This window comes from Vanacampus margaritifer, chromosome 14, assembly GCF_051991255.1.
Source record: "Vanacampus margaritifer isolate UIUO_Vmar chromosome 14, RoL_Vmar_1.0, whole genome shotgun sequence".
NCBI lineage: Eukaryota > Metazoa > Chordata > Actinopteri > Syngnathiformes > Syngnathidae > Vanacampus > Vanacampus margaritifer.
In genome coordinates this window covers 12,592,362-12,836,072 of record NC_135445.1, presented here as the reverse complement: position 1 = coordinate 12,836,072, position 243,711 = coordinate 12,592,362, and the positions used below count along the sequence as shown (strand labels likewise).

The following is a 243,711-nucleotide window of genomic DNA, read 5'->3' as shown; positions in this document are numbered from 1 at the left end:
GTGATATCGCGATATTAAAACTGACACAATATCGTCGATACGATATAAAAAAAAAGTCAGGTTGATTTCCATTTGTGTAGTTCTAGCACCCTCTGGTGGCTAGTTTTTTTTAGTGCAATTTAATTTTCATAAGGCATGTTTTGGCCCTTCTAATTTTAAAATCAATGCTAATGGTCAGATGAAGGGGAATACAATATGCTTGTGAACTGAGTCAATATGTGGAGGAGTGCGTGCGTGCATTAGCAAGTAAGTGTTATTAGAGATTGTAGGTTGTTTACGTGCATTATTGTTATGTACAAAAGCACAAAATGTTGCTTTTTTTTAAAGAGTGAGCTCATTTTTTGACAATAGTGTGACTGTGACCTTTTTTTAAATACCCCCACAATATCGTGATAATATCGTATCGTGACGTTTGGATATCATTCTAGCCCTAATTTATATACTCATTATAATAAGTAAGTAAGGAGAAATTCGATGCACACTCTGCTGAATATTTGTGTTTCGCACCACACATAAACAAATCCCACACATGCAGGCATTCGAGGATAGAATACATCTTCGATAGGAACAAAATGATTTGCTGAGGTTTAATTGTGATCATTTCCATCCTGAAACACAAAAGGTGCATTGTGTGCTGCATTATAGCATGTGCTTAGTCACCAGTCCACTTCCCGCAGCCCCTTTCTTCACAGACGCTTATATATAGAATCTTGAGCCAATTACTGAAGTGACGTAAGAGTGCAGCTACAGCTCTGTTTGTCTGTTGACCACAATAGCACTGAAGATTGGCATGCTTGCAGGTTCTCCTGAATATTGTGGAAATATCAGAAAAGTTTTATCTTTATTTTATGATTATCCATTGTTATTACTTCACCGTCCCCCATTAATTCATTTCTTCTTATGTTCAATGTTGTGGTGTCCTGAAGCCTGTCCCAGCTGATTTTGGACGAGAGGCTGGGTACACCCTGGATTGGCCGCCAACTAATCACAGGGCAGACGGAACAAGTACTCTCACTCACATTCACAACTATGGACATTTTAGAGTCTTAGTTAAACCTAAGAAGTATGACCGATTTTGGAGTGAAAACAGTTGCAAGGTATTATGATTCATATTTCCAGTATCAAATCAGCACACAAACAAGAGTTTATTCTTAGAAAGTGACTGAAGCAAAATAGATGATTTTGTAGTTCAGCCTTGTGGCCACTAGATGTCCACCTCTGATTTCTGATATGTGTCTTGACTGTCTTTTTGGTTCATTCCCATTTAATTGTATGGACTTTATGTCGTTGCAGGTTTAATATGGCATCTATTTGGGTAAAACAATATGTGTATAATGGTTATTTAATGAATTGTATTGCCATTTCCAGTTCACACTTTTACTCTTTGCTCATCATCAGAGGACAATATTGGTTTGAAGGATTTGTTTGAGCATTACGTTTCCTCTCTATTGGAGAAGTGAACCTCATTATTGTTTACAGTCTGAGTTGCATCCTCATTATCCTCAGGTGTGGGGTGTGTTAAAAAATATTTTTCCATCCTGATTTGCTCGAAAAACTGTCAGGTGCGACAATCGCAAACATTAAATCTCTTCAGTATTTATAATCAAAAATACTGTACTGTTTGAGTTTATTTGAACATGAAAAAGAATAAAAACAAAGCAAAAACAATAACAGTAATAAACATACAACAACAAAATAAAACAGCTACAAAACAAGCAAAATTCAACAAAGCGCACCTAACAACAATTTTTCATGTTCAAAGGGGAGAGGGAAGAAGTCACAAGACTTATTAAATCCCCTCCCTTCTCCATTTTTTCTTAGCTTACATTAATGGTAAATAAATAAATAAAAGTACAAAAATATATTGCTGAGGATAACAAAAGTAACTAATAATCAACCACTCTATAATTACAATATAAAATAAATACTCACGAGAACTCATCATTAAAGATCCACAGAAAATAGAATAAAGTACAATCATAGATCTAAAAAACCAACAATAACAAAAAACAAGACACGAACCAAAGTAAACATAAATATGTAGTCAACAAATCACTAACACTCCTAATCACTTTTGTTTGTAGTAAATACCAAGTTCAACTATGATAGTACCAAGTTTGACCTGTTAGAGGCAGTATATTACCAGAGGGCATACAGACTACCAGAAAAAAAAAGAAGAAGGGTAGCAACAAGAGGTCCACTTCCATACATTCATTTTTTTTTAATGATACAATTTTATAAACACAGAAAAAAAAATATAGAGCTATCAGTACAATTTTGGACCTAAAGAAGAAGGCTCTTTTCTGCACTGAGGCTTAACTTGTTATTTCAATATCATGTCTTCAAAATACAGATGCTCCCTTCCTTCCCTGGAGGGCCAACATCACAGATGACAGTCCCGTGAGCAAGGAATAATGTTCCCTCCCAAGAGCCATCACAAAGCCCCTTCAGGCTTTGGGTGGGGGTTGGGTATTGGGATCGGGGCTCAGTAGGAACATGGCCAATGTGTCCAACAGGCCCCCTGGGCTGAGGGCTCCCGCTGGACGGACGTGGACAGATCTGGCAGAGGCAGTCTCTCTGGATTTGAGGAGGCATCAAACGGTGACTGTTTCAAAAGTGATCTAAATTTAACATGACAGCGCACTGATTTGTTAGCTCATATTAGTTTTTCGCTGAAAGGTGACATGAAAAATTTAAAATGTTACTACTTCAGGTAACGAATTGTGTGACATATTATGATGTTAGACATATCAGTAGGGTAAGATGTTTTTGATTAGCTTTTATTTCTCCATTTTTCCAACAGACAAAAAATAATAAATACTTTTAACATTACATTTATGATAAATTGTCAGGACCACACTGGGAAAAAACAAAAATGACTTTACTATAATAAAGTTGTAAAATTATAACAAGAAAGTCGTGAGATAAAAATAACTTGTAATAGAAATATTACAAGAATTAAGTAGTAATCTTGAAAAAAGTAGTAATGCTACAAGGAAAACATTAAAAGTAAGAATTTTGCAAGAATAAAAGCTGTAATGTTATGAAAACATCAATTGAAATATAGTAAAAAAATAATTAAAGTCTAATTTCACATCATGTGCATTCAAGTAAATAAAGTATAAATAAAGTTGTGAGAATTAGAAGAATTAAGTTGTAACGTTGCATGGAAAAAAAGGTTGTAAAAATTACAGTCAGTAAAAAAATGTTCAGTCCAAATGTTATTTATGAAATGAAAGTCCTGATATGAGGAAAAAGTCATTTTGATAGAGAGAGAGAGAGAGAAAAAAAAACCAATACTGTTATAATGAAAAGCTGCAATGTCACATGGGATTTAGATTGTACCATTAGTAAATTAAAGAGAAAGTCAACCCCCAAATTTTCTTGGCAATAATATGTTGTATCCGCCCTCACTAGTCTAAACACGGCATTCTGATTAATATTGTGTTTGTAGAATAGTTAAGCAGCAAAATCGTTATTTTTGTATTATTTTTATTTTATTTTATTATCCATTTCACGGGGTGGCCATTTTGCAACTTCCTGTTGACTGAAAATGACATCACAGTTACTCAGGGCTCAAGTCACTAGTCTCGGCTCAGCTTCAGAAAATATGTAAACCAGTCATGTAGATCGGTCATGTGACATTTGTAAGCTGAGCCGTGATTGGTCGTTACCTGGGCCCTGATTAACTGTGATGTCATTTTCAGTCTACAGCAAGTGACAAAATGGCTGCCCTCTGAGATGACTCAAAATGGGTAGATTTTGGTACTTAATTCATATTCCACAAATGCAATTTAATTAGCATATCGCAACATATTATTGTGGATACATTTTTGACTTGACTTCCTCTTTAACTCATTTGCTCCCAAAAACGTATAAATACGTTCTATTTTATTTATTTTTTAAAATGTTTTAAGTGTCCCAAAGATGTATTTATACATTTTTATGTTTTTATTTTTATGCTAGAGCATACAGAAGGCTTTGGTGCAGCCTCTCAACTGCAAAAAAATGGGGGGGGAAACGGTTGAAGAAATGGTAGTTATTACACAAAAGGCCAGCAGGTGTTAGCAGAGCATAGGAAATGAACCAGGGCTATGTTGAAAAAAAAAACTAAATTACTCACAATTCTAAATAGATTTGTGAATAATGATGAAACTTACTATATATATATATTCTAATGCTAATTGCTACAAAATGGAAACAGAAATGTACTTTTTTTTCCTGATGAAAGAAGAGACTTTAATCTTTCTTTTGGTAGATTTCATGTTTTTATAGCAATAGAACACAATATTCTGTGGGCTTTGCAAAATCCAGTAACACATCCGGGAGCAAAGGCGATTGCTTCCCGTGAAAATGGCTCGTAGTGAATGAGTCAAAGTCCTGATGATTTGAGATTTTTTTTTTTGTAATGTTATGAGAAAATTGTACTGTTATAAAGGAAAAAAGTGATACAGTTAGTAGCAAAAAATGAAAATGTTAAAAGAAAGCCGCATTTATACGATAATACAAAAAAAAGAAAAACGAGTCATTTTAGGTTCATATTGGAATATTGTGTGAAAAAGTAATAATGTTATAAGAATTAAGTTGTAACGTTAGGAGAAAAAGTAATAAGAAAAATAAAGTTGTATTGATTCAACATGAAAGGTAACGAGAGGAAAAAATTGGAATGACGCAAAGTTGTCGTAAGAAGGGGGAAAAAAGTCATCACTTCATGTGAAAAGCATCGTAACGGTTCGAGGAAACGGAATGTAACGAGAACACGCGTATGATGAATGTCTAAATGTTTACATGAATGTAACGTATGAGACAACAGCAGCTGCTACCTTTCTCGAGAGATCTGTAATTGATGCCATACATAAATGAAATAAAGTAAATGTTCTAATGTTAATGTACGGCGTGTGAGCCCACTTCCTATACCAGACATCAACAAGTCACACTGGTCAAGTTCTACATGTCATAAAAACTTTTATTCTACCAGAAAATCTGCTACAAATTGCTTTTGGCATGCATAGATTTCACACAGTTATGATGACAAGTATGAGAATTGCCTTTAGATCTCGGCATGCACATTTATGAACAGTCTAAAACATCCTGCAGACCTCGTACTTAATGTCAAATTGTAGTTTTGTCAACGTTCTTTGGCTTTTGTGCATAAAGAAACAATACTGCTCCTTTATTGATATGTAGAAAACACTTCATTTAAATAACAGGTTATCGCGAATGGGGCCAGTTGACACATGAGGTTGATTGTCCAAAATTACACACATGGACAAAATTGCCCGTTCAAGAAGTATTTTCCATTTTTCTGGCGGAGCCACTGACCAACACAGATTCAACACAACCAGTGCCTGGTAGAGCAAAGCAACCCCAAGTTAACATTTTAGCCAAGATTGTTGCCTTGAAATGTTGAGTTCACTTTTTCTTTTTCTTTTTTAAACAGTGAAACCTTCTCATGCTTCACAGAAAGTGCAGTGTTGTTTTCTTAAGGATTGCTGGAACCCTCAGCAACATTGTGGCTTGTCAGTACCCATTTTTGAAGTTATTTTTGTGAGTTTTGCCAACAATTGTGTCCATGTGTGTATTTTGAGGTGTTAATATAAATGCATTCAGAAAACACAATTAACATTATACAGTATAGTTAGAAAATCTAATTAGAATTACAAAAAAAATAATCTCACATTGTGTGCTTTTGAGAATTGATATTAAAAAAAAAATCAGGATAATCATGCACAATGATATTCAGAATCAGTATGGAATGTTTAAAATGCCCCTCAGATCATACAGTGGATAGAAATAGTCTACACACCCGTTCAAGTGCCAAGATAAACCATTTCAATGTTTTACACCATTAGTGAGATCTTTTAGAAAGGGGATGTAAAAAGAAGTGAAATAATGTGGTTGCACAAGTGTGCACACCCTTTATAAATGCGAATGCGGCTGTGGTGAGAAAATTAACTCATGTTAACTCTTTTACTGGCAAATGTCATCCAAAAAAAACACCCCTACAGTGCCATCTGATTTTGAGCATTTTCGCTAATCTTTCAAGGCAAGCAAAATATTGTGTGCTATGACTACATAAACATGGTGGATACCATATGAAAGATTGGATTCCATTCTTCCATTAGAAAAAAAGTATGATTCTGCTTTAATCCGTTCTTTAGTAATCACCATTTGAAAATAGGTAATTTGAATCACATCAAGCGAAAATGGAAAAAAATAAGGAGAAAACAAGCTTTTTGTGAAAAGAGACATTTTCCACCATGTTTTTTTGTAATTTGATACCCGGGAGCCCATTGAAAAGAGATACAATGCTGCCATCTGCTGGCCATAGTTAGTGGGTGTTTTTGTATTTTCCCACTCCATTCACAAACCAGCGCAAGACGTTGCACTGCCCATTGAGAAAAAAAAACTTAGTTGACATTTATTGACGTTTTTGGCGGGAAAACACCAGCCACCATTTTAATTGCCTTTGATAAACCCCAAATAGAATTCAGCTGCTCCAGTAGGCTTTTCATTAAAAAATTTTTTTTTGCTGTACTATTTTTTTTTTTTACTATCACCGACTCTTTATTACTGTTCATAATTCCCTCCCCCCCAATTATTATTATTTTTTTTTTGCAGAAAGCTGAAATTCGAACAGGGGTGTGTAGATATTTTCTATGCGCTGTTCTACTTTCTTTACGCATATCTGCATGAGGAGATCTTAATGCACACACAAAAAGACACAGATTTCACAATAAGAGGACAATTATTAAATCCAGAGAACTGTCCTTGCTACATTGCAACTCATCACAGAAAAAAAAAAAACTTGCCGTGAGGCGTGTTCAACGTAATGGGAAAATATTTACAGTCTGGAGGGGAAATGAGAAAATGCACAAAAAACACAACGGCATTTCTTTTGACAAGACCACACAGAGATGTCCATATTGCAAAATTGAGTCGGTGCTTTTGCCTTCAACCTTGATCTTCGCTTTATTATTCTCCACTGAGATCACCTCCTCTTCTCTACTTAATATCCCATAGTGCATTTCACCACTCCACTGATAGCGTGGACATATAACCTGTTTAAAAAAAAAAAAAAAAAAACCTGAGATAACCTCCATGGTTTTTACCAGCAACTGAGCGAGTTCATAAGCACTCGTCGGGTCTCAGTGGATGACATCATCTAAATCGCTACACGTTATAAACGGTATTGTCGGATAGATTGACTCAACTTGACTCACACATGAGCAGCAACCATACCAGAAGAAAATGTGCTTTATCCCGTATATAAAAAAAAAAGTTTACAGTCCAAACAAATACACCCAACAGTGTTGACTTGCTGTGCTCGTCAGCTCGTCGGGCTCCAGCGTTGCAGTTTCAGGGGCGACTTGATATGATTTCGAACTCTCCGAAAAGGCCAGCGGTTCACTCTCAAGTCATCGAGACATCATCCGCACAAATTCTGACAATTTAAGACACACAAGCACAAGCAGGTTAGATGGACATGAACGTCATAATATTTAGTATACAGTCGGCCCATGCATACTTGTGGTTCAAATATTCGAGAATGCTCCCAATTTTTCATTGAAAATGCACATTGAATGTTAATCCGTTTTTTTTGTTTTTTAAAAATAATTCTTTGGATTTGTAGAAAAAAAGAAAACACATTCTCAATGCATTCCAGTGTCCCTAACCACCCGCAACTAGCGGGGTTTGACTGTAGATCAATTTTATCCATTCATTTACAGAAAATAAGTGCAAAGTCTTAAAACTACAATTGAAAAGTCAGAATATTGCTAGAATAAAAAGATATTTCTATGAGGACAATTTTAATTTAAATTCCACCCTTTCCTATGATGACTTCATTGCTGCTATAAGTTATTTATTTATGATGACAGAATTAACATTACACTTAATATTTTTTTCCTATTGAAATTACTATTTCATTGTCATCACAAAATATTTGTCAAAATATTTTATTCTTTATTATTAGAGCCTTGCAAATATTAATGTAATCACATTAAACCATTTCTAAATGTCAACAATTCCTTATTTCAAATCTTGGCATCAGGATTTGACATAAAATGAACCTAAACTTACACCCTAAATAACTTAACTTGCAACCCAAAATGACAATGGATATCACATAGATATAATAAATAAATAAATAAATATCGTCATATGTTGGCTGTTCACTCAAGGCCATTCATGTCCAAAAGTTCTCCGTAACTGTAAACAACTACTGCATGTCAATACGTTTGCTATAGAAGCAACTTCTAACGAGACGTTGGCGTGTTCCTCTTGATCAGAGAATATCGACGCAAGCGGATCGCAGATGACCCATTTGTCCAGGCTATTCCTGTACTCCATGCTTTCTGTAACTGTAAACAAATTGTTTCCTCAAGGGAGGTGAAAACTGCCAACTCTGCAGTGCTGCTAATCAGAGTATCTTCTGCAAACTGCTCGAGCCAATCTTTCCTCTTCCAGGCATTGAATCAAATGACAAAAACAAACACCCGGTGTTTCCCAGTGTAAGTAATATACAAAATATTTGCCACAACAACAGGATTTCTTTTGCACATAAATTGTTTGCTTTCATTTTTGTATTAGTATGTGAGATATTTGTGATTAAAAGAGATAAGAACAACATACCAACTGCTAACTGACTGAAAAGATTTTGTGTCATCATCAATAGTGATTCAATATTTTACACATTTTCAAAATAGTATATTACGTTATATATTATGAAATTTCTGTGGAGAAATTGATACTTAAATGGGAAAATCAAAAGACTGGAGAAATTTATATGGAATGAGCAAAACATATCAAAGTTGGAATGGTTTGAATCGGTCAAAAATGTAAAAAGTAGAGGGGGGAAGAATACATTTTTCAAAAATTAATTTCTGTTTTTTATTTTGAAAATTTGAAATAGGAATCAAATGAAGAGTTGGTTTCAATCAGTAGGAAAAATGCAGAAATTTAGAGGAGGAAAAGCTAAAAATAGATATTTTTGTCTAATATTTTGATAAAAATGCATTAGACATTAGCTGAACAAAAAAGGTAGGAAAAAGAACAAAAATGTTCATCTTGAATGGGGGGGTTATTGCAGTAGGAAAAGATGAACAGTTTAAAGATGGAACCATTTGTATCAGTCAAAAAAATGTAGGAATTAGAGAGAAAAAAATTGTAATTTTTTAACTTTTATTTTGATTTTGAATTACGGCAGGTATTAGCTGAACAGGAAAAAGAACAAATATGTTAATCTTTGGCTTTTATTTAGAAATTGGGGGTGGGGGTCGGGGGGGTGGGGGGTTGCAGTAGGAAAAGATGAACAGTTTAAAGCTGGAACGGTTTGAATTGGTCAAAAAAATGTACAAAGTAGAAGAAAAATAATAATAATAATCTAAAAATGTTGGCTTTTATTTAGAATTTAAAAAAAAAATTGAAGTAGGGATAAGATGAACAGTTTAAATTTGGAACAGATTGAATTGATGAAAAAAAAATTCAAATTAGAGAGAATTTTTAAAAAATAATTTTCTTTCTTATTTTTATTTGATTTTTTTTTTGCCTTGGGCATAAACTGAAAACTGAAAGTTGAAAAAATGTTGAATCCCCCCCCCCCCCTTCAAACATCTTAATTTTTGGCTAAAATTGGAACGGCTTGAATCGGTCAAAAAAAAAGAGGAGAAATTAGAGGAGAATGAAAAATGGGGAAGTAGAAGCATGTCAAAAAATGTGTGAGGAATAAAATATAATATATAATAGTAAACGTGAAGGTGTAGAGTACTGCAACATTTAAATAAGTAAACAAGTACTGACTGTTGCCTCTGCTCAAGTCTTGCTTTTGGCAGTAAATGTCAAGATTTACACACAATGTACGCACCACATAAATCCTTATGTGCCTCAGATGAACTTCATCTTTACTGTAGCATTTACTCATCAAAAAACACAACACAGTGCTCCCTGAGGTTCTCATCCCTCAATGCAAATATGCTTCTTTCTCGCTCTCTCTGTATGTGTGTGTGTGGTGGGGGTGGGGGTAATCTTTGAGGTGACATAATCCCCATGGAGATAATCTGACAGACACATTGGCGCCGTTCATCCCCACAGACGGTGTGTGCTTTAAATGTGAGCTGAATAGGGAGGAGGCGAGCGTATGTGTTGCTATATATATGTATAGGTGCTTCTTAGCAAAATTCAAATATAGTGAAAAACGTCATTTATTTCAGTAATTCAATTCAAAAAAGGAAAACTGCATATGCCTTACACAAATCCCAAATTCACCATTAAAAAATTAAAATGGGACTGTTCCATTAACAAATAACATTTGATACCTTCAAAATCCACATGTCCATCTCCATTGAGGTCTATGTCTCGCAAAATGTCCTCCAGATCTCTGTGACCGACCTGGAAATGCAAAATGGCTGCCTTTACAATGATACCCATGTCAGGGTGTTATTCGTGTAACAACAGCTTTATTTCTTGTGGTTGGCTGCATTGTGGGAGCTGTTTCTAATATTCTGGCCACCTTTCTTGGCAATTGTGCAAACGTGCTTGAGCAGACTCGTACCTGTTGTCCTAAAAGCTTTTTCATTGCTTCTCTGAGTTCTGCCGTGCTGATCTGACCGTCACCGTTGGCGTCAAACTGAAAACGACAAGGTTAGGTCACTTCAGTTAAAAATGATTATTTTTTAAACAAATTACAACAAACAGAATGGAATGAATGGAATTTTTACATCCCACAATTCCATCCATAATTTCCTTTTGTAAATCGCTTATGCTAATTAGCTCCGTAGGGCTAGAGGTGGGGTACACCGTGGACCGGCCGCCAGCATATCAGGGCACATATAACGACTATTCACTTATTGAAGACTCTAAAAAGTTGGCAGCTAGGAAAGGCTCAGGACAAACGCTAAAGAAAACTGAGAGATGGATGATACAAGAACTGAAATGTCTTCACCTCTTTGAACGCATCACGCAGCTCCTTCACGCCGATCATGTCTGCAGTCTCAGCCAAAAGTTTGGGCCCCATCAGCTCAACAAAGTCCTCAAAGTCGACATGTCCACCCACTATTGGAAACAGAGAGAAAAAAAAGTTACCTTACGTGTCCAGTAGATCAGTTAATATTTTCACCCTGTTGTAAAAGTGGTAATTGGGCAGTTGCTATGTGATGATGTTTGTAGTTGATGTCCGGTTGCTATTTCAGTTATAATGATGAATGTTATCAATTGTTATGCAGTTGCTATGTCTCTTGTGATTATATTTGTACGGGCAATGCAGTTATGTTCATTATGATGATGATGTCATCAGTTGCTATGCAGCTTGTATGTCCCTTGTGATTATATTTTTGGTTGCCATGCAGTTGCTATGTCCTTTATGATGATGATGTTATCAGTTGCCATGCAATTGCTATATCCTTTATGATGACGATGTTATCAGTTGCTATGCAGTTGCTATTTCCCTGGTGGCGATGTTTTTGGTCACCATGCAGTTGCTATGTCCTTTATGGTGACAATGTTATCAGTTACTATGTAGTTGACAGCGTCCTGGTGGCAATATTTGCAGTTGCTATGCCTCTGATGATGATGATGATGTCAGATTCTATGCAGTTGCTATGTCCCCTGTGGTGATATTTGCAGTTGCTATTGTGGTTGCTATCTCCCTGATGATGATGTTGTCAGTTTCCATTAGTGTTGTTCCGATACCGATACTGGTATCGGCAGAGGCCCCGATACTGCATTAAAACTGTGGTATCGGTATCGGTGAGTACTAACAAGTAACATGCCGATACCATTAATTCTGACGCTAATATCGGACTTTGGATGCAGCATCTTGTGTCTTGCCCATACACGACATTCACTGATGTGTGACATGTTCACTGCATGCCGAGCTAAGATATCCTATTGGCCCTTGAATGCTCTGGCCGGACAGCTTTTTCGTGTTGAGAAAAAAAAAACGTTGGTATCGGTATGGTATCGGCATCGGCCGATACTGCAAAGCTGGGTACAACACTAGTTTCTATGCAGTTGCTATGTCTCTTGTAATGATATTTGTAGTTCAAATGCAGTTGCTATGTCCCTGATGATGTTAGTTTCTATGCAGTCACGATGTCCCCCTTGTAATAATATTTGTAAACCTATGCAGTTTCTATATCCCTTATGATGATGATGTCAGTTTCTATGCAGTTGCTATGTACTTAAGTTTGAAAACCACTGTATTAGAAAAATGGCTCTGAAATTGGGTCCTGAAAACCCCTGGGGGTAATTTTTTTCTAAAAGTGCCAGTGGATAGGCACACCCCAAAAAAATATTATAAAACCAATTACTCCTCTCCACAGTACCTTAATCTTAGACCAATTAAACCCTCCAATATACTTGAATCTAATATTGCTGCTTTCTTGTCACATGGAAAACAAAATAAAAATGATTCGATTCTTGAATACGTCGATTGAAATGTCAAAAACATATCATTTAGGGGTGCACATGGCAGTTATGTTTAACTTTACTTTGAGGGAATCCTCAAACTTTTCGAAGCCCTATCAGACATCTCACTTACGATTCATGTTGATCTGCTGGCTGAGTTCAATCAGTTCCATCTCCGTGGGCATGTATCCCATCGTCCTCATGCAGTTGCCCAAGTCCTTGCAGCCGATGAAGCCGTCCTTGTCCTTGTCGAACTCCTTGAACGCCTCACGCAGCTCTGGGAGCACATTGGAGTCGCGGAATTATTGCATGATTACACTTAAACTAGGGGCTATTTTATTTCGGTCGCTGTCGCATACCATCCATTTCTTCTGGTCGCAGCTCTCTGTCCTGGAAGGAATCACATGCAGATTAGAAGCCCACCATTGCTGTTAGTATACAATCTGTGTCAGATCACAGCACTTCTCACGAAACATGGAGATAAAGATAAATACTTTGCAAATGTGAACGTGTGATTCCTTTGAACCGAGAGGAAGGGATTATGTGAAATCACCTGCGACTCCTGGAAGAATTCAGAAAATAACTACTTACCGGTAGCTGAACTGTAAAATGAATTATTTAAACAATACTATTAGAAAAATTTACAATTTATGTCAATTGAAAAATACACATTATTGAAATCTTTATGAAAGAGGACTCATCGCAATTCAGCTAATTTACATAAAGAGCTGCAATGAATTCCGTTGGAAGTGGCACTTAATTGCTCAGTGAAGTTGGCAACGGGTATTTGCGTTTGGTGGTGTCCGTGCGTCACAACAAAGCAGTCTGGTGTATGAAGTGTTGTCTCCATGAGTGATTTTTTTTTTTGCATTACCATGCATTTGTAGTTACATTAGGATTCAAGCTTTCGGTTGAGCATTTATGTTAACTCTTATTATAGAACTTGACACTATGGAAGTGTATTCCATTCATTAGGGGGAAAAAATAATCCTGTTTTTCCTGACAAATCTTTTGGAGGACTTTTGTTTTTTTTGTGTGTGTTTTTTCTTTCTTTCTGTTTTTCTCATTTTTCTGTCATTTCTGTCAAATATTCAGAAAAAAACAGGGGGGGAAATAATTTTTTAAAAAACTGGAAAAAAACATTCTGAAAAACCGAGCATCAGCTTCTGTTGCCGTTTTTGGAGAAATTTCTTGTTATTTTTTTAACCTCTGAATTCCAAGTAACTCTTGTCAGAGTCGCTAATGACAGACACTTTCCCGCATACCTGTACCACACATACATACCTTCAACTATTATGACTTACTGGCTCAGTTAAGGTAAGGCATGTACCGCAATTAGTAACACACAGTATTGGCAATGTTTTATGCTTTGTTACCGTATACTATCATTCTAACGTAAAATAGGTTTATCATTTTATGGAGCGTGTAAGTTTACCAACATGTCAATCGATTGACATGATTTTAGTAAGCTAACAGTTAAGTTTCTACGGAAGTGTATTGCATGTGGGAAAGTGTTCGCTATTAGCGAATCTGCAGAAAGTCACTTGGAGTTCGAAGGTAAAAAAAAAAAAAAAAAAACTTTTAAGAATTTTTGGAATATATATATTTTTTTTATTTCAATTTTTTTAATTCCCCCCAGTTTTTCAGAAAAAGTATTTTCTTGTTTTTCAGAATATATATTTTTTATGACAGAAAAACATATTCAGTAAAACAAAAACAAAAAATATTCAGAAAAACTGAAAAAAAATTACACAAAAAAACAAAGCCCCCCCCCCCCCCCCAAAAAAAAAAAAACGATGACCCTCTGTGTGGCAGTACACGTGTACTCGTGACAAGTGTGGCGAGACAACCGCCGCATCCAAAAAGGAACATCCATCTCACTGCTCGTCAGCGCAGTCACGCTCGCCTCCCCTGACTGATATGATTTGTTTAAGAAGAAGAAAAAAAGTCTGATGTGTGATGCCACTGTCGCAAAGTGAAATAATCCCCATGCAAGCTGCATTTCTTCCCTTTGACACACATACGCAGCAACATCATAACATTGGACGACATTTGGCATAAAAAAAAAGAGACTATTTTCCAGTGTCATTGCTCTGTCAATATGGCCCTCAAGCTGTGGTAAATGCCACATTTTGTCTCGATTTAGAATCAGTTTGAGAATTTTTTTTTCACAAACATGCATTAAAAGGTCAATTTTTTTATTATTTTTTTACTAAATAGAGGAAATAACTAGTCATTTAGGTTTCCTGAACTGACTGTTATTTTCCCTGAGAGGCCCCAATGGGTGGAAATGAATATATTGAAAACTGTATACAATGTAAAATTAAAATGTAATTTTTAAAAACAATAAACAGATCTAAATGTAGTTGAGGGATTAAAATGATATGTAATGAAAACACATACTGGAAATGACAAGTAGTAGTAAGTAATAGTAAGACAAGTGTATGAATTTATTTTGTGTGATATTGGTAAAAAAAATCTGCAGCATAAAGAATGCAAGGCGTTACTAACAAAAAAAAAGGACAGAAAAAAGGATCTTTATAAGTCTACATTGTCTGTGAAACACACATTACAATGCATATTAACCTTTGCCATAACCACATGTCTTTTCTCAGTATTTTTGGAGCCGATAAAAGAGCAGGGCCAGGATTAAAAAAGAAAAAATATAATTAAAAAAAACATCAATCAGCATTAATTCATCCACTTGGAGCAGCTTGGATTCATTTTTTACATTTTATTTTGTGGCAAAAAAATAAATAAATGAAAATGTATGCACCCCCCACGAGTATAAACACAGCATTATGATCAGTATTGCTTTTGTGGAATGTGAATTAAGCAGCAACAAAATCCACCTATTGTCATCCATCTCAAGGGGCGGCCATTTTGTCACAGGCTGTCAACTAAAAAAAATGACATCACAGTTGCTCAGTGCTCAGGTAATGACCAATCACGACTCACTTGTTTTCTGAGTTTGGTCATGTGACGCTTGTAAACAGCCGTGATCGCTTGTTACCTGAGCCCTGAGCAACTGTGATGTCATTTTCAGTCGACAGCACATGGCAAAATGGCCGCCCCCTGAGATGACTGTTTGACTAATCAGAATGTCGTGTTTAGACTAGTGAGGGCACATACAACATATTCCCCAATAATGTAACTGCAATAATTCAAATGACAATTTGAAATATTGAAAGTAACTTCCTGAGACTGTTTATAATTATGACTTAGAAATGGTTCAAATCCCCAAAATTTTAGGTCATATTTGTGTATGTGCAGTAAGTGCTGACGTGACAGTAAGCTCATCTCTCAGCATGCACGCACGTGCTACTTTCCGGACTTACGTACAGCCTGCCGGTTCTCGGCGAAGCCCTTGCGTAGAAAGATGCACGCGGGCCCCAGCACGTTGTGCATGTTGGCGCCGTTCTGGGCCAGGGCCACTAGCGGCTCCAGATAGCCCCCCCCTGAGCCCCCCTCCTCACAGGACTGCACCGCTTTGTAGTTCTTCTTCTGGTCCTGGAGCGGAATTGGTCCAGGGTTAGGGTATATCAAGATGGGAGACTCAGTTTGAGGCGGCACAGTCGGCGTGGGGGAGAGGTGAGGGGTTCGAGAGCAAGTCTGTTAGTCATTTGCTGATCTGGAGTCAGTCATTATGGAACATGAACCTCAGTCTATTAAATCTTCATGATTCTACGATCGGTGTAAGAACCTTGCCCCAAAAGACGCACCGGAACCTCGTGCCCATTTTACAGGCCAGTCCACAGCCAGCCATTTTCATTCCTAATCACCAATTAAGCTCGTCAACCCGAGGGCGAACGAGGCTCTCGTGCAAAGTCGACCCAATTACAGAGAGCGCTACAGGTTAATTAAAACCAACCAGTTCCTTGTTAGCGGTGGATCCAAACAAGCCGTGGCCATAAAAAGACTGAAAATAGAACGTGACATCACCGATCACATCTTCAGATAGTGCGGCTGTCGCAGCGAATTAGCGAGAGTCGCTACGGCCGCGTGCATCTTTACACCACTGGCCAACATTTAAAGCGCGTTCGCGAGCCAAACGAGCGTTACTGTCCCACGCTCGAAATGACCTTCGCACCCCCCGTCTGCTAGCATGTCAGCCCAAATGCAGCCACTTTGTGCATTTCTACAGAAGCCAAGCAGGAGCGGGGGAGTGGGGTAGGGGTTCGATGCCCACTGGCTAATCTGAGCAAGTGATGCATGGCGCAGGGGCTGTTTGCGGAGAATACATCGTGCCAGAAAATTACTACCGAGCCACGCGCGGACAGTTACATAACATGCATAAAGGAAAGAAGAAAAAAAAGTGCGGAGAAAAATGCCCAAGTGGAGCAAGAAGTCGTCCAGCACGTGTGCTCGGATGGCTTCAACTGTATTTTTTTTTTTTTTATGTCAACAATGTGCAGCTGCTGCTGGTAGGGATTCACTGAGCAGCCAATTTAAGGCTTTGCGATGAAGACAACAGATGCCGCGCTTTTTGTTAAGCTTGTCAACATGCACTTTTACATGTTCTCACTTTACTACTTTATGTTACAGTAGGAAAAGCAGTACATCGGAACTTCAAAATGTAAAGTCCTTTCTACTGTATGGAAAAGACGCCTTTCATGTCTTCATCTCTGAACTGTTTCTTTTTGTCACTGCTCCCGGAAGTGTATGAGTGACAAAGATGATAAGAGGATAACAAGTGGAAAGGAAATGGAAGTTATCCTGAAAAGTTGAGAATTAAGATTACTTCAAGCCCAATTTCAAGTCTTGTAAAGAAAATACCAGTGACCACCATGCTAACGTGATGATAAAATGTGCTAGCAACATTTTTTAGCATTTAGCACAAGCGGAAACTTTTCCTTCTTGATTTCTTCTGTCAGTAGGCGACAGTTACTTTGGTCGTTGCTTTTAAAAAAACAGCAACTTTTAAAGTTAATTTAACTCGCAACATAACAGCAAAGTTACTTTTACTTTTTTTTTTTATACTTTAAAATGGGTCCATTTGAACCACAATAAGAAATTTGACCTCCACCGTAACAGCATAACAGAAGAGTTTACCCGCCTGTCACGTTTGTGGGTCAACTCGACCCATGTTAAAAAGTTAACACCTCCCGTTATGTTGTGAGTCAAAACGACCCATTTTAATGAAAATAAATAAATTAATATAATAATATAATAAATTAATATAATATTAATAATAAGTGTAATAAGATTTCACCTGTTAACTATCTTGTTACTTTGCATGTCAAACTGATCCATTTTAAAGAAAAAAATGGACAAAATAAAATAACTCTTCTGATGTTTTGGGTCAAATTAACCAAAAAAAAGTAAAATAAAATAACATTTTAACTGTCATGAAAATGTAACAAGAATTTAAGTTTACCCACCTGTTATGTTACAGGTCAAACTGACACAGAAATAACTAAAATACTTTTTTTTTTTTTTTTACTTTGGGTGTCAAATTGACTCATAGAAGTTAAAGAAGTTGTCTAGCTGAGCTAACGTTCCTGTTACATCATCGGTAAAATTGACCCATTTCAAAGTATAAAAATGTAAACAAAACAAAAAAACTTTTTTTCCACCATGCTGTTATGTTACAGGTCAAATTGATCCATTTTAAAGTCACAAAATTAACCCCCCTTTTATGTTGAGGGTCAAATTGACCCAATTCAAAGTTAAAGTCTTGAAAAAAAAAGTTTATTGGGCTAACTTCTTTTTACACTTGCATGACTGATAACAATGTTTACATTTTATTTGAACGTATTTGGTTTCACTTTAAAATGGGTCATTTTGACCCGCTACAAAATATGAGGGGTAACAGGTTAACTTTTTAAAGGGTCAATCTGACCCATTACATAAAAAGAGGGGTGACAGGTTAACTTATTTATACATATGTGGGGACTATTTGTTCATGTTACTTTTTCATCTTTTGAAATGGTCCTAATATAGATTACAATCAATCTGAAATGGATTCTGTTGGACTTTACAGTAGAGGTGTCACTGTCCTGAGCAACTAAAGTTCCACTGTTGACACGACCAACTGGTAGCAGTGACCAACTCTCCACAATGCATTTGTTAGTCCTGAAAACATGGCACACATGCAACACTGAAACTACGATGCCAAGGCAGCATCACACACAAAATGCATCCTACTACTGTTTCCTTCCAAGCAAACACTACATGGATGTGAAGTCAAAGTCCGCCAGAACTACACAAAGTCCTCGGGTCCAGTCAGGTCGCCGCCGGAAGGGAGCAAACATGCAAGGACCACAGCCAAGAGAGCAGAGCTTACCTTCTTGGTGAAAATTTTGAGCGACTTTACAGAGTTGCCCATTGCAAAAAAGCGGGTGGTCTCGCCTTATGTTTCCCCCCTAAGTGCGTGTGCCGACGGCGTGCGCATGAGTGTCGGCGTGCGTCTCCTGGCATGCATTGGAATGGGGAGTGATTGGAAAAGGGGAAGAAGGTTTCACTGGCTCATTGACTGACAGGAGAGGACATTTGGGGAGAAGTGGAGAGGGATGATAGAGGAGGAAAGGGATGAGAGGAGGGTGGGGTTGAGGGGGGGGGGTCTGCAACTGAGACAAAGGAGAACAAATGATGGATCGGAAGAACACGGGGACGAGCGAGGAGGTGCGAGTGGCTGGAGTGGAAAAGATGGCTTAATCATTCCATCCTCTCTCCGACGGTCTTTGCATCCCTCCCCTCAACCCTGTCTTCTTCCCTCGCTCACTCACTTTCTCGCTCCCCTCCTCTCTTGCCCCCCCACCACCTCTCTCTTTTTGCCACGCGTTCCCAAATCTATGCAAATTCCACACAAGAGGTTCTTTCGGACAAGCATATTACCTTCCCCGGAGCAAGATGCCGCAGAGGCTAATCCAAAACGCACAGATACCTACAAGCACACACACACACACACACACACACAGATCTAAAAATAAACCACTCTCTTGCTCCTTCTCCTCACTTTATAGCACTAACATCCATCTATCCATCCATCCACACACATCACAAAGTCATTTTAAGCTTGAAGGGCTTGGATTGAGACCAAAACATGTGCACAAGGGACGCACAGCTGCTCCAAACGCGTACACGCAAACACACACGCACACACACACACACACACACACACACACGAAATATGAAACTGTTGGTGTGGATTTTATTCATTTTTTTTTTCAAGCAGCAGAAATTAGCATGAATCATTCAGCCTCACTCTTGTGCACACACAAATTTATTGGACATCATTTTTGACCAAAACGACAAGCAAAATTGTCAAGCAGCACCTAAAACAGCTCCAGGTGGATAAACGAATGGATACCTGGATGGATGGATGGATGGATGGATGATGGACGGACGGGCGTACAAATGGTGGTTGTGTGGATGGATGGATGGATGGATGGGGGATGGACGGATGGGTTAGTGGGTGGTTGGATGGATGGACATCTGGGTGTATAGATTAAGGGATGTATAGATGGATGGGTGGATGGATGCATAGATTAATGGACGATGGAAGGTTGGATGGATGATAAATTGATGGATGGATGGATGGGTTGGTGGGTGGATGGATGTATAGATTAATGGATGATGGATGGTTAGATGGATGATAAATTGATGGATGGATGTGTTGGTGGGTGGATGGATGTATAGATTAATGGGTAATGGATGGATGGTTGGGTGGATGATAAATTGATGGATGGATGTATAGATTAATGGATGATGGATGGTTAGATGGATGATAAATTGATGGACGGATGGATGTGTTAGTGGGTGGACGGATGTATAGAGTAATGGATCATGGATGGATGGTTGGGTGGATGATAAATTGATGGATGGATGGGTTGGTGGGTGGATGGATGTATAGATTAATGGATGATGGATGGTTGGATGGATGATAAATTGATGGATGGGTGTGTTGGTGGGTGGATGGATGTATAGATTAATGGATCATGGATGGATGGTTGGGTGGATGATAAATTGATGGATGGATGGATGAATAGATTAATGGATGATGGATGGTTGGATGGATGATAAATTGATGGATGGATGTGTTGGTGGGTGGATGGATGTATAGATTAATGGATCATGGATGGATGGTTGGGTGGATGATAAATTGATGGATGGATGGATGTATAGATTAATGGATGATGGATGGATGGTTAGATGGATGATAAATTGATGGATGGATGGATGTGTTAGTGGGTGGACGGATGTATAGATTAATGGATCATGGGTGGATGGTTGGGTGGATGATAAATTGATGGATGGATGGATGGATGGATGGGTTGGTGGGTGGATGATGTATAGATTAATGGATCATGGATGGATGGTTGGGTGGAAGATAAATTGATGGATGGATGGGTTGGTGGGTGGATGGATGTATAGATTAATGGATGATGGATGGTTAGATGGATGATAAATTGATGGATGGATGGATGTGTTAGTGGGTGGACGGATGTATAGATTAATGGATCATGGATGGATGGTTGGGTGGATGATAAATTGATGGATGGATGGATGTATAGATTAATGGATGATGGATGGTTGGATGGATGATAAATTGATGGATGGATGTGTTGGTGGGTGGATGGATGTATAGATTAATGGATCATGGATGGATGGTTGGGTGGATGATAAATTGATGGATGGATGGATGTATAGATTAATGGATGATGGATGGATGGTTAGATGGATGATAAATTGATGGATGGATGTGTTAGTGGGTGGATGGATGTATAGATTAATGGATCATGGGTGGATGGTTGGGTGGATGATAAATTGATGGATGGATGGATGGATGGGTTGGTGGGTGGATGATGTATAGATTAATGGATCATGGATGGATGGTTGGGTGGATGATAAATTGATGGATGGATGGATGGATGTGTTAATGGGTGGACGGATGTATAGATTAATGGATGATGGATGGATGGTTGGGTGGAAGATAAATTGATGGATGGATGGATGGGTTGGTGGGTGGATGGATGTATAGATTAATGGATCATGGATGGATGGTTGGGTGGATGGATAAATTGATGGATGGAGAATGGGCAGACAGATTGATAGATGAATGGATGGGTTAGTGGGTGGATGGATGATTGGATGAATGTCTAGATTGGTGGATAAAGGATGGATGGTAGATGGGTGGTTAATGGATGGATGGACTGATGAGCGGACAAATGGATGGTTGGATGGATGACAGATGGATAGATGAATGGATGGGTTGGTGGGTGGATGGATGTACAGATTAATGGATGGATGGATGATCGATGGGTGGTTGATGGATGGATGGACTGATGAGTGGACAAATGGATGGATGATAGATGAATGGATGGATGGGTGGATGGATGGATTGATGGATTATGGATAGATGGATGTTTTGATGGATTACGGGTGGATGACTGATGGATGGATGGAGCGATAGATGATAGGTGACTATATTTATAGATCGTTTTGTGCAATTTCTCAATAAATCGTCCTACTTTTGCGTCTGTATATTGTGTATATACTGTATACTGTATATTGAATGAAGTCAAGCAGCCGGGTTGGTCACCGACGCAGTCAATCTCAGCGCACAAATAGACAAGCAAACCTTCACACTCGCATTCGCATCAGATGACATCTGAAGTCTTCAATCGACCTAATTATCATGTTTTGAGAATGTGGAAGAAAGTTGACGTATGTAGAGAAAAACGGGGAGAACATGTCAACTCCACCAAGGAAAGATTTTGAACACAGAGCCTCTTGACAGTGAGGCAGACTAAGCGAAGCGCTACCCCCCACCATGCTCTAATGATGAATATGTTTATTGAAGCGGAATGATGGCAAACGGCATGACGGGCCCTTTTGAAGCTTGCCTCATTTTTTTTTTTTTTTGCTGAGCTTGCACTTTTCTTTAACCAGCAGGTTAAATGCATGATTAAATATCTTAACGGCTAAGATACTTTCGATTTGCAAATCCGGAATCCTGACCACTGCTCTCTTCAACTCAAGTCCAAAGTCAACATCTTTACATTTAAACTTTAATGGAAACGTTGACATAAAACAAAGATAAAGTCACTACAAACTACATAATTTACAAAAGTTTGCTAGCTAAAGGCTAACACGCAATACAAATTGACAGGCTAACGGAATTAGCAATGATGCTGCAAATCCAACAAATTTTTGAACACAAACAACTCATAGTAATGCATCATACTGCCTTAGTGGTGAAACTCTTCTTATTGTTTATGTTTGGATTATACTGCTTTCTGGCAGCCAAAGCGCACACACAGAAAGGAACTGCACAATGTCGAGGGGGCACTGAAGCATAAAATCAAAACGCATAAATGGTTTAATCCTTTGATTTCATTATGTTATTAGTTTGTTTCATAATAGTGATTTTTTTTTTGTGCTATTCCATCAAACACTTTCACACTCAAATCATTTGGATTGTGTCTTCCCGTCAATACAATAACTGTCTTTGGGCTTGTGTATGTGTGTGTGTGTGTGTTTTGTGTGTACTGTGTATGTGTGTGCATGTGTGTGCGTTGCTCACTGGATGATTCACGCAGCCTCGCACCGCAGGCTCATTGTGAACTTCAGAACTCATTGGACGTCACACACACGAGCCGTCAACTCCCATCAAGTCAAACACGAGTGTGTGTGTGTGTGTGTGTGTGTATTATGTATGCGCTTCTCCGAATCCATGACTTTTCCCATTCTTTCAGATCCTTGTCTCACTCTCATTTAAATAATTCTATATCAATGCTTTAACAAGGCTGTTTGTTTTTTCACATAATCCACAGTCTATCATAACTTTTTTTTTTTCAGATTCACGGTCTGATTAATGAGGTATGGTAAACGGATGCCAGGGTTCAAACTGCATTAACTCATTCACTGCCATTGACGACTATAGACGTCAAAAATTCATTTCAACTATTTCTATTAGCTTAACATTTTTTTCCACCTTTGCTAACAAGAGTATGAAAATCTATCAAAATTTTTTGGGGTAAATTTAGAACAGATATAAAATTTGTGATTAATCGTTAGTTAACTAGTGAAGTCGTGATTAATTACAATTAAAAAAATGAATTGCCTTATGGGCCTAGTTTAAGAAATATATATAAAAATAAGGTGTTTAATCATAATGAATTGTATGATAATTTTATATCTTATAAATGTACAATAAAAAATCTAGGTTTTCCTAAAAAATTAAATGAAAAAAAATGTTAAACCAATCACATGAATTTTTGACGTCTATAGTCGTCAATGGCAGTGAATGAGTTAATTAGAGATAGGGTGAGAAGCTCGGGCATCCAGGGGGGACTCAAGAGTCGAACCGCTGCTCCTCCGCATTGAGAGGAGCCAGTTGAGGTGGCTCGGGCATCTGGTTCGGATGCCGCCTGGAAGTGTCCCTGGTGAGGTGTTGTGGGCATGCAAGGAGGCCCCGGGGATGACCCGAGACATGCTGGGGAGACTATGTGTCTCACAGCTGGCCAGGAAAGAGCTTGAAGAAGTGGCTAGGGAGAAGGGAAGTATGGGCTTCCCTGCTAAAGCTGCTGCCCCCGTAACTCGACCCCGAAAGAGTGGGAAAAAAATGAATGGGAAAAATTAAGAAAATATTCCTGAAATTAAAAAAAAATTCATATATTCATTAAAATATAATTTTAGGCTTTCCTTAATAAGTTGCATTTAATTTTAATGCAATTTTTTAAACACAAAATTAAAGGTGAAAAATTGGTTAAAAATACGTTTTTATGCTCAACTAAAAGATTAGACTAGAACATTTTCTGACAAAATAATAATTAAAATACAGTTTCATGCTCTGTTAATTAATTTAATTTAATTAAACATTATTTTTTCATTACAAAAAATACATTTTGAAATAAAATACACAATAGTTTTTTTTGTTACATGAAATGTTTTACATTTTAATTCAAACTGACTTTAAATTTCTAAATAAATTAAATCCAAACAAAATAATGCTCTGGTTTAATGCCATTTTTTTAATTTTTTTTATTAATTCAGTTAAAAAAATATAAAAATGCCCACAAAAAAAAAGCCATTTCATGCTGTGCTAAATGAAATGCCACTAAATTTAGTTCAATTAGTTCAATTTAGAAATATTAAATATAAAATCATAATAGTTTTATGCTCAGGTAAATTATATGGCATTTAATATTTTTTTTATTAAAGGTAAAACGAAAAATAAATATGTGCTCCATAATAAAAAGTTTTATGTGGTGCAAAACAAGGTATACGGTTCACATTATTACATAAATACATCTGAATTTAAATAAAATATTGTATAGTTTCATGCTCTGCTCAACTGAAATGCTACTTAATTAAGTTTTGAAATAATAATTCGAATTTTAAATAATGTAAAAAATATTAAATTAAAACAGTTATGCTATGCTAAAAGATGTGAAATTTGATTTAATGCAATAAACTTTTAAATCACATAATTAAAATATTAAAATGCAGTTGCACTATAGGATGAGATGCTGTCTACTTGAAATAAACGTAAAAAAAAATAAAAATGTTAAATTAAAATACAGTTGAATGCGAGGACCATGAGATGTTTTTTGTGTGTGAGTGTGTGTGTGTGTGTGTGTGTGTGTGTGTGTGTGTGTGCCTCCAGGCATCCCCGTTCTCTTCCTGCAGACCTTTAACCAAACGAACAATCCCATTTCTGTGATTTCACGTGACCTGCACACTTCAAAATCCTCCCTGATTGTCCTCATGTGTCTCATTCTCTGCCTTTCACACGCCGCATCAATATTTAGCATCATTTGTAATCATGTGCACTCGGGCGCATCCGTTTCACAGTTTAATCCTCATGAAAAAAAAAGGGGGGAGGATTTACGCCAAGTGAGTTTTTTTCGTGCCCAGCGTGGATACAAAAATATCCACCAGGCTCTAAAAATAGCGCCTGACACTCGAGACGTACCGGAGGCATATGCTGCGCTCGCTGTGCTGATGCTCGCCTCTTTCCCTGCATCATCCCCTCACACGAAAAAAAAAAGGGGGGGGGGGGTGGGGGATACCATTCAGCACTTCAAAATACTGGCTCAAAAACATATTGACTCTCCAAGCACCGCCATAAAATCAGCAATACAATACATCAAAACAGGGCAGATGCCTTATTTAGAAAAAGTACCTGTACACCATTAAAACTACTGGGTAAAAAATAACCCAGAATGGGTTATTTAGGTAACCCAACGCATTCCTAAAATTAGACCGACCCAGCTAGTGGTTATTGTGGACTGGCTGAGTTGGGTTATAGATGTGACCCTTTGTGTTGGGTTGGGATCGTATAGCCCAAAATGGGTTAATATGACCTTGTTTGCTGTTGGGTCAAAGGTGACTTTGCTATTGAGCTAATACAATATGGACATGCAATTAATTATAATTAATAATTAAATATGTACTCTAAAAAGTAACCCAAATTGGGTCAAAATGGGACTCGTGCAATTTTTGGGGTTATTCATATAACCCATAAAGTTGGGCCAAATGAACAACCGACAAGACAACCCCCAAAAAGTTGTTTTGCGGGTTACTAACTTGACCCAAATTTCAGGTTAAATAAATAACCTCAAAAGTGGGATTGATCCTAATTTGACCCAATTTGGGTTATTTTTTAATCAACTGTTTTTTGAGTGTCTAAACATCATCATTTATGATTGTAAACCATTACAACATGCACAGTTTGGACATCAAACCTCTGTTTAAATAGAGAAAATAACTGTACTTAATGATTCAATTAAATGTATTCAAAATAAAAGTTAAAAAAAAGAGAGAGACAAAATGTTTAAAAACAGACACTTTTTAAAGATTAAATGCTAATGTATTGTACTTCAAAGTTATTTATATTCAACCTGTACTTGAAAAGTAAAAAAATATATATATTTAAAAAAAAAAAAGTTGAATCAGGCTGTATGTCTACAAATTGTATTATATTTGTTTCTTTTTCATGTTCTAAATGTAAATATTAGTAGTATTCAATTCCGTGATTCTCTCGTACACCACTAGGGGGAGCCAACTTACCACTAGTGGTACTCAAAGCACATTTTGAGAATCACTTATGGGGAGCCACTGTAAGGAATCGTCAAGGTCAGAGTGACCGAGGATAAGTAAATATGGAAGATAGGAGACACATTTGTGCCAAAAGAAAGAAAGAAGGAAACATAAAAAAGGGCAGCAGGTGACAGGGTGAATCAGCCTGAGTGACAGCAACACTGCAAGCAAGTGAGGAGCTAATGTCCCCCCCTCTCATCCAGTCAGCGTTGTCACGACAGAGCAAGCGAGTGAGTGTTGATGTTGTTCACATCCAAACTCCACAAAGTCAAACATTTGTGTCTTTTTTTTGTTTTTGTTCTTGCATCATTTGTCTTCTCGCGTACAGTGGATTCATGCCTGGAGGTAACGTGGCACACAAACACTACGAGTTCAAATGCATCTTACGCCCTCTGCTGGTTAACACGAAGAACACCTTTCAGTCGCTACTCATTCACGGTCTTTTCTGTGGTTACATTTCCTACCATGTAAACAAATATTATTTATTATTATTATTATTACTAACTGAACTTGTTCTTTTGCATTTATAGATTTCATGTCAGGTTTCATCCAAATGTATATTATTATTGTCATCATTGAATGTATTTATTTTATTTTTAGAATTGAATTTGATTTTATATTTGTATTTTATCATACGGTGTATTTGTATATTACGTAAATTATTTAAATTTATGCCTTTGTAAATTTACTGTCGTTTTCCACAAAATACATATTGTTGTCATTACTGATTATATTTAAATTTTACTTTATTACTTCTTTTTTTTTTATACATATTTATATTTGGTTTACCCCCAGCATTCATTAATTTACTGTCATGGTTACACAGACATTTGGATTATTAGTGTCATTGGTAATTTTATGTTTTACATTGCATTGTGGTTGTTACTAAATAATATACGATTCATTTTCATTATTAATTGAATTGTAATTAATTTTATTATTGAATTCAGAATTGCTAATTCATTCATTTGATTTTTGTCATGGTTTCACTTCAATATGTGTCCTTACTAGTGGTACTGTTATTTTTTAAATCTTATTTTGTGTCTTTTACAAATGATGCCATTAGGAGCGTACAATTTATGTTATTGTTATTCCCATTACTATTATCGTTAACAGTAAAATCATCATTGCCATTACCATTAGTAGTAGTAGTGTTGTTATCCTAACCTAGCCATCGAATTGAGAGGGGAACAGTATTCAAGCCCATTTTTTTCCCATTCAAAACAATAAAGAATTTTTTTTTGGGGGGGGGGATCTTTATGATGTATGATAATAATAAAATAATTATGGAAACATGTATTCATGTGTGAGTTTCAAATTGTGACTTTGTAAGTATTTGAATGAAGGCTTCCTTTTTTCCCTTTTCAGTGCAGAGAACACAAACAAAAAACTGTGCGCCGCCTCCAGTCTTTCAAATTCAGGTCTTGATGCTCTATTTTTAGCCTCCTCCACTGGCTGCTCTGTTGGCCTCGTATATGTATGCAGATCTTCCTCTTACGTAAGAAATTATTTGATGAAAAGAAACTTTGTTGTGCTGAATCGCCCTGTCATGTCCACTCTTAGCTCTGGACGTCTATGTGTGTGTAAGTTATCGTTTTCGCTCTCGTTGCTTGGCAATTAACATTTGAGGTCAGCCCATATAAAGACCAGTATATACAGTAAATGACAATGAGATGGACATTGGTGATGTAAGCTCATAAGTGTGAAAGTTCTGCTTATCGGATATTCTGTTAGGTACACCTGCACTACCAAGTAGAAAGCGGTATCTAAAATTCTGCCTTAATTTAAATAGTGACAACGCTCAGTGCTGATTGAAATTGTCAGAGAGGTATTTGTTTAATAGATTATATGTCACAAAAGGTAACAGTAAAAAAGAAACTAAATTTGAATCCTGAATTTGGGTTTAAAAATCAATTAACTTAATTGATAAAGACTACTGGTATTTGAATTATTGATAGTTGTTGTCGTCACACAAACAGTAATAATTGCTTGAAGGAGGAAAAAAAAAAAGTAATATTTTTCAGACTTTTAATGCCAACCCGTTGAAATGTTATGATTTGCAAAATGTTTTCTAAACAGGCCAATTCCATTTTTGGCTATGTTGGATTTTGTCATATTTAATGTCTTAATACAAATGCCTCTTAGTGTCTTAAGAGTTCTCTTACAAATGGTCTGGCTTTCCAACTCAAACTGTCTTCAGTGCGACTGTCACTGAAAGAGAGCCTTACGTTATATGCCGCAATACACCAGAGGGATCTGTGAGCTGAAGTGCCAGGATGAGGCAGCCATTTTGTATCCACACAACTGCATATAGCTAACTGCTAACTCAATTCCTGGGTTATTGAGTTAACATTAAATTGACCCAAGTGGTAGCCTGTACCCATTATATATATATATATATTAGGGGTGTTGGAAAAAATTTATTCGATAACATATCGGGATATTATAACGCGCAATTCTCGAATCGATTCGATATGCGGCCGAATGGATTTTTAAACATACATTTTTTATGGGAATATTCAACAAAATGTCTTAGTTAGGGTTAGAATTCACACATTAAGCATGGAAGAATGTTATATTAATGGAACATAAAGCCTTAATATTTTATTTCAGTGCTGTTCAAACAGGAAACAGACTGCAACCTGTTTGTTAAATGCAGTGGCTCAGTTATAAGCCTGAATTTTCAGATAAATACATTTTCATACAAATCTTACAGTGTACATGCACCAGTTTACTGATTAGTATTTTCTAAATTTGAGTTTAAAAAAATAATCACAATAATCACTTTATAGATTCACATCGGGATTAATTGGTATCGAATCGAATCCTGACCTATGAATCGTGATACGAATTGAATCGCCAGGTACCAGGCAATTCACACCCCTAATATATATATATATATATATATATATATATATATATATATATATATATATATATATATATATATATATATATATATATATATATATATATATATATATATATATATATATATATCGAAGCATCCGGCGAGTATAGACAGCCTTGCGTTTTTTATCACTGCAATCTTTTTCTTTCGGGAGCGGATCAAAAACGTCATAAAAGTGAGATTTGGAGCAGCGAGTGTGACGAGAACGTCTCTGCACTAACCTCTGAGACTGATTGAAGCTCTGGCCTGGATTGAGCACAAGATGAGTTATTTCTGGAACACATTAGTGTGCAGAGAGATAATTGTCTCCTCGGCAGCTTTTCTTTTTTATTATTATTATCATCCATGTGTAGGCCGACATATTGGAAGAAAATAGGTAGATTTTGGAGAGCACTCAGACAGCAAGGGCATGGTAGGGAGGGAGGGAGGGGGTGGGGCTTAATTTCAAGGGTGTGTTTGAGGGTCAGAGAGGATAAGATGCACCTACATTCAGCCTTTATGATGATGACAGAAAATAATCCTTGCAATAAGTAAAATTCAGTCATTCAAATTCAAGTATATGCTTCTGCGCAAACTATTTTAAATTTGTAATCTTATAGTTGCCTCTAAAATAACTCAAAAATACTGCCATGAAGAGCTAAAGCCAAAAATAAGTAACTTGGTCTCATCAGACCACAGAACATTGTTATTTTGTTCGTATCTTCAGAGAGTTCTTTTCCATGAATTTCCATGATCAACCAGTATGAGAACGTGTGAGACTTGAAATACCAAATTTAACAAACCTGCTCTCTATCCACACCTGAGACCTTGTCACACTGAGTCACGTGACACCGGGGAGGGAAAATGACTAATTGGGCTCAATTTGGACATTTTTCACTTAGGGGTGTGCTCACTTTTGTCGTCGGTTTAGCTATTTTTTTTGAGGGAACAATACATTCACATGTGCTGCAGGGTGACTACAAGATCTCATTCAATATCTGTAGAAATGTTTGGGGTGTGCTGACTTTTGTGAGATAGTGTTAAGAAAACGTCCATCTGATGGTGCGCCCTCTCGCCAGCTGTTTTGGGAAATGTCTCTTTAAATGTTGCTCCCTTGCTAATTCCTCACTTTTCCCAATGCACGTTTGTACAGTTTTTTTGTCCACCCCCCCTCTCTCTATTATTCGCTGACCTGACTGTCCAGACCATTTGGGAGGACTTCAAAGTGGATGAGGAGAACAGACAGCACTTTTTTTTTTCTAATTGATTACCAAAGGTTTTTGGCATTTTTACTGGAATACCTAACGGAAACACAATCCATCCATTTTCCATAATTGTTGTAATTTGGCAGCCTATTACAAAAAAATGAGATGTCCCAAAAACTTTTTATAGCCATGGAGCCTGGGACCAAAGATCTGAAAGAAGATTTTTTAATTTTTTTTATTTTTTTTTAAAGGGAATAACGCATGGCGGTGGGTAGGCTACCCATGAAGGTCTACAGTTTGGTGCGAAAACTCACTGCACGCCGATCAACGCGGAACTATCGCGTGGTGTTCAGGGTTTGCAAATAGTTTTCATAAGCGGCTAACTGCCATACCAATGCAGTATATTAAGTATTCATGTATTGTGAATTGCAATGTTAATCAACTAAAATGACAATTTCATGTTTAGCTGTGGCTAGAAAGCAAAGCATGGAGAGTCTCCGTCACTGAACCGCACAGATGCAGTGAGCAAATGAGAGGATGTGTCTTGAAATATCCGAACTTTTCTTGCCTTTGTCACTCCTTTTCTCTCTTAGCAATCGGATTCTTCCTTGACAATCCTGCCATGTTTTTGTGGTACAATAATAATAAAAAAAAATAATAATACAACACAGTTTACAGGGTCGCAGTATTTCTATTTAAGGGCGTCGGTAGATGTGCGATGTTCAATAACTTGGTAGTGGGAAAGGAATTGTAAACCGATTACCCCCCCCCCCTACCCCCCCGATTGTCCTCTCATGTTCAGCCATGTTGCTCGATGGCGGGCCTACGTTAAATTATCAATTGTGAGGCAAATGCATTCATCGCTAATCAATATGCTCATGCCTCCCCCCAAAATCATCCATTCATCCGACTATGCGACATCCTGGACCGTTTGCCAGACAGTCACAGGCACAACCATTTTAAAGTATTTAGTTCAACTCATTCAGCTACCTGATATTCAAACTGAGAATATCTCGAATGTGAGGCAGACATACTAACCACTAGTGCACTGTACTATTCAAATCTAGTCCTTAATCAAGTTAACGTGCATGCTTTTGGAATGTGGAAAAAGCTGGAGTACAGTATACGGAATTGAGCCCAGATCTTTTTGAGGTGACGCCAGAGCACCGGGTTGCCCAATTTTTTTTCGTATTTATGTTTTAATTAAGATCTTAAAAAAATGGTGTTTTAAAATGTAGTGTTGCATGTTTGTTATGAGTCCAAGCTTACATGTCCAAAGACAGACTTGACGATGGGGTGCAGGCTTGCGTCATAGTCCGAAACGGTGCTGAGCCTCTTGGACTTCCGGCCGGCGGCTGGCCGACTCGGAGCCGCCGGGGCGCTAACGGCGGCCGCGGCGTCCGAGCTCAGGCTGGAGGCTGAGCCGCTCACCGCCCTCCTGCCGGTCTCGAAGAAGAAGTCGGCGTCGTCCCGCTCCTCCTTGGCGTCCCGTCCGGACTGCTTGGACCTGCCGGATTTGGCGCGTGTCTTGCGCTTGACGTCCTCCGCGCCTTTCTCCGCGTGTCCGGGCCGGCACAGGGGTCTCCTCGCGCTCGCCTCCTCCATCCGGCCGGCGTCGGTTCCTCCTTTCCGGTGCCCGCCGCGGCCGCCGTGTGGGCCGTGGTCGGACTGCGTGGATCTGCGCTGGAGCCCCGTGGACCTCAGCAAGGACGTTGCGGATTCGCTTTTCGGCAAAGAGGAGCTCATGGTCCGTCCCTTCGCACTTCTCGCGGATGAAGCTGCAGGTGCGAGGGGTACATCAGCCGGCTGCTGGATCCGCGTCCACGAGGGTGGCGGTGATGATTTGGATGGAGGTCGGAGGCAGCTGCCACCTGCCGGGACATTTGCAAGGGAACTGTTCCCCCACACTTGCTCCAAGTTTGAATGCGCGCACACGCAGTCCACGATGCGAGTTGGCCAAAGAGACGCACGTCACCGCGGATTATCACGCGCGTAATTTGCCACAAGAATGAAAAGAAGAAGCCCACTGCGGCTCTTATGCAGTGGGAGGATGCTATCAGTCTTCTAATCCTGCTCTGTGGATAATAAAGTGTATGATTGCAACACTTTCCACTCATGTAATATGACACACCGAACGGCCACAACATTAGGGACACCGGCTGCATAAAAGAATGCCTGCAATCGCACTATTTTTTAGACATCAATTTCCATAGTATCAAAAATTAAGTCTTGTATTTACATGCTCCTTTTTTTAATTTTATTTTTGTTTTCACTATGCAAGTAGCCTACATTGCTGCAAAAAATGCAGCTTTTAATGATGTGCTTTTACATAATATATCCCATAATCATAGCCTAAAAGAAAAGAAAAAAAATTGACTCATCAGTCATCACTGCTGATCGCATTTTTTTTTAACATACCTAATAATAATCATAATCCATGTTTTAAGTACATTTCCCCCCTAATGTTATTAGCAAAGCTAAGTGTAAAAGTGTAGTGTCGATAATGGAATCACACATGAACAAATCAGAGGTGGGAGTATAGGTCAATAGGTCATTGTTTTGCTAATCACGAATCCCGAGTCGTGTCCCGAGTTAAGACCGACAAGTCTAAAGCGATTCTCAAGTCCAACACTTTGAGTTGCAAGTCCTTTCGAGTCATTTTGACAACATTGTAGATTATATTATTTCGGGTGACCATCAAAGTAGGAGGGAGGGACTCAGTGGTGCAACAGATTGCCGTGTTTGCGATGTGTTAGCAGTGAGTTTACGGTCTCATTTACTACGCAGCTAGCAACGATAATTAGCCGATAAACAACGGACATTAGCTTACTTACCGTTCTTTGTGCAACTTCAGATGTTGAACGAAGTTTGAAGTTGTTGCCTCTCCGTCGGTGATTTCATCTTGGACATTCCATTGTTTGTTGACCACCTCGTAATTTTTGTACCTAAACAACTACAAGTGCAACGGATCACAAAAGTCACAGATCGGATCGGATAAATAAAATGAAATCAGATCAATAGAATTTGTCTTTATTTATTTTATAAAATGCTTTTGCCCCATTACATAAAAATAAATATATATATATATATAAATTCAAAATGTCTAATATGGCTGTTAGGATTTAGGAACACAACTTTAAGTGCAATATAAGGCAAGATACATCATTATCTTATACATGATCCATGTATAAAATAACAAGGTAACCTGCCTTACGTTACATTGCACTTGAAGTTGTATTCCTAAAATCCAAATGGCCATATTGGACATTTTGAATGTTTTTGTTTTTTAAAGCTAGTGTTTTATAAAATAATTTTAAATGAAGGCAAAGTTCTATTTAGTTTTTTTTTAATAATGAAAAATACATCTAAGTGCAATTTAAGGCACATTCCCTTTGTTTAAACATGGCGAGTGGATTACAAAGTAGCATCGGTCCACAATACAGTGGAACCCTAACCCTAACCACGACAATTTTCTTCAACGTGGGCCCAAAGAAAGACAGCAGTGCCAGTGGCAGCAAAGAAAAACATACAGTGCTACGAACCATAGTGGAATTAGGAAGTAGATTATCGCGCCATTGTAACTACCGTGACAGACTACTTCTGTAAATAGTGGCACGAGGACCACCCCCTAAGCCAGAGGTGGGCATCGAGGGCCGCAGTCCTGCAGGTTTTGCGTGTTGCCCTTCTCCAACACAGCTGATATATGATCAGCTCATCAGCAAGCTCTGCATAAGCCTGATAACGATCCTGTTGATTGGAATCAGCTTGTGTTGGAAGTGAGAAACCTACAAAACCTGCAGGACTCCGGCCCTCGAGGACCGAGATTGCCCACCTCTGCCCTAAACTGTTCAACAACGTGCCTGACGTTAAGAGTGCACGCAAGGACCCCATAGTAGTCTAACAATATGCCCAATGTAAAATACACCATTAACGTAATGTAGCATTTTTTATCCACTGATGCCAACACACCACAACAACAAAAAGTGAGGTATTTTTTTTATTGAGTAAATACTGTACTTGGTGTACATGCAAAAAACATAAATATAAATTAAAATAGTAATTTTCTGTTTTTGGAGCTTGGGAACGGATTTGTTTTATTTACATTATTTTCTATGAGAAAAAAATGTTTCGGAGGTTGAACAATTCGGACTTTGAACACTTCACAGGAACGAATTATGTTCAAACTCCGAGGTACCACTGTATTGAAAACAATAAGAAGAGCAAACGAGCCAAGCAACAGCTGTCAAACTACTATTGCCAGCCAGGCACCTGATGCTAACGCTAACAGCTAGCTAGCTACTAGCCTCGAACGCCGGAGACTTGTATCGTATAATACAACGACGGCGTGATTAACTTGCGGTTTCTTCGCGTCCTAAGTTAGCTATTTAATATACTTTTGGGGTGGCATTGTGATAATGGTGGTAGGAAATAAGTAATTTCAATAAAAAAAACGTTAGTGAAAGAAGCAAGTCTTTTCAAGTCAAAGGGCTCAAGTCCAAGTCGAGTTGCAAGTCTTTTAACATTTTGTCAAGTCGAGTCTGAAGTCGTCAAATGTGTGACTCGAGTCCACACCTTCAGGATCACAAAATATTCCATAATCATACACACAATGCTGATCTTCTTTAATTTATTAAGCAGACTAAATGAATCAAGTAAGCAATCATATCTTGTATTTTCTAGTTCATTTAATAAATGCACAACAGCCTTCTGATAGTTCAGGAATTTTTAAGACCTTAGGGTGGCCGACAGCCCTTTAGCCCACTAGACTAGACCCGTCCCTGCACTGAACAGCAGCCGAATCCAATCTCCACAATCAGAATCAAAACAAAAGCAAACTGTAGTAAGATGACCATTCTGAAAAAAAAAGTTACTTGAGGGTCATTAATGTGATATCTTCATAAAACAGATCTAGACACAGAGCAGAAAGTGGAAGAAACTATTTCTTCTTCTAAAATATAATATTTATACATCAGTGGTTTGAAGAGAAATTAAGTTATTTTAGTCGTTAATAAGTTTATTTGTATCTTTGATTATTTAGAAACATAAAAAAATATATATAAATATTTTTTTAGTAGTAGTGGCACCTTTTTTTTTTTGGACACTCTCAGGTCACATTCTGCCTCAGCCCCAATTTTATTATAATTTTTTTGGTCATGTCGCGGACAGCTGAAAAATGAATGGAGGACCACAAAGGGCCCCCAGGCCATAATCTGGGCAACTGCCAATGTGGAATAAATTATAACAAATATTTGACTGGTAATAGCCTACAACATATTCAAATACATTCAAAAGAAGGCCTACTTGTAAATATGTTCAAACATATTTTCAAAATATGTTTAAATGTATTTGCAAGTAGGTTTGAATGTACTTGAAGGCGAATTGCTAAAAACTAGCAAAAAAAATTTTTTTTCCCATAATGCCACAGGGCGTGAGCATGCGCAAGTGGGAAATCATGCACTGCAGACATATGAATAAATCATGAAAAATACTAATAAACAATGTTTTCTTATTTAATTACATAAAAAAAATAGTGCTGTCAAAGTTGAAGCGTTTATTGAATAATTAATCACAAAAAATATCACATTAATCATGAATTAATGCAGATTAATCCCACTATTAATTTTGACCATAGATTAGCCTTTAGCGTGACCGCGGATGGCTACGTTTAAAGTAGCACAGGTTGTTTGAGCAATAAACATAATTTCATGCATTTAAGTAAAACATTTAATGAATGTTTGCGTATCACATTTAGAATATTTGTTCATGTCAAAATATCGGGGTAATTTTTTTCCCATTTTAAATTATGGAAGTAATTAACTGATTAGAAAGAGGAGGGAGCGTGTGCAGTGGATCAAAAAATGTTGAAGACGTCCTCATAACATTAAATGTCAAAAGAATTAACATATAACCTGGTGCTCTTCAAATTTGGCGGGGAAAAAAATCGTGATTAATCAAAATTCTAAAAAAATTTAATCGTTTGACAGCTCGAGTAAAAACGTATTTGTACAAAGTAGGCGAAAAATAGCATTTTTTGCAAACTCGCGCATCATGTGCATTAAGAGAAAAATGCTCATTTTTAGCATTTAGCCTACAAATAGATTCAGACGTACTTGCAAATACATTAAAACGTATTCACAAACATGTTTAATCATATGTTTGAATGTATTTAAATGAGCACGAACGCATTTGCCAGTCAAAAATGTCTACTGATGCAGAAAGTGTATTCTTTGCCCCTGAGATAAAAAAAAAAAAAAAAAAGTTGTCGTATGGCACGTTTGCATAACGTTAACATTAATAATGTTCACTCCCGGTGATGTGAAGTGCAAGCGTGACTTTGCATTACTTACAAAGAGCGCATTCGGCGAGGAGAATCGCATGAGAATGCCAACAGAGACATGTTTACACCGAGGGGTCACTGAAGTCCCGCAGCAGATGTCCATGCGGGGCAAAAAAAAAAGACATAAAGCAGAGTGGGTGTATGTTCATGTATGTGCGTTGCCAATTAAGACTTGAGCTTGATAGCGAAAAAGTGTGAAATGAGCACATTTTGCCCTCCGCTCCCCGGGGAACGTGTGTGTTCTGACATCTGTGTCTCCTGTGCTGCGGGCAAAGCACGACGAGCTCCACTGCGTCGCTCAAGCCTTCGCCTACTTTAACTCATCTGCTACTTTACCATCCGTATCAGCACACTTAGACGGGCCACATTCGGAAAATATTCTTGCATAGTTGATACTTTATTGATTTCATTTGTATCGTTCTACATACAGAATTTGGATCTCTTGGTGTGCAAAACGCCACTTATCCAATTTTCATGACAATTTGTGGAGGGCAGAGACAAGGGCAAAAACAAAACAGATTCAAATTTAGTGCAGATTTGGTTGCAGATACGGCGTATCTTTCGTTTTCAAATAATTTAATACTTTTTTTAGTACCTGCCACAAAGTCTAACGGTTAGGGGTGGGAATCTTTGAATGTCTCCCGATTCAATTCTTTTCGATTCCGATTTTTGGGCCTGGGATTTGATTCAGAATCGATTTTCGATTGACAATGATTTTTGCTTCAATCTATAGATGTACAGGGAATTGTAATGACCTACTCCAGTCGGACACGCTAATGCTAATTAGCACGCTACTCGTGGCACTTTTATCGCTCAAAATAACGTCTCCACGCTGATTTATTTTTATTTTTATTGGAATAACTTGATTGTGACTTTTTCCTTCTACTCTCTAAAGTGGCTACAACTTAACAGTGTATTAGACTGCGTGGAACTACACTGCCCCTCAGTGGCCAAACTGGGTAAAACATGAACAGCGCTCCACATAAAAGCACACACAGACAAAGACAGTATAAAATAATTTGAATAAAATCAATTTTGGGACATTTAAAATCTATTCTGAATCGTACTAAATGAGAATCGAGATTCTTATAAGAATCAATTTTTTGGCACACCCCTACTAACGGTTAGCAGAGACACTATGTGGTACCTAGCATGTTTAAAAAAAAAAATAAAAGCCACTGAGAACTAGAGTGGGCTAACTCCATTTTGGACAGTGTGTAGATTGATTTAAAGTTTTGTCAGGCGCCAAATGCCTGCCACTAAACGTTTAGTGCAATAGTGGTCCAAGTCCAAACAGCCGTTAAATGAATCAATGATTCGCAAGAGATGACCAATAACTAATACGCAGATAGCTTAAAAACAAGTTTGAGTGTGATAATGAGCTGCCTCCTAGATGTCAGAATTGGAACCAAACCTCACATTAGTGCGGTCGTCATCTGAAAGCTTTGCCTTTTCTCTACTCATTTCTGACAAAAAATGGTTTTGCGCTCACTTCTCCCCCCCCCCCCCCCAAAAAAAAAGTGGCACATTTTCTCTCTGCAGATTTGTTATTTTATTGTCGACCTGCTGCAGATGAGGTACTCACAAGCCTCAGGGAGCTGTGTGGCCCATTTAAAGGTGCGCACACACATGGGCACACGCAGAGGATTAACAATAAATAAGTACATTTATGGCGTGGTAATCAACTAGAGTAAACATTTTTTTATTTTTTTTTAGTAACATAAACCACCAACCCAATTTGCAAGGCGGATTAGAAGCCTCATGCTAGGATGGCTCTTAATGCAGTTATCGACTTCCTGCAAGGCTCCTTTTATTTGGCACACATTCACCTCCTGTATATCACATGTTGCTGATGGACTTGCCTTTTTTTTTTTTTTTTAAACCCCGTAAAATATAACAAAACCCTCATATTTGGCATCATCAGCAGAATATTTAAATGTCATGGATGACCCGGAGATATTGTTATTGTGGTGCCTGGTCGAACCGCATGTCCTGGCACAGTTTGCTATGCTGAAAGATTAATAAGCAAATATCAAATATTTATGCCGGCTACAGCTGGAAGACAAGGCGCCCATTCCCAACACGTTGGACAAGTTGCAAGTTCATTGAAAAGTCCCCACCGTCATCGGCGGACTGATAAGCTCAGATGAAGCGCATCCAATTGTCGATCCCCGTGTACATAATGCATGACATGCTATATTGTTTACACAGAGGTATTCATTTAATAATTATTGGGATAATGCGAGGAGTTTGCACTGTCGCTCACCTGCAGGGACGCTTCATTAGGAACCCCCTGAACTGGTTACAATGTGCTTAAAAGGCATACACGATCTTTAAAAAAAAAAAAAAAAAACTCAAACATATGCAAAATAATCCCCATCTATAATTAATTTCATTAAAATTTAAGACAAGTCACAACTTCAATCAGCTGTGTCCGCAAACATTGCATTCTAGTAGCGGTTATTGAGGACAAAAGGCCATCTAAGGTGTGAGCAATGCTGAAAAGAGTGAGTGACAGACGCCATGAGCAGGAAAAGGTGCAGGCGGCACACAGAAATGGAGTGAATAGAGTGGCACGGGTGGGTGGGCATGACGCAGGCTAGAAAATATTAACGGTGCACTATTAATAGGTACAGAGCAGGCAGGAGTGATGTTTAAGCTCCTGTGCTGCCCTCTCAAATGTTCAACATTGGAAGGAAGTAACAGAAATTAATTTTATGATACATAAAGTATTATATGGAGAATTAATCCCATTGTATAAAAAAAATACAACTATAAATTAATATATATATTGTGAAATAAATGTTCATGAAATGACTAGATTTTGACAAATACATAAAACGAATGAATTTTTATATTTTGAAAAAGTGACGTTTTTGATAAGAGTAATCCCAGCAATCCTAAACATTAACATACATGTTTTCTCCGGGTGCTGCTATACATGTTTTAATAAAGGTCATGATTTAAAACGCCATTTCCTGGTTCCAAGTGGTGGAGAAATATGAAAATGCATTAGAACGTGATATTACAGTAATATATTGTTCGGGGAATACAATAGGAAATATATTCTACGTCTCCCTCTAGTGGCCAGCTGTGGAAAAAACAACATTAAAAGTTCCAGGCTTGTCTGGACTGTAAAGTACTTTAGTTTTTTTTTTTTTTTTTGGGGGGGGGATACAATAAAAATGTTGATACTGTGAATTCTAATTTTTTTTACAGCAAATTAAAATATAATCTGTTTTTTAAAATGCTTAATAAAATAATGATGGTACTATAAATATATTTATTGATAATTAATTTATTGATATTCATTGTATCGTGGTACTTGGAAAAATGTGTATGTATAAAAATAATAAATAAAATGATTTATGAAAAATGATACATTAAATTAATAATATCTAGTATACTAAAAATACACATATATAAAAATAATTATTTAAATATAATTTTAATAGAGAAGATTCTAATCAAATTTCTAATGATCATACTCAAAGAAATACAATAAAAATGAGAAATGAAGACCCAATAAAAAAAATTAAAAAACAGGAAAATAATTACTTAAAAATATACTGCAAATTTTGCTCTACTTCTTGAAAGAATACACCATAAATGAGAAAATAGCTAATAATGAAATTAAATGAAAGTTTCCTTTTCATCACTAACATTAATTTTCCTCACTAGCACTGTGTTTTTTAACAGCAAGAACATGTACATGTGCGCACACACACACACACACACACACACACACACACGCACGCACGCACACACACACACACACACACACACAGACACACACACACACACACACACACACACACACACACACAAGCGAGCAAAAAAAGTTGAAGTTGGCTCACTTTCTTGTGGTGGATGAGTACAGAAAGGAATGTTGTCGTGAAAAAAAAAAAAAGCACCCCACTGACTCGTCCTAAAACACTAAAACAAAAGTGAGGTGGCTGAAAAAAAAACACCTTTAAAATGTTGTACCATTCTGAGACATTGCAACAGTGAAAGCGGGTTTGTTGATGACGTCCATGTTACCATTTATGGACATGGCCCTGCCGATGAACGTGGATTGACATTAGAGGGACTGAGTGAACTTGTTAAGGTTTACACAAGCCCATCTGGACCGGAGGGAACAGGACAGCAGCGGGGTGTGGGGGGTTCACTTAGGGAGTGTCATTAAATTACAGCTGACCAGGCGGGCATGCAAAGCCATAACATGACCGCCATCATGCTTCACAGATGAGCTTGTGAGTCTCGGCTCAAAAGCGGATACTTTATTTCTCCATACTTTGGCCTTTCCACCTTTCCTTCCGCGCCAATCGTGATAATTGTGCTTGACTGCACTAATATATATATATATATATATATATATAAATATATAAATAATATATATATATATATATATAAATATAAATAATATATATATATATTTATATATATTTATATATATATATATATATATATATATTTTATATATATATAAATAAATAAGTACAAATAGTATAAATAAGTACATTTATGGCGTGGTAATCAACACGGCGTGTTATATATATATATATATATATATATATATATATACTATATATATATATATATATATATATATACTGTATATATATACACATACACATACTGTATACAGAGATTTTGTATGAGCATCGCAGCAATTGAAGAGAATCATTTCTTGACGGTCCCTAAGCAGTGCAAGCTGTGCGCGTTCCCGTGACAACACCATGTAGAATTTCAGTCAGCATGCAGCGGCAGAATCCAGATAGAGAGTGATGGTGGCTCAGTGACCCCACGCTTGACCTTGAGTTGCCCTTGACTGAGATGGACAAGTACAAGTGGTGCTGCTGCCTGGCGTGCGCTTTGCTGTGCACCGGGGCGCTCCTGTGCGTGTGCCTGGTCACTCTGCTGTCCACGCCGTGCTCGGGCGGCTTCCGGCACGCCGCCGTCGCCGCAGACTCGCTGCTTTGCTCGCAAGTTGGCAAGTAAGTGACTCTCATCCTATAGAGTAATGCTCGATTGTTTTTCCGGGGTTTTGTGTAGAGTTTGCTGCACGTTCTTTGACGAGTCGGCAGTTTGTGTGAAATTGAGCAAGGTGATAAGCAGTTTAAGAGATTGGATAAGATGGATAATAGCCACATGGGCATTAGGAGTTCATAACGTGCTAATACAGTGGAAGTAAAAAGTCTACACACCCCTCAAGGTTTTGTGATACAAACATGTGAGAGTAACAGAAATAATTTGATAATTGGCCTTTGAAGAAGGGTGTGTAGACTTTTTATAGTGACTCTAAACCACCACAATTGATTTGGACTAAAGCAAGTCTAGATCTTCAGCCTTGATTTAACACAATAGAAATTGTCATCATGGTAGTACAGTCTGTCCTTCCATAATTCCAAGTATTGAAAATGAAACAGCATGAAATAATACAAAAACAAAAAACAGTAAATCTGGCCATTGAAGAATATTTGACTTCTTTGCCTTCAAAAAGTGTTGTGTCATTTAAAAAAAAAAGTCATTATATTTTTGTTTAGTTGAATGTGGGTGGCTAATAGAGTCCTACACAGCTCATATAATACATATTTTTATTTTGATCACATCTTCACTGACAACATGTATTGACAGAGGATGTGATTTGCTTTCAATCGTGAGATGTTCTTTTTTCTTTTCCTTCAATCTTAAAATTGCTGAATTAATTGGTTTTGTTATATTGTCTCTCCATCCATTTTCAAACCACTTATTCCCCCATAAATTTAAATAAAATGAAAAAAATGGTTAATCAAGTATGATTACATTTGCTGTGAAATTGTGTCAATTAATAAAAAATAAATAAAAAAATTAAATAAAAAATTGGAATGAAATATTAACAATAAATTGAATATATACAAAGTACTTTTTAATGTTGTCCTTGTTTTTACCTGATTTAAAAATGATAGTGTCCATCTCTCTTTAAAAAAAAATATTTTGTCTGATTTATTTATTTTTTTTAATGGCAAAACCACATATTTAACCTTTTCATGCACAAATTATGATAACCTAAGTTTTTAATAGTTGTTCACTGTTGTGACCACTGTCCCGCAAGTGGTTTAACCCAGGCTGAATTGTGATCAATTGAACAAACACCCCCTTTCCTATTTAATTTCTATTCTTAACTTTTACTGGGCATGAATAAACCATGAGATTGAATAAAAACATTCAACTGAATTGTGGTTAAATATTTGTCGGGTTTTTAACATCTTGGTGAATTGTTGCTGTTTGTTTTATTTTAATAAGAAGTCTTCACTATAGTCATGGTGGGTGAGCTGGAGTTTATCTCAGATGACTCTGAGCTGACAGCCAATCACACGGCATGAAGGCACATATAGAGGAATAAACAATTTACAGTCTTCACTGTATGTTTTTGGAATGTGGGAGGACGCCAGACAGGCAGTTGTACTTTTTTTCCTTTTACTTAAGGGGTAAATAACTGCGTGTAAGGCAGTGCTCTCATACTAACAAGCTAAACTAGTGCATGATTCATGTTCTTTTAGTGGAATGTACGCGTGACCCCCCCCCCCCGCATTACTTACTGTACCTGAATGGCGTGCGTCTTCCAGGAGCGTGCTGCAGCAAGGCGGCTCAGCAGTAGATGGCGCCATCGCGACCCTCCTGTGCACGGCTGTGGTCTACCCTCAGAGCATGGGGCTCGGCGGAGGCTCTGTCGTAACCATTAGAAATAAAACAGGTCGGTGCTCTGAAGTTTAAAAAACTTTCGCAAAGCGGGTTGTCAATGCGGGGCAATTTTCTTCACAGGTAAGGTGACGGTTTACAACTTCAGAGAGACTGTCCCTCGTAAATTTAAACGCAACCTGTTGGATGATTGTCCTGACTCATTCAAATATACGCCAGGTAATTATAACATATTCAGTTCATGTACATTATCATGAGGGATTACCATTTCCAATGTTGCACTCTTCTAGGTAGTCAGTGGATCGGCGTTCCTGGTGAGTTGCGGGGCTACGAGGCTCTTCACAACCACTACGGAAGGCTGCCGTGGTCCAAACTCTTCGAGGAGCCCATAAGACTGGCCAGGGAGGGCATTCCAGTGCCTCCCTACCTGGGGAAGATTCTTGGCTTGCCCACTGTGAAAAGCAGAATAGAACGTTCGCCCCTCTGGTACAGAAATACTTCCTATTTTCACTCTTCTTCTTGCAAATTTTACAGTGTCAAACATATTAGTGTGACAGCATCTAGTGGCTGGATGTGGCATTACACCCTATCTTTCCATTTATTCTTTTAAGACTTATTTTTAAATTTAGAAGAACATCTGTGTTTCTCCTCCACCAGTGAAGTTTTTTGCAACAACAACAAGAGTGTTCTCGAGACAGGAGACATCATCAAGTTTCCTCAACTTGCTGAGAGCATGCAGATGATTGCCGAGAGAGGAGCGAACGTTTTCTACACTGGCGAGATGGCTTTGGATTTAATTCATGACGTCAAAGCCGCAGGTGTGAGCTAAATGTAAATGCTAGAAAATATTATATAAGTATAATAACTCAAAGGTCTGAGGTGCTGAAGTTCGAATATAGGCTCTGGCAAATTTGGACATCCTTAGACTGAGTTGCCCATAAAATTGTGAAAGTGAATGATTGTCGACATGTGGCATAAATACGGGATGTGCCCTAGCGACCAGTCCAAGGTGTACCATGAATGGTTCTATATGTCACTCTTATAGGTGGGACGTTAGAAATGGAAGATCTCCGGTCGTACCAGGTGAGAGTGGTGGAACCATGGACAGTTTCTCTGGGGGAAACGCTGATGCACATCCCTCCGCCACCTGCTGGGGGCGCCCTGCTTGCCTTCATCCTCAAGATCATGCAAGGTTGTTTGTTTTTGTCTCGTTTCCTGAAGATGTTCGTTATGCAAGACTAAATATCAAAATAATATCTGAGTTTGTCTTCTTTTCACAGGGTTCTCCTTGACACCACATTCCCTGGATGGGGAAGGAAAAATTCAGTTTTACCATCATTATATTGAGGCAGTTAAATTTGCCAATGGCCAGCGAAGGAGTATTCGCGATCCTATGTTCAACTACAAGATGGTTAGGATTTGATATTCAAAAACAATATAGCATCATTATAATATGCATGCGAAACAGTTGTCACTGACTGAAATATACTGTAAGGTGTCAGAAAAGGTCCAGGACTGCTGTCAGTTTTCCCCACTCGGCTCTTCTTGCACCTCTGTAAACCAAAAATAACCCATTTTTGGGTTGTTTTCTGCAAAACAAAAAGTTAGGTCAAATTGACCCAAGGAGTGTTCGGTCCCTTTTTGACCCAGAATCTGTTTGTACTAAAACGCTTCATTCAGTGAGTGAGAAGAGGCAAGAAAATTCGTAGGACAAATCATCCGGAGGCTCCTTATTTCTGGAAGTTTGTCGTAATGGTGAAAATTAGATGCTTTTTGGCCTCCAGTTCAAACAATGAGAGAGCAAGACATAAGTTGGGTTTCCATCCACCTACTTTTAGTTGAATTTTCAAGAAATGCAAAATTAAAACTGAATTAAAATGCTAGAAATTCAAAAAAAGGGCCCAAAATTCGCAAAAAACAAAAAACGCTTAGAGGGTACATTTTGAAGCGTTTCGAAAAAAAGAAAAGGCAAAGTTTGGCATGGAAATAGGTTTTGCGAATAAGCGCTGGCACGACCGGATACAGGTCGCACATTTCAACCGGATATTACGTCACACGTACGTTTGTAGCACTGATCTGACTGAATATATGACTGGATAGCCGATAGTCCATACACGCCCGTGCACACCTTTAAAGCGACAGGGCAGCCATCTTGCTCCTCCCATCTCACGAGCAGACTACTTTATAAACTATAAGGTATACGTACAGATGAGACATATACAGTTCGTAGGCGGTTAGTATATGATCGCTCAGTTCCTTAGACCCCAATATTAGATTTGACAGAGGCATATGTTGTTGAATTACAGTTATAATTATTTAATTAAAAATAAATTACATATATATATATATATATATATACATACACACACGTTTCCTCCTGTAAACATCATTAAGCATATAATTTATACACGAATTTAAGGCAAGTTGTAAAATGTCTGAAGTTCTCTTGTTTTTGTTTAACAATTTTAAACATAATAAATTATGCTGTTATACTAAGTACTGTCTCCAATGTTCTCCAATTTCGATACTGTAAATGTAAATGATCGTATGCTGAGAAATCTATCTTGGGAGGAGCAATATGGCGGCCGCGTGGCTTCAAAAGTCTTGGCCTATCGGCTATCCAGTCATATATTCAGATTAGTGGTTTATAGTCAAAGCAATGTCGGACGATAAAGTAAGGTATGTTTGGGAGGGACGACAAAACAGAAATCTTTTTTGAATTAATAAAAGAAGCGATTATTAATGCCATTTGGGATGGGAAAGCAGCAAAGAAACACTACGGTTTATCAAGAATTACAAAAGGAAACTCATAGACGTCATCGCATGGCGCAGTCGCTTCCTGCTCTTCTTCTTTTTTTTTTTTTTTTTTAATTACTGGTGGATCACATCTCTAAGGTGTATATCGCCACCTACAGCGGCGGACTCCCCTCTCAATATTCGCAAAAGAAGGGAAAAAAGGAAACGGGCGCAAGCCTCATGTCCGTTTTGCGCATTTTCAGTAAAATCACTTAAAAAAAATCGAAACAATTAGATGGAAACCTGATTATAGAGACTGACAGAGGGAGTAAAAAATGTGTCATCTTACAGAATGCAAAGCATCTGATGGATCCAGCCTTCATCAATAATATCAGGAGAATGATTTCTCCCAATGGCACCCACCCGCCCTCATACTACTCCAACGTCAAGCCGCCGCCAGACCACACGGGAACGTCGCAAGTCTCCGTGCTGGATGAAGACGGACTGGCTGTCTCTGCCACCAGCACCATAAACCATTTGTGAGGAGATGTTAGTTTAAAATGTCCCAAAAATATAAAAGGTTGTCATCACCGTCTCTTGGTGCAGATTCGGAGGAGGCATTTACTCCCCAAGGACGGGCATCATCCTTAATAATGAGCTGGCCGACTTTTGTGGGAGGGCAGATACACTGATGGCTGGTAAGATCTACTTTACCTTCAGCTCTGCGTGGTCAACAATGGACCGACAGGTTTATTCGTTGTGCTGCTGTTTGGATGTTGTTTCAGGTGAGCAGCCTCCTTCCTCAATGACGCCAGCGATGCTAGAGTCCAAGTCTGGAGGACTCCTTGTGATTGGTGGAGCAGGTGGAAGCATGATCACCAGTGCTGTGGCCTTGGTAGTCCTCAAATATAAATGTTTCCTTTACCAATGTCTTTTGTTTACATGGTTTATTTGTGTACCCCCCCCCCCCCCCCCAGTCTGTAATCAATTACATGTGGCTGGGAATGAGTCTGAAAGAAGCCATCGACGCTCCCATCGTGTTTGTCGACTCCAAGAACAATGTGAATTTTCCACCCGCTTTTGACCAGGTGATCCATCGAAACGCACTTTGTGACCAGATATGATCACTTCTGATCGCCATGCCCTATTTCCTCTCCGCCTTTAGTCTGTAATCGACGGCCTCAGAGCTCTCGGACACCAGGTTGGACAAATGAAGTATTTTTTCAACGTGGTGAATGCAGTGAAGGAGGAGAAGGGATGCATTGTGGCCGAATCGGATGCGAGGAAGCAGGCGATGGCGGATGGATACTGACTTGAACACTATTCACATTTTGCCTTTAAGACTCTTATATTTTTTAACAATGAGGTGAGCTTTGTAGTGGCATCATCATAAAACCAAAGTACAATTCATTACGGATGGGTTTGCATACATAAACGTCTACTATATGACTTTGATAATGAATTATAAGTCGAGTCATTTCTTAACGAGTCATTTTCCATTATCTTTTTTTTTTTTTTTTAATTGAATTTAATTATGAACAACTAGTTGTGTTACAAGTGATTTATTATAAAAGAAAAAACATTAACAAATTGTTTAGCTATTTTATTAATCTGGTATTTTTTGTCAGCATTTTTTTACCCAAAAATTATTAAAAGTAAATATATAAAAAGCTTTTCCACATTAAAAAACAATAAAAAACATTACATTTATATTTATGATGAATGTATTTTATAGCAGTTGTGATCAAAAGCTTACACACACTTGTAAAGACCATGTCTTGATTCTCCTGAGCTTCCAAGCATTTCTATAACTCTGTTCTCTGATAGAATAATTGGAATGGATACTTTTGTTCTTTTATGACTTTATTCTGGGTTAACAGAAAAGGTGACCAAATCTGCTGTAGTATTGTATTGAATTATAACCCTTTATTGTCATTAACCCCTTATGTGGCAGAGAAATGTTCTATTGCCTTATAGTTAGGTTAGGTAGAGCCATTTTAACTCACGCTTACCAAACATCCCTTGCCTATTCAGAATTGCATGTTATGGAAAAACCATTAAAATAAGGGGAAATTTATTTTCTCTAAATTGGAATGTATCTCATGTGTGTTATCACTGGCATCGAAACATCATGATGCTCAAACGGTCTGTGGTGCTAGCACATTTACTGTCATCAAATAAACCAGCGCGCCGCAACAAAATGAAGGAAAACTGACCCACCAGGAAAAATAAGAAGCCTTTTTGTCCTAGTTGGAGGTTACACCACCACTCCAGGACCTAAAAGTAAGGAAAAATGTCGCAGAAAATAGATGGTAGGATGGAAAATTAACCTCCTTGTATAATTTACACTATGTGCTTTAAAAAAAAAAAAAATCCCAAAATGGAGTCAAACCACCCCCAAAAAAAGCTCTGAACATTTAAAACGTATCCATTTTAATTTTCAGCAGATGAATATGTACACATTTAAGTTCATCATTTACCTTCAGGCAGCGAGCGAAGCAAATACTGACATAGTATTCTGTCGAGACGAGTTCCAGCATCAACAAACAAACAAATGGCATTTAAAATAGTCACAATTTTGTCGCACATACAATATGATGTCATTGGTCCATGTGTATAATCATTTTATCTGGAAAATAAAACACTAGTGTTCTCTTATAGCTCGATATAAGAAATACAATCAGCAGTTCTCATCGTCGCATGGGGGTGAGGGGTAGCAGCCAAAAAGGAAGAGAACTTAAAAAAAAAGAAGCAAACATCCAATAAAAATATAAATTTCTTCTTCTTCAAAAAAAGAATGGACACTCACGGTGGTGTGGAATTAATATTTACGGTACTTTAAAAACAGGTTTTATGATTTGGCCTTTTCTGCTGACTATCCTGATATGTTCTTCTCATCTTGAAGGCATTCCAAGACATAGTGGATCACCTTGTAGCAGAAGATATACTGGTCCTGGAAGCACATAAAGACATAAATGTATTAAGTCGTGCTTCAAAGTAACTCATTACTCTCTATAGAGTACCTCTGTCTGGACCATTCCCTTTCGCTGAAGTCTCATGTTCCGTACCACATCAGAAATGTCAAACTGACGAGAAAAAAGATCAACATCATTATTATGTTAAAGCCAGAACCCCAAAATTGAAATCATCCAATTTCAAAAATATTTCTCATTTCAAATCCTACTCACATCGGCGTCTTTGCTGATGAGACCGAGGACCACGTCGATGCAAATAAGCGTTCCGGAGCGTCCGATTCCAGCGCTGCAGTGCGTGATGATGGGGCCCGAGCGGTGCATGTGCCTCAAGTAGGAGATGAAGGTGAGCAGCTGCTCGGGCTGCGACGGCGTCCCGTGGTCGGGCCAGCCCGTGTAATTCAGGTGCGTCACCAGTTGCGTTTCATCCGTCTAGATGACAACATTTATCAGATGGCGCTTCTTGTCATCTTACATTTCTCATCCTTACCGTCACATCTTTGACCTCCATGAGTCGGATGACGAAGTGGTCCAGGTATTGGTCTTTCACCAACTTGACCTGCAGGCGCTCGTCCACCATCTCCGTGGTACCCGGCGAGTCGGGCCAGTACCGTTGGCACTTCACCTTGCCGCCCTCGATCTCCTGCGTCATCATGGCGATCACGTTGGACTTCTGCTCCCACACCATCTGCCAGAAGTCACCCATAGTGGTGGGCAAGGGTCCCTGGCAGGCGATGTATGAAAAGTCCTCGTCCTTCACGGGCATCTTGAGGTGGTTAGCGTTGATGTAGCCGCCATTTGTGCCGAGCACCACTCGCGTGGTGTCGTCTGCAGGAAAACGGGATATGAAAAGAAACATTATACTGTACATATTAGGTGTATTCTATTTCAGCCATACGTCAACATATACGTTCCACTGCTTTAACACTTAAAATGGATGCCCTCGGTGTCCCTGCCCTTTACTCACAAGGGACAATATTCTTGTAACGGTTCTTCCTCTTGTTCTCCTTCGTCTGGCCAACCAAACAGTCGTCCAGAGGTTGAAGATTTTGAAGATTCTAAAAGAAAATGTCGCCAGGATGATGAGGAGCCACATATACTTCTTAACTGAGATTAATGAGAGGGTCTCACGTCAAATTCTTGCTGAGGGACTTTCTGGTCCAAAAGCCCCTTCATCATGCGCACAACGCCGTTGAGCGCGAGGCCCGTGTATTGGCCATTGGGGACCACCTTAACCAGAGGCAAGGAGGTCAGCTCGTCCTTGGTGATAATTGGACCAGCTGCATCAAAGCACAACAAAATACACTATACTATAAAATGGAGAGTAAAAACATTTAAATCCTGATAAATAAATACAAAAGTTAAGAGCTTACAATAACATTAGTAGGAAGGATTATAATGCACACCAAAACTAAATAGTGAAATATTACAAGAATTTAGAATGAAGAACTGTTGTTTTGCAATAGACATTAGGTGTAATTTAAAAAAATAAATAAAACAATGTTTTAATTAGAACATTAAATAAACTACAACAAAAAAATCTGAAAATGTTAAGCACTGGTGGGATTTTATTAATTATATTCCACATATAATTGCCACACAAATGAAATGCAATTTGAGGATTTACTGTACCGTTTATATAATAGCATAAACCATACAATAATACACTGGTAATTATAAAAAGCCAGTTTTCGCACAACCCTGGCATTTTATTAATAGTATAATTGAGTTAATTAAATGATCACTAAAATGACAATTCTCACAATCTGTGAAAAAAATGATACAAAATTATAAAAATGCTGAGTATCACAAGATTCTCGTAGTAACTTGTGCTTATTACTTAAACAATATCCATCCATCCATTTTCTTAACCGCTTTTTCCTCACAAGGGTCACAATTTTATCATAAAAAAATGAAAAGAAAATGTTTTAGAATGAAATAAGAAATCACCGTTTGTGAATTTGGAATTGAGGTTTTCAATAGGCAGCTCATCACTTCCCCACGTGATGACATCGTCGTCTTCTGGCTGGCCAACACTCATTTGCAGATAACTGCTCATTCAATAGCAACAGACAGGATGTTAAAAACAACAACAACAAAAATCCACAGCTGTTGTGCCCACTTTCCAAAAGCTAAATCTTACTTTTCATTGCTGGGGGCGTCCACGCTCTCTTCCAACCATTCAACTTTATGGGAACTCTACGGAATGCAAGGACAACCAATTAAAATTTGACATGTAAATGCTTTATATTAATTAGCTTGTGTGCTTTGATGTAGACCTCGGGCGAATCATCAGGTAAGGAGGAACCGTCGTAGTCTGTGTCTTCAGAGTGTTCGGCGCTGTGGTCCCTTTTGGGATTGGGCGGACCTTCGTCATAGTCGGTTGGCGGTAATGGTGGACAGGAAGATTTGAGTAACTTATGGGGACTACACAACTTGGTCTTCACCCCGCTGTCCTCACTGAGATCTGAAAACAACATTGACTGATTATTACAGACCATGACAGTTTTCAGCACGTTTCAAGCCGGTAAACACAAAAAAGACAGGCGAAGAGAGATGCATTTATTATTCTTGGATGAGCCAGTGACCTGTCCAAGCAAATAGAGCGTGCTTTTCAGTTCCAATGACACTTAAGACATACGTGAAGGAATATGGACTCACAAACAAGCAGCAACTGAAGGTGCATTTATCCTGCTCGATCATAGCTTAAACTCTTTGTGAAGGAAAAAAAAAATATTATTCAAAGGCAAAGCCTGTAGCCTGATCTCAACTGTAAATGAAGATGCACCTGAAGGCAGCAAGACTCTTATTATTATAAGACACTTATTATTCGCTTAGGACAAAAGTGAAGATTGACACAGAGAGAGAGAGAGTAAAAACAAAAATGTTCAAAACCTCTTAAAGGCCAAAGTCTGAACTTCAATCCCAACTCAAGTGCTAATGAAGGCAAAGAAGCCAGATATTTCTCAATGATGTCATCCATCGCCTAATCTCAAGTGCTTTTCTGTTACTTAAGACAAATTTGAAGGCAGCACGAGCACTAAAAAGTTGTAACTGAATGTCTACGGCCAGCTCATCTCAATACGATTACTGAAGGCATCGAGAAAAAAAAGCTGCAACTGAAAGAACATTTATGGAAACCTCAGCTTCAGTTGAAAGTCTAACCCAAGACTTGATCTCAAATGCCGTTTTGTTACCAAAGACAAACTCGAAGGTAGGAAGACCTACTATACAAACAAGCAGCAAGTCAAGGTTCCCCTTGCGAGATACACTGGTTGGTACCTGCGTTTCCGTTGCACTTATCCGTGTTGATGGGCAGATAGGCCAGGTAGGTGTTGGGGCTCTGGTCGGGCGGCCTGGACACCATCAGGTGCACCAGGCCTTTCGCTTTGCGGATGGTGGTGACAGCTTTGGTGTGCGAGACGCCCGTCATTGGCTCCTCATTTACCTTCCAACACAGACAAGATGGCCTCAGACAAAGTCTCATATCTTTAGTGGTCCAAAGGAATGTTTAAAAAGGCTCACTTTGAGCAGCCTGTCGCCCACTTGCAACTTGCCCGAGGCCTCTGCGACTCCGCCTGCTGTGATGGACTTGACGAAGATGCCTCGCTCGCCCCCGATCACGGAGAAACCGAGACCTCCTGACTGCGGCTTGTCCAGCTCCAGCTTGATCACCTCCTCCTGTACGTTCAAACATGTTGACCAAGTCCCATTGTACATCACCAACATAAGAACATTAGGATTGAGCCTACCTCTAAAGAAGACAGCGCTGTGAAAAACTCAGTCTCCATTGGATCTTCGGCTGTGAGGAATCCTTGAATGATAAACAACAGTTGCTAATATTATAATAACATAAAAAAAAATGGCACAACCTCAACGAGGGTTAATAGTCACAGAAAACATCTTTGTTAGGGCAATCTGCTAATGTTAGCTAGTAATGTGGACGTTAGCTGTGTAGTACTTTCGCTGAAAATGCCAACCGATAGCTCGCAGAGTTGATAACCTTACCCATCTAAAAACTGACAAAAAGTCAACTGAAAAAAACTTGCTGACAATGTTGGCTACTAATGCTATCAGCTTGGTAGTTACCTTCAGACAACAATAGATGCCAAAACTAGATCGCTAGCTGATGACTGTTTATTGCATGTTGTCCTGTGATGAAAACAGTGTGGGAATATGCATCGTTTATTGACTTTGCATTTTACAGCGCTGCTAGCTGCTATTACGCAAAATGCTAGCTGGCCAGCTGCAACAATGTACACTACAAATGTTATTTGAACCTGCTAGTTGCAGGCAATCTTAACTGCTAACACTATCCATTAGCTAGCTAACTGTCGACTGGCACACGTTTTCAAGCGTGTGCCAGTCGACAGTTACTTTTTTTGGTGTCAACATTGGCTTTATCTGAAAAGCAAGAAATAACCTCAGTTTCTAACATTATTGGCTAGCTATCTACTCATTGCTACACACACCTTTGCTGTTATGATATTGTTTAAATTAAATCATTTATCCATGTACAAGATCTTAGGCAAACTTGGCACAAACCATTGATGTCAGATGATACATTGGAGCTGATTTTACTATTGCGAGACGACACAATTTCCCCAGGATACACAGGCTTGCCATCCCTTTGAATGAAAGAGACAAAATTAGAGATAAAACTGAGAAACAGCTTTTAGTTTTTCTCCTTGTTTTGTATTTGCATGATACCAATTGTATGTGAAGGCCCAATCTTGACAATTATTGTTGTGATGTTGTCAGTTTGTTTAAAAATTTAAAACAAACAAAGAAACAGATAGTTCTTCGTTCAATGGATACACCACATTTACCTTGTGGCTTTAAGAGTCAGGTCGTCACAGGAAAGCTCCAACAGTCTGGTGTTCTCGCTGAGTGTGAGTTCCTGAGTGGGCGCACCATTAATGTAATGGATGAGGTCCAGTGGTCTCAAGCTGCCTTCTTCAAAGGCCGCCGATCCTGCGAGGATGTCTTTCACAAACACAAGCCCGTACGGACTGTTCCGACCGCCGTCCAACACCAGACCTGCAGGGTGGAAGCAAGAGTCATCTCTTACTGACAAACGTTTTACTTCATCGGCTGGATTTACATTGCAGAGCTCCTTACCAAGTGGTTTGTGGATGTCTCTAAAACAGATGTCGGGCAGCAGGTGGGCATCGATGTAGGGTTTTGAGCCATCAAACACCCTGCCCACCACCAAGTCCACCTGGCGTGGCTCTGCACGCACGAGTTCCACCACCTCGGTGTGGCCCATGTTACTTACGTCTGTTTGGTTCACCTGGGTATAAAAGCACGCAAGATTAGAATAGTGGTAGCTTGTCTTAGATTTGAATTCCATCACATTTCCCCACTGAAATGAATGGAAATGCTTTTAATCTATGTACTCCAGGCCACTGAAGAATCCTAACACATTTAAAATTTCTTGTTCTTCTTTTTATTTAATTTTTTTTAAACAAGCACTGTATAATATTGTACTGAATCTAAACAGTTAAATAGTTTTTGCAACATGTTTTGCTTTTAAATCAATAGACACTGTGCTGCTCCTTCTGATGTGTGCACCTTGGCCACCAGGAAGCAGTTTAGTATACAAGCATACAGAGTACATACATGCATACATAAAGTATATAATTAGAGAAGACTGTCGCAATAAACCTACAATAAAATTAGTTATTTTTCACACATAAAGACACATTTGTCTGTGACTGTTGTGTTCCTATATCAGTTGTTTACAGATTGATGGATGTTAGTTTTGTCAGTCCATTTATGGAATTTTGCAGTGTGGCTAGCGGTTTGGTTAAGGATGCAATCGGGTGTGACAAACTGCTCTTTTTTTTTTTTTTTAAAGAACTGAATGTTATCTGTCAAATGGCACACGACATGCTCGCTCAGGGAGGGCAAAATGGGTATCATCCTTTTTTTTTTTTTTTTTTTACAAAACAAAATAGCTCCGTAGTATGTCAACATTTTGCTGGCAACATCAAGCAAAAAATAAAATAAATAAAAATCGACTGATGACTGATTGTGTACCTTGATCATTCTGTCACCGGGCCTGAGCTGTCCGTCACTTTTGGCAGGATCCTGAACAATGTCATGGATGTAACAACCGTGATCGCTGCCTTTGGTCAGTGTAAAGCCCAGGCTGCCCTTTTCAGACTTCTTTAGTGAGACCTTCAACTCTACTTCCTGTCAACACAGACAAATAATCAACAGATAAAACCTTAAAACAGAGTAACAAAATCTCTAAAATTTCTATTAGGTGACAGTATCACACTGCCAAGACCTTCCTGCTTCCTCTTATTTGAATGAATGAATAAATTAATTATTATTTACCCAGGTAAAGAAAAACTCATTTACAATTTAAGGATTGACAGATTGTAAAATACATACAATACAAATATGTTTTTATGCTTGTATAAAAATAGTCTATGGAGTCTTGCCTGTTTATTTCTGAAAATGTGTGTAAGCAAGCCATTCTGCAATTTTGCCATAAGAGAGGAGCTAATTTTCATAACACCACCCCCCACACCAAGCCTCTGTCATTCCAAAACATGTTCAGCTAGGCTGGGAGTTTCAGAACCATTTTTAAGTGATGGCCTGAGTCCGGCAAATTAGCCATTCATTTCTAGTCTGGGAGTGGAGGGGTGAATCACTAAATGAAAGCCCAAAAGTAGATACGATACGATATACTTTTATTTTCCCCCTGGGGAACTTTTTCCTGGACTCCGTCCAGCTGCAGTTTACAGTAAAGAGAAAACAACAGAATAGAAGAGATAAAATTAAAATTAAATAAATAAGAAGTGCAGCAATAAAGCTGAAAAAATGGATCTCACATCTGTCTCCTTTCAGGCATCTTGAAAGGCTAAGTAGTTTTACTTTGTTTCAGTTTTATGTCACAGTAGTTAACAAAGGCCTCTAGTGTGTAAGCGTCTTACAACAGCATACGGGGCCTTACCGGGAAAAGTTCGTCCATCGTTGTACCATTTGTGGGCATAGAGAGGTTTAAAGGCATGGGTAGAGGGGGAGGAAGGGGATCTGGACTCGGAGCTGAATGGGACGACCCCAGGTGGAGGGAGGACTCTTGATTCCTGTCCAAACACAACATGTTTGCAAGAATCAAGTCTTTGAAATGTTGGATGTGGGGGGCTGTCATCAACAGAGGACTCCCAGTATTAGTGATTTCAAGCGGTTACCTCTTGCTTTGTTTCAGTCTGGTTATGGCCATTTGTGGCGAGAAGAAAGCAGATTGGACGCTGTCGTCCAGCTGATGGCTGCTGCCATAGGATCCGTGTCCCAAGCTGCTGCTCGGGGTCTGGTAGACGCTGCGCTCCCACGTCTGCCCGCTGTGCTCCAGGGCGCTCGGGCTGAACGCTTCCTCAACTTCCTCGTCGCCATCCGTGCTGTCGCTGTAGCTGTTGCGTCGACCAGGGCTCTTGACTTGCAGCCTGTCCAGGATGTCCTCCATGTTGCCAGAGTTCTTAGGATGCGACATCACCCGGATATCTTCGGTGCTGCCACTGGATTTTAATCGCAATCTCTCAAGGGCTTCTTCCACGCTGCTTTGACTCCTCCTGTCATCTTGTAGAAGGCAAGGTTCGGTCCTCGCGATATCGAGGTTGGCTGGTGTGAGCGGCTCTTTACGGGGTGATGGATTGGGTGTCTGAGAAGAAACACAAATGGTGCTTTAATTGCAGTTTGTTAGTTATTGAGCAGGGATATACAAAGAACACTTTGGGTGGTGCACAGGCCCAAAGAAGAAGAAAAAGCTAGGACATAATATCAATATTGTGATATATTGCATCATTAAAAGGTAAAGTATCTATTGCGACCAGATGTCTTTTGTGTTTTTTTTTTTTTTTTAATACTCACATCAGTTATACAAAATAACACATGTTGGTTATACTCACCAAAACTAAGGTGTCCAACTCTGGAAGAACGCCCCGTTCCGGTCTACACAGGCGTAATGTCACTTCCTGCCCCGTTCCTCGCAAGGCTGATATTACTTCCTAAACACACAATCAAAATGTTGCTGTTGCATAAACCATCGAGGAGGAAACTGGAAAGTCATCATACATGTTGTGAGAGTCCCTTGAGGGGCGTTTGATTGACCCGTAGGATGACATCGCCCACATTGATGCGGCCGCTCTCAGCAGCCGGCTGCCCAGGAAACAGCTTTTTCACTCGCACCATACTGGAGCTCGGTGCCTTGTCTGGGATGTACTCCTCCCGACTAAAGCTGAAGCCCAGTCCTGAGGCGTTCTTCACCAGGAGCACCTCAAATACATTGTCTGGTATAACAATTTATCCCCCCCCCCCAAAAAAAAAAAAGTTAGTTACTCTTTCAGTACCTTTAGAATCTTTTAATACTCTGGTTGGTGAATATTAGAATCATATTTCAGTGTTTATTTAATTAAGTATAACATTCATCAGATGGCAAAAGTTCCAGAAAATAATTGAAAGAAACCTTTAAATTGTAAAATATACTTGTTTTGCAAGACAAACATGGCTGGAATTTAAATAAGTACATGAAAAAACATTTTAAAATGAGCTGACTAAAAAAGAAAAAAAATTACTTTACAATTCTATGAGAGTAAAGAATGTAAGTTGAAACATTAGCAGTGCAGTAAATAATAGCAAGTCAGTTTCACCCTAGAACTCATGATTTCTATGAACATTATTATTATTCCTATGACAGATGTTTTCCACATCCAAACTAACTGCTAGTCAATCGGCATTCTGCGCTTAACCTTGGGGCTCCATTCCATTATATTCTTTGTATTCTATTCTACTTATGTGCGATATTGCTTCTTTACCTGGCGTTAAAAAGCTGTACTCTGGTTTGTCTTTGAGCTCCTGTGGCCTTGCTTTACTCTTGCTTGGCTCTCGGAGGCTGCTGTTGCTGGAGTGCAGCGGTGTGCATTGAGGACTGAGGGGTGCGTGGATTTTTTCTGTGGGTGGGTGACCCCTCTCCAGCAACAAATTAACCGTCTGATAAGATTGAAAGAAAGACAGACACTTTATTCATCCCAAGAGGTACACTAAAATAGAGGACAGTGCTTGTGGTTACCAGCCAGTTGAATGCCAACCGGTAAGGTCACTTACCTGCCCCGTGTCTCTGAGAGCGTCGACCGCCTGTTGGTGAGAGGCGCCCTCCAGTGATTTTCCGTTGACAGCCACCACGCGGTCCCCTGAGAATGCCAGCAAAAATCAGGGTGCTTATAAGTATGACAGGGCCCCTTCCATCCTACAATGCTTGTTCCTTGTTAGGGTTTTGTCAATTGGGGAGGAGAAAACCCACGCAAGGATGGTAAGTAGGGCTGAACGATTAAGTGCATTTGCAATTAATTAGCGGTTTGACAAAAACGCGATTACATAATCATGAAAAGCTTGCAATTTAAATGCTCTCATTGAAACAGAGCGGAAGCAGGGAAAGACGGGAGCAGGAGCGTCACCGCTGCAACTAAAGCTTGGTGCCATAAGTGCACGTAATTTTGGTGAGTTTTTTTGTCTCCTGAGACCTTCAGACGACTTCTCGGTTGCCGTAGTGTCGCACGAACTGAGTATACACGCAAGTGAGCAGCAGGGGTTGATAAATTTGAGTTGCCCTGTATTTTGAGGCTTAATAGGTTGTATGTGGCCACATGTAGTGTCGTCCGATTTTATGAATGAAAATTAGGACGGACAAAATGATTATTGCTCGTCATTACTCACCGTTATTTAGGTGCCTCCGCCTCCGCCTCTTTTAATGTACATGTATTGTAGCGTTGGTGAACTAATCAGGCCAAGCGGCGAACAACTCTTTAATGACAATTTGCAAGTAACTGTCGGCCGTAACCACACCACAACACAACAGCTCCGAACGCACTTTGCTTACCAAAACAAAAGTGTGCTGCCTTCAAAAAAAAAAATCTAAATTAGATTTTCCATAATCGTTCAGCCCTAATGGTAAATTAAGTTAGTGCAACTTAACAGGAAAGGGCTGTGATTCACACCCAGAAAAATCTTAAAAACATTCTAACCACTGAACATCATGCTGCTGACCAGACTCAATTTTAATTATTCATCCATAACAATTTTCAAAACATCTGCATATACCTCTTTGTATCCTTCCGTCAAGCTCTGCAGCTCCTTTTGGAATAATGGCCTTCACGTAGATGCCGCCATGCTGAATGGTGGTGTTCACTCCCCCCTATTGAATGAAAGGACAGCATAATTAAAACAAAGTCTAATAGATGCTGGGGATATTTTGCTGGGAGTTTGGTGGGTGTGTGGAATTTTACTTATCTACAAGTACTAAAATATCACCATATGATACGACGGATTTAATACAAAAACATTTTTGGCATGCAAGATTAATTAATCACAAGTGGACTAGTTTGTCAAACAATGGGAAAAAAAAATACCGTATCCCCTCAAAAAATGCATAACAGGTAGCGCAAGATAGACTTCCATCTTTGATTGGTCGACGTAAGATTGTTACTTCAGTGCTGCAATGGAAGAGCACGTGTACTTGCCTCACATTTATTATTTTATTTATTGCAGAGGGTCCTCAATTCCGTTCCTACAGCGGCAAGTTTGGCAACGTAACCCAAATGTACGTAAAACGGAATACAAAATAAAATACAAAAACATTAAGTACGGCATTAATTGCACGTGCTTTTTTGGGCCACGATCTTATGCGGCTGTGCAAACTATTTCATTGTGCGGCACTTGTAACCTTTGAAACATGACGGGACCATTGTAAATCGAGGACTCCCATTATTATATCATTTCATATTATATTATATTGATATTAGATATTTATTCATATTAAACGTTCTGAATTTCCCCAGTTAGCAGTGAACAAACGATCTCGTCCAGATCACGTGAAGCGGGAGAAAATATCGTCAAAGTTTCCAAAACATTATGTTTATTATCACATGAAAAGGAGACAAGCGCGCTATGGCGAAGTCTATTCAAGTGTGTACTGCTGCACAGTAATGAGACCATGCTATTCTCCATATTGTTTTCATACTGCAAGTGATCTGTTCATTTTAACACAGTTGTTCTGGGCTATTTTTTTTTCCCCAACTTTTTTTTTTTTTTAAACAAAGACCTCTAGCTCCTGTGCATCTTAAATAAATAAATTATATATATATATATATATATATATATATATATATATATATATATATATATATATATATATATATATATATATATATATATATATATATATATTTTATTCTTTATTTTTTATTCAAACCAAATCGGCGTACTGAACTAACCACAGATAATTACAGCTGGCTCGAGGTCCCTACCGCAAGTTATATTTAACTGAGCGACAAATGCAGACACCCATTTGAGATGAGCGGACAATTGTTTACTCAACTTGGTGATCTAGATATGGCAATTAATCGAGCAGAGGACACTATTTGAGGATATACGGTAGGAAAGTTTATAAAAACAATAACATTTTGTGATTCATTATTTGTTTAGCAATTGTTAAAAAAGTAGTTTTAGTGTACGGGAAAATCTGGTCTATTGTGCTATTCACTACAAAATGAATCAAAATATTTTGTGATGTGTGGTTTAGTAGTTTAAAGTGTATTACCTTGGTATACTTCACAGTATAGTGGATACAAATACAGTGCTGTAAGTCATTAAATGTGTTCCATACATAAATGAGTCAGTCCAGGCTGATCATTAAAATGATAATATACATGTACAAAACAAATGTTAAAGGTACCATATTTACTATAATGTTACGATAAAAATACGTGTTACTATAGTTCAAAATAAATGAATGTAGCATGCAGGGTAAGCGACAGTCAAAATTCCCAAAAAGTGCTTCCAGATTAGACCAGATACACCTAGAAGGAAGCAAGGCAAAACCCGGCAAAGAACACCATCAATTATCAGTGGTGAGGGATGGGGAGGGGAGACGGAAAACAGGGGGCTTAAGAAAGAGATTGTGAAAACCTTGCCGAACAGTACCGTGACACTTATGCCCAGGCTGCTGTCTTTTTTCGACAGCTCAATGTCAAATAACTCTCCAGGCCGGAGGCTACTGACACCTGAGGCATTACCATTTAAATGTTCTCTGCGGTAGTCCTGCGAAAACAAGAAGAAGAAGAGGGCATGACGGTGAATTAGCACAAGCTGGGACATGCAGGAGGAGAGGTTGAGGAAGTGTTGGGGTTGGTGGGGGAGGATTGCATGCAGTTTGTAACAAAATGGCCTCACATTGACATTTTAAATGCAATGAGAGGCACTGGTTATAAACAACAGCTAATCAGTGAGGGCAGGCAGAGAAAGAATTGAGTATGTGGTATCACATCATTCAGTGCTGATGCCACATACAGTTTGTTTTGATGTATCAAAACACAAGAGATGGAGTTTTAAAGCAACATTAGTCTAAAAATGGGTATTCGTTGTTTGGTCATGTTGTGTTTCTTTAAACAGCAAACTAGCAGAACCAATCACCAGCCCTTCTGATAAAACGTGATAAATCAGCAGTGAATTCCAAATAGCTCTTCAATCAATGGATTATTCTGCACATCCCTACAAGACGCTAATAAACAAAAAGGCAAAATACCTTATTGACTATTAGTTTCTCCTGACTTTTAGAGTGACTCTCCTCATCCACGTCAGAATCCCCACCGTCAGAATAGTCTGAAAGCTTAGGAGCTTCTAAGAGTTTTGTCTTCCGGGTTTTGGGAGGCAATGCTGGCGGCAGGGGATCCAAGAATGAATTTTGGGAATCGAGTGAGGTAGTTGCCCTTTCCAGGCATTGCTGGACTTGGGTCGAAGTGGGCAGGACGATGGTTGGAATGCTGCTTATGTCTTGAGAGGGTTGAGAAATGAGCCGGGCCGGGAAGGTGGAGCTCACTGTTCCCGTGTGATCAGTTGAAGGAACTTCCAGTTCATGCTGTGCAGACTTGAGTGCTGCCAGAGTAGATGTGGTCTTGGTTGGAGAAGAGCCAGATGAAGACTCTGAATAAATAACAAACAAGAAGAGTTACATTACAGAAAATGAGAGGAAACGTTTTGAAAAAAGAGGAAATGTCTATAACAGGCCATAAAGTTGCCCACCCCTGATTTAAACCAAAATGGAATGGAACCCCATTTAATTCATTCACTGCCAGCCCAGTTAAAATGGATTTTGACGTGTTTAGCCATTAATGGCACTGAACAACCTTTAGTTCTCGGATTATTTATTATTAATGATGAGTTCATGCCCTGCGATTGGCTGGCCATCAGTTCAGGGTGTACCCCGCCTACTGCCCGAAGCCAGCTGGGATAGGCTCCAGCGACCCCTGCAACCCTTGTGGGGACAAGCCGTTAAGAAAATGGATGGATGGATGAATTCATGCCACATCACAACTGAAATGTTACCTTTGTAAAGTCTCTCTTTGGGCTGCGAAACCACCAGCATGACATCATCTGGAGCATTTTGTAGCAATTCAATGGTGGCAGCGTGAGAGAGCCCTCCCAGGTTCAGGTCGTTAACAGCGATCAGGCGATCGCCTGTGATGACATGCATGCATTAAGTGTGATAAAACTAACCACAATTACAAAGATTTTAGAACAGAGATAAAGTAAGGTGGGCCTACCAGGTTTGAGGTAACCATTAACATCAGCGGGGCCCCCAGGCGTGACAGAGCTGATGATGGTGCCTATTTCGTTGTAACCAGAGTTCTCCGCACCCATCACCTGGAACCCTGCACATGATGTCAAGAACACACAAATTATCCCCCCATCCATTTTCTATACTGCTTATCCTGTTTAGGGTCACACAATTGGAGCCTATCCCAGCTGGTTTCGGGGGAAAAGGTGGACAACAACCTGGAGTGGTCACCAGTCATTTTCATAGAGACAGAAAACCCAAACGCACTCATATTAACACTGTCAGTGAGTGGGAACTGAACCCATGCTGCCTCGACCAAAGGTGAATGTAAGCCTACACATACACACCACATCAAGCATGTGAGGGGGAAATAACCACCAAAAAGAAGTCTTTACCAAGGCCATATTTTGCATCTTTCTTCAATCTTACAGATGTGATTTGTCTCTCTGGAGATGGCAAAGCGTTGACTTTTTTCTTCAGGGAATCTGTCAAATAAAAACAATATATGTGGTTGTGTTTATACCAATATAAAGTTTGCTATATAATGAAGCACACAATACTATGGCGCGGCACGTCAGTGTCTACCATAAGTCTCCACACTTAAAAATCATTGGAAATACTTTTTAGTTGCTGCTGTTTTGATTAGCGACACAGTTTAAATAGGCTCAGCAATTAACTTTTTAACGTTGAGATAATAACAGTTACTACACATTTTTTTTTCGGGAATAGCAGATATCTACAGTAATTTCTGGACTATAAGCCGCGCTAGCTAAAATTGGGAACTCGAGTTTGTTACACATATAAGCCGCAGGTGTTTTATTGTTACCGCACCGGGTTCTCTCTACTTTCTTTTCCACAGTGAGGGCGCAAGTTGTCTCTCTCTTGTTCTGTCTCTCCTACTGTATTTGGGCTCATTTGGTTTGTTTTGCTCTGCCTGATGCTCTTCCTTTGTAGTGCACCCCATTGTGATCTGATGGATAAGCCGCACCTTTGTATTAGCTGCAGGGTCGAATGCAAGTGAAAAAAGTAGTGGCTTATAGTCCAGAATTACTGTATTTGAGAAAGTTGCTTTGAATTCTAATTAACAGTAATAAGACAAAGGAATGTTTGTAGCCTTTGTATCTAGACAGAACTAAAACATACCATTAGCAGAGGTTGGGGTGGAGGGTAGTCCTGAGGAGCTGTGCACACTAACCCCTAAAAAAAGATATAAAAATGAATCCTCGAGACTGCCCTTTAAATACAACTTTGTATAGCCTGCATGGTCACTTACCCATCACATAAGCCTGGCCCGCATCTTCTATGGAAGAGGAGTCTGATTCTCCTTTGGACTCAAAGTGACTCCATGATGGTCTGTTCAGAGAAATGTAAAATCTGAATATTTTCTTCTACTATAGATCACTAGACTCAATATAGAAGCCACGATTGTGGGAGTGAGCCATCAATCATTGTTGTAAACAAATACAGCATATAACATTTACAATATATGTAAAAGGTTATGTCATACATTCCAGTGGAACAGATGCAGCTTTGACGAGGTTAAAGCCCAGAGGCAGGCTAAAGCTAATGAGATGTTATGGAGCCTGCTGCTATTATACACAGGACAAAATAATCAGACTGAGCACAGCTACAACCATTTTGAATATGATGCAGTTTTGTAACATTAGAAGATATTATACAATGGCACCTTGAAAATTAATAATACAGAATTTCAAGGTTTTTTCCCCACATGAAGTGACACGAGGGAACGGGCATGGACATGGGTGTCGATCTGAGGGGAAAGTCAGATTTTGGTGTGACACCCTTGGGCATGGAATCAGTTGTTGGGAACATTCAATTGGGATATTCTTGAATTTACTTAAGAATAATATTTAACATTGACCGTGGGGTGCCAAGGTCTGTTACTTTTTTTAACCGCAGGGGGAAGTGACAACAAAAAAATCATTAAAAAAAAGAAAGAAAGGTTTTTTTTAACCGCAGGGGGAAATGACAACAAAAAAATCATTAAAAAAAGAAAGAAAGGTAAATCACAATTTAAGCACAAGTCAAGCACAATTAGAAATAATCTTGATTGTTTAAGCTCTTCAGGGTCTCATGGGGCAAAAAACAAAACAAACAGGAGCAGCAGCAGCATGGAGGAACATGAGTCAGGGAACTTTGATGACGATGACAGACTCCGAAAAGCAAGATGTTCCTAATCCATGGCCTAATTCATGGCGAATGCATTATGTTTTGTACAAACCTAAAACCAGTAGCTTCCGGTGTTATTTTGCCTTTGTTTTTTTTGTCAGTTTATAACATTAGTAAAGCTAAATAAAGATAACATTAGTAAAGCTAAATAAAGAAACTGTTTCGGTGAAGTTTTTTTTTTTTTTTGTGCCAAGTTATCAAAACGGGTTTTGTATTTTATATAATGTTTTACTTTTGTCCATTTCAGAGTCTTTACTTTTGTACAGAAGTTCAATTAGTTCTAATTCAACAAGTCTTTTTTACACAAGCATCTGTATCTCCACTCAAGTACAGAGTGTGAGTATTTTTGCTACTTCTAGGGTTAACCTTCTTAGGTGCTTGTTTCTGCTGCCACCAAGTGGCCACAAATAAATCAGCTTTACTCAAACTCACGTGTTAGTCTGGTGCGAGAGAGAGTCCGTTTCTGAATTGGCGCGCTGGCTGGGTAGTATCCGAACCAGGCCCCCGCTATATGGTTCGACCATGCTTTGCTCAGATGCCTCCGGTGCCTGCCCGAGGTTGTGAAGGGAGCGGCTCATGGCCCGGGGATTAGGATGCACTTTCACTGGGTGGAATCCGGGAAGGTTAAGCTGGTCCTGGATCAAGAGTGAGCCAGACGGTGCCTTGTTGAGTGCCGCCTCCGAGTAGGAGATCCTCTTCAGGTGCTCTGGGTTGGACTGCGTGGACAGGGCGGGGGCCAGGCTGCCTGAGCTCAACGCTCTGCTTACTGCACCCTGACGATCCGTGGAATACTGCAAGCCAGTCAGGGGGCTGTTCACTAGAATTAAAGGATACATTACTGAATGACGCAATAATAATGTTTTAATAAAAAAAATAGAAAGAAAAAGTTTGCATTCTTTCTACCTAAATCCTGGAGCTCTTGGTTGCTTTGTAGCGCCCTCATCTGCTGGTGAAACTTGTGGTGGTCAGAGCAGAGCGCTAGCAGATATTGACATGTGTTGCTATTGTCTGTCTGGAACACGTGCTTGATGCCATCAGATGTGTTTTGAAGGCAAATCCTCTTTTTCTGTAGAATGAGCAACAGTTTATGTTAAGTTACATTTAGGACCAAAAGGTTAGACTAAAAAGGGGTACAACGAGAAGCATTAGGGTTACACCAATAAACAAAACGCCCTCACTGTAAACGAAATCTTCTTTGTCTCCCTCCAAGGGAACCTTAGCACTGGGGTTCGATTTCCATTCAGGACCTCAAAGATGAGAACCCCCTTGGAGTAGACGCCCAGCATGATGCCGGTCTGGGACCTCTTCTCAGGGAGCACACGATGAAAATGGACCCCGTACTCCGTCAGCCTTTGACTCACCTTTGGAAAAACAAAAATCAACCCACAAAATACAGCAATAAAAAAGTGGGCTAGTATAATTTACTGTGGATCACTGTGTTTTAAAAGTATTTTAATGCATTACTATTACAATGGTTATCTTGTTTTTACACTTGTAAAATGTGAATATAAAAATGTTACAAGTTATAAAGGTACATTCTTTCATATGGGAAACAATTTAGAGGTCGACCAGCATTTGACTTTTGAAGTTCCACTAAATTGACATGTTTGGCTCTTAACTGACCTTGAGGAACTCAAACTCTGCCTCCGACTCAGATGCGCCGTAGTAGTTCCTGTGAAGTTTTGGCAGCTCCTCCTTGATGGTCGTCTGGTCTAGCTTGTCCAAAACTGACACAGGCAGGTAGTGTTCAGCTCGGAAGTACGACTTCCCGTGGAGCTGCTGCCCGGACAGTTACAATTTTGAGTTTAACAGGTTAAAAGGGAATCATCTCTTAGTAAGCAAAACTTCAAAAAAAATAATTATTTTGTTTGTAAATGCGTTTAAATGTTATAATTATGTGAAGCTTATTGAGTTATCTTGTGTATGAAATGCGCTATATGAATAAAGCTGCCTTGCCCTGGCTTGCCTTGCCTTAACCTTTGTGGTCCTAACCCAAACCTAAAAACTTGTGATGCATGTTATTGAGTACCTCAGGTTGGTAGTCGCCAAACTCTGCCTGCAACCCTATGGAGGCCAACAAGATGGCATTTTCCATGTCGCAGCGCATCCTCTCGTCCAGGATGTCCTTCCTCAGCTGTAGATAGTACTGATGTTTGGTCATAGCATGTCTGATATCCAGGGAAAGAAAACAAATCCCACAATTTTACAGTTCTGCCAAAAAGAAGAAGCCTTGGTTCATAAAAACTCACTGAATTAGGTTGACGTCGTCAAGGAAGAACTTGATGCGTAGGAAAAGGTTAAAAGGCACGTCTGACTTCTTCTTCCAAGTCTCAGGTGCCACTTTGGACAGTTTGACATCAGGATTAACGAAGAAAAACTCATTTTCTGCACAGAGTGAGGGAGATTTCAGCAAAGGTATTATAATGGATTAATTTTTCCCCAACGGTGATAAGTGTACTACTACCTGTGAGGTAAGCTAGGCCAAAGAGATGGCGTTCTACCAGGCCCACGTGGGCGATCACCATATCCAGAGCGTCTTTACACGAGGCCTTGACGTCACAGCTCACCTCCAGCTTCTGGCCGCTCAGCAGAACCACGCTAACCTTCCTCTGCACTTCCTCACCCTTACGTTTCTATGACGAAAAGTGATGAATTCTTTACTGGATAAAATCCAAAAATGTCTGTTTCAACCCCATTAAGATCCATTCTCACCATTATGGAAGAGGGAACGTTGAGGGCGACGCTGGGCTCACTTGCCATCTTCACAAACTCTGGTCCATGGAACAGCTGTAGAGGCGTAAAAAAGTAATAAATAAAACAAAACAGAATAAATTCAAATTACGATGACAGACATATTAGATTAGACAATTAGATTAGACACTATTAGACATGGAAGGTCACGGGTCCAAGATGACAATTAAGCAAGCGTACCTTTCAAATACGTATATTGGGAACTCACATTATTTGCAGCAGGGGCGGAGCCTTGCCACAAAAAACCCATATCCACTATTGATGCCCACTCACAAAGGCTTGGTATTGCTGATAGATGCCACAAGATGGTATAAAATATTAGACAAGGCCCGACTAAATGAAGCTCCTGCCCTCAACTTCAACATGCTTCCAAAGCAAACATTTTACATTAGACATGGCTTTAGAATGAGTAGTAAGAAAAAAAGAAAAAGAAAAAAAAGTGAGTTCCCAGACTAAAGGAAGAAAGAAACTTGCCAGGTCAAATATGCCCTTTGCATTCAAGTGTCAGTGCTGTTTGTAAAGCAAAGTGGGAAAACAAAAGAGACAAACGTTTGTCTTTTTGAACCCAGGTAGTGTGTACTTTTGAATTGAAGCATCCATTTTATGGCCATTAAAGACAAACTTGTCCTATAAATTTTGAGCAATTCCTATCAAATTTCAATCATGCACACTACAGACATGGGTGACATCAAATAACGAAAAATGTGAGTTTCGCTATTGCACGTGGGCGGCGCCATAAAACACTGCTGTCTGCTACTTATCCTGAAGAAAAGAATGAAGTCATGGCCAGAGTCTGCAGCCAACAATGTGCACATTTTGTCCTTGAATGACCGTTTATCGAATTAGTGGTCGAAGTAAGACTTCACCCAAAACATGACACATAACTGCAATTATCACCAGAGGCTACTGTGAATTATGTCACTGTCAGCAGTATTTATCCAAAATGGCGCTTCAGGATTAGAACAAGGACCTTGGCTTTACGGAGCGGCATCGGTGACGTGTACAGCGGATCCTGGAGGTCGAGCAAGGATGTGCGCGAAGGAGCCAAGGGGTCATCCAATGAATAGATGTTGGCCCGGGATAACCTGTTGGCCAGGTGTGCCTGCAGACGCTGCACCTCCTCCTCCTGCTTTTGGAGGAGCAGCTCAGCTCCAGCCAAACCTTCATCAGCTACTCCTTCATACTGCCTGCAAGGAGGAGAATATTTAATATTCATGCTGAAGTTAAACATTTAAGTGAAAATAACAACACAAATTCTAGGCAAAAAAAGAAGAAGAATATTGCAGATGTTGAATTCTTATCATCATCTACCACAAAATAAGTACCAATTAACATTGGTTCAAATATAATATGTAAAAATTAGTATTTTAAAACGATTTGCATAAAGAGCACAGGAGTCAATCTCAAGACCTGGTGGCCACATCTGGTCACTTTATGTGGCCCACAAAAGTAAATCATGTCAGCCAACTTCCATGATAGTTGCTAAAATCATTACAAAGATTTAAATTTGTCATATGTACTAAATAATAGCGTTGAGATAATGCAAGCATTTTTTGATACTAATTGTAACAAAAACTATCTATCTATCAATTAATTGCACATATTTAATATGATGAGGCACTGAAACATTCACAGTACATGGTTTCACAGTGTAACGGGCCTCTGAGGGAAACCATAGCTACATTGCTACAATGTGTCCGGCGACAAATATGAGTTTAATACCCCAGATATACTGGATTGTTCATTGGCTAAGAATTGAAAGCTGAACTATAAAACACATTGAAAACTGAGAAGTAAAAAAAAAAAAAAGATTAAAAAAAAAAGCATCTATAATGTAAAAATGAAAAAAGATAAATAAATAAGGGCAAAAAATAAATACAGTATGTGTACTTGTAAGTGTCTGGGAATGCCGTGCTATGTAACAAATAGAAAACATTGTTTTCCTGCAAGCAGCAGGCAGCCCTACTCTGTAATGCCCGAAGATTAGAGAGATAGAGGCTGTTCAATGTGGACGCTACATCCGATGACCTCACTGGCCAAGCATGGGGGCTGACCCTGCTGTGCAAAACCCGCTGAGTGTGTGTGCGTGTACTCTTATCTGCCACCACTTACCAGCCCCCACAGAGGGATTGCAGTAGTACAGGTGGGAAAAATCCTTACACAAGACAGTGGACGTGTTGATTTAACATATGGTGACAACATAATTTAGAATTCAAGTGCCATTCTCAGGGAAAATATGCTTCTGAAATGAAACTGCATCCAACATTACATTGTTACAAGTTAAGACTGTTTCATTATTATTATAACATTTTATTTTGAGTAGCAGTAAACTTATGTTTACAGTTGTATGACAGTTGTTGCCTAATTCACTATTACTGATTCTCAACTGCTCATGCTGTTGGCAAAAGGTGTAAAACTGATGGACACCATTGCATTAAAAAAAAAAAATAATAAAAAAAAGTTTTTTTATTATTATTTTTTTTCTGTCTGGTGCTCCAAGTACAGCAAGCCGTTGACTGCCCATCAAGCTTTTATTTGAAACGGTCTGTGTCTCAAGTATATCTGTTATAAATATGTAGCGCTACAAAAACTGCTCCAGGAGAGGCTGTCACCAATTGTCACAATGTGTTGAAATGACCCATATACAAAAGTAGAGTTGTAGGGAGTTTTGTCGCAGGTGACATGGCATGACTCCATCTTTTGACTGTCATCGATCGAGTCAGCCCTGAGATCATCCGGAAGCTCCAAAACGGCATTGCTCAATATACAATATGTGGCAACGGCTTTTGTTGGCAATTCAAAAATGTTAACACAAGCGGAAAAGTTCTCCTCGCTGCTTTCTATTTTGATAGCAATACGCCAACATCACTTGGCATGCTAATTTGCACTTGCCTTTCAGACAAGCTACTTAATTTGAAGATGCAAATCAAGCTGTGCAATTTGTCCCAGGTTTGAATATTCACATTAAGCATTCTAAATTCATTTATTTGTAGTCATTATTATAAAACAACTCAACGTTTGATGACATCTGACAGACAGAAATATTAATAATATAGTAAATTAATCAAATTAGCAAGTAATAATGAATGAAAGAAAAATGTATTCGGTTCATTGGCATAATAATAACTGTACACACAAATATATGTATGTAAACATATTACGTATATAATAATTGATCTACAAATTAAAATGGATCAAATAGTAGTAGTAAAAATAGCTATCTATGAAAGCATAAAACTTTTACTCCCTTGGCATCACTGGTTACCAATCTTTGGAGGTATTCCAAAAAAAGAAAAAGAAAAAGAAAAACAAACAAGGAATTACACCTTGGATACTCATGTAGCTAAAATTGCTGAATGTTTGATATTTTGGTGTATAATTTTCTTCTTCATTATTTCTGGGACGTTCCAAATTAGGGTTGCCCACTGTTTCATCTTACCTGTGCCTCTGCATGTTGTGACTGGTCACAGAAAGGGAGTCGTGTTCCGAGAAGAGCGCCAGCTGAGAGCCAAATCGTCTCGGTTCGGCCATTTTTTTCCCTGCAAATGACAAGACGAAGTAAGAGGTAAATGACAACAGTCCATGTGCCCAGATTGCACCAAGCTACATTAACATGTGATCAAACAATACTTGTAGTCATAGTACTGCCTGTTGAAAACAACAATGGCCTCCTCTGTTAACCATCAGGTTTGTTTACCTTGCCTGTAGTCGGGATCAGAGGAGGAAACTGACGGGCTTTCGCTGGAGGAACTGTAATCACTGTGGTGCCGATGGTGGGTGAGACTTGGTCCTGAAAGAGGAAAAATTATTGAGTTTAATCGGCATCATGGATGGAACTCTAGTATTGCTTATTATTTGGCTTTTTTCCACACTATTTTTCTAGAACTGGTTGGTGTGTTAAAACAAAAACATTATAGCCTGCTCATAGCAGTTGAGGTTGCTCATCATTGTGTTGGTAAACACGAAAAATAGAGACTCTTAAGCATGCATGCCGATCGTGCGATGTCTTGCCCCACCGGCTGAACATGTAGTGCAAACACTGTACATGAGCAGGTGAAACAAACTCAACTCTGATGAGTTTGTCCAAACTTGAAAGTCCTGCTCCTCAGTATCACTCTGACCTCACATAACTTAAATGCATGGCGTTCCCAAGTCATTGCTCAGTTGTTGGTTTTTTTCTTACTTCAATTCTTCTCTGAGTGACACTTTTAACACACTGACGAGGACAAAAAAAACTCAACAACAACTCAACCAATCTTTACTGTCATATCATTCAAAACCAGTATCACAATCACAATTAAATTCCTACCGTAACAACAACTTAGAGGTATTCAGATTTAGAAAGCACTGGGGGAAATCCTGCAGTGTATCAGATATAAACCATGTCCTTAATTATTTTTGATAATATTATTTTAACACACGCTCACTATTTTTTGTGTCTAAGTACCGTATCTGAACATAAAACTGTAACCAAACACACACACTGACTTATGAGCAATTCTATTCTCATGCTGCAAAAACATTGAGGTACATAAAAAAAAAAAAAACACATGCGAAACCTGCATGAAACAACATGAAACCCGTCCGTCTCGATGAAATGCTTAAGACAGCAAAACTTGATGATTGGCTATTTGGGGGCTGAAGAAGGGTCATGGAATCGCGGACTGGGCAGACCATCTGTCAATCAGGTAATAGAGGTGGCATGTTTTCCAAGATGTTTGCTCTTACACAAACTATTTGACCTGGCACAAAACACAAACTAGACTGATGAAATTAGTTTTTGGAAACAACTCATTTTCTATTTCAGAAAAGCTGTAATATTACTGTTGGGAAACAAATATTTTTCCATATCTCTACCACCATTAATACTATTCTGGCACCACTGTGACCACTACCACTGACAAAGATACTACCATCACTATCACTACTTGAACAACTACTGTATAAGTACTACCACCCTTACCAATATCGACTACCAGTCGACCACACCACTTGTATTACCTACTAGAACTACTAGTATTATGACTACCAACTACTACTAGTAGGTACTACTAAAACCTCTACTTGTAACACCACAGATGGTTGTCAAAAGCTGTTGAAAGAAAATTATAAAAGTGTAGCAAATCCATTTACTGTAGTTCACTCTTGCAGAGCATCAGCCTCTCCAAATTGTAAAATGAAATTAGTCATGTCCATTAAATGATGACTGATTTCTTACAGTTTGTTAGATACATGTGCTTTGGGCTCAATGTGAAACTGTCAACAATGGTAGGGCGGCAATTTGCTGTCCTTGTTTTTGTCCTTACTTTAGACCTCAGGGTTTTTGGAGAACAGAATTAAGATTTTGCATTAAAATCAATCATTTGGTCCTTCAAAAAGTTTTTCAGCAAGCGTGCACTCCCATGGGAGCACAGAAAGGGCAAGGAATGTGGATGCTACAGTGGGTTAGCTTGCAATTAAGTAAAGTGTGTGAGGAAACTTCTGCATAAGCAGTCACACGTGAGCATGTAAACGCACAGGTCATACTCTAACTCAGGGTTAGGGAACTTTGTTCAATCTCAGAGGACCTTACTAAATGAATAAATTAATGACTTTATACAGTGGAGCCTCGATTTAATGGACTAATAGGGGGAGGTGTGGTCCGTTAAAGCCAATTGCCTGTTAAATTGAATAACTTTTTTTTTCTTGGCCTAAAAACAGTACAGTACAAAATTACTGTAAAGAAATATAAGGGTAGTGAGGCTAACCATTATTCTCAACCGCAATCGTCAAGCTTTAAAAGTTGATGCCAAGTGGTAAAATCGACTCGACTAATCAGTTCAACCCTCTACTGTAAAGTTAAATATAGCAAATGGTTCCTTTGCAAAACGTTTACGAGCTCTGTTTAAGACACGACTGCAAAAATTCTCTAATCCTGCCTGGGAGTCAGCATGTCAAAGTGCCAGACAATTAGGACAATTTAAGGGGTTGTACCTTCACTCATGGCTCCCTGTTCTGTATCTTAAATGGACCAGTCGCTGCTCTGAGCCACATGACCTGCTGCCAAGTGCCGGAAAAGTCCAATAACGTTTGGAATTCCCTCATCCGCTACACATGACTCCAATTATAGGCTCCAGATTTGCTTGGAACGGGATCTACTGATTGAAGCACCTTGTGTTGACGAACGAGCGTGTATGCGGTAGTAAGATCAAACCAACCAGGTATATGCATGCCCATGCACACACACATGCACACAAACAATGTTTAGTCCAAAGCGAGCCACACACATGTTCACAGAGAGACTCCATGCACTGTGCATGTGGGTGAAACCTGAGAGCACTGACCACTGCTGCGCCATCACTTTCCTGCAGGAAACAAGAGAGAGGAGTGAGAGGAAGAAAATGAAGAAGCAGCCAAGGAACACATCCCCTGCAAAAGGCCCATTCACACCACACAAGATGGAGTAAGGCTTATTTGAGCTGGCTCAATCCACTCCTTTATCATATTTGTTTGATTTGGTGGGGCAATAAAAAAGCCACATTTTCCCAAAGCGGCACAGTTTACTTCTCTTTGTCACTAAACAGTTTTGTATGTTAAATGCTGATCTGGTGCAGAATGGCGAGAGCTCTGCAAAGCGACAGAGTACAGTGGGGGTCCTCAGTTTATGGCGTCCCCCCCAACATAGGATATTTCAAGGTTACGAGCAGGATGCAATGAACAAGTGTGTGCAGCAAGGTAAAAATATGTCGTTCCAAGGCACAAGGCAGCATGCTCAGTTACCATTGTACTTACTACTTAGGTCTGCAGCTAACGATTATTTTGATAATCAATTATTCTGTCGATTAATCAATGAATCAAAAGAAAAAAAGTCTTTATTCAAAAACATGATATTATTTCAAGTCTGTAACATACCAGAAAATGGGCAAAAATGTTTTAAAAGCAAAAGCAAATCAAGGTTTCCTCCCCAGTGTTTTTGGCGGGCCACCAGGCTTTTCTTGTACAAATTATAATACTTGTGTACAAATTCAAGCTACATCGACATTACAGTAACGAAACACCGTCATAAACAGAGGACCCCCACCGCCTTAACACAGAGATCCTCCAAAGGCAGAATATTGCAACAACTGTTTGTCATTTCACACAGAGAACCCTGACTGCGGAATCAGACGATTCCAAAATACTTGTTGGACAGCGACATCTCCTTCAACACAAAAAGGGAGGAGAAGTGATTGGCGGATGTAAAACTTTACACCCCTATCACGCCTTCCCAGAATTCACCACTTAACAAGTCCCATTCCAGCTTTTATACTATCTCTGCCAAGGTAGAATATTGGGAAGGTGAATTGGTTTGCCCTTTCCGTTTCATTGCAGTTTATACCGAGCAGTGAATGGGCGGAAAAAGGCGGGTCAATCCTGTCTTGAAGCTGTGTAAAATTGGCTGCATTAGCATACCAATGAATTCTACAGAAGTGAACGTCTCTGGAGGGCACCTCTGACAGCCACGTCAATTCTTGTCAAATGGAACGGTCCAGCGTTTTATGTGCTATCCAAGTTTTGTCAGTCTCCCCTTTCTGTTGCAATGTGAGGTTAGCATTACCAAGGTTTTAAGATATCTGGTACGAGGATGTTCAAACGTGAAATATATTTCAGGGTGAGCAGTGGTGTTCAAAGAATCTTGGGATGAAGGACAGTGATGCCTCCTTGAAGCGAAGGCCATATTTGAAGGCACCTTCACATTGGGCCGCCTTAAAGTGTTAAGATCTTGGTAGAAGCAGCATCTAGTAAATGATGTTGTTGTGTTCATCCCAATTCATTTGGCTCGTAATGGTGTTGGCGCGTCACACTTTGCTGACAAGAAGCATATTGCCTGGTGGCTAATAGGAAAGTGCCAACATCCACAAAGAGCTGAGCACCATGCAGCAGAAAAGGGTCAATCTCTGTGGACCCAAGATTGGGAGGCCACTTGTCAAATTATGTTAAGAGCCACAGACTCTGTGATTGTGACGTGGAATGGAGAGATAACGAAACAGGAAACTACCTGAAGCTTGCACTGTTGGTGGACAACTTGGTTGTGTTGAGTGTTTGTATAAACTAAAAATTAGCCTAGCTTCTTCTATTTCTTCTTCTATTATTACATTTCCTCATTTTTATATTTTCTGGCAGTTTGGGTGTTGTATGGCCATGAGTCAGTTCTCTCACATTTAAAAATTGGGTTTGAGTTTATACTGCCTTAGTTGGGTGTGGATTAATCGATGAATCAACATCTAATTTGACTATCAAATAATTGATGAATCATTTAGATACTTTTTTAAAATGCAAAAATATCCAAATGCTCAGAATTTCAGCTTCCCAGTAGTAAATATTATCCGATTTCTGTAGTCCTCCATGCAAGCGGACTGATTATTTTTGTGCTTAATCAAAATAAAACATTTGTTTTTACTTTGGAAAACAATGGTCAACATTTGTGCCTATTTCCTGACATATTACGAACCAAACCAGTAACTATATCATATTTATTTGTTTGTGCATTTTCTAAACTGTCAATTTGAAATCCTGTTAAGGTTTTTAATAACAGGATGATTTTTCATTTTATTTTCTAAATCTGATTCATGGCTTAAAATAATTGTCAATTTCTGCCCAGTTTTGGCATTTTGACAACTTCTGACAATAGAATAAAAATAACTGTATCAAGTGAGCATAGGTTCGACTCCTCACATGCTATTGAACATAATAAAACACTGTGCAAAGAAGGAAAAGGAGAGAGGAGAAAGGAATGGAAATGCGACCCGTGGTAGAGAAGGAGGAGAAGCCACAGCCGAGGAAGAAAAGTACAGCGCTGCTCTGCGGCTCAGGCGCACCGAAAATAGCTGCCCAAGCACAGGGAGGAGGAGAAGGAAGCAGAGCAAAGAAGGCCGTTCATGTTATTATGAAAAGATAGAAGAATACAATTTCCAAATGGGCAACAGGCCACTTTGTCCACATGTGACTCAGCCCAGCTGGCCGGCAGAGACTTCACAAAGAGCTTCTTAGTAAATGCTAGCAGAAAAAAAAAAACCTTAACGCTCCTGGTTCAACAATTGAGCTGTTTGTGCTTGTGAAGATGGTGTCCAGTATGTGTAATTCACAAGTTACAATATGCACCGTTGCTAAAAGAAACATAAGGAGAGAGCAGTGAGGACGCACTACATGTATGACGGAGCGCGGCAGTCTAGAATTAAGCAGGCCTGTAATTAGAAGGAGCAACTTGGACAGCTCCGTGGCGAGTGACTCAAACAAACTCAACGTCCAAACAGTTCAACTTTATAAAAAAAAAAATAAAAATAAAAAAAAAAGATGGACGTCTCTGGTGTAATTTTCACCTCCCCATTGGTGCTGCCACGCAGTCTCCTTTTTTATGGCCTGGTGAAAGTGATATATGGCCCAGTCTGGATGGCTTTAGTTTATTGAGGGCTCTTCATCAGTTCTACAACAAGAAGTGCCGATGTATGAATGCAACCGAAAGAGCATCTGTGAGACATCTGGATACTGGACATTCTACGTACCTCTAGACTACCACTAGGTTTATTATTTTATAACTATTGTTTTGATATTGGAAACACTAAACAGCGGAACATTATATTTTGATAACCGATACAAGTAAGAGTATTGACAATATGAGTACTTGCCGATAACAAGTACGATATCTGTAGTAGTTTTGATATATAAAGTTTGGAGTGTGACTGTGAATGTTTATTCATTTTTGTGCCCTATTTGCTTTTTTTTTTTTTTTTTTTGCATATTCATGCTTTGTTCCACATTATCTATATGAGCCCTGTGATTATCTGACGACCAGTCCAGGGTGTCTCCGCCTCTTGCCCATAATCAGGTGAAATATCAATGCAAATTGCAGGGATGTGATTTGACCAAAGTGAAATTATCTGAAAATTTAGCCGGGGGTCTGGGGGCCGCTGGCACCCAGCTAGGTCCAGGGCAGTGCCAGGGACAAGGGGGGCCCGGAGCTCATGGGTTTTCCGTGTTTTTAAGTACTTTCAATGCACTCACATGACAAAGAAATAGACAAAACAACAGCATAAATTTTCAACGTATATTGAACTATCCCATATAAAATGGCAGTTTTAGTCAACTCAAAATCAGTCACATTCAAAAACATTGGACTGCCTTTGGTTTTAAAAACTATCACTGAGAATATCATCATATCTAACTAATGTGATTACTAAGTTAACATATAAATAATGTTGAAGAGTTCAAATTTCATGAACAAATAATTGTATCATGACCAAATGAAAAGTAACTCATATTAGAGCATACCACAAATGTCTTTGTTATAGCAGAAGATGTTATCTGTCGGAGTCATGTGCATACAAAAAAAAAAAAAAACAGATTTTTTTTTTTTTGGGGGGGGGAGATAAAAAAAAAGCGGAATTCCGCGAATTAGCGGAAAAATCACATCCCTGAAATTGCAATGCAATGCAATTCCACACAGGAAGGCCAAAGCCGAGCCCCGAAGGTACAGGTCGCTTGCACATCGCAAGGCATTCTAGGAATTTTTTCTAAGGGCCGCCACATTGGTTGGCCTCACACGGTACACTTGCGAGTCATGAGTCATGCACTGTACGTGATTCCTGCCTTGCTTCGATATTAGCTTTCGGCTAATGTCCGCTAGCTGGCTTGTACTATAGCTCGCTTGCTCATAAATCCAAAACATAAGCAGCTTGTAGTTTAATTGCATTGTAGTCCATATAAAACAATCTCTCATAGCACTAATTATTACAAACGAAATATGGCAAGACAGTGGCTATTTTACCGCAGTAGGGTGGCCCTGAATAAGTTATTTAGCATGATGTGTAGGCTGCTGGGAATCTGTTGTTTTGCCGTGAGTCATACACTGTACGCGGTTCCTGCCTTGCTTCACCCCCTTCTCTCTCATTTCACCAAGTTAAAATTTTTCCACTAAAAACAGGCTGGTAACGGCAATAAGAGCCTAAGATTAATCCATCCCGTTTCAGCAGTAAATATTTTGCATTTCTAGTCATGACTCATTACCCTTTATGACCAAGGAAGCAGCCTGATTCGAAAACAACAAATCTAGTCACTGGCCAAGGCTTTTGCACAATACACAAGTAAATACAGTGAACATCCTGTATGTCAGGTGGCGCAATGTTTTAAAGTAAAACGCAATATAATATAATCAGGCCTGCACGCATCACATTATTAACCCGCAAGATTTCTCTCAATGAAACTCTATTTCTTTCAAATTAAGCAACATTTGTGGTGTGACACGCACAATGGGGCTTTATTAAGTGGGTGTATTTGTTATGATGACAACAATCGTGTATTGTGACAGGCTGCCAATGTCATTCGCGTCACAATACAACATTAAACACAGGAAAGACCTGATCTTATAGCTTAAAGCAGAGGTGGGCATCGAGGGCCGGAGTCCTGCAAGTTTTGCATGTTGCCCTTCTCCAACACAGCTGGTAAATTATCATCTCATCAAGCAAGCTCTGCATAAGCCTGATAACGATCCTGTTGATTGGAATCAGCTTGTGTTGGAAGTGAGAAACCTTCAAAACCTGCAAGACTCTGGCTTTCGAGGACCAAGATTGCCCACCTTGGCTTACAGGGTAAACATATGCCAAGTGCACATGAGGAGCGGGTGAAAGTTCCCATCAACATTTAAATTTAATTTGTTCAACATTGCATCTTCCTTATTGTGAAAACTAAGTGCTCAGATAATGTCCCTTGACTAATTTTTAACTTTCAAAAAATGAAAGAGTTTTTAGATAATGTATTTCATGTGAGCACAGAAATTCTGTGTACAGTTGGACCTCCACTGACATTTCTTAGTTGTTAGTGATCAGTGTTATCACTAATAACAGACTGACTATAAACTCCATAGACTTACCATCCACAGCTTGTCGCAGCATCTGCAGCTTCCTCTGCCGCTCCTTGATGCGGTCATATGCTCCGGGCAGACCTGAGCCAACCGACAGAGTAGAGAGGTGATGGGTGTTACGGCTTTTTAGCCCACCAAATTCAAAGTAGCGAGAGTCCCTCTCTCTGGATGTGCTGAATGGCGCTTTGATCCTGCCGATAGTTTGTGTGCTTAATGCGTTGCTGCCTCTGCGCGCGTCCTCCAAAGCTCCAAAACGAAGAGCCTCAGGGTCGATGCAGGCCAAGTCCACGGAAGAGGCCCAGGACTTCCTGGTCTGGGATGCCCTCAGGTCTGTGCTGTGGAACGCTAAAGACCGGCGGTCAAGTTCCACGGGTCGGCCTTTTTGCTGGGGGTGAAGGGGGTGCAGGTAGGGGTAAGAGTGCTGGTTCTGGTGCTGGAGTGAGATGAGCATGGGGCACATTTCGCCCGGACATTCCGAGTTGGGGTGATAGTCACAGTGAGGATACTGGAGGGCAGCCCTTTCGTCCCCCCTCATAATTTCTTGCACCGACAGGGATCCCATGGAGCGACTGAGACCCCGGTTGAGAGAGCTTTGCTCCTGAGTCCTGGCCCGGTAGCGCTCCAGCACCCTGGGGGCTGCACTCCTTCCTAGAAAGACATCAAAAGAAAAGTTATAAGAAAACTTAAAATACTCACAATCACGTATTCATTACAGATATTACGGTGGATGAAAAGGGTTAGGGAGGAACCGCCACAGTTAAATGCACTGAAAGCTTGCTTTATTTGCGGTAAAAATCGAGTTGCAAAAAAGATTAAACGGTCATCAATGAGAGATTTGAGCTAAGTGAGCATTCCAAGGATTAACTCCTCAAACATTTTTCTTTGGACAGTTTTGTATTTTTCGTGTGACTAGAGGTGGGCATTCCATCTGTACTGATGGACTGTCCGTCAGTTCGTCACTGCCATACACACATTTTCCTAACGAATAACGAGAAACTAACATCAGTCAGTGTAATTGTTAAAAACTAGGTCAAGTACCGGCGGACCTCTAAGTCCGTCACTGATGGACATCCATTTTGTTGATGAATGACGGACAGTCCGTCAGTACTGATGGAATGTCACCTTTGTCTGGTGGTCGTAAAATGGTGACGAAGTGATGACGGAAGTGTGGTTAAAATAAAATGACCGAATGACAATTACAGTATGGTTCGACTTAAAATAATAATAATAATAATAGATTTTATTTGTAACACACTTTACATTTATAAAATAAATCTAAAAGTGCACAGTACAGGCAACAATAAAAGCAAAAGAAGCACACAGTAAATTAAAAACAGTCAAATAAAAATTAGAGTAAAACAAAATCAAGACTAAAAATCTAAACTCAAAATAGACGAATAGCAGACGAATGACAGACTAACAACATTTTGTAAATTGCCCACTTCTGCCAATGATGGCCAAAAGCAAGAATGTAAGCGAACTTCTTCAATATTGCGCTTCTCCCTCTACATTACATGTCCAAGAATTATTTTCAAAAGGAAATCAGTTTTATTAAATTTTAGTTTTACTGTAAGAGTTGTCTTCATGTCCATGCACATCTATGTTGTTGAGATGGATAACAGATGGCGATTTGTAGAAGTTGTGTTATAAAGTGTGGTCTTTCCAAGAACAAGAAAGCTCAAAAAGGCTCCAAGGTAGAATCAAATTAATTGTTAAGGTGAATCAACAACATCGTAAACAGCAATTTATATAAAGAAAAGTTGTTGCCAGAGAAGAAAGACAGTAAAGAACTAAAAGAGACTTTTTTTTCCCCCTGAGGCAGCCTGCTGTTCATTCACAGAAACAAACCTCGGACACAAACAGCAGAGCGGCAGTCAGTGGCTTTGGGGCTCTTCGAAATATGCATCTCTAATCAATGCCATGCCACACTTACATAATCGGGATGGCGGCCATGTTTGCACGCTCCCTCTCCCTTTTCCGTGGGTCTGGAAACATGTTCTCAGAAAACCACCGGGAGGATTTGGTCATACTTTCCGAAATCGAAGCCTGATTCTGGACGTTCCTCGACAACTTGCACTCGGTTCACGTGGAAAATGAGCAGGCAACTGGCAAAAGCCCAATGTAACATTTTTATTCATTCCAATGAAGCATCTGTTTAAAATTACATAATGACACCCAATACAACTAACCTTTTTAGATTGTACCAACATCAGTTAAAGTGATTTGTCAATATATTTGGGCTATTAATGAAAGGCTAATAGAGCTTCTGAGCAAACACAGCTCTTTCATTTTTTCCTAATCTGTGTTCACGTTACCTGAAGGCAAGCCTTTCCCCCTCAGCCTTTCCCGAATTTCTTTACTCCGCTCGGGAAGAGACTCTCTGTCAGTCAGCAAACCATCCAGCTGAGGCAGAGAAAGAGAATACAAATATGATGTTCATCTTTGAATGCTTACTTACAAAAAGGATACAGTGATGATTTTCCACAATGTACCCATTAGACAACATATGGAATTTTGAAGAAGAGAACTAGAAATGTGTGGTTTTACAACCATTTAGCTAAATGCTATTATTTGTAAACTACTGAACAAATTTTTCTCCCACCTAGTTTTATAAAAAGTAACCCTAAACTAACCAGTGGAAAGCAACATGTTTAGCACCACTATACAAAAGTGAATATTTTTTTTTGTTTTGTTTTTTTATGTGGTGCATTAAAAAAACTAATGGGGGGGGGGGGGGGTGAGACATAGACAGGGGATCGCAGCACTACTCTATACTGCGGTCTGCCCCAAAGGATGGCACCCCCCACCCCCAAGGTGTGTGGTGCATTAAAATTGGAGGGGAGTTGTAGAGCAAAGACGGTGTCTCCAGCCTACCTCCACGCCCCCAAAGTGTGTTATGTGCCCTATATGTCTATAAACAAAGTGTATTGTGCAAAACTAGTGCAGTGAGTTAAGAGGAGACGACAAGAAGGGCAAGGGGCAGCGACAAAAGTGAATCATACTGCTGCGACTGATATGCCAACATTGAAAAGTGGGACAATGTGGGACCCTTTAAAATGAAAACGAACATAAAACGCATACCTCATAGTAATATTTTGCTGATATAAGCTTCTGAACATACGGGCAAGTTCAAATTGGATATTATTTAATATACAGTAGATTATTTTTTACCAATCTTTCTGAAATATACTTGCAACGACCATTTTTATATTAACTATGTGTGGCTTTAACAAAAAAAAATATTGAGATGATTACCTAAAATTCAGTATACAGGAAGTTACACAGCCTCTTTGTAGGTGATAACATGAACCATATGATTGTGGCTGCCTTGGCAAATAACACACCTGAGAAAGGCTACCAAGCACCAAGCGGACCAGCTTTCTGACATACGAAAACGGAGGGTCACAAGTGGAGTTTCGAATGTGTTCGCTGCAGATGTCCAGCACCGTACGCAGCGACATTCGGCTCATTGTGACATCATCACACATGTTGAGGAGCAGGCTGTTTAGGTGTTCCCCCAACTTCATGGGCTACACGGAGACACAAAGTCAAGACGAAATAGTTACAAAATAAGCAGAGGAGGAAGCGATGCGTATCAAGCAGCCGTGATTCACCTGGTTTTGGGGTATCTCGTAGTCTGCTCCCCAGTAGAGGGTCATCCCCAAAGAGTACATGTGCATCTGGATAGATAGAATTAGAACAAGAACAATGGACAACAAAGACAAACATGAGGAATGTACAGGTCCAATACAAAACTCAGTTAGCTCAAGTCATAAAATATAAATAAAGCTGTAAGATGTTAAATTCTTGCTATTTTGGAAGGAGAGGATCCATAAAACAGAAATGGAGGACATTTTTTTCCCCACTTTCTTTCTCCTGTTACTCAGCGCTGGGAAGAAAATTGACTTCCCCTCAATGTTAGTCTTGGTGGAAGAAAGAATAACTTTGCGATGGCCAAGAAATGCAACATAACTTTCCAAGGCCGGGGCACACATTTAAAGCACACGTTCTAAAAATGTTGACATTTCATAAAAACAGCAAAGTGAAAGGTGAATTGAGAGGAAAACTAGGATCTTCAGCCCACAGTGAGTGATAATGAGGTTGGGGCGATTAGATTTTTACGCCTCCAGGGTCGAGCAGAGACGGGACCAGTGGTGGAAAACTGACGCAGCAAAAAAGTGTGTTGAGGTCTGCGGGACTGTGCCAGACGGGAATGCAGTTATACAAGCTTTCACCTCCTCTACAGGAGGCAAATGCTCTAATAGAGGGGGTGTGGTTTAGGGAAAAACAAAACAAAACATTGCAGTCAACTCTTGCGAATGCACAAAGATCTGTCAAGAGCTTAAATTCAATGCTTTATCGGACAAGGAAAAACATATTTGTAAACTGTGTGTTCAAAATAACACACCTTGAAGTAAGACTGTGCTGTTGGCAGTCTCTTCTAAAAGACACATTATTGTTGAACTTCCCAGGCTGATAGTGTGGCCTTTTAAGAGTGGAAATGTATCCCTTGTGTTATGCGTCATTAAACGTGAAAGTGCTTTTTGGCAATTTCACCAAAGAAGCAACATTTAAAAAAAAAAGTAAAAAACGTATGGGGTTTAGAGACTTTTGAAATACAATATGTCTACGGTGGCACATGCCAAATAGTCATTCAAAGTGTTTGTTGGGGCTTCTGACATGGCCGCTGAAATACTAAACACCAATTGACAATGTTTTTGTACCTTCTCGATGTCAGAGACAGACGCCAGGATGCTCCCCTCCAGGACTTCGGGGGCTGTGAAGGCTCTCAGGTCCTGCTGAGTGACATACTCGTCTGTGAAGGAGATGTTGCCTGAGGGCATGAGCAGCAGAGACCACGGGGAGATGATGAAGCCCATCGCTGAGGGGTCTGAGGAGGGGGGGAAACAGACAATTGACCCATGGGAGATAAGATCAGGAAGCCAAACACATCCAATTAGGTAAATTCCAAGCTATTTTAACACACCCGGTGTGATGAGCTAAATCACTGCAACAAAGCTCAGAGATCTAGTCACATTTTATCTAAACATTTGTGCCTGGATGAGACTGCTGAGGAAATTCAAGACGGTGGAAGTAAACAAACAAGCTGCGAGAAAATAACTGTTGCAGCGCAGAGGAAAGGCCTTTGGGAGAAATGTACTTTTTCCGACCAAGCCGCAGCCAGCCCCACGGTTAGAGTGTGCTTTAAAAATATACAAAGGAATGTTTGAGCAGCGCTGCAAAATTCTTTTCTTCCAAGTGATACGAAAACCCAGGAGAGCCACAGAAAGAAAGAAAAAAAAAAGCACACGGATAAACTTGAAACATTTTCTTTCCAAAAGCTGGAATTTGCTATGTAAATAGAAGTTTCCTGTTTAAAACTACGGCGAACATTTGGGGGGGATACTCCTGCTCGTCCTAAAACAATGCAATCTGTCATTGTGATAAGAGGTTCTGTCTCATACTAAATGTTTCATGCAGACAATGCCACAGAAAGCAAGCAAAGAAACAACAAAAACAAAAATGCAAAAAAAAAAAAAAATTGAAGTACACAAAAGTAAAGTATCAGAAATGGTAAAATAAAGTCAAACGGTGTCACACATACACAGATTGCTAATCGAGTCAAATTTGAGCATGCCACACATTCACACTAATGGACAACTTAGAGTCTTAAATGGACCTAACAAGCATGTTTCAGGGATGTGCGAGGAAGTGAGAGTACTAAGAGAAAACCCACACAAGAACAGGAGCATACAAAATCCACATGGAAAAAACGGAATCCTGCTAACCACTATATCACCGTTCTGCCAACACTGGAATAATATTATATAATTGATCTCAGTGGGGTATTTTTGTGTGGAAAGTGGACCAAGCCAGAGGTCAACTACCGTCATGCAACCGATTATGGTCGACTAGAACAAGAAAAATCCTTCTTGTATCAACATTGCAACTAACTACAGTGCTGAGGTTTACTTACAAGGAGACAGAAATAGCACCCATTGTTCGACTAGTCTATTCACAATATCTGAAACGTGAATGAAGCAAACGTCACATCAAAGAACACACAGCTGAGTCATGCTGATGCAGTAACGGAAACCAACCTGGAATTACGGTAACTAATTCCACCCTACTAGGTAATTAAGAGAGATTAGAATATAGTATGTAATTTTATTCCATAATAGGTACGATGCAGATTGAGTTATTATGACCCTATATAACATGTACTTGTTCATAACTGACTGGTGAAGAGCTATTACAAGACCATCCAAGCAAACATACATGTACTTGTACGCTTGAGCGCGCATCAGTTTCTGTTGACGAAGTAGCAGTAAAACTGAACAATCAACACATTGTGAAAAACACACTCAGCAGCCACAATATTTGGTAGACAATCTAGTGGCGTCAATATACAGTACTATGTGGTGCATCTGCCTTTACAAAGGGAAATACCGACCCTTTAATGAGCCCTGCAACAAAATTAGATTTCAAAGTGTCAGCTTTTACAGGCAGTGTAAACCATCTTACTACTATTGACTGTTGCCGTCAGAATGCCAGTAAACTTGGCCTTGATCACTTGTTGTTAATGTTAAGTGGTTCATCGCTTTTGAACTAAAAACAGTGGGTGAACTATTTTTACATGGGTCTGACAGTTGAGAATGTTAAACGTAAAAAAACAATAACAAAAAAACATTCTTCAGTCTTATGCATCACACTTTCCATTATTTCCAATAAGGAGAGTTCAACCGTGATTTATTAATGTTAATTCCTATAATTTAAAAACAAAGTTTACAAACCTTTTATACTATTGGAATGTTTCAAACACGCACAACTGCCTCATAGTTCTATGTGAGGGTTCAAAAGTGGGGGTCCAGTCTTCATCATGGAGTTTTCATATTCTCCACACGTGAATGTCTGGACTCTCTCCCACTACTCTGGTTTCCTCCCACATTCCAAAAACATGTTTCTAAGGTTAACTGAAAACTGTAAATTGTGAATGACAGTGGGAATGTCTTTATTTTTATTTTTGTCTATATCAGTCCAGGTTGTATCCCGCCTCTCACGCAAAGACAACTGGGTTGGGCTCAAGCTCACCTGCGACCATATCTCAATAATGAGGCTAAGTGTAATAGAAAATGGATGGATGGATACAAGTGAGTTAAAAAAAAAAAGTTTGCACTTAAGGCCATTAAGAATGTTCCAAAGGTAATAAAATGAACATTGTGTGTACAATCAATAAATGTTTTATGATGGTCACAGTTTCACCCAAGGACCAATTTGTTTATTATTTCCAAAATAAACAAAAAAGATCCCCACTTTTATTAATGTTAATGCATTCATCCATCCATTTTTTAAACCACTTATTCCTCACAAGGGTCACGGGGGCGCTGGAGCCTATCCCAGCTGTCTTCAGGCAGTAGGCGGCGTACACCCTGAACCGGTTGCCAGCCAATCGCAAGGCACACATAGACGAACAACCACACACACTCACAATCACACCTACAGTAGGGACAATTTGGAGTGTTCAATTGGCCTACCATGCATGTCTTTGGAACGTGGGAGGACCGGAGTACGCGGAAGAAACCCACACAGGCACAGGGAGAACATGCAAACTCCACACAGGAAGGCCGAAGCCTGGACTCGATCCCACATCCTCTGCATTGGGAGGCGGACGTGCTAACCAGTTAGCCACTGTGCCGCCTCATTACGTTAAATTGATATCAATTCCCAGAGAATGTTTGAAACATCAACTTTTCTTTTTAAACAATTCAACATTTCAGTTATTAATATAAAAATACAAAAGGATTTCAAATTGTATCATCAAAGGTCAGTGTGATCCTTTGAACAACCACAACTTTATCACGGAAAAAATGTAAAATGTAAGAGCGGTGCTCTTGACATAAAAACACCATCATGGCATAAAACAGGCCTCGCTGATAAATTGAGCAAAAACTCCATACTCAGATACTCAGCGAAAAGCAGCCAGCTGAGACTGTTCATCTGGAGTGAATGTCAAGCTGGTTAAGGCAGACATAGATGAAACTAAATCTTTTGCAAACTCATCAAAACGAGGGCTACTGTGCCAACATAAGCAGGTGCAGTAGCCTGTACGAGACGACTGGGCAGCACCACCTCACGTTTTTCTCCAACTTTTTTTTAACAACAATATAAAGAAGAGAAATGAGAAAAAACCCTGTGGTGCCCGTTGACATCCTGCACCGTCTGACTGAAAACTTCTCTTCAGTCAATGTTTTTCTTCCAGTCCTGTCAAGCACAAACATTTTTCTGACAGTTCATTTTAGTTTATTTGCCCTATTAAATTTATGACTACATTTTATGACAACAATGTGTTAAATGATTGTTCTTATACAGGTGAATCTTAAATAAATAAGAATATAGTGAAGAACTGCATTATATGGAATGCTGCACATTAGAATTGTATTATGCAGCAACTTGAATTAATTCCCTTGTTCAAAAATGTTTTGACATGACAATAAGTTGGAGATAAGTTTTCATTGTAATGTAATTACAAACTTTAAGAAGTAAATAAGTAGGACTAACAGGCTCTCCATTGAGAGGTTTTCACTTTTAGCTTATTCTTGGCTATCTGTAATTATCTCGACGAGCATGCGGTGGTATAGTGACAAGTGCAAACAAAGCAAGTAGAGAACTGCGAAAACTGGAAAATATGACTCAAGCGAGATAAGAAAATGAAGCCAAAAACTGTGTGGTCGGCAGTTTTATAGACACAGAGAACTTAAACAGTGAGGTTAAAGTGGTGGCACTGACTCAATGCAAATGTGAGTGCAACGATTAAGATATGCAATAAATACGTCTTGAATTTCCATTTTCATACCTTTGTGAAAGAGCTCCTGAAGACTTTCAGCGCTCTGGCTCAGCACCGCCCAGACTTCCTCCTCCTGGAGCGGACCTCCTCTGACCTCCAAGGCTTCTGCCAGCGAGACGTGCATCTTCCCTGTACAAGTAGAGAAGGAGAGAATGGTGATCGTAGGATCAAAGAGCTACATTCTTTTACTTCAGTTTTGTAGTATAATATGGCAGGAAGGAAGGAATCGTTATTGTGCCAGTGGCAGTCATAATAAAAGCCCTGGAAATAGAATGACCACAAAGCAGATGTTTGATCATTAAATGATGATTAGATTTATTTATTTATTTTTACAGACACCTCGTAAGTCACAGTGAACCACAATCGCTCATAGCGTCATACCAGAAACCGTAAATACTGCAAAACTTAAAAATCATAAGGCACTCCAGACAATCTCATAAGACATCAGCAAGCCTTGTGAGGCCTTATTAAATCTGAGATTGCAGAAAATCTTCCAAGGCCTCTGCAAATCTAACTAGACTTCAGAAAATCTTTTCAGACCTCAGGAAGTATCACGATAGAGATAGACAGATATGTTTTTTTCTAGGGCCGATACCAATACTGATTATTAGAAGTCAAGAAGGCTGATAACCAATATTTGGAGCCGATACTCATTTGCACTGAAAGGGAAAATAGTGAGATTGAGAAAAAAACAAACTCCAATTCTTCATTTTGTTACAATGTCTTGAAGAGTATTTTTTTGAATAACTTTTCAGACTTAAAAAAAACCCATCTTAGACAACAGACATCTTTGTTTTAATTTTTTTTTTTTTTTTTACAAAATGTTAAGGGAGCTTCCAGTGAGCATATTTAAAAAGGTTAAATACAATTTTAAACAATAGCTATAGCACCCTATTATTTTCTACAATAAAACGTTTTCCAAAATGTCATAGCTGATGTTAAATTTTCCCTTATCTTAGTTTTTTATTTCAAACAAAAACAGAAGGTGCAGGGAGTTTCCAGGGTCAGCATCATCTTTTAGTTTCCTTAAGTGAACAGTTTAAAATTGATCATCAGCCGTCAAATTTTGCCATCAAGAAAAAAAAATCTCAGAAGAGTACGGCAATCTTCACAAGACTTCTGCAAATCTTACAAGATTTAAGAAAATCTCAGGTAACTACATCAAGCTCACAAGACGTCAGTAGAACTTGTAAAATTTCAACAAATCATGTAAGACTTCAGAAAATCATGCAAAACTTAAATCTTGGGATGGTTCATCAAAATCCAAAATAGCTCAGCAATTCTAACAAAATTTTAACAAACTTAACAAGACTTAACTCTCACAAAACAAAAAATCTCTAGTGACTTCAGCAAGTCTTACAAGACTCCAGGAAATGTACAGAAATCTCACAAAACTTAAAAACAATTCTGCAAAACTTCATAAAATCTCAGGAAACTTCAGCAACTCTAACAAGACTCAGAAGCACATCTTGCAAACCTTCAACAAATCTCAGCGGACGTACGCAAAACTTGAAACACTTGCTGATGCTAAAGAAGCAAAATGCACTGACAACAGTAGAACAACAAATGCAGCTCGTTGACGTTGACATGTGGAGAAAGAACATTTCCTGCCAGGCAGCTTGGAACAAAATAACTGATAAGGATAATCATCGGGAAGTAGATGTCTTGTGAAGTGACTCACTTCTCAAAAACTGGCTATGATCTCTATGACCGTTAGTCACTAAAGCTACCACTCTAAATTGGTATTGTTTTAGTGGTGCGGTTAACTTGCTTTACGCTCATATTGTACTTCAGGCTCGTGGAATGTGAGAAAGTTACGTACTTAAACATTCCCTGTACACTTAATAAAAGTTGCAAATTAAATCTTCTGCAGAAGAAATCAGTGAAACTTTCATTTCAGCACTTGGTGGTGGAGTCATGGAAAGCGGAGGGCCGTTACCAATCCGTCTAAGTGCAAGTCACAACAAGCGTTGAGTCCTATCATAAGATCTTAGAGCATATCAAAGAAATGTCCTCAGGGATGTGGGGAGGTTTGGGCTTTTCGTTAAATTTTACGACATTTGAGACGTTAAAATTCGTTATGGGTTTTAGTGTATGCCAGCGACTGAGATTGATTTCTAGAAACTTAATATTATAGACTCCACTGCCTAAGTTTGCTTTTAAATGAGGCAAAACGGGTCTTTTGCAATACTGCTGTATGTAGTAGGCAACGACTAAGATGAATTGAGCATTTTATACTGTATTTCCAAATCAATCCACTGAAATGATCTTGTATGCCCCTTTTGGTAGTGTTTTCTAAGAGCATCCAAATGCATCTTAATGTCTCACTCTCACTAAAGCACTGCACATTTTTTTTTATTTAGACCTCTCCTTTAAATGAACCAGCTAACCACTTTTTTTTCCTTCTTCTTGAAAATAGAAACGTACCTGACCACGAGCAAGTTTTAAGAGTAACGCGCCCACACTTGCACAGATGGGCACAACGTGGGCAGGCAAATAACAACCGGGTCTGTGAAAAAAACAGCACTGACACTCCCAATTTTAAGCTTCCTCGACACTTCATTTTAAAACATTAGTGGTTTTCTGAACATTTTCCTGTAACTGAACAGAGGTCACGAGTTTATTTGAAACATTTTGTATTTTATAGCAGCACATTAGGTATCACAAAGAGCCAAGTGGGTGTCTCCTTTATCAATTTTAATGAGCATTTTTTTTCAGTGTCAAGATTGAAAAGATGTTTTATCACTAGAAGGTTGTCTGTTCTTTTATCCACTTGTATATGGGAGCGGATGAGAAACTTCAGCAGATGCACTTTGGAATACATTGTGGATGTGTACAAGTTTTTCTTCTTTAAAAAAAAAATCTTTAATGTTTTTTTCCCTAGAAGTTCTCAGAATCATTTGGCTTATCCATTTCTTCACAAAACTGGAAGAGTAAGCAGTAAAGAAAATAAGGAATTGTAGGATATATTGGTGCTAAATTTGACGGTGCCGTTCATGAACAACATGACTAACCATGTTTTGAATAACGCATATTTAATGGCCAGTTAACCAGTGGTTAAAATAACGGAGAACTGAACAACCGGGCCCCCTGTGTGTGAAACCTTTTTTACTAGGCTTACTATCTTACCTACCATAAGACTAGTTCAGCGCCAACTTTTGTGAGGGTAAAGAAAACGTAGCATTAACATGGCGGTAATGCCGACCCAACGCTATTTAGGGCGGCTGTTTCCAAAGCCCCCTTCAATCATGAGCGGGGCCGTGGTCCAATGAGAGTGGATTGCGGCCCGAGTGAGGATAAAAACATTCCACTGTGTTGAAACAACAAGGGCCGCGAAACAATCAGTCTTCACAGCAGCGCTTGCCATTCTCACGGCTAATGAGTGAGATGGCGAGGAACCCGCTTGCCTCTCGCTCTTCTCGCTTGCGCAAGAGAATGGATAACCTGCATTCCTGCATAAACATGGCAGGCCTATTACAGGCGCACTCATTAACTCTTTTCTCCCAAAAAAGATTCTGAGAAAGGAGGCTGTTTCACAGATATCCCGACCTCTAATCAGTCCGTTGACCCACTTTAGGGAATCCTGCTATGCTCAAAATCTTCCCATGATGCACTCAACTTTTTTTGCAGCCAACTTTCTCTGTCTATATTATATTCTTATCAACAAAATACTGCTTGTATACAGGGATGACCACTTAAACGCAATAGAGAACATTTATTTTTGCTTTTCAAATTCTGAAGCAGGTGGGCGAAGCGCTTCTTGTTTCCATGCTATTTGTCATAATAAGCAGAATACAACAACCCAGAGTGGTGGCCTAGCATGAATGGAGCTCAATTTCCCATAGCTGATGTCAAGTTGTACCCTGCTAGACAAAAAAGCACCAGGGGTGTCCTCAGTTACAATGGTCCCGACATATGACTTTTTAGGTAACTAACCACAATGAACTAGTTTGCATAGTGGCGTAAGATGGTCATTTATGGCCAAGAAGTGTTTTTCATAAAAAATATTTACACAGCGGTAGCCAAGGTAAATGATAGACCAGAGGTCACCAACCTTTTTGAAACTGAGAGCTACTTCTTGTGTACTGATCATTGCGAAGGGCTACCAGTTAGATACGTTCTTCTGAAACAGTATATTTGCTCGAATATTTAGCTTAGTGAGCGCCTGGAAATTAACACAGTGTAGTGCACTCCCTTTTACCTCAACTGAACTGAACTGACAATTAATCCACAATCGGGTTCTAAGTTTCTTCAGACATTTTTTTTTTCAAGTAAAGAGGAAAATCTCTTACCTTGCTGACATTTTCAAATTTGACAAAGGCTGGAGTGACAGCCTAAATTGTCAGCAAGGGAAGATATTTTTCATTTCACTTAAAAAACTAATTGATCGATGCGCAATCCCAGCTATAAACCCAAACGTTGAGTTCCGATGCTATTGTTTAAACAAAAATTAATTTGCTTTAATCACACTTTAACACGGAACTAAGAACATTTGGAGGACCATTAAGTTTTCAAACAGCAGGAACTGGAGTCATTAAACAGGGCCAAAAAGGGACTTTACATGTGGGGTAGTACTTTTGAGAGGTTTGGAACCTTTGGGGTGCGGTCTCTGCAGCATTGATATCGGATTAGAATCGAGTAGATCCAGGAACAACTACAGGTATTTCCAAGAACTGATACAACAAGACAGCCATAACAGTTAAAAGGCAGGAATGCACTTTTCAAAAACTGGTGATTTTTCAGCCTCCCAAATTCACATTATTATCACATTGTTTATTTAATACAGTCTCAAGGTAAATAGTATACCCTTTAGTCTGCTGTTTTCAGATGCTTGGCCATAGTCACAAGGACTTAAAAGAAACTAATCCTGGAAACGTGATAGCGCCTTTTACCCCATACTTAGCATGAAGCTTTTCCTTTCCTCCCGCCTTCCTGCCTGCAACAGTTTCAACACACAGATGGATCTGAAAACAATCTGTTTTGCTCTTTGTAACTTATACCAAAAAAACTGTTATTTTTTCTGTTGTTCATTCTTCTAACTTTGCCAGAAAGCAACACCACCAGAACACAATTCTTAATACATCAGACTGGAAAGGAAATGTGTTCATATCCTCCAAATGTCAGAAGTGTGGTCTTGGCTGGCAAAGACATTTGCTGAGGTGAAACTCTTCCTGAAGGTGACCCGCGCCAGGAAAACAAGAGCAAACTCAGAGTGAACCGCTTTTCCGAGAGCGATGTTGGAACGATGCGTGGCGGGACCTCGGATGCAGAACACGCACTGACGACTGAGGCTTCCAAAAGATGACGCAAGGACTGTTTTCATAACACAAACATATGAGGGGAATTCAAGAATGGCCACACTAGTGAATAAACAACCCTTTATACACTCCACTTTCTGTTGCTAAGAGTATTCACAGCTGTGACTTGTGAGGTCAGGGCTCTTGTGAAGAAAACAGTAGCGGGAATTTAAGAAAAAAAAGAAAGAAGTGGTGACTCAGATTAAAAAAAAAAAAAAAGAAAGCCCACAAGCTGGTTCACATTCATTACAGCCTACCTGCTTGTACATGCTGTTTCATTAGGCTGGATTGACACAGCATGGTTCAAGTGACAGTTATAAGTTTTTTTGCTCTCAAGTAGCGAAACTGAGATAATGGCAATGTAAAGAATGTTAGGGGAAAAAAATGTGGACAAGGATATCTTCAGATCTGCATCAGGTCTCTTTCAAATGTGAATGAAAATCTAGTATCGGTTATCTGCCAATGCAAATGCAGCATAATGACACAGATCGGACATACTCTGTCAAGATGAGCTTGATAAACTTACCTGGCTAGCAGAAATATTGCTAATTCTGCATCGGTATTCAACCCTTTCAGGCTGTGGCCCCTCCACCTCTGAAAGGCAGCTTCTATGTATACACTTGTTTTGTCTCGAAATCTGCACAATTCCCTCTTTTCAAATTTTGTTGCTAACTGGAGGTCAATATATGCTACGATAATTTCAGCAAAGTTCTTGAAACCCAAGGTAACAAGCTAGGGTAAGGCTGGGAGTGTGTCCCTGCCAGTGCACGGCACTCTTGTTTATCCTTTGGTTTCCTTAAAATCTAATTAGAAGTACAAGATGGGGCCACAGAGTGCAGATTTTTGTTTTTGTTTTTCTAATATACAACTATCAAGTTAATGCCGACAGTTTTAACAAATGTGATATCCTGCGTAGAGTTTGAATTTTCTCCCTGTGGTTGCTTGGGTTTTCTCAGGGTGGTTCAACTTCCTCCCACACGCCAATAAACATTCATGTTCGGTTCATCAAGGACTCAAAATTGAATGGTTGTCCAATTTAAACGTGCCTTTACTGTCCTACGATTGGCTGACAACTCAAGGTCAGCTGGGATAGGCTCCAGCTCACCTGTAACCCTAATGAGGAAGAGTGATGGATGGTTACTTTTTTATACAATTAACACAAAATGCCGGTGATATTGTATCGCTATTACTTCACTAATGTTGTGGTCTTATTTGAGATGAGAACATCTAAGCTAGGGAAGTCAGGATTTCTTTTTTCCAAGTCCTACATATCCGGAACTTTCGATTTTTGGAGTTGACCCCAAGCACTTCCTTTTTGCTAATCACAAGGTTGGCATAATGTGCACCCCTTCCCCCCACCAACCCCCTAATCCAACTTTCACCATCTGAGCACTCAAGACAGGAACGTCCATCAATTGCATCCCTCAGCCTGGATGACAACTATTCCAAACACTCGTGAACTCTGACCTGGGCAATTGTGCCAATTGAATGGCAATGAATTGTTGAATGCTAATGAAGGGGGAAGGGAATATGGAAACGACGTTCTTCTTAAAAAAACAAAAAAACAGTCTGTCACTCTGTCATTGTTGGAATTTCTCTTTAAATTCTTACTTTTTTCCCCACCAATGAACAAAGTTGCAAATCGACAAGCGACGTGCCCCACTCCTTGTAAAAAAACCAAACATAACTTACTGATTAATTGACCAAAAACACCTTGCTGTCATGCTTCAACTGTACTAAAAAATATTTACAATTAAGTTCAAAAGAGACCCTCGCAGTAGAGGCACTTATCCTCCCATTAGCACGAGAGCAGCTAGCAAGACGCTTCAGCCGAGAGAGAGAGAGAGAGAGAGAAAAAAAAGTTCCGAGGACGCGTTCCGTGAAAAGTAGTTGAAAATTAAACTTACCAAAGAACAGAAGCGCTACAAAGGAGACACACGGGGGGCTAAAATTGTTTCTCCGGTGGGGCTACAAGTGCGCAGACGAACGAGACGAGACGCCATCCCATCCACGAAGCAACATCTTGGGGAGGGAGAAGAGCAGGCAGGCAGGCGACAGGTTGCTTTCCTCGGTTAGCTAGATAGGTATATCCCGCTCAAAGTTGAGCTCCCGGTCCCTCAATTTCAACTCCTCGGAAACGAAGTTTCAACAAGTCGTGTGTTTTGTTGTGGAACCACCGCGCGTCACTTACCAGTTACCATATCTGCTGGGGGAAGCGAGCGGACTAAACTAACCCCTCCCTTTGCCCAGCTCGCGTGGGCTGACCAGGAGTAACCAGACACCTCTGCCACGAGCTTCCATTGGCCCTCCCGGTTCGTTTAAGCGTTTCCATGGCGACACACATACACCGTGGAGGTAAGGAACTTTAAACGCCACAATGTCACAAATTTCACATTTTTACAATTATGTTGTAATTTTTATTGTATTTTTTTACATTAAGCAAATGCCGTTTTTTTTTATTCCTCTTTCAAAGGAGCTCAGCGAGGCAATCAGGAAACAATTGAACGCCGAATACTTCCTTCCTCGCTTATGACACACTGCCACCGCACGCGGAATGTTGTGCCTTGTCGCCATCTAGAGATCGGTAGACCTAATTACACCCGGTCATTATTACAGTTTTTTTTTTGTTTTTTTGTTTGGCACATTTCTTGAAACTGAGATGACATTTTCAAAATACCATGGACAAATCCCTCAACTACCTTACAATTGGTCTCAACTGAATGGCATTTCTCATTGCGTTCATCAAATTGCCAATGTCTTAGAACATGTCTCAATTGTCTCAGTGGATCTGTGCTAATGGTTGTGTACATTTAGACTACAGTTAGCACAATCTGCCCACATTTAGCACATTTTCCAAATGAATAGATCTTGCTGATGTAGCTGGATTAGTTGTTTTTCAGTCTAATGGCTATCCTCTCCAAAACGTGTCAGCAGGATTTCAGTGTGTAAGTCATAATATGCAAAATCAGTTGTTCAATTGTCAAAATTAGTCCAGCATATCACAGGGGATCCGTGTAGAGGATAGTTGAGACATTCACGCCGTTTTTTCCTCACTGTATTGCAAGGGAAAAATATCCACTGCGATGTAGATGAAAATCTTTGGCCAAACAGAGAGCACCATATGGATGGCCAAGAGAATGAGGATGATGGCCGAGAGGGGGAAGGCTAGTAAACTTTGAATACAGTACTGCTCTTGTAAAATACTAAGCCCCATAATTCAATGAACTAGTAGTCCTGTGGTCTGAGTTATGTATTGTGCTTGTGTGTTTGAAATGGGTCGGGGGCCAACAATTTTACATGTTCAATACAATTTTCAACCAAAATTCTTCATTTGTGGGGACATCATCTCCCGGGTTATGACTCCTTGGCTTGAATTGTGACATGAAATGGAATGTAGCCAATCAAGAAGCAACTTAACTGAGCAACAAGGAAGTGGGCAAAAGTAAAAACTTGTCCAACCCGAAACACAAAGCCTAATAGACAAAAGAAATGGTGGACCGGCTCGTGGAGCTGTGCAAAGTCCCAAGTGCGCTCATTTAATTAACATCTTAATTGTGGTGCAAACTTGAAGCAGATTTTATACACTTCTTTGAAAAATATAAATCAACGTGACACACGAGTTAGTTAATGTAATTGAAAACTGGATTATCTCTTTGCGCACCTGAGGCCCAGATGTCCACCTGCTCTTTGGATTTCCCCCCACTGTACGGTACTAGGATAAATCTGTGTTTATTTCTTACCTTTACTTGGCAACATACTAACTATGTATTTGTTGTAACTTGTAAGTGATGTTAATCTGTGGCAATGATGCCTAACAGTAATGTCTCATATTAGGATTTTGGAAAATGTGGTCAATTTTCACATGAAAGCGTATCCGTGCCTGACGGAAATGAAGGGCACCTGACAGGTTAAAGACAGCTCAGTCGTTTGCGGTTCAGCTGTAGAGCATTTAAAACTTCCCTGGGGATCATTTTTGCTGCCTTTGAAATATGTCACCTTGTAATAAAGTGTCAGGACAATTTTAAATGACTTTTTTTTGGCCTTTTTTCTCCTTGTGGACACATTGTGAAACTCTTAACTGTTTTAAAGCATTGCTATAATCTGGACGACGGAACCAGGCAGCATTTTTCGTAACGACCAGTCGCCCACCCAAACACGAGGCGAGCTTTGCTTTTACTACTTTTTATAAGCAGCTTATCTCACTGCAGAGAAGTTTGGATCCAGACAGTGCAGTTGTTAATACAGCACATTCTTACGAAGCTGAAATCGGACCAAATTCATGCAGCAGATCATCTTATTCAGGGGTTCTCAATAATTGGACTCCGGTCCGGATCGGGAACTCAATTTCTCCCATGTCACACTCATCAGCCTATCAAACAGTTTGTCCAGGGAACTTTTAAGTGGGTGTGTGAAAGACGGCAAGTGGTGTAGATAAGTTTTGGGAGAAATAGAGCCTTTTGTTAGTGAGCTGTATTATTGCGAAGACCTGTAAGACTGGATGACATTCGTGTTTCAAGAAATGAGCCAAACCAATGGAGAAAAACTGTAACACTGATTCGGACTCAGAACATACAAACTGAAAACAAACTATGGATAGATAGATAGATGGACGGATGGATGGATGGATAGATAGATAGATAGATACAGTAGATAGATAGATAGACATCATTGTAAGTGAATGGTACAGTCTAGTTGTGCAGCTCCCTCCCTTCCTCCCTCATTATCTGCTCGGCTTTGACGTCACGTGCGCTCCTCTCCGGTTGCCATGGCAACCCCTCCCCTCCGGCCCTCCTCCCCCCATCTCCCTCCTTCCCTACCCTCCCGCTGCACAATGGTACAGCCAACATCTTGCAGCACAATGGTTGCAAGGTGTCACTGAGCTGGGGAAGAGTGAATCAGCATCAGCTAATCTTCGCTTCTTGATTTTTGTTTCGTTTTTTTTATCATTGTATTAATTTTTCATATTTTTTATTTTTAAGTTGTTTCCATCTTCCATTCTCAGGATCCCGCAGCCATGATAACCGCAACGCTTCCCATCGGGATGTTTTGAACTGGACTGGGTTCGTCATCAGCTGGCACGGAATGGTAGGTAGGACCGTTGCATGCGTACACCAACCCAATATCAACTGCAAGAGAAGGTCATGTGGTGGGAAAAAAAACAAGTTAATACATTCTATCAGTCTCTATTCACATCAAAGATATGTTTTTTTTTGTTTTTATTACAAGGGTATTCAATTGCTTAAATGTTGCCAGCCCATCCTGTATCGGCAAAACAAGACCATCAGAATGTGTTACTGCATGGCATCAAGCTATTAAATCCCACCACGTCACCAAAGAAATCAATATGGAACTCCATATTTTCTCCTCAAGGGCTAATTGTCTTGCATATTTGATGCAGCCATGCAAATGGCCGCTAGATAGATGGATGGATGGATGGATGTTGCTCTTCAAAACAGGAGCTCCATTCTGTGTAGGCCCGCATGCAGTTTGTCCCCCACTCCACCCACCCCCTCACTGTCTCTCTCTCTCTCACACACACACAAATCAGCTGCATACCTTGTGCATTATGCAGAATATCAGTGGACTTCAGCGGGGCAGAAGTGCGTGCACATAAAGTGGGCAAAATTGTATTTATAGTGTGTATTTGGATTCAGATTCGGGTGTCCTTTTATAGTTCAGGGGGTTGTGGGAAAGCCATATGCAACCCGTGTTGAAATTCTAATGGTACAGTATCAATATGCAAGCAATAAATATCGCTGATTGGCCCATTTGACCTTCCAAAATGATGTGAAACTCCGTAATTTCCCACCCATGTTCTCTCAACATGGACTAAATAGTAATATCACAACATACGTTATCGTTGTCGGTTATCACAACATGGATACGCAGACCTAAAAAAATAGACATTAACAGTATCCACACTTCACGACAGTTTTAACTTTCCAATATACCATCAAATTCTCCTGAACTGTCAACATAGAACAAAAGAAAATAAATAAAGATACCATATCATACCGCATCGATATTAATGACCCAATGCCTGATTGAAAAATGGCCACAAGAGGGCGGACGATTGCGAGTACTGATATCCCGAGATACGGCAGGATATTGGCCCAAAACTGATATCTGGTATCAGTACTCGCCCATTTCTAATAATTTATACATTCAAATATAACATGAACGTCTGTTAAAAATAAGTAAAACTAAAACAGAACAAAAACCCACAAAAAAAAAACTACAATATCCAATTGGTTGCTTGATTGGTTTTAGTGTGTTAAATAAAGTCAGATAATATCAAAGTGGCCTTTGCATCCTTCTTTTTCTCTGTTTGCAGCTCTCCAAGAAAAGTTTGGACACAACCTGATTTAAAACAACATAGCTTAACCTTTCAGTTCACTAGCTTAATGCTAATGCTAAATAGCATTAATTTTGTAGTGATTTAACCCTTTGGGCAATGAACTTAACACAAAGTGCAACTCATGTAAAGCGACAATATAGCAGTACTGTACTCACCATCATATATTCATTATCATTTGCATAGAACTACTAATAGTGAATTCAAATATTAACAAACTAAATTAAAGCAATTCAATTAAACTTGCATTTTAAGGCACCACTGTACTGTATATATTTTCGTATATCATGCTTGCTGTTTACGATGAATTTCTATACAAACTTTATTATTAAGATGACATGAATGATCAATATATCAATTAGCGCTACTTTTGCTGTATCGTGATACCACTGATATTGAAAAAAAAATACCACTTAACATTGTTGATACGTGGTACAAATATTTTCTCATACAAATATCATCATCATCACTATCTGTCTGATGTCCAAAAATTTAATGTATTATCATATCGTGATTACCACCATTACTGTTCGCCCACCTTTGATTATTCTTACACAAGTGCAGTACTATACATTAGGAGTCCCTCCACTTGCATTATCATTGCGGGGATGCCATTCGGGGCGATTATCATTGTGTTGCAGGATGCCACAACAAATCCTCCATGTTGAAAAACACAGATAAAGAGCCAAAGAAAACGCTAGAAGAGGATTCAGTGGCTTTGACCTTGCGTTGTTGAATAATTCAGGAGCGTGCTTTCATGCTTCATGTGGAAGTGCTGCAGGGAACACGCTTCACCATTAAACCAAGCTTATGACCATTCTATGGAAGCGTTTATACGACAATGATTCACGAGGGGTATATATGTCGATATGCCTGTAAAATGAATGCAGATAAGCCAATTTTATTTCTTAAATGTTTACTCATAATCATATTGATTGATGCCAGCATGCTTGCCAAAGGAGACTTGGCAATGGAAAAAGTAATACAGTTACAGTTGATATGTCAATATAGTCATTAGTGCAACTTCAACTTGGAAGTTGAATACAATTTTGTAGAAAAAATGGGCTTCAAAAACATGACAGGATTAAGTGATGTTGGTTTTTTTCTTTTGTAAACCACATAAGAACACACTCTGATGATGACCATAAAACTGTCTGCTCAATAATTAGTGATAAAAGAACTCACAACTTCATGAAGCAATTAAGTAAATGCCACATTTCAGACGTTATTACTTGTGAAGACAGCATTCCATCACCAAGCCACCAAAATCAATTTGTCAATTAACGTGGCAGTGTGACTCACTACATGGCTAAACAACTCTAACATTGTTATCAGAAGCCAATGCTGGTTACACCGTTAGCTAACACTAATCAGTGCCAACACTGCAGCTCTGCTTAACGTTTGGCTTGGGCAGTTGCTTCAAAGAGGTTATTTTGCTCTGGCATAGCTGCCAAGTCATTGGCTGAGAAATGGTGTGTGTGTTAATGTCAATTAGGCTGACATTTTCAGAATTAGGCAGATCCCTAAATATGTAGTTGGTTGTTTAATTTCACACTAGATGTGTGTAAGACAAAGTCAATTTTCATTAAAAGCATTGGCTGTACAAATAAAGGTTTTATGTTAGCTATAGTTTGACCCAAATCACATGTCACATTGTCTTCGATATATTAGTTTTAAAATTCCATATTTCATATTCCGTATACTATCCACAAAACCGTCACTATTATGGATGTTTTTATCCCTTAAATCAGACATTAAGATGAACTAAAGATTCACTTTGACTCAATAGATTATTTCAAAATACTCCATCTCAATTTAACGCATTACACAATTAACTCCATTTTTAATGCTTTAGCCACGCAACCACAGCGCACTGGCATTGTTAAAGACCTCATTTGTACCATTCTCTAATATACTTTCAAGATGGAGGAGACTTTATTCCTATTTGGAGATAAAACCCAACACCTTTGACTTTTACATATAAATCCTAAATGTGTTTTTCATTAAATTGATTTGGTGGTATTTCTATACGGGGCGGCTTCACTATAATCTTCATTAAAGTTTACCATTCTTGAGGAGGGCCCCCCTCTATCGACAGTGCAACAACATTTAATTCTCACTGTGGTATTACTCCAAACAATCAGATAAACACGGGAGCACAAGAGCGTGGTTACACAAGTGGATTGATTCTTGTGAACATGCGGCTTTATTTTGCTTGCGCACAGCAGCTTTAAGTGCAAGATTTAAAGCTGCGACACATCTCTATGGTTCAGAGTCCAGAGTCTAAAGGCAGCACATTAATTCTAGAATAGACTTGTGTGCAGTTTCTAGAGAAATGAGAGGTGTGAATGCTAAAAGCAGAATACTAATATTTGAATGCATTTGCAATGTTGTGGAATGCAGTGAATATTGTCGTTGAAAATATGGAATTGCATTGAAAAATAATAATAATGTGAAATGTCATTGAATGAATATAATGGCTGTTAAATAATTAGACAATGATTAGCATATGTAATTGAACTAAAATCTGTTGTGACGGGGATTCGAATTTTGGGCTCCCACGCACTCATCTGCCCTAACTACTGGACTGTAGTTGACATGTAAAAAGCCTCAGACAATGTACAGTATGTAATTTCATCGAATAATGTGGTATAATACCAAAAGCTGTCATTGAAGGTGGATTTAATGGGTTTATTACTGTCTTGCCCATGGATACATTTGCAATATACAGTGAAAGTTGGGATTGGAACCCCCAACCCCTTTTCACTGGACAATGCACTTTACCAACGCTGCCACCGCAGCAGTATCAAACACCTCTGAATGATGATGAGTGGTATTTAAGTGAGTTGAATTCTGCCTTAGAAAGTTGAATGTCTTTCCCAGTGAAAATGAATGGGGATTTGAAAAAAAAAGAAGTAAAATATTCAATTGTGGAAAAACTGTAAGTATGTGGGTTGACAAAAATTATAGCCCGGGAGGCATGAATTTTTGGACCATGTTGAAATTAGAATGGTGTAAATTGGATGTATTATGTGGGGGTTGAAAGAGGACAAATAATAATGATAAAATATCAAAATAACTGCTTTCACCTTTCAGCATTCACACAATAAAATTCTAGCATTTTCCTTTCCTAATCGTGCTTGTGCTAATGTCATTAATTTTTACACCATGATTAGTTTAATTAGACAAGTATGAGATGGCTTAATGCCCTTTTTTGGGGGGGAGGGTCATTCCTAGGGTTTCAAATTACTTCCTGGTTCACAGAGGATGACAAGTTGATGGGATCTTCCTTTTTTTTAAATTCTAAGCAAGGAGAATGCAGGAGAATCAAGATACAGTGTAGGCGTGCAAACTATTTGTTTTGGCTATCTGATCAGGCTATTTTCCTGGTTTGTAGAGGTTGATATTAAGACATCAGGAACCGTTTTGATTCTGGGGGAATGCTCCAAATGAAATTCAAACGGCGTATTAAAAAAGAAAGACGTTTTCCTGAAATGCAACCCACGGGCAACATATACAATGAAAACAGCAGGGCCCCCAAAATTGAACCCTGTAGAACACCATACGACAGTGGGGCAGAGTGAGACTAGAAGCAACTCAGTCTAAAACAAAGTTATGTTATCAGTATTGGTAGTTACTAGTTATCGTATCTGTACGGTATTTATCAGTCCGTAATTATCGCTGTTATTCATAATCAGTATTGGTAGCTATCAACTACTAACCTGAGATCACTTTTAAGGAATGCTATGTACTGTCACCATAGCTTCAGTACCCGAGTAAGATGTTTTCAGTTTCTAAGCAAAAAGGTGATTTGACAAGATTCAGCAAATCCCGCTTTCGAACATACTACTATAAAAAGCACACAATAAATCACACACCTCCTCACAACAGACTGCACAAACCTCGTTTACATGCTAGTGCTGTAGGGTTCAATCACCAAACTGCAGTGTCAGCGCGCTTTCGACAAACACACCAAAAAAAAAAAACACACACACACACACACATTGGCCAGACGAGATAAGAAAATTTATTTCCTCACTGATGAAATGAATAAGCTGCCAGGGAGCGTTCGAGATTCCCGTGCATGGGTCAGTGCTGTTTTGTTACCCAGACTTACATTCTGTGGGTGCCTCCCCCCTCCCCTCACTGCGCTTTCTGCGTTACTGCGGGAGAGGCTGCTGAAGCCAGCACTCACAATGGAGCTTTGAAGGGTGGGTTGAGGGAGTTGGGGGGAGGGGGGAAGGGTAATGTAGGCGTTTGCATTCGGGCCGGGAGCCTGGGAGCGAGGGGGAGGGACAAAAGGGATGGTTGAGGATGAGGGGAGACATTTGTGACGACTCAACGTACAAAGGATGTGACAGGGAGAACAATAACACCATTGCGGGCTCTTCATCCCCAAATTAACTCCAACTGTAAACGAGCAGTCATCGTATATGCTGCTTCATTGCACTGTGCTGAGTCAGAAACAACGTGCGTGTCCAAAGCAGAGCACGTCTCCATTAGTCCACTCTTCTATTGACGTTCTTTTTAGGAGACGCAAGGCGCAGTCCTTATTGACGCCAGCCTGTTTGGATGACGGTGTCGGAGAAGATTGAATTATTGGGTTGGTTGGCCTGAAAATGGTATTCTAAGATAAATAGTGTCGGTAAATTAAATTGTGACAAATTAAATTTCTCACAGAGTAACACGGACAGAAAAATCGTACTAAAGCAAAGAACAGTTCACACATACTGTTTTTTTTTTTTTAACATTTGAACCTAGAACAAGTTTGTCTGTCTGTGGTGTACTCCAGATGAACAACACAGCACACTAACAACACTGTAATTATCGACCAGGCTTAACATTAACAATTGTCGTCGGCCCAGAGAAGCTCGGAGAGGAAGAATCACTCCTAACACGCAGCACAGCACTGGATAATCTGACATCCGATAATTGGGCCTTTGCGGGCTTTTATAAGAATGGAAAAATGCTCAAATTCGGCCGGTTTCAAAAGCTTCTATTTTTCTGTACATTTTGGGTAAAATGGTGGATCATTTTGAAGTAAGATCAGAAATAATTAAAGTGTGTCCTTTTTCTGACTTTGGGCAAAAGAATACCTGGACTGATAACTACAGTCAATTTCATCACTTAACAACCATTCATGAGCACATTATAGACAATTTAGAGTTTTCAATAAACCTTACATACATATTTTTGGAATGTGGTAGGAATATGGGAGAATGAGAGCAGATATAGATCAGAAAGATGTCCCACCATATAACATGACCAGGAGAAATAATCAAAGCAGTCCAGTTCAAGATGGTTTGCTGGGATTAAATAGAACAGTTCTAAAATGGTTCAGGTCCTACTTACAGGGAAAGGAGTTATTTTGGCATGCAGGGTCCCTCAAGGGTCAGTCCTTGGACCCCTTGTGTATGCAATGTGCTATATAAATAAAGCTGTCTTGCTAGATAGATCACAACAAATATATTTACTGTAGTTGTGTCTTTTTCAAATGATTTGTGTCATCTGACGTTTACTGGAAAAGCACATCACACAGTAAAAGTACTGCACAATTCTCGATTTAATACGTTTACGTTCCTCTACCAACAACAAATTTGGACCTAAGTATGAACGTGTTGTAGTCTATCACTAACCTAGCAGTAGCCATTATTACAGTAAATATTTGTATGAAAAATACTTACACCATAAATCTAAAACAATCCAATGAAAAAGTAAGTGAGCATGACATATTCAAACTAGTCCATTGTGTGCCATTTATAACCTCGAAACATCATTGTCTGCACCGTATTAAACCGAGGACCCCCCGTATTTTTATTATTATTTTTTATTTTTTTTTACAAAGCCTACCTAAGTAACACTATACTACTGCAAAGACTCTCAAACTGCCAGGATTCCCTACAGAATGATGCAAAACCAAGCAACAAGCTGCACTACAGACACACAGCATTAAATGTCACTTAAAGATCAATGGACGCTCCCTTCAACTGACTCTCTCGGCATACAGAGTCACAGTAGCAGCTTATTTTGGATGATTTCGTCGGATTTAAAAACCACAGGCCCTGTTTTGATTTTCAAGTCAATATCTGCTCCTTGTCTGCACCCCGCCTCGACTGAAGTAGAAAAACGGAAAACCAAGCTACTTTTTTCCTGCTTATTAAAGCTCTCAAGCCGCTGGCAGCGAGTCATACTGCACTCAGGGTGATGTATTGCCGCTTGATGGTACAGCGCAGAGTGTCGTCTTTGATAAAACCGGAGCAGCACTTGAGACCCAATTTGGCCAAAGAGTTCAACCAGCAAGCTCACACTCTTCATCACTTTGCTAGAAGGCAAACACACTGAGCCTTGGGAGAGGTTTAATAACTGAAATATACACACAGATGGCTAAAGATTAACATAGCGCAGATATGGATTAATAGATGATGTAAAAGCCGGTCCAGTTTTTTTGCCATTCGCTGGTGGGACGCTGCCTATTTTTAAGGGTATTCTGTAATGTTGAGACCAGCTTGTCAATTTATACACCCAACTCATTGCTCTCTCCCTGCAAGTTAACACAGCAATTCTCCAGGCTAGCTTAGCTAGCTAGCTAGCTAGCTGGCACATCACAATACAGATAGATTTGCTGGATCAAGGCAAAAAAAAAAAAAACTAAACAAAAAACAGGTCACTGTGTGTAAGGGTGTTCCACAATGCGTCAACCGGGTTGCAAAGTACCACATAACATTTACATCACACTGTTATGTTGAAAGTAGCTTGCAAAAGCTTATAAATGATAGATCCTACTATTTCTCTGCTCTAAGTCAGAATTTTGCAGGGTCTCTGTTGCCGCCATCACACTGACTGTTAAAACTGCTCTTTTTCTGTGTCGCTGTTCTCTGTGGTAGTCGCCAACAAAATAAAAATGGGTGTAGAAAGTTGACCCGAGAATCGTGTTTGCTAGGGGAGTTTCACACCCAGCACTCACTTCTCCTGCCTTGTTGTTGTATTTGGTTTCATACAGTAGAAGTATTTTATACAGCAGAATGATGTCATCTAATTACCTTAATGTGGGAAGCTGCAGTATCCGGGATATGGCGGTGTTGTGTGTAAAAGTCCAAGGCAGATGCAGCACAGATGCAGCAATTTTGTAGGGTCTGCCTGAAAGAATGTAGTGCCTTTGTGCACTAGCAAACAAAGGGAATAAGGTCAGTCTAAACAGGCCACTGTACAAATATAAAATCTAAATGTGTCATATTTCGTTTTTAAGACTTCAATGCTCCCTTTGGACTTGGCAAAGCATTAATCGTGCCATAATTAGAGGGTCAGTGAAGCTAAATGTCACATCTTCCTGAAATACCGGAATTTCCTTGGCCCAAATTGAACACTGTAAAGTTACAGAACTCGAGCAACCAACTTGAAACTGAAACTCAATTTTATCGATTATGTTTGCTGTTGTTTTGGACACTAAATCACCGTTTTTTTTTTAAATTTCTCCCTCCCTCTGTTTTGTCTTGCAGGTATTTATGAGTAGACATTTCTTATATAACCGCAGCCAACCGATCCTGGATGTAAAGCTAGCCTTTTGTCAGGTGTGTGTCCCTTACAGGTAAAAAAATAAAAAGGTACAGTACTCATTCTGTTCAATTAACCCCTTTGCTGCTGATCTACACGATGAATGATGTTTTCACACCAAATGCAGTGCTGATCATGATTTTTTTTGGGGGGGGCATGAAATTAGAAAAACGGCTTTGCAAGTTTTCTGTTGTACTGTATGTGCATGGATTGTGGTCAAAGGCATCTATTCGGAGGAGGACTTTATTTCATATAATTTAATAATTTAATATTTAAATACAGTATGTTTTTAATTTATTAAAATACAAATAAATAATTGTCCTTAATTAAAATGTACTGTAACAGCGTAAATGTCAGCTTTACAGACGCCACATCTAGCATGATCTGATGTCTACCGCGATACATGATGGTATCAGTCATAGTAATTATATTTAAAATGTGGCGGTTATTTGTTTGATTGTTTGAGGAGGCCACCATTTGAGAAAATATGTTATATTTAGAACAAACGGTTGACTACTTGTGAATAATATGTGACTATTAGCATGCGATGTCGTGACGACACGTGCTCAAACGATGTGATGACTGCTTCAAGCTTCCTGTTTAATTGCCATCATTGGTACAATAAAGGGCACAAGTCAGTCGATTGAAATAATTACATCATGGGTTTGGTTGGCTTGTCACTCATCCATTACGTAATCTTTTAGTCCATGACGATGGTAAGGAGTGTACACAACTTGTACTTTGTAATACACAACACATGTTTATTTTATGAGTGAAATTGCAATTGCAAAGTTAAGTGCAATTCTGCATTTGTCACTGTTTAATGCATTGTTTAGTTTGAAACCCAAATGAAATTACTTTGTTGTTTAAAAAAAAAAATATATATATATATATATATATATATAAAATAAATATTAAAAAATATTATTATTATTATTATTGTAAAAATAAAAAATTGGACTGGCCCAAAAAAACTGCCCTGGCATTTAGACATGACTCCTTCCTTGGCTACCACGGAGCTCTGCCACTGATGCTGATTGGTTCAGCTTGCTTTATAAGATCACTAACGCAAAATGCAATTTTGTTGTCTATGTTGCTTACCTCGTGCAGGGTTTTGGAAAACAAGTGGATGTGTCATATATCGCCAAGCATTACAACATGAGCAAAAGCAAAGTGGACAACCAGTTCTACAGCGTGGAAGTGGGAGACTCCACCTTCACCGTTTTAAAACGCTACCAGAATTTAAAGCCCATCGGCTCCGGAGCTCAGGGAATTGTCTGGTAGGTCGTTTTCGTTGTTCTTTTTACGAGCTTCATTAACACTTTTATTACGATGGGATTTTGTTTTGGGAGGTCTCGTTTAGCCGTTAATTGTTCTTCTTGGGATAGTGGTGTAGTTTGTTGTACAAATGAATAACATAGTCATCTAAGGTAATAACACGGGTTCACAACGAGTTCAAAATAGTTAGCTGGAGCTAAAAAGCTTTAAAAAAAAATGTTGGACATGACTATTGAACACATGTGGGCCAAATTTCCACTTAATTGAATGTTAAGTGCAAAATTACACTTTTAGGGTGTAAATAGTGAATGCCGTCTGGGTATACTTGGTTCATTAGTCCCATAAAATATATATATTTTTTAAATTCATTTTGGAGTTGCGCCAAGTATGGACAGCTCCTAGTATCATCTCTCGGCAATTTTTATTGCATTGCTGAAAAAGTCCGTCTTAATTCTGAATATTAATAATCCGAAGGCTAACAATTCCACCGCCATCAAGGTTACCAAAATTTGACAATTATCTTCTCATCATATGACTTTATACTCGTAATATTGCTATTTTTCTCTAATGTTACTCCAATAATTTATTCGGGGGAAAAAAGTAAAAATAAATATCATGACATTCCAGTTACAGTTTCTCTGAAAACGAAATTATTATCTGTCATTTTATTTACTTTTTTCCCCCATTGTTTTTTTTTCTAAGAGTGGCCCAATATTCCTGCATTTACATAGTGTTTGTCCATAAAATTATAACTTCTGTATATTTTATAAAAAAAAATTGACTTTTTGCAATCAATATTTTCTTCTTACTCTTAAAAACTAAATATTAGTTTGTTCTTGTAGCTGTTGTGACTTTATTCTTCGAACATTACATTCTTAAAGTATAAATCCACATATAATTGAAATCCATTATAAAAGCACTAAACTCTATAACAATAAATATAAAAAAATAATTAAAAAAATATTGCAAAAGAATATGTGATTAGGTGAATTCACAGGTGCCGAACCACAAATATGCAAGTGTCCAACTGTGTTGCGATTTTGTATTTATATTTATTTTGAATTGTATTTACAACTTTATTTTGGTAACATTACCAAATTTTTTCCACAATGCGTTATGATTTAAATACCCGAAAATAAATAAATTGTAGTTTACATATTGAAATGTAATACTATTCTCTCACTTTCCCCCCTCATTTTTATAACTAACGTAAAATTTACGTAAAATGTAAAACTTGTGTTTTACTTTTTTTTTATTTAATTCTTGTATTATCACAACTTTTGTGTAATATTATGAATTGTTACCCTATGACATTATTCTGGTTGCATTACATCGTTTTTATGAACATATATTGGTTGTTTTATCAATCCTACTATGCACTGTTGTACTCCATCAAATTAACTGCTGTGCTAAGTGTCGTTAAAACAAAAACTCTGGTGGCTTTTAGCACAGTTCTTAAGTTTGAATAAACTGTTGAGGCATGGGGGCATTTAAATTCATGGCACTAAAACCTTGCTGTGCTTGGAATAATACGCGAGCCAAGAGGGATCGAACGGCAAGGCGGCGGAGCGAGCTTGTTTGTTGTAATTCAACGCACAACTGCTGAGCCTCCGCTTTAAGCAAAGCACGAAACCTGCATCGCCAAACGGCCACACACGGGCCGCTCGCTAAATAATAATCAAGGGGCTGGGCTTGTGCCCGTTTGAGGGAGGTTGCGAGCGACGCATGTCAGGGGAGTCAGGTCAGCAGCTGTCATCAAGTCATGTGGTGTCATATGGTGACGGTATTATCTTATCTGAGCCAACTCAATCAGCCCCCCACCCTCCCTGAAAACTGCCTTCATATCTGGCTTTCTATTGCGAGCAAATGGGATACATTATGGAAGTAATCTCATTTAGTTTCATTAACACGATTGAGCTTCATCATGCTTGTGGTGTAATCCTCCGCATATTAGCGGTAAACTATTTACAAATTCATCATCACCGCCAAAGCCTTGTCTAAATAGGAAAGTAGTATTACACTGTACGTTGAAGTGAGAAACAAGCTTCATATGAGCCAGGTTTAGCCTGAGTTCTTTGTGGAAATTATGAAGTCATCACCAACATACGCATTGTTTTTTATTTACTATTTTTTTCTATTTTTCTATTTTTATTACTCGAAAATGTTCCTTTTTTTTTGTTACATGGGAATTTCTATTAACTGACATTTTCCTCAACGATGTCTTGTTACAAAACAAGACATAATATTTTTTCACAGAAATTCACTTTTAGCCATAATACTCCTACGTGGTAGTTTGGCACTAAAATATGGCATTATTTCTTATATTATGATTTTGATCTTCTGATATTCTGACATTAACACTTCACTATTATAACATCAGTTTTTCTGATAATGTTTTATCATATTACTGCAAAATTAATTATTTATTATCATAATGACACCATTTTTTTTGGGTTACTTGTGACTTCATTTTTGTTAATTTTTGACACTTTTATCTGAAATTCACATTTTTTGCATGGCCGTAATACTCCTCCATTGATCCGCCATAAAATTATAACTTTACTGTCACAATATTATGCCTTTTTTCTTTAATAAATAATACTTATTATTGTAATTTATGACGTTTTTCCCTTATTATGTTGTGACTTTGTTATTATAACAGTACTAATTTATTTTTGTAATATTTTGACTTTAGTCTCGTAACATTACGGCATTTTATAATAATATTAGGACTGCTTGTTATATTGAGACTTCATGCTAATTTCCTTTGAAATATATATTTTTTGAAGTGTGGCCCTAATACTCCTACATACAGTGAGGAAAATAAGTATTTCACCCCCTGGTGATTTTGTGAGTTTGACCCTTTACAAAGAAAGGAACGGTCTATAATTTTCATGGTAGGTTCATCTTAACAGTGAGAGACAGAATATTAAAAAAAATCCCAGGAAATCACATTATATTAATTTTAAACATTTATTTGTCTTTTATTGAGGAAAATAAGTATTTCACCCCCTACCAACCAGCAAGAATTCTGGCTCCCACAGACCCAGGGACAAGATTGTAGACCTGCACAAGGCTGGAATGGGCTACAAGACCATTAGCAAGCAGCTGGGTGAAAAGGAGTCAACTGTTGGTGCGATAGTTAGAAAATGGAAGACACACCAATTGACCATCAATCTCCCTCGGTCTGGTGCTCCACGCAAGATCTCACCTCGTGGAGTGAACCGGATCATGAAAAAGGTGAGGAAACAACCCAGAACTACACGGCAGGAGCTTGTTGATGATATCAAGGCAGCTGGGACCACAGTCACCAAGATGACCATTGGTAACACACTACGCCGTAATGGATTGAAATCCTGTAGTGCCCGCAAGGTCCCCCTGCTCAAGAAGGCACATGTACAGGCCCGTCTGAAGTTTGCCAATGAGCACCTGGATGATTCAGAGGAGGCTTGGGAGAAAGTGCTGTGGTCAGATGAGACTAAAATCGAGCTCTTTGGCATCAACTCGACTCGCCGTGTTTGGAGGGCGAAAAAAGCTGACTTTGACCCCAAGAACACCATCCCCACCGTCAAGCATGGTGGTGGAAACATTATGTTTTGGGGCTGTTTCTCTGCTAAGGGTACAGGACGACTTCACCGGATCGAGGGGAGGATGAATGGGGCCATGTACCGGGAAATCTTGGGTGAGAACCTCCTTCCCTCAGCCAGGATATTGAAAATGGGTCGTGGATGGGTGTTTCAGCATGACAATGACCCAAAACAGACAGCAAAGGCAACAAAGGAGTGGCTCAAGAAGAAGCACATTAAGGTTATGGAGTGGCCTAGTCAGTCTCCAGACCTTAATCCTATAGAGAACTTGTGGAGGGAGCTGAAGCTTCGAGTTGCCAAGCAACAGCCTCGAAATCTTCAGGATTTGGAGAGGATCTGCAAAGAGGAGTGGGCCACAATCCCTCCTGGGATCTGCGCAAACTTGGTGACCAACTACAAGAAACGTCTGACCGCTGTGCTTGCCAACAAGGGTTTCTCCACCAAGTACTGAGTCATGTTTTGCTAGGGGGTGAAATACTTATTTTCCTCAATAAAAGACAAATAAATGTTTAAAATTAATATAATGTGATTTCCTGGGATTTTTTTTAATATTCTGTCTCTCACTGTTAAGATGAACCTACCATGAAAATTATAGACCGTTCCTTTCTTTGTAAAGGGTCAAACTCACAAAATCACCAGGGGGTGAAATACTTATTTTCCTCACTGTATATTTGTTTCTCCATATTTTTTTTCTTGTAATATTATTTTTATTATTTAATCTCCAAAACTTTTCATCATAACGTAAAAACGTGTTTCCCGCAATATTGTGGTCACCTTCTCTTAACCTCCCATTACATTACAATTTTCCTTTCCAAACATTGTCCTTTTTTTGTTACATTGTTCTGTACGGCATTTTCTTTTCAGTGTGACTAATACTTCTTAACAGTGCTTGTTTCATAAATCACAGCTCTGTTTTCCTAATATTATGACTTTTGAATGTATTAAATAATGTGGAGAGACATACACATAACACGAACCAATGTGTGCACATCTCTTGACCCTTATGACTCCGTGAGGATGAGGAAGGATGAAGGCTTAAAGCACTCGAGCTGCTCATGACATCATCTTCCTCTCAGCCTTGCAAGTGATGGCTGCCTCACTTAAATCCCTTCTGAATCAATGTGTGTGTGTTTTTTACATGTAGGCTCCACTGTTACCATGGTCACAAATCATCCCCGGGTCTGCAGTCTCCACAGAGATTGAAATAAATAAAAAGATACACGCAACCAATCCCTCAACTGTCATCCTCAAACCCACACGTGAATTTATCACAGCAAACATGACTCATGATCAATAATATAGCACTCAACTCATTTGACAACGGACAACCATACAACATGTTTATAAACATACAGCCTGATTAGAGTTACTGGTAATAATATTTAAGTAAGTATATATTAAAAAAAATATATATATATGAACAATACCTTGTTAGCCTCTAAAACAAAAATCCTTCTAGGGCCATGTATTGTCTAAATCAGTGGTTCTCAAACTTTTGATACCAAGTATCAACCTCAAAACATAATAATCTTTCCAAGTACCACCATCATGATCAACAGTAATATACAGTAAGTATAAGTTTAAGAGACTATATAATCCGTTATCATAATTCATCAAATTTACACATTCAGTTTAGACTTTTTTTTTTTTATAATGGCAACATAATTTCATTGTTATTGCCATTGCTAGCTAACACTTAGCTGAGTTTTTGCTACCTTTATTATCATAGCACCATAAAGATAGTGAGCAGAAGATAAGCAAATATTGTTTTAAAGGAAGTGCTATGCAAACATAACATTTGTACATATTTGTAGATTTTTAACTGCTTTTTAAATGAGTTTTTGTTTTAACGACACTTTCCACAGCAGTTAATGACTGCCGCCGTTTCAGCAGAGAAGCAGATCAAGGTTTTTGTTAGTTATGGTGTTTCTTTGTTTTTGTTTTTTTAAAACATTCCTTTGATATTGATTGGCACATTAAACGCTAACATGTATTGTTTTTGCCAACAGTGCGGGTTATGATGCTGTCCTCGACAGAAACGTGGCCATCAAGAAGCTTAGCAGACCTTTCCAGAACCAGACGCACGCCAAGAGGGCATACCGCGAGTTGGTGCTTATGAAATGCGTCAATCACAAAAATGTAAGCGACAACCTGACATTTTATTCCTTTTCTTTTGGTTTTCCTTTAAGAACTTCCTAACAAGCAAAGGGAGTACTACTTTACTAAATGCTACCTTGAGAAAAAAAGTTTTGTAATTGTGGAACTGCCTATTCGGAGTAAATGTTTTCGACTCGTGATTGCAAACTCGTTAGAACGATTACATTCGAACGTACTTGTAGGCTAAATGCTAAAAACATAGCATTTTTTCCCCATAATGCCACGGGGTATTGACTTGTGCATCCACAAATGTATAGATGCCATTTCTCCCCCAAACATTTGGCCTACATTAATACGTTTGGAAATTAAGCAAATTACTAGTTTATTAGTAATTTTTGTAGTTTTGTTATCATGTCTGTAGTGCATAATTTCATTGTGGGGAAAAATGCTATATTTTTAGCATTTAGCTTACAAGTACTTTGGAATGTACTTGCAAATGCATTGAACATATTTGCAAACTCGTTCGAATGAGTTTGCAAATTCGTTCAAATGTGTAAATATGTTTGAACGTAATTGTTTAATCCACATTTCCACACTTTCCCCCTACATAAAATATCCAGTTCTGGGGAAAAAACAAAAACAAAAAACAAGGGACCAAAAAACCCTGGTCTTTTCCCACAATTTGTATTACTATTTGATTCCTGAAGAAGAAAAAAACTCATTCTTTAAATCACATTTGTATTTTATATTTGGCAGTTATGTGGTTGGGTATAGAATAAAACAAATATGGTAAATTTTTTACCAAACGTATACCTATAAATAGCAAAATTCAAGACATTTGTAATTTAGTCTTAATTTTTTTTGCATTGCTATCAATACTGTAATAGAAGTTATTAAAGGACACATATTGAGATTCTACAGGTGTCTTGTATCTAGTAAGCTGAGAGAACCCACTAAACTGTTACTGTCTATGATTAAAATACATTTGTATGTGTTGAAAATGGTCATCTTTTTTCATATCTACTCTCTCCTCTTCCAGATTATCAGTTTATTAAATGTCTTCACGCCGCAAAAATCATTAGAGGAGTTCCAAGATGTGTAAGTACAACGTGCATCTTTGTCAACACATATAATGAAAAGTCATCGCCAAATTTCACAGAAGGATCGCAACAGCTTTTCCCTTTACTCGGCTTGTCATGACCGACGGCGTTATGCACCATGTTCTCATTCTCGCACTTGCTATGGTGAGAAGACAACCCCCACATGTCATCAGTGAAAGTGGGTGTAAAGTATTGTAATGTAATCGGAGTCGGTACGGATGCATGTATCATTTTAGCATGCAGAGAGATGGATGTTTCCTGCCTAGCTATAATTATATCTATATTTAATTGTACATACAGTATAACTACAGCCTACTGTAAAATGTATTACTGTATATTGCAGGCATAAGGCAGAATCATCGCATCTCTAAAATCAACACTTTTCAGGGCATTAAAAATGACCCTGTCGAGGTAGACCTAGTCAGATGAATAAAAAAAAAATAAAAATCTAATACAATAATTCAAAGAGTTTGATGTCCGCCATTGATCCGCGGGCATTTGTGCCACAATGCTGTTACACGGTCCATGACATTAGATCACGATTGGTTTCGCTGCTGAATCCGAATGTTGCCCAGGTACCTAGTGATGGAGCTGATGGACGCCAACCTGTGCCAAGTGATCCAGATGGAACTGGACCACGAGAGAATGTCTTACCTGCTCTACCAGATGCTATGCGGCATAAAGCACCTTCATTCAGCCGGCATTATTCACAGGGTAGGATCATTTATTTGTGTCCTAACTAATTTCAACATTGTTTTGCTTTGTTTGGGATTCATCGGACCCTCTAACTTAAAAAAGTTATTTTTATTTTATTTTTATCCTGTCATGTAGGACCTGAAACCAAGCAATATAGTGGTTAAGTCAGACTGCACTCTCAAGATCCTGGATTTCGGACTGGCTCGGACTGCCGGCACTAGCTTCATGATGACCCCTTATGTAGTGACGAGATACTACAGGGCACCCGAGGTTATCTTGGGCATGGGTTACAAGGAGAACGGTAAGGACTTGCCACATTATTTTTTAACTAAAATTAAAGAATGTTCATGGTAGATTACAGTTTGTCACGACGGTCTAATAGGGAGAAATGTAGAATTTGATTTTGGAGTGTCTTCTGGTGTACTCATAGTAGGTAAGCATGAAGGCTCCAGTAGTCATAGTGTGCAAGCAGCTTGTTCATAACATGTGACAAGACTCATGCTTTATCTGAGAAACGCTTTCCAAGCTTTGGTGGGTGCTGCTGTTTTGGTTGGCAACAAAGTCAAATGTCACATGTAGTGAAAAATCAATAACCAAGGCAGGCTAGGTGGAAAAAAAATATTGACGTAGCTCCCACAAGCATTTATTTGGACACACACAACAATGTGGAGCATCTAGGGGTGCGGCAATTACTGTATGCAGTTTAAAACATTGCCCTTACGTAATAGAAGATCGTCTTTTAGTACTGTGCCAGAAACTTGTTTAAAACATGAGGTCAGATTCGCAGTTTCTCTGAGATACTGTTTATGTTGTTCAGTACGTGCTACTTTTTTGTTTTTTGGGAAGTCACCCCCCCCCCCCCCAAAAAAGTCTTGACAATTATGTTCTATGCAACCTCACTAGTCTAAAATACAGTATTCTGATTAATATTTGCATTAGTAGAATACAAGTTAAGCAGCAAAATACAGCAGTTTTTATCAATATAAGAAGGCGGCCTTTATGCCACTTGCTGTCGAGTGAAAATGACATCACAGTTGCTCATGTCTCAGGTAATAACCAATCACAGCTCAGCTTCAGAATACAAGTGAGCTGTGATTGGTCGTTGCCTGAGCCCTGAGCAACTGTGGTGTCATCTTCAATAGACAGTGAGTGGTGAAATGGATGCTGGATTTTGCTATATAACTCATATTCCACATATGTCATTTTAATCAAAATGTCATGTTTAGACTAATGAGGTCACATAGAACAGATTATTGTCAATAAATGTTTGAGGTTGACTTCCCCTTTAAATGGCGTAGCCCCCCAGAAAATAATCTTGTACGCACACAGTATTGTGCGACCCATGTGTCGAAGTCTCCTTAAATGCTAACCATTGACTCTACATAATGTTCCATCACCTTTAACACTGCACAGGGAACTCATTTACAACATGTACTAAAACAGCACCTGTTAATTCCTCTACTACTGCTTTCAAAAAGGCTCAGCTGTTAACACATAAGTGCCTTTGTGTTAACAATTGTGTATCTGTGAACTAAATACTGTACTTCGGTCAAAACAGTTAGCAATTACATTCACATAGCGATGTCGCTTATTAGCAAATACTGCTAAAGAAATGTACCAAACACTGCACCAAACTCGTGTCTGTAGAGTGTAGGCACGTAATAAATCTTGTAACAAATCATATTACAGAGGTGATTTAATCAGTGAATGACTTAATTTAACTCTGCGGTATGTTTGCAACACACCTTTAATATATTCATTAAAACAGCAGGAGACAAAACAAAGCCCTTGTGACTGGAGCACAACGTTTATAATTGTCCTTGTAGTCGACGTGAAGTCTTACTGAACATTAACTTGTTGGGTAAACAACACTATGACTCATCGTCATATTGATGGAGTCTTGCAGCCAGGTTGCCTGGGTTCACATTTCCTGACATTTTAGCCCCACTAAAGCCTCACTTTAATATTTCAGTTTTTTCTCTCTCTCTCATATGCAGTAGCACTACAGTATGAGAGCTAGTACTCTGCTTTCTTATGACTGCTTTCTCTCCTAGATGTCTTCAAGGTTTAACACTAACCTTTTGCTTTTCCCTTTCTCTTTCCACCTCGCCTCGTTGCGTGCAGTGGACATATGGTCGGTGGGGTGCATTATGGGAGAAATGGTGCGCCACAAAATCCTTTTCCCCGGGCGGGACTGTATCCTTGTTCAAAGTGTGCTTGTTCTTTAATGGTAGCGATACATGTGTAAAAACAGGAACAAATTTGAATTGAAAAATTATATATACTTATATTTATATACATGTATTTATTTATTTTTATTAGCATGTACTTACATTTTCAAACACTCACCTTATGTTCTCTAAATGTTTCTGAGACAGAAAACTAACCCAGTGACACTCAAATAATGCTTTGTTTCCTCTCTGATGAACCCTGCAGCATACAGTAGACAAAAAATAATCAGTTAGTCGCAGAGTATTTTGTCATCTATATTAACAAGTGCGTGTTGTCGTGAGCGCTTACCTGGAGTGATGCATCTCCTGTGGGGAAGCTTTAATTGCATCCCCAAGATGGCAAAAGGCTGCTTGTGATTGTACTGCACGTGTGTGAGTGTGCATGTGAAGCATGTGAGTCACAACACTTAAAAAATAAATAAATAATGACACATGGTAGCTTATGAAGCATTTCAGAAAACTGGGGTTTCGTAAATTGACGAACGCAAATCAGTCCACTCCGTTTTGCCTTGATTGCTTCATTAATAACAATTAATTGACAAAATGGGACTTTTCACGACTTGCGACACCATTTCTGCAGTCATTTCTGGACTATAAACCGCTACTTTTTACACTTGCATTCGACCTTGCGGCTAATACAAAAGTGCGGTTTATCCATCAGATCACAAGGGGGCGCACTATAAAGGAAGTGCAAGAGCATCAGGCAGAGCAAAACAAACCAAGTGAGCCCGAATACATTAGGAGAGATAGAACGAGAGCGAGACAATTTACGCCCTCATTATGGAAAAGCAAGTAGCGGGAACCCGGTGTGGTAACATTAAAACACCTGCGGCTTACAGTCAGGTGCGGCTTATATGTGTAACAAACTCAAGTATTCCCCAAATTTAGCTAGCGTGGCTTATAGTCAGGTGTGCCTTATAGTCCAGAAATTACTGTAAACAAATATTTGACCAAGGTAGAGCAATTTAGAAAATGGCTTTAATGGTAATTTTAGCCTTGCTCTCTACCACCGACACAGTAGTTTGAATATGTGATGTGTCAGTCAAAAATAAGTTGTCATGTGCGGTAAATTGCTCAGAAGGAAGATGAAACACCAACCATAATTTCTATATCAACAGATAAGTAAATTTAATATAGACATGGTGGAAATTCAGATATAGTTAGCTGGTCCTTAACGATCATGCTATGTGTCTTGGCATGTGTCTGTTGCGAAGAACAATGGTGTTGATTTGCTTTTTTGATGGTTAAATTGTGCTCTAGAGCGCACGTTAGCTAGCAAGCAGGCTAGCTGTGTTTTGCTAAATGACTCGAAGACAACGCAACCAGACATTTTATACATACATGTGAGAAATGTCTTCCACAAACCTGATGAAGGAGGTTCGGTTTCTTGTTTGTCCCTGGCCTTGAGAAGTGACTACTGCTAAAAAATTTAGTCTTGCGAGTGCAGCTATTGACGACATCCATTCAATGTACTGTATCCTCCTTACCCACTGGTTCCACAGCCAGTTGATTAATTTTACTTTTTTTTCCCTCTAAGAAACTGTAAAAATACCCAGAATCTTTTGACTATTTATGGCCTAGAATTGTTTTTCATACAAATATTTACTACAATTATGACTTTACGTCATTAGCTAATATGCTATGTTTTGACCAACATACAAATTTAAATTCAACTCAAGCTATGAAAAAAAAATTGGGGGTCAGTGTACCCTTTAGTTTTTAGCAGTTCAAAAATGTACCAGCCAATCACAGGGCGCAAACAAGCAACCGTTCACATTCATGATACAAAGTTTAGATTCTTCACTGACGCTAAACTTGGAATGTCGGAGGAAGCCCAGTGAAAACCCACACAAGCACAAGGAGAGCACGCAAACTTCAAACTGGAAGGCCTCAGATTATATTCGAAACTCAAACCTCAGGACCGTGTGGCAGCGGCGCTAGCGCTTCAAGAGGTTATTTAGCAGTAATTTGAGTTTGTGTATGTGTGTTTGCGTGAACCCAGTGGACATGTGGTCAGTGGGCTGCATCTTTGGAGAGGTGATTAGAGGCACAGTGCTCTTCCCTGGGACGGACCGTATCCTTCTGACATCCAACACTGCCTGCCCAAACTTTTACCAACTCAACATGTTGACCCAACCACTTGCGGACGACGTTGACGTTCTCGCTCAGCAAGATGGCGGACAGTAATTACTGGATTGCTGATGGATTCAAATTGTTGTGTTGCTTTGTAGCACAAAATTAGATGCTTTTTTTTTATCCCGAGTTTTACACAAAAAGTGTCTAGACAAATCTCCATAAGTACATTCTTTAAAACTATGATTTCCCAATATAATCATTTGAATGTTCTAGTGATGTTCTTGAATACTCTCGCTGTGTGCATGCTTGTATTTGCCTTAATGTCGCACCAGACATCGACCAGTGGAACAAGGTGATCGAGCAGCTCGGTACACCGTTACCGGAGTTCATGAAGAAACTGCAGCCCACCGTGAGGAACTATGTAGAGAACCGGCCCAAGTATGCTGGCCTCACCTTTCCCAAACTTTTCCCAGACTGCCTCTTCCCCGCTGATTCTGAGCACAACAAACTGAAAGGTGAGAAGACAGCAAAGGTCTATTTTTTTTTTTTTACCTGCTGACGTCACACTTGAAGCCTTGAACTCACAATTGTTCAACCTTTAGTTCCTCTGATTTTTTTTGGGGTGGGCTCGTTTTGTGCTGTGACATTGAAGCTGCTGCCTTCTAAAATATTCATCAATCAAGAAGGGGGAGATCAGAGTGTCATAGACAGGAAGCGAGTGCGACCAAAGAGAGCGAGAGAGAGAGAGAGAGAGAGAGACGGGGAGAGATTCCCCTCGACTGAAGCAGGATGCATGGATGGATGGAGAAATGAAATAGAGAGTAACAAGAGGGCATCATTTTACAGATTTACCGGCAGTTCTATGCAGAGGCAGCAGTGGGAGGAAGCTCCTACGCTTGCAGTTTGTCCTCTGTGCTAGTGTAGCTATTTATAGTGAAGATCAGAGGGTGTGCTATCTAGACGAAGGGTGGTCTGTCTACTGTAACTGAAAGCTTAAACCATTTTCACATGAAGTGGACATTTTAAAGTCATTTAGGACATGGCCAAGCGTGAGTCAGAGATGAACTTGTCCTAGATTTGGGGTAACCGCTACCAAATTTGAACCATGTATACAAGACAGCTGGGTAAGTTTGATGACTCATAAAACACGAAAAACACAGGAAGTCAGACATTTTGATCTGAAGCAGACATTTTGGCCCTCAAGTTTCTTCTTCTTTTTTTTTTTTTATTGCTACATAATTTCAATCTTGTATACCAGAAGGAGTCTTGCGTTTTTGTCGTAGGAGTAGCATGATTGCAAAGTCTGATGACGCCATAAAACATAAAAAGGGACTGGAAGTCAGCCATTTTGATCTGAAGCAGCCATTTCAGTCATTTTGACCATTTTCTAGAGAGTTTGTCGGATTGATGCCAAATTCCAATCACGTATGGTGGACAGACACGTGATGATAAATAGCAAATCTTTCCTGTTTGTCCTTGCGTGTGGGCGGCTCAAAGTTTGATGACTTGCAAAACACAAAAAGACACAGCAAGTCTGCCACTTTACTCAACTTGGTCTGTTTATTGTGTGCTTCTTTTCAAGGCTTTCCTTTTTGTTTATTTCTTGTTATTAAGGCAACCATTTTGTGTAATTGCCTCATGAACTCCAAATACAAAAAGCTGTATGTTTATAAAGACTTAATTTGAAAAGACACATAGGAAGTCAACCATTTTGACTCAAAGTGGTCATTACAGGGCAATTTCCAGAGATTCTTCGAAGACAAACGTGTCAAGCTGTTTCTTCTTTGGTTGTTGCTTCCAGGTCTTTCCGGTGCACTGCTATTGATATAGCGCCTCCATAATGGCACAACACTGCAACTGCAGTTAAAATGCGTTCCTGCTGAGCTCAATCAACACACCTGGAGCACTGTGTTGAGTGATATTCAGTGGCTCAGGCTAGAGGAATTTGAACAACGTATACTAGACTTCGCTTTTCGTAATTGCGTGTAAGTGGAGCCTGGCAGCCAAGTTTGATAACTAGATGATTGTGGCCATGTCCACAGTTCACGGTACAGTCGCAGTATTCTTGTCAAAAGGTCTGTCCGTCAATGCTTCCATCTTAAATTTTCGTTGTTTTTTTTCCCCCCTCCAAACTACAGCAAGCCAAGCCAGAGACCTGCTGTCCAAGATGCTAATCATCGACCCTTCCAAGCGGATATCAGTGGACGAAGCCTTGCAACACCCTTACATCAACGTGTGGTACGATCCAGCTGAGGTGGAGGCGGTGAGTAGGCCTCGAGTTGACCCTATCATCGCCCACCCAAAAAAGCTTGACAGTATTATTTTTTTTAGGTATATTTTGGGGGGTTAGGTGAAATATATTATAAGTATACAAACTATACTATATGATAGGAGTTTGATTTTTAATGTGTTCTGCAATTTTTTTCAATGTAATTTTTAAATATATATATATAAAAAAAGGATGTGATATCAGTCATTTTTAAAGGGATTTAACCAGAGCCATTTTGAGCATCATGGAGCCAATAACTGTCAAAGTCAAAAGGACCCTTGCCTTGACCTAGACCAGCAATGTTTAACAATTTGAATACAACTGAATGATATGCCTTAACTACTTTATATCAGACATTGGTTGACTTTTCTTCCTCTGGCACAGAACAAGACACTTGTACAGCATAACATTTACCTTAAACCAGCACAGCATTAATAATCTGTGATTGGATAAGAGTCCAAGATTAAAAGATGTTTTACAAAAATTGGTTAAAATTTGTGACCTGTCAAGCACTAGAATGGAAATGACTTTGACCTCAACCATTTTCAACATTTTGACGTATGTTGTAGATAGGGTCACTGGATTTGCTCTTGAACACTTGAACAGAATTTCTGATTAGAATTTTTGATTTTTTTTTGCTGTTTGTGATGTTCTTCATCAGTGCCTCGTTAGTGTGAGGTGACAGCGAGATTGGGAAAAAGCCTTAAACAAAAAAAGGGAATTTTTTTTTTCCTTTTTAAATATATGACTGAAATATATGCACTTACCTCTGATGTAACCTGACTGTATATATATCTATTTATCTATATGAGTGGCCTTGTTCAACACATGTTCTGCTGTTTTCCCCCTTCTCTAATGTCACCTCATGCTGATGAAGGCCAGGGATCTCATCCAAATATCCATGGTAAATCACCACCAACGCTTCTGCAAAACTCTCCCTCCCTTCTCTTGACAAAATATGCTGAACGGATGTCAAAAGTGCACCTCAGACGTGACCATTTTGTGAGGGGGGATTTTCTTAGCTCAATGGAAACTAAAACTTGTGTTCTTCAAAAATCAAGTGTTGATATATTTGTCTCCTTAGTTGTGTAAATCAATAAGGGTGTATGTGTGTTTACTTCCTAAGCCAGCATGTTTTCGTGTGCATCTTTTACACATAAAAAAAAAGGTTTTATTGATTGTTTTGTCTCCATTTGTTTATAATGTATGCAAGTATTGCAGCGTCATTTAAAGAGCTCGTTTGCAAAAACACATTCAAAGAAAATCAAGAAAAAAAATCTTATTTTGACCCCAAAAAATAATACATGTTATTTTATTTTTTTTCCAGAACATTTCTTGTGTTTTTGCAAACAATCTCAAATCTTACATATAGAAACTGAGCTCTAGCCTTTAACTGCAAAAGACACGGCATTATACAAGAATTGCTAAAGAGCTGCTACAACACGTAATAACTAAAGATGCTGCAATTTCTTTCCAATTTTGCAGCCTCCACCTCAAATCTACGACAAGCAGCTTGATGAGAGAGAACACTCCATTGATGAGTGGAAAGGTGAGACACATTCAACCGCATACCATATCTTTTATTCATTGATAAATTATTATTGTTATTATTGCTAGTATTTATATTGTTATTATATATTATTGATATATATTTTATCAACATTTTAAGTTATACTTTATATTATTTATTACTTAACGCCAAAGAAACTACTTTTATATTTTATTTATGTATTTAAAATTTATTTTATAACATTAATACTGGTACAGTATGTGTTATTTTTTCTGTTAAACACAATATCACCAATTTTAAATAATTAATGCCACAGGATTGTAGGATTTCTAGGTCTTCTGATTTTTATTTATTTATTATTATCTTATCAATTACATATAATTTAATCAAATTTTATGTATTCATTCTCAGAAAATTATGAAAATATATCTATATTATGTACACATTAAAAAAAAAATTGTATTTATAAACTTCGAAAAATACAATTAATCCGTTCAAGTCGACTTCACGTACAGTCTGCGCTGTGCTCTACAAAATGTATTATTATTATTATTATTATTATTATTATTATTATTAGCATCATTATCATTATTATTATTGGTAGTAGTAGCAGTGGAAGTAATAGTAACCATATTATTTGTTCTGTTATCAATATTGAAAACATTTGTTTTTGTTTTTTGAAATTCTTACTTGTGTTCCACAGAGTTGATCTACAAAGAAGTAATGAATTTTGAGGAGAGAACGAAGAATGGCGTAGTGAAGGGACAGCCTTCACCTTCAGGTACTCTCAGTGCATAAGCCTAATCGCTCTGTAAGTCAATTTTATTTACAACCTTACTGGACCCTCTGATATTCACACACACCATTGTCTTGTTCGTCTGTCTCCTTTTTATTCTATTTTATTGCTAAATCAAATGCTCAGCGCTAATGTATGATGAATATATGTTTATCTATAATATAGCATCTATACAATACTGTAGTATGGTATGGTGATTTGGGTTCTTGGGAAACAGAATCAGGTAATTTTTCATTCATTTATGGGAGGTTATTATGATTGAGCCCTATGAACTGCCTAGCAACAAGAGTCTACAAATGGGACCTTTAAACATTTTTTAAACGGTTATCATTAGCATTTCCACATAAAAGACAGAAATATATATATTCTGACTTCCAACGTGTTCGCATTTTACTCCTTCATAATTGGCGTGGCAAGCCAAAATTCAAAGCAAAACAATGCTGCCATCTACAGGGATCTGTTAGCCATTACAGTTGTTTACCAACATAAATTTCACATACAAACTGGATGAAACAGTTTTCCGCGCCATTATTTTGCTACGTCAAGGTACCTTTTTGCTATTTGGTTTCTTCGTGTAACCCAGTGGACCCAAGTCCCAATAACCATGCTGTGATGTGTTCTCGTCCAATCACCTTGTATTGGGTCCCGTGCTTTTTCCCCTTACCTGTGTGGCACGATTGGTTCCAGCGCCGGCAAGGGCGCCTCTGGTACGTTATAACCGCGGCGCCGCCGTTGCTTCCCTCAGCGCAGGTGCAGCCGTGAACAGCAGCGAGAGCCTCCCTCCGTCCTCGTCCATCAACGACATCTCGTCCATGTCCACCGACCAGACCCTGGCCTCAGACACCGACAGCAGCCTGGAGACCTCGGCGGGACCGCTGGGGTGCTGCAGGTGACTAGCCGCCTGCCTGCGCAACCCCGCCTTCTTCCGCCGCTGAGGGAGAAGAAGAAAGGCGAGAGGTCGGGGGGCGCTATCGGAAAAAACAAACTAAAATAGGAAAAATGTGAAACAATCAATAGGAGACAACCAAGCCTGCGCGTTGTCATTTTAAATAAAAAACTGCAGCGGTATTTAAAGTTATACTCTTATGTGGATGATCCTCTAGTTGCTTTGCTTATATTAGCCCACGTACAATATATTGCATACAAAAAGCAGCTTTGACTTGCATCTCCTTTAAACGTAAAAGCATCACACTCTGGCTGGCTGCTGCTCCCTCTGCCCCCCCCTTCAAATGACCCCAAAAGGCATTTATATGCTCCTGTCTTTGGACTCATCATGTGACCTCTCTGCTGTAATTCATCCAAAACAACTCTTAAAATGTGTGTGCGTGTTTATAAACACACCACGTCATGTAAATAATGTAAGTGTGTACAGCCGAAGGGTACATGGAGTGGGACGAACGGCCAGTATGCTGGAAGCTTCTTATTTTATTTTATTGATAAAATATCATTAATTTTTCCTTTTTTTTTTTTAACTTTATTTTACTACCCTATAAAACTTTTTTTTTATGCCAACCTGTGCCACACAATTGCCTTTTGTTTGATTAACAATCTGTCTTTTAATTTCATGATTTATATTTTCTAAATCAAATACATAAAAAATAATATTTTGGGGGGAATTGTAACAGGTTGACACAAAAAAAATCTGAATATTAAAATAAAGTCAAATAAAAATCTAGTTAAATTTAATTTAATTAAAATAAAATGACACTTTTTTTAATGCAATTTTTTTAATTCATTATTTTAGACTATTGATGCACCTTGCAAAGCTGAAATACTCCTGCCAGTTGCTGCACTTGTGCATGATTTCAGTTCACGTTTGCAAAAAAAAACATTGTGTATGCTTAAGCCAACTGCATATGTCTCACATCCACTAACATAACAACAGATGTTATTGTAGGTCTGGTCCAAACAAATAGAGCTTATATTGCTGTTGAAAAGTGTTTTTGCTTTATTGTTCCTTTCAATTGGGCCTGCTCCATGAGGCAATTCCATTCCCACCAAAACAGCCAATCACCACACTGCATGTAATTTATTGGGCGCAAAAGCAATGCTTTGATTCTCACGTTTCATGTCGTTTACTGTGCATACATTCTTGGAATGCAAGTAGCTTTACTGTATTTAATGCCTTTTCAAAGCGCTAATGATATGTAAAAGTAAAAATACATTCTGATGAGGATGTAGATAAATAATATTACTATTATTATTATAATGATGTTGCTGTTCAAACGTCGTTCAAAATATTGGTAAAACATAGTGTGTTTTCCCATAATGCCATTACCTCACGACAGTATGGAAGATTTTTAAGCTATATTTTACCAATACGTTCAAACGGACATTGATGGACGGAAGCACTAAAAGATACTGTAACCACTAACCCGGAAGTCTGCTAGCTTGCTAACAAACATACTAATATAATTAGAGCGCTTTTTCTGGCTTTGGCGGTGGTCTGCTCTGCATTCTAGTAATAATAATGGTCAGTAAAACAACAAATGTAATTGGACTGGACTATTACACAACATTGGATCTCTGACAACAGCCACTTTTTTCTTTTTTTCGGTAGCTGGCATTGGCGAGTGCCTTTCGGTGGTGACAAATAATACACTAGTGTTTCAAATTGCACGGCAACACATAACATGACTTATTGTTTGCCTTAAAACTAGTAAATAATTTCTAGAAACGTGAGGAAGAAAGTTTGGGTTAACAGCTATTTAAAAAAAAGAAAGAAAAGAAGCTCTTCATTGCTCACCTCGTGGCGTGGCTCAGCAACTAAACATTTTTCTTTTTATTATTTTTTTTTTCTTTTTCTTTAAAACGTTCGATGACAGCTGTTTAAATTAAGAAACAGGATCATTTACTTACCAGTTACCCCAGTTCCCCCTTAAAAAAAAAAAAAAGATGTCCGTTTTGACGTACACCTGCAGTACCTTGAAAGGCCTGCCAGAGAGTGCTGTCTCCAGAATAAGCTACAATACGGCTCGGTGTTGTGTTCAGGGTCCGGTCGGTCGGGGCATTTTTTCTCTCCAAACAGGGTGCAACTATCCACTATTACAAGGATTTTTTTCTCCCCCTCTTTGAGGCTGTTTGTTATGTACTTTGTTGTTGCACATTACGGGATATTTTTAAACCATTACACACTGTACCGTGACATTTTCTGGATCACTTTTATGTTTGTTTCTTTTAATTTCTTGAATGTAAATTTCTCACCATGTTGTTGTAACCACGCATTATTGGAGGTTTTTTTTGTTTTGCCAAAAGGAAATAAATGTAAAGTAAATGAAATAATTACACATAATGGAGCATTAGCGCATATTTAAGTAAGTAATTTAAAAAAGGGGGGTGGGGGGGGGGGTGCAGTAAGATATTATGATGGCACCTGATTGGTTGAGCTGCAACCAGCCTGTGTTACCAATCAGATTAATTAATCCCGCCCCCTCTTTCTCCCATCTGATTTGACGATTAACATGTCAATTTGAGATTTAAACGTCACGGCGCTTTTCAATGTGGTTAAATAAATCCGTTTTAAAATAAAAATAAAACAAAGATAATCAGATATAATAAAATACATGAAACATAAGAACATCATTAAAAATTAGAATATAATTAATTCAAACAATACAAAATAAAACAAATTCATTCAGTAAGTATTCACATACAAAATGTGAACCAAAGTTTTAATAAAGTCACATTTATTTATTACAAAAAATGTGATGTTTGAATTATTTATTTTACTTACTTTATATTAAAATATTTTGGGGCAACAACAACAAAAACACATCTCCATACAAGACAAGACATTTTGGGTCCTTGCTGGCTTGTCGGCACTGAATGTAAAAGTAGAAGCAAATCATTTGTCATCACTGTATGATTAGGGTGTATGTGTGTGTGAGTGCATGTGTGTGATTGAAATAAACCAGCAATTCAACACAATCTGAACTGAAAACGCAACTTTTTTTAAATCCTGTGTTGATTTTCTTTCCGACAACGAGATGTCACATGTGTTGACGTGTTGTCACACTGAAATGTAGAATGAAAGCAAATGGATCAGGGGTGGGGAACCTACGTCCTTGGGGCCATGTTCGGCCCTTTGAAAGCACTTGATCCGGGCAGCCATGCAAATGTAAAAACAAATCAAAACAACACGGTTCCCCAGCCCTGGTTTAAAGCAACGAGGGATCTTTCCATTTATTTATTTGTCACTTGAAAACATTTTCTGGACACGTGCTTTTGTTGTCATATTGTAAATAACAACAATCCAAGAATGCAATAAACCCAGATGCAGGGACGGCGACGAAAAGTTTTAACAAAGTTGATGACGTGATGTATAGGTCATCTGAATCAGGTGATGTTCTCCCATTTCCTTCTTTTACTTTATAACGTTTTCATCAAGCATTCAGTTGGATTGACAGTAAATGAGAAAAAAAAAAGTTTACTGCTGACGATCTCAAAAGCTTCGGGCAAATAAAAGTGTGAAACTATTGCAAAAGATAAAAAAAAAAAGAAAAGGAAAGATAAAAAAATGAGAGCTGTTACTCCAAACACATTTTAAAGGAACTGTGTATGTAAAAACAAAACAATAGTATGTAATGTATGTGATTGAAAATAAACAAAAGCTTTGATCTTGGACAAACGTGTGGTCTTCTGTGTTGAGTTTTGCCTATATATATATATATATATATATATATATATATATATATATATATATATATATATATATATATATATATATATATATATATATATATATATATATATATATATATATATATATGTTTTACGTAATAGTCTTCATTATTATTTTTATTTAAAATATTTGTATTGAAATTGTTTTTGTTTGAAAAAAAAAATACTCAGACAATGGCAATTCCCATTTGTTGAATGCATTTTTATTCATGTATAATCACTTCTTTAAGTATCAAGTATCACATGTGTGGATTATTCCACAAAAGTCCCAGACCGTTGCCTCTCACCATTACAAAAAAAAAAAAATCCTCTGGTGAGCAGGACACGCACAAGATGAAGTTTTACATGCCTCGGTAGGTGCTGCTGTTTTGGTTATCAACCCGATTCAAACAGGGCTACTTGAGTGAGGCAAATATACGTCTTAAGTAAGAGAAAAATACGGTATGGACTGTATATAGCGATGCTAACCTAGCATCGGGACACATCTTTCGCACCTGCAATGACCAGCAGCAGGTTTCAAACGTACCTTACAGTTGATTCGGTTTAACACATTTTTAGAGCAAAACAGTCCCTCGCGCACACCTTGCTACACACTTGCTGCTATTTTGTTTTTTGGTCATGAACCCGATGCGCACGGACAAGAACGAGGAAGTAAGTGCAAGCACATATACAGTGTGAACATTTACGTACATTTAAATAGCACATAGGCAATCATTTCTCTTCAAACACAAGATGTGCATTTCCTCTTACTTTTTGCTTTATGTACACGAGCGTAACGGACAACAAGGAGCAAGGATCAATGTTTCGTACGTAGCGCGTCACATAGCCTTTAAGAGTATTTAAATAGCGTTTTATTTACACTTAGTCTCACTCAGACGTCACCCCAGGCGACGTCATCATTTATATTATGCCCTAGTTATTAAATGACAACATTTCACCGTCACGTCCTGACTTCCGCTAGCGATACGTGGAGAAGAGTTGCTAACAGAGGCAGATAGGATGCTAACAGAGGGACAGGCTGCTAATGAAGGCAGAAGACGCTAAAGGGGAAGAGTTGCTAATAGGGACAGAATAGATCGAATCGGTAGGAATGGCTGTCAAAGGCAAGTGTGCCGATTCATTTTTGTCCATTAAATTGCCTTTGAAAAGTAGTTTGCTGTCTCACTCCACACTAGCGGCTAGCTGCTAACTCCTGTGAGTTGGCGTGATTAATTAGCCTACTAAATTAGCGATTGAAAATGATTTGGGGATGTGTTGTGTTGCGTTGGTAGCAACAGTTTGTGATGATATTATCAATATGTTTTTTGTTTTGACAATAAATATATAGAATATATACACATTTAAAATATAAAATAATTTGGGGTATAGTTGGTAGTTCCACTTTAAGTTCCGTAGAGGTCAGTAGTTGACAAACTAACTCACAATGCTAATGCTAAAAACAAAGAACAAGAATATATATATTTTTTTAAAGCTACGTATTGCTAGTTTTATGATTGTGATCTTAGCTAGCACATGTCCTGCCCCATTAGCATCTTCCAACCTCTCAGCCATTGTCCTTTCCAACTCCTTTTAGATCCAATTCAATTTTTTAGCAACATGCTAGCGGAAATGAAGACCCCTCAAATTTTTGCGCCGCAACCGGCAGCCAAATTTCACTCTGAGCCATCACAATAAATTCGAGTCTTTACGGGTGTTGGCCCCAGCCCACTTTCATTGTATCCAAATAGGGTTGCTGCGATCGGGCCGGCGGGGGTCCATGGCGGAGGCGGAGTTGCCGCCGGTGGCGGTGAGGTCGCTGAAGGTGGAGAAGAATTGCTCCATCTCCTTCTGCAGCATGTGATTGCGGCGCTCGGCGTCATCCTTGGCGCGCTCCGCGTTGCGTAGCTTGATCTCAGCCATGGTGTACTTCTTACGCTCCTGGTCCAGTTCTTCGTGCAGGCTCACCATCTCCGACTCCAGGTCCAGGTTGCGCTGCTCCAGGCTGCAAAAAGGAAAGAGGTTGCTTACACCGTTTGGTAGATGTTCGTGCTTTTTTTTTGTGTGTGTGGCTAAGACGAAACCGAAGATGACATTTTCATCTGTTGCCATGATTGGTCAAAACAAACATGCACAAGATCACCGCATCGTCCAATCAGCTTGAAGTATTGTGGAAATCACTGTGGAGCAGTCCCGGATTGATAATGTGAAGAGCTCCCTTGAGTGAATCACAATATCAATCTGGCTATTGCCAGTTTAGGGCCCAGGTATTTTTGAACAGGTATTTCCTTATCAGCATCTAAAAACTTCATTACAGTGGTCCCTTGCTACTTCGCAGTCCACTAGTGGATTCACTATATCGCGGATTTGTATTTGGGTCCAAAATTCCTATATTACGGGGTTTATCTTGGGTTGTACCTCGCTATATCGCAGATTTTTCAGAGATTATTATTGACGTGTATAGCCGTCAATGGCAGTGAATGAGTTAACCCTGGAGAAACCACGGGGTCAAATTTGGCCCCTATAAATTCTGCTACTCAAATAACCAATTTTTTTTTTACAAATTTAACTTCAAAAGTCCAGAGTGCCACTTCTGACCCCTGCATGGGGCCATCTAGTGGATGAATATTGCACTTACATGAGCCAGAGTGGTGGTGACAAGATGGCTGGCAACAAGCTGTTTTTGTTGAGCTGGAAATCAATCCAAACAAAACCATCTTCTCAGCAAACCATAAGATGGTGTTTTTTGTTAATCTATTTCATATCATGTTGCAGAATGCCTAGGAGTATGTTTTATATATATATTTTGATAAATTAGCAACTCTGAGCTAGTTCAAAAAACAAGGGTTAAAATTGAAAAAACATGTATTTTGGTGTTCATTGAACTTATAGCAGTCATTTAAGGGTTCTTGGGTTCTCCGGGGTTAATGATAAACCTTGTGGGGGGAAAGCAAAAAAATAAGAATTTGAAAGAAAAAGAAAGGGAACGATCTTTTCACGGCACTGTACAATCTCTCTCTCTTTTTTTTTTTTTCTTTGAGCTCATACGTTCACCTCTTTATCCTGGCCTCATAGTCGGACTTCTGCTTGAGCATCTCCTGCTTGAGACTGGCCACCAGGCTGTGCAGCGCGCTATGTCCTCCCGCTCCTCCTCCTCCGCTGTACTTGCTCCCGTGCTCGCCGCCGTTCCTCGCCGCCCCGTCCCCTCCCGTCGCCTCCCTGCTGCTGTCCCTGGCCTCATCCCCGCCCGACTCCCCGCCGCCACCGCCGCCGCCGCCGCCGCCGTCCTGGTTGGGGCCGTCCATGTCCTGGTAATGGCAGCCGTAGAAGTCCTGCTCGGGGCAGGTGGTGGTAGAGGAGCGGCAGGAGGTGGAGTTGTCCGGCAGGGAGATCTCGCAGGAGGACGTGGACCAGGTGGCGCTGTCCACGCTCTGCTTGTCCTCGCAGCTGCTGCTCAGACACGCCACGTGCTGCTGCAGGTTGTGATGGTTCAGGTGCACATTGTCATATGTGGACAGGCGGTTCTGGTTGCACGTTTGATCCCCGTTGGGGCAGTCACGCGGGCCTTTGTTTGCATCCCGTAACGTGACGCATCCGTTCGGTAACCAAAGTCCACCGCGGCCATTCAGGACCGCCGCCACCGCATCAGGGCCAGAGACTCCCATGCGGAGAACCCCGTTAGCGTTCCCGCCTCCCGTCACGCCGCTGGTTCCCATTTTTGTGCCTGAGCCCTTCAGCGTCCCGTTCCTGCGCCCTGGTAAGCTCCCGCCGCTCATCAAAATCTGACACTTGTCTAGGTTTGGATCCGAGGAGGGCGGCGAGGAGCTGAAAGATCCATTTGTGACGATCCCGCTTCCTTTACTGAACGCAGGGTTCTTTTTAACCGTGAGCGGCGGGCTCCGAGTATTGTCGAAGCATACCGGAATGTTCCGAGGGCTGGCGGAGCGCGGGGAGCCTCGGTCGTCCTCGTGCCGGCAAGGAGAGTCGGCCGCCTCCCAGACGCACTGGCGCACCGCCTGCACGTTGTTGTTCTCGACGTTCTGAGCCACCGCCGTCTGGGGCGCGGGTCGCCTCGGCAAGTCCACGCTGTTGTTGTTGGCGAGCTCCGGCGGGCCGGCGGGACTGTCCTCGTCCCGAGGGAAGAGCGTGTCTTGCCGGCCGATCAAAACCGCCATCAGCTGCTGGACCAGGACGGTTCCTGCCGACACGAGAACAATCAACTGTTTGGAACAGAAACTTCTGGAGCGCTTTCAATACGGACCTTCCATGATGGCAACCGGATCCTTGACCTTTGGCCAGAGGATGTTTGGCCCAAACACCGTGGCCAAGTTCTGCACGCTCATTTTATTCACTCCGGAATATGACTGGACTTCATCAAGAAATCTGCCAAATAAATGCAAACTTATAGACAGATTGATTTGTATAACATTATTAATATTCATTCTTAGATGGAAAAACGTTTGTAATACAATATATAATTTTCTCCTCATATGATTTTGTTTCCAAAATAAGACAAAGAGCAAGCAATTTTCAACACATTTCGATTTTTTAGTAATTTGTAAAATTAACACCCATGTGTGTGGACTGACCGATAATAAATATATTTTTTTGGGGGGGGGGGGATATGAAATTTGCCAAATTGTGACTTATGAGGTTTCGGCCCAATGGCAGTGAAATGTTGTTAAATGTTTTACTTTTAAATCCGTAATTAATTGTGAATAAAAGATGCTTGATGCTTTTTTTTCATTTATCATTTAAACATTTTTTTTTAAATAAATATTTCTTGACAATACTATGACTTTTTTTCCCTAAAAAAACAAAACCTTTATTCTTATCATTCTAATTTCAACTTTATTCTTGAAAAATACATTTTGCTTATTTATTATAGGCAAATTTTTCTAAACCAATTGAATTACTACTTTTTCTTTTACTTTGTTCTAGCATTGTGGGGGGTTTTCCATTTAAAAAACAACTTAGGCTATACCTAATTTTAATGTAATTTATTTATTTTAAATTTCCTGTCCTAATATTCTCTAGACCGAAAACTTTATTTTTTAAAGTTTAAGACCCCCCCTCCGTGTAATTGGAGATGACTTTTTATATCCATTTTTTTTTTAAATCTAATTTTGTAATTTGTTTCTCATATTATTATTTGTTTTCCCTAAAAAAAAAAACTTTAGCTATTTTCCTCATTACATTTATTATTATTACATAATACATAATTACATTACATTTTTGTCTGTTTTTGCATTACTTCTTTTTAAGAACGAATTAAAACTTTATTCTTGTATATTATGACATTTCCCCACATATTTTATGTAAAAAAATAATAATCCCCTCATAGTATGATTTTTTTCCCTTAAAACTACAAAAGTAGTTTTATATTATAAATATTCTAGTATTTTCATTTCTGTATTATTGTGATTTCTTCCTTTATATTTTTAGTATTTCAACACCCACGTAAGATTCCTAAATTATAATATAAGTAATAATATAAGTCATATTCCTAAATATTCTCATCATAGTGGGTACCTGCAGATATACTTGAGAAGGTTGTAGTTGACTGGAGGCAAACCTTCTACAAGCTTTCTCAGCTCCTTCATACCCTGCCGATCATAAAAAGCACAACTCCCTCACGTCGCTATAATATCTGGCTGCAAAGCATCACCTCAAGAGCATCCATCTCACCGTGTCGTCCTGCACGCCGAGTAGCTTGGCGCAGGCCAGGAAGTCGTCGTACTTGTGGAAAGGCACGACGGGCTCGGGGAGTTCTCGCAGGTAGAGCTTGAGCAGCGACGCTACCGTGTGCACGTCTGTGTTACTGCAAAGACAAAATGGATGAAGTTGAAACACTGATGCAAGTGAAGCTGTGCAATTATGTGATATCAATGAATATATTTGACATTAAGCATGTTATATATGTCAAGTGACTTTTTCTATTTATGGTGTGAGAGAGCTTGTTGGGATAAGGGAGGTGTTGTTTACTGTTGGTCACATGCCAAAAGAAGCCCACCAGTCAAATAGAGGCTTCTCTCCGCAGTCAAAGGCCTCCTGCAGCTCTTTGACCAGGTTGGCCTGCCCGGGGAGTCTGAATAGACCCTCCTCACAAAGCCCCCGCTGCCGGATGAAGTCGGCGCACTGCTCCACCAGCATGGGCGCCATCTTGTTCCCATAGCGACGCTCGTACCGCACTGTCTCCTCCAACTTCTGGCCAAAGATCCCTGCAGCAGCCCAAAAACCCAATAGCCAGATACATCAAATAAATCGATAACATTTTTAAAAGTACAATTAGAAAACAATAAAAATGTACTGCATTGCAGTGGATTAATTTTCGTATGCCATTGGAATCCAGTGGAAAAAGATGATTTACTTGTATCAGGGAACTCTTTCTCTTTCTTTCTAATATTTAATTAATATTCAATAAGATGTAAAAGCCTAATCTTTACCCAGTGATTCAATTATCATATCACAATGAGTCATATCATTGTCCTTATTACTGAAAAAGTGCCAACTCCACAAATATGGCGGGCAGAATTGGCTGGAATTTTGCCCCCCCCCCAAAAAAAAACATTAAGGCCTGGCATTGTCATAAATGTAATCAATAAAATCATTCGAAAGCAAGGAAGAATTAATAAAAATTGAAAATAAACTTTAAAAAAAATGTATTTAAAAAAATACTCCAATAAATGTGTAGAGATAAACGTGCCCAATAATAACCATTATGGTGCCATGAATTCTGCCTAGCAACATGTCAAAGATTTGATTTTTATTTACAAAAATGTTGCTGGGAAATTAATAAGACCAAAAAATAAAAAAGCAGATAGTACAGGGTACTGTAGTTTTTCTATTCCCCCTACTGACCCCCCCCCCCCCCCAACCCCACACACACCTAACTTCCAACAAAACCTAATTGGATCAATCTGTCGAACTTTGACACAAAGGCAACACTAAATGTTTTCTTATGGTAACACAGCTGACACCTCACACGATGTCTTCTTGTTGTACTCACCCCTCTTGAAGCTGACACACTTTATCAATTTGAGTAGGAAGCGCTTGTTTAGAAATTTACCGTAAGACAACACACTAAATGTGCTTGAATTAAAGTGGCAGCATTCCACCATTTTACCTACAAAAATGTTTTGAAAACAAAGTCCATGAAAGTCAAAATGTGGCACAAAAAAATAAATAAATCCCAAGGAATACTTAGTGCAAGTCCATCTGACGGAATGGTGAGGACTGTTTTTGAGCAGAAAAGAAAAAGGAGGTCATCCTTGCAGACGGTCTAGTCATGAGTCTGGAAAGGTTTCGCCAAGTCATGTGACGCCCGTGTGAGTGTGTGAACACAGCACAAATATATGATTCATACAATCTAAATGTGTGAAATTACATTTTGATACACAAGTTCAAGATCATCAACTGCTGAGCCTGTATAAAGTCAGTCGCTAAGCAAAACAGCAGCACCTACCAAGGCATGTAAACAGTCTCTTGATGAATTAATGATGTGGGGAGACTTGCCACATTTTGTAAACATGAGTAACATTGTTCAATATTATACCCCAAAAAATGTTCCTCAACATTGCAATTGGTATTTTTTTGGCAAAACCTATTTTCTACTTTTACCATACATTAATATAATTATCTACAAAAAACTGAGCCTTATTGAGCTCAGTCGCTAACCAAGTCAGCAGCACATTTTGAGGACAGTCTCCACAAAGTGTGGAGTTTTGCAGCATGTTTTCATAAAACAAGTTCCTGCATCGCAATAAAGCTGATTTTGTGATGCGGAAAGTAACAAAAATTAGGGTTCCACTCTCAAACATGTGGTCGTTCCACAAAGTTGTGCGCATCTGGAATTATGTACAGCGGAACTATTGGAAAGTATTACTTCTCTCCATTCTGATGGTTTCGCTGTAAAAAATACATTCTGATACAAAAGACGTGGACCTCTTTAGAAAGTTCACCAACTGCCAAGCCCATTTGAACTCAGTTGTTAACCAAAACAGTAGGCCCTATCAAGGCAAATAAACAGCCTCTCCGATGAAGGGCAGAGTCTTACCACATGTTGTAAACAAGTTTCCTGTGCAGCCTTAAAGATGATCTGACGTTATGTGAACCTAGTAAACTTTCAAATGTGGCCTCTCCACAACGTCGCGTTTGCTCCACCCAGTCTGCATCCGTTCTTGCCCTCTTTTTTTTTTCTCTTTTACGAAATTGTCCTATGTGTATAAATAAAGGCTTTCCATCATCTGCAGTCGAGTAAATAAATGCCTCCCTGGGCCGCTATTGCAGTACAGTATAGCGCTTAAAAGTTACATTACGAGGCATTGCTGTGTTTTAATTTGACGGCCGCTTCCAAAAACACCGCTAAGCAAAGCCCAATGTTCAAAGTTAACATGCAAACGTTCCCAAAGGACAACCCGACCGCTAATTACCGTGCAGTAAATCTGGAAGGATCCACAAGGAGAGGCCACGGCAGCACATCCCAGAAAGTCTAAATTCAGACCGCAAGCTGGCCCACGATCCGACACGACATGACGGCCAAGCCCCGTTATCAGTCGCTCCCAATCGCCCCTGAGCGGCCAATCGGGCCTCCATCCGCTGCTGCAGCATAATGTCAAAGGCCCTGAATGTGTGTGTATAATGTGCGTGGGGGGGGGTGGCGGAGGAAGGCCACGTTTCGAGTGGCATCTCGGACAAATGGCTCGTCCCTTTCAAGAGCAGTCAACTGTGATAGACGTCAAAGTCCAAACTGAGGGGCCAACGCGGACCCCTGTGTTCACGAGGTCCGCCTACGCAAGCGGCACGTGTGCCCCGCAACAAGCCCTTCATCAACACGCCAGAGTAAAACTTTACTGTAAAAGTTACGCTTGCACGAATCCATCCAATGCAAGGCAGGAAAACTTATATATAAAAAGTCTACACACCCCTGCCCAAATGTCAGGCTTATGTGATATAAACAATGAGAACGTGGCAATTTTTTTTTAAAAAACCTTTTCCATGATTAATATAACCTACAACCTGTAGATCTCAATTGTGAAAAAAACACACAAAAAAAATGAACGATGGTGCGGCTATGCTCATAATTACCCAATCACATTCAGCACAGTCTACACACACCAGTCACCATTTAAAGTGCCACTCATTAATTCAAAATAAAGATGTTCTAGTTGGCTCTCTCTCTTTTTTTGGACAGGTTATACATGTTTTCATAGATGGTGGAAAAAGTCTTGAAACAACTTATCTTGGCCTCACTTTTATATACAGTCGACCCCCACATACTTGCGATTCGGCACTTGCAGATTCACATTTTCACAGATTTTTTTTCATTTTTTTCCTATCATATACATACTTTTTTAGATTTTCTTTTTTTTTTTATTGAAAAAAATATTGGAAGAAATATAAACAAATCAAAATAGATAAATAATACAAAAAATATATAACAATACATTGAATAATAAAATATAAAATTAAAATAATTTATATTATATTCTGTACAATAAACAATTAGATCATTTAAAAATTCTGTCTGTATACACCTACTCAAACATCATATTTTTTTGTGAATATTGAATAATGTAAAATCTAAATGTAAAAAAATATGGGTAAATATATAACACATAGAAAACAAAAAAATAGTAAATAATTTCACATTTAATTAATATTAATCTATTTACAGTTTATACATTTTCAAGGGAATATTCCACATTATACAAATTTAAATTATTAATTAAAATTAATGAATTAAAATTTCTATTCATTATTATTGTCTGAATGTATTATTTGTAATGACAATGATAATGCTGCTACTTCTCAACCAATTGGAAATTGGTGCACTGTTTGTTTTGTTTTTTTCGGTCAGTCATTGGTTGTATAGAGCAAATGACAGCATATCTGTATACTGACCTCCACCAAAAGGTGCCCAGATGACCCTGCGGATGGTCTTCACCCAATCTTCCATGTCATTCTGGGTACTGGCCATAAGGAGGTAGGTCTCATGGTTGGTTGTCATCCGCTCTCTGTCTCCCCCTGTTGTCGAAAACAGTGGGGAAAATGAAAGTGCCGCAGCAGATCCAACTATCTTTGAAACCTTTATTTTGTTTTTATTACAGAGACTTTTTTTTCTCATTAATGTGTCTCAAATCTTATTGTGGTGGTGGAGTAATTTCTTTTGTGTGTGTCGAATTTGTTCACAATGTAAAACAGTACTCTTGTTACGTGTGATCATAGCTTGCGCAAACAGCAACTGCCTATTCCAGATGTGCATGCTAATACGAAGCCAACCCAGCTGCACTGAGTGGTCTTTAACTTCCACGCCCTCGCCCCAGAACAGGTGGGACGCAACAAAAAGCTCACAAGTACCTTTGTGGCTGTTACACTTATACCGATCCCGTCCAGCAGGGACATGCACCTTCAGGATGATGATAGCTAGCTTTCATGCTAACAATAGTGCGAATGTGGCTGCTCCAGTTAGATACCATGTGTTGTTGGACTGCTACTTGGAAATGTCTATTTTAGCACAAAATCTGGAATGTTCACCTGCTTGAAAAATGCACCTAACACATAACTGCACGTTTGTTTGTTTTTTGGCAAAAATAAAACTAGCACAACAACCACAATGTGTCCCATAGATTTTCATATGTTCCATGTCACAGCTTTCTATATATATATAAAAAATAATAATAATGAAAAGAAAATTTTGAATGAGGTAAAAAAAAAAAAAAAAAGATGCTTTAAAAATGTATATTTTATTTTAGGTTTTTATCAAAAGTGACAAAGTCCGAAGTCTGTCAATGTAACATGAATTTATTTTAGGTGGACGTTCTTACTCTTTGACATGAAAACATAAATTTGTCAAAATTTAATAAAACATAATATACAATTTTTTGGGGGGCTAAGGTTGAATTTTAAGTACTGTTACAACTACATCTGAATAAAAGTGTTACAGATTATTATTATTATTATAGAATCTAACACTAAGTCAAGAATGTTCCCACAGCACTACAACATTAAAAAGATTAATACAAAAAAGGAGGATAATTCATGGCAGTCGGCTGTCATCCAAAAAAAAACGAGGTGATAAATGCTGCTTAGCCAAAAATAAAACATTTGGATGAACTCAGCATGTGAGTTTGCCAAGCAGACACAACTATAACTATGTAAATAAAACAATCTGAGGGAACGTGTAAGACTTGCAATTGTCTGAACCTAGAGAACTTAATAGAAAAAATAGGTAGGAATTGGCCTTATGGAAAGTGTTTAATAAATCTGTATAATATATGAGATTAACTTTTTCAATTAATCAACGGAAATGAACTTTTCTACCACATTCACTGAGATGCACCTCCACAAACGTCTCTACAAAACGTCCCTCACAAGGTCAAGTCAAATGACAGTCCTCACTCAGGACAACCGGTTTGGGGATGAAAAGAAACAACAATAAATAAATACCATTCATTACAGAGCAATAGAGAAAATGCACATCAATCACCAGTGACATGATATGAAGGACCCAACATCACCTGATGGTGAAGACAGTAACTGAGACAATCCATACAAAGGCAAACTAGGAACGGTCGGATGTACCACTTCCATGCCTTCACCGGGTAATCCGGTGAGGGTTTAGTCAAGAGACTAAAGTCTTTAAAGAGAATCCTTAACTTGAGCACGGTGGCTCTGCACTGAGGAATGAGCACAGCTGAGAGGGTGTGAAAGAGAAAGGCAAGGAGGCGAGGTTTGTAGAGGGGGTTGGTGAGCACACACACACGCACGCCTCCCTTTAGCACAGTAACGGGAACAATGGGAAGATCTCGGCCGCGACCCCATCGGCAAACAGGGAAGGCCCATTCACATCCAAACACACGCTTAAACATTATGTCATTATGCCAGTTTCGTTCAATGATTCATCAATCTTTTGTCCTGTAGCACATTTCTAACTTTTTCCCTTTAAAAAATGTGTTTGTATATTTAAGACCTTTTAAATCTTAAAAACATATATTTTTGTAATTTATTTTATATTTGACATTTTCAAATCCAAAGTTGTGACAATGAAAGCATTTTAACTTGGGAAGGCAGAAAGTTTACACACTACACTCACACTGACTATTTTTACATGCGGTCAATAACAGTTTCAAAACCCAATTGTTGGCAATATTCAGGTTTTGAAAGGGCATGTAAACATGCGCAAAAACCCGAATATGCACTAAACTCATTCAAATCCAAAAAACATATAAATAATGTTTTTAAATACTTTGTCCTGCACTCCCAAAAACGTATTTATACGTTGTTGTTTTCAATGCTAGAGAATACAGAAGGCTTTGATACAGATTCTGACATGAAGAGGTCGCTTAAACTAATGGTAGTTATTACAAAAAACGGCCAACAGGTGGCAGCAAGCTCTTTTTCTCATTGTTTTCAACAGGTTTGTGAATAATGATGAAACTAAATGATGAAGCTATATTCTAATGCTAATATTCTGCAAAACGGAAACAGATAGAAATATACTTTTTTCCTGATGAAAGAAGAGACTCAAATCCTTTTTTTTTGGTAGTTTATGTGGTTTTTTTATAGCAATAGAATGGAATATTCTGTGGACCTTGCAAAATAAGTCAGTCAAAATCCAGTAAAACAGCCTGGAGCAAAGGGGGTTGCTTCAGTGAAAATGGCTGGGAGTGAATGAGTTAAAAACCTGAATAAGACCCCTGGGTTACCCCTTTTTTTAAGGCTTGGTAATATAAATACATATTGGGGTACCTCTGAATGTAAATTTGTTTTGTGTTCTGCACATGGGTCTGAAACACTTGTATGCATGGTGGCCATTTTACGTTGCCACTCGCTAACAAGCCTAAGTTCAATAAATTGATTTCTCCGCTACGTTTTCACGCCATTTTTTGGCCTCTACGGGAAAAATGCCACAGCATGTATACATGCACGCATACAGTATATGTGTGTATATAAGTCTAGGCGTCTTGAGTACAACCCACCGGAAATACACAAGCAGAGGTAAACAAAAATGGCGAAACATGACGACGTAGGACAGAATCCTACTTTTGTAACGAGACGGAAACCGACTAAAGTCGTTTATTGACCATAGGAAGTTAAAGGCGGAAATGACATTGTGTAACGGCGTTGTTTGTGCGCTGCTGTTTAGATCGGAATATGTACGCGGGAGTTACTCTGTCCGCTCATGCAGGTTATCCCAAATGTTTCAGAAACCGGAATTTCAACGTGAACACGAATATTGACTGAATGTAAACGTAGTCATTGTGTGATGTCTGTACCTCATCCTCGTTCGTGCTTCTGGGTGTCCCGCTTCTATCATCGTGGGACATTTCTTCCCATCTACTACTAGACTCCCCTTTCACCCGACCCCCCCCCCCCCCCCCCCCAGGTGGATGGTATCAGTGGTTGACAATGTCGCTATCAAGGCAACATTACCTGAGTCCCGAAAGACGCTGTCTGCCGGAGAACACAGACGCCCATACAGCCACAATGGCTATCCATTACCATCTGATGCTCAATGAGTAACAACAAGGGGAGAAGAGAGGGGTCTGCTTGACTGACTCCGTCTAAAGGGTAAAGATGCGATCATGGCACCAAGAAATGTGGAATAATGATCTTTTCTGGCAAACATGAAATCCAAGCTTGAAATCTACCACTGTGGTTTTCCTACTTTTGCAGCTGCAGGACACGCAGAGGGGGGTGGGAGGGATGAGGGGGTCATCACGTTCAAGGGTGGTCACCAGGCTGTCCGGGTTCTGTTTTCATGCCGGGAAAATAACAGACTGTGTGTGTGTGTTCTGCCAAGGCTGCTGTAAATACACTATTATGTAAGCGCAATTCAGCGCAACTTCAGCAATAGGAACTGTCTGGTCGGAAGCTTGTGAGGGAATCAGATGACTAGATACAGACACTCAAAAGTGGGGGTGTTATTATTTTGTCTTTTTTAAAAGCATCATCCTTTCCTTTGCCAGTTAGCTTGTTTGTTAGCAGTATTACACTAAAATTGATGTGGATTTGGGGTGAACTCATAATTATTTTGATTCAGTCACTATGAAAAATTGTGGATTTTGCATCACTAACAGCATAGTCCCTCTCTTGTGGCTCCTTGTGGATCTCTTAAATTTTAATTTTTACATTTTCTTTATTTGTTATGTAAATAGTTATATAAATTAATTAATGATTTCGATTTTAAAAAAAGAACAATTAAAGATTCAGAAAATGTGAACGAGTCCAAATTTGTAAATTAAATAGGTAGATGAAAAGTTTGTTAAAAATTACCCAAAAAGTGACTGTAATATGTCCAAAATGAAGAGAAAAAGCAGACATTTAAATTGACCATAAAATGTCTTAAGAATTGCCAAAAATGGCAGAGAATTGAATAAAAAGACAGAAAAGTAAACGTTCAAAAAGTAGCCATAAAATGTTCTAAAACAAAAGAAGACATCCCGAAAAGTACCATAAAATGTCAGAAAATTTATATGAGAAAAGGCAGGAAAGAAAATGCTCAAAAAGTAACCATAAAATGTCCAAATAAAAAAGAGGAAATCCCAAAAATGACCAGAAAATGTCCACAAAATTGCCAAAAAATGTCAGAAAATTGATAGCAAAAAAAGGCCTAAATATTGTCAAAAAAATAGCCATAAAATGTCAGAAAAAAATTTGAGAGTCAGAAAATGACCATAATATGTCCATAAAATTGCAAACAATGTCAGAAATTTGACAGAAAGGCCGAAAAGTCTAAAAATGTATGTTTTTCCTTCATCACAATCTTCAAATGTTTCGTGGCTCCAGACACATTTTTGGGTGATTTATTTGGCCTAAAATTGCTCTTTTTCTAGGAAAGATTGCTGACCCCGAGGTTAAATCCTGTTAGGAGAACCTAAATGACCATATAAGGGTTTTGGCAGATGGTTGTCAGCTGCTATCACTTGAACAGAAGCGATCCAAACATTTAATTGGAAGCTTCTTGGAAGGAGTGGCACATGCTAGTGCAACAGCGAAAACCGCAATTGTCCTCACCAGAGATCTCTTAAAAGGACGAACGAGTAAGTATTTTCATCCCACAGAGGCGTGTAATGTTGTGGCAGACACTCCTTTGTACTCACAGTACACATCATTCAAGGACAAAAGTTTGTCTTGTGTGTATGTATTCAGTAGTATACTGTATGTACAGAAATCATGCTAAAATATATATACATGGTTGGAAATAAGATTGCTTCAATCATGAATGGAAATACTGAAAAACTAGAATAAAACCTAAAAATGTGTTGCTGGGTAAACTGTCATCAGTGTTAATTCGACAAATATGTCAGCAGCCCAGCGTGTGAGGTGAACCCGCATCCCGAAGACGAGGAGCAGACACGTCGCTTACTAATACGTGCTAATATCACCTTTCAGCACTGATGACAGCCCTGGGCCAGATGCACACCTGCACTCCCCAAAGCCAAAATTGGTAGTCTGAGCCTCTTTTTGAAAGCCCTTTGAAGCCTTTTTTTTTTTTTTTTTTAAAGAAAAGGTCCCACAACCTCCTGATTTATTGTGACAAATTGTTGCACATCAGCACACCAGCTGAATCCCCCCTCGTGAGAAACTAAAAGATTAGCAGTAAAGGGAGGAGGCCGAGTGCATGATCAATTTCACACAGTTTTGTTGAGTAATGACTTAAGTCCGGCAACTTGACGGGGGCTGTAAATCAACATTTTCATCTGCTGGATTGACATCAGCTACTAAAGAGCCTGTCAAGAAGGCACATTATTGTGATAGAAAGAGAGATAAATCTAACATTCATTACTCAGTAGGCCCCATCGCTTCATATTGCCACATAGTGAGTGACACGTGGACAGAGCAGCGCAGATAGATTCGACAGTGAGACCTGCGTCTGCATCTTTCAGCATCATTTTTGAGAGTTAAATTTTGGCTTAAGCGCAAAATACAACCCCTGTCTGTGCTGCCGCGTCACATCCTTGTTGTTTTCTTTGACAAAGCCGACCAAAGCGGTGCTGGCTAGATCAGAGCAGGGGAAAAAAATGGGTCACCGGCGGGTGATAATCAGAATGCAGACAGTAATGCCAGCAGCTCTTCGCTAGGCTAGACGCTAGGCTACACGCTAGCTCGAATTTCACTTTGGGAACTATCATGCTACCTGCGTTTAGGTCTTCTCGCGGTGCCCAAAATAATAATAAAAAAGTACTTCAACCAATTTCTTAACTCAAGATCAGGATCTCTAGCCTGTCAGGTGGTCAAATGGATGGAAGTTGCATCGATCAATTTTGCACACTTGATAAAACAAAGTAACTCAATTAATGTAATTGGCATAATTCTTTAATTTATGAACATGAGCACCTTTGTTTTAAAATAAGCTCCTCGTCTCTTCAGCATGAACTGTAATCTGCCTCTAGCAAAGTGACACGAGAGCCAGTTGGATGTTTTTGTTTAGTTTTTTCCAACTCATGTTTGATTTTTAGTCCTTGGGCAAGACTTCTTAAAGCTGCATACTTGGACTACAAACACACTCGAGTGGCATTCAAACCACATGTGTGGTTTAGGAGCTTCAAGTTGCAAACTGCTGTGATGAGCAACTCCTTCATGTTATTTTAAGACACAGAAAATGAATGAAAGACTTCGCAAACAAGAGCGCAGACAACTCACAATGTCTCCTCCACTCAACACAGGAGAGCCTCAGGGCAGTTTGCTAAGCCCCTTGATGTTCATGGTGTGCATACAAAAGTGTAGCACCTTGACCTGGAGAGAACCCGTCACATGGAAAGAGAGAGTCTTTGGAATTTTGGAGAGATAGTGAGGCTCCAAAACATTGACACAGACAATACTGGGAGCATTAGCTCACTAGTTTAGCGACCAGATTGTAGAAATTTAAGGTCTAGATACACCAATCCGACATCGGCCAAAAGTGACCGACGCCTACCCCCGCACGTCTCGTAGAAAAATGACATAAATACACACTGCACCGACCCCGACTATTACATACCTTGAGGGCATGCGCGAGAATTAATTCCCCTCCATACCATCGGCGGCGGTAGTCATTATTCCTGAAGACAACCGGAAACCGCTTTATAGTTTGGCTTTCATACCTTTGTCGGCATACCCTTTAACGCTAATATCATACAAAGCCGAAACCAAAGAGACAAAGTCATCTTCCCGATCTTCTGTCCAGACAGACATTGTATGTTCAAATGCGGAGGGTACAGCAGGGTGACGATGCACAAAATGAGCGGGGGAAAAAAATGGTCCAGTCTTTACAACGGTACTGTTTATCCCCGTTACTCTTCTTGCCCCGTGAGCTGATTCGCCAGCTAACAGCCAATCACAGTGATCAAATGCCCCGACGCCGATTCAACATGTGGAATTTGCTGAAAATTAGAGTGACAAGTCATGTACTGAAGACTCATTTGGGACTTTAAGTCTACAATTTCTTAATTGGGAACCGGAAAAGTGACAGTATCAAAATGGTCTTATGACCCTCTAAGAACTAAGACATAGGATAAAACAGCAAGAACAGCAAACACTAATGCCATGCCGTTGAGCCATGTACTGAAGCCTCAGTTGGGACTGTAGAGTCTACAGTGTCTTGCAATGATGGGAAAATTAAGCTTCATGAAGCACTTGTGATATTTTTTGACTCCTCTAGATGGTGCTCTTGGTTTAAAGATAAAGGATCGTACAATGGAAGTTGATTACATTTCCACTGCATCTTCAAACTAAGATTGTCATCTAGAGGAGACAAAAATATCACAAGTGCTTCATGAAGCTTCATTTGTCCATCACTAGTGTCTTGGTTGTGAAATGAAAGGTCACAGTATTTTTTTAAATTAATTAATTTCTTTGTTTTTTTTTTCCTTTTCTTTTTCTTTTTTCTGGAGAGCTCATTATTGTTCATTCGGTAATTTTACCAATTTGACATGTCATCATCATTGCTCTCTCTTTTTTTATTTTTATTTTTTAAATTTTGTATGTGGGTGAGAATGTGTATGTGCGTGTGAGTGTGTATTCATTAGTTCACCTAAAACCTATTAAAAAATCCCATACCGTTCACCTAAACCGAACACTTCCAGCCAGAGTCGTGAGGCCGTCAAGAGACCCGAGGAAGGAGCAAAGAAAAGAAAGGAAAGTGAAATCCAGCACCGACCAGACACCACCCACCACCCACCGGGCCAAGGTCACAGTATTGATAACCGCTAAAACCAAAGAGATTGAAGACCCTCTATATGGAAATTAGCCCCTAAGCAAGGCCTTGTAGATTGGCCTGTGCGGTCTGGCAACTAGAAAAGAACTCACTACTTACTAAGATCCAAGGAAGTTGAATACTCTCTGTGAACCCAGATAAGAAAATTGGGCTCTGAAAGAAACACTGATAGGATAACCTTGAGCAAGGCACTATAGACTCAGCTGGGTCTATAAAGTCTACAACGACTTGGCTGGGAACCAGAACGTCAAAGCAAGGATCAAAGAAGCAGAAGACATGCTACGAACCGAGATATGGAAATTGGGAGTCTTCAGCAAAGCGTAGAACCGCCAGATGAAGACACTTGCTATTAATTCAAATGGCATCAGAAAAGGATTGCACAGAAAAGGAAATTCCACCGACAATTGAAATATTTCCACAGCACACATCTTGCAGATGTGTGCTGCAGGGATATCGTCACTATATTGGTGGGAGACATTCAAAACAGATGCATCACAAGCTGTAGCGCTGCAATGAATACAGGCTTTGGAATTCAACAATTTCCAGACATGACAAGAGTATACCATAATTTGTTTACGCTGAAAATACCACATTAACGGCAAAGTCACTTCTTAGATGAGTGGACCGGACGACTTCCACTCTCAGTCTACTTCTAACTTGAAATAGTCCAAAGTCTAATTATATGAGCAATAAAACAGTCCCAACCGAATGCAAACCTGTTTGCAGGCATCACTCAAAGAGACAAACCTGGGTTGGAGTTCAGGTCCATGGGCTGCAGACGTAGACGAGCCCCGCCGCTGCTGTCGTTGACCCCCGGCCCGCCAGTTCCACTTCTTCATCGGTTCTCGTCCCACGCCGCAAATAGACCCGCCGCCTTCTGCCTCTACTACAACACTCGCGCTTCTTGTCCCCCTTCCTTTCTTTGCAACTTGGCGTCTTCATACAGCTCCTGCTTTGCAGACAACTCTCACGGGTGGGAGAAACTTCATTGCAGCGTTCGGCAAATGCAAAGTCAGGCTGAGGGTAAGATTGCTTTCCCCTCAGGAAGTCCTTCCTTCCCAGAACTTTTTTTTTTTTTTTTGTCCGGAGAGCAGAGAGAAGGAGTGAAGGGTGGCGTACGTTGCTGGTCTCTGAGGGAAGTTAGAGGGGTGGGGAGGCTGGAAGCCGGTGCAGGGAAGGGGAGGGCGGGATTGAGGGCTGCGGGGAGGGAGTCGCGTCGTAAATCAAGCAGCCCTCCCCAAAGTGGAGACCTGTAAAACTGGCAGACCAGGAGCAGGCACTTGGCCAAATGACTCATCCACAGTGCTCTATAAATACAGACATGCAGGGTTTCCGAGGCCGCTGCCACTGGTAGGCCAAGACCGGGTAAGAAACTGACTGGGCTTTCTTACTCTCGTAGAAATGGTTCCTGATGACCCCCTTTTTCAATCTTCTCAGTGGTCCCTTTCGTCACTTTTAATCTGGGCGATTTCATTTAAAAACAATCCAGTGGCGCGCAGACCTCCGCCAAGAATGAGAAACCATAATTTGGATCAGCACCAAATTCTAGACATTATAGAGACCAATCACCTTCTTATACTTGACTTTTGTGATTAGGATTTATGCAGTTTTCACTAAGAAATGACATTTCCCTAAAGATTCAGGATCCATATTATAAACCGAATACTCAGCGAAAAATGGTTAAGAGTATTTTGCCTCATTAACAATAAAAGCAATAAAAATCTCACATTTTTATTGAGAAACCAGGACAAATGTCAAAAACATAATCAAAGCAAAAAAAATCCAGGTTGAACTGGAACTGGATTTGCACCTTAAACAAAAATGAGCACTTTTGGCATAATTTTCCTCACAAATGGCAATAAAACTGACAAACGTACATGGGAAAAATTGAAGAGTATCAGCTCTTGGCAAAAATCCACAACTAAAGTCTTAAAAAAGAGCTGCATGAAAACATTTTTTTTAAATTTGCATAATCCTTCTCACAACCAAGCAGCAACAAGATATTGAGATGTTGCAGAAAGTGAGACGTAAAAAAATTACATGAGTCGCACTTTGAAATAAACCCACAGACAAAAAATGGTAAAAACATTTTTTTGCATAATCCAACATCTGAATCATAAACAGGATCCATACCGGGAAAAAAAAAAGGTTAAAAAGTGTCTTTTGCATAAAGACGGCAATAAAAACATCACATTTCCAATGAGAAATTATAGGAAAAAAATACATTTCATGCAAACCTGCTCACAAACAAATGCCAATAAAAACTAAACAGTATCATGTCGTGAAGCAAACTGTTGACAATTGTCAGATTTTGCCCACCCAGAACACACGATTTGCACCTCAAATTTGATCCACACACAAAACAAATCGCCAAAGATTTGATCATAATCCTGCTCTGAAATTAAGAAACTGATAAAACTGTCACACCATGCATAAAATCCAGGATTCACATTTTAGACCAGATGTAACCCTGCTCATTAAAAAAGGAGCACAGCAAATTTAAGAGAAATTTCAAAAATGATCTCACAAAAATCCACAATCTACACTTAACCAGATCCACAGACAAAAAGGCCCCATAATAAAACTCACAAACAAATGCCAATCAAATCATAACATTTTCATGGAGAAATGAAATAAAAAAACAACAACAAAATCGGATTCTGCAAAAATCCTGGAACCACACCAAAAAAATCCTTAGCGTAACCTCGCACCCAAACAAACAAACATCGATAAAAACAGAACCTCCACAGCGGCAGTCATAACTTGCTGGCGAGCGGATGTAAAAAGGAAACGGGGAGACGTCCAAATATTTATGCAGCCGGACCAGTTTACATACCGTCGGTGTAAACATTCAAGTGTTGGACAAACAGACCCAAAAAAAATGTGACCTGGCTAACCTGATATGTGTGTAGAGTGTAATGTGCTCAGGGATACGCGGGGGGGTTACAGTGTGAGCCCCTCAATTTGTCTCTTATGTAAGCCATCTGGACTTCCCGTCGCACATTTCTTCCAGAGGAAGCTGCGTTCCCACACGATGCACACAAGACAGGAAGAAGACGGCCTGGAATGCGCTTTATCGGATCACGGATGAGAAGATATACATCGTTCTTCCCCAACATCGACCACATTGTGTGGACTATTTCCTCTGTTTTGACACATTTTTGTCACATTAAAATTAGGAATAACAATATGGCCTAAGTTATTGGTGAGTAAATATAGTTTTGCAGTATTATTTTAACAAGTTAAAAAGTTAAATAAATTGGAAAAAAATTACATTACCCAAATTATTTTCTTTGATTTCAAATCAATGTAGCTACTGTACACTCTAACTTTTTATTTATTTATTTTTTACGTTGCTGCCTTACCTATAGCGAGGAAGCCAATTTGTCAAATTTGAAGAGCGAGATATAATTTGTGGCCAAGATCTTAAATTTTTCGTATACATAAAAATAAAAAATTGAAAAATGAATAAGCAATTTTAGGCATGTTTTTCCACATACTTTTAAACATTTATGTGTTTCATACAAAACAAGTAATTCTATAAATAAATAAAGAAATCATATAAATAAATATAGGTCAAAATTGCTTAAACACAAAAATATAATCTAAAAAAGTATATAACAAAAGCAAACTTCATAGTTTTTCGATTAAATTTTAAGTTCATGTCGATATTTCTCGTATTTTTTTGAAAAGCACAAAATGTGTCCATGTTCAGAGTACATTTGCATTTTTTTAATGAAATAAAAAAATACTACAAATAAATGAATACAGTACAACATACAAATTTGAGGCCCATAATTACTCATATCCCCCAAAATGCAAACAATTACGGTCCAAAACAATACAATTTAAAAAAATTAATTTAAATTAGGATTGAGTGTTATGACTGTGTTTTGGGGTTGGGTTGATGCTATCAGTTACTATGCAGTTGTTATATCCTTTGTGATATTTGTATGATGATGATTACTATTTGCCTTATAATGTTTGATGATGATAATGATGGTTATCCGTTTTTAGTTTGTCTAGTCTTATCCAGTTACTATGTCCCTTATGATGATAATGTCGTCAGTTGCTATAGTCTTGTAGTCATTCTTAGTTTCTCTAGTCACTCTTATTTTGTCATGTTAGCCTTGATTCTGTCATATAGAATTGTGCATTGTCCTAGCGAGAGTTACTGAATGACAATTTTGTCAGTATGTCGAGTTTCCTCAGTTTCATCTGAATCCAGCACTGCTCTCCTGTTGTTACTTTGCTTTTATTAGTCAAGGTTTCTCTATCTATCTATCTATCTATCTATCTATCTATCTATCTATCTATCTATCTATCTATCTATCTATCTATCTATCTATCTATCTATCTATCTATCTATCTATCTATCTATCTATCTATCTATCTATCTATCTATCTATCTATCTATCTATCTATCTATCTCTCTACTGTTACTTTGTAGTTTTTTGTATAATAAAGACTCTGTTTCCCAACTCCCATATCTTATCTGCTTTGGGGTCCAAATTCTGCTCCTTACGTGATACTGAGGCTGAATTAGCCTACTTTTGTAAATGCACAAAATTTGAATATATCTTGAAGAGAAAATGTCATAATAAAATCTCAGGTCCATGTCGACACCTTAAGAACTTTCCTGAACACAGAAAGCTGTTCTGACCTGTGACCTGAGTTCTGCACACAAATAAATGAGTAGAAATCCAAATCGCTAATATGAGGGCAGAGTTGAGTATCACTTTTGAGTAGTGTAATCAACAGCAGGTTGTGACTGTGGAGTACGTAGAGTATAATTACACGTGATGCTAGGTGAGGTTAGCTTGAAGCAACATCTGTCTTGTAAATTAGTAGTGGCTGGCGCTACGAGACCATTGCCGCCAGATATGTCTGAGTCCTTCCCGAGCACGCTTGGCTTATAAAATTCACGCGTGCACCGCACACCTCACATGCAGGAAGACATCATATCCACAAAATCAATTTCACAACTTGCCACCACAGCTCAAATTCAGCCTCGCAGATTTACGACACACTGCGGCAACACCAATTAAATCACTTCATCACGCCGTGTTACTGCAAACCCACGTAGCTGCTAACTTGCATTCTGCTTGTGTAATGCATGCATGTAAACACATTTGCATTGACAGACATTTAATTTAAGACATTTGTAATGCTGCAAGACCAAGACATGTTTCATTGTTACTGTGAATGAAGTAAATATTGTAAAATACATTTTACCAATAATAATAGTAGTAGTAATAATAACAATAATAATAATAATAATAATAATAATAATAATAATAATATTATTATTATTATTATTATTATTATTATAACAGAACAAAATTATTACAACTAATAATAAATTAGCTACAAGGATACAATAATTATCTATAGCATATTATCTAACAAATCTTTATTTAAAAAGTTGGCAATTCAAGTAGATAAATTGAGCTAAGTCTTTAGATGAATATATTTTTGATGATGTCAAAATCGGTAAAATTAACGAATGAACAATACAGAGCTCTTTAAAAAAAAAGATTAATATATTTTTCATCTTCGATATTAGATATTTTTGTAATTGTTTTTCATACCATTTCTTTTTACTTGACACAAACTGAAGTGGTCATTTTTGCTTACTTCAGCATCCGATCACATTGACAAAATTCAGTGGTGGTGTGTTAGCCATTTAAAGTGATTTATTCATTCATCCACAGGCGTTGTGACACTGAAACGTCAGTGGCACAGTGATTGATATGCTTTATTGATTACTCCACCGGCGCTGCAATCTCATAATCGGAACTGGACATATTTTATTACCACGGGAAAATTGCTTGCGCGATTAAAAAGTAAACATCAAACCTTGTATACAAGTTGATGTTGCTGAAAATGTAAAATGTCACTATACTAACCTCTCATACCTTGTACAGTTGTGATTGTTTGATATTGTCAACCAAAAATAATTCACAGTCACACAAAATATATATTTTTTAATCACGAGATGCTCTGTGATTTATGCTTTTAATAAATATTTGCTTTCCTTTCGTTCCCTAAAGGCTGGAGTACCTGAGATGTCCACAAGAGGTCACCCTCGGCTTTATTTATGCCTCTTCTGTATCCTCATATCTCTCCAGCAATAGCCAGAGCTCTTAGAAAATGAGGCTTACTTACTTTAACTGAATTATAAGTTGGAAGGAAAACCCAGGAGAGACTTGTAACTTTCCAAACTCTCGCCGTAAACAGGTTTTATTGCTCGCCTACGCACGGCAACGTGACCCGCAAAAGGCTCTCATGGATTCGAGGAATGGGAAAGGAATGAGGGGGGGACGTTGTGACACAGTGAACTCAGACCAAACACTGCCAAAACGTTTGGACTTTTATCGTCATGATGTCGGGACATCACAGCAGGGAATGCTTCCTGTGTTGATGAATTACATCTTTTAATACATGAGAATTGGCATTCTTGTTCAAAGGGAACATATTATGGAAAATTCACTTTTTTTAATAGCTTGAATACAAAAAGTTGAGTCTTTGGAGTGCCTGCGCATCCATCAAGTAGGAAATTAAACAACCAAGCACATTGGCGGTAATCCGTAGTGGGGCTAATTTGCATAATAACTAGAGCTGTCAAACGATTACATTTTTAATCAGATTAATCACATTTTAGAATTTTAATTAATGACGATTAATCGCTTAACAAAAAAGGCTTTTCTATCCAAAAAAATGTCCTGCTAAATTTGAAGAGCACCAGGTTATGTGTTAATTCTTTTGACATTCAATGTTATGAGGACGTCTTCAAAAAATTTGGATCCACTGCACACGCTCATGCTCCTCTTTTTCTAATCAGTTAATTACTTGCATAATTTAAAATGGAAAAAAATGACCCCTATATTTTGACATGAACGAATATTCTAAATGTGATACGCAAACATTTATTAAATGCTTTACTTTAATGCATGTAATTATGTTTATTGCTCAAACACAACCTGTGCTACCTTAAACGTAGCCATCCACTGTCACGTTAAAAGATAATCTATGGTCAAAATTAATAGTGCGATTAATCTGTGTTAATTCATGATTAATGCGATCATTTTTTTGTGATTAATTAATCAGTTAACGCTTCAACTTTGACAGCACTAATAATAACCACCTTCAAGTTTTTCTACCCATGACAATACTGTATGTCTCCTTTAAGCGCAGGAAGAAGGTTGCCTCTGCTCCTTGTTTTTCCCGACCTCACAGATACCTGACATTCTTGGATGGATTAACCAGATAAAACTACAAGACCCGATCCCCATCAGTGGGATGCTCTGATGCAGGACTCAGATGTGTAGTAAGTCCGATCAAAATCACTTTGCCTTTTATGCAGAACCTAGCATTTCGATACAGCATCACGCAATCAGATGGTGAGAGGTGAGGTCATTCCTCTGCTGTGCTTCTGATACGACTTCAGAAGGAAGACATTTGCCAAGGTTTGCCATGCTACATTCAAAGACGGAAAATTGCTAAGGCGGGAAAAACGCCGGATTGTACAAGTGTAAAAGTGGATTACAAGTTTTTTTTATTGGGAAGATGTTGCAAGTGCAACACATTTGCAACCTGGAAAAGTGCACTATGCATACTGTACACGTTTAACGTCTTCCCTCTTTAGCTCAACATCTGGCCAGCTTGTCCCAACATGACTAGAATGTCACGGTTGCATCGGTGCCCCGCAGACAAGATAGACAGGATAAAGACTTAACTTGGATTGTAGTCTAAATATTAGCTTCTCGAGAACCACGTTCTCCTGCCTTGAACTGCGCGCACATTAAACAAATATCCAGATGTGAGAAGAAGATGAGGAAAGTTGAGCGGAACATGCACAAGGGAGAGAAAACAAGCGAGCGCAGGTGAATTTCGGGAACTTTTCCAAAACTTGACTGAAAGAGTCAAAAATAAAAAAGCAGAGTGATTCCAGCCTCGGGCGACATCAAGCTGCGAGACAACAGACATCTCTGTACGACTTTCTCCCTTTCCCCTCGGAAAGTCATCAACATATACCCCCACCTCAGCCCGCACCCTCCTACCGCCCCCATCACTTCCCGTTCTGTGTTCTGCACGGCAGCAGAGCAGTGGAATAAATGTGTTGTGCTTTTTCCTTTCATTCCTGCTTCTCTGAGACCTCTTTATTCACCTCCTCATAACAAGACACGTTTTCTGGATTCGGGATGGCGTAAACAGTCCTGGTAGTTTTCTGAGGACATGAATGTAGGAAAACAAGTTGTCAATCATAATTTTTTTTTTTTTAAACACCAAAAACAACCCAGATGATGTTAAGGATGGCTTTCCATGATCAAAATCAGTTACTACCAGATACTAATCCGAAAGTACTGCTTCTGGCTCGGCGGTCGAGCAGATTTGTTGTCATAACATTTAAAACTATGCAGCTAGAAATGCCCAAAATAACCTTTACATGCTAACGTAAGCAGACCTTGTTTTCCTCTACTGTATTGTTTTTTTGTCTCGTCAATCCATCCAATGCGACGTGGTTTTAACAATTATCCAAAATACATTTTCAAAGTCAAAACAAAGTGCTCCAACTAAGCAAGTTAAGCTGAGCTGAGGTGGTACTGTGCAGTGGAAAAATGTCATGCTTAAGACATATAAAGGCAACACAGGTGTGAAGTTGTGAAGGTGTTAATTCTGGAATCTCCAAAACCATCACTTTTAAGCAAACAAAAAACAGCATGTTTGCTAAAGCAATTTCCATTGATTTTTCAAGGAAATCAAGCTATTTTTAACACGTTAAGTTGATTAATAATTTGTAAATAAATAAATGAATGAATGAATAAATAGAAAGAACCAAATGGGAACTGACCAATAGTATAGATTTGTGGAACAAAATGAAAACGGACCAAATTTGATCATAGCAGGCTTCGGCCCGACGGCAGCGATATTCAATCCAAAACAGGACAGAAAGAACATGACACCTGGAAAAAAAGGAAGTGAGACTGAAGACGTGATTTTATTTTTATTTTTTTAACTATATACTCAGTTGCCTCATACGTATTGCATTCACTTGGAAAAAAAAGTCCTGTTTTTCCGACAAATTTTTTGGGGGAGCTTTTTGTGTTTGTTTGGGGGTTTTTTTCTTCTGTTTTTCTGAATATATTTTTTTCTGTTTTTCTGAGTAATTTTCCCCTGTTCTATAAAATAATTATTTTCTGTTTTTCTAAATATTTTTTTTCTGTTTTTCTCAGTAATTTAAAAAAAAGGGGGTTTTCCCTCAGAGATTAGAGAATAAACCACAATACAGTATAAACATTCATTCCTTTATTGAGAGCCAGTAAGTAAACATGGTCATGTATGCGGGAAAGTGTCCCCTTCCGCTATTAGCGAGTCTGCAACAAGTCACTTGGAATTCAGAGGTAAAAAAAAATTTACTTTGAAAAACAGAACACCAGCTCTGTTTTTTGGAATATTTTTTTTTAATGTTTTTTTTTTTTAATATTTTTTTTTTCCTGTTTTTGGGAATAATTTTTTTATTCTAATTATAATTATTAATTTCCCCCCTGTTTTTCTGAATTAAAAAAACTAAAAAAAAACAAAGCTCCCCCCAAAAAATAGTCAGAAAAACAGGAGTAGTTTTTTTTTCAAGTGAATGCAATACGCTTCCATAGCCTCGCACTATACCCCCCCCCCCCCCAAAAAAAAAAAAACCCAACATCTTTCTGAATGCAGTATTGGGCCAATTTCCTAAATGACGAAGTTGGGTGTGGCCTCATGCAGTTTCACTTCTCAGACCAATGAAGCAGAAACTCTAAAAACAAACCCCAATTATCTTTTTATAAAGTTTCAAAGCACAAGGAAACATACACTTGACTTTACATGCATTTCCCCCCCGTGTACCTAACTAAGGTGACAAATAGTTCTTAATATGACGTTAGTGCGCTTCTACACTGTAAACGCTGGGGGGTTCTATTTCTGTTCCTTATTAACAGACAGGAACAAATTAGGAGACAAAGTCGATCTGAAAATTTTCCACCTTCGGAGGTAGTATCAGAGCCCCAATAGAGGCTAGAATTTGTCTGTGTGTAAAAGAATATAGCGGGGTGTGAGGGTTTGCAGTTCTAACGGAAGTTAGACAGCATTAGTTTGTAAGGGAATTTCGCAATGCTGAGACATGGATGTGAAGTTTAACACTCGACACTCACTCCTGTCTGTTGTGTTGAAAGCAATAGGGCAATTCACCATCACACCACAGTCACAAGCTGTTCTCCAATGGCGCCACTTGTAAACGAACCGTTGCAGTTCATTTGACCGAGGCATTTGAGGAAACTGGGAAAAATGGCTTGGATAAAAAAATAATAATTCTCCTTGTGGGGTGCAACAGGAAGTCTTTTTCTCGACCACTGTAGTTTAGTAGTAGTAGTCGAAAAATACATAAACCTTGGGTATATGGCGGCACAACTAGTCAGAGTCAAGTATTCCATTATACTTATTGTTTACTAACATTCTGAATTGGTCCATTGTCAAGTTTTTTATGCGTCATACCAGATGCTGGTGCTGACGTTTATTTGCATTCTGATTGCGGGATTCTGTGTCGTGGCAATATCCTGCCTTGGCTCATTTAATCAACAACAAATGGGAGACCTCCTCCATTTGTCAGTAAACTTCATTAACTCTTTGACTGCCAGACGTTTTCAGAAAAGGGATGCCGTGGGTGCCAGCCGATTTAAGCATTTTTGACTGGTCTTTCAAGGTCCACAGAAAATTATGTGTTTGGACTATGGAAACACACATACTACCAAATGAAAGATTGGACTCTCATCTTTCATCAGAAAAAAAAGTTTGTTTCTACCTTATTCCGTTTTTCAGTAATCAACAATAGAAAATGGTTAGTTTCACCTCTGTTTTGAAAAAAAAAAAAAAAAAACGTCTTTTAACGTCTTTGGCACTCCTCCATTGGATTTTACTAAACGTTATTTAACGTTTTTGGCAGTCAAAGAGTTAACATTACTCTTTGGTAAATTAAATTAAATGACTTGGACGATTTTGTCCTACCTGGAATGACCTCAAAGAGATATTTTCCCGCTTCATCGCCGCTGCTTGGATGCTCGGTTACTTTGTTGCCAGGTAGGAAAATGACTCCCTGAGGAAGAAGAACAAAATGGAACATTTCAATGTCACGCTGTGAGTGTTTTGAGCCCAAACAGTCAGGATTAAGTTCTGACCTACTTTATGGTCATTTGGACTGAAGTGTGAGTTTTAAAAGACCCCGTGGTGCCAAATCGATAGAGGTCATTAGCAAGGTTCATGCTAATGAAGACAAGCTGTGGGTCAGTGACAGCGTTAACAAGATCAGAGGGGAGTCCTAGTTCCGGGGCACTTTAATGGGCCGTAACTGTGACAACCGGGAAGTAGTGGAAACCCCACCTGAGGCCCCAGATGAGGTGATTTCAGAGCTGTAAAAAAGCGGGACAGAACTAGGATGTTTCATGTGGCCGTCATCTGCAAAAACGCGCTGATGAACAGCACCAATGTTTTTTGCATTTAACTTTCATTGTGGTGGACTTTTACCAGGCAGGAAACAAGAGATGGCTTCAATGCATTTGTGGGTGTGGCTTTTGGTACTGGGCTGGCACTACAGTAGTGGCTCCATACTTTTAAACCACAACGCCCACTGACATCGCCCATGGTGGCCTTTTGTTTGCTGCGCACAAACCCGACCACAAAGACCAACCTTTTTTGTTTTTAACATTTGTATATTGTTGCTATGTTGGAACAGTCATTTAAAGGGGGGATGCTATAATGACAATGTCCCAAAAATACTAACAAGGGAGAAAAAAACTGCGCGAGACGAGTTTGAGGGATGTTCTGTATTTATAACGTGGGAATTTGAGCAAGAACACTGCACAAATTAAAGGTGAGGAATGTAATGTTAGTAATTGTTATTGTGCTTCGGAAAAAGTGACCTCCTACATTCAACCTAAACTCACTCAAAAATTGGAGTTGATGTGGATTTTTGTGAGTTTGGGAAATGACATAAGAAAGTTCTCTTAGGAGATGTTCCTTGTCATTTGATTGATTTGTATATACCGGTAGTCATATCCCTGATTTTTTTGGGACAATTTTGGGGGAAAAAAACAATCTGTTGCACCATTGTAACATATCCTACTAACTTCTTGAACTATCACCTACTGAACAAAAGTATGAATCGTTTTGTACATGTAAATTTTTGTGAAAATTTGAAAATAAATAAATAATGATAATAAAAACAAAAAAACAAGAAGGGTACAAAAGGGTAGTTTATGAATGTTGATGGCAAGAAATATCACATCATCATCAACTTGTATCTCACCGTGCCACAAAATTGAGTGGAATCTGGTTGAGGAGTTTTTCTGTAATCATGATGATCATAACGTGATGAAAACATAACATCCTCGGCGGCGGTACAGTTGAGGGCAGACCTCTGCCAAGGCCGGGTGATGCGAATGTATGAATTAAGCCGCTATATTTCCTTAAATATTCAGAAGACTGTTGAGTCAGGCATTTTCCAATATAATATTGACTTGCAGCATGGCTAATGTTACACCCACTTCAGGAGATGTTCCTTTCAGAGAGAGATGATATTTAGGATGCAAGACAATCAATCCTGCCAAGGATTTTTTTTTTTAATTACAGGTTGCAAAGAGAAACACGTTAATAAGAGTTGATGACTCGCAAGTCGTTGGTCCTTAGTGATTGGCCGGTTGATGACCACTAAGCCCCTTTTTTTTTTTAAATCTTCTAATTACTGGTGTCCAGCCTCAGTGGTCTTACAGAGTCAGGAAGTCAACCCCAGTGGGAGTTCTGGAGATGTCAGTGAGTTCCTGTTTTTTTCCTGTAAATCATTATATTAGAGTCATTGGCAAAGTAGTAGTCAATAACATTGTGGTAGAAAAGTTAGATGGCTTCTTCACTGGTTAACATTGACTGGAAATAAGTATTGATTATTTGTGGCTCAAATACTCTTGTCTATGATGGCGCATTAGGGCCACGGATAAATATATTATTTTAGAGGGTGGGCGCAATATTCCGGGTAAAAAAAACTCACAAATTTGCCACTTTATAGTCGCAAATTTGCAAGTTTATAAAGTGGCAAATTTGTGACTTTATAAAGTGGCAGATTTGCGGGAGAAAAAAAACTCTGAAACTTACGAGAACATAGTGTACTACTCGGATGTTTGTGCCAATACTTTTCGGTTGGGTTTTCAAAATTAAAGCGTTAACTGATTAATTAATCAAAAAAAATATTGCATTAATCATGAATTAACGCAGATTAATCGCACTATTAATTTTGGTCATAGATTAGCCTTTAGCGTGACAGCGGATGGCTACGTTTAAGGTAGCACAGGTTGTGTTTGAGCAATAAACATGAATGTTTGCGCATCACATTTGGAATATTTGTTCATGTCAAAATATCGGGGTCATTTTTCCATTTTTAATTATCCAAGTGATTAACTGATTAGAAAAAGAGGAGGATGAGCGTGTGCAGTGGATCAAAAAATGTTGAAGACGTCCTCATAACATTGAATGTCAAAAGAATAAACACAAACCGGTGTTTTTCAAATTTGTCTGGAAAAAATATTGATTACAAATGCCTTTTTTTACTAGGCGATTAATCGTGATTAATCAGAATTCTAAGATGTGATTAATCTGATTGAAAAATCTAATCGTTTGACAGCTCTAGTTTTCAAATAAGGAGATAGTAATTGCTTTAGCAGAGATGAACCATATGATGTTAAGCATTCGCTCTTTGAAGCATTGGGTACAGTCAGCGACAAAGACGCCTTGCTTTGCGAAGATGCACACCCTAAGGATCAAGCATTTAAGTTCATTCGTTAAAATGTATATCTTGTACATTTATGTTTCCAGAATTATTATTTACACATTCATACATTTTGTTATTTTTTTGTACAAGTAGCTAAGTTGATGTGTCGAATCTGCTACTCTCCGTCATTCAGTAGCATTTACCTAAAGTATGCTAGCTTCTGATTGGCTAGTGTTAGTCAGCTGATAGGGTATCAGGAAGTGTTGTCGATCTCGCTGACGTGTATGACGAGTAAAGTTTAAGTAGAGAATGAATCGGTCTCCATCCTGCCTTTTTAATTTATAAACAGTGTCCCATTAACCACCAATAAATCCTCACATTATAACTACATTATGTGTATTGTCGTAAGTTTCTGCATTTTTTTTCTCTTGCATATTTGCCACTTTATAAAGTCACAAATGTGCAATTTTGTTCTCGAAATATTATCCCCACTATGAATATATATATATATATATATATATATATATATATGTGGCCCTAATACTGCGTCGTACTTGCCCACTGTACACTGTGAAAATTCTTTATTGGCCTTGTCCCCCCAAAAAGCACATCTTTGATGTAGGCTACTTAACAAGACTCATTAGGCTCTTGAGTGCAGCATGTCTCTCAGTGTCTTTGTTTAACCTTGTTAAAGTATAGGAGAAGAAAAAAAAAACCTCATTAAGCCCAAAGTGCTCTTTTGATTTTATGGTTATGGATTTACTTCCTTGTAAGGTTGACGCAGGACAACAAAAGTTTAGACACAGGTGACCTTGGAGAAGATGTGATGCTTGCTCAAGCATGGTGATGTTGATTTTTTCGTCACCCATTGTTACTTTGAAATATATATAAAAAAAAGTTCTTCCCTTTAGAATTAGCATGCAGCAAGTACGGTAGAATTCCCTACGCTTCCTTCTTAGATGCATCAACATCTGAAGAAAGGATGAAAATCTCTCGTTAACTATTCTAACAGCGCATGTTTGACTTGAAACAGGCAAGGAGATGGTTGGTCGACAAAAAAAAAGAAGCAGGGTGTTAGCTGATTGGGTGTTAGCAAAAGGACCAGGAAAGGTGAGACACAAAAGTGGGAAAGTAGGCCAGGAGCTGATTGGTTGTCGTAGAGGATGTCTGGTAGGCAACAAGATTTAGGGGACACATTAGAAGCAAGAAGATTTTTAGTTACAAAAGAAGTTGATTAGCTAATGCTGATTGGCTGCAAAGTAGGTGTTGTTAATTGGCTGACATAGAAGAACCAAGGTTTAGACAAAATGCTGATTGGACAGTTCCAGAAGAAACAGGAAAATCCATGATAGGCAATTAAGGAACACAACAGTTATCCATGCATATAAGGTTACAATTCAAAAGAAAACAACCTGTTCAAAGGGCACTCGGAGCTCTGTGAAAGTCACTTGAGCACATTCCTGGGCTGTTCCTACTTAAGGTAATGGAAATTAAATGTGATTTACAAAACAGACCATGAAGGAAGCTTGATGGACTTTTCCATTCATCGGTTGTTGGACACGCAGACCGTTACGTCTGTATTTGGGCTACGTGCGAAGAATAATGCGGAAATAAGATGGACTAGTGCTTTTAGTCTGCGCACTCCTGCTGCCAACTGCGATGTGATGATGCATCAGGTGGCAACCGGCCATCTATTACACGCTGTGGTTGTACTAATAGGACCATGTTGTGTTCAGCAGTGTTAACATTTCATTGTGCATTACAACTGAAAACAGAGCTGCATTTAGCATAGCGAAATGTCAAGGTCGGACAGAAGATTTTTGCCGTATGAGGCCTTGCTGTGTTGTCTTTTCACTCCAAATACATAATAACTTGGAGCGCATTTCTGAACAATACTGTAATTCACTGGCACAGACACACTAAAATGAAATTTACACGCAATAATCACAACGGCTAATGAATGCCACCATTGTTTATGGCCTGCGTACGATGAAATTGGAGTGCGAGTGACGCGCAACTCAGTGGACGAGTGAGGGCAGGCAGATGGCATGTCGACGCTAAACCCACACGTGCCGTTACCCTACGCATGCTTGTGACCTCGCGCTTCCATCAGGCTGCCATTCTTGGGATTCCACACGTTGCTCAGAGAGGTTTGGCTGGCTACAACACGACCCCTTGAAGCGACAATGGCTTCTCGCCATTCTTTATTGTCGAACGCCTAAATCCTACTGGTGATTCCGTCGGTGCGTAGTCTGTTAGTCATTGTTTAACTTAAGGTAATGACTCCATACGTGTTATGTAAAAGCTACAGCAACAGTTCAGTAACAAAATCACTTCACTTTGATAGTATTCTACCTTTGTCAATCAAAACTGAGCATTGTATTTATAGGTACATTGAATATAAAAAGTCTACACACCCTTGTTCAAATAAATCATTAAAAAAAATTATTTCATATTAAATATATTCTGAGAGAGGAAGTAAAAATAAACAACTCAGATAAAGTAGTTGCACAAGTGCGTACCGCTTGCTAACTCTCCCTTCCAGAGCATCGTTTGCAAGAGTGTTGTTTAACCAAACACGTGTAAATAATTATAAATCCATGTCTCTCCATATGTTGCTTTGTCATGAGAACCAAAAGTGTGTCTGTCTGCGTCTTTGTTAAGTCTTCACATGCTCGCTGCTAGCGGCTGCCTGGTTACAGTCACTAAAGAGATTGCCTCGTTGTTGTCTGCATGAGTCACGGAGCTCTAGGCTCACATATGCACTGATTCTCAAACGATCGTCTGAATGGGAGTCTGAGACAAGAGCTACCACAAAATGTTTTATTATTTGGCAGCTAAACTTGATTTTAAAAATACGCTAAGGACCTTTCTTGTGAATATAAGTTTTAACAAATGCATTTTGTTTCTACTTCATAGAGCTATTTGCAGACCCAACGACATGGGTGTCAAAACAACGGCCTGACTCACAATATGTGTTGGCAGGAGTGGTGTGCATCTTAAACACTCAATATACTTGATAAAATATGTAAGGGCAAAGATGACACAAGAACTAAAACAGGGGTCTGCAACCTGCGGCTCTGGAGCCAGATGTGGCTCTTTAGTCCCCGTCCTGTGGCTGCCTTGGGATTAAAAATTTTTTTTGTAGAAATTAATATATATATATTTTTTATTATTATTATTTTGATTTTTGGGATAAAAACATTCTTTAAATGAATTAATGATTAACTTAAAAAAATGAATACATTAACATTCAAAAAATGTCAGAGTCCAAAATCTTAAATTGTCAGAAAAAGAGATGAAAGGTAGATGAATTTTTTTTTTCTTAAATACCTTAAAATGTCCAATAAGTGACCATAAAATGTCAAAAGGTAAGGAAAAAAATCCAGAAAATTACTACAAAATATCCACAAAATTGCCAAAATTGTCAGAAAATTGATAGCCAAAAAGGCAGAATTTTTTTAGAAAGATTTTTTTTAATCGATAAATGGAATGGGGAAGCGGAAAATCACTATTATGTTCGTAAAATTGCCCAAAATGTCTAGAAATTTGACAAAAAGGCAGAAAAGTCTAAAAATGGATGAAAAATGAAATATGAAAAAATTACAACCAAAAAAAAAGTAGAAGAAAATGAATCTTTAGGAGTTTGATGCTCCATTAAAAACAGTTGGGTCAAAAGTAATCCAATAATGGATCAAAAATAGACCGATACACTTTATGGGTCAATTCGACCCAATTTTCTGTGTTGTTTTATACAAAATGACCCAAGTTTTTGACCCAAGTAAAGGATCTGACCATTACTTATGAGTTGTTTTACGCTGAGAGACCCATTTCTTGACTCAGAGTTGGGTCAAATCGACCCAAGTTGAGGATTGGTCCATTTTTTCATCACAATCATCAAGTGTTTTGCGGCTCCAGACAGATTTTTGATTATTTGGCCTAAAATGGCTCTTTTAACAGGAATGGTTGCTGACCCCTGAACTAAAACACGAGCGTATTCATATTATTTGTCAGGTGGCGTGATTATTAGAGTTTCCATCCTTACCAGGGATTTGCTCTCGTCCTCGTCCTTGTAATAGAAGAGCTGGTCCCCTCGTAGAACAAACCAGCGGCTGTGCCACGTCTTGACAAAACCACCTTGCTTTCTGAGCCAACCGCACCTGATGACACCCTGCTTCCCCTGTTGGACCTCCGCCCCGGCCTGCAACCCGCCATGCTGGAGACTGCCGTGGGACTGCTCGTCCATCACGGCAACTCAAACCTGCCAAGAATACAAAATAAATATATGACATACACCCGTGTACAAGGTTGGGGATTCCTGACACAAACTACAAACTTTTCATCCAGATGAGATTCAAGTGTAAGAAAGTCAAAGCTCAGAATCTCCCACACTCAATGTAAACCCATGAACACATTGTTTCCTTGTTTAAAGCTTTACATTTGCTGAGTGACTTCTGCTTAAAGTCTGCTGACATCGGCATTAAAACCTCCGTGACTCGGGCTGAGCTGGGCTTGGTGAGAGTCCAAACAAGCCACAGGTCCAGATGACGACCAGATGCAGCAGCCCAGCAGTGCTTCCAAATTGCAGTGGCACAAGTGGAGAAAATAAAACGGCAAACAAATAAAATAATAATAAAAGTGCGGTGAGTGTTGCGACAGTGATTGCCAGATCTAAAGTGTGACCTTTTTTCCACCTCATGAATGTTGGTAGCATCCCACATATGGAGTAAATGAAAAGCATGTAACTCTGTTTTCTGTTTATCTGAAGAAATGAGGAAACTACTTGCGTTTGTTTTGTTTTTGTTTTTTTATCTGAAACCAAATTAAATATCTTCATGTTTAAGATGATTGCATTAATAAAGTTTTTTTCCTCAACAAAAGCAAAATATGTGGTTAGTGTTAGTTAGGACTGCATTTTTGTTTAGAACACACACAACATTTCTGCAGTTTTTTTGTCTTGATGTTTTTTTTGGTTGTGTTTTGAAATGTCAATCAAAGATCATACACAACATATTAAAAAGCAACCATGTTAACCACTATGCTACCACTCACACATTTATATATATATATATTTTATAAATATAGGGTATACTGTTTTTCCCATATTAGTTAACACTGTATTTTTTTTACAGTGTACATACCACAGTTGTCCATTTAAAAGCCTGTTTCTCCAAAAACCTATTGTTGGAAAAACAACATAATTATTTCGTATTATCCTACAAAATAAAAAAAATTAAAAATACAATAATAATAATAATAATAATATTTAAAAAATTGGGAGATACTTTGTTTTTGAGCGCTTAACGGTAAAATATCAGGTGTGAAAATGAAACCAACGTAACTGTGTGTCTTCCGCGGCCTTCCTTTACTAGGCACTGAAAAGCTTCTCTCCAGAACAAAAATAAACTAAAATAAAATGCTCGCTATTTGTCTTCAAACATTAAACCTCAGCTCATTGGCCTTTTTCGAGCATATTTTTTTGGCAGTGTGCAATTTGTGTCTCGTCCAAGGATGAACATAAATTCCAAGGGCTCCAGTAAAATGGCAAATAAGGGTCACACATAGTTCCAAACCATGATGTAGGTTTCTTTCTGGTAATAGATATAGCTGTCCGAATATGAAGCGATGCATATGTCTGTTGAATTATTTAATAAAGTCATTGGATATGTCTTGAGCAGCCAAGTGGGCACCAGTTTTTTCCCTAGGTGACATTGGGAATACAAATACTGATCATCTTATAAACATGAATGAAGGATAAATGAAATAAGATACCCCCGTCGTGCATTTCCTCCCTAATACATTTTGTAGATAGCTAACAACGAAGAGAAACTGTTCCAGAAATGATTCGAGCTGATTCAAGTCTTTTCCTTCTGGGAATAGTTATGCTGAGGAAAATCCAAGGACTGGCTGAGACCATGCAGATTGTTGCTGAAACTGTTCAAGCTTTTGTGAAAAGTCTACAAAAATGAAACCGTGGAATCTTCAGTGACCACAGGAAGTGGCCGTGGGGAGGAAAAGTTGTATACAAGAAGCCTTTTCCAGGCTGTGGTGTTGAAGGTGCAATTTGAAAGGGGCTAATTTGGACTCATTTTAGCCTCGTCCAGGGAGCCCTTCCGTCGCGTCTCGTTCCGTGAGAGACGACGACTGTTAGTCAGTTTGTGTGTGGCAGAGATGCCTGAGTCTGGTCTATACTCAGTTGTGGTGAGAAAATGCAATGTGTCCTTTGACGTTACAAAATGGCGTCGTGTGAGGAAGAGAAGGCCCACACAAGCTGCTCTACAAGGTAGTATCGGTTCATACAAAGGTGCTGCTTGTGTTCGATGGATATTTTGGAATAGTTCTCTTTCACAGGAAAACTTTTACTTTTTTTATGTACTGTAATGATTTTATTCTCAATAAAATGTAAACTTCTCATAAAAGACTATACAAAAAAAAGACTTTATTCCCAGCTAATTTTTTTAAAACAAAATGAAAAAATTGATCTCATATAATTACGTCATACTTGAATTTATACTTTTAAAATTCAAACTTTTTTCCTCATGAAATTCAAACTTTTTCCTCACAAAATTCAAACTTGTTCTCATAATATTAGGCCTTTACATTCAAAATACGACATCTTACGACACACTCACACGCGCGCACACACATGCACATACACATACAAAATTAAAAAAATATATTTAAAAAAAAAAATATATATATATATATATATATATAAAAAAAAGAGAGCAATAATGATGTCATGTCAAATCGGTAAAATTACTGACTGAACAATACTCTCCAGCTCTCCAGAAAAAATAAAATAAAAAAAATAAAAAAAAAATTAAAAAAATACTACATCTTTAATGCCTTGTAAAATGTGTATTTGTATCAAAACTGCGGGTATGAAAAAGTTAATTTAACAACAATGCTAACTGTGGCCTCAGATTTTTTTCCAAAGTAGAATAGTTTGGCTCAAGATCACTTATTAGCACAACTTGTACAAGAAACATGAACGTGCATTGCTTGTCAGTGCTGTAACCCCTTCAAATATCCCCCCTCCCCCTTTTGAGTCTATCTCAGTGGGGGCCCCCGTGACCCACATGTGTTAAAGACAAATATAACCCCGGTTATAGAACAGTTTGCTCCTGCTGGCGTGGAGAAGAGGCCATGCTTCTTAGCGGATGTGAAAGAGGAACTGACTTCACGTGTAAGATTTGCACAAATATCCCCAGAACAGATCCTTCACCTTGGCCAGCACATACAGTACAATTAGAGTCTTGCGTGATTTAACGTCCAATGGGAGAACCTATTACAGATTTATCGAGTTGATCCAAGATCAGTCACTATTACTGACGCTGTGAGTCATTAGATGATTGCAAGCAGCACACGATGCGATGTGAGGACTCATAAGGGTTTCAAATCCTGCAAGGGATAAATGTTAGCTTGTGTGATGAATCACATGCGGTCCCCCTCCATAGTCTACAATGCAGCCATTTGGCTATGATGCAAGCATTACTCTCTCTTCTCTATTGTCGACACTCGCTCTTCCTTTTATTCCATGCCATTTGCCACGTTGGACATTTCTGGAAAGCAGTCAGGGCACATTAATAAGCTTTACTTCCTTAAAATTGCATAACGAGAGAGATTTTTGGCCCATGTTGGGAAATCAAAAAGGTGACCTTTGTTCTGTGAACAAAAAAATATAAACAATGAAGCCAACATATCTGATCAGCGACATTTTTTTAAGTACTGTACTTGAGTTCTTAATAGTTAGTTAGTTAGTTAGTTAGTAACTGTACTCCCAATCACTGCAATAACTATTCTGACCACTGTCAGTGAAAACTGAGCATCATTATATTTATGTCAATGAGAGTAGGTTATGTTTTGGGTGCAGTTAGTTAGATTGCTAGCTAGATACCATACAAGCTATAAATTGCCCAACAAAAAAATCTAATGGTTAATCCATTCATCATGTCACCATCCTCAAACCAGGAATAGCTAGGACCAAATCAACACCAAGTCTCAAGTAAGGCAGTATCTTATCTATTGTTGATGACAACTTGAGCGCTATTGTACAGTGACAGTCCATAGCAGAACCAAACACATCAAGCTACCAATGGAACAGTCTACCTGATTCAAAATGGTGCTGCTTCAAACCAGGAAGTAGCTACTTAGCTACCAAATGGTCTGAATGTCACTATTAACAAGCCTAAATACTACTACTAATACCATTACCGCTGCCAAGCATAAAAATTAAGGCTTATATATTGATCGATTGATTGATTATATTGATTGCAGTTTTTTAGTTAGAGAGCTTGGTATTCTACTCCAGTATATAAATGGCGCCATCTGTTTATTCATGGCTGTATCATCCTCAAAGAAGATAGTAGCAAGCTACTGTAACTCAGTTGTTTTGATTGCAGATTGTTAATCAGCTAGCTAGTTTTGGGTACGCTATCCCTTAAAGGAATGGCACTGTCATTCCATTGGTAACACCTTACATTTCCCTCAAACCAACTAACCAACGGTCCAACAAACATACACAAAAATGGCACATCAGTGACACATCTGAAACATGAAGCCTATAACTCCATCCATCCATCCATCCATCCATCATCTACCGCTTATCCAGGGTCGAGGTGCGGGGTCAGCAGCTTTAGGAGGGAAGCCCAGACTTCCCTCTCCCCAGCCACTTCGACCAGCTCCTCCGACGGGATTATAAGGCGTTCCCAGGCTAGCCCGGACTTCCCTCCCCCCAGCCACTTCAATCAGCTCCTCCGACGGGATCCCAAGGTGTTCCCAGGCCAGCCGAGAGACATAGTCTCTCCAGCGTGTCCTAGGTCGTGCTCAGGGCCTCTCGCCGGTGGGACATGCCCGGAACACCTCTCCAGGGAGGCGTCCAGGAGGCATCGGAACATTCCTCTCAGCGCGGAGGAGTAGCGGCGGAGGAGTAGCGGCTTGACACTGAGTCCCTCCCGGATGACTGAGCTTCTCACCATATCTGTAAGCGAGAGCCCGGACACTCTGCGGAGGAAACTCATTTCGGCCGCTTGTATCCGGGATCTTGTTCTTTCGGTCAGGACCCACAGCTTGTCACTATAGATGAGGGTAGGAACGTAGATCGACCGGTAAATCAAGAGCTCTGCCTTTCGACTCAGCTCCTACCTCACCACAACGGACTGATACAGAGTCTGCATCACTGCAGACGCTGTACTGATCCGCCTGTCGATCTCCTGCTCCAACCCACCCTCACTCGTGAACAAGACCACAAGATACTTGAACTTCTCCACTTGGGGCAGGATCTCATCCCCTACCCGGAGAGGGCACTCCACCCTTTTCCATGGTCTCGGATTTGGAGGTGCTGATCTTCATCCCAACCGCTTCACACTCGGCTGCGAACCACTCCAGTGAGAGTTGAAGAAAACAACAGCACCACATCATCTGCAAAATGCAGAGATGCAATGTTCAGGTCACCAAACTGGACCCCCTCAACGCCTCGGCTACGCCTAGAAATTCTGTCCATAAAAGTTATGAAGAGAATCGGTGACAAAGGGCAACCTTGGCGGAGTCTAAACCTCACTGGAAACAAATTCGACTTACTCTGACATTGGTCATACAGGGACCGAACAGCCCGTATCAGCCTATGACTGCAATAATCAAAAATACGCTAACCATCCATTTGTAACATCATCTTCCAAAAACCAGGATGTAGCTCGCAAGGTAAGACTCAAGTTTGGCAGCTATATCGGACACAATGAGCAGATATGGTTTAAAAATAGTTGCTTGTTCCAAATGTTGCAGCCTGCCTAATCCCAGCTTCCCACTTTGCTGCAGTTTCCGTGCATTAACCAATAAACAGCTATCGTGGACCTGGGAACAGCCGAGTACGGCAGCTGACATGGGCAACCTGATCCCACAACTTTCCACCAGCGCAGCTTGCGAGCACTGAGCATATATTCCGGGCACTGGAGGTTCATCACATCGCATGTGCCTTCCTTTTTCATGAACATGCCAGGTGGAAGAGTGACTATTGGACCCTTATAACCCTTGCAATGAACCATGTAAATAAAAGCTACCCAGAAAAGTGGTGGGAATGTGCTAATTGATGGGGAAATTGTGCAAAGCATGTTTTACTAACTCCCAGCAGGCCCACCTAGGTCAGATGATTAAAAAAGACAAGCATGCTGATAATGTTGTACTGCAGTTTATAACAACATTGGGTAACATATTAGATAGACTTAATGAGCTCCAACACAACAGCTGTATCAATATGTGGTGGTACAGCAACAAACAAAAAAGCAATTTCATCCACAGGTGCATTGGAATGCAGAAATAAAACGCTGGAAGATGTTCAGTTGGACACAATGTGGATATCTACAAATGTGCATTTAAGCTACATGGAAGGGCCATGGTGGATTTTTTTGCTGCTTGTCAAAAGTCACTTTATTGAATGAAATAACAAATACAAAACAAATCAAACATCACAGTTTTTAAATAATATATAATGCTTATTAAAACTATCCATCCATTTTTTTTATAGTGCTCGTCCTCATTGGACTCACGGCTTAGGGGTGAGCTGAAGCCCCAAAATGACTTTAGGCGAGAGGCAGGTTACACATTAGTCGGGTTGCCAGACAATCATAGGACATATATATATATATATATATATATATATATATATATATATATGTCCCAATAAATTGCTTGTTTAAAACAAATACATTTTGAAAATTTGATTTAATTAATATAGATTTAATGATGCAACTTGATGAACAAGCAATTAGCACCTGCCTTAAAATTTTGAGGTTGTAATCTGGTTTCCATCTTTGTATGTGTTTGCCTGTTCTCCACATGCTTGCATGGGTTTTCTCCCACATTCCATAAACATGCTACTTGAAGACTCTAAATTGTCTTTAGGTGTGAATGTCTGTTAGAATACTGTATGTATATATATATATATATATATATATATATATATATACATACATACATATATACATAATTAGTGCCTCCGTGCTGTCTTTCAGTCCAGTCTTTTCCAGCCACTGGTATATACGTATATATATATATATATATATATATATATATATATATATATATATATATATACATACAATCAATACAATGCTGATTACAAAATGAAATAAAGATTGTATAAACATTTATTTTTTTTTATTAAACTTAAATTATTGGACCTGTGGGCGCAAATAAGTATGCCCCAAGGATTTCTGCCTAGCAACAAGTGGCTAATAGATACATATCAGTTTGAAAAAAAAAATCTGTTCATATAAGGGAAGTTTCGGTCCCAATTACAGTTATACATGAGATTGGTAAAAGCTCTGGTGTGTGCAGTCTGTCACTACTGCAAACTGCAACCACAATAATAAACATACTGTTACAAGAATACTTCACCGTCAATAAAATGAAATAAAGACTTATTTTTGCAAGGCAGCCTTTTTTTATTCCCACACACAAAAAGGGAACCACATCACCACCAAACACTCTTGAAACCACTCCACTAAAAACAGAGCATATCACTCACCCTTCAGATAATCAACCAGGTGTTGCTCTCTCGAATAAATCCAGTGTGGAATGACAGCCCGTGTCAACAACAAGACAACGAGGAGGAGGAGGAAGAAAAGGGAGATGACGTTCAATCTCACCGTCCCCGACTCACTCTGTGGAGAAATGTGGCCACAAGTTCAACTATCACAAGGCGTGCATGCTGAAACAGTCTCTCTCTCTCTCTTCAAGGAGGAGGAGCCCACACACACATGTGCATCTAAACACACACACACACACACACACACACACACAAGCTTACGCTGCAGCCTGACACTCGTGTAAGTCATCCCGACGTCAGCATCCATAGGGAAAAGTCTATTTTTAAAGGTATCATATAATGTACATGCGCAGCTTTTGGGTGATTTAAGGTAATCTTATTTTTAACCTGCGCAGCTTTTGTGGTATTTAAGGGAGTGAATATAGCATATGCGTGCAGCTAGACAAACATTTATGAGGTAACTCCATGGACACTTAGGTGTGAGCTCAGCTGAATACACAGCAACAGGACAAGCGCACATCTTGTTTACTTGCGAGCTGTCGGCATAGAACCGCATGCAAACCTTTCATATTGACAATCAGTAAGAATGACAGCATATTCAAGTATGTTATGAAGCTTGATTGATAGACATTAGGTCAACCATTGCATCCTAATGAGATCCCATACAAAAAAAAAATCTGCCATTACAAAGATAAAAATGTTCAGTTTTAAGAGTGCAGATTCAATAATGACTGCTCTCTTCTGATGTTTAGCCACGACCACTATCTCAGGATGGTTGGCCATCACCAGTTTGTCAGTCTGAATCTGAAAGTCCCACAGGATCTTGGCCTGGTTGTTCTGAACTACTTTTGATGGTGTCTGACATCTTGATTCTGGGACCTCGAGTCCATATTGTTTGTGTAAATGTTCCGGTACACTATTCCTGCTACCTGGTTATGCCACTGAATGTATGATTTTCTTGATTGATCTTGTGTTTAGGACCTGTTCTTCCATAATTAGTGCCTCCGTGCTGTCTTTCAGTCCAGTCTTTTCCAGCCACTGATATGTTTTCTGAATGTTGGCCACTTCTTCAACTTGTGGTATATACCATGCAGAGGCTTGTCTTTTTATGACAGTCCATCTGGCTCCTTCTCCTCACTGGGCTTCTGTTATATGAGCCATTCAAGTAAGCAGGACGTCCCTGGGGCCATCATCTTGATGTATTGTATTGTATTGTATTGTACTTGACTGCAAGACTGCATGTATTCTCAGAGGCCTGTTGATTCCTCCTGGATCGTGCCCATGATGCTCACTAGTCCATGGCCCTCTTCTTTCCGTTTTGTGTACAGCCACAGGATGCTGGACTTACGGTGGAACATTGCTTTCTTATCTTGATATCAGTGTCTTACGTCTCATACAGTGGGCAGAGTGTCAATGGCCTGACTCCTATTCTTGATGTTCAGGTGACTATTCAGGATCAAAATTAGTATGGAAACAACTCTCGGTATGATACAGTGCAGCTGTTTACTCAAGCAAACTACAACCTCAATAATACAATGTTTCCCAACCTATTTGCGGTTTGCTATCGCAAATTCACTCATTCACAATTTATTTTTTTACCTGTCCTCCATTAGTTGGTGAAAAACTTGCCTAGATCATGTTTTTGACAGTCTTCTGAGATACCACAAGATGGCACTAAAGCCCTGTCTAATACAAAATTAGTGATTTGGTGCCATCTTGTGGCATCTTGGTGATAAGCAAATTCCCCCATTCGCAATTTTTTTTATTTTTACCTGTCCTCCATTAGTTGGTGAAAATCTTGCCTAGTTGCTGTCTAATGTGTCTAAAGCCCTGTCTAATACAAAATTAGTGCTTTGGTGCCATCATGTGGCATCTTGGTGATAAGGAACTATGTTTAAGTGAGGGGAGCTGTTTCTGTCCGCCTAAAAGTGTTTGTTTCTATACAAGTATTTAAAGACCGACATTTTAATATGTGGATCTTATTAACTGGTGTATATCTACCTAATGAAGCATCCAGTGAAAGGTCACAAGAAGAAAGGGAGGATTGTTTGGGGGTGGGGGCATATGTCCACCATCATCTCTCAACACATTTAATATATTTGCAAGATGTGGAATGCGGAACATGAATTTTTTGTGACCTTGTGAATAAGAAGCTGTAAACAAAATGGAGATGCACTCAGTGACTCCCACAAAGGCCGGCTGTGAGGGTGGGCGGGCATATTGGTGGCGGGGGTCCTCACTGAGATATCGCATGAGATTAGACTGGATGAATCTTCACAGATGGCGGATATGGGAATTAAAACGGTCTCTGTGGTTCCTCTGTTCTCATGGCCCTTTAAGTGCAAGGTTTGGACCCCTGGTGACTTCTGTGAGGGTCTTCCTCAGTGGACAGGATTGGAATGCAACATACTGTATTTGCGACCTCCTCCAAAGTGCAAAAACAAGACAATTTTCTACCTTTTAATTAGTATCCAGTTCTGTAACCGAGACGGGGTGTTGGCCAGCGTATAAAGCCCCCTTATCACTGCCTTTAAACAAAAGCATAACTACAAGTATATGATGCCGTTTTGAAAAAAAACCCACTGATAGCGGAATGGGGGTACAAATTCCGACCTTCAGAGGTAGCACCACAAAGCCTGTGTGCTTCTTGTAAAAGGCTACTATTTTACATTGCCACTTTGCCATATAAACATAATCAACAAAGAATGTGGGGACAAAGTTGACCAGTCTTTTTTATGACATTGAAAAAATAATCGCATGTTTCTCAAATATCCTGCTATTTCACTATGAATGAAAACACTGTTCCATTTTTAGTCCAACAAGTGTCTACTGGAGCGGTGTCATGACCGTGGCAAGACTTCCTGTTGATATATTTGACAATAAAGAGTCTTTTTAATATCTCAATTGGCTTGTGGACTTTTATTTATTTGGAATGACTTACCTTGAATTTGTATGCATCATAGTTCGCCCCCTCACTTGACATTACAGAAGCAACTTCAGCCGCTCCTATTAAATTAAAAAAATATATATATATAAATATATGTAAACACAAACATACCACCCCCCCCCCCCCCCCACACACACACACACTTTTTTACTTCATGGGATTTCAGAGAAAAAAAGTCCACAAGTGTAAAGATTTCTTCCTCAGTGCAACACTGCCCCCATGCGGAGGCTTTTAGCATTACGCCTTCAAGTTTCTCAGAGTTAAAAAGAATGTAGTGAGGATGCCTTGTTTGTTGTCTAGCTAAAAAAAAAAGGGGGGGGGGAGGGTTAGGAAAGTGATAGTAATTATGAATAATTTCATTTGTAGTTTCACGTTCAGAGTAATCCAAATGAATTGTTCCCTATAATACTTTCTGATGTGTTTTGATAAACATCCAAATTAATAATGGACAAAGTTGCAGGGGATACATTGCTTCACCATGTCCAGCAGATAGCAGTGTTGTATTTTACATTTAACACACAATATTTATAAGCTTGTGAAATGAATATGTATACTGAATTTGCTAAGAGCCGAGAATAGATGATGGGGTATTTTGGGCTGAGCCCTACAAAATCTCAAGATCACTATTGGAGAGAAAGAAAATGTATACAAAATTTGGAAGAATTAAAAAATATATATATGAATACACCTTTATGCAATTATATAGCCTGCATATCGCCATATCCTAGCAGTTACAGTATATTATTTGTACTTCTTCTTTTTTCATCCTGTCTTGTCTGGGCTTACGTTATTTTACTTTAACTCCATAATATATCTTGTCTTGCTTTATTAATTAATTTAATTTAAATAATTTACTATGTTTGTTTGCTCTGACTACTCTTAAAACTGACCAAAGGGAGCCTACTAGTCAAGCCCCCTTGCGGGTTTTTGGGGTTTCCGTGGCATGACTATTATTTTTTTATAACTTCATTTGTTTTGTTGTGTTTATATGTATTTTTAATATATGCCTAAATAAATGAAATGAAAATTGTGTTTTATCTCAAATCTTACCTTATCTTGCAGTCTTAATGAATCATTTTATTTTCTTTCATTGTACAGTAGTTCCTTTATTTAACCTTAAAGTACCTTGCCTAATCCAATCCATTTGATTTAATATTTGAATTTTTACATTTTATTTTATTTCATTAGGTTAAGTAATACTTGATGACGTTTTATACAATCTTGTTTTACATCATTTTATGCAATTTTATTTTATTTTCTCCCGTTTTGTTTTGTCTTGCGTAATTTATTTTTTAATGTATTACTTTTTTTATTTGTTTAATTTTATATTATCTATCCTCGATTGTCTCGTCATGTTATTTTTTTAAATCTAATTTTCGTTATTTTCATTCTCTCTAATCTTATCCTATCTTGATTTTTCTTTATTTTCATTATTTTATTGGTTTTATATTTTAATTAGATTTTTTATTTTACTTTCATTTAATCTTCTTATCCCACATTGTGTCAGTCTAATTTCTAATTTCCTTTCCTTCTAGTTATCTTGAATTGACTCATCTTTACTTTATTTTATCTCATTTTACTTTACTTTATTTGCCGGACAAATCAAAGGACGAGGCCAAAGGGTCCACTAATGAGAACAAACGCATGTTCTCATAATAGTGTTTGCTGCTGGTATAAACAGCCTGCGGAGGCGGAGCCGGACTGTAAATAGCAGGACATGTATTTGCAGTAAATCAGTGTTATTTACACCTTTTGTTTCAGCACGGGCGGCAGTGTGACGTGCTCGGGGAGTCACATAAAGGGTATTTCTCACCAACGCTTTCCTGTTATTTTCCTTCCTTGTTAGGCTCCTTTTGTTTGTTTGGATGCGAGGCCTCGGTCCGTCGCCTCTCAGGGGAATGGAGGGGAACGTTACGAAAGCTTCCACATTGCTTCTATGTACCTGCAAGCATATTTGACACCTTTACTTACTTTGACTTAAAGGACAAAAATGAAGAAACACAATGCTACCTTGACTCACAAATGAGCCGACTTACGAGTTCTTTGGCATACAAGTTGTGGTGTGGACGATTTTTGGTTTTGAGTTTAAGTGAAAATATTAATTTACTTAGATGTAGCTGTGGTGTACAAGCAGCAGTTTGGTGACTATTGAACAGTTCTTCACAAAAGAGGGCAAGTGCTTGCTTTATGCTGTTTATCAGTGTTTAAAGTAACGCTTACTGTAAAACTAAACATAAAACAAACATGCAATGCAAAACACCATAGATAGGCTTTTATATTATGTAATATTTTTTAATGGGCGTGTTGTTGTTGTTTTTTTGCTCTCAATCCCACCCTCCATTTTTTGTGGAAAATGCATGTTGATTGTTTATCAGCATTTTTTTTTATAGAGTTTCTTGGTTTAAAAAAAATTATAAATTAAATGTGGTTTAGCCAAAATCAGTATTGACTACATACATCATAAATATTTAAGTTAAACATTTATGACACACGATTGTCTGTCCTGTTTTCCGACCAGAACGTGGAAGAAAAATAACACACCTCGCACCACATAACAATCACGCAAGATAATCTTTTAGCGACATCCAATACTCAAATCTTTGTTGACTTTGATCCAAAAGAGAATAAAATGCTCAATTTCGCCAGATTGTCAGTAGGGGAAGTCAACTAAAAAAGTTCCTTTCAATAATATGTTCAATGTATGGAGACCCTAAGGTGACATAGTCGGGGAAAATAAGTACTTTGCGTTCCCTCGCAAAAAAACTTTGCGTTCCCTTGCAAAGATTGCGAAATAAGACAAAAATTGTGTTCCCTCGCAAAAACGTTTGTGTTCTCTTTGCAAATATTGCGAGATAACGCTTTTTTTTTTTTTGTGAGAGATTGCAATTTTTTTTAAGCAAGTTGATTTACCTTTTCTTTAAATGAGTTGATGTACAGTTTTGCGTCCTCTCACAAAGAAAAAAGCGTTATCTCGCAATCTTTCAGAGGAAACGCAAACGGTTTCGCGAGGTAACGCAATCTTTGTCTTATTTCGCAATCTTTGCGAGGGAACGCAAAGTTTTTTTGCGAGGGAACGCAAAGTACTTATTTTCCCCGACTATGTCACCTTAGGGGCTCCATACATTGAACATATTATTGAAAGGAACTTTTTTAGTTGACTACGCCTTCTGCCCCACTAATATGTTATTTTCAGTCAACAACAAGTGGCAAAATGGCTGCGCCCTGAGATGGATAAGAACAGGTGGATTTTGCTGCTTAATTCATATTCCATAAATGCAACATTAATCAGAATACTGTGTTTACACTAGTGGGGGCACATAGAACATAGCAAAGACAATTTAAGACAAACTCAAACCCTTGACATCGACTCTCAAAGTTTCGTATGACCTTACAGGCCGATTTTTGGAATCCATCTTTGGAGGCTCTATTGTTTTCTTCTTCCGCTAATGTATATGTGTCACAAAAAGTCAAATAAAAAGCACATGATATCTTGTGATGTTCGCTTAATTGAGGTCTAATTACTTGCATGACATCCAAGTCCAACTACTTTAGTGTGACTTTCGAGGTGTAAAATAGGGTTAAATTCCCAAATTGAATGGCTGTCAAACACGTAATTGAAAGTGAGCAGGAAGGTGTTTGTGGAGTATCACCTGGACTTTTATAAGTATTTACAGAAACAGTATAACAACACACTTTGTTGGCCCAATTGGCTATCATCAGCTAAAACACTTTTTGAGTTAATTTATTTAGATGTTCACTGATTTGAAGACTTCCTAAAATTGTTATAGTAACCCAAATTTGTTTTGAATTAACTCTATTTCATTGATGGGAGAAGTCATTGAACATGTCCTTTCGTGACTCCAACGGGCAAAGGACAGGACCATTTTTGGTGTTTGCGTGTGTGTGTGTGTGTCTGTGTGTGTGCGCGTGTGACAAAAATTCCTAGCTTTTTCGGAGTGTCACTCGCTCTTGAATTCCCGGCCTGGGCAGACACAACAACAACAGGAAGAAGGGCCATTTTCACAGGTGTCAGGAAGTGCAGGAAATAAACACGCCGAATGCGGCACAAACATTTTTGTGTACGTGTTTAAAGAGTCTGAGGTGAGGCTTTCAACACCGTCGTGGGATTCCATAGCGTTTTGAACTTTTGGGATATACTGCGAAATTGGGAATAGACAGTGAAGAAAATATACTGTGAATATTTAATATGTTGTCATGCTGTAATATTGATTACAGATACTCATCTTAAACAACCTACTGTATATAGAAACAGTTATTGTCATATATTTGATATCTTACTTCATAAGTTACACCTGCACTTTTAGAATATTTTTAACATTAAATATTACAGTTTCTAATATTTTCATATATGTAATAGCAGTTCAATATTTAGTGACATTTTAGAACAAATTATATCAGTATTAATATATATATATTTTTAAAAACCCTTTCTAAGATTTTAGACATATTATTGCATATTATAAAACAATGTTTTATTCAGCTACTTCAAATAGAGCAAAATTATCAGCCCAAGAAAAAAAGAAGCACTTTTAACCTAAATTAAAAAATAAATAAATCACATTTTGGGTTGATTTAACTTATGTTGGCAGCTTATTCAATTTGTGTTCAGTATAACTGCTAAATACTGCTTCACCATGTTTGCTTCAAATTCTAAGCTTCACAGTTTGATTTGAGTGTGCATATCTCAGAGCACAGATATAGTATTAGTATTTCTTCAGTGTATTCTTGTCCTAAAACAAATATTGATATATAGACCAGAAGCTTCAAAGTCTATTCTATAGCAAGAGAAAACCTTTAAAATCTATTCTACATCTGATTTGGAACCAGTGTAAAGCGTTTAAGACTGGAGTAATATGCTCTGATCTATTTGTTCCGGTCAGAACCTGAGCTGCAGCATTCGAAATGAGCTGCAGGTGTTTGACTCTTTGACTGCCAGACGTTTTCAGAAAAGGGATGCCGTGGGTGCCAGCCGATTTAAGCATTTTGACTGATCTTTCAAGGTCCACAGAAAAGTATGTGTTTGGACTATGGAAACACACATACTACCAAATGAAAGATTGGACTCTCATCTTTCATCAGAAAAAAAAAAAGTTTGTTTCTGCCTTATTCCGTTTTTGAGTAATCAACAATAGAAAATGGTTAGTTTCACCTCTGTTTTGAAAAAAAAACCCCCGTCTTTTAACGTCTTAGGCACTCCTCCATAGGATTTTACTAAACGTTATTTAACGTTTTTGGCAGTCAAAGAGTTGCTCTCAGTTACAATAATCAAGTCTACTTGAGATAAAAGCACGGATAAGCAGCATTTGGTCTGCTTGTAACATAAAACCCCTTCACTCTGGATGGTTTCAGCTGGTAGACGGCTGTTTTGGTGACTGATTTGATATGACTGCTAAAAATCTGATTACAATCTATTAGCACATAAGGTTTTGGACTAGTTTTTTGTTAATAACAAATGACTATGTGTTCATCTTTTCTTTACTGACAAAAACAATAACCACTGTGTTGCTGAGGATTAATTGAAGGAAATTAAACTGTCATTTGGTAAAACTATAAATATTGCTGTGGGTCATCTGCATAGACAAAGTCAACTTTATACTGTGCTGTATACTGTAGCTCTTAATTACAAAAGAATCTCAAAGGGCTTCACAATCCCACTGTTAACAAGCAGATAGCTATCTGCATAGACAGTCAACTCAAAAATCTGAAAAATCTGACCCTATACTGTAGGTAGCAAGGCCAATGCATATACAACCTAAACAAAAGGGGCCCAAGAACGGACCCTTGAGGGACTCAAATGTCATTATAGTCTTTGGATCAGATTTTAAAATGTCAAATTTTACAAGATAACTCATCCGGTAGAACATGAACCATTCAAGGCCTATTCCAATGTGTCTTATTCAAGTTTCTTAACTGTTAAACAGTATATTTTGGTCTACAGTACCAAATGTTTTCTTCTCGAATCAAATATTAGCCTACATAAAAATACAACAGTTTTGCTGCAGCAGAAGACACTTCCAGAAACAGGTTAACAAACAACGCTCGTTGATCACTTTGGATTTAATTGTAAGACCATTCTTTACATTTTGTTATATTTTATACAGTACACAGTAGAGATGATGGATATGAAAAATGATACATCCTCTTCTCTCACTTGAAGGCATACTATACATTTGGAGAATCAAGAGTAAAAAGATGATATCAACCATATAAATAAAATCAACATGCAGTCAAGAATATGATAATAAAATAAGCCCTGTCTGTTCTTATAAGTTAATGCTACATTCCCACTGACTGAGTAAATGACTGAAAGACTGTATTGAATGCAGTGGTCAGCGAGGGTTGAGCCGCTTGGAAGCGTTGGATGTATTTGCTGCCGGTTGGTCCGAGTACTGAACCTCTCCCGAACCCTCGTCTCCACTTTGAGGCTCCATCTTGAGCTTGCCGGCCAATTTGGCGAAGAACCGGAGGGTGAGACATGCGCCTGTCTCCCTGTCACACAGGCCGCCGCCTTTGCAGCTGCAAGTTTTACGGCACTCCATGCCATAGGTGCCAAAGTGGCAGTCTGAAAGGAGACAAAACAAATAGCACTAAGTTAATTACTTATTTTAAAACCCCAAATAATCCACGTAACTATAAAATTCACCTGTACTAAGCTGGATCAACAAGTGATGATTTGTACACCATTGCAACCTATATCATGCAATATTGTTAAATCAACATTTTACCATTTTATATTCAAATACCGTATACTTATTCTATTATTTTGCTATATATTTTGATACAAATATTAGAAGCAGTTTCTAATACTATGCAATTTAGTTTTAGAATACAATATTTTTTATTAAAACATTCTAAACTGTAATAATTTTTTTATTATAATAATATATAGATTTTTTAAGTTCATAATATTATATTTTTAAACAAATAATTTCAATAAAAGTTTTTCATTACTTTAATATTTTTAAATACAAATATTTGGATTCAGTGTAATATTTTAGGACAACTAAGTAGTTTCTTGTATCAAGAGTAAAACATTTTGATTACAATATTAGGAGCATTTAAAAAAAACTAATTTGGATATTTTTAATTACACATTTTTAATTATAAAATAACAAAAACAATCAACTGGAACATAAAAAAAATGTCTATAATATTTCCTAGAATATTTTACATAAAATTGAAACAGTTTGTTCTGATCAAATACAGTTGGAAATGTTCTTATCAAATACAGTTGGAATAAAATATTGAATATAGTAGTTGAAATGCAGAATGTTGTTTTGTAATATTTGATACAATTTGGGGCATTAATATAGGAAAACCCATTTCTAATATTTGAAATCAATATATTTAAAATTTGTTTAATATTTGACAGTTCTATTACTTGTTTTTAGATTTTTTTTAATATTAGAAATTATATTTTTTTTATCAGAGATACAGAGATTTAGGTTTTAATATTAGAAGCAGTTTCTAATACAATATTTGTTCTGTAATAAAATATTAGAAAGAGATTTTGTAGTTTATAGTCTCTCACCTGCAGTCATAAAATGTTAAGGAAAAAAACTAAGCATTATCTTTTGTATAGGCAGATGATTTTTAAAACTAATTCTCACTTAATTATATAGCCTACATGTCGATAATAATGTCTCATGTGCGTATTTACATAAAGTTACGGGGATAAGGGGAGTGCGTCTAACTTCAGAACAACAAAATCAAATTGTGAGATCAACAACATATCCTGCAGTATTTTGGTGCAACGTGTCCCATGAGTTAAACGTTACCTTTGCACACGCCGTATTCATCCCCATAGTCGTCCTCGTCCTTGTAGAACTCGCAGAAGAGGCCCGGTCCGCACTTGACGCCGTGCATGCCAGACACGGTGCGGTAACAGTGCTCCCCTCGGCCGGCGGCGCACACCCGGCAGCAGCCGCAATCGTCCAGCACGGTGCGCGCGCAGCCGAGCGTGGGGCCGCAGCGCCCCGCGTCGCACCTGTCCGGACAGTTGACGGCGTACTTGGCACCGGAGCCCCACGCCTGGGCTGCAGCGCCATAGGCACCGTGGGCGAGCAGCGAGGATAGCGCTACCGTGACTAGCAGCAGAGACATGGCTGGCGAGGAGGAAGAGGATGGTGGTGCTGATGATGAGAAGCTGCTGTGGTGGAGGAGCGCCTCTGCGAGGGACTGGAGTGGGAGTGAGGAGGCGAGCATCAGCCAGAGCTGCTTTTCACCCAACAAGTTTGTTTTGCACTTCGCTCTCGTCAATTTCCTCATTCCGCTCCTTTTTTTAGAGATCCGGCGTGGAAGTGCATGGGATTAGCGCCGAGCCGCCATCCAGGAACTGCAATCCACGTGACCTCATGCCACAAGTTATCTTTGCTTTGTTTTGTGGGAGACCAAGGCACCGCGCTGACATCGGTCCCGCTTGCCACTGACTACCTTTATACTAGAGGGCGCTGTTTTCCAGGTCCTGGGGCAAAATTTGGAAATGGGCAAAATTTCAAGAGTGAAAACGGATGTTTTCCCCCAGGGATGGCGCTACACTGGTGCTAAGAGTGGTTCTAGCTTTCTCAGAAATTGTTGTAGCTCCAGTTAGCCCCTCCAGCATTTCATTAGATATTATTATTTTTATTTACAATAAGCCCCCCTAGTCCAAACACGGTGTTATGATGAATATTGCGTTTGTGGAATATGAATTAAGCAGCAAAATCCACCCGTTTTTAGCTATCTCAGAGGGTGGCCACTTTGCCACTTGCTGTTGACTGAAAATAACATCAGAGTTGCTCAGGACTCAAGTAAGACCAATCATGGCTTGTTTACGAACATCACATGGCCTAACTCAGAAAACAAGTGCGCCGTGTTTGGTTGTTACCCACTGATCTGCATATATGACTGGATTGCCGAAAGGCCAAGACTTTTGAAGCCGCGAGGCCGCCATATTGCTCCTCTCAAAAAACGTTTCTCAGCATACTACCCTATACATTTACAGTATCAAAATTGGAGAACATTTGAGACAGTACTTAGTAGAAACAGCATGATTTATGATATTTTAAATTTGTTAAAAAATAAACAAGAGGACTTCAGACATTTTACAACTTGCCTTAAATACATGTAAACAAAAATATAAATGATATGCTTAATTATGTTTACATGAGGAAACTTGTATATTTTTATTAAAGAATTATAACTGTAATTCAACAAAAGATGCCTCAGCCAAATCTAATATTGGGGTCTAGAACTGAGCAATAAAAGAAAAAGGGGGTCTTCAAAGCAGCACATACCTCCACTTGTTATTTTATTTATTTATTTATTTTTTTTTACTTGTTAGAAATAGTGACCACCCCGCCAAAAATCACACCCTCCATCCCCCGGCCCTATTCTAACTGCCTACGAGCTGTATATATCTAATCTGTACGTATGCCGTATAGTTTATATAGTTGTTTGCTTGCGAGATGGGAGGAGCAAAATGGCCGTCCTGTGACTTCACTGGCTTGCAAGGGCGTGTATGGGCTAACGGTAACCGCTAAGGCCTATGAGCTATCCAGTCATATATTCAGATCAGTGTTGTTACCTAAACAACTGTGACGTCATTTTCAGTTGACAGCAGGTGGCAAAGAGGCCGCCCCCAGAGATGGGGAAACCCATGTGTTTTTTTTAGTTTTACAAGTCAATTTATATATATATATATATATATATATATATATATATATATATATATATATATATATATATATATATATATATATATATATATATATAGATAGATAGATAGATAAAGTAGTAGTAGTAGTAGTAGTAGTATTACACAAGATATCAAAATAATGTTGGCAATATTTTAAAGGGATTTTAAAGAGGTATTATTTATTTATTCATCTATCTATTTATTTATTTCGGTAGACCTCACCCTAATTCTTATTTCTGTATGCACAACTTGAGTGACATTTTTATTTGGTAACGGGTGGAGAGTTTGTCGAATGCAAAACAGCCACATCCTTGCGCCATTATTTAAACACAACGTAGTGAATTATCAGTTTCACAATCTTAAAATAAAATATTAACAAACTAACCAGCAAAATTGTGATGATGGTGATTGATGACGATGATTGACGAGGACGAGACGGCGTTCGACACTTGTGAGACACAAGATGGCGGTAAGGTAGACATCCGACGCCGGCCGCCTTCAGCTGATACAGCCCCAGAAGAAGAAGAGAAGGAGGCGAGGGAGGAGGAGGGAGAAGCCGGGGCATGATATTTTTGTCCGAATAGGAGCTCCCTCTGACGGGACAGGTTACGCTGACGACCCGCCGGAGGTGCTCCCGAGCCAGCAAACTTGTCAGCGGCTTCAAGCTTTCAAACGCCCTAAATGTGTTGAAGCTAACATACATGTCAACGCTTGTTGTTCGCCATCGTCACACGCCCGTCTGGACGTCAGCGAGCAGCGGGGCTTGTTTTGCCGCCAGCTGTCACCCAGCCACTGAGCCGAGTGGGGGGGCTTGTTTGGCTCACCCTGACAGACGCAGTGTAGCCAGCCCTGCCCCGCGTTAGCTCACTCGGAGGAACCGGTGGAGCTCGGACTGCGGTTAAGGTGTTATCCATTGTGTAGGTGAGTCGCCGCAATGTCACCGCCGGTGTGTGATGTTCTCTCCTCCGGAAGGGGCTGGGTCATGTCTTGCTAATAAAGGGGACCATCAAGTCGGCTAATGTCATTAGCATGGATGCTCATTGAACGTATCTTTGCATGAGAATCAATCTCGTATGCTACTCCATTTTTTTTATTGGGGTTGTCCTGGCAACCGAGCCCCCACCCCCATCCATCTCACCCCTCCTCATGGCCCACGTACTAGAGTAAGGACATCCTTCATGTAAAGTTAATGGATGATGTTATGTTCCATTCTATAAAACACACAAAACATTCCAACCTCGGACTTGTGATGAAATGGTATGAAAATCTCCTTGTCATCGTCAGCATGGAGGTTAGATTTACCTCAAATTCTGATTTGGTTTGATTTTCAAGTATGGTTTTAGCTTTAGTAAAATAAATTAAAGATGAACAAGGCCCTTTTATCCTTTGCTATCTGTATGCAAAATAAAGTTTGGGATTCCCACCCAAAACGTCTGCTCCCACAGTTCTAAGGTTTGGAACAATTTCATGGTGTTACCTCCCGCCTACAGTCAGCTGAGATAGGCTCTAGTTTCTCCAATTCAGCTGCGATCCTAATGAGCATGAGAGTTATCTATTTATTTATTTTTAAATTAATGGATGGATGAATTATAGTGGCCAAAATGATCACATTGAGCAGTATTATCATATTATAAAAAATTAAATAAAAAAAAGTCACCAAATGAAATAAGTCTTTGTCCATTGCATATCGTTAACATTAGCAATACTGTACATGCAAGATTGAACAAAATGTACTCAAAATGACTAACACAAAAACAAAAATGTGTGTAATAAATGCTAGTGTTGATTTCCATACTCAATTGACAGCAATCTTTTATTGCCAATGTCAATCTTTAAGTTACTCACAAATATATTTTTCTAATAACACAAAGACTAGCTATGCACCAATTTCCACACAAAATCTTGTGGTTACTACTGCAATGAATGACTACGGTTAAATATAGTTTAATTTTTTTTTTTTTTTTTTGTAGTGTATTCATCTGAGTCTCCAGCTACAAGCTGCACTCACTCTCATATTTGTTTAAGGCGAAATTGAAAAGAAAATTTTATGGCACTATTAACATGTCATGTTCAATTTTATAACATGTGGTTGAAGTCAGTCACAGTCTTGACTCTTTAAAGAAGATTCATTTCGCTTCATTTCAAGTTCACAAAGTTAGTACTAGTAGCTAGTTTTGTTTTGCTTGTGGCGGCTGTGAGCTGAGCTGACTTGACCGTGTCACTGTTGGCTATTTTTGCCCAGACTGGAAATCATATAGCTCTAGTGTTGCAGTAAAAGAGGCATGCAAACATGCTTGGAGTTCCCTCGGTCTCCTGGGCTCATGTCACGTTTGAGCACTAAGTGGGGCCCTGCATGAAGCCCTCGACCTGAGACTTCTGTTTTGGCCCTGGATCATCAACAGTTCATTTACCTGATTGGTTCACTCTCACGGTCACCTAATCAAAACTGACTTTCCAATCTATATGCCACAAATTATTATGATGATTTTGTTACCATGATCCCCCACTGCTTTCAATTCTAATACGATCAATTCCACATTGTCTGCATCTTGTTGAAGGGAACTGGCAAAAATTTTGCGGTTTTGTCTGCGGAGGAAAGAAAAATATTTTTTTCCCCTCTCCCCTTCTTACAGTCAAAGAAAAAGGCGGGAATGGGCTTTCAAAATTGGAGTGTGTGGTAATGGATGTTGACAGAGTGAAAGAGTGACGATAATGGACTGGCTGACGTCCTAAAAAAGCGGTGACGAACTATAATTTAGCGATTAAGCGGAAGCGTGGTTAAAATAGCGATGACGATGATGATGAGTGACAAATTGACAATTACAGTTTGGTTTGGCCCAGACACTGGCGAATGACAAATGACGGACCGCGGGACCGGTGACATTTACTTACATGCCCACGTCTGGCTATCCCATCAATAAATACATTTATAATGTCAAAATATTGTTTATCAAGGCCAGGTCAAAACACACTTTTGAGATGAAGTTCATGTCACAAATCTGTCTCAAGTATTTAAGCATGAGTCCAAGCCAAGACACATCCATCTATGCAGGACCAAAAATAAAATAAAATAAATAAATAAATAAAAGTGAAAATAAAAACGGATAAAAAATATAATTGAACAATTAAGTACAAAAAATAAATATAAATGGAAATAGAAACAGCAACAAATACAGAGAGAGTCCTCGAAATACGTTGCACGCGACCTATGTCGTTTCGAATTTACGGTGCCCGTACCTCGTCTGTAGCACCTTCTTTTTCGTTAATTTCCCACAGTAATCACGCCATTTAAAAGTTATTCAAAGTTGTGTTGTTGTTACCGCCAGCACCGGACGTCCATCAGCCGGTTGGATCGCCATCAGGCGCATCACATTTCCGTGTTTAAGCTTGAATTAACTCCGCTCCGCCGTCCGTCAGCCGAAACACGAAATATTTTTTCCGGCGTCTTCCGGGTCTATGTTTTTTAAAATAAATGTACAAAGTATTTTAATGTAAATATCGACTTTAATGGGGAAGTCCGACTTAAGTCGAAATTCGGGTTACATCACCAGCGTAGGAACAGAACTCCGCCGTAACTTGAGAACTCCCTGTATATAGAAATAAATAAATAATAAATGTAATAAAAAAAAGACAAAAATAAATATAAAATAAATGTGGAAATAAATACAAAAATAAATGTATAAATAGATTTAAAATATCAAACAATAAATAAAAAGGCTCTGCTCTCATATTTATTTATTTCATGATGCAGATGCTGTCAGCATGAAATACTTCATTAAAGGTTATTCAAATGAGGGGGCGTGTCTTAGTTTGGACTCCGCAGTTGCAAACTGCCTTTCGATAGTGGAGTGTTCTCTCAACCAAGCAGGCTGGCGCCAAGGAAGTCTCGCCGGCTTGCATGGAGAGCTCCAGCAATTGACGACTATCTTGTCTACTGTCACCACAACTTGCGACTTGAGTTGCTCGACAACTTCACACAAGTTCCATTTTTTTCTCTCATGTGTGTGAATTCTCCCTTGCTGTAGAACAGGCAGAGTCATACATAGACTGACATGTTGATCACCCAATAGGAGAATAGTTCAAGCCAAGACACACTTAGGACCGCCCCCTCATTTGAATACCATTTCATGACGCATTTCATGCCGACAGCATCTGCAGCATGGAATGAATAAATATGAGAGCAAAGTGTTTTTATTTATTGTCATTTAATTATATTTATAGTTTCATTTTTATATTGATTTCCACATTTATTTTTATATTCATTTTGGGTTTTTTTAATCTACTTTTTTATTTTATATTTATCTTTACTTTTATTTATTTATTTATTCATTATGTTTTTGTTGTTTTTTCCATTTAGATTTATTTTTTATATATTTAATTTTTGAATTATATTTTTTCATATCCGTTTTTATTTCTGACTTTTATTTATTTTTTATTTTGGCATTTTTCGTCCTCCATATCCATCGAATCTCAAGTCTTTCTAAACTTTTTACAAGTGATGTTATAGTGTTAAGTTTCCAGCCTCGAGTCCAAGTCTAGTCTCAGCAGAACCATGATGAAAACAGACAAAAATCAAAGTTACATCCAAAGTTTGCATTCGAATGGCGCATCCAAGTCCAACTCTTTGAGAAACAAATCCTAATCAACTCAACTTTGGGTCTTTCTCCTCATCTTTCAGGTGCTCGTCAAGGTGAAGATAATGCTCAGACATGATGCCCTGTCAGACTCATGTGTTGCTCAAGTGGCGGGAACACCTCAACAGTTACTGGGCGGCAGAGGACAGTGCGCAAACGGCCACCAGGCAAGGGGCGGCCGCCCTTTACAGCAGGCTTCTCCACAACAAGGAGGTGGTGAGTCTTGCTCAGCCCGTCCAGGAACTCGTCGGCCCTCGGCTGCCTGACTTTGAGTGCGAGTCCTGCGCTGCCGCAGAAAAGGAGGAGTATCTCTTGTCGCTGCTGCAGAGTCAACGATGGCTGGCTCGCCGCATGCTGACGCAAACGCGCTACACGCAGGGTCTCCACCACAGGCTGGTGGCTCTTCAGAGGATCTTCTACGCCATTCACACCAAGTACCACGACAACTTCCGTGCGCAGCTTCCCTCACAGGTCACAGAGAGCGGTGCGGAATGCGGGCATCTTGAGCTGGCCTCCGAGCCATGCCTGCCAGGGGGGCTGCCCAATGTCAAGTCGGGCACGGATGTTCTGATCGAGATGGGCGTAAGGACGGGTTTGAGCCTGCTCTTCTCGCTGCTGCAGCAGAACTGGAGGTATGCAGCCTCCGCGCACCCCGAGTCGATGCTGTGCAACGACGTCCTGGCCACCGCCTCCGCCGTGCTGGCTTCCCTGCCACCACTTTCTCTGGCCAATGAGAGCAAGATCCCCTCAGTCGGGTTGGACTGCCTGGCACAAGTGGCCGATTTTCTGAAGAAGACTTCAGCAAGCAGCGGGAGTGGCGGCGCCGACTTGACAGGTCGGCGGCTGGCGTTGGAGCTGCTGCTCGGCCTGGCCATGCAGAGAGGCTCGCTCAAGTTTCTCCTGGAGTGGGTGGAGGTGGCTTTGGCGGCCTCCATGTCCTCACGCACCTCTGCGGCGTCTTCCTCCTCCGCACTGAGCACACACCAAGCAGCTGGTGTGGGATTCGATTTTATCCATCAAACTCTCCTTCAGATGAGACAGTTTTCGGTAGGTTATAGTTTCATGTATCATTATGATACGTAATTAGAAATACTGTGCTGGTAGTACACTTGCCTGACTGGTATAGACAGCTCTATACGTATTTGCCCTGCAATTGACTGCCGACCAGGACAGGGTGTCGTCTACTTTTTGCTCAAAATCAGCTTGGAGAGGCTACAGCTCCATGACACTGAACATGATAAGCGGTATAGAGAATGGATGGTTGGACAGTTGAAGTTATCAATTATTAATTGAAATGCTAAAATGAATGTTGGACTTATTAGAAATGCATATTGCAGTTTAATTAATATTCTATACACTGTATTATTCATATTATCTGTATTATGCTTATGCTTATTTATATTATTTAACCTTTATTTATTCAGGTGATTGAGAACAAATTCTATTTGTAATGCTCACGTGGCTAATTTACTTTCGTAAATATGAAGAAAACGCAATGACTATTTATAATATTTATTTTTTTGAAAATGTTTTCAAAAACATTAAATTAAATTAAATTTCCAATGTTTAATTGTGTTCAATAATTTATGTAAATATCTAAGAATCATTTTTTTATTAAATATTTTATATGTTATAAAATATGCAGATTTAAAAATATTTGAGAGAAATAGTTCTAATATTGTAAAATGTGTCTGAAAAAAAAACACTATTTTTGATATGTGTTTTTATTTTATTTTAGTATATTAAAAACATGCAAAGTAGAACATGTTTCCAACATTTTATTCCCAAAACATATTAGACAATACTATTAAATGTGGAGAAGAGTACTGATACTTAGTTCTAAACATGGAGTGGAAAATGAAAGTTTTATTTTAAAAATACATACAGTAGTATTTAAACTATTCTTTAACTATAGAATTTTTTTTTTACATTTTTTTTATTCCAATATATTCAAATATATATTTTGTTCTAAAAGTATTCTAAATATTATAAATTGCTTATTGAAAATAACAATTGAAAATTAAAGTTTTATTTAAAATATATATACAGTAGTATTTAAACTATTCTTTAACTATAGCAAAAAATGTTTTAATTTTTTTATTCCAATATATTAAAATATATATTTTGTTCTAAAAGTATTCTAAATATTATAAATTGCTTATTGCGTATTTTGTTTTTTTAATTTATGGTCTAAATCTAAATCTAAAATAGGACAAATCAGCGCTCAGTCAGATGTAGTGCAGCTCCAAACCACAGTTAAAATAATTATTTAATATCTCTGACAGCAAGGGTTTATCTTTGTCTCGGTAGGATTGTTGATGTAGCATTTGGATTAGATCTCATTAGATTTAGATTATGCAGGTGTTCCTGAAATTGTGGGCGGCCAATCTCTTAAAAGGCCTGTGGTGTGATCAATCCCGATGAGTGATTCTGCTGTGCCTAGCACACTACATCGTTTCTTCATTTTCTTATCTAAGCCATGAATCTCCAGTGGCAGCAGCCGCCTTTGTCGCTTTATGAATCCCCTGAGGTCTTTTTCTAAACATTACCTCAAAAGGGCGTGTAACAAAGTAAAAGTAAAAATATGTCAGAAAAATAGTAAGTACAAATATGTAAAAACTCTTACAGTAAGTATAATCATCAAAGAAGACTTCATTCATGGAAGAAATACTATACTGTAACAACAACATATCTTCCAGGGTTTCCGTGGAGATGCCGTCAACATTCCAGTGCTCCAAAAGGACACGGACGGACTTTGCCGTCTCTCCCAGGCAGCCCTGTGTCTCTTCGAGGAGGTATAAAAGTCGGTCTTTATACCAAAAGTTTTTCAGGAGTTCACTCTCTCCCTCTCTATCTTTTTTGCAGATCTGTAACCTGGCATCATTCTGCCTGTGCTCCTGCAGCGCCGACGCAGACACTCACGGCGCCAACAGCGAAGCCGTCGTGGTGTATGTGTGGGGCAGCAACAGCAGTCATCAGTTGGCGGAAGGAACGCTGGAGAAAATCTTGCTGCCTAAACCCACGCAGGGCTTCAGCGACGCCCAAATGGTGCGGCTTAACACTATAACAGACCAGGCCAAAACAATCCTAATCGCGTCCATTTTATGCCCTTCTTTCAGATTGAAGCCGGCCAGTACTGTACTTTCTCCGTGTCGGCAGATGGCGCCGTAAAGGCATGCGGTAAAGGCAGCTACGGCCGCCTGGGCCTGGGCGACTCCAACAACCAGTCCATGCCCAAGAAACTGGTGCTGGAGCCCCACAGGAACATGAAGAAGGTGTCCTCTTCAAAGGGATCGGACGGTCACACATTGGCCATCACCATGGAGGGAGAGGTAAGAAGATGAATGATATTTCAGTTCATTTCAATGGGGAAGATTAATTTGACTTTCAAGTAAATTCAGTTAAATCTTGGTCATGGGGTGTATAAAACTCGTAAGTCAAAGTACCACTCAATGTTCACTGCAATAATAATTTGAAATGTGTTCATTGTATTAATCGTGAGATTTTCAAAATACTTCTTTAAGGTGTTCAGCTGGGGTGACGGAGAATACGGGAAACTGGGTCACAGCAACAGTGCTACACAGAAATACCCCAAAATGATCCAAGGACCACTGTCAGGCAAAGTGAGGAAACACACTTTTTGGAGAAATTGATCAATGATACATTTTGAAATGCAATTTTACTGCCTCTGTTTCAGGTTGTCGTGTGTGTGTCTGCTGGCTACAGGCACAGTGCTGCCGTGACCAACGATGGCGAGCTGTACACGTGGGGCGAAGGGGACTTTGGCAGACTTGGTGCGAGTCTTGTTTTACCGTAATCCTTGTAGCATACTTACTAGCAACAATCCGCTATTGTTCCCCATTTACTTCGCAGGCCATAGTGACAGCCAGAGCCGGAACACACCCACATTGGTGAAGGACATCAGCGGCGTCGGGCAGGTGGCGTGCGGCAGCTCGCACACCATCGCCGTAGCTCAGGACGGACGCACCGTGTGGTCGTTCGGAGGAGGCGACAATGGTATACTATTTATCACAATAAACAGATCTGGTGTCATTACTGTGGCTTTTGTGCCCTAACATAGCTGCCGCCCTTGCAGGTAAACTCGGCCACGGCGACACTAACCGCGTATATCGACCCAAGATCATAGAAGCCCTGCATGGATGCATCATCAGGAAAGTGTGTGCTGGGAGTCAATCGTCTCTAGCGCTCACGTCTGCGGGGCAGGTGAGAGTTAGGCTTTGGCAAGGTTGAAATACTGAGAGAAGCAAAGAGATATTGGATACAGAATTCAGTTCGGTACAGTATTGGATTAGTAAATCTTGATATGTATGCAGTTTCCACAACAAGGTGTGTCATTGTGACTTGGACTGAAATCGACTCATTGTTCTGATGACTTGACAAAAATCTACAAAAATCCTACAGCCAGATGATAGAAAGATCACCTCTATTTGTGTGATTCATTCAAGGTGTTCGCATGGGGCTGTGGCTCATGTTTAGGGTGCGGGTCATCCGAGACCACGTCCCTAAGACCCCGATTCATAGAGGACCTAAGCATCACCAAGGTCATTGACATCTCATGCGGGGACAGCCACTGCCTGGCATTGTCGCACGGTACGATAAATATTGACCAGAATTTCTTTCATTACTTCTTTACGCAATTCTCGTGAGTGTGTTGTATTGCTTTGTACGCAGAGAACGAAGTGTACGCCTGGGGCAACAACACAATGGGCCAGTGTGGACAAGGCCACACCTCCACGCCAGTTACCAAACCCAAGAAAGTGCTTGGTCTGGAAGGGGTGTCCATTCAGCAGATCACGGCAGGAACTTCCCACAGCTTGGCTTGGACTGCAGTACCAACTGACAGGTAAAGACCTCTCTCACGTTTTATGAATTGGTAAAAATGTAAAAAAAAAAAAAAAAAAACCTTACTTCATGTTCCGCGCTTAACTTATAGTGACACCTATCAGTTAGTAAGTGATGTTGTGTATCTTTTGCCAGGCAGCTGGTGGCATGGCATAGGCCTTTCTGTGTGGACCTGGAGGAGAGCACCTTCACTTACCTGCGCAGCTTCCTCGAAAGCTACTGTGACGGCATCGGGGGTGACGCTCCCCCGGCGCCTTTCTTATCTAAACAGTATGTGCATTGTAATATATGAATTGATTGTTAAGAATTGTGTCCACTGTCTATTGAGTTGAATCAACATACAGTTTACTCCAACAAAAAATATTTTGAAAAAATATGCCTCAAACAGAATTTGGAGACCCAAGCATCATTATGTGAGTGAGAGCTTGTGAGACTTTTTAAGCCTGGTTCACATGGCAACATTTTGAAATTGGCATGTAGCAGTACACGGAAAATCTTGGTTTGGTACTTACAAGGGCAACTCGAGCCAAAAATGTTCTTTGCAATAGCATATTCTATGTGCCTCCACTAAAGATTAGAAAGACTAGCAGATTAATCCACCCATTTTCCTCCCTCTCCGGGGGCTTCCATTTTGAGATTATGCCACCCTCTGCTGTCTGACTGAAATTCACGTCATAGTGCCCTCAGGCTCGCATTGCGAACGTCAAGGGCCATGGCTCACCTGTATTCTGCTTTTGGTAACTTGACATTTGCAATGAAAATGCTAAGATATAACATACTACCTATCAGAGCAAAGCTGTTTTTCATATTTAAATTAAGGAGAACATTGATCCTTTCAGAGTAAAGCTTCTTTACATATCAAATATTAATGATAAATCCAGTTGTTTGATGTGCTAGCTGTTTAGGAAAGCTTTTCGAATTGCTTTTAAAAGGCCATGCAGGGCATTTCCAACCCAAATTTTCTAGCAAACCTGATAAAAAAATAAAAATAAATTTAAATAGGTGTATCATGGGACCTTTATGTGTACTCGTTTTTTTCTTTTTTTGTGCATTACATTTTAATAGAATTATTTTTTTAAGTTGTTTTTTTTTATTTGTGGTTTAAACTGTCTTTAAAAAAATCATTTCATCCAGATAATCCATTAGTAAAATTTTTTTACATTTATAGTATTTATTTATTTATATAATTTATAGTTTTAAAATATTGTAAGCCGCTTTTAATTTAATATTATTAGATACTATTTTTAGGTAGTACTTGGTGTAAAAGGTTTAAGAACCACAATCTCACCTGTTTTGTGTGAGAATGCTAATTTCTCCATTGGTTATTAGCATTTTGATGGCTAGTTTTCAACAGAAGTCAAAGAATAATTGTGGCAAGCTTTCACAGGCCATATAAAATGACGTGGAAGGCCGGATGCGGTCACATAAGCAGCACTCAGTCTCTCTCTATATGTTGCCATAGGGAGCATCATCAATTCATTTTGCTGTGCATGAAGCTGCTCTCTGTCCATCTGTCCCTGGCTCATGCTGGGGGGACCGGTGCTATGGTGTTGGGAGCTCAGGGTAGGCCCCTCCGGAACCTGCTCTTCAGACTCATTGACACCAACATGCCTGACTCCATACAACAGGTACTATTGCTTGTCATGATGCTATACGAATGAATGTAGGGCATACATTATATCCATTTGTCTTTGCGTCCATGTGTACAGGCGGTTATGAACACGCTCACCATTGGCGCTTCGCTGCTCCTGCCTCCATTGAGGGAACGGACAGAGTTGCTCCTATCCCTCTTACCTCAGGGCCCGCAGAGTCTAAATGTTCTGTCTAAAGGGCAAGTAAGTGCAATTGTGTTCTATATGGACAAGTAGTACACCCACATTGAATACAAATAGAAGGAAATGTGGAATAATTACCAAATATTCTGCTATAATAGCCTTCAGGGAAGACTTCGTAGTGTGCCTGCGGGAAATTTTCATTACACTTCACCCTAAAGGCATCATGCAGTCTATGTAGAATATTCTGGAGAGATTATGCAAAAATCACACCACCAGTTCAGTTTTGTTTGGCAGTTTGTGCAAATGACTCAGAGTTGTGACAGAAAAATGTGTGAGAAAGCAGCTCTTCTCCGCATAAATGTTCTCAGCCTTGACGGTGCCTTCTTCAAGGGACCACATCTGAATTCATGAGATTACAGTCATATCTTTAAAGAGAAAAGTCAACTAAAGTTAAACACAAACAAACCAACTTCAGATGAGGCTCATCAGTAGCTATACTGGGAAGGAAGCAAAAACAAATGTTCATTTTCAGTTTCCCTTTGACTATGCTTGAGGTGCTGTCAAATACCACCCAAAAAACTGTACATTTCGAAGTCGAAGAAACATCAACACTTTATTAAACCTAACAAAACCTAGAAGCTTTGTGGAAAAGACTGTACCAAAGTAATACTTTAATCGCTTTGGCCTGGAGAGGGGGGTCGACTCTAGTAGCCCAATATAGCGGAGTAAGAGTAGCATTACTTCTTTGCACACCTACTCAAGTAAAAGTAAAAAGTATTGTGTGGTAAAACTGCTCTTAGAAGTACATTTTATTCAAAAAGTTACTCAAGTAAATATAATGGAGTAAATGTAACTCATTACTACCCACCTCTGAACAATGAATTAATTATTATCTTGAAAGTCTTTTATTTTTGGCCCCAAAATGGCTTACTGCATGTCTATTTTAATTTAAAAAAAATTTTTTGAAAAAGGTTGCAATATTATAAGATTAAAATCATATTTTTGGGGAAAACAATTTTTTAAATATATATTCTTAGAGGAAAAAAGTTTAAATATGAGAAAAACATATCTAAGACAAAGGTCAAATTTTAAGCAAATGGTTGCATTAATATGAGATTAAATTAATGTTTGCAGAGTAAAATGTTCTAATATTCTAAGGTTGTTTACTGTTCATGTGCATTTTCAAGCGTCTGCAGTTGGACATGGTCCTCAGCAGCCTCCAAGACCAGAGTCACATGGCGTCCCTGCTGGGCTACAGCAATTTTGGAGACGTGGCAAATCTCGTGCCACCTCTGACGCCCGCCCCATCCTCCCGACCGCCCTCCTCCTCCTCTTCCTCATCCGAAGCATATGACCCATTTCACTTAGCAGAGGTGCTTCTCAGAACCCTTCTGCTCAGTATTGGATTTTACACGGTATGAACAAACGCTGTTTTCCTTTGAAAGCAACGACAAAGGGATTTCTATGCCTCACTACAGTGTTGTGTGCGTGTTCATATAGGAGCGAGCATTTGGTGAATTGGAGAAAAACAGTGATAAGCTGCTGTCAAGTGATAGTCAACGAGAGTCTGAGCCTCCCTCACACTTTCACCAGCTTCTTTCCGGACTTCACAAACACATGTTTGCCCATTGCTACATCTACTTTAGCCCCGAGGTACTGTGTACGGAATCTACAGCAGAGTTTGAGTTGCATTTCCCTGTCAGGGATTACAGTGAGCGAACCCCTGCATAGTCATTATTTGATGTTTGCAAATTTGCCTTATTCATTTAATGGGATCTGCTCTTGTTTGCCGAACAAAACTCCCTTATTCTCTTATTTTATTATATATGACAGATGCTTGGTCCCTCTTCCCCTCTAATAAATGAACAAAAATCATAATCTCATGAATTAAAAACTTCGGCACAGGTAAAATTGTGATGTTATTCTCATTGGATTCCAAGATTTTCTCTGGGAAATCGCATTATTCACATTATGACATTAGTTCCCACTGCAAAAAAAAATTCTTAGAAAAATATGACTTAATTCTTGTAATTTTATGGCTTTGAAGGGCAGGCTAAGAATGTATTCTAAATGGATTACATTTGTTTCCTGAAAAAAATATGACATAGGATTGCAGAAAATGATATATATTTTTTTAATTTACATTAATAATAAGATTGCAGTAGTTAACTTGATTGATTACGCACGTTGACGACTGCTGTTTTTACTGCCTTTTAGGATGACAGCAGTGTAAAATTACTGCGTGAGCATCTTCACTTGATGTTCTCATGCGCCGCAGAGACGCTGAGGAGGTCAACCAAGCTGTTGAAGGACAGCTTTGTGGACATGCAGATGATGAAGAAGCTTCACAGTAAGAACACGCCTAAAGCCATTTGAAGGGATTCCATCCATCTATCCATCCATCCATCAATACCACTTTTACCCACTTGGGTGTCTGGCATTTGAGCAAAATGGAATATTTAGGAGAAATGTTGTGCACTTTTTTGACAATTTAACACCATTCCCAGGTGCCTTAATAAAATCAAATTTCTGACATTCTTGCCAATTTTCTATGAAATGTCCTCTTGGCGGATTTCTCTTATGGTCCATTCTTATTCACCCTTTCCCCCTTCTCTGTTGTCCAGTGGTGTTGTACAACTCCATGGCAGGCAGCCTACTGTGTCAGGTAATGTACTCGCTGCTGCTATTGCCCCTCAGCACAGTCCAGCCTCTGCTTGACCATTTGTTGGACTTGTTGGAGGATCTGGACAGTTTCAACCGGTTGCTGCCAGAGACGGGCGTACTTGAGGACGAAGAGCTGGAGGTAGAGGCCTCAACATTCCCCTCAGGTCTGTGGTCTTTGCGCTAATATGCTGTAGAGTTCATTAAATTATCACCTATGCTGACCAGCGACATAATCACTTAGATAAAAGTGAACACCAGGAGGAAGAGGAGGAGTGCACATGGCTTTGGCTGTTGGATCTGGAGCGCTCTGTAGCACTAGCAGTTGGACGCTGCCTTGGCGGGATGATGCAAGGCCTTCCACCCTCCCCCCAGGAGAGAACTTCAGAGTTCTGGCTATCGAACTTGCTCCTCCGGAATGGCCTTGAGATGGACTCTGAGGAGCTTGGTAGGTTAAGTGTTCTGTTTCCTCCCCATTTTACTGCTTACAGAGTTGTCTTATGAACACACAAAAAATGCAAAATCATTTACAAACGTAAGTAGAATTGAATAGAACTTTTCATATTGATCATAATGTAAAGATACAAAAAAAACCATACTTTTTTAGAAAAAAATATTTGTATGTTTTATCATTGGCAAAAATCCTTAAATTCCACTTTAAAAAGCACAATAATAATATAATAGTTTCATTTGACCAATAATGTCATTTTGTTTCCAAGAAAGAAGGTGTAATTGACTACCCATGTCATGGTCATGCTTGTCCTCCAGACTCCAGCATAGCATGGCTTACTGAGGCGGTGCTGCTGGGCGGCATTGATTCAAGGCTCTCCGAGCTGAGCCTGAACCAGGATTCTCTGACGTTACTTGAGGTGGCGCTGGGATCCTCTAGAGGACCTGCTGGGTGCCTACTACAGAAGATGGAGGAGTACGCTCTTGGCCGAGGTACATTATTTGATTGCCATTTTTTCCTTTTTTACTTTGTGGTGATGAAGCATTATAGGACATTTCACCACAATGTCACGTGTACTTCCGGGTGGCAAAAGCCAGAATGGGCTCAAACATTTTACAACATCCATTTGATTTATCCCTCTCATCGACAGATATTAGAATTTCTTTTTTGAAGAACATTTTAAAATAAAATCATTTGGGGTAGCCTATATATCTGGTTGGGACACCCCAAACGCAAGTTTAGTCAGTTCAGGTTAGCCAATCACTTTTCTGTCCTGGCACAAAATGGTCTTTGTCGCTGTGAGAGCAGAGTGGGAGAGAGGAGGGTCTTCGTGTGACGGTTTGCTGGAGGCCGTCTGTCGCTGCAGCTTGGCAGCACTTCTGAAGCACACCGGGATACCAGATAAAGCCTGCTGGCAGGACAGGTCAGTTACACAGTGTCCTCATATTGCTTTTATGGACATCATATGTACAAAAAACGCTTTAATAAGAGCATATGTCGTAATGAGGTTTTAAAATATTATCACTCACGTCTCGAGGAATATATACCCTCTGGACACAATTCGGTAGACCAAACAGTGCATCTTAGTTTCCTATTTGTAATTGTTTTTTTTCCTTTTAATGTTTTTGTTATGGTTTCATTTGTAATACTTGATTCACGGCAGTCACCGAGTTCCGGTTTGATTCAAAACTTCCACATTTAACTATGGAAACGTTTTTTTTCTTTTTAGTTTAAAATGGCTTACCTAAACTAGAACCCCCTGCCAAACAATTTGGCCAAAGGTAGAAAAGAATCCTGGTGTGTGTTATTGTGCCTTTTAGTGGTGTACATCCGCCACATGCTGAACTAGAGATGACTGCGTCTAATTCCGTTTCTTCTTCTACTTTCATTTGGTGAATACTTTTGGTGCATTACCGCACCTTCTTTAGCATGTTATAAAGAAGGTAATTAAAAAAGGTGGCCACCAGCGGTAACACACTACTACTGCTACTGCCTCTGCCACTACCACTTCTACTGCTACAATATATGTGTGTATGTGTGTGTATATGGATGTGAGTGTATATTGATAATGTTTACAGCAAAGCAAAGAGATGCTAATGATGTGTTGTCATTCAGATATGAGCCCTGCAAGAAGCTGTTAGATGTCTTTGAAAGCGTCTATAAAATCAGAGAATCTCTGTTGGCCCACAAAAACTCTCCGAGGACCTCGCAGGTGCTCGCCGCTGCCAAACAGGTACTACCACTTTGGATGAATACACTTATTACCGTGAACGGATACATTTAATATTGTTGTTTTGGTTGTTGGTTGGCAGAGCTCTCAGTGTCAGAGTCCTGCGTCAGAGGAGATTGGAGCTCTTGTGGTGAAAGAAAGCGAGCAGTTGTCTGTAGGTCAATGCAGCCGGGAGGTGCAGGTACCGCCGCCCCCTGAAGCCAACCACAACCAGGACCATGGTGATGCAGTGGAGGAATCATTGGGCAGCAATCACATAGATCTTACAGGTTAGAGAACTAGATCCCTCATATCCCATGCGTACTGGTTTGTGTTCTGGTTTATTGTACCACTATTGAATGATAGCGTTTGTAGAATTTTAGATTTAATCACAACAACATTCCTTTCTGTACAGAAGTCCTGGAGTCCTTCATGGCAACACGCGAGGCCATGCAGGTGCAGCAGAACATGACCGTGTACGAGTCCTTTGGGACTTCCACACTGCCCGGCACTGTGGAGAGCCCGGTCAGCCCCCACAGAGAGCTCAATCCCAGACACCAGTGGGATAACTGGAGAGAGTCGGAGGAGGAGAACTTGCCTTTCCCCGCCACCTGCCGTCTTCTCGTCTCCCGCTGCCTCTTCCTACTACTGGGAGTCTGCCCTGCCTGGGCAGAACCCAGAGAGAAGGAAGAGAGTCAGGCATCCAACGCTAGCACCAGGTAAAATCAATGTTAATGTTTAATTTGTTTTTAAATGCACTTTTCTCACACTGTGTTGACGTTAATGAACATTCCAGGCCAGCTCCACAGTCTTTTAGTCTCAGGCAGCAGGTAAATGTCACTTATTTATGTATTTATTTTTAAGTTAAATTGTTGTTTGACTCCTCTTATCACACATTTTTCATATAGTCTGACCAGTCAAAGACATCCCTGGGATCATACAAGAATAAGATGGGTAAGTACTGTATGTTTGAATTCATAGCTACATAGTTAAAATGATAGCTAGTTTATTAATTTTATTAGCTAGATAATAAGTCAGTTTAACTATCATGTAGTTGGTTAGTTAACTTGTTAGCTAAATATGTCACAGACTGTCCGTCAGCAACAGTCAGTTACACCCCACTTATTAAGGCTTTATGGATGTGATTGCCAGATTGTTTGACATTCATCCATTAACGATGCTGCAACACTATCCCTTGAATCCCCTCTGCCTTCCGCCGCTGACCACAAAGTCAGCATATTATGTTTGGTCGTTCATGTGGCTGATTGCACAGCCTTCTGCTTTCAACCACGAGATGTGCTTTAGCACACGCGTTTGTCTGTCCAGCCCCCACCCCCGTCACTGTTGTTACAAATACATACAAATAGCTTGGTATTTGGTCAGTTAGCTATATAACTCATTTGTTAGGTGTTGAATGTTTTTTTTATTCTCATATATAACAAAAATATCATTTGAAAAGTTGATGTTTTTCCCCTTCCAAGCTGACATTTTGTTGTCATACTCAAAGGTAGCAAAATATAATCTGAGTAGCTGATAGTGTTTTTCTTGCTTCCAGGCTTGCCCCTCTGCTCCTTGGATGTCATGAAAGACGCTTGGGATCGTCTGCGTCAGTGCATCAGCCCAACCTACCCGGTCACGACCCACTTTGGCGACAACACCCAGCTGATCCTGGACCAGGCGCTCCAGTTTGTGTGCGGGAACATGCTCCAGTTGACAGTGCCCACCCAGGCTTTCCATGAGGCTGATCCCAAAGCTATTGTCTTTGCCATCCTGCAACAGCAACAGAGAGCTGAGGTATGTATACAGTAAAGCCTCGTCTATTATCAAATGCACCTACTATATTTGCTTTTTTTTTCTGTGGAACCCATCAGCTATTTTCTGAAAAAATCACCCAGTTGTAAAATAAACTTTCTTATATTAATCGGTGATACGACTCGGCTGTTTGAAGATCTTTATTTGTTGGGGAGAAGCTTTAGATTTAAGTTACGGAGAGTTTGTTCTTGTATATTTTTATCATATTTGTCTAAATAAATGATATATAGACGCTCCCCACCTTACGAACGAGTTACGTTCCGAGCGATCGTTCGTAAGGTGAATTTGTTCGTAAGTTGCTTCAGTGCTATATTTTGTATTATAATTTATGTTTAAAGCCTATATAAGTATATTGAAGGTTTATATAAGTATGTTTAAGGCTTGTACAAGTAACCTGCATTGGTTTGTACTGAAAAAAACTTTTAATAAAATGGAGAGAATACGTACAGTACTGTACTGTACTACGTATGTTAGAGAGAGAGAGCGAGAGACACACACAGTATGTACATGTACGTAATAAGATAAATAAAATTAAGTTTAACTTACTTTTGGAAGATGTACTCGATGCTTGAGGAGATGATGGAGGAGGAGGAAGAGGAAGAGGAGGATTTTATATCATGAGAGGGTCTTCGTCGTCGCTGGAATCGGCTTCAAAAGTTACTTCCTCCTTCATGGGGACCGGCGTTTCTTCCTCCTCCTCCTTGACACGTTGCTCAGCCTCCAATGAGCTCTCACAGCGCCAAGCGTCGGTATTAGCGGCGGAAAGAAGCACTACTCGGAAAAAGGCGCGCATACAAAATCTAACTTACAGCATCTCTTTCCGAACATTTTTCGACATACTGTACGCGCAGACATGTTCGTATGTACCGTTGTTCGTAACTCGAATGTTCGTAAGTAGGGGAGCGTCTGTACATATATTTATACCTTTTGTACGAAGACACCAGTGACAACATTTGAGCAAGTTCAAGTTCAAGTTTCAGACCATCATGTCATTAACTTGTAGTTATGTTCGTTAGCACAACATACACAGGAAGTCCGTTAACCTGTTTTTCGGGTTCAGCCACGTGACGTTCCGCATATAAGCGGACTGATGAAAAGGTTTGTTATTGCCTTTTGATGCCACAACATGGCAGCAAAACACTACTTTTCTGTTAGACAGGGCTATAGCCTCACTAAAGGAAGCTCTTCACCTCACGGAAGAAAGCATCTTTGCACCAAGCTGCCACAGAATGACGCAAAAGCAATAATTAGACAGGGCTTTGGCATAAATTCCTACAAAAATCATCAAATAGAGGAATTTTCAAATAGCAAAATGAGAATATGTGAATAACACTGTATAGGACAATACTATACTGTACATACAGTATGTTAACTTTTTAAAATTAAATCCCTACTCTCCCTGTAGCATGAGTCAACCATTTTTTTTTTCAACTAACATAAAAGTGTCTGCTTTGGTCAGATGCGCCTGGAGGCCTTCCGTCAGATGTCATCCTTCCTGTCCAAGATGGAGGAGAAGAACTGCTCTCCGCATTTTCCCACCTTGTTGCAGTCAGTGCAGCTCCAGTTCCTGTCTGGCTGCTTTGCCTTGGGAACTCAAATCATGGGCTCACACTCAGGCGCTCATTACGAGATGCGCCATTACACGGTATACATTTAGTGGTCATGCTGAAGTCACCATTGCTTGCAAGTCACTTCTGGATTAATACTTAATGCTTTTTTTCCCGTCCAGGCTGGAACCAATTCAGCTGCTATTGACAAGCAAAGGGAGCTGCAATATGCAGCACATGCTTTTTATCAGCAAGTGGTGCACGTCCTTAGACAGAGGGTCCTGCATGAAAAAACAAAAACAGGTTTGTTACCTCTGTCAGTTAAAGTATGTTGCTTATTTGTTCATATAAATCTTCTGATATACTCCCTGCTCTAGTAGACCTCAATTATTACCCTCAAGTAAATTCATTGTTTTGTTTGTTTGTTTGTTTTTATCTTTTTATAGTGAGTCACTCCTATTCATGATACTGGTAATTATCCCACAAAACTATATAGTAATTTCTTGCATATTTGTGGTTCACTATTCACAAATACACCTATTTGCGTTTCATTCTGTAGAATCTATTCTTGGATAGCCACTGAAAAACTCATCTAGATGCCTCAAGATGAGGCCAAAGCCTTGTCTTATAGGGAAAGTAGTACATTGGTGTCATATGTATGTTGAAATGATGCATCCTCACTGAGAAACAAGCATTGTGTGTATTGGAGGAGCTAGGTTTGGCCTAGATTGTTAGCGGAAGATACAAGAGATTTTTTCACCAGATGTATATTTTGACGCGTACTTGCAGGGTATCATCTGTGAGGCAACAATCAACTAGTGAACTATATTGTAGATGTTTATTTAAGTTACAATTTCAGCCTTAGCAGAGGCCTGAACGTGTTCTTGTTCTGATTTATGCAGAATGTTTTTGTTTATTTTCCTTCCTGGTCACTCAGTAATTTTGTCCTTTTCCGTCGTCAGGTTCATGCCAACACCTCCTGCTGGCCACCATGTTTGCACTGAACTTTAGCTACCAGCCGGTGGACCTGGTACTAGTAGTCAAGCACGGCATCCTGGAGCTGCTCTGTACGCTAACCGACAACAGCTGTGCCCTCATGAACCAGGGCTGGCTCGCCATCTCCACATCAGGATGTCCACTACTGAGTGGCGCCGTCAAGTTGGCATGTACGCGCTTGCTGCAGATCCTTGCAGTCACTTCCAGGTGAGATTTAAAATTTCCTTTGAGGAAGGAACCAGGTTGACCTAAATAGCCGTGCACTTTCAGCTCCTGTGAGGATCTGCTCCCTCTTGAGATTTCCCACTCGCTCATGGAGGTAATGTGCCAGCATCTCCAAAATGTACTGCGAGCATTCCGTCAGCAGCAAGTGGCAGAGAGTGCATCAGCAAAGACAACAATGATGGAGGAGGCGGAGGAGGACGGATTGAGCTTGAAAGGTGTGGATTGAGTCAATCAAGATAGTTTTTTGTTAATAAGCTAGTTTGTTGGCTTGTTAGTTAAGTAGCTACCATGCCAGTTGAGTAGTTGAAATATTAATTGGTTATCTAGTTGAGTATTTAGATTGGTAGCTAACCATTAAATTCCTGTACATAATTGTCATGTGCAAATTTCACCTAGGATTTTCTTGTAGTTAAGCATTGACTAACTTGCCTCTTCTTTTGATTTACAATAAAGTGTAACTTGGAGTTATTGTTAAGTTACTTGTAAAACATTTTTATATGCAGACTTACAGTGATTTGTTATGTGTACTCTTCCAGCATCAGAAAGCAGCCGAGCGCTTGAATGTCAGCTTGCCGACTTCTTGGTGTTCCTCAGGCGGGTGTTGTCTTCTCGAGTAATGAAAACACTCTCCTCGTTCATCAAGTGGGTTGACCCGCTCATGGACATTATTTCCTACAAGTCCTCTTTAGGTAATTACACTACAAATGAAGAACAAATTACATAATTTTTTTATTATATTATTTTGTATAATGTGTGTAAAATGTGACTGTTCACCAGGATCACCATGCTTCCAGAACCTTCGTACTAAGCTCTTAGCCTTCCATGTTTTGGAACGACTGTTGCCTGCTTGTTCTGAGCCTGAACATGTTCAGAAGGTAGGAGGACATGGGAATTTCAGTATGTGCTCATGTAATCACCGGATGGCAGTTAGTTACTCAACTGCAGATGAAGTGGGAACTTTATTTATACAGTACAAAATAAAAATAACTATTCTACTGATATATACAGTATGCGCCAAATAAAACTTAAACTACAACAAAGAGGATTGCTACATTAAAATGTAGGAAAAACTACAAAACTTGCTAGCGAGTCGTTAGATAACTGTAAAACTAGCAAGTTGGGTAGCGTTCTGGTTAGTTAATTTTTATATTAATTAACCAGCTTGGTATCCCCTTAACTGGTTGGCTTGTTAACAAGTTCCTTAGTTGGTTAGGTATATTGTTCACAAGTAATTGTAAACAATTGTACGTTTGTGGTCATGTTGTGCCATGTTGGTCTGAAAACCTTGCCTATATTTACTACTTCTTTTTTTATTTCCTTTTTTTGTAGATTGTCAAACAACTCTTTCAGCTGATGTCTGTTTACATGTGGGAGGAGCCTTTGGATGACGCGACCCATAAGGAGACGACTGTAAAGGATTCTGAGGTAAATCTGTCAAAAATCTGGATACAAGAGTCATTTTTAACCCCTTTAAAAACAATTTGTGAGCCATTAATAAGGAGCAATATTGCAATTATAGTATAGTAATCTTCTACCGAACAGTAATAATATGCTGTGGTGCTTTCCAATACTGCAACGAGTGAGATGACGTTCCCCTTGATGGATTATAAATATATTGATAAAATAAAATAAATATATTGGATAATTATTGCAATTTTTTGTATTTATATACTTATGTTTTTTTCAAATAAAAATGCAGATATATTTTTTTTTATTTTACTAATATGGCATAGTTTTTTTATTTACAAGAAATCGAGAAATTGTATAATGAGATAAATTAATAATTGAGTTGAATACAATTAGTTTATATTAACTCGGTTTAGGAAAAATAATGAATTAAACAGATACAAGTTTTTATTTTAACAATATGATAAATCATGCCCATTTTTTTATTTTACTTTGGGATTTAATCTAATCATAATGTATTAACAAGTTATTTCATAAATAAAAGTACAGTACTTTGCCCACCCTTCATGACATTTGCTAATGTCTGACGTGTTAAAAGTCAAACTACAAACTGAACTTTTGTTTTTTTTCGACTTTGGAGATTCCCTAGATAAATCTGTAAGTCTGTGCTTTTTGTTTTTTGTTGTGGTAGAATCCCGGCAGCAATGACGAATGTATTTCCATCGGAGATTTTTCCTTCGACCCAAATAAGATAACGTGCTGTTCACTGGAGAGCGGCAACATCCTTTCGCACGGAACAGGTGGAAAAGGTTATGGCCTGGCGACCACAGCCATCACCTCTGGATGTTTCATTTGGAAGGTAATCACACTTACTGTGCCATGAAAACGACTTATTTATACCATTTTTACCAGTAATGGCCCCGCCCCTTGTGGGTATTACGATCAGGATCTAGGAATTAGGAATCAAAATAATTTCATACATTTTAAGGAAAAGTGCTATATTGGGATATATAGGTCTTTCTTTAAAATTATCTGTCATTGTTTTTGTTTTGTTTTTTTTGTATCAAAAGTACTAGTGGTATCGGTGACTATTCGACTACATCCCTAATGCTGTACACTGAAAAAAATTCAACATTTTGTGGTGGGTAACTGACTTTCCCCGCCTCCGTCAGTTCCACATCGCTAAAGAACACAGAGGCAACGAGGGCACGTGCGTGGGTGTGTCACGGTGGCCCGTCCGCGATTACAACCACCACACCACCACCGACATGTGGTTGTATCGTGCCTACAGCGGCAACCTGTACCATGGCGGTGAGCTGGTCCGCACGCTCCCGTCTTTCACCCAGGGCGACACCATCACATGCGTCCTGGACATGGAGGCTCACACTGTGTCGTTCGCTAAAAATGACAAGGTTTGCTTATGGAGTATTTATAGCATCACTCCATTTTATTGGGAAACATTTTTCAGTTTCTTTATGTGTTTATTTATGCCAGGAACCAAAGTTGGCGTTTGAAGGTGTGGTTGCTTCTGAGCTGTATCCTTGTGTGTTATTCTACAGCAGCAATCCAGGAGAGAAGGTACTTAATATTTTTTTAAGCTAACATTGACCGGTTAAATTAATATTTTTGGTATGACTGTAGCATAAGGATACCTTTTATTAAGGGTTGGTTAAAGTATTTTATGTTGGTTTACATTGGAGCATCTGTGTCAGGCTCATTCATGGTGCGTGTGCGAGTACGTGCACAATCTTAAAGCGACAGCTACAGTTGACAAATGAATGACTTCAAATGAGGTAAGAAAAACTCCGTCCCTCCCCTCCCCAAAGAATCTGTGGAGTGTGAGGGTTCGCACACTCTACTATAAAGGGAAGCAGAGTAAAATAGTCAGGGCTCTTCGTACTCATCTGGACATTGGTGGAGCATGCATGATGTAGAAAAAGTTTTAATATTACCTTTTTAAACTGCACAATGTACCTTTAAATAAATTTAACTCAAACATTTCTGATACATTACAAATAAAATGAAAGAAAATCCATGTGTTTTGACACGTATTTCATTGGACAGCAAAAATATATATTATAATAATATATTTTTTATATATTTGTAAATGTCATGAAATGTAGCATTGCTTCTTGCTGGTTTTTTTTAGACCTTTTTTTTTTTATCCCCTGAGGGGGAATTCAAGTCTTAACAGCAAATAAACAACACATTTTTGGGGGTGATTTGGTTAAAAATACATATTTAAAAAAAACAAAAACATAGACACACACACACACACACACAAATTGAAACGATTTGCTTTTTGTTGGACAGTGACATTATACATTATCTCTAAATGTTGAGGTATTTTTTGAACAAGAAAACAACAAAAATCAGTTTGGTGTTTCAACTTTAAATAAAACATGCTTTTTGGGGAGATTGATGATATAACATGAGTCACTAAATAGTTTTGTTTTGTTTTTGGTTCGGGGCAAGTAAAACTAATTACCTGCGTGGTGTGGATAATAGTTATATTGTAGTGAAGTCATATGTGACGTAAAAAAACAACACACGTTTTGAGATATATTATTTTTGTTTTTGTTTTTTGTGTGTGACTTTTGTGAGTTATTTATTTATTGTTAGCCAAAAAAAACATTTTATATGAACATTTTAAAATAACACATGGAAGCAGTGCGTTTTTATTTAAATTTTATTTAAAAAAAATCAGAAATAATGAAACATTGTGTTCCACATAATAATATTTATATTATAATTAAATTAAATGTAATTCCAAACACATGTTGTATGTTTTTGGTATGTTCAATTGTCACACAATTACTGTATTGTGAGAGTATATAAACCGAAACAACCAAAATTTTAAAAAGAAGCAGAAGAATGATTTTTATTTTTAGGAATACGTGAATATTAATGAGATTTGTCCTATGCCTTTAATCCATCACAGTAATGAACACAGCAAATATGCACTGTTAGTGATACACATCGAAGCAAGGGGCTACTATAACATCCAGGAAGCAGTTCAAGTTATGAGTGTATTGCTCAAGGTCACCATGCCAGGTTCATTGTCACATCCTCTGTAGTTCTGTCAGTCCACACGTTACAAAGCTGGAAGAATATTTGCCTGCATTCTTCTGGCTGATGACTTGAACCAACATCTCTCACAGTTGCAAGCAGTGATCTTAACCACTTGATCACAGCTGTACCGATCAGCACACAATTCATGATACATAAAACAGACTAAATCTAATGCATTCCTAACAGGTGAAACTGGGGGAACTCCAGATGCGAGGCATGCCCAGTAACTTGCTACCTGGCGAGCCACTGTGCAGCCCGCAAAGCACTGCCCTAATCGAGTCCACGGTACACCTCCTGCGCCGGCTTCACCAGTGCGATCGGTGGACGCAACACATCAACCAGTACATCCATGCCAACTTGGAGCTCATTGGGCCCATGCTGAAGGAGGACCACTTGGGACGTTTCACCCCAGGTCAGTTACAAGCACATCTTATTGAACATTTCAATCAGGTTTTAGCACTTCCATTGTAAGGTTTATCCCATAGCACTTGCATCCAAAGGCCTCGAGCTGACTTCGGAGCAAAATGACGGTGAAAAAGATCCATCCGAAGACCCTCATCAAAGCCTGTTATCTGAGGCCAAGCTAGCTGCCTTGTGCACTGAAGTGTGGCCCGTACTGGCTTGGATCGGAGGCGTGGATGGCGGTCTCCGGGCTGGCGGCTTGTGTCTACACAAGCCCAGCGGGCGCAGGGGCGTGTTGCTGGGGGTCCTGAAAGAGAGGAGCTCCCTGGCCAAGCTGCAGTGGGAGGAGGCCGACCTATCAATCAGGTACAGTATCTCGAATAAAGTTCATAATGGGGATGGGCACATCAGAAATTTGCAACAAATGATATAATTTTCCAAATTCTGTCAGGATAATATCTAACACCAAATTCCTAATACTCACAAAAATTTAATTCCAACAGTTTTCTTCCTGACAAAAAAAGAAAATTAGGGAAGAAAGAAAGGCAGCAGAACCCAAAGCTCTAAGCTGAATATTTTTACATTTAAACACAATTTATTCTTTTGGAGAAATTTGGACAAGCAGCAAGTTCAACAGCAAAAAACAGCCATTATTTTTTTTACAGTATGTGCTGTAACTGTGTGTTATCAGTCTTTAATCATGGTTACATAATGGGTTTTTTTATGCAAAAATGCTGCATAGAAAGGTTGTAATACCTGAGCTAAGAAATGATTAACAAAAATCTGATCAGGGTGGTATTTTGTTCCTAAAATCTGAGCCATTTTTCATGTACTTGTAAGCCTGTGCGAACAGTAAATTTGCTGATTTGTTAAAAAAATAATAATACTAGTCTTGAATATTTTTTGTTGCAAACAAACTTCAGCTCCACACTTTAGTCCATTTATCAGTCATATAGTGAAAATGAGGAAGTGAATATTTAGTCCGCAAGTCAACTTACAGTGTGTGTCCCTAAATTTTCTACTTGCACTCCTAAAATTCCAGGTTAGGGGCCACTGTGCTCCTACGAAAAAAAAGTTAGTCTGGATAATTACATTAACCTGCTGCTTATTTTTGGGAAATATGAACATGTTGGCATCAAAGCAGCAAGTTTAGCAGATGAAAACATCCACTTAATTTTCCATCATGGGTCCATTCACTTGCCTCACGACATAAGAATATTTATTTATTTAAAAAGAAAGTTCTTAAGACCTGAGGTTCTGAGCAGCTAAATTTCTTCTCTTTAAACAAGTTCTCGACCAAAGTGTTTTTATTGAGTGATACAAAAAGTATAACACAAAAACACTAAGTTTGTGGGAACCCCAAAACATTAACTTTCCTTCAGTCTTAATTGTAATGTTTGTTCAATATGATTACAAAGTTTTGATTTATCATAGTCCTTTGCATTTCTGTTAGTTGTTACAACTACACTAGACATTAGCATATAAAATTCCAGAAATCCAAAATTCTTTCTCTTTCTAAAGCCTATCTCTAGTATTTGAATGTCTTTGCTTAAATGTGTCAACAACACTTGTCTTGTGACTATTCTATTTAATTATTTTCTGTTTTTCCTTCCCCTGATTACTAATTGTCTTCGTAAATCCACTAATCCATCCCGGTGTCGCTCGCTATCTCTGTGGCTTCTCGCCAACCCTTCCCTGAATAACTAAGCTCCACGAATTCTTGGTCACCCAGCGACACGCCCATCGCCTCGCTTGAGCCCTGCAACACGACCTGCTGTGATGTGGCACGACTGGGAGGGCTTAAACCGACAGTGCTGCTGGATCTGATTTTCCTGATGGGGTTTCTGGAGGAGCGCGGCTGGCTCGGGACCCGTGCGGCAGCCGCTGGGAAATTGTCGCAGGAGAGCCTGGCGGCGGGTGAGACGCAGTACTGTCTGGATGAGGTAGACGATCTCACATGCTTTGCAGAAGAGGACTGGAAGAAGGTTGAAGTCGATGAGAAGGCATCCACCAAAGATACTGTAAAGGTCCAAGAGGAGGCAACCAGACCTCTGCAAACATCTCAAACCAAAATAAATGCCTTCGCCTTGGAGCTCAGAGCCATCAAAGTCTCCTACCTTCTCACCGGCGCCTTGAAATCCCTAGCTGTCATTTTTAGCTGCGAGAAGTTATCGGATTTGCTCTCCGGGCCCAAGCCGAATTCCACCTCGTCGAGTCCCAGCGCTGACCATGACAAAGGCGGCGGGAGTGGCGGCGAGCAATGGGACGAGAGCGCCGAGCTGAAGTCGGTGCTGCAGTACGTGGTGCAGAGCATGGTCAAGTGGGCGGTCCGACCCTGTCCCATAAAGCAGAGGGTGTCTCTGGCAGACCTGGAAAGGGCTCAAATCATGATCTACAAAGGCGCACTGAGTCGACTACAGGATAAAGAACGCAAAGGTACCTGATCCGCTAGATTGACCTTTCACAAGTTGAATTTCTCCCACCATAACTTGGTAGCAACACTGGGTGAAAATCTGCCATTTCAAAACAAAAATGACTACATGGCAGCCCGATCAAAGCCGAAAGGTTAGCAGAGCTGTAGTGTTAGCACAGTTTTAGCATTAACATTAGCTAATGATAACTGGCACATCTTCCAAGGTTTGGCAAAGTTGTATAAGTGGGGGAAGGTGGTATTTGTATTTGACGCCACACAAATGAGTGTAAGTTCCGCACAAGTGAGCTATAATTGATGGAAGCATTTCACAGACATATTATTGGTACTAGTGAAAAAAATGCACAATTTGTCTGCTTTAAAAAAAAAATTGCTGTTCCATTTTTAAAAATGTTTACTTCATTGGACTTGTTCTTAAAAGTTGATCCAACAGCTTTATCACCATCAATTCTAGTCTTTAGAGTACTTTCAGTGAACGCCTCAAACTTGTGTCTTTTTCCCTCCTAGAATCGGGCCACCATTCCACCTCCCAGCCCATTTCCAAGTCTTCCAGCTCCGTCTCTTTGTACAGCGTCGGCTCGGAAGGCACCGCCATTTTCGGCCAGTCCAACCGAGCCTCTGCGTCATCGTCCAACACAGAGCTGGCCTCGTCGCTCCCGACCAACCTGCAGGCGGACAGTCTTGATCAGTTTAACCCTTTCCTACCCATAAGCCTCCTCCAGTGAGTATAGTAACTTGCTGTCCAAGATCATGGCACTACTTCACTTATGTGAATTATATCACACATTAGCTATTGTGACGTAATTCATATAGAATTACGATTATGTTACCGAAAGCAATCTTTTCACTTTTCTTACATTACCATCAAGAAAGCTGATATTTCCCATTATTGTGCACAGCTACATACTCGGACAGTATTTCTAATTCTGGAGTATCGACTTTTGTACCACTCCTATATCCTGTATCTCACTGAGCGGCAAAGGTTTGCAAATGTAGCAAATGTTGATTTCTCATCAGGGTTCGTTCAAGGTTGCAAATGGTCACAAAGACTTTCATCAAAAGTTTTAAAGAGGAAGTCAACCCCAAAATTTTCTTTGCAATAATCTGTTGTAAGCACCCCTACTAAATATGGCATTCTGATTAACATTGTGTTTGTGAAATATGAATTAAGCAGCAAAATCCACCATTTTGTAACTATTTCAGTGGGCGACCATTTTGCTATTTGCTATGACATCACAGTTGCTCAGGGTCGACAGCAAGTTACAAGATGAGATGGCTAAAAATGGGTGGATTTTGTTCTTTAATTCATATTACAGAAACACAACATTAATCAGAATACAAGTTTAGACAATAGTGCATTTATATTTTTGCAGTATTTATATTTTATATTAGTACCTACTGCAATATGGTCAATGATATCTTGATAAAGCAATTTAGTATGTGGATATATGAAAGAACAATATACCACGAATAACAATTTTGAGAACAATGTTTGTTTGCTTGTGATTATGCGCTGATCAATATATTACATTTATTTCAGTACCTCAGGGTAATGATATGGTAATGTCACGATATGACATAACGCTGCAAGTACTCCAAAAATACTCTGCTCTCCACCATCTTAATGACTAAAATTAAAATACAGTAGTACAGAAAGGCCCAAGTGGTCAAAAAAAAAACATTCTTAAAAAGTATATTTGATATTATTGTAAACCTTAAGTAATGATCTCATGCTATTTGAGCGAACCGCTAGTGTTACGTGTATCACACTTTAGGACTCCCTGTTATAAACAATATATTGGGAGGGGGGGGTCGTTGCATAAGCAAAGAAAGGAAAACTTCTTGTGGCATATTAAGCATGCATATTGTGATGTGGCTAATTTCAGACACATGGTGCTAACTCGCTTCCCCACGCTCACCGGACTGGTTAGCACCCCGCCTGTGCTGCACCCCTGCTTCAGCCTGGCCAGTTCGGCCTCGTGCGATGCCTTCACAGAGCAGCAGACCAGCTTTATGGAACCTGGTCCATGCAGCACGCAGGCCCGAAGCAGCCTGGGTAAGAACAAGCGAAAGTCCCTTTTACGCTGCCTGTAGAAGTCATCTTTTTTGACGACACTAATATAGAATAGGTGAAGTTGACACAGGAATGTAGAATCAGGAGAGTAAAATCAGCCGTAACAGAATCCAGTTCACACTTTTTCCTCAGTGAGTGTAAAGCTCCTCTGTCATTCTGCCTTTTTTCAATGTCACTGTTCTGTTTACACGACACTGTTGTTAGTCAAACCTGTTGATGTACACTCAATGTGTTTGGTCCTCAAAAATAGCATGTTTTTGTCACATTTTAGCCCACGCTTCTGATATTACAACCATCCCACAAATGCAAGTCGACACAGTTTGTGCTTTTATATGACGGCATTATTTTCTTTATCACCTTTTTTCATATTATAAATTAAGTCATAAACGCCTCCCTATATTAAACTGTAGTTATTTTTCTGTTTTTGTTTTTGTGCACTTTTTCCCCCTCACCACCAGAGCGGACACAAATGTTTGTCACCAGCCGCTTGCTTGAAATGGGATTCCCTATGAGACACATTTACTGCGCCATGGAAGCAGCAGGTATTGCTACTGCTTTGTGTGTGATGCCACCACAATGTCTGCTTTACATGCTTTCTTACATCAATATTTGTCCTGCATTTGTCACCTGAAAAGTAATGAATTTTGGAGTTACAGTACAAGGATGCCGCCTGATGTCAGTGTTCTACTAATTGATACAGTTCAATGAAATGCATTTTGTGATTTTAACTTAATCCACCAATTTTCAACCTCCGCCCTCCCCCCCAAAAAATCCCAAATTTCCAGAAATTAAAAAATAAAATAAAATAAATAATAAAATCCACACATTTTGGGAAGATTATGTAAGAGAAAAATCTGAAGAATACTTTTCAATCTAAAGAACAATGTTACCAATGCAGATGCATGCTTTTCATTGACAGAGACAATCGGAAAAAATATTATTTGCCTTTTTTTTTCTGAACCAAATTCTCGAGATACACATTTTGTATCCATTCTCACACTCCATGATGTGTTTTTAAACTCCAAACCACTCCTGTAGATGTAGCAGGTGAGCTGGACTCTCGGACCATTGAGGTATTGGCCAGCTGGATGCTGGAGCACCCTCTGACGGATGAGCAGCAGACCGCCGAATCACCCAGGCATGAGGGAGAGCCTGACACGCCAACCTCCGATGGGCCCGAGACAGTGCAGTGCCCCGAACGCCCCTCGAGTCAACCCACAGAGAGGTTTATAATTTACGAAACATTATTTCATTATAAATAAAACCATTGCGTCAACTGACCTAAATTTTGACAGCTTGCTGCCCGGTTTGGACTGGATAGAACGGGAGAACTTCTTAGATGTCCACCTGACAAGGAACAGACCTCCTCCAGCAAGGCGGCGGCGTTCAGGCCCAACTCAGAGGACGTCTTTTCGGAGAGCAGGTCAGAGTTAGACTGCCTAAACAGGCTGTTAGAAAAAATTCAAAGGGAACCTAAACCAGGAGAGAAACGGCTGGTATGGAACTATTTTGACCGAGTAAAGAGCAAGGCAGCAGACAGCAGAGCTGTTTCAAGCCCTATTAACTGACTAAACAGGCTGCCATTAAAATTGAAAACTCATCAGGAGAGAAATAATTGACCATTTTTTACTGTTATGGAGCCAAATAGCACAGTAATTTCAAGCCCTACTAGTTTACTGCCTAAATAGGCTGCTATTGAAATCAAAAACACAACACAAGAGAGAAATGCTTTGGAGTGCAGCAATTTTTAACTAGTGGGGTAGCAAAGCAGCAGACAGCACAGTCCGCTTGTGGAACCATTTTGATCTACTAGTAAAACAACAGTAAGTCAATTCAGGTAGTACAACAATAAGATGGATGCCTAAAATATATGTTTTTGATTGGTTACAAATGAGTTTGAATATTTTCCTTTCTACCCTTTGTTTAAATTCACAGGAATTCCAGTCTCTTCAGATTTGCCGTCACCGAACCCCATCCCACAGCTTTACCAACAGAATTCAGGCGATTGGCCCGAGTATGTGGAGTTGCACCCGTTCTCCACGGAGGAGGAGTCCGAGCTGGGCTTCATGGATGACGTGTATCACGAGGAGACCTATGAGGACCTGCTCACCCCTTTCTTCAGCCTGGAGAGAGATACTCTTCACATAGTAGAGGTGACGCATTAACGCAACATTATCCGTCTAAGCTATTAAATACAACGACTTTTGTCTTTTCCTTATTAGAGCGGTGAAGAACACAGTCCGATGGTGAAGTGCGAGCTGTGCAACACTCTCACCTTGCAGTTCAACAACCACATCAAGCGCCGGCATCCCGGCTGTGGCCAGAGCGCTGCACGCAAGGGCTACGACAGCACCGGCGCCTACGTGGACGTCTGGTTCAAAGGAGAGTGCGGCTCCAACTTCCCCTTCTACCTGCTCTGCACTTCCTGCAGGGAAAAGTACCTCGCCGCCAACACCAATGATCCGAGTTCCAGGAGTGAAAGGTACAGCAAAAACACTGGAAATGATGTACCTTATCTCCCTCATAAAGTAGAGAATGCAATCAACAGTATTGAGGATGAGTTGTTTTATTTGAAAGGATTCTTTATTTGTACAAATTGACAGTGCCCATTTGACTTCCATCCATCCCTTCGTTAGGTTTTTGTGTTTATTAGAAGTGGATGCTTGTTCTTTCAAGTTGTCAGACACACAACTTTATTACTTTCAGCTAGAAATTGGATTTTTTCTTCATGCCTCCCCCTCTCCAGTCTGATTTCTCAATATTGTTGCCTCATTAACTTTAGGATTAAAGGCCTTACGAGTGATTTGATTGGCCGCTTGGACAGCACCTCTGATGGTGAGTAGGGGTACTTTATTACTCAAATTCATGCATTCCATCATTTAGTTTTTACATGAGCAGCGCACCTCTTTGCACAGACGACTGGGAAATAAACCACCAAGACGAGAGTGATGAAGACAGACTGACAGGACTGGAGGACTTTGGGCTTCTGCTGAGACCGCTAGGTCTGACTGAAAAGAAGCTGGTGCCGGACCCCATCGCCTTCAGTGAGGCCGATCCACTGGGGGCTATGGTCTATAGTTCGGTGGACCCCATGAGGACTGATCCCAAAGGTAGTCTAGTTATCATTACCATTTTAAATTAATTTCCTTGTTCCAGCCATGATAGTTAAATTCCAGAGCTTCCTAATAGCACAATCATTTGTAATAATAATAATTTCGAGCAAAAAATAAAAAATACCTGAAATATGCGATATGTGGACTGAATGACTTTTACGCTGTGTAAGAGATGATGAAGCCAATCAATAATTCTATGAACATTTTTTATATGTAAGCCAATTTGTCTCTAAAGTACACTTCCAAATTTTTGCTTGCAACACAAAGCATAAAATTGACCAAACAACTGCTTGAAAACTAAAAAAAACTCGTAGTACTTTACTTTAACTTTAACATGTCAAACTGTGCATAAGCCATACAGTACTTCTCCAACAAGGACTCCCGGACCACTATTAGTCATATTTGTTTCACCATTAGGGGATGGTGTCTTGGAACAGAAGAGCTCCTTGAGTCTCGGGCAGCAGGCCTTATCTCTGAGGGATTCTCACGACCGACTGAAAGCGCTAAGAAGAGTGACCTCCACAGCTCAGATCTTGCTGGCGTATAGCATGGTGATGCAAGCCCTTTCTCAGACCGCTTGCAGGTAAGTCCACTGATGTTTTTTCGGGTTAAATGTGTAGCTATTCCTCGTTTCTCCCTCCTTGCTAGTCCATCCGGTCGACTGGATTCCTTGGGCCTGGCAGACATCCGCATCCTTGTACGTCTGATGACGCTCGCCGCGACGGGCAGGGCAGACACGTGCACGGACAGACATTCCGTTGGCAAGGGGCCAGCCTCCGAACGCGGCAACTCTAGTTGCCTCAGCTTCCTGACGGCAGCTATAGGCAGTGTAGTGTCCCACAGCCCTGCCGCCTACAGGCAGCTGGTGGAGATATGCACTCAGGTTGGTACACCAAAGTGGGTCTTATAGTGCATGAATATCAGTTATATTTTCTGTGTTACATTAATCGTATTGAACGTCATTTTAGCAGGGTTTGATAATAATATTTAATATTATTTGTCACCATTTAAATAATATACATTTATTTTACTCAATACATTTTTCTAATCAATAATCTATTATTTATATTGTTTGTCGAATTTAGTTTTAATTTAATTTCTTAAAAATGTATCCATAAATTAAAGAAAAAAGTTTTTATAGATGTCTTAAAAAATTTATAATTTCTTTTTATATTTAATCGAGTATTTACACTATTATTTTAGGGCTGCAGCTCACCATTATTTTAACAATTTGTTAATCTGTAGACTGTTTTGTCGGTTAATAGGTGAATCAGAGTTTTAATTTTAATCACTTTATTTAAAAACAGGACATTATTTAAAATTGATAGTGCATGAAATATCTATAGATGGATTATAATTCAGTTACTGTTTTTTTTTTCCAAAACATGTTAGAAAATAGGCAAAAATGTTGACCATTGTTCACCAAAGTAAAACACATTTTTAGTTATAATTCAACACAAAGATAATCAGTCTGCTTTCATGGAGGACTACTATTTAGTGATGAGAAGCTGACATTCCCAGCATTTGGACAATTTTAAATTCGAAAATGTATTTAAATTATTAATCAATTATTCAAAATAATGATTTGATAATCGATTAGTTGTTGATTAATAGTTGCACTATAGAATTATATTGTATATTTTCATACTATGTGTGTGTGTGCGTGTTTATGTATATAAATATAAAATAAGTTTTTGTAATGAAATGATAAATAAAAAATATTCATTTTTTATTACAATTGATGAAGTGATTAAATCAATTATTAGCTCTCCAATTATGTATAAATAAAATGAGTAAAATTCCAATATTAATTTTTAAAAATGGTGACGTATTAAATTGTCACAATTAAATCATCAAAGTCTATCATCAAAATCAATACTGTCCATCCATCCCAACACTGGGAAGTATGCATGGTGATTTCTTCACATTATTCAAATTTTTTTACATCCTGTTTTCACGGGTTTTATAAGCTGGAAGCCCAAATAATGTAAAAATAAGCAAATACTTGAAATCACTTAAATTGTGGGCCCTGAATCTATAATCTATGAAAGTTTGACTTTTTCAATGGAATTACAGAAATTATTCAGATTTTCGAGGATATTCAAATTTTTGGACAAGCACCTGTACTGTAAATATGTACTGGCAGGAGAATCAACATCATTAATTATTGGTTAATGTTCTTGAATACAAATAATCCTCCATTTCTTCTTGTAGGATCTGATGGCAGCTGCTACAGGAGTACATATTTCCAGTGGTGATGCGCAGCAGCGACCGTGCCTAACGGTCAGTTTGGTGACTGCCGTGACCCAGCAGCAGCAGCAACAGCAGCAGCAGCAAGTGAAGGACTGCGGCGAGCACCAAGCTACCTTTCTGGTCACGCAGAGCCTTGTGGCCTTACTCACCAGGAAAGGCGCTCACAGCTACAGCGCTGACAAGGCTGAACACGAAACTCATGGTGAGTCATTTAAAATAATCCAATTTACTAGGTTTCAGATTTACGAGCCGCCATTCGGTAATTTTAATTTTTTTATTTTTTTGTGTTGATCTTTTTTATGCTTTAAGTTGTGAGCAAAAATGTGATGTAAGAGTTTGTTTTTCACTGAAATGGTTGACGCTTAAGTCTTCTGCCAACCTTGAGCCTGCTGTGTGTAGTTAGTAGCAAACAGTTCACAATAGAGGCCACGCGCTTTAGAAAATGGATGGATGGATGAATAAATAATGACAAATACAATGGAAATAAATACTTGAATGTTTCCAATCAAGAGGGTCTGTCTTCCACCTGCTCCTCCGCCCACCGTGGCACAAGAGTGGGCCCTCTGGAGCTGGCCAACGCTCTGGCAGCCTGCGTCCTGTCCGCCATGCTGAGCAGCCAACACCGCCAGTGGGCGGCGCGGCAGTTGGTGCAGGCTTTGGCCGCAAGCGGGCGAGACGGACCCGGGAGAGCCCAGACCTACAGCGACCTCGCTGGCGATCTGCGCAAATGTCCCGTCAGGAGGCTGGAAGGACACTATAATAAGGTGTGTGTGTGGACGGTGGAGTGGAAGTGAATCACGCGAGTGGATTTTGATCTTATTTTTTGGTGTTGTTTAGGTGGCCACTTGCTTGTGGAACAGTGAGCAGAGCCTGTTGGCTACTTGCTCTCAGGATAAGGTGGTGCAGCTGTGGAGCATCAGTGAGAACAATGCGCAGTTGCATACCACCTTCTCATGCATAACCAGGTAATAAAAGTTGCAATTTCAAATAAAGCTTAAAAAGTGTAAAACTACTCAAACTTTTTAGATGCCTGGCATTTAATAGGTATTATTCGTATGAATACCCAATGTTGTTGTCAGAGCTGAGCATTACGGCCTAACAATAAAGTCTATTAATTTTACAAACATCTGATTTTAATAGACTCTATTACAGTTTGAATATAGAAAAAGGAAAACAGTGACGACGATTGCTTTTGCTTTTTTTTCCACTAGTCCTCTTTTTTTTCCTTTCAACTACAAAAGCTGTGAAAAATGTATTTTAAAAAAAATATTGTGACAAATAAGATGTAATTTAACAATAAGATCAGGTAATCAAGTAATCATCCAATTATATTTGTAATAGTTACAGTATTGCTGTAGTCGCTTTGTTGTATGGCTCATACTGTACAGAGCAGCTAGACTCTTTCTTATTTAACATTTGGTTTTATGGTTTCTTTTATATGGTTACAGTCACACTATTTTCCATCACTTGCAGTATTCCGTGGTGTCCTCACACACACACAAACACACACACAAAACAATGACAATATTTCTCTTGGTCCTTTGCAGTAAAACAGATAGAACAAGCTCCGAGAGGGCAGGCAGATGTCATCACATGTCATCTCCCGTCTACTGGAGTACAGGCGGAGACTTTCTGGCTGCCCCAGAGAACAAACACGTCACCATCATGAACATCAGAGGTAAATGTCAGGGCCTCTTTTGTCTCCTCCACAGTAGCAAATTAGAAACAAGGATTGAGGTAAAGGCATAAATAGCTAGATATGCAGGATCATAGATGACCATAAGGCATCCTCAACAAAACAATCTTGTTCCTCTAAAGATAAAATTGATGCACAATTTAAAAACAAAAATTAATGAAATGAATACAAAATTAAAAATAAATTAAAATTGCATTTACAAAAGTAAAATTAAGTAAAATTAAATAAAGTAAAATTAAAAATACATTTTACAAATTTAAATAAAGTAATACTACATAACATTATGAACTCAAGTTCTAATTAAATGAATAAAATAAAGAGTATTAAAATAATGAAATAAATTACAACTCCTTGTATATAACAACTCAATTAAAATGCAATAAATTAATTAAATGCATCTTTTAAAAAGAATAAAATAACATTTACATTAACAAAATGTGTTTTCTATATTTGTTTAAAAAAATGTTTTTATTATTAATGATATTTTTACATGAGTATTGATAACGGTTAGCTTATCGTGACACTGAAATGGCAGTAATTAAATTTAGTTGTCCATATTGCTTGCTCTTCATTGGAGTAGAGGGTGATCTGGAGCCTCTCCCAGCTGACGATGGGTGTGGTACACCCTGGAATAGTCGTCAAACAATCGCAGTAAAATAAGTGTCAACATCTGAACAAATAAGAGGTTGATAGTCTCAGAGATTCTACAGTAACGAAAAGATGTAGAAATGTAATATCCTTTTAGCAGGGTAGTGAAAATTAATGACTGAGGGGGCGACTTTGATCACGTGTGTCGCCTTGTATGTCCTTCGGACTGTCTGCAGGCTCTCACTGTCACACGGAGGCTCAGGCATCCCGGGTATCGGCGCTGTGTTGGGCCGCAGCCTTTAGCTTGTGGCTCCTCGATCAGCCCGACGCTTGCAAAACCCGACCCACCGAGAACTTGCTGGTGGGACGGCTGGACGGCTCCCTCTGCTGGCTGCGCATCACCATGCAAGAGCTCGACTTACTTGTGAAGACCACCGAGCTCACCCACTGCTACAGGACGGAGGGTAAGGAAGGACACACAGACTCTAAGTCTTGATGTGTAAAATTCCTACAATATATTTAATGGGGCATTCCGGTTCTTTGGTCTTTCCCAGCTCCGCAGTGTGTGGCCTGGCACAGTGAGGAAAAGCCATTTGCAGTCGGCTACCCCAGTGGAAAAGTCCTTTTGGCAACTACTGAGACCTATGAGAATGAGCCTTTGGTGTTGCTGCCCATCTACCAGGTGTGGCAAAAGTATTATTCATTTGCATAGGTGGGAAACTTACATAAAAACTGAAATGTTCCCCGATGGGAATAAGATTCTCCACCCCTGCTTTAAAGTAAAAAAATATATATATATGAATGTATGTTCTCATCTGAAGTTGAATTGTCCATGCAGGATGGTATCACTTCTCTCAAGTGGGATCCGACGGGGCACCTGCTGCTCTGTCTAGGCAGGTGCGAGGTGGTGAAGATCCTGGGACTCTCAAGGGGCACGTGGGTGACGTTTCACACCCTCGCACATTCCAGCATGGTCAACGTCGCTGAGTGGTGCCCGCTCACTGGCCGAGCCCCGGACCCCATGCTCATGATGGCGGCGTGAGTTTCATCTCCTCGGGTCTTTAATCTGATAATAAAGATGAAAGCGTTTGAACACATACAATTTAATTTTCGAATTGCTACTGCCATCTGTGGCCAAAAAAGGAAACTGCATTTTCCCTTCTTTACATACACAAAGCGCACATGATGTCACATCCGCAGACAGAGGGCGGGAAATTCAAACCTGAATCATGTCTGAAAACTATTGGCCAGATGTTTGCAGGAGTTCCCATTATGAATAGCTAAGGTGTTAATCTACTAATTAAAAAATGTTTCAGTCATAATAAATGGTCTAATAAATAGGCTATTGTAAAGATATTTTTGGGCAAATTGTTCCAAAGTGCAGCTTTAACTAACAACTATCAGTACCTGTTAGTGCTAGTGAGTTTACTTGTTGGTAGACATTATTCTTAAGAGTTAATTGCTAATCCCATCTGCCACAATGTTTTCTTGATGATATGAGTCAGTTTCCTGTAAATACATTCCTCCCTCAAATATATAGTATAACTTAAATATCCTGTGATAGTAACTATTCTCTCAGTCCATAAACATTATGGTTCAGGTGTTTACACCTAAGACTTAATTGTTGACCCTATCTGAACTCAGTTGCTACATGCTAACGAAAGCAACTGCAGCATGTAAACAATCGCTCAAATTAATTCAATTGTCTTACCGCGTCAAAAAATATTTGTGATTATTTTATGTTATGTTGAGACAATGGCTTTGACAATTAGCATTCCAGTTGTCGATGATGATGATAATATTAGTTTGTATACATGCTATTTTTCTCATACAGGCTTGTATGAGTTATTAACTCATTCACTGCCATTGACGGCTATAGACGTCCAAAAATTATTTAAACTATTTCTAATAGTTTAACATTTTTTTCCCACTTTTGTTAACAAGAGTATGAAAACCTAGAATTTTTTTATTGTACATTTAGAACAGATAAAAACATTTGTGATTAATCGTGTTAACTATTAAAGTCATGCGTTTAATTAGAATTAAAAATTGTAATTGCCTGCCGCCCCTGATTTTTAACAATCTTTTCTTTTCTTTAAAAAAAAAAAGATTATTAAAAAAATTGTCTAGGTTTTCATACTCTTGTTAACAAAAGTGGAAAAAAATGTTAAACTAATAGAAATAGTTCAAATGAATTTTTGACGTTTATAGGCGTCAATGGCAGTGAATGAGTTCATCTTTGAGCATATTTGAACCTTGTAGCGAACCTAAACAGCAGCACTTTAACAGTCTTGTAAATGAATTAAAATTGGACTCATATCGCTTCTTGTAAATGAGTTTCCCACACAGTATTATGGACGGTCTTGTTATGTGGATATGCCATCTTTAAGGATGATTAACCTTACAGTAGATTCTGACATGGTCGCTCCACAATGTTGTGTGTGTTTATGTCTGGGGAAGCAATATGCCAGTCAGTCTCTCAAATAAACGCCTCCCTATTCCCATTGTGTATTTCACTATTTGTGGAAGTAATTTTTACTGTAACTCGTATCTTTACAGAGGTTGTCAGAATGGCTCTGTGCATGTGTGGACGTTGCCACAAGGGAGTGCCGCCGTGCCTCTGCCAACCACGTTGAACAGCTCTTTGAGAGAGCACAGAAGTGCCAATGTCATGGTATGCTTAGTTTTTTTTTTCTTTTGTTTTTCATATCTTAATAATATTGATCCATCAGTTTTTTTAACAGCAAGATTATTGTGTTTCAGGAATGTGCAAAGTGTGTGTTTGTCCTCGTCGGTCACATAACAGCGGTGAAGTCTCTTTCATTTTGCCCCAGCGGTCTGGCTCTCGTTTCTGGAGGGATTGGGGGGCTGCTCAACATCTGGTCCTTACAGGTTGGAGTGTATGAGTCACTGTTATGTAGGGACCATATTAAATGTTTTTTTTAATTTCCCTCCCACACACTTCAAACACATTTAAACTTGTGTGCTTATCATTTGCCACTTCCAGTTGAAGTGTACTTAAAAACTGACATAAAATAAAATATACTGTAATTCTCTCAACAGTGATATGTGTGTGCTTGCAGGATGGTTCGGTGTTGCAGACCGTTACAGGTTTGGGATCAGTCGTCAGTACTACATGGATCCCCAAAATGGGTGTTGTCGCCTGTTTCGGGAGGTCAAAGGTAATTTGGATAATTTATAACATAAAGGCTAACGTAAGCATCACATTGTGCTAGTGGTTAGCATATTTGTTTCACAGTTGAGAGGTTGTATTTAAAGTTTTCATCTTTCATCTTCTCCCCTTGCTTTTGAGGGATTTTCTTTGGATATCCCGGCTTCCTCCCACATTCTAAAGATATGTTGACTTTTGTGCAACTTTTCCCAAAATATTTGGTGGAATTCTGAAATGTATGTGCTCAGGTTGAGGTTCTACTTCAGATGATTGTTGTTTAAAGGGGAAGTCAACCTTAAACATTCCTTGACAATAATGTTATATGTGACCTCACTAGTCCAAACATGACATTCTGATTAATAGTACATTTGTGTGAATATGAGTTATGAAGCAAAATCCAGCCCTGTTTATCCGTCTCGGGGGGCGGCCATTTTGCCACTTGCTGTTGACTGAAGGTGACATCACAGTTGCTCAGGGCTCAGGCAATGACCGATCCCAACTCAACCGTTTTCTGAAGCTGAGCTGTGATTGGTTGTTACCTGAGACCTGTGATGTCATTTTCACTCGACAGCAAGTGGCAAAATGGCCACCTTCTGATATTGATAAAAAACTGCTGGATTTTGCTGCTTAGCTCATATTCCACTAGCGCAATATTAACCAGAATACCGTATTTTGCATAGGACATATTTTTGTCAATATTTTTTTAGGGGGTTGACTTCCCCTTTAACTTGTCAGTCACGTTTATTCCCCACCCAGGATGTCCTGCTGATCTGCTGCACCCCCGACTGGATCACGCACAATCACGTGCTGGCTTCCTGCCGCATGGTTCTAAGAAGCCAGAGCATCCTGGGTCTGCATCGGGCTCCTTGTTTGGCAGTGCTGCTGGAGAGGCTGCCCCTGCTGCTGCAGGATCAGTATGCCTACGAGCGGGTAACTAATGATGACCTCATAACATTGAAAGCAAGCTATACACACATACTGACATGTTACATGTTAGAGACACGTTTGCATCTTTTCAGCCCACGTGACTTAGGCCATCTCTTCCTTATGCAGGCTCATGTGGTCGCCGGTGACCAACTAGTCCACAGTGCCTTCTTGCAGAGTTTGGCCTCCCTCGCTGTCGGTTTATCCCTGGAGGAGCACCTCTGCCATTACCCGTGCCCACCACATCACGCCAGCCCTAATGCCCGATCTTGCCCAGCCGAGTGGAGCTGGCTCGCCACCTATGCCGCCACCGTGCGCAGTGCTGAGGCTATCGCCAGCGGCATTGTTTTCCCAGAGTCCTTTGTGGTTCCAGAGTTTGAGGACGGGGATGAGGATGAAATCTCAAAGGCCCTGGTATGAAACAATTCACCTGATTATATGCAGACTAGGGGTAGACCGATTATCGGTGCCGATATTTGACATTTTGACAAATAAGTCTGATAAAGCTGGTGTCCGCTCTGAGCGGCGAACTTAGTGAAGTTTTCTTGTTACAAAGAAATTTTGAACATGTTCATACAGTTTTCCAGTGTTTGCGAACATCTTTTGAAACCTTTTACAAACTTTTATTTTTGCTTTGGGTAACATTAAAATGAAAACAAGTGAAAAATCAACATTTCAGTTATATTAAAATTTTGGAAAACTTTATTTACTATAAGTATATACTTTTTTGTTCAAATTTTAAAACAAACCTATTTTTTGTATGTTTGAAAAGTTGTTTAAACAAACGTGCTTTTTCATGCTTTTACTGCAAAAGAACAACGGCTCCAAATATCGGTTATCGGCATCTTTGCCTACTAATAATCAGTATCGGCATCGGCCCTGGAGAAAAAACGTATCGGTCTATCTCTAATGCAGACGACAATATCATTGAATGTCGTTTTAGCTGCCTACTGATACACTTGTCCTGTCTCTTAGGACAACAGTAAATGGAGCTTTAGGATGGATGAACAGCTGATGTCCTGGGCAACCACTCGGCCAGAGGTAATCACATAGTTATAACCTAGAGCTCTAGGTTAATATATATATATATATATATATATATATATATATATATATATTTTTTTTTAAATAAATAAATACTTACTGATAAATACTTGCAAAAAATGTTTTAGACTGGTATTTTATAAATCTGGGTTAAAATTTTTACTCTTCTTCGTCCATGGGAAATGATGTCAGATTTAGAAAGGATAGTTGACAAGGTTATCTCTTTTGCAAGGGAATTGAACACCATAGTCTAAATCTAACAGTATGAAAAATGGCATCAGAAATGGGATGGAAAGTTCTGAAGAGTGATAGGTTGGCTGTTTCACCTTTAACTTTGAACTTTACTGGAGACCTCATGCACCTCTTTTCCACAGGATTGGCAGCGAGGGGGCAAAAGTGAAGTGTACCTGTGGGGGAACGGACGTTATGGACAGCTTGCAGGAATGGGGACCAATCCCATGATGCCAACTTTAGCCCCCTCTCTGCTACAGACGCAACAGGTATTGTGCCATTGTGCCATTTGCGTGTGGAGGACCAAAACTGCCAAAATTCTAAATGACTAATTACATTTTTAAAAAAATGACTAAAAGTGAAAATAAAAACGGATATAAAAAAAAAAACTATAATTTGAAAATTGAATAAAAAAATAAGTATATAGTTGTTTTTATTTCCATTTATATATATTTTTAAATTTAAATTTTTGAATTATATATATTTTTTATCTGTTTTTATTTTCACTGTTAGTCTTTTTATTTTTTTTATTTAGTCATTTATTTATTTTGAATGTTGGCAGTTTTGGTCCTCCATATTTCCAAGACAACCACCATTGATGACTGCAGTTCCAAATGTTTCGTTTTGGTTGTTTTTTAGGTGGTGTGCGGTCAGAACTGCACTTTTTTGGTTCAGTCCAATGGGACCGTGCTCGCTGTTGGGGAAGGACAGTACGGAAGACTCGGGCAAGGCAATTCCGATGATCTATATGTCCCTACTATTATCTGCGCTTTTCAAGGTAAACCCTATTGAAGTGGTGCATCTAAGACTGAGACAAGCTTTGTATGTCGAGAAGAATACTAATTTGCAGATTGTGCTTTTTTTTAAAAATATATATTTTTATTTTATTTCCAGATTAGCCACATCACGGATTATAACAGAGAGAGTTATTGTTATAAAGGAAGTTAGGGATCTTTTCAAATAAATATGATGAATTTAATTTAATAAAGGCTTCCCTTCCCCTCTGCGGCTAGCCACAATATGAGAAAATACGGAAATTCCTGTGTGCAGGTTACGTGGTGACCCAGCTGGTGACGTCCTGCGGCTCAGACGGGCACTCCATGGCGCTGACGGAGACAGGGGAGGTGTTCAGTTGGGGGGATGGCGATTTCGGGAAACTGGGGCATGGCAACACCGAAAGGCAGAGAAGACCCAAACAAATTGATGCCTTGCAGGGGGAAGACGTCGTCCAGGTGAAGAGCATTTAATTCAAAGTCGTCCTTTGCTTCAATAATCATTGCTTCTGCGTTACAGCTCGCGTGCGGTTTCCGGCATTCCGCGGTGGTGACGTCTGATGGGAAACTGTTTACCTTCGGTAGCGGCGAATCCGGTCGTCTGGGTCAAAGGTCAACATCCAACAAGATGCTGCCAGAGAGGGTGGCTGCACTAGAGGGTTACCATGTAGGACAGGTAAAGACTTCTTGCTTGGGCTCCGAACATGAATATAATCTGAATTAAATTGTACAAAATATTTTCCCAGGTGTCATGTGGTCTTAACCACACTCTGGTCTTGTCTGCGGACGGAATGATTGTATGGGCATTCGGAGATGGAGATTATGGAAAATTGGGGACTGGTTCCTCAACAGCAAAATATTACCCTCAGGTATGTTGATAAGGTTAGCAAATGCTCCAAAAATATATTTTTGTATATCATTGCTGCCTTTATAACCTCAATGGCAGATGTCGGAGGCCATGAGGCCTTGTTGAATTCCAGCATTTGTCTTTATAATATTACAGTTTAATCTCATGAATTAATGAACATTTCCCTTATATTATTTTATTCCAACAAAATAAAAATATTTTTTCCCATTGTAATATTACAATTTTATTCTCCATTAAATTAGATTTTTTTTCCCCCCTCTTTTCAGCTATTTAATAGCTTATATTACATCTCTCTATTCTCACAAGGTTTTTTCTTCCTCAGAATATTCCAAACTTCATTCTCGTTTAATTGTATTTTTCCCCTTAAATTCGAACTTGATCTCATTAAACTAAGAATTTCCCTTCATAATCATTATATTGACTCCCCCCCATATTGTAATTTTATTCTCATCAAATTAAACCTTACTCATTTAAAATTAAAATTACAATTTAATTTCCCGTATAATATTTAACAGGCGTCTATTATGGGAATGTTGATGACCTACGTATACTGTGCAGTCAAACGAATATAAAGACCACCAGTGACTCAATACAAATTGGTATGCGGCCTATTTTGGGACTCAACACCAAGTTAGGAAAACTCTCATTCACAATAATTATGTGTGTTTGTTATTCATGTGTTCAGAAAGTGGAGCAGCTGTGCAATAAAAGAATAAAGAAGGTCAGCTGTGGAACACAATTCTCTGTTGCCTTGACCTGCGATGGACATGTCTACACATTTGGACAAGGTACATATAAATTTGACATATTTGGCCAATAAAGATGATTCTGATTCTGATATGTTCATCCAACAGAGCGTCTGATTGGTCTGCCGGACTCCATGCTCAAGAACAAGTCTTGCCCTCAGATGGTTCCGGCCCTGGATGGACACTTCATAGAGGACGTGGCCCTGGGCTGTGAACACGTCCTTGCACTGTCCTCCACTGGGGACGTCTACGCCTGGGGCTGCAATAGTGACGGACAGGTAACCTATAGGAAAGTTGTGGAGTCCAATTTTATAAAAAAAAAAAAAATAATAATTATGAAAATATATAATGCAATGATTGATTAACACTGTACAAAATTGGTGTCAAAATTAGCTTTGTAACTAGCATAAAGGCTCATATAAATAAAGTGGCCTTTTTGTTTCCCAGCTTGGTATGGGACATTCCAACCCGGTGAAGGAGCCCACACTGGTGACGTCCCTCCAGGGTAAAAACATCCGACAAATCTCGGCGGGCCGCTGCCACAGCTCGGCGTGGACCACGCCCTCTACCGCCATCAAAACCTCAGGTGCGCGCACGCTCCCGCGGCTCGCTAATAGTTCAGCTTCGATACTAACATCAAAATCCTATGTTAGGTGGCTCTGGAAATTTCCAGCTCGGTCTTCCGCAGTGTGTCCCTCCCCAATACAACACATTGAAAGGCTGCAGCCCTCATCTGCTCAGCATGCGCCTCAGGGTGCTCCACCACTTCTCGGATCTCATGTACAAGTCGTGGCGGCTGCTGAACCTGGATGCCAAGAATATGGTAATCAGGTTTTCATCAATAATACTTCAAAATCTTACTAGAGGTGGAAACTGCAGTCAAGGTACAGTATCAGTAATTGCCTCCATATACAGCGATACAATAATTTGGGATATTGACAATTAAATGACACTGTGATGTGTGTGATAATATGGTATAGTACAGGGGTTTGCAACCTGCGGCTTTGGAGCCACATGTGGCTCTTTAGTCCCTCTCCTGTGATTCCCTCCCTTTGGATCTCTTAAAAAATTTGTAGAAAATAATATATTTTTACATATTTATTTTTTTACATTAAATATTTAAAAAAAAACTGAAATTTGCCATAAAATGTCTTTGAAATTGCAAAAAAAAAAAGTCAGAACATTTATTTAAAAAAAGACAGAAAATAAAACATTCATAAAGTACCGGTAACTTTGAAATGTCCATAAACAAGAGAAGAAATCCTGGAAATTACAGTAATAAAATTTCAAAAAATGTCAGAAAATTGATTTAAGAAAAGACGGTAAAAAAAAAAATTCAAAAATATCCAGGAAACACAAGAAGAGATGTTGCTAAACATGTGCAAGAAACACAATTAACTGGTGAACTTGATGGTGAATAGTAGATGGTAAGCTTGAGAAAATGAATTTACGAGACGCATCATCAGTAGTGCTCCTCTGGGTCAAGGGTTGTTTCGGCCTTTTACACTATACACATTCTCCAGAGGCGGCCAGCTGCAGGATGATCAGCCCTGAGCTTGCATCCAAAAAAATGTCCAAAAACAAAAGAAGAAATCCCCAAAATTGCCATAAAATGTCCACAAAATCGCCCCAAAAATTTCTGAAAATTGATCACAAAAAAGGCAGAAAAAAACATTAAAAAAAAATAGCCATAAAATATCCCCAAAAAAATGGAGGCAGAAAAAAACATTTAAAAAAATAGCCATAAAATGTCCCCAAAAAGATGGAGGCAGAAAATTACCATAATATGTCTGTAAAATTTCCAAAAATGCCAGAAATTTGACAGAATGGCAGAAATGTCTAAAAATGTATGAAAAATTACAACAAAAATAAATAAATCCAGAAACGGAAGATGAAAGGTAGAAGAAAATGAATGTGTACATTGGAGGCTGCTGTCATATTTTTGTGTTCTGGTGCAGCTCTAATGAGCTCTTGGGCCTTCAATAAACTAACACTAACTCACCGTTTCCTCCATTACAATGTTCAAACATTTTGCGGCTCCAGACAGATTATTTATTTATTTATTTGGCCTAAAATGGCTCTTTTGACAGCAAACATTTGCTGTCCCCTGGTATGGTGTGATATTGATATTTTGCCTCACCCCTATTTGATTTAGTGTTATGCTATATCATGGTGCTGCTTTTTTTGTCCTGTTCATGAGCGATAACAATGCAGGATATCTTGAAACATAGCAAAATTACATCACTATATTTTTCCGTCCCCTAAATAATCTGTACCGAGATATTTAGTCCCTGCTCTGCTATAACCAGTTCTTAAGTCGTTTCTTGGTCTCCTTTCAGGTGTCTTCTTCGAGGTACAGTTCGGGGACAACAGCTATCGTCCGTGGTGAGCTCCGAGGTCTTCTGTCACCCAAAGTCAACACTCTGCCTCTGGTGCGCTCCATTGGCAGAACTATGACCCAAGGAAAAACGTACGGGCCGCAGATCACCGTTAAACGTATTTCCACAAGGTATGTCGGATCGTCGGGGGAATTTGTAAGGTCTTTTACACGAGTCAGCTGGAATGTGGGGCGTTTGACGACGCTTGCGTGTTTGCTCCTAACCAACCTGCAGAGGGCGTTCCAGCAAGCCCATCTTTGTGCAAATCGCCAAGCAAGTGGTGAGCCTGAACCCTCTGGAGCTGCGATTACCGTCGCGAGCATGGAAGGTCAAGCTCGTCGGCGAGGGGGCGGATGACGCCGGTGGAGTATTTGACGACACCATTACAGAGATGTGTCAGGTAAGAACACCAAAAAATACCTCACACTAAATTGACAGTCAAGTCCAAAATTTTGTTTTCTGAGTCTATAATTCTTTAATGCTCACATTTGACAAAATTAGTGTTCAGACAACCTTAAAACTGATTAATTCAATTTCGTTTTGAGTAGGAATTGCAGTCAACCGTGGTGGACCTCCTGATCCAAACGCCCAACAGCTTTGCAGATGTGGGCAGTCACACTGACAGGTAGGTGCACTCCAACTTTAAGCCCAGCATTAAGTGTCCCGAACGTCCAGTCTGAAGCTTTGGTCTTGCGTCCCGACAGGTTCCTGCTGAACCCGGCCGCTCTCTCTAAAGATCACATGGTCCAGTTTCGCTTCCTGGGCATCCTGATGGCCGTGGCCATCCGCACCAAGAAACCTCTGGATTTGCATCTGGCGCCGTGGGTGTGGAAGCAGCTCTGCTCCATGCCGCTGGGAGAACCTGACCTGGAGGAGGTGGACCTCCTCACCTTCCGCACCTTACAAGGCATTCTCCACTTGGAGAACAGCGGCATCACAGAGGAGAATTTCCATGTGGTGAGATGTCTCCATTTGTGTATCCGTTGTTACGTCTGTTTTATAATTTCAGTCCCAAAAAAAAACAAGAAAACAAATTAAGTTTTAGTCTCAAACTAAAAATAAATGGATTAAGTAGAAGAGTTGTAGTCTCAACCTCAAACTAATGAATAAATACAAAGAAAGGAAATTAAAAAAGAACATGAAAAAATATAATTCAAAAATTAAACACACAAAAATAAATACAAATGGGAATAAAAACAATCTACAAATAAATGCAAAAATAAAAAACAAGATTCAAACCATAAAAATATTTTTAGAAATCAATGTGGAAATAAATACAAAAATAAATATATGAATAGAATTAAATGTCAATCAATGGATAAAAAGGCTCTGCTCTCATCTTTATTTATTTCATGCTGCAAATGCTGTCAGCATGCAAACTGTCATGAAATGTTAATTTAAACGAGGTGGTCCTAATTGTGTTGATTGACATATAATTATATTCATATATTTATTTTTGTATTTATTTTCACATTTATTAGTATTTTTTTATCTTGTGTTTTATTTTTTCATTCATTTTTACTTTCATGTATTTATGTATATATATATATATATATATATATACAGTATATATATATATATATATATATATATATATTTATTTATTTTGTTGTTTTTATTTCCATTTATGTTTATTTTTTGTGTGTTTTTTTTAATTATATTTTCATATTTATTTTTATTTATTAAATGTATTTTGTCAGTTTTGGTCCTCCATAAAAATAATGTTACCATATCTCCTTGTGAAGATGATTCCACTGGATTCGTTCGTGGCCCACAGCGCAGACGGAAGGCTGGTGCCTGTCGTTCCCGGAGGGCAAAACATTCCCCTCAACTTTTCCAACCGCACGGAATACGTGGAGAGAGCGCTGCAGTACAGACTTCATGAAATGGACTCTCAGGTTTGAAGCAGTAGCGTAAAGTTTGCGATGTTATTGCCCAGCTTTAATCCCTGGATTTATGTACTGTACTAAAGCACTTGAACTCCAAAGCCGGCGTTGTCATTTGTCCAGGTGGCGTCGGTCAGAGAGGGCATGTCGGCCATCATCCCCGTTCCCCTCCTCTCCCTGCTGACCGCCCAGCAGCTGGAGCAGCTTGTGTGCGGGCTGCCCGAGGTGTCGGTGGAGACGCTGAAGAAGCTGGTGCGCTACCGTGACATCGCCGAGAGCCACCAGCTGGTGGCCTGGTTCTGGCAGAGCTTGGAGGAGTTCACCAACGAGGAGCGCGTGCTCTTCCTGCGCTTCGTCTCCGGCAGGTCCCGGCTGCCGTCCAACCCGGCCGACATGACGCAGAAGTTCCAGATCATCAAGGTGGATCGGGTGAGTTACGGTTGTAAAAAGGATGCTTGATCTCCACAAAAATGGATGAAGCATGATTTTTCAAATTTGTATTGAATTTCTGGATTCGTAAGGATGATCTTCTCTCCCTCAGCCCATCAACGGCCTCCCGACGGCCCAGACGTGTTTCTTCCTGCTGCGTCTTCCGCCGTACACAAGCCAGGCGGTGCTGGCCGAGCGTCTGCGCTACTCCATACACAACTGTCCCTCCATCGACATGGACAACTACATGCTGACGCACAACACGGAGCCTTTAGAGACCTCCGACACCGAGGAATGACGCCGACATTATATGCACTGACTTAATTTATTTTCCCCTTGGATGAGTGTTGTGGTTTTGCATTTGTGCGAGGTATCGTGTATTTATTGCAGTGCTTGAACCGAGAAGCCACTGGGATAATATAGACTACTTTTTCTTATCATATAAGCCACTGAATCAATGTGCCTGTTTGTTTGAAGATAATTTAGGGATCTGTTCAACGTAGGCGGTGTTACTGTAAAAAAAAAAATTAAGAGTGCTTACTTGTAGCTTGTTTTTTTTAATTGACACTTTGCTCTTCTCGCAGATTTGAGATTTGAACCCTGAACGTCAGAAGTACGGTATGAGGCAGCCATGCTAACTTGTCCACCATGCTTCCCAAAAATTCCATGTTAATGCCAGGAGGACTTTTAAGTATCTTGGGGTTTTGTTTACAAGTGAGGGAAGAATGGAGCGGAAACAAAGATGATTTACCAGTCAATCTGCGGTCCCACCCTCACCTACAAACACATGCTGCGGGCCGTGACCCAAAAAAAAAAACGTACAAATTTGGGTTACCTCGCCCTCTGTAGAAAACTGAAGACCCACTTTACATACAGTACCTTCATATATGCATCCCTTGGAAGGCTTTTTATTGTGTCTATTCCGCCATTAGTCGTGCTGCTGAGAGGGACCCATTAATAATAATATGCCACCTGCTTCAACACAGGCAGCGTGCAATTCAACCTGCAGTCAGCAATCTCGCAGCTGAGAACGAGAAAGAGTGTGAGAGAGGGGATAAATATAACGTCCATATATCATCTTAACAAGGATACACTAATCTCAGGTAAAGGCCAGTGTTGGGGAAATGTCAACACAGCCTAGTAATTAATTATAGCTTTGGTATAGAAATGAATACATGTGTGGATTACCTTCAATCTTATACAGAAATAGACCCAGTCAGTCAGAAATTAATCCAACTATTATTTAACTTGAATACAAACGCCCGACACGGCAGGTAATGTACTTTATTTCCACATGGGGGCAGTATTGCTGTTGCAACACGGTAAACGGCAAGAACGGTGACACTGCACTTGATTTAGTAAACCGAATACACTACAGGTTACATCAAGTTCATTAAAACACAAACACTAATTATTATTATTATTTGTACTCCATTTAAAAAATAAAATGCTCCAATATAGTTAAACAACTCTTCATACTAAAATTTTATTTCTCAAACCTATGTTGAATAAAAGTTGGACTGTATTTTGTACAAGGCACGCTACAATCTACAACAAAAAAAGGAGTAGAAAATCGAAATAAATGTGTTAGTTCATTTTGAGGGGCTGTATAGTCTTTCAGATAAATACAGATATTAGACAGTCAAATCAATTCTACCAAATTATTGTCGAGACTTAATCCCACGATCTCGAAGCTCACTCAATGTAGCAGAAAAACTAAGCAAGACTAAAGACGATTACACACAAAAAAAACCTGCTCGAATTTGTTGGAAGTTGTTGCCAATCCTGTTCCAATCCAAGTTTGCAGGTGGTGGTAATGCGCCTTGGAAAAGAAGCCATCATCGTAGACATCCGTGGATTCGGATTTTTCATTGCCTGGATACAGTTTCCAGAATCCAAGCTTTAATTTCAATTTGTACCGATTTAAAAACAAAGATCCTGCCTTGTCTTAGTCCTTGGTGAAGCTAGTTTACTTGATAGTGAGTTTTCCCCCCTTCTTTTTTTATAAGATTTCCACATGGAAAATATTTAGTAAGGGACAAGAACTACCCACATTACAATGCAAGTTAGCCTGTGACGAGCAGACGTCGTATGTTGTCAAATGTTTGGTAGCTGGTTTGAAAGAGTATCAAGCATCTCACTGATATTTGTCAGGGCAGCATGAGCCTCTTCCAGGCTCTTCACCTGGAGCCATATCAATAATGAATGCAAATGTTAGTGTAATAATAGCATGATACAGTGATAACTTGACTTGCGAGCTTTTGAGCACTTTCAGCCGTTGTCAAACAGTACAAAATGAGAACACTCACAAATATCTACAACAACAGGACATGTTCCTGACGTCACTCACATCTTTGAAGCCACATTTATCTACAGTAAACGCCGCCACCCTCCATCCTAGATTCCAGGTTTGTGGTCCTTCTATTTGGAAGATTTTTAGTATATTTTTACAGTCAATAACTATTTTGGTCTAGTTCTCCTGTATAAGAACTGTAATTCCACATTATACCACTAGATGGCGGTAAGGTTATCAAGATGGCATATATATTCGGACGAAAAACTACGAAATCGAAGTACAGGCTGAGGTACAACTTGTATTTCAGCCACAGACTTTTATTTGACTGGCCGGTCAATGTCGGTTACTCGCCATTGAGAGAAGTGAAGCCACCGATGGCCTTCTTACGTTGCCACTCACTAAGGCCACCTAACTTGAATACATTGATTTCGCCGTGGCGTTTTCTTGTTATTTTCTGCCTCGATGGCGAAAATGCCATACAGTTGTACCAATAAGTCTGGGATAAGCGTTACATATATCTCCGAGTGCTACTCAAAGATTCGTCTGCATCATGTTGTCAGAGCCATCAACGGAAAGCCCATCAGGAAAAAAAATTCCAGTGAAATGTAAACCTAGCCTCTGTTAGTCACATTTCATGATATTGAGATAATATACTCTGAATGGTCGATGCAAACAGTGAAGTTCACTCTTTACAAGGCTTCATTACTCCATCACAGGGATTGTAGTGTAAATCACGCACTGACAACTGTTTTCAGTGAAAAAATAAAGTTGTTATCAAAAGTGGCAACGCAAGATGGCTGCCTTCTGGCATTCATCATTTCAACACAGCCTAGTTTTTGTTGAAAATGACTGAATGTTATCTGCTGTAATTCTGCTTTTTAAGCCTATAGAAAGCAATGGCTGTAGGTTTATTTTATAATGTACATCTTTAGGCATGATTGTGGTCGAGTCTGAGAAGATAAGTTTGTTAGTTGGGGGGGGGGGGGGGGCATTTGTTCACTGTTAACACTGTTTACATTCTTTGAGCAATAAATGTCATTGAATCTGTTCCCACTTACACAAAAGATAAGCAGTTTTATGTTATGCATTTTGTTTGCGTACTCATCCAAATATCAAAATTAACTTAAAACCAAGTTTTGTCTTGATTTATTTTTTTTATTTTTTATTTTTTCCGGGTGAAATATTTGGCCTGCCGTTATAGCAAATTCCCACAGGTGGGAGGGTGCCTCCCATCTGTTTTCAGCTGTGCTTTTCAATACTTGAGATGTGTTTTATTTCAGGTAACCCTTTGTTTACTTTTTGTATCCCTCTAAAAGAGCAAAGCAGGTCTCTCCATCCTGAATTTTTAATGAGTCAAAGGAGAGTGCGACCTAAATAGTCTCACAAATGGAATGCAACTGATCACCTGATCTCCTCCTCCCAAAATCAGAGCCGATCGGGGATTGGATGAACGTTTCGAAACAAGGGCAACTCGGGTTTGCGGGTCAACACGTCGCTGAGGTCATGTGGTGATGTGACGCATTACCTGCAAACCCCCTCACCCCCCACCCGTCACCTCCGCATCTCTGATTACAGGACAGGCGGCGTGTTGACCATCACACCTCTCCGACACTTTAGACTTCAGACTATGGTTTCAGCCGCTGATCTCATGTGCTGCCAACTGATGTTCTAATGCTCGCTTAAAGGAGATCAGGACTTGATGAAAGGCTTTGAGGGTATTTAATGATGACCTCATGTTGTTGTTTTTTGAGATTCCAAAATTAGAGTACGTCAGCCTAAAAAGATTAGACAATCTAAAAAAAAACGTCACCATGTTGGCTAACACACTTGTTTCGCGATGCTCATAAGGATCAATTTAATTGATTATAAAGCAATCTATATGTGTGAAATTGGTCATTGATGACTTGCATCTCAGAGCAATTCAGGCCAAATGGCGTGCAGTACTAGGCAGCAACCAGCAGAGGCACTGTTGATTCACTCTCAACTGGCTTGCTATCTGAAAAACAACAACACAATTTTAAATTTAAGGGGAAAACATTCCATTAGGGAATTTTTTAATAATAGATGATTCAGATTAATTAAATTATATATATTTTTTTAATTTCCGCACCTTTATTCAAAAACACATTATTATTTCAAATTGACAGAACAGAAACAAATTGATTTTGTTTCAATTCCTGATTTGGTTTGTAACATTCGTCATTGATCACAGTTTTCCAAAGTAAAAGTGAATGTTTGCAAATGTCTTATTTTGATTCAACATGAAGATAATCAGTCTGCTTTCCTTGAGGACTATACCGAAACTGGATAATATTTACCAATGAGAGGTTGAAAATCCCAAGATTTGACGCTTTTTTAAGTTAAACAAGGTCTCTAGACAATTCCTCGATTATCAAAATAGTGATGGATTAATCAATGAATTGTTGCGCTTCTATATTCAATCTTGCAAAAATTAATTTGGTTAAACGAGGTTACAAAGTGACAAATAACACTATATGAACTATCGTAGTTTGAATACCTTTGCTTTGTGTTGGACAGTGGCTTGTACTGACGCCATTTTGTCACCCAGATTGATGTAACTTCACTATGCAAGTACACGGGTGTTCCAATTAAAAAAAAGAGACAGGAGTCTAATGTGCGGCAACGCGCCCGTAATGCGCCCGTGATGCGCCCGTGATGCGCCAGTGATGCGACTCGCATGCGTAAAGAGCACACGTCGAGTGACGTACACCCAAAACAACGTCACGTTGCAGTGTTCACGGAAGTAAATATTGTCAGGACTCGCAACGTTTAACCGCCAACCAAAACGACTTCTAAGTGTCATATGCAAATTTTGCACGCTACAGATTGGTGGACTCATTTCGCGTACGTGTTAGGAGTTCGATTTATGTGTCTTGTCTGCATATATTATGCAAATTTAGCTGTGCGAACGCCCGCGCTCCTGGTTGGTGGACTGTTTTCACGCTCGCTCCTGGTTGGCTGCTGTCCTTGGCTTCCTCGTCAGTTTTGAATGTACTGTTTAACAGAAATCCGTCGGATTTAGTTTTTCATCTCATGTCGCCAGAATAGCGAGGTTGGAAGAGGTAATAAAAATATTTTGGGGAAATGAGGGGACACTCCTCGATCTCCTCATTTCATTGAGAAATCTACCGAAGATGACGTCGCAGCATCGCCGTTCGTGATGTCAACTTTAGGCTTCATGTTTCAAGTGTGATTAAATTAAGGACAAATAAAAATTTAACACTGTTACTTAAAACAGCTTTGTATATATTCACAGACGTGTGAGTCGTCTCCCTTCCAAGCAGTCTCTCTCGCCCGTGCAGAGCGCATATCAGGCTTTTGATGACGTATGATTCGGATGCGTGCGGATGAGCGTTCACAGTGCAAATGCGTCGCATACATTTATTTATTTATTTATTTATATCCACAAACGAAAGAGGCCCAGGTCGGGTGTGAAAAAAATTCGGAATGAAAAAATCAGATAGGGGAGAGACTGGGGTTAGTTGTATCACAGGTAAGTTGTCACATTGCAATTTTCTTTTCCACCAGAGGGCGCAACAAAAAAGGGGAATACTAGTTTTCTTCATTTAAATGGTCAGGGGTTGTGTACTGTCTGAGAAGAGAATAGCATATTGTGAGCCGACATGAGTACCAATTATCTGTTTTGCACAACCCAAAGTCAAGTTTTTCAACTTCATATGTTTTGAAACAGGTGTCGTACATAGACAAATTCTAGCGGCAAATCATGTGTACTCGTTAGAGGAGAGATTCAGGTGTCTTGTCATGCCTCGGTCACTGCTCTGTTTTAAGCTAACTTTAAACTAGAGCAAGAATTAGCCAACATGGTAGTTTGGGGCAACTTGTCTCAGTCATGTTGGGGTTTGTTGTCACATATGCAAAGAAAGGGCCAATGAAAAATGCACCTTTGGGAACTCTGTTTACACTTATGCCAGAATTGTTCTTCAGATGAAGAGCCTGAAGCGTGAGGAAATTAGTTTGTCAGGTTTTGTTTCATTTTTTAAAAATTGATTTTCCAGTTGTTGGAACTACAGTATGCCCACATGTCAGAACTAGTTTAAGTTTCATGATGAACCATCCATCCATTAACCGGAATGCTTTATTTATTTATTTTAATTCTCAAATTTCCAGTTTAAGGGAAACAAAACAGGCATTTGAGGCTGAGAGCTATGACCTACATGCCAGCAGTTCTTCAGGACTTTAACCTCTTTCATAATATTTTATGTTAAAGTTTGCTCAAGTACTACGGTCAATTTTCAAGATCAATGATAAACGATTTCTCTGGCTGTAAACACAAAAACAAAACACAAAAACAGGATGATAAGGATACATTTGGCCTTGTTTTATTAGTTACAAAATGCAGTGTGACATCTTAGCCCATACAGTGTGACAACTTACACATTGGTGGGGCAACATGTCACATGTTCACTCCCTCTATTTCATGGCTTATAACTCTGCACTTGTGTATAACAATACAGTATGACGAGATGATTCTACATTTAGCTTTTCAGCCATTTGTGAAAGGCTAATTCAGTCAACAGTAACACCAAAATATATTTCAGAAGTCTCGTATCCTGACAAATGCGTGTGCCGCATCAATCTCAAAGTTGGTGACCTTTTATAGCCATGCTGTGTCAGTGTCAGTTGCACCCGGATTGGCCATCACAGGGAAACGCTGAGGTATGTCTTGGGATTTAAGATGCCATTGTGGGGGGCGACCGCTTTGATAAATAATGCAGCGTCTGAAGGGGGAATACAATCCCCAGCCCCTATCGGACCTTTCTAGAAGCCTTCAATAGCGCACTTGGATCAGGTTCACCTGTTTAACTTAAAGCACCATCGTTTTTTATTACCATGTTGGGAGTACTTGCAGGCTTTCCAAGACTTCAATAATTCATTAATCATTTCCTGAATCATCAATTAAGGAAATTAACATTGAATTATTGATTAATTTTTTCATTAGCTGATTCTTGGCAGTTAAATATGAAGCCAAGATGACACAACC

General features: G+C 39.2%; 7 protein-coding genes and 2 long non-coding RNA genes across 32 annotated transcripts; 3 read left to right on the top strand and 6 right to left on the bottom strand.

Moving 5' to 3' along the window:
• Positions 1 to 4,940: 4,940 nt before the first annotated feature.
• Positions 4,941 to 33,574, bottom strand: cabp1b (calcium binding protein 1b). 3 transcript variants are annotated; one of them, XM_077585963.1, is made up of 8 exons: positions 33,384 to 33,574; positions 31,819 to 32,420; positions 12,765 to 12,795; positions 12,539 to 12,682; positions 10,943 to 11,052; positions 10,553 to 10,627; positions 10,317 to 10,389; positions 4,941 to 7,444 (listed from the first exon to the last, which is right to left on the bottom strand). In XM_077585963.1, exons 2-8 carry the CDS (start codon positions 32,293 to 32,295, stop codon positions 7,419 to 7,421), a joined length of 936 nt encoding a protein of 311 aa, XP_077442089.1. In that variant the 5' UTR covers positions 32,296 to 32,420; positions 33,384 to 33,574; the 3' UTR covers positions 4,941 to 7,418. The 3 variants fall into 3 exon arrangements, with proteins under 3 accessions (XP_077442089.1, XP_077442091.1, XP_077442090.1); XM_077585965.1 differs by lacking the exons at positions 31,819 to 32,420; positions 33,384 to 33,574 and adding exons at positions 15,748 to 15,915; positions 19,243 to 19,396; XM_077585964.1 differs by lacking the exons at positions 31,819 to 32,420; positions 33,384 to 33,574 and adding exons at positions 15,748 to 15,915; positions 18,692 to 19,115.
• A 7,963-nt stretch (positions 33,575 to 41,537) lies between these two features.
• On the bottom strand, positions 41,538 to 47,240 carry LOC144063936 (uncharacterized). Its single transcript, XR_013296657.1, has 4 exons — positions 47,018 to 47,240; positions 44,648 to 44,870; positions 43,833 to 44,019; positions 41,538 to 43,595 (listed from the first exon to the last, which is right to left on the bottom strand). It is a non-coding gene; the product is annotated as an uncharacterized LOC144063936 (long non-coding RNA).
• On the top strand, positions 41,590 to 48,401 carry ggt5b (gamma-glutamyltransferase 5b). The gene is made up of 12 exons (XM_077585951.1): positions 41,590 to 41,883; positions 43,495 to 43,622; positions 43,691 to 43,786; positions 43,858 to 44,053; positions 44,225 to 44,385; positions 44,613 to 44,759; positions 44,848 to 44,978; positions 46,655 to 46,842; positions 46,910 to 47,001; positions 47,089 to 47,198; positions 47,281 to 47,391; positions 47,469 to 48,401. Exons 1-12 carry the CDS (start codon positions 41,723 to 41,725, stop codon positions 47,613 to 47,615), a joined length of 1,668 nt encoding a protein of 555 aa, XP_077442077.1. The 5' UTR covers positions 41,590 to 41,722; the 3' UTR covers positions 47,616 to 48,401.
• A 318-nt stretch (positions 48,402 to 48,719) lies between these two features.
• ptpn13 (protein tyrosine phosphatase non-receptor type 13) lies at positions 48,720 to 96,087 on the bottom strand. 7 transcript variants are annotated; one of them, XM_077585946.1, is made up of 48 exons: positions 95,762 to 96,087; positions 88,567 to 88,686; positions 84,437 to 84,603; positions 83,327 to 83,392; positions 83,057 to 83,242; positions 82,028 to 82,115; positions 79,722 to 80,360; positions 71,535 to 71,627; positions 71,277 to 71,376; positions 68,808 to 69,024; positions 67,799 to 67,873; positions 67,548 to 67,719; positions 67,336 to 67,471; positions 67,116 to 67,254; positions 66,710 to 66,865; positions 66,265 to 66,447; positions 65,990 to 66,152; positions 65,519 to 65,903; positions 64,170 to 64,249; positions 64,040 to 64,093; positions 63,292 to 63,381; positions 62,883 to 62,990; positions 62,665 to 62,796; positions 61,865 to 62,262; positions 61,249 to 61,380; positions 59,383 to 59,476; positions 58,390 to 58,475; positions 58,101 to 58,275; positions 57,361 to 57,575; positions 57,195 to 57,293; positions 56,481 to 56,947; positions 56,243 to 56,375; positions 55,318 to 55,473; positions 54,397 to 54,568; positions 54,105 to 54,315; positions 53,821 to 53,903; positions 53,028 to 53,089; positions 52,801 to 52,956; positions 52,558 to 52,723; positions 51,555 to 51,742; positions 51,419 to 51,474; positions 51,226 to 51,326; positions 50,407 to 50,555; positions 50,243 to 50,333; positions 49,766 to 50,103; positions 49,492 to 49,707; positions 49,327 to 49,389; positions 48,720 to 49,256 (listed from the first exon to the last, which is right to left on the bottom strand). In XM_077585946.1, the coding sequence occupies exons 2-48, from the start codon at positions 88,679 to 88,681 to the stop codon at positions 49,179 to 49,181; spliced, it is 7,629 nt and encodes a 2,542-aa protein (XP_077442072.1). In that variant the 5' UTR covers positions 88,682 to 88,686; positions 95,762 to 96,087; the 3' UTR covers positions 48,720 to 49,178. The 7 variants fall into 7 exon arrangements, with proteins under 7 accessions (XP_077442072.1, XP_077442073.1, XP_077442070.1 ...); XM_077585947.1 differs by lacking the exon at positions 95,762 to 96,087 and having other exon boundaries at positions 61,264 to 61,380; XM_077585944.1 differs by lacking the exon at positions 95,762 to 96,087 and having other exon boundaries at positions 66,710 to 66,862.
• A 2,578-nt stretch (positions 96,088 to 98,665) lies between these two features.
• mapk10 (mitogen-activated protein kinase 10) lies at positions 98,666 to 130,010 on the top strand. Of its 9 annotated transcripts, none has more exons than XM_077585962.1 (14): positions 98,666 to 98,939; positions 107,706 to 107,777; positions 108,871 to 109,040; positions 114,635 to 114,764; positions 115,762 to 115,820; positions 116,398 to 116,536; positions 116,654 to 116,819; positions 120,752 to 120,823; positions 121,158 to 121,340; positions 122,964 to 123,088; positions 123,972 to 123,998; positions 124,580 to 124,643; positions 125,308 to 125,385; positions 126,151 to 130,010. In XM_077585962.1, exons 1-14 carry the CDS (start codon positions 98,937 to 98,939, stop codon positions 126,291 to 126,293), a joined length of 1,431 nt encoding a protein of 476 aa, XP_077442088.1. In that variant the 5' UTR covers positions 98,666 to 98,936; the 3' UTR covers positions 126,294 to 130,010. The 9 variants fall into 9 exon arrangements, with proteins under 9 accessions (XP_077442088.1, XP_077442078.1, XP_077442081.1 ...); XM_077585952.1 differs by lacking the exon at positions 120,752 to 120,823 and adding an exon at positions 118,643 to 118,714; XM_077585955.1 differs by lacking the exon at positions 120,752 to 120,823 and adding an exon at positions 118,643 to 118,714 and having other exon boundaries at positions 107,706 to 107,794.
• LOC144063935 (uncharacterized) lies at positions 98,675 to 119,995 on the bottom strand. Its single transcript, XR_013296656.1, has 4 exons — positions 118,868 to 119,995; positions 118,597 to 118,740; positions 107,250 to 107,372; positions 98,675 to 98,980 (listed from the first exon to the last, which is right to left on the bottom strand). It is a non-coding gene; the product is annotated as an uncharacterized LOC144063935 (long non-coding RNA).
• A 251-nt stretch (positions 130,011 to 130,261) lies between the features above and the next one.
• arhgap24 (Rho GTPase activating protein 24) lies at positions 130,262 to 186,749 on the bottom strand. 5 transcript variants are annotated; one of them, XM_077585449.1, is made up of 13 exons: positions 186,619 to 186,749; positions 178,350 to 178,478; positions 176,531 to 176,595; positions 173,569 to 173,704; positions 166,090 to 166,305; positions 159,296 to 159,383; positions 139,960 to 140,082; positions 136,070 to 136,277; positions 135,745 to 135,877; positions 135,589 to 135,662; positions 134,318 to 134,439; positions 133,111 to 134,254; positions 130,262 to 132,061 (listed from the first exon to the last, which is right to left on the bottom strand). In XM_077585449.1, exons 5-13 carry the CDS (start codon positions 166,288 to 166,290, stop codon positions 131,791 to 131,793), a joined length of 2,364 nt encoding a protein of 787 aa, XP_077441575.1. In that variant the 5' UTR covers positions 166,291 to 166,305; positions 173,569 to 173,704; positions 176,531 to 176,595; positions 178,350 to 178,478; positions 186,619 to 186,749; the 3' UTR covers positions 130,262 to 131,790. The 5 variants fall into 5 exon arrangements, with proteins under 5 accessions (XP_077441575.1, XP_077441576.1, XP_077441578.1 ...); XM_077585450.1 differs by lacking the exons at positions 178,350 to 178,478; positions 186,619 to 186,749 and having other exon boundaries at positions 176,531 to 176,650; XM_077585452.1 differs by lacking the exons at positions 159,296 to 159,383; positions 166,090 to 166,305; positions 173,569 to 173,704; ... (1 more) ...; positions 178,350 to 178,478; positions 186,619 to 186,749 and adding an exon at positions 149,003 to 149,329.
• On the bottom strand, positions 182,596 to 187,180 carry esm1 (endothelial cell-specific molecule 1). Of its 2 annotated transcripts, none has more exons than XM_077585454.1 (3): positions 186,619 to 187,180; positions 184,336 to 184,735; positions 182,596 to 183,119 (listed from the first exon to the last, which is right to left on the bottom strand). In XM_077585454.1, exons 1-3 carry the CDS (start codon positions 186,934 to 186,936, stop codon positions 182,887 to 182,889), a joined length of 951 nt encoding a protein of 316 aa, XP_077441580.1. In that variant the 5' UTR covers positions 186,937 to 187,180; the 3' UTR covers positions 182,596 to 182,886. The 2 variants fall into 2 exon arrangements, with proteins under 2 accessions (XP_077441580.1, XP_077441581.1); XM_077585455.1 differs by having other exon boundaries at positions 184,336 to 185,021; positions 186,619 to 186,731.
• On the top strand, positions 186,695 to 236,932 carry LOC144063680 (putative E3 ubiquitin-protein ligase HERC1). Of its 3 annotated transcripts, none has more exons than XM_077585447.1 (80): positions 186,695 to 187,150; positions 190,912 to 191,914; positions 193,567 to 193,662; positions 193,733 to 193,915; positions 193,987 to 194,199; positions 194,392 to 194,490; positions 194,565 to 194,661; positions 194,741 to 194,884; positions 194,964 to 195,091; positions 195,334 to 195,478; positions 195,560 to 195,731; positions 195,866 to 196,000; positions 197,193 to 197,358; positions 197,440 to 197,565; positions 198,693 to 198,920; positions 199,006 to 199,158; positions 199,723 to 199,855; positions 200,130 to 200,333; positions 200,411 to 200,614; positions 200,935 to 201,108; positions 201,425 to 201,539; positions 202,232 to 202,349; positions 202,429 to 202,615; positions 202,741 to 203,044; positions 203,122 to 203,155; positions 203,234 to 203,279; positions 203,881 to 204,119; positions 205,597 to 205,782; positions 205,867 to 205,987; positions 206,647 to 206,887; positions 206,951 to 207,120; positions 207,442 to 207,594; positions 207,683 to 207,780; positions 208,235 to 208,330; positions 209,004 to 209,171; positions 209,485 to 209,724; positions 209,807 to 209,890; positions 211,571 to 211,796; positions 211,870 to 212,152; positions 213,519 to 214,222; positions 214,725 to 214,938; positions 216,104 to 216,273; positions 216,750 to 216,833; positions 217,330 to 217,516; positions 217,587 to 217,714; positions 218,227 to 218,444; positions 218,514 to 218,773; positions 219,074 to 219,126; positions 219,207 to 219,401; positions 219,822 to 219,987; positions 220,053 to 220,287; positions 221,619 to 221,859; positions 222,168 to 222,421; positions 222,495 to 222,622; positions 223,205 to 223,335; positions 224,178 to 224,405; positions 224,496 to 224,623; positions 224,780 to 224,979; positions 226,501 to 226,615; positions 226,705 to 226,833; positions 227,025 to 227,123; positions 227,870 to 228,043; positions 228,167 to 228,451; positions 229,013 to 229,078; positions 229,456 to 229,581; positions 229,952 to 230,090; positions 230,363 to 230,544; positions 230,606 to 230,761; positions 230,832 to 230,954; positions 231,639 to 231,741; positions 231,808 to 231,977; positions 232,147 to 232,285; positions 232,353 to 232,522; positions 234,039 to 234,208; positions 234,312 to 234,477; positions 234,626 to 234,702; positions 234,782 to 235,034; positions 235,823 to 235,975; positions 236,087 to 236,392; positions 236,505 to 236,932. In XM_077585447.1, exons 2-80 carry the CDS (start codon positions 190,943 to 190,945, stop codon positions 236,688 to 236,690), a joined length of 14,292 nt encoding a protein of 4,763 aa, XP_077441573.1. In that variant the 5' UTR covers positions 186,695 to 187,150; positions 190,912 to 190,942; the 3' UTR covers positions 236,691 to 236,932. The 3 variants fall into 3 exon arrangements, with proteins under 3 accessions (XP_077441573.1, XP_077441574.1, XP_077441572.1); XM_077585448.1 differs by having other exon boundaries at positions 186,695 to 187,154; positions 211,885 to 212,152; XM_077585446.1 differs by having other exon boundaries at positions 186,695 to 187,154.
• The last annotated feature ends 6,779 nt before the right edge of the window (positions 236,933 to 243,711 follow it).

What these genes read in the sequence shown, in the direction of transcription:
- ggt5b (XM_077585951.1), top strand. Translation starts at nt 41,723, where the DNA reads ATGGACAAGTACAAGTGGTGCTGCTGCCTGGCGTGCGCTTTGCTGTGC. An exon ending in CTTTGCTCGCAAGTTGGCAA is followed by an intron (nt 41,884 to 43,494) that starts GTAAGTGACTCT and finishes TGCGTCTTCCAG; the next exon opens with GAGCGTGCTGCAGCAAGGCG. An exon ending in GGCAGATACACTGATGGCTG is followed by an intron (nt 47,002 to 47,088) that starts GTAAGATCTACT and finishes ATGTTGTTTCAG; the next exon opens with GTGAGCAGCCTCCTTCCTCA.
- LOC144063680 (XM_077585447.1), top strand. Translation starts at nt 190,943, where the DNA reads ATGATGCCCTGTCAGACTCATGTGTTGCTCAAGTGGCGGGAACACCTC. An exon ending in CTTTTAGTCTCAGGCAGCAG is followed by an intron (nt 203,156 to 203,233) that starts GTAAATGTCACT and finishes TTTTTCATATAG; the next exon opens with TCTGACCAGTCAAAGACATC. An exon ending in CTTGGGACGTTTCACCCCAG is followed by an intron (nt 211,797 to 211,869) that starts GTCAGTTACAAG and finishes TTTATCCCATAG; the next exon opens with CACTTGCATCCAAAGGCCTC.
- cabp1b (XM_077585963.1), bottom strand. Translation starts at nt 32,295, where the DNA reads ATGAGCTCCTCTTTGCCGAAAAGCGAATCCGCAACGTCCTTGCTGAGG. An exon ending in CCAGCAGATCAACATGAATC is followed by an intron (nt 11,053 to 12,538) that starts GTAAGTGAGATG and finishes TGTTTCCAATAG; the next exon opens with TGGGTGGACATGTCGACTTT. An exon ending in TGGACATGTGGATTTTGAAG is followed by an intron (nt 7,445 to 10,316) that starts GTATCAAATGTT and finishes TTAAATTGTCAG; the next exon opens with AATTTGTGCGGATGATGTCT.
- mapk10 (XM_077585962.1), top strand. An exon ending in GGAGCTCAGGGAATTGTCTG is followed by an intron (nt 109,041 to 114,634) that starts GTAGGTCGTTTT and finishes TTTTGCCAACAG; the next exon opens with TGCGGGTTATGATGCTGTCC. An exon ending in CTCCATTGATGAGTGGAAAG is followed by an intron (nt 124,644 to 125,307) that starts GTGAGACACATT and finishes TGTGTTCCACAG; the next exon opens with AGTTGATCTACAAAGAAGTA.
- esm1 (XM_077585454.1), bottom strand. Translation starts at nt 186,936, where the DNA reads ATGTATGTTAGCTTCAACACATTTAGGGCGTTTGAAAGCTTGAAGCCG. An exon ending in CCATCATCACAATTTTGCTG is followed by an intron (nt 184,736 to 186,618) that starts GTTAGTTTGTTA and finishes CTCCCACTCCAG; the next exon opens with TCCCTCGCAGAGGCGCTCCT. An exon ending in TGAATACGGCGTGTGCAAAG is followed by an intron (nt 183,120 to 184,335) that starts GTAACGTTTAAC and finishes GTCTCCTTTCAG; the next exon opens with ACTGCCACTTTGGCACCTAT.
- ptpn13 (XM_077585946.1), bottom strand. Translation starts at nt 88,681, where the DNA reads ATGCACGTCTCGCTGGCAGAAGCCTTGGAGGTCAGAGGAGGTCCGCTC. An exon ending in TGATCCCGACTACAGGCAAG is followed by an intron (nt 71,377 to 71,534) that starts GTAAACAAACCT and finishes TGTCATTTGCAG; the next exon opens with GGAAAAAAATGGCCGAACCG. An exon ending in AGTTGGACACCTTAGTTTTG is followed by an intron (nt 56,948 to 57,194) that starts GTGAGTATAACC and finishes GTTTCTTCTCAG; the next exon opens with ACACCCAATCCATCACCCCG.
- arhgap24 (XM_077585449.1), bottom strand. Translation starts at nt 166,290, where the DNA reads ATGGACGAGCAGTCCCACGGCAGTCTCCAGCATGGCGGGTTGCAGGCC. An exon ending in TCGGCGTGCAGGACGACACG is followed by an intron (nt 135,663 to 135,744) that starts GTGAGATGGATG and finishes TATGATCGGCAG; the next exon opens with GGTATGAAGGAGCTGAGAAA. An exon ending in TATGAGGCCAGGATAAAGAG is followed by an intron (nt 132,062 to 133,110) that starts GTGAACGTATGA and finishes TCCTTTTTGCAG; the next exon opens with CCTGGAGCAGCGCAACCTGG.